Below are 281,294 nucleotides of genomic sequence, written 5' to 3'. Positions count from 1 at the left end.
TAAAGAGAAGGAGAGAAGTTTTTTTTATGCCAGTTACAGTTAATTCACAGGATGGTGATCCGTGTTACCAATAGAAAAACTCCCATATAATCATATTACTGAAACAATAGTCAATTAAGTACGGGTAATGATAATGATATCTCAAGAGAGATTCCCTTTTACTGAGAGAATGAAACTATGTCGATAGTAATAAAATAAGTTTCCCTTAATAATTTCCCATAAATGAGTATATTAATAAAGACATTCTATTCGAAACTATATATATATATATATATATATATATATATATATATATATATATATATATATATATAAAACTTAAAACTAATGCATATTTTATTATGCTAAAGGAGCATCTGTCCATCAAAATATATACAAAGTATAAAATATTTTAACTTTAGTAAGGACACAGCAGACTTAAGAGATTACAGTTATCAATATGCGGAGGTAGTAGATTGCTTGAAGAGTGGGTGGGCTACAGGTAAATACTTCGGTGAACAAGGGGGTGTGGGTTGGCGCGGAAGGTTTGTCATCTGTGAAATTATTAAGATTTCGGAATTTTGTATAGGTGTTAAGGGAACAGTGGGTTCGCATATAACACGTCTATAAGTACGATAAATAATCCATCTTTTGCAGCAGAGTAGGTCTAGTGTTATTAATAATAGCAGGGTGAGAGGAGTAACGACAATTAGGGAAATATCAAAATAGGAAAAGGCATAGGTTGGCTGGGGCAAGGAGAGGAAAATAGCGAGCGTGAAGAGGCTGGAAAGAAAAAAAACAATAAGTGGAGTCGTGTAAAGGAATACTTTCCGGAACATTAGAAAAATGTCTCGGGGTTAGAGCTCTTATTCGTCGAAAGAGAATAATAATGCAAATAGTATTAGAAATGGCTAATAATGTCTGGAACGAAGTTAGGGTAGTTGGAACAGGTATTACAAAACCGTGAGGGATCCATGTTGATCAAGAAAGGGTTTCAAACGTAGTATTTATAGGTTGTATAGGGGAGATACGTTTACTGTAATTAAGAGGTAAGTTACTGAAGTTTAATTGAAAGTTAAAAGTACGATCCGGCGGGAATGAAAATAAGTTATCATTGATAAGCAATGCATGATGTAATACGAGGTGACTGGGGATTACGTTAGTCCTAACACATAATGTGGTTTGCTGTATAAGAATACCATTGTTAGATAGTAGTACATATTCACAAGGAAGTAATATCTTGATCGTAAAAGCTTTATGTGTTTGGATTTCAGGTCTAATACCGCTCGGCGATAGAAAGTATAGGGGCAAGGGAGAATTTGTAAGAACGTAGAATATATTAGAAATCTGTGTGATTGTAGATGGATGGTCTTCAGTACAAGAAAATTTACATATATGCTTATATAGTCCGGCAAATTAGGGTATCGAAGGTGATGTAGGCAAATAGAGGTCGATTTAGATTGTGAAGTTATGGTGGGGATTTTGCAGAAAAAAGGGTTTGGGGAGTATGAGCACTGGATTAAATCATAGTCTGAAAGTGGGATTGTATGGGTTGAATTAAACAAAGCAAAAGTTGATTTAATATTTAAGGTACAAGTTTCGTTACCTGTAGAAATATGAAAGAAATGAATACGTTGCAATGAATAATAGGCATTTAAGGGTAACACCGGTATTTTTATTGTTATGTAAGCCATAGTAGGAGTAAGTTTACAAGAAGCAATGTTCATGGAATAGGCTAACTGAAGAGTAAAAAGGGGATTAATATGAACGTTTTTGTTTAATAATCGCTTATTTAGTTTAATAAAATCATTATTCAAAGTGTTATAAGGAATTAAAGTACTTGAAATACGATTTTCATGACACGCTGAATAGATATCATTAAAAATGTTCGTTTCCAAAATTTGATGGAGTTTATTCAAGAGCATATGATCGAGGTTAAAAAATAGCTGTATGAAAGATACTAAGAGCTTATGATTTAGTCAAGAGAGAAGTTTGAATATTTTGTTCATCCTGTATGATACGAGAAAATGCTTGTTGAACGTCTTTGAAACTGTCCCTTGTTTCTGAAGCAAAACGAGAAACGGAGATAGAAATGTTGCGTAACTCTGAGTGAACAGATAACTGTTTATGTCCTAAAACAATGATATGATTTTTCAATTCTTTTTCGTTCGTTGTAAATTGCGCTAATTGAGAATCAGTTGTAATTCCACCTATAAAATGCAATATATCTCCGATAAATGGGAGAAACGCGCGTGTTGAGCGCGTATTCTGGGGAACAAAGCCGAATTTTGAATTATATGTGGCCCGAAGAAGATCCAAAGAAAAGTTATTCGAGGCAAGTAATATTTTCAAAAGTTGTAGGCAAAATCTCGTGTTATTGGTAGGAGAACAATCAAGATCAAGTTTATTAGTTTCGATGGTTGGTAATTGGAAAGAATAAATCAACGGCGAGAGGAAGGAGAATGGGATAGCGGAAGGAATTTTGGAGAATTCTGCTCCCACTGAAATAAGAATAGCGGATGGGCCAAGTTGTAGGGATGGGTAAGGAGATAGGAAGCCCAAAAAAGCGGATCTGAACATAAACACATTTGTTTAAAAAAAATGTGCATCAACACACGTTTTTATGCATCACATAAGTCTGTAGTACAATGAAATTTTCACTGAAAGGTATACGAAAAATAGTTACATTTTACAGTTGTTACTGATATTCGGACTGCATCAATATATTCAAGTGGCAAAGATTTGGTATTTAAATCTATCTTGAACGAAATAACTTTCACTTTTTCCTTTTTCAGTGAAATCAACAACTAAGGAACCCAGGTGTTTGGGCTTGGGGGAGGAAGGACTTCCCAGTCCAGATGTTTTGACAACTCGCTCGTTAAAAATGAAAAGAAAAATACTCGCTCGTGATTGGTTGGCAAAAATGAAAGTTTTCCGGGGTCTAAGCGCAGTGAGATACAAATGATCAGTAATGCAGAGGTATTTACTGTAAACTTTTAATAGCAAAGGGATGGATTGGTTAAAAATAAAAGATGTTTCCCCCCTAATTAATGTACATGTGAGATATGCATCATGTGCAATGAAAGTCGTGAACCTGTTAAATGCAGTGGATGATTGTGTAATGTCGGAAGTTCATAATATAATTTTGTTTTTTGCGTATACATATTTTAATCATGGAACGTGAGACAAGGTCGTGAGTTCTATGAGTTAAAGTATTTGGTGTATTAACGAGTGTTGTTCTTCCAGAAGTTCCTATATTTCGTTGCAAATGAGCTACGTCAGGAAAATAGTGCTTTAATCTAGTCTTAGAGATTGGTCGGATCTTTCCACCCATTTCTACATTGTAGGAGTTGTTGTCAATCTTCGGAATTAGACGGAATGGACCTTACCGAATTAAAATTACCCAAAGTACCCCATATGGCATTATTATTTGTTCCATTAGGAAAGATATGAACATGTCTGACGTCATATCTTTTACCGGGTGGGTTATGCAAAAGGATGATGCCAAATCAACAGCAACCTATATGTATTGATAGTCTCCGGAAATTGTTTTTGGAAATTTTTCACATGAATCAAGTACAAAGCTGTGAAAAAGACTTGTGGGTTGGTGAGTTTGGACGTGAAGATTATTTTGTTGGTTGTTTCTTTCGTATTTGGCGCAATCTGGACAGCTTCGTATTTTCTCATACAATCGATTTTTCATGTTACGTATGAAGTATTTAGATCTTAATATAAAGTAGGTCTTCAGGTACCCTGGATGTGTTAATTGATTAGCATGTACCTCTTAAAAACAGTGTTTCTTAACACTTGTAGTACGCATACTAACAATCTAGGGGAAGTGGTTGAATGCATTTTCCTATATAAAATGCCATCCATAAAAGTGAATTGCTTGCGCCAAAGATTGAACTATGAGTGGCTTTGATCTTGTGCATGTAAAGTGTTTATGACCTTTGAAAAATAAGAATCTTGTCTTTGCAAACTAGCAATGTTTGTTTTGCTGTCCAATGCTAACAGACTTAAAGGGTGAACTTCAGGTTCAATGATTTCAAGATCTTCATCTTTAAAGGGTAGGGGGTTACGAGATAGCAGGTCACTGATACTATTTTGAGAACTTTTTACATGTGCTATAGAGAAGTTGAAAGAATTAATATACTCGAGCCAACGTATGTGTTTTGCTGAGAGGTTCTTTGTATTCTGGAGTGCCGATAACGATTTATTATCGGTTACTATAGTGAATTTAGCACCTAACAAGTATTTTCTTAATTTCACTAGCGAATAATATATGGCAAATAACTCTTGACTGTAAATAGGAAGAGGTTTGACGCGGGTAGGTGACGCGCGCTAATGTAATGAACGGCATGCCAATCACTTTCATTTTCTCGTTTTTGCAGCAAAACGCTTCCGATTCCAATACTTGAACTGTCACACATTAGTTAATGTTGTGTGTTTTCTGTAGAAAACATAGTTAAAACTCGTTCTATTGTTAATAGTTCACGTGCAGTTTCGAATGCATCTTGCATATGCTTGTCCCACTTAAGAGTGCGGGAGGAATCTTTAAGAGCATCATATAACTGTGCTAAGATATTTGAAATGTTTACCAAGTAAGGGCGATAAAATTAATTGTAGCAAGCCATGATTTTAATTGTTTAACAGTAGTAGGCCTAGGGTTTTCTAATATGGCCTCTAGTTTAGCAGGATCCGGTCTGTCCTGACCATTCGAGACCACATGTCCCAAAAATTTAGTAGAGGAAACACCGAATTCTGATTTTTCCAAATTAAAAAGAACAGAGTGAGCTTCAGCTTTTCCCAGTACTTGCTTTAAGGTATCAAGAAGCTCTTCAACCCTTTCCGGTACCCGGTTTTTTGGGCTATTTTTTAGACTTTCAGTCAAGCAGCTATTGCATCGTCACTATTTACCCTAGGATCATGGTTCATACCTCATTCTCTTCAGAATGGAGCTGGCTTTCAAATGATACCACTTGCATGCTCATACCATATACCAGGAGTGGGAAAAATGATGTCAAAGGGAAAATTTTGGAGGGAAATTTTTTCTCGCACTTTGGGCCCCTTTGGAGCGGCCCTGTGTGAACGTAGCTATCTAAAAAAATCTGATAAATAGTACTTGGTATACTGAATGTGTGTGCCAAATTTCAAGCTTCGATCTTGAATACCAAGGGCGGGAGAAATTTTATAAGGAATTCCCACCATGCCCCAAATTACCGTAAAACACCATGATCTCAGGTAAAAAAATTCCTGAGACATCCCTAATAGGGATGGTATCGAGACGAGACGAGACTTTGTAAAGTCTCGGTCTCTTCTCGGTTGATAAATAACGGTCTCGGTCTCGTCTCGAGTAAAAAATCACCGTCTCGGTCTCGTCTCGGTCAACAGATGCTTATCTCGGTCTCGAGTACCAAATCTCAGTCTCGTCTCGAAAGTCTCGAAATAAATAGTGTGAAATTAAAATAGTGAAACTATTATTCTCGTACAGTCAGTCGTTTCCGCTTAGTTTTTCCTTTCATTTTGACTTAGAATTATGGTATCGTATACCTCTTCGTAGCTAATTTGCTCGTGCTAATGCTTTCCATGCGCGTATTTCAGGTTCAATGATCAGTGGATATATCACGCTAAAACCCTAATAGAACCCATATTTCACTTTCAGCAATAGACTTTGTCTCATATAGCCTCAGAACTGCGTATACAATTAAACTCTATTAAATTAACTCCAGTACTCTACAGTAGTTTATTTCCTTCCTTTGAATCAGAATTGTTCAATACCTCGTAACGGATAACGTAACACATAGCAGCACGAATGTATTTAATCGTACCGAAATTGAAACTTTACAATTTCTCATTTATTATTCAATACATTTTGCTTTGACTGTCATTTTAAAAACAAAATATAAAGTTCATTATCTTAACAAATAGGGTAAATTATTACTACAATATACGTATTTTGTTTGAAATTGATCAAATGCTATATTACCGTTTCACATCTCCGTGTTTAATTGACACTAACACGAACGTCCTGAACCTTGTGGTGGGAGCTACTACACTCATCTTTGCTATCTGAGGTCTCGAGTTGGATCACAAAACAAGTTAGATTCAAAGTCCGATGTTTCGCATAGTTCGCGTCTCATTTTACGTGCATTCTTTTTCTTATACAAGTTCATAAGGTCGTAATGCATTACGTAAGCACATATCCAGTGCCGTAACATAGATTAATCTTATTCCTGAGCTCTCAACGGTGCATGCAATCTTTATTCAAGAAAACTAATCTTGGTTCATTACTTTGAAATTTTATATTGATTAAAAATTACTTGCGAAACATGGACATACATATTATATAACTATATAGGTAATTCGAGTTATCTGTATGTATTTTTTCTCACTCGCCAAAACAAGTCATTCTTAACTTTCTAGTTTTCTTTTGTATTAATTTTCGTAGTTTTGCTGCAACATGATGGGTTGAATAGTCAAAAACATTTTTTTCGTTATATGATTTTCATTAAATTTTGGATCCATTTTTACCCTACCTTACCTAGTAAAAGTAACATATTTAGTTTTAGTTGATGAACCGGTTTTTCGCATCTGTAAAATTACGAAATTATGACTTGGTTTAGTTTACCTCCGAGGTCCAGATATAATAAAATCATCACCGTCATCATAATCAATCATTATCAATCCATTGCTAGATGAAGGTCTTTCCAATTCTTCTCTACAACTATCTAACTTGAGCAATTCTTTTCCAGGTTAATCCTCAGTGGCTCTTGATTTCGTCGCATCTTCTTGTATGGGGAGATTTCCTAGGCTGGTTTTGTCTCGTGGTATCCAGTCTAGAATTGTTTTCGTCCGTCGATCATAATTTCTTCTTGCAATACGTCCAGCACACTTTCCAGCTCATATTAAATTATTTCGTTAGCACCATCAGTATTCATTTCTATATATTTTTTAATCTTTTTAATCTTTAGATCTTTTTAATCTTTAGATCTGGCAACACTGACTGAATGATTTAAATCAACACAATGTGAGGACCCCCATTTGGTCTAGCGGCTAGCACTCTTGATTTCGGTTCGCGTGGTCTGGAGTTCGATTTCCGGCAGGGGTAAAGTTGAACGACCGAACTGGTTCGGATTCCACTATAATCATTAGCTCCACGTCTCTTTTAGCCGCCCTAGCATAACTGTGGGATGTTAAACTAAAACAAAACAAAACAAAAGTGAACACTGTGTATTACTAACTGTAAGTCCTTGAATAATTGCATATAGCTATATGGTATAGATCGAGTTTGAGGTGGTCGGTGGTCAAACTAAAGCAAGTGAAATGTAATTAGAGTGTAATTAGAACTTTTAATTAAGCACGCTCTTAATCTAAAGTGTACGCCAGGCCTAAGGCTAAGGGGGAACAACTAGTGTTACTGAAAATATATCAGTTACATTTAATTTCAGTTACAATTTGCATTTAATTACATGTATTGCTGGAACGAAGACTTAAACATTAACATTATAAGTAGCCCAAAGACTATGAAAAACGTTGTCTCTTGAAAGCATTCTTGCACCATGAAACAAATTACGAGTAATTTTAAAATATTTTGCAGTTTATCTATTTGCACATATTTAGAATAATATTTAGCAATTTATTTAAGTGAGCAACACTGCTTAAAATAATGTAACTGCGACTTGTAATTAAAACCACCAGAAACTATTGTTGTAATGTTATAGAAGCAAAGGAAAACAATAATCATTATAAAAATTTAATACAAATACGTCATTTTAAGCAGTATAACAATCACTACCAATGTGTTTGGTATCTCTGAAACGATTTGAAATAACAATTGTTGTAAACGGCGTTATAAGCATTAAGTCTTTTGGAAGCATCTGCATGATGAGACGTGATACGTCAGCGCGTTTTCGAAGTAAAGTATTTAGAAACATTTAAATTTTCCGTTTCTTGTAACTTTGTTCCTTTATTCATTCGAAATATATTATACGATGATCACAGTATTTGACGCTAAGGTACAGTTGATGCGCATTGCACCGTCCATGCAATTTGAGTTATTAGAGATTTCCAAGCTACACTAAATAATGTATGGGCTATTGTGGTTTTGTTAAATAACTAAATTGGAAATATGTAATGCTTTACGTAGCGCAATTTGAGAAAATACAACTTTATTTTGCTTTAACAACATTGCTTGTTTATCTAGTGATATTGCAGAGTATCAAGAAAAATTTCCCAACTTGGTACAAAATTTCAGCATTTTTAATATATATAGCCTATATATATCGCAGATCCTAGGGGAGGGCTGTAGGGACTATAGCCCCCTTTGCCGCTCAGGTATGCACTGGATAAAATGGGCTTCAATCCTACTTTCTTTACACTGGATAAAGCGGCAAACCATGGTTTAGCCCCTCCCTTGATCATATACTGGGACCGTGGCTATATATATATCCAGGATAGCCCATTTTAATCTTTCCACGGAGATATCTCGAAAACGGTTGAATATAAATGAACCAAACAAAAACTCAAATAGGAAATGCCATGGGGCACACTAAATGGTGTTGTCGCGGCGCCTCCCGGGACCGCCTTTCATGGGGTACCAAAGCCAAACTTTAAAATTTTAAATGGAAACATGGAGCGAGTAATATCTCGTTCCATAGATCTTTAAAAAGTAAAAAGCGTTGTGGCAAAAGATTTTTCATATCGGTCATCGTATTCAAGATGGCCGCCAAGACATGGTGCCTGTATCTGATAAAACGTCCAGTACCACTAATATGAAAACAGTTGGAGATAAACGAACAGTCAGAAAGTAAAACAGGAAAGGCATTGGGCGCATCGAATAATGTTCTCGCAGTACTCCCAGGGCTGCCTTTCAAGGGGGCCAAACTTAGAAATTTTAAACCGAAATATGGGTCAAGTGATACGTCGTTGGATAAATTTTGAAACACTAAACAGTGTTGTGGCAAAAGATTTTTCATATGGATCACCGTTTTCAAAATGGCCGCCAAGACATGGTGCCTGCATCAGATAAAACGTCCAGTACCACTAGATCTCTAATATGAAAATAGTTGGAGATAAATGAACAGAATAAAATTCGTATAGGAAAGCACAGAAGGTATTTATCATTCCATGGCTCGAGTATAATGCAACGGAGAAAAAGATTATTAAAATATAATTGACATGATGCAAATGAGGAAATGATAGAAAATTATCTTTCCGATCTCTGTCCGTAAGTAGGTGAAGCGGGAATGAATGGTAAAATCTCAAATGAGAACTTCACTTTTATTTGCAATGGATATGGTTTGTCTGAAACACTTGTGTGTACAAATGACTGGTACTATAATGAATAAAAATAAAGTGAAATAAGGTGAATAAAAATAAGGTGAAATTCAAGTTTAACAACATTTTACCCGCCTCTTCGCCCCTGATAATTTAACGCATTGCGTGCAAGATTTTTGGGACATATCTGCATCAGAATGTACCGTTTCGTTACTAAGGATCACAACTGAAATTACCGTTGAAAGTTATTCGGAATGTAGCTGTGGATATCTCAGTGAAACTCATCACATGCAAGAAGACAGAAGGAAAAGAAGTGAACCAATATCATGCAGAGAACTGTTGAACAAAACCAACGTTCGTAAACATTGTTCTAAAATTGCATTGTTCGACAAATTTGTTTCGCATTTCAGTTGATTCATTTTTGCATCAAACCATTGCGCGCAATCAAAATGGGAGGTGCCATTTAACAAGAATTTTACATACTTTGTCCCATTACAGAGACATTTATCTCTTATAAAAACACATTTCAAATAACTTTGTTTCATAGATACAATTTGCAAAAACTAAGGCTCTCATTTGCAATTTCCCCGATCCTTCCCGCTTCACTCACGTACGGAGTGAGGTTGGAGCGATAATTATCTCGGAGTTATATTTCTTCCTTTCCATTATGGAACTTTCACTCTACTGTAATCATCTTTTCGATTGTTGCAACATTCCCGAGATATAGAATGATAAATACCCTGTGATTTCCCATTCGAATATTTGTTCTGGTGTTTTCATATTAGTGATACTGGACGTTTTACCTGATGCAGATACCATGTCTTGGTGCTTATTTTGAAAACGGTGACCCATATGAACAATCTTTTGCAACAGCACTCTTTAGTTTTTAAAGATATTTCGAACGAGATATCACTCACCACATGTTTCCATTTACAATTTTGAAGTTGCGCCCTGTGGCCCTGGGAGTCTCCGCGACAATATCAATCGATGTGTCACATGACATTTTCTATTTGAATTTTTGTTCGATTCATTTATGTTCAACCGTTTTCATATTAGTGGTACTGCACGTTTTACTGCATCTGATAGAGGCAACATGTCTTGGCGGCCATTTTGAATACAGTGCCCGATATGAAAGATCTTTTGCCACAACGCTTTTTAGTTTTTCAAGATCTATCGAACGAGGTACCACTCACCCCTTGCTTCCATTTAAAATTAAAGTTGGGCCCCCGGGAACCCGTGCAGAGCGGACCTGGGTGGCAACGCGACCATATATATATATATATATATATATATATATATATATATATATATATATATATATATATATATATATATATATATATATATATAGAGAGAGAGAGAGAGAGAGAGAGAGAGAGAGAGAGAATTCTAGTTGCGTCAGCAGTGGATTTTGTTTCGGGAGAGGCTTGAGGAACGGGTAAGAAACATTTGCGTTGTACGTGCAATGCAAAAAATTATCACAAATTTATTTCGGGAGGCGTTTGAGCCCGATAACCACCCCCTAAATACGCCACTGTACATGAGTCAACCGTTCTCATATTATCTAACACAGCAACGGAACAAATTTTGAGTGAAGGTAATTTTAGTATCTATCAATAACAATATTCGAGACGAGACCGAGACTTTCGAGACTGACCTAAGTCTCGTCTCGGCCTCGTCTCGATTTATAGAGGTCTGTCTCGGTCTCGGTTTCGTCTCGGTGTTTAAAAGTCCGTCTCGGTCTCGGTCTCGTCTCGGTATATAAAACTCCGTCTCGGTCTCGGTCTCGGTACCATCTATAATCCCTAATTACCCTAGGGTCATGTATCGCCCATCATTCTCTTCAGAATAGAACTGCTTTTCAGGCGGTATGACTCACGTGTCTCCATCATGTATCTAAGGCGGGAAAATGAGGAAAAACGGGATTTTTTGGGTCTAAATATCCTTTTTTCAACTTTTAGCCCCCCTGGACCCCCCTGTTTTAACGCAGAGATCTGAAAAAATCTGGTAAATACTACTCAGTGGGCTGAATGTTTATGCACAATTCCAATTTTCCAGGTGCAAAAGTAAGCCCGCCAAAAAAAATATACCGACAATGTCCCGTATACAGAGGGAAATTTTTAAACATTCTCTGAGACATCCCTGATTATCCTAGGGTCATGTTTCGCACATCACTCTCTTCAGAATAGAACTGCCTTTCAGACGGTGCCATTCATTTGTCTCCATCGTATATCTAAGGCGGGAAAATCCCGTCAAAGGGATTTTTTGGTAAAAATTTTCCTTTTTCAACGTTTAGTACCTCTGTACTCCCTGTTTTAACGCAGAAATCCGAAAGAAATCTGGTAGATTCTACTCGGTGGACTAACGTTTGTGCATAATTTCAATCTTCTAGGTCCAAAAATAAGCCCGCATAAAATAATACCGAAAATGTCCAAAATTCCCCTATACAGAAGTATATTTTGGTAAAAATTCCCTGAAACTTCCCTAATTACCCTAGGACCATGTGTCGCACATCATTCTCTTCGGAATAGAACTGCCTTTCAGGCGGTACCATTTACTTGTCTCCATCATGTATCTAAGGCGAGAAAATGAGGAAAAGCGGGATTTTTGGGTAAAAATATCCCTTTTTTTCAACTTTTTGACCCTTTGGATCCCCCCTGTTTTAACGCAGAAATCTGAAAAAAATCTGTTAAATACTACTCGGTGGACTGCATGTTTGTGCAAAATTTCAATCTTCTACGTGCAAAAATAAGCCCGCCAAAAATACTTCCCCCCCAAAAAAAAAGTATTACACGAAAATATAAATTTTAGACTTATGACGTCATCATCTCCTATGTCTCGACGTAGGAAGGTGTGAAACCATACGTAATGTCTTCTACAATGCCTCTGGACTTGAAAAAACAAAAAAAAAAAAAAAAAAAAAAAAAAACGGACGAAAAAGCTCAAATAGGAGAGTTATAACGCAATGTACCATGAAACACCCCGTATGGTACAAATTGTACCATGGGATCCCCAAAGGGTCAAAGGAATCAGAATGAAGAAGAAAATCGTCTACGTATATTAAAAGACGATTACGCGGGATGTCTTTGAAAATTTCTTTTAAAATTCGTTGCAAAGTTATGGACGCATTTACATGGCCCCGGGGATAGCGTTTTAAGCGAAACTGAGCATGTGGCAAATCAATATCACGAAGCGAAAATGCTGTTGCATCTCTGTCTTTTTCGTCTAACTCAATTTGGAAAAAAGATGAAGACATATCAATTGAACACATGAACCTCGAGTTCGAAAGATGGTCTAAAACATCATTCATAGGAGTGATCGGTTCCGCTATAGATACACAGTATTGTGACAATTTTCGCAAATCCAGGACTAGCCGTATATCATCCTTAGAATTCGGTTTTAACACAGCAATCGCGTTATTTCTGTAAGGGCTATTGGCAGGTTCTAATATTCCTTGGTCGAGAAGCTCCAAGACCTTCTGTTTGACTTTCGGTCTAAGGCGGTGAGGAACCGTAAAAGGTACAACCTGAAATGGGGTACGGTTTACTAAATCCAGTGAAGCAGAATAATTCGTGATTTTTGTAGTCTTCTTTACTCCATTTGAAAGCACATACATGAGTAAGTAAGATATCTAGTATTTGTTTTTGTTGATTGTCACTAAGTTTAGTATTTATTTTAAATTTGGTGGGATATATAAGGTGTTTGATTTTTCCGTACCTTTCCTTTTTCTTTGACTCTATTTGATCTGGAGTAAAATCATACAATTTAGTAACAATATTGACCTGTTGAGTTTGATATTCGCTATTGAAAGGAATGCCAGAGACAATAACAGTACCCTTCTTAAAATGCTGAGCGTGGTCAGTGGGGTTGACAAGGGGAATAGCGCGGAAAGCAGTGTTGACTACTGTGTGGACAGTGTAACAGGATTTCATATTTTTGTGAATTGGAGAATTGAGGTAAAACTCTCTGACGTCACCTTTCATAGGTAGACTTAGTTCAAGAATAGAAACGCTGTGAGGAGGAACCGGTACTGGCCTGGCAACTTCGAAAAGGTAGTTGCGGGTGGCTGGAATGTTAGCGTTTCAAGATTAGCTCGTTTTTAGTATAATCTAACTTTGCAGAATGTTGTTTTAAGAACGGGTTCCCTATTATTATAGGCATTTGTGCTGATGGAGAAACACGAAAAAGTAAGGTGAATTGTTTATTTCCTATAAAGTTAGGAAATGTAATAGCTTTGAGTAACCGGACTGCGTATTAGAAATTCCATGCAGAGTTGCGGACAAATTAAAACAATGGGAGTTTGGTGGCAAAGCTGATAAATGTATTATATTACTCTGCTGCCGTATCCAAGAGAAACTGACGATGTTTCTCACCTATTATGCCTTTAATAAACGTTAACTGACGCTTCTTAATCAAGGGGGTACGCACCTGACTGAAATTTGGCTGATGATCGTTGGATCGAGTCTCGGTGAATATCGTTTGTTCTTACGTCAGTGGTGCCCACCCCCCCTCATGTCCATGACGCACCCCCCCTCAATTGCCTATCCGAGGTGTTCTTCCATGAAAAAAAAATCTTTTCGATTAATTTTTACACCCTCTCAAACATATTTAAAAAAGATTTTTAACCCCCCCAAATATTTCAATGACACAGTTTGCGTCATAGCCCCCCCCCTTGTGGGCACCCCTGCTTACGTTATCTAAATCATTAATCCCGTTGCTACTCTTGGTTTGGGGAACCACAATTGACGAAGTCACTGCGTTAAAGGACGAATTTCTGTCAGTGGTTATATATTTATTGTATTGGGGTTTAAGGTTCGAACTAGGTGCGCTGCCAGCATTATCTATACACACGTTATGTGAGGCAGGCACTGCGTCACATTGTTGTAGTCGCTGCTTTGAATCAGGCACAGCGTTAACAGTGTTACTAGGCAGCCTACTACTGCTAGAGATCGGTCATTCTACCCCGTGCGGAGGTTATAGCTGGGGAACCTCCGTTTGATTTATTAGTTTTTTGATTGTATGGGGGGAAGGTAGCAAAGGGTGATTGGGAGGATTGATTAGCTACAAACGGACTAGCATATGGATTGAGTGCTGAGGGAGAGAAATTTGGAAATTGGTAGGGAAAAATGCTGGATACATCATCGGAGGTACGTTAGAAAACGTAGAAGAATATTGAGTTCGGTTATTGTGCTTCCTAGAGACTTTTGAACGAAAATTTCTGAATTGTTTCTTGTTATGGGAATTTTGTTTCTGGGTACCATTCTTAGAATTGGAAGTGTTTGTGTTATTAGACTGATGACACGAACAATCCTTCGATTTACAGCGGGACCCTGAATGGTCATGACAACCATTTTGTGTACTGCTATGGGAATGAGTACATTCCCTACATTCGGAGTAAGAATTTTTTTCTTTCCCTGCGTTCTTTACTAAACTGTCTATCCCGACTAGGAGACCGTGAAAAATTTCCTTTAGAACATTTGTGATCATAAAAATATTCTGATTTGCTATTGTAAGGCTGATCTCTGCCTTTTTGTGGAGGAGCCGAAGGAAAGTGAGGGTGGGCGTCTGCAAACGCCACTGTGTGCGAGGTGCTTTGACTGTTACAATATGTGTTCATCTGAACCTGTAGATCTTCTAATTTAGAGATTATGTTATTCAACGCATCGTCTTGTAACGTATTAGGCGTGACGATGGAAGACTGTGGAGGGTTAGTTAATGAAGAGAGACGTCTTTGAGCTAAGCAATATGCCCTTTGGCGAATTTCAGCTGCGGTAACCAATTGATCGAAATTATTAATGGTTTGTTGAGAAAAGTCAAGGATATAAGTAGGTAACATATTGGTAATTGTGTCCTGTAAAAAATCTGAAAATGCAGGTTGGGGATCAAGCTGCTGACTGAGATTTTTTTCTGTATATGTAAGGTAAAAGAGATTCGTCGTTCTGTTGATAACAGCTTCTGTAATTCTCAATGTCAGATAATGGTGCGGTATTTGGTCCGAATTGTTTCAAGAAAGCGGATTTTAAATCATCTCAAGTTAATGTTGCATGAGAGGGCTTTGAATGATACCAGAACTTTGGTACGTCACTTAAATATAACGGAAAAATAGTGCGACGTTTAGTATCGTCCCAATTAGAGATTGCTGCAATTCTTTCAAAATTCGCCAGAAAGCGATCGGCGCGTTCAGTTTGTTGATCCGAGAATATAGCAAGAAAAGAGGGACGGTAGTGACCCACTTGATGAAGCGGAATTTTCTTTAGACATGTTCCTCGTATTCGCTCTAGTGCGGCGAAGTCTAGGCATAACAAAACTAGCACAATAATGTGAAAACTAAGTCTATTGGTACAGAAACCATAAATAGCATAACACAAATAAACTGGCATGAAAATAATGTAGAAATGCAAAAATGCATCTGCAATTGATCAAAGGAAATGTAAGAGATTCTTAGCATGTCATACATCGCCTAGGAGAGTCATGTGGTGTACTTTTCTATGGTCATTTCTATGTACTTTTCTCCTTGTTTTATTATGGTCATGCCCAAGAATGGACATACACTATTTCGAGAATCGATATAATACTGCTTGTAGAGGATCCAAGAAAGCTTGAACAAGAGTCTTGTTCAAGACTATTCAAGACTATTTGATGAAAAAGTCGTCAGCACTGACGTCATTTATGTCTTGAATTCAATAGTTTAGTTCACGAGATTTCGTTTCGGTCCTGTTCTAAACAATCCAATTCAAGAGCATTCAATAGCCAATCAGCACTCGAATTGAGTGCAAGAAAATACAAAATAACTATGATGGCATCGTGAGACAGAGCGGCAGTTGTTGGATAACTATCTTTTTATTACTCTTTTCCATAATTATCTGATTATCGTATTTCTCATAACAAATTGTTGCAATACGTAGTAGTGGGGCTTCGGTATCACCTAAAAATTGATGTTGCACAATATCACTATACACAAAAATTTGATGTGGATAACCAATATCAACGTAAGGTTGTTTAAATCCACGCTTATGTGAAACAAGATCTTTATTTTCGGGAAATACTAATTGTAAAGAGAATGTTGATGACAATGTAAGTGATTTAGCGCGACAATCACAATCTACGAATACTGTATTTCACACATTAAATCTTAGGAATTTGGAAACTTTATTTAATTCTTCGATTAAATGCTACATGGTCGGATAATATCCCGGTGTAATTCTACTTTTCTGAGGTTGTTATCCTTTCCCCATCGGTAACACAAATTGTATTTCACTCAACAAACAGGATCTTCCATATTCAAACGTTAAAATTTTCTCTCTTTGCATTTTTTTAGTAAACAAAAGTAACTCTTTCGTAAAAGGAACGAAGTGCGTCACAAATGGACAACGACAGATTTCATAAATTACTTCACCCCTTTCAAAGTTGACATCTAACAAAAAAATCAGCATGGTGACTCATGATTTTTTACCCTTTCTTTCTATAGGGAACCTCTCAAACAAAACAAATTCTCCGCAATTTTTACTAAAAGGCTTTCTGTAGGATAACTTTCACGTTAACATTCCTAGAATGTTTGTACACTTACAAAATATCATAAATACTTGTCTCTGATATAATGGCAACAATAAATAAAATCTCATACAACTCTTTCCAAACTTCAAGAATGTCATCTGTTATACTAAAGTATTAGGGAATATTTTTTTTCGTAAAGGATCCACACACAAAAAATCGGGGTGAAATCTAAAGACAACAACAATAAACTGAGTTCCATCAAGTGTATTCCAAAATATTTCAAATATTTGGATTCTCACTGTTCGATGACTTTCCCCCCTTCCTAAGAATTTCAATTTTCACAAATATAAATTGTCATTACGAAAACAGTTTATTCTTCAGATGACATGTACTCTGCAATAAATGCTTGCACATTCTTCCAATCCTCTTTCTCACGAATTTCACAGCAGATGTAAACTTAAATCCTGTAACAATCAGCTACTTCTCTATTTTGACTCCCCCTTTCTTAAGAATTTTAACTTTCACACATAAATTATCAATTGACATATACTGTGTAAAAATGGGTGAAGGCCCTTCCAATCCTTCTTTCTCATGAATTTCAACACAGGTGTACAGTTCAACCCTATAACAACAAAAAGCTACTTCTCTATCTCGACTCCTCTTTTTTCTAGGAGTTCAGACTTTCACACGTATAAATTTTCATTTAGGAGACAATTTCCATTCATCAATTGACATGTACTCGGTAATAAATGGTCGGACAACCTTCCAATCATGAGATTAACCCTTTATCTTCAATTTACCCCTCGTCTTAAAAAATCTCGTCTCGAACCCTAATTTGCATAACAATCAGCTACTAGGGATGGTACCGAGACCGAGACGGGCTTTTATATATCGAGACGAGACCGAGACCGAGACGGATTTTATATAACCGAGACGAGACCGAGACCGAGACAGGCCTCTATAAATCGAGACGAGACCGAGACGAGACTTAGGTCAGTCTCGAAAGTCTCGGTCTCGTCTCGAATATTGATAAAAATTAAAATTGTCTTCACTCAAAATTTCTTTCGTCGCAGTGTTAGATAATATGGGATGTACAGTCCTGTATTTAGTGGGTGCCTATCAGGCTCAAGCCCCTCCCGAAATAAATTTGTGACTATTTTTCGCACTGCACGTACAGCACAAATGTTTCTAACCCGTTTCTCAAACCTCTCCCGAAACAAAATCCACTGCTGATGTAGCCTTCTCTGTCCGTCTGTCTGTCTGTCTGTCTGTCTCACTCTATCTATCTATCTATCTATATATATATATCTATCTATCTATCTATATCTATATCTATATATATATCTATATCTATATCTATCTATCTATCTATCTATCTATCTATCTATCTATCTATCTATATATCCCATAGTATATATATCAACAACGTTTGGGAGGTGATTCCTGACACCAAGATAAGACAAAAAGTATAGACCAACCTGGGTGCACAAATGCTTACTTTTGGAATTATAGGCTGCCGGAAACATGAAAAAATGAACTTTAATGGTCCCTAGCTCCAATACTATAGGATCTACGGTAGTCGGATCAAGACTTTACTTAGGAACTATTATGTGACCTATCCAAAAATACATGTTTCAGAATCCTGCGGTACTCACGCAACAATTTTCATATAAGTAGTTTGGTTAAGGGCATATAATTTTAAGTACTCACTACCTCTGTAAAAGCAGTTGCAGAAGTACCGCAAGATACTGATACATGGATATTTGGATAGGGCACATACTAGTTCTTAGTTGAAGTCTTGACCCGACTACGGTAGATCCCATAGTATTGGAGCTATGCAGTAGCATAGCTAGAATGTTTTTCAAGGGGGCCAGTGAAGGGACCACGAAAATTTTGAGGGGGGCATCTTCAATGAATGGAAAAACTTGATTCATATACTCACAAATTTGTAAGGTTCAATCACAAGCTAAAATGTACTGAATAATTTAAAAATCATTGAATATGCATATCTTATTCTATCCATTAGGCCTATCCTATCCAAAAGCACTATTAAAAAAAAAAAAAGCAGAAATACGATAACTACTTATTTTTTAGTAGTCGTTAAGAAAATCAAAGCAAACTAGGAAAGAAGTCTGTTTATCATATTTATACAGTGGAACATTACTTCTGAAAGTTGAATGGAAACTGTAAACAACAAGCTGTTCGCAGAACATGCCGCGACATCCTTTGTGAGTAAACCTAGTGCTCGTGATTGCTGCCGAACATGAGCAAGGGTTAGGTGACTACTCCACTTAGACGTGACGGCGGAGGTTGACTGCTATAATAGAATTGGACAGGCGAAGCTCAAGGTTATAGGCAGTAGTCATCTCAAATTTTACCAGTTCGAAACATTCCTTCTTGCACACATGAGACCAGTTTGCCTGATGGAATGATGGAAGTGAATAAATATCACAAGTTCCAGATTTGTTTTAATACCGCATAATAATATAAATAGTTATTTATATTATTATGTAGATAAACTGTAATAATAATAATAATAATAATAATAATAATAATAATAATAATAATAATAATAATAATTATTATTATTATTATTATTATTATTATTATTATTAGTAGTAGTAGTAGTAGTAGTAGTAGTAGTAGTAGTAGTAGTAGTACCAAATTATTTAATTATTACTATGCATTTGTTCTATGTCACCATAGTCAATGAGAATTAACAACTTACTGTACGAATTGTAATAGGTAATGTACGAACACTTCTTTCGTCCAACGCAAGTGTAATGGTTTACTAAAGTGTACGCTATTTGTAAGTAAGTGTCTCATATTTTAGTATAAATTTCAGCATTGAAGCAAATGAGAATGCCGACTGATTTTGCTTTTCTTTCTGGCTCTTTGTCGAAAACAAAAGAGATAACTACGTCAATAAGATACAGGGGTTAAAAGGTAGTTCAGGTGGTGAGATCAATGCATGCATCCGACAGATTTCGGTGAATTAGATCTTGCTGTACTACGAACATAAACTAGTAGAGCTATTTTACTCGAAACGCAGAGCAGTGGTTCAGTGGTAGAGCGTCCACCTTTGGTCCGATCACAGCTCGCGTCAAGTGAACTTTGTGGTGGACAAACACCGCGTGCGTGGGTTTTCTTGGGGTTCTCCCGTTTCCTCTCACTTTCTTCATTCCACCATTTCATTCATCTTTCGTCGTCACCGTCACCATTAGCCTAGTTAGCATATCCGTGGGACGTAAATCTTAATTTCATTTCATTTCGGAACGCAGACTATTGCAACATACGGTATTCTGCAGTTGATAACTCTGTTGTGGAGAGATGTTTTGGTAGTAGTTTCACTTGTGGCTACGACTCACTCAGCGTTTGTAAACCTATAGCTATATCACTGTGTGGGGGGCACTAGGGGGCCAAGATTTTGAGCAAGGGGGCCTGGCCTCCCTGACCTTCCCTTGGCTCCGCCACTGGAGCTGTGGAACATTAAAATTCATTTTTTTCATGTTTTTGGCAGCGTGTAACTCCGAAAGGAAGCATTTTGTCTTACCTTGGTGTCAGGAATCACCTCCCAATCGTCGGTGTTGTTTTATATATATATATACACAGGCGTCAATTGTAATACTGGGTGCAACACCCTTATTTCATGTGGCTACGTACGTCAGTAAGTGAGAGCATCAATTACTCCTGTGAGAACAGTAAGCATCACTCTCACTTACTGACTATGTCGCCATAGAAATGAGGGTGTTTCACCCAGTATTAAGACTGACACCACTGTCTTGTCATAGTGTTCCCAACAAAAAGCATATTATCCTCGTTTTATCCCAAAATCTGGACTTGTTTTTTTTTCTTCAGTGTATATGCAATTATTCAAAGACTTACAGTTAGTAATACGCATTGTGTTGATTTTTGGGTTAACTTGTTTTAGTTTAACGTCCCACGGTTATGCTAGGGTGGCTAAAGGAGACGTGGAGCTACTGATTATAGTGAAACCACTTTGGTCGTTCAACTGTACCCACACCGGGAATCGAACTTGGAACCACGCGAATTGTAGTTAAGCGTGCTGCTTACGGCTCTGCTGTAGTCTGCTTACGTCTCTGCGTGACATCATTGAAATGAGAGCAAAACATAAATTAAATAAAATAAAAATAAATAAATATACTTCACATAAACTACTGCGAAGAGTAGTACGAAGAGTAAAACAAGATATTTGAAAAAGGAAACAAATTATTGCTTTGTCCTACTTAGATGAGTAACAATAACTCTATGGACCCCCAAAGCTGATTTCGTCGCCACCGAGGGTCGACATTTTCCCTAGCGTACAAAGAGATAGATCTGCAGTATTCATGACAATTTATTTAAATTATAGCACTAAATTCTTCAATTTCTTACGTATTATCCTTTCCATATTTCTCAGAGTAGAAATTTTGTAAGCCTGACTGGGTTTTTCGACGCTCTTATAGGTGAGGACCCCGGGACACTGTCTCAGTTGCTCCTGCTTAGTTACGGCTATGCATAGTAATGCATTACGACCTTACGATCTCGTATAAGAAACAGAATGTACTTAAATTGAGACGCGAACTATGCGAAATATCGGACTTTGAATCTAACTTGTTTGTTGATTTCAACCCAAGACCACACATAACAAAGGTGGGTGTCTTAGCTCCCACCACAAGGTTCAGGAAGTCCGTGTTATAAAGTGTAAATTAAATACGTATATATGAAACGCTAATAAAGCATTTGATCAATTAGAAACAAAATATATTGTAGTAATAATTTACCCTATTTGTTAAGATCATGAAAGTTATATTCTGTTTTTGAAATGAGAGTCAAAGCAGAATGTATTGGACAATAAATGAGGTATTGTAAAATTTCAATTTCGGTCCGATTTAATACTTTCGAGCTGCTATGTGTTGTGTTATCCGTTAGGAGGTATTGATCAATTCTGATTCAAAGGAAGAAAATAAACTACTGTATAGTACTGGAGTTAATTTAATAGAGTTTAATTGTATAGGCAGTAGTGAGGCTATTTGAGACAAAGTCTATTGCTAGAAAGTGAAATATGGGTTACTATTAGGGTTTTATCCCAGATATGATATACCAACAGACATGGGCGGCGGTTAGGGGGGCAAAGGGGGGCAGTTGCCCCCCACTTTTTTGAAATTACCCATTAATGTATATAGTTTCATTTGGAAATATAAAGTTTTGTATGTATTATTGGTTCATAGAATAAAAATGGTGCCATAAAATATTTGTCGTTCCATGAGTACGTATTGGTTGTCTTCCCGTGGAATTAAGAAAGCTACAGGAATTGCGTTTGAACTACTACTAAAAATGGACCAAAAATTAACCTATTGGAGCGCCACAATTAGACCGTACAGTAGAGCGTCGATTATCCGAAGTAATTAGTAGCCTTGTCTAGATTTGTCAACGACAATAGATTTTATTGCCCCCTTAATTGCTTTTATGACTGTATACATTTGATGTCAATATGGCCGTGTCGGCCTTGGGGAGACCGGCCCCGGGCTTGGGGGAAGTTTCTGGGGGAAGTGGTTTTATTACTTGTGCAATAGAGGTTGTTTGGAAAAGTGGAATGACCTCCTTTCTTGTTGAAACACGCTCCTATACGATTCTTGAATCGAAATTATAATCAAATTAGAATTAAAACTATGATTTAGATAATTAGAGCATTGGTATACGTCATTGAACGCAATCCCTAGCTTTAAACATGATCCAACACGATTTTTGATTAAGGATACGGCTTTGAATGCTGTTCTTAGCTTTAAACATGATTTAATACGTTTATTGAATCGAAATTATAATCAAATTAGAATTAAAACTACGATTTAGATAATTAGAGCAATGGTATACGTCATTGAACGCGATCCCTAGCTTCAAACATGAAACAACACGGTTTTTGATTGAGGATACGACTTTGAACGGTGTTCCTAGCTTTAAACATGATTTAATACGTTTCTTGAATTGAAATTATAATTAAATTAGAATTAAAACTATGATTTAGATAATTAGAACTTCAGTATATGGCTTAAAACGCGGTCCCTAGTTCCCACAAGGTTTTTCCCCATTAATTTAATTATGATCTGACTTGTAAAGCTCGTAACTAATTGAACACTCTTATTTGAACTAGAAAATTATGAATAATGAATATGATTACACCCTTTAAGCTCCAATGTTTAGCAACGATTTTTAATGGTGCTTTGTTTTACGGAGTAAAGTATTAAGATGGGAGGGAAAAAGGAAGGAAAGGAAGAAATATTTATTTATTTTCATTTATTTTTCTTGTTGCGAACTGCACTTCTTTCGTTTAGCTTGCGTGGTTCTTAAATGACAGACTTAACTCTGCTATTTTTCAGCGTTGTTCAGTACGAAATTTGCAGACTGATGTGTTCTTTCTTCAACTGCCATTGCAATACTGAGGGTGAAGAATGAAGTTCAGTTTCTCACACCCTATGCAAACAACCTTGCGATATGATTGGCCAGGAAAAACCAGTTTGCTCCGCCTGCAATGTTTAACCATGGGGGCCAATCATTCCCTCTAGTTTGAGTGAACGGGAGAACCCACCTGTCCCCGCCTCTCTTTCCATCATCAATGTCTTGTGTGAACAAGTTTCTACCCTCTCTTCCCACCCGCAACAAGTGACATACATTTTTCTCCCCACCCTTCACTGCCTCTCTTTGGCCGCATCTTGTGTGAACAGGATTTTACCCCGCGACAACTGACATAGATTTTTTGTATAAACCACTTCTGGTGGATGGTTCTGGAAACAACAACCTTTTCCCCGCCCACTACCCTGTTCGGACAAACAAACAAGGTATTGCCAGGCTGTCCTTGTACTCAATGCCAATAACCTGATGAATAAATGGTTGTCCTTCATTTTGAGTTTGCAAAACAACACACACACAAAAAAGAACCCGTAGAATGGTTTCTGTGTTTTGCCACATACAATAATTATGCTGTTCTTTTCGGCAAAATACAAGTTATTGAAACAGATAGCTATATAGCTTACTGAATAAAGCCGGAATTTTAAAATCTAGGAACCCAGCTAACGAATTTTATTGCTTGGTAAACAACTATTACCCTGAAAAATACGACAATTTGGCGTCTTTGATGTACGAATTCAGACATGCTGGCGATGTTTTTCAAACTTTAGGCATTGTGTGAAAATTCCATGGTATTACCTCTATAGAAAAGAAATATTTGCTTCGATTCGGCAAGAGACCGACAAAGGAATTCTTTTCTGCTTCTTTGCAGACTGAGGCAATGCTGTATTACAAGGCAAATTCATTTACTTTATTTTTTTTCTCCCCCTATTCCATTCCCCTTATGTTAATGAATAAATAAAAAATATATTATATAAATGGAGTACACATTTCCTGTATTAACAATTTTGCTCGTGAAGTCTTCTGCCTTGCTTCTGCATTGCTTCTTTAAAGTGTTTTTTCTGGATTTTTTCTGTGTTTTGTTCAAAGAAGATATTATATTCAAGTAAGTTTTATATCATTATAATTGATTAGATATATTTGCATAAGTATCGAATGGTGGGACTCCCCTAGAAAATTAACACATATTGTTTTTTCTTATGAAAATAATTAACACAGTGTAGAAACGAACTAAGAGTTTGCCAATATGTTTTAACTTGTGGGGAGCATATCGAGCCAAAACCGGGGGAACCATACATGGGGGCATACCCCCCCAAACAGGGGAATCGCGGCTGCCTTATAACGCCTTCCGTGTTTACCGAAAATCGGGAGGGGGAGCCGTGCATGGGGGAATAGTGCCCCGAACCTGAGGGAACCGCGTGTGACTTATAACGCCTTCTGTGTTTGCCAAAACAGGGGGATTCATACATGCGGGGCATAACACCCAACAGGGAAAAGCTAGCTTCCTGAACGGTCACCACGAAGGAACGAAATATTTGTTTTTTTTTTAAATTGTTTGAATACTATGTTTGAGTTTTGATTCCGTTTTGGTTGCGTTTTTGGACAAGTTAACCACAGGAAAGAGTGAAGAATGGAATTAGCATTATTATCATAGTTAAGAATATGTGGGGACACGAAAAATATCTTGGCAGTGTTAATCTTTTTAGAGAAAAAATGCGTAGTGACATCCCTTAAGAACCGTCAATGAGATACTTTATAGTTTTAGAAACGTGTGGTGACATCCGTTAAGAACCGTCAATGAGATACTTTATAGTTTTAGAAATGTATGGGGACATCCCTTAAGAACCGTCAATGAGATACTTTATAGTTTTAGAAATGCGTAGTGACATCCCTTAAGAATCGCCATTGACGGACGGACTTATAGTTTTAGAAATGTATGGGGACATCCCTTAAGAATTGCCAATGACGGACGGACTTATAGTTTTAGAAATGCGTAGTGACATCCCTTAAGAACCGTCAATGAGATACTTTATAGTTTTAGAAATGTATGGGGACATCCCTTAAGAATCGCCATTGACGGACGGACTTATAGTTTTAGAAATGCGTAGTGACATCCCTTAAGAATCGCCATTGACGGACGGACTTATAGTTTTAGAAATGCGTAGTGACATCCCTTAAGAACCGTCAATGAGATACTTTATAGTTTAATACATAATAGTTGGTATTTTAGAAATGTTTGACAATGTGCCTTAAGACACGCCACTGACGGACTTTACGGCAAAAATCAAGTGTGCAATTTCTTTGAATCTTTATAACTGAAATTGTGATTAAACAGAATTGCGTACTGTCCAGTATGTTGATGGTAGATTTTATATAAATACATTGTGTCTGAATGATTTGTCATGAATCTGTATTCATATTGGGAAGTCTTTTCGGAAAATAAGCAATTTACACATAAAGAACACTTTTAGAACACATACATATTCAATATTTACTACAGATAATGTTCAAAATATATTGTTTAGTGTAAAATAATTAAGTTCAACAGAAAAGATAGACATTTGTTTGCTTGTATCCCTAATATTTAGAAAATCAGTCAGTATTAAGTGCACAGATGTATTCACAAAGTGTTCAGAACTGAACAAAAAAGTGTTCAGAACCGGGAAAAAGTGTTTTAATGTGTTTTCATACTGAAAAATGTACTTATATAAAGAGTTCTCAATTGTAGTGGATGCAATTTTCCAAGATACATGCGAATATTGCAATTTTACGTAAATGTGTAGACTTTTCTTTCCCACAGTTAGACTCCAAAGAAAAGAACTACGTTCATTGATTCATTTTGGATCATAGCAACGGCCTTTTCCCTTTGAATTCGTGTTAGAATAGCTTGGCTATCACGAAACGTAGTGAATACTCAAATGGATCTTTTTCCAAGACATGACGAATAAACGAATATAATTGAGTGAGAAGTGTTGGGAATATATTTGAAAAATGAACTTGCGTATTTTTAACATGTGTTGCAGTATTCAGAATCTTAATCATATGGTAGTCACATGGTTTTTGTACATACTAACTCTATATTAAGCAAGGTAATGAGTGAGAAAAAATAAATATTGGCTTTGTAAAAATGAAATGAAATACGAAATATCTTGTTAGGGGATGCAGAAAGAGAATCCAATGCAGTGTGAACGCGCTCTGTTGCGTGGTGAAGAGGGGCGACTATACCCGGACTGAATTCCCCCTCATAACTTTTCCAATTACTGAATGCGCTCTGTTGCGTGGAGAAGAGGGGACACTATGCCCGGACTGAATTCCCCTCATAACTTTTAATTACTGAATGCACTCTTTTTTGCGTAGAGAAAAGGGGCTATACCCGTCCTTAAGAGTAATGCCACCCATTATTGAACGTTACTTGTTTTATATATGGATTTGGAGTGAGAGATCTCGGTTTTATCCCGTCTTTTTTTTTTTTGGGCACTAGGATTTCAATGTAAATGTATGCAGCAGTACTAGTAGAGGGGGTTATCCCCCTGAAAGACTGGGGTTCATATCCCAGAAATGATGTGGTACCGCACCACTTAAGTAAATATTTGCTCTGTCACTGAAAGACATGGGTTTATATTCCTTATTTAACCCAATAGTTTTACTTATACTTGCTTGATCTTCAATACTTTGATAGAATATTAAGACCAACAGAATATACAAGCATGTGCTATGGTTTATTACACATTGAAAACATATATACTATACTCACCTGAGAAATATACGGAACTTTGTTGCACACGCGTCAGCACTGCGGGACTTTCAACGCACAACTAATTTTTAATTATGACTTTTCCCGATAGGTGTCACTACTAGTTCTATTAAAATAGTATTAAATCACTATTGCTAATGTACTGGTTCTGATTTTTTTTCTTGGAAACATATTGGTAGTATTAGTATATAAAAAAAGTATAAGGAATCCGCAGAAATAGTGTTTGTTCAGTTGGTATGACCTAGGATTGAACTACAGACCCCCTAAACATATAAAGTGAACACCTTACCACTTTTTAAATAAATAAATAATTTTGTATGAATTCCGTTTTATAACATGTTGTTGGAGTGGAGTCATATAAGTTTTTTTTATCGGGATTGAGATATAGGATTTTACAAGTGCAAGAGTTTTTGCGGGTGAATTAGATTTATCTTTTATACGATGATGAAAGATTGATTTGATTTTATATTTCCGATCTCTAAACATTTTAACCTGTGAGATCAGACAACTCCCAGCAAGCATACTATTTGGGAAAAGAGGGAAATTAGGTATCACGCAAGACATTTTGTTTGGTGTAAATGAGAAAATCATTATTATTATTTTTGACTGAATGCCCCGCCGGTAAAATGGACCAGAACCGTTTGCTTTGAATGCGTTTTCGGGTACGTACGCCTTGCGATACCTTTATACCGGAAATCGGGCCCGGGGCCGCTCACATTGAACGCAAAAAGCGACAGCGAGTACGCTACACGGAACCACCCGCATTAAAGCCAAAACGCGTTAGCAATTATATTGTGAGGGGGAACACTAGTTCCCCATACCGGGAATTGAACCCGGTGGTGCCTGCACTGAATGCAAGAGCGTTATCGATTATATTGTGAGGGAACACTAGATTTGATCTTAAGTTAACGGTACGTTTAGCTTTGGGTATTACACAACACAGATAGTTTGCTTGTACAGATTTATTGAGAATTCGAAAATGTATAAAGTACTCTGCCAGAATTCTACATAGCTTTTTGCAAACTAAAGATAGGCTAAAAGAAACTGATTTTCGTACGTGGATAGAATAACAGAATTTTTATTTCTATTAAGTATAATTTGCACTATTTTGATGAAATTATGTTGTACTAATAATTTTTATTTTTATTATTTTCCAGAAAAGATGGAGTCCCAACACCAACCATCAACATTATCATCCGCTTCTTCCTCCTCCCTTAACCATATCGAGTGGTTTGAAAAAATACATAATTTATTAGATGTAGCAGAGGGAAAGAAAAGGAGAAGAGATGAGGGGACATCACAAAGGACGAAAAAGACGCGCTACTCACCAGTGGTAGAAGTGGTTCAAAAAAGAAAAGAAGCTACACCAGTGGAAGAAGTAACAGTGCCACTAACTCAACAAAGAGAAGAACTTCAGCCTGTGGAAGAAGTAGCAGTGGAAATAGTGGGGGAGCGGGGTAATAGCGGGGGAGCAGATGAACTTCAAATATTCTTGAACGATGGGAAAGATTGGGTTATAGTGAAGGCAGGGGAAAAGTGGGATCGATTAGAGAAGGCAAGAAAATTGAAAGAAAAATTTTTGAAATAAATAAGTTGTATATATATTTGTAAATAAATTGTGTGTTTTTGTTGAATGGGTGCTGGGAAATTTGTGTTTTCTTTCCTATGAATTTTTAAATCCTTTCTAACTTTTTAACAGTACTGAGGTATTTTGATAATAGTCTCAATAACTAATGTGTAATGAAAATTCATTTTGTGCAAACATATAAGGTTTCTTCTTCCTTTATATATACTTGAAATTAATGCAGGTTCTATTTTGATGAATGGTTTGAGTTTATTTTTCAGCAAGAAGTCTCTATTTTTTTTTCTAAATTCTTAGAACATTCCTTGTAAGAATTAATCTGTTGTCACATGACCTATCTTCGGGAATCGAATCCTTGATGAGTGATATTAGAAAATGTTTTCGTACAAATAAAAATATTAAATGTCCAACACTGATGTACTATTCAGTTAGCCAAGACGATCATACTAACCACTTGGCCATGAAACAATTTTTAGTTGGTACAGTAGAAAACAAACTGTACAAACCTTGAAGATTTCAAAACAATTGAAAAGAGAGAGAGAGAGAATTGAAGTAGTATTTTCTTATTGGTAATTGCTTATTTGATTTTTCACCAGTAATATTTCTCTTTGTCTTGTGGTAAACTAATCAAAGTTTAAACTTGGATAGGCTAAAGGAGACAGTAATTATGAGAAATGAATGAATGATTTAATGTTGTTTCCTCTTGAAAAACTCCAAGAGAGTTCACTACATGTCTAACTGCTGGTACTACCACTGACCCACTGCTGTCTTATATTGAAATTTGAAATCAGATTCTTTACTAATTAAATAAATAATTAGTGGTCTCTCTTCGCTATGTATTGAAATGATTTCCCCTTGACTGTGTATTAAAATGAAATGTGATACCTCACAATTATTTTGTTTAGGATAAAGCAATTGGTAAAATGAAGAAACTCTGAGGGGAACGCTTGGAAAATGCTCAAGAAAAAAAGTTACAGACACAATATGTTTAGCCATAATTTTAGTTGGTCAACCCGGGATCTCAACCATCTAAGCTGAAGTTTGGTTCAACAATTAGTTTGAAAATATGTATTCGTGAGGATAGAACAGTAAGCAAGTGTATGTCAAGTCTCATTTTAACATTTAATTGGTGTAAACCTCCCTTGGTTTTGAATTTGTGAGCGTAATGTGAAAACAATCTTATTTTATTTGACATCACATTTGCGTGGTAGGATTAAGGAAAACTTTACGTAAGATAGTTATGATACGTATGAATTTGTTTGGAGTTTGCCATCATCAAAGCTATTTTCTTTGTAATCCTTAGACAGTAAACTGATAGACTTTGAAGTTCTTTTAAACATTCTACTTGGGAATCGAATCCTCTTATTACTTATTTCTTATTCTTTTGAGTATTTCTTGTATTGGATTATCTGCTTTTGCATCATGTATTTGACTTACCAATTTCATTTTTAACGAATCGCTTGTTCAAGCTCTGCTTTTGTGTTATTTCGTTTTTATTAAAACTCAGCTTTTGAATTCTTTCGTGTTATTTATAATAACACTAAAGTCTATGACCATATTAAGACCTACTTGTGAAATAAATGGAAAATGATATTAGAAAAATATAAGTACGAATAAAGTTTAGATGTCAAAGACATGTACGCTATCCGCTTAACCACACAAACTTTTGTTTCATCTCGTCTCATTTCATAGGCAAGCTAGAACAAAGAGAAAAAAAACTATTCTTATTACTTTTAGTACAGAGGTTATATGAGACGTGATTTCCTTCTTTATGCTCTGTAAGCTAAGAGAAATGAATAATGCTGACAATCAAAACAAAACAAATGTACATTTAGAGGAAGAGAGAAAGGTACAGATAGGAAGATAGGGAGAGAGAGGAAGAGAAGGATAGAGAGAGAGAAGTTCAGAGAGAGGTCCACAGAGGAAGAGAGAGACGTCCAGAGATGTAGGAAGAGAGATGGAGGGAGAGAGAGGAAGAGAAGGATAGAAAGAGGTACAGAGAGGGACAGATAAGGAGAGAGAAGTTCAGAGAGAGGTCCAGAGAGGGAGGGAGAGAGATGTACAGAGAGGGAGGGAGGGAGAGAGAGGAACAGATAAGGATAGAAAGAGGTACAGAGAGGGAGATAAGGAAAGAGAGAAGTTCAGAGAGAGGTCCAGAGAGGGAGGGAGAGAGATGTACAGAGAGGGAGGGAGGGAGAGAGAGGAACAGATAAGGATAGAAAGAGGTACAGAGAGGGAGATAAGGAAAGAGAGAAGTTCAGAGAGAGGTCCAGAGAGGGAGAGAGATGGAGGGAGAGAGAGGAAGAGATAGAGGATGTACACTACAAGAAGTTTGTATTCAATAATCTTCATGGTTTTGCGGAATATGTTCCTATCTTTCTTTACAACGATTTGATAGTTCACATCATTTTATTTCTTCAGACTCAACTGAATTCCTTATAAGCAATACGAAGCTAGAACTAACCTAATGATGGATTTGTTAACAATTTCATAGTTCTCACTGTAATTTTTCGTATTATTTTAGAGTGCATATGCGTAGCAGACTCCTTGTTAAAATTGTTTGAACACTAAATAATGATAAGTAAGCACTTCAAAATTAGACCTGATATATAGCTGAAGCTATTAAATACCAACAACGTGAATGGGGTCAAGTCAGAAAGTATACTTGAACTGAAATCTTTATTTCTAGTGGGTATGAAGAACACCTCTTAAGACATGTGGGTGAATAAATGAAGGAAAACATGGGTGTTGGGAATCGAATCACAAACTACCACATCAGAGATGTGTACCCTATTACATATAAAGCTATTTGATTGTACAACAGATAAATAGGCGATATACCACACTTTATCCGTAAAATAAATTCCAAATTCATGAAACGTAAGAAGGAAAGGGGGCAGAGGCTGATGTTGGAAACTTTTATAATTTGCTCAGTTTACTATAAATATTATTAGGAATTAGATTTTTTTCTTTCTTTCTTTGTTTGAGCTTATCAGTATTTAAGGACATGTTAGCTATGAAGGTCTCAGTATCTATTTATCTATAAAAAGTGTACTGCACTGTAATCAATATCAGCATTCGGAGATTTATCAACTGAATATGAGAATTTGTATAAGTTTGTAGTAAAATAGCTGATTTGGACAGCGAGTACATCTGCAACATATATTCGCAACCTACACTAACCACTGCTGACAAACATTCTCGTTCTCCTTAAACAATGAAATCTTTGAGTATTACGTACCACATTTATGTCGGTTAGGCTAAAGGAAATGACGAAATGAATAAAACTATGAGGGAAAACGGGGAAAATTCCCAAGAAAAGATACGAACACAATATTGTCCGGCACAAAGTTCACTTCTCAGATCCTTAAACAATTTATTAGTCCCATTTGATTTTGCCTATGACCAGTATTATTTTAGATAATGTTTGTTGTACTTATCTGTCCACATACTTTTCTGCATTAGTAGAGCAACTACCCCATCCCGGTGTCAACTCTGTTGAATTTTACGCGGGAACCAAATCAAAAAGCAATACCAAAAGCAAATAGAAAAGGGAGTAAACCGCTAAGGCTTCAATGGGTAATAGGACGACTGTGGACAAAGTAGGAAACTCAGCATGAGAGAGAGACTGGTCAAAAGTAAGAAAATGATAATTAGATACAGCTTAAGATAATCATTATTGGAAAATAACAAGAGCAAAGGACTACTTAAGAATCGGAAAATCTAGTAAACATTGTTAAAATCTTCCCTTTAACTTTTAAAGGGATTATTTATGGATCAAATCAAACTGTCACATTGCGTTGGAATCCAATAGTCTAATTAAAACAAATACATGCAAAGGATCTATTGGTGTTCAGGTATCGTGATTTCTAATTATTAATCTAAATGTCAGTATATAGAAATTCAAGCAAGCGCGGGTAAACGGGATGGGTGACTTTGTCAGTTATAAGAAAACTGTTGCAAAGATGTGATATTCAAGCAAGCGCGGGTAAATGGCATGGGTGACTTTATCTGTTTTAAAAAAACTGTTGCAAAGATGAAATATTCAAGTTAATTTGAATATAAGAATCACTTCATAATCATAAAAGAATAGCAGTTAAAACTAATGGGGGTGGAAACTATGAGTTTCAGGTCTACCTTAAACTTGTTCAAACCTGTTTTCATTGGTTAATCCAGATAATACAATACATCCTACGGCGAAACGTATAAATACCAGAGTTAACAAAGGTACATATAATAATCTTGTGCCGTTGTAGTCGATGAAAAGATTTCTTCTTCGTATGGTGGGCAGTGAAAATATTTGTGCCTAGTGTTTTAGAAATACATAAAAACAATATTTTCAAACTGTTGAAAATTTGAACTGAAAAATGTCTAATGCTGAAAACGTATGGTTTTGTTTCTGCGATAACATTCGCATAACCACGCAGTGCTTAATAAATGCGTTTCAAGTGTGGGAATCTAAAAGAAGAGGTATGCTTCTTTGCAGTGGATGTGCACGCGGATTAAAAGACGCAATAAACCATGACTGTATTCTGTTAGATAAAAATATATTGAAAACAAAAGTACTAAGTATTGTTATGGATATTGATACACAGGATGAAATTTGGCATGAGTTTCAAAAGATGCACGGCAATACTTTTAATAAATTAGAACAGTTTTTTCATATATATGATGATGCCATTCATAATGATACATTTCTTAATCAACTGATAGAAATATTCTTGCAGAAAGATTTTAAGAAATTCTTAATTTGGAATAAAAACCATAGTGATAGTGATAGTGTTTGTGATTGAAAAAATATGAAGAAATATGAAGAAATAATAGACGTATGGATGAAAATGTTACTCCTCTGTAGACGTATTACACATACAAAGTGTAAAAAAGGATTTGGTATGACTTGATTTCTTCTGTGAACGTAAAAACTGATAACAAATGAATCTAACTGCTGTAATTCTCTAAGAAAGTTGACAATAGTTACTGCATAGTTCGGTATAGTGCGATAATTTTAAACATATGTTTGATAATGATGAAAAGAATGTGGTAAATGCTGCAAAGAACTGATTAACACCAATACAAATGAAAACTATGTACAAGTCAATTTAAAATAATGAAAGATACGCTTCTGCTAGAATTATTTGGGAAATAAGTAATAGTAAGATATTCACTATAATACATGTAAGATCCTACAAACAATAACCACAAAAACATTGGCTTACAAACGTTTATGTATGTTAGTTATCAATTGGTTCTCATACAAGGTGTAAATTTTGTTTGCCATCTTTAATTCACGGATATATTATACTCTTAACTCATTTGTTCTTCTCATAAATAATTATCTGGTGTTCAGAGGTTAGTTTGTTTTCGAACTTCTTCGCATCTGCAATAGTACAACCATGTTAATGGTCAACACTAACAATGGGATCAATGCACAAATCCTTAGTCTGTTTTAATACTAGCTCAGGATAATTCTTTAGTTTGTACATGTAGTTACGACGTTGATCAGTCTTACCCATTCCGAGGATGACAATATACAATGTTTCTCCATTGGGATGGAACACTTTCCAAAGCGTTGCATAATCTTCTTATTTGGCTGAACCATGGGTTCGACCCTTTCCCTTGCATGGATCTCCCTTCTTTCCAAATGTGCATTAGTATTTAAACATTTTCAACTATATGGAACGATATATCGGGATTCAATTCCTTTTTAGGATGTCATGTCATGTACATCGTTTGTTTAATTTTGACGCGAACTTTCAATAGTAATACAGATAAAAATATCATCATCATTGACGTCATTTAGTGTATGTTCTTGTACAAATTCGAATAATGAGCGAACATATGTTTGCGGGTCTTCGATACCACTAGTGTGCATACATTCAATGGTAACTTCCTTTCCACGCATACCAAAATAAGGATATTGCATAGTTTTACTATTAACAATGCGAAAGTAATCCTGAGTGTCTGTACCATACAATGTGAACATATACTATGTTCTGGTGCAAAACTCGTGCTAACCTCCCGAAAAACACCCATTAACTCGTCGGAATCATCAGCAGTTAAGACCGTAGTCTTCCCTACAGACACAAATTCACTAATTTTTTCACACGTAGGTTTCAGCATATTGTCTTGACGAAAGAAGCCCACACAGTACAAATCAATAATATCTTTGCGGACTTGCAACTTTTCAACACAATAGTCGGTACACAGCCAAAATGCAGGAATGCTGCCTGCAGTAAGTTTACATATGTTTACCCTCACACCCGTAGCATAGCGTTGCATTAACACCAAGTAAACAAAATCTTTTGTTTTGCAGTAAGTGTGATCGTTATGTCCATTTTCCGTGCATTGAAGTATAGATTGTTTCATGCAGGGGTTCGTCCTAATGTTATCTTCCATTAATTCTATTCCTTCATATACATGATACTCTTTCATGTATTTTTCTTTGTCTCCTTTGATTTGACATAAGGTAAAATCTTAAAGCTTCCTGATATATTTAAATGACTAAGCTCAGAACCAACAGTTCATAATTCCATACTTCAATAATTTGCAGAATTTTATATCCAGTCTTTAACGCTTTATGAAGTTCTGGGGTACAATATGTGTTTGTTAAGACATGCTGAGTGTCACAATGTGTGCATTCCATGATACCTTCTTCCTTACATGTGCAACATAAGCCAGACATAAGTCAACCGTTACACGTATATGTCTACTGTTACATGCATATTTCTTTACTTTGTGTATATGTTCTGTATCATGAAACATTACAAGTGGATATAGTACTGTAACATCCAAATACTGAATTGTCATCCAATTAAATCTGTATGAATAAAATCATGCTTTCTCACACTATATTTTCATAAGATCATGTATATAATTAATGTTATTCTTAAGTTAATATTATATTCAATCAAAATAAAAAAGTGCAGTTAGTCTGACGTATCAAATTAAATATTTTTTTATATTTAAAATACACAGAATCTAATTCAATACGTAAACAAATATTGTAATGGAAAAAAACTTTTAAAATATTCATATTTATTTTCTGCGCATTTGTTTCGCGCATCCCCTACCTTTGCACTATAAATCCTGCGCATGCGTGTACTTGTACTAACACAAATAAAGTGGATGATACGTTGTTAAGATGTACAGTCAAAAGGTAGATGTTTCAGCAGTTGCAAAGCGAGAAATAAATAAAGACCTGCATAATGTTAAACAATTAAGAACATATTCTTCTTTTCATAATAAGAAAAGGAAAGGTGAAATTGAAACCAATCTTTCCTTATCGCAAAGTAAACATGTAAAGTACATTTCACCACGTGAAAAACGTTTTGAACTTGAAAAACAAAAGAAAATTATTGTTGTACATCCAAATGATCCTGACATTCCTGAAGAAGACGCTGAAAAATATAGGATTATTTATCCAACACAAGAAATTAGCATAGACGATAGTGTGTATAGACGAAATTTCAGATACCCAAATGAAATACCGTTTGAAGAGGAAGTAGTAGTGGTAGATCAAAATACAATTTCTAATGACATTCTGATATTCAATGATGTGAAGTGTGGTTGTACTCCTAATGAAGTAAATGAAGTTTGTGTAAAACAGTTACTAGAAAAATATAAACTTTCTGAACCATTACTTTGTGAAAGTTGTGCAATTCGTAGTGAGAAAGAAACCGAGCATAAATGTGTAAGTGAAAGTGATGAAGAATTAAATACTACTGTGTGGAATTTCCTAATTAAGAAATCAACACGCTTAGAAATATTAAAACAATATCTAAAAATTCATGTGAAATACATAGACGTAAACATTATTCCGCATCTTATAAACAAATTTAACTATACATATCAGGAGATTACATTTAATGATTATCACATTTCTGATTTAAGAGAAACATATCTTGAACACGATAAAAATGTGTATCAACAATCCATACTGTGAATACCAATGTCGTTTCCTAAATACATACAATTATTGTGAATATCGGTGTTCTTCTTTTTCTATAGATGAACAGTGTTTGTTATTATGTATTGACCGTTGGAAACCACAGCGAGAACTTTTGTGTTACGGGTGTTTTCAAAATCGCGCAAATTTAAATGAACATGAGTGTATTACTTTAGACTATGATATGTTATGCTATAATGCATGGCGTAGAATGGTAAGCACACAAAGTTTTGATGACTTATATAAAGATTTTGCAACAGTACATTGTGATACTGAAATTGATGATTGGACATTTACATATACATTATATAACATTTTGTTAAACAAAGATAACATTCAGTTAATTACAGAGTTATTCTTACAAAAAGATTTACATTATAATATGCACAAAAAGTAATAATGGAAAATAAAAACTTTTCTGCTAATCAATTACAAAATAATAATAATAACAATGTGTATAAATTAACAAAAAGAAGTGATAAAAGACTTTCAGCAAAAAATTGGCCAATATGTAATTGTACATATACTAATATAAATATAGATTGTATTAAACAATATATCAAGGAATGTTAAAATCACAAATGTATCTGTATGTAAACTATGTATATCTATATCTTATTGTAATTTGTAAATAAAATTTTATCACTGTATATTACTTGTTTTCATTTATATTATTTCCTTAGATGTATGATTTTAAAACTTTCTTTTGTGTAAATGCGTTTTACATTATCGTACTTAAAATTATTTCATGCAACTAAAAACTTTAACATGTGCATATGAAACTTTAACATATGCATATAACAAAAATCCGTATGTTATGATCCACGTGCCTAAAATTTGTTTGTACACTTTTATATTGCATGCATGTGAAAAACTTCACATTTTCATTTTGACAAGTTGTATTTTTATTTTGACAAGTTGCATTTTAGTTTTGACAACTTGCATTTTTATTTTGACAAGTTGCATTTTAGTTTTGACAACTTGCATTTTAGTTTTGACAACTTGCATTTTCATTTTGACAAGTTGCATTTTTAATTTTGAAATTACATTTTCATTTTTCACAAGTTGCATTTTATTTTGACAACTTGCATTTTAGTTTTGACAACTTCCATTTTCATTTTGACAAGTTGCGTTTTAGTTTTGACAACTTGCATTTTAGTTTTGACAACTTGCATTTTTATTTTGACAAGTTGCATTTTAGTTTTGACAACTTGCATCTTCATTTTGACAAGTTGCATTTTTATTTTGACAAGTTGCATTTTCGTTTTGACAACTTGCATTTTCATTTTGACAAGTTGCATTTTTAATTTTGAAATTACATTTTCATTTTTCACAAGTTGCATTTTATTTTGACAACTTGCATTTTCATTTTGACAACTTGCATTTTCATTTTGACAAGTTGCATTTTTATTTTGACAAGTTGCATTTTAGTTTTGACAACTTGCATTTTCATTTTCGTAAGTTACATTTTTAATTTTAATTTTGTTCAATCACTTCATATTTTTACGGATCGTATGTTATACATACTCTGAACAAATTTATTTGTGAACGTTTTAAAATTGGTGTTAATTATTTGTTTTTGAAAAACACTTTTCGACATTTATACCACATGTATGTGAAAAACTTTTTGCATGTTATGATTTGCGTTTGTAAAACAATTTCTGCATGTTATGATGCTTGTATGAAAAACACTTTCTGCATGTTATGATTCGCGTTTGTAAAAACACTTTCTGCATGTTGTGATTCACTTTGTAAAAAACATTTTCTGCATGTTATGATTCGCGTTTGTAAAACATTTTCTGCATGTTATGATGTTTGTATGTAAAACATTTTCTGCATGTTATGATTCGCATTTGTAAAACAATTTCTGCATGTCATGATTCGCATTTGTAAAAAACATTTTCTGCATGTTATGATTCGCATTTGTAAAACACTTTCTGCATGTTATGAATCGCGTTTGTAAAATTAGTTTCTGCATTTTTATATTACATGTATGTATGTAAAAAGTTGTTGCATTTTGTAAGGTAAGTATATAAATCATACTATAATATTACTTCATAGTATGCATATTTAAATTCATTATTAGATCAGTTTCTGTTTTTATATGTATTCTTTTTTCCCATTGCAAAGTCGGTGTTAATTTTTTTTGTTGTTGTTGTATTATTTAATATCTCGTAATTATTTAATCGAACACTTTGTGTGAACGTATTAAGAATGCGATGAACAATCTTCTTATTTCGTTTTACTTACCGTAATACTCTTACATCAACATAGTTATGTAGTGTTAAATAATTACTATGTAAAATACTAAGGGCAGTTAAGTGTGAACTTAGAAAATCCTTTCTCATTGCAAAGTCAGTGTTAATTTTTTTATTGTAAATATATTAAAAAGTTTCTGTGGAACTCTGAACAATCTATGATTGTGAATATAATAAAAATTCTTGCAGAAACTCTGCTTACTTTTCTTAACACAATACTCATAAAGTGTAATTCATCAAATATTTGTTGCACAAATTCGTTCTTATTTATTTATGTGGATCTTTCGTTACATAAACTCTTCTTATTCAGGGTATGTTTTGTTTGTTACACAAACTTTGAGGATCTATGTTTCAAAATCGCAAACTTGTAAAATACTCATCAAACTTTTAAATACTTCAAAGTATTAGTAAAATGAAGAAAAATATAAAACACTCATCAAATATCAATTTTAAACGATAGAAACCGTAAATGAGTTTCACTTTGTAAAATGCCAATGATACCTTTTATTTAGGAAAGTTTCTATTATTAAATAAAAAATCAAGAAATGAAATTCGTATATATTTATTTGGAGATAAAGATATATACAAGCAAACAAGTATAGAAAATAATATACATGTACAAACACACACACACACACACACACACACACAGAAAATAATATATACAGATTATATTACATACAAAAAAAGAAATCACTTTGTCGCGTTTCTATCTTTTTCTAATAAAATGTTCACTAGTCCTTCAATATAATTTGGGTTCTTTAATAAGTTGTCATAGTTTTCATGAAATAAATGTTCACTTCTTTTGTTAGCAGAATGCGATTTCACATAATTTGAATACACATTGTCTCTCACATTTTTGCTTGCCATAATTTTCCATGCTTCTGATTCGAGAGTTAATATATTCACAAGAAGGCACCTGTGCCCGAACTGATTGAAATAATGTAGGTTACAACCGGGGCAGAGTAAAACTGTATCTGGTTCCCACTTTAAAATACTATCTTTAACACAGGTTTCACTTACAAAGTCACTATTACACTCGCACTGGTACTGCACACGCAAATCCAATGGAACCTTTTGGGGTGAAGATGGATAGTCCAACGGTGAAACACTTGGTGATGGCGTGCTGGGTTTGCACTCTTCTATCTCGTTGAATAACTTACAAATTTCTTCCTCCTCTTCCTCATTAAATAAATCAGGAGATGTTGATCTTCTTCCTTCTTCTGCAAGTGTCCACTTTATCGTTGGAACTTGAAACTTTTGCTCCGGTGTTCCTGGTACTGGTACTGGTGAAGTTGTTCTTGATCCAACTGGCGAAGTTGGAATTAATATTGGCTCTTCTCTTAAATCAATGATTTCTTCCTCTATAATGACATCTGGAGAAGCCGGTGAGCAAGTTTCTTCCTCTATAATGACATCTGGAGAAGCCGGTGAGCAAGTTTCTTCCTCTATAATGACATCTGGAGAAGCCGGTGAAAAATAGCAAGTTTCTTCATCAATAAACAAGTCCGGAGATTCTCTATGCAATTTAAACTTTTTGTTGGGAGATTCAACATAGTCAAATGTAGAATCCCAATCTACTTCGTTGCAAAGTTGAATTTCTCGCTGTACTATAATGGCAGACGAATCCATGATGATACTATGTCAGTCTTCTCATCATACCCAGTATATAAGGAAAACTTATGTCGACGTCATATCACGTGGTACTTTAAAACACGCCCATTACATCATTTAAAATATTTTCAAATGTACTTCCCCAATTCTCTATACAACTTTCAATAGGTATAAGGGACGGAGAAAACATATACTTACATTGCATTTATGTTCTCATGTATCATTTATTGATCAAACATTCTTTTGAAACAACATTGTCAATATTATTTACATTGTGTTACGATCATTCACATCTTACAACGGTATTCCCTCAATAATGTTATTCATATCCTGTACTAATCACTTAAAATGTTATCTACGTACAAAGAAAAGTGTCAACACAATTCATACTGCAAAACTTCTTTTGTGTTTTCATTCGGTATCATATCAATGTAACAATCTTCTATTGCATTCAGTACCCCTTCATGTTTCAACAGGATCAACAGTTCTTTTGTATTTCCGTTCGGTGTCGCGTCATGTACCACAATTCGTGGTGCCAAACTTCTTTTGTATTCTTCGTCAACAATGTTTTATTACTGTGTTATTATCTACCGTAACCTTAATCTTCTTTGTATTCACCATCAACATTGTTTTGTGTTCACCTATCGCATTACCAAACTTCTTTTTATTACTCTGTTGGCACTCTGTGATGTTTACCTGTCACGACCTCAATCCTCTTTGTATTCTTCGCCGACAATGTTTTTTATTGTCATTTCACATACCAATAAACTTGTTTTTATTACTCTGTCGGTATTCTGTGATGTTTATCTACCGCAACCTTATTCTCCTTTGTATTCACCATCGACATTGTTTTGTGTTCACCTAACGCACTACCAAACTTCTTTTCTATTACCAATTAGCATACAGGTATAATTCAACATGTTTACGTGCCACAACCTCAATCTTCTTTGTATTCGCCGTCAACAATGTCTTGTGTTCAACTACCCTGACGCCAAACTTGTTTTTATTACCAATTAGCATAGGGGCATGATTCAACATGTTTACCTGCCACAACCTCAATCCTCTTTGTATTCTTCGCCGACAATGTCTTGTGTTCACCTACCCTGGCGCCAAACTTGTTTTTATTACTCTGTCGGCACTCTGTGATGTGTACTAAACGTGTCGTCGGTTTTCCTTTGTATTTGTCTTCATGTTTTAACATGCACCTGTTACCCAACAACGCCATCTTTCCCTCTTGCCCAACCAGTTTCCAAAAAGCGCGCGAAAAGTTCAGTTCATGTCTTGAGTTCACCAGCGAAAGACGTACAAGAACCACGCTCTGTATATGTACCAGCAATGCATATCGTACCGCAGTATACATATTCTATACACGATGTCTTTCAGACGGAAAATCCACAATGTGTTCCGCATGAATAAAGTTTATTCCCTCCACCATTTTAATATGATCACAATCAAAGATTGTTCTGAATTTGCTATGCAAATGATCGAATTAATTAATATAATCACAATCAAATTTAACAACGTGTATGCTTTAGCATACGATTTGGGAAAAAATAATAAGGAGCTTGCTTAGCAAGCAATCCGTAAAATAAAATGTTCCAATTAATTTATTAAGAGAATGCAAATAAGAATGAGCTTCTAATGAAGCGATCCAATAAATAAGGAGCTTGCTTAGCAAGCAATCCAATACAAATTGTTCCGACTAATTTATTAAGAGAATGCAAATAAGAATGAGCTTCTAATGAAGCGAATTAATTAATATAATCACAATCAAATTTAACAACGAGTTTGCACAGCAAACGACCCAATAAATAAGCAGAGTATGCTTTAGCAAACGATCCAATAAATAAGGAGCTTGCTTAGCAAGCGAACCAATACAATTGTTCCGACTAATTTATTAGGAGAATACAAATAAAAGAATAAAAGAATAATTAATTTGATCATAGCATAGCTGTTAGAAACAACCCTATCAAAATCATGTGATACATGTCCTTCATCCTCTTTTCTAGAAACTACTCCATCCCTCCTAACACTCAACCTTTTCCAGGAACCCGTCTAACCACCTAACAAACAGGGTAATAAAACCACCTCCCCCTAAAACCTCCCCAAGGTCGACACGGCCATATTGACATCAAATGTATACAGTCATAAAAGCAATTAAGAGGGCAATAAAAGCTATTGTTGTTGACAAATCTAGACAAGGCTACTGTAATTGGGGGACATGGGTGTTCGGAAAACTGGTTTGTTCGGATAATCGAACTGTACTGTACTGTACTGCACTGTACTGGACTGTACTTCTACAGCCAGTGCCAAACCGACAGAAGTGTGCTGATTGTTGAAACACAGCGACTGGCGGCTTGGCCGGTCAGCAGCGCCTTATGAAGGCCCCATTTGAAGCAATGTTCCGCCAGCGGTGGCTCAGTGCGGCGACTACTGTGGGAAACTTGGTTTGGAAGTGAGGGGGATGATGGACGGTAGGGTGGGAGAGCAACAGGTGCGAGCGAGTACACAGTTCGGTTAAGCGGTCGTACGGTTGACCGACGTTCGGATAATCGACGCTCTACTGTACTTTAATTTCTTCTTGCAAGTTCTCGATATGTTAGTCAGCTGCTCTGGAACTAATTGAGATAACATTTCGCAAGAAAAGAAGTCCTTCACAAGTTATTCTTTAATTGCACAAAAATCGACAGTTCCTAAAATGTATTTTGTTCTTTCTAATAATAAGGAATATTTTGATTTGATTTTTTTTAGTTTAACATCCTGTTCAGCAGCGAACTTATGGGAGATGTGGACTTAATTATCAACGTGGAGTCCGAACCACGTGAGCTCCCCCGGGGAATCGAACCCGGGTCTCCCACGTCAAAGGCGTTTACGCTAACCGCTTAGCCACGAAGGAGCTCAGTAAGGAATATTAATTTTGCAGTATAATATAGGAGTTTAGGGGTGTACATATACAGTTTTGTATATACAATTCAATTTATTAAATTTAGCATAATTCTAGATTTTAGGATTATTTTGAATAACTGAAATGTGGAGTCACTAAGTATTGCTGAGTTTTGATATATTCCAAGAAAGTGAAAACTGTACTTAATGGCAGCGAACATGTTTCGGGAAGGTGCAAAAGTATTTCTTTAAATGTCGTAGCATATGCTTGTAGTATTCACTGTCATTCTAAGATCAGTGGTTGAGCGTTCACCTCTGGCGCTTGGGGTCCCGGGTTCAAACCCTGCTCCCGCCAAGTGAACTTTGTGGTGGACAAACACCGTGTGCGTGGGTTTTCTCGGGGTTCTCCCGTTTCCTCCCACTTTCTTCATTCCACCATTTCATTCATCCCTCATCATCACCGTCTCCTTTAGCCTAACCGGAATAAGCGTGGGACGTAAAACTCAAAGATTTCATTTCATTTCATTTTTTTCATTCTAAGAGTAATAACATATATAATAGCATGCGTGGAATTAAAAATAAGTTGTTCATTAATTTCCAGTTTCAATATAACTTTTGCAAAACAAGCCACATTATTCATTACTATGATTATTTGATTAATATTATCCTTTCTGTTTATTTGTTTTGCAAATTTATTAAATATGCCTCTAATCTGATCACACAATTTTCCACACAGATATTCATGAGCAAGGAATCAAATCTCTTCTTACACCTTCGTTGTTTAAGAGTACAAAGGGCTAGTGTCTACTTGCGTTTCTCTTGTCAATTTACTTAATAAAATATGAAATACGATATACGGTATTTTAACTGAAAAAGATAGTATCCTATTAGTTATACAACCTTTCGTCAAACAAAGTGTTACAAGTAACCAGGAAAACTAACATTGATATCAAATATTCAGATCATGTCTTTCCCCCCCCACACACACACTTTTAACGTCCAACCTCCGCCACTACCCACAGCTGACTGAACCTGGAAAGCATTAGCGCTAGCAAATTAGCTATGAAGAGGTACAGCATACCATAATAGTCAAGAATGAAAGCAAAAAATAAGAAGCGGAAACGACAGACTGTACGATAATAATACTTTCACAATTTTAATTTCACACTATTTATTTCGAGACTTTCGAGACGAGACCGAGATTTGGTCCTCGAGACCGAGACCGAGATCGAGACAAGCATCTATTGACCGAGACGAGACCGAGACCGAGACGGCGATTTTTGACTCGAGACGAGACCGAGACCGAGACCGCTATTTATCAACCGAGACGAGACCGAGACTGTACAAAGTCTCGTCTCGTCTCGTCTCGATACCATCCCTATCAGCTACTTCCTTGTCATACCACTACTAGAATGAAGTACAAAATCTCATTAGATGAAATTCGGATTTAATCCATTTCCATTGAGTATTCTTACGTATTCTTTTTCTTTTTCTTTGTTTTGTATTGTGTGAATGTTCTCGTATTATATAACACTTTTATTTTATAATTCCATTATTATTCTCTGTAATTTTATATGCAGGTATTAATACTTCTGTACTTTTGGAATTTCCAATGTACTATTGTAATTGGTACTATGCATTTTATATTTTTTTCTCTCTTTCTTTCAATTCATTTCGGATTGTAAATGAAAATTTAATTATAAAAACCCTTAAAATACTCTATTTTATAAATAAATTTTGAATCTCTTTATTCCATTACAATGAGCTCTTGATTCAAAGCAATATAATAATAATAATAATAATAATAATAATAATAATAATAATAATAATAATAATAATAATAATAATAATAATAAGCTTGAGGTACCATGTTTCAAATTTATTCCAAATGGTTCAGCCATTTTTCTTGGATAGTCACAATAGACATCGAAATCAATATGGTGAAAAAATATAGGAATTTCACCCTCCACCTTATTGTTAAGCGGTGTATATAGACCCTGTTTCACCTTTATAACTTAACGAATGCGTGAGATACTGCATTTCTGGTATAAATTTTGAACCCTTTCTAACACCTTTAATCATAGACTATGATAAAAATGCAGGTCGAGACGGTCCTATGTGCCAAAACTCACTTCAAACTTAAACCTTTTCCCCAAGCAGAAAATGCTCCTTAAAATGATTTTCTTTTTTTTTTAAAAAAAAAAGAAAAAAAAACAAACAAACTTTACTCTTAATGAGGAGTTTATATACCGAGTTCCATGTTGCTAACTTGACAGGATCGTGAAATAATACATTTAATCCAAGGATGTTATAAAATAGAGGATCTGCCCTTACAACAAAATCGTGAAGCCATACGTCACAGCTTCGCTACACCTACTGTGCCCACTCCGCGCCACTAAGATCGCAATGTTTCGAGGCAATAATCATGGCGGAAGCGAGAGTAACCAATCAGACATGACGGCTCGGACGATGCTCGGTTGTTTTTCGGCTTCACTGAGTTCATATGATGAAGATAGGTAAGGGCAGATCCTCTATTTTTTAACATCCTTGCTTTAATCAACCCACTGCTAGGTAGGTAGTAAGTATGTTCCAAAATTCATATTAAACTGTTCAACAGTTTCCCCATAATGCAATCACTAACTACAGGCAACATCGTCTTAAATGTAAAGAGAAAAATATAGAAATTGCAGTCTTTATTCGAGGATTTCAAAAACGTTCACGGGTCCACTTAGTAGACTTCCAAACTATGTATGTTATGCATAAATGTTGGAAGTCGTACAGAACGGCTTTGTCCGTTTGTCGACAGCTATCAGAGCAAAAACGGTAAGAGATATCGAGATGCGTTTTTTTCTTGTTTTTGCAATCGATTCAGCGCCCCAAGAATAGGTTCCAACTACTCCGTTAATTCTCTATTCAAATGTTATTTCAAATTAACAGATAGCGTGAAACGGTTTCTTGCAAACGATTAAGCGTCTCAAGACAATGTTTCATGACTATCCCGAACACTCTACCGAAAGCGGAAGTGGTTCAAATTTAATATTACTTCCAGTTTCAATACTGATTTCCACAGAGCAAAAACAGTAAGAGATATCGAGATATGTTTTTCTGCAATCGATTCTTTGTCCCAAAAATAGGTTCCATCTTCTTCATTAATTCTCTATTCCAACCATAAGTGGTTCGAATTAACAATTTCCGGTTTCAACACTTATCGCCATAGACCAAAAACGGTAACAGATAGCAGCATGAAGTTTTCTACAATCGTCTCAGTGTCTCAAGAGAGCATATGGTCACAACCCGCAACACTCTACGAAAACCTGAAGTGTTTGAAATTTTTTACTACTTCCGGTTATAATACTGATTTTCATAGAACAGAAACGGTGAAATATCGAGATAGTTTCTCGTTACTCATTCAGCAACCCAAGCAAAGGTTCCACCTCTTCCGTTAACACTCCGTTAGAGTGTTAAAGTGTTTCAAATTAACCATTTCCGGTTTCAACATTTATCGCAACAAAAAATTTTATTAATTAACGACAATCTGATTTCTGCAAACGATTCGAGGTAGGGATGGTATCGAGACGAGACGAGACGAGACTTTGTACAGTCTCGGTCTCGTCTCGGTTGATAAATAGCGGTCTCGGTCTCGGTCTCGTCTCGAGTCAAAAATCGCCGTCTCGGTCTCGGTCTCGTCTCGGTCAATAGATGCTTGTCTCGATCTCGGTCTCGGTCTCGAGGACCAAATCTCGGTCTCGTCTCGAAAGTCTCGAAATAAATAGTGTGAAATTAAAATTGTGAAAGTATTATTATCGTACAGTCTGTCGTTTCCGCTTCTTATTTTTTGCTTTCATTCTTGACTATTATGGTATGCTGTACCTCTTCATAGCTAATTTGCTAGCGCTAATGCTTTCCAGGTTCAGTCAGCTGTGGGCAGTGGCGGAGGTTGGACGTTAAAAGTGTGTGTGTGGGGGGAAAGACATGATCTGAATATTTGATATCAATGTTAGTTTTCCTGGTTACTTGTAACACTTTGTTTGACGAAAGGTTGTATAACTAATAGGATACTATCTTTTTCAGTTAAAATACCGTATATCGTATTTCATATTTTATTAAGTAAATTGACAAGAGAAACGCAAGTAGACACTAGCCCTTTGTACTCTTAAACAACGAAGGTGTAAGAAGAGATTTGATTCCTTGCTCATGAATATCTGTGTGGAAAATTGTGTGATCAGATTAGAGGCATATTTAATAAATTTGCAAAACAAATAAACAGAAAGGATAATATTAATCAAATAATCATAGTAATGAATAATGTGGCTTGTTTTGCAAAAGTTATATTGAAACTGGAAATTAATGAACAACTTATTTTTAATTCCACGCATGCTATTATATATGTTATTACTCTTAGAATGAAAAAATGAAATGAAATGAAATCTTTGAGTTTTACGTCCCACGCTTATTCCGGTTAGGCTAAAGGAGACGGTGATGATGAGGGATGAATGAAATGGTGGAATGAAGAAAGTGGGAGGAAACGGGAGAACCCCGAGAAAACCCACGCACACGGTGTTTGTCCACCACAAAGTTCACTTGGCGGGAGCAGGGTTTGAACCCGGGACCCCAAGCGCCAGAGGTGAACGCTCAACCACTGATCTTAGAATGACAGTGAATACTACAAGCATATGCTACGACATTTAAAGAAATACTTTTGCACCTTCCCGAAACATGTTCGCTGCCATTAAGTACAGTTTTCACTTTCTTGGAATATATCAAAACTCAGCAATACTTAGTGACTCCACATTTCAGTTATACAAAATAATCCTAAAATCTAGAATTATGCTAAATTTAATAAATTGAATTGTATATACAAAACTGTATATGTACACCCCTAAACTCCTATATTATACTGCAAAATTAATATTCCTTACTGAGCTCCTTCGTGGCTAAGCGGTTAGCGTAAACGCCTTTGACGTGGGAGACCCGGGTTCGATTCCCCGGGGGAGCTCACGTGGTTCGGACTCCACGTTGATAATTAAGTCCACATCTCCCATAACTTCGCTGCTGAACAGGATGTTAAACTAAAAAAAATCAAATCAAAATATTCCTTATTATTAGAAAGAACAAAATACATTTTAGGAACTGTCGATTTTTGTGCAATTAAAGAATAACTTGTGAAGGACTTCTTTTCTTGCGAAATGTTATCTCAATTAGTTCCAGAGCAGCTGACTAACATATCGAGAACTTGCAAGAAGAAATTAAAGTACAGTAGAGCGTCGATTATCCGAACGTCGGTCAACCGTACGACCGCTTAACCGAACTGTGTACTCGCTCGCACCTGTTGCTCTCCCACCCTACCGTCCATCATCCCCCTCACTTCCAAACCAAGTTTCCCACAGTAGTCGCCGCACTGAGCCACCGCTGGCGGAACATTGCTTCTAATGGGGCCTTCATAAGGCGCTGCTGACCCGCCAAGCCGCCAGTCGCTGTGTTTCAACAATCAGCACACTTCTGTCGGTTTGGCACTGGCTGTAGAAGTACAGTCCAGTACAGTGCAGTACAGTACAGTACAGTTCGATTATCCGAACAAACCAGTTTTCCGAACACCCATGTCCCCCAATTACTTCGGATAATCGACGCTCTACTGTACGGTCTAATTGTGGCGCTCCAATAGGTTAATTTTTGGTCCATTTTTAGTAGTAGTTCAAACGCAATTCCTGTAGCTTTCTTAATTCCACGGGAAGACAACCAATACGTACTCATGGAACGACAAATATTTTATGGCACCATTTTTATTCTATGAACCAATAATACATACAAAACTTTATATTTCCAAATGAAACTATATACATTAATGGGTAATTTATTGGTTCATAGACTGGGGCAACTGCCCCCCTAACCGCCGCCCATGTCTGTTGGTATATCATATCTGGGATAAAACCCTAATAGTAACCCATATTTCACTTTCTAGCAATAGACTTTGTCTCAAATAGCCTCACTACTGCCTATACAATTAAACTCTATTAAATTAACTCCAGTACTATACAGTAGTTTATTTTCTTCCTTTGAATCAGAATTGATCAATACCTCCTAACGGATAACACAACACATAGCAGCTCGAAAGTATTAAATCGGACCGAAATTGAAATTTTACAATACCTCATTTATTGTCCAATACATTCTGCTTTGACTCTCATTTCAAAAACAGAATATAACTTTCATGATCTTAACAAATAGGGTAAATTATTACTACAATATATTTTGTTTCTAATTGATCAAATGCTTTATTAGCGTTTCATATATACGTATTTAATTTACACTTTATAACACGGACTTCCTGAACCTTGTGGTGGGAGCTAAGACACCCACCTTTGTTATGTGTGGTCTTGGGTTGAAATCAACAAACAAGTTAGATTCAAAGTCCGATATTTCGCATAGTTCGCGTCTCAATTTAAGTACATTCTGTTTCTTATACGAGATCGTAAGGTCGTAATGCATTACTATGCATAGCCGTAACTAAGCAGGAGCAACTGAGACAGTGTCCCGGGGTCCTCACCTATAAGAGCGTCGAAAAACCCAGTCAGGCTTACAAAATTTCTACTCTGAGAAATATGGAAAGGATAATACGTAAAAAATTGAAGAATTTAGTGCTATAATTTAAATAAATTGTCATGAATACTGCAGATCTATCTCTTTGTACGCTAGGGAAAATGTCGACCCTCGGTGGCGACGAAATCAGCTTTGGGGGTCCATAGAGTTATTGTTACTCATCTAAGTAGGACAAAGCAATAATTTGTTTCCTTTTTCAAATATCTTGTTTTACTCTTCGTACTACTCTTCGCAGTAGTTTATGTGAAGTATATTTATTTATTTTTATTTTATTTAATTTATGTTTTGCTCTCATTTCAATGATGTCACGCAGAGACGTAAGCAGACTACAGCAGAGCCGTAAGCAGCACGCTTAACTACAATTCGCGTGGTTCCAAGTTCGATTCCCGGTGTGGGTACAGTTGAACGACCAAAGTGGTTTCACTATAATCAGTAGCTCCACGTCTCCTTTAGCCACCCTAGCATAACCGTGGGACGTTAAACTAAAACAAGTTAACCCAAAAATCAACACAATGCGTATTACTAACTGTAAGTCTTTGAATAATTGCATATACACTGAAGAAAAAAAAACAAGTCCAGATTTTGGGATAAAACGAGGATAATATGCTTTTTGTTGGGAACACTATGACAAGACAGTGGTGTCAGTCTTAATACTGGGTGAAACACCCTCATTTCTATGGCGACATAGTCAGTAAGTGAGAGTGATGCTTACTGTTCTCACAGGAGTAATTGATGCTCTCACTTACTGACGTACGTAGCCACATGAAATAAGGGTGTTGCACCCAGTATTACAATTGACGCCTGTGTATATATATATAAAACAACACCGACGATTGGGAGGTGATTCCTGACACCAAGGTAAGACAAAATGCTTCCTTTCGGAGTTACACGCTGCCAAAAACATGAAAAAAATGAATTTTAATGTTCCACAGCTCCAGTGGCGGAGCCAAGGGAAGGTCAGGGAGGCCAGGCCCCCTTGCTCAAAATCTTGGCCCCCTAGTGCCCCCCACACAGTGATATAGCTATAGGTTTACAAACGCTGAGTGAGTCGTAGCCACAAGTGAAACTACTACCAAAACATCTCTCCACAACAGAGTTATCAACTGCAGAATACCGTATGTTGCAATAGTCTGCGTTCCGAAATGAAATGAAATCAAGATTTACGTCCCACGGATATGCTAACTAGGCTAATGGTGACGGTGACGACGAAAGATGAATGAAATGGTGGAATGAAGAAAGTGAGAGGAAACGGGAGAACCCCAAGAAAACCCACGCACGCGGTGTTTGTCCACCACAAAGTTCACTTGACGCGAGCTGTGATCGGACCAAAGGTGGACGCTCTACCACTGAACCACTGCTCTGCGTTTCGAGTAAAATAGCTCTACTAGTTTATGTTCGTAGTACAGCAAGATCTAATTCACCGAAATCTGTCGGATGCATGCATTGATCTCACCACCTGAACTACCTTTTAACCCCTGTATCTTATTGACGTAGTTATCTCTTTTGTTTTCGACAAAGAGCCAGAAAGAAAAGCAAAATCAGTCGGCATTCTCATTTGCTTCAATGCTGAAATTTATACTAAAATATGAGACACTTACTTACAAATAGCATACACTTTAGTAAACCATTACACTTGCGTTGGACGAAAGAAGTGTTCGTACATTACCTATTACAATTCGTACAGTAAGTTGTTAATTCTCATTGACTATGGTGACATAGAACAAATGCATAGTAATAATTAAATAATTTGGTACTACTACTACTACTACTACTACTACTACTAATAATAATAATAATAATAATAATAATAATAATAATAATAATAATAATAATAATAATAATATTATTATTATTATTATTATTATTATTATTATTATTATTATTATTATTATTATTATTATTATTACAGTTTATCTACATAATAATATAAATAACTATTTATATTATTATGCGGTATTAAAACAAATCTGGAACTTGTGATATTTATTCACTTCCATCATTCCATCAGGCAAACTGGTCTCATGTGTGCAAGAAGGAATGTTTCGAACTGGTAAAATTTGAGATGACTACTGCCTATAACCTTGAGCTTCGCCTGTCCAATTCTATTATAGCAGTCAACCTCCGCCGTCACGTCTAAGTGGAGTAGTCACCTAACCCTTGCTCATGTTCGGCAGCAATCACGAGCACTAGGTTTACTCACAAAGGATGTCGCGGCATGTTCTGCGAACAGCTTGTTGTTTACAGTTTCCATTCAACTTTCAGAAGTAATGTTCCACTGTATAAATATGATAAACAGACTTGTTTCCTAGTTCGCTTTGATTTTCTTAACGACTACTAAAAAATAAGTAGTTATCGTATTTCTGCTTTTTTTTTTTTTTTAATAGTGCTTTTGGATAGGATAGGCCTAATGGATAGAATAAGATATGCATATTCAATGATTTTTAAATTATTCAGTACATTTTAGCTTGTGATTGAACCTTACAAATTTGTGAGTATATGAATCAAGTTTTTCCATTCATTGAAGATGCCCCCCTCAAAATTTTCGTGGTCCCTTCACTGGCCCCCTTGAAAAACATTCTAGCTATGCTACTGCATAGCTCCAATACTATGGGATCTACCGTAGTCGGGTCAAGACTTCAACTAAGAACTAGTATGTGCCCTATCCAAATATCCATGTATCAGTATCTTGCGGTACTTCTGCAACTGCTTTTACAGAGGTAGTGAGTACTTAAAATTATATGCCCTTAGCCAAACTCCTTATATGAAAATTGTTGCGTGAGTACCGCAGGATTCTGAAACATGTATTTTTGGATAGGTCACATAATAGTTCCTAAGTAAAGTCTTGATCCGACTACCGTAGATCCTATAGTATTGGAGCTAGGGACCATTAAAGTTCATTTTTTCATGTTTCCGGCAGCCTATAATTCCAAAAGTAAGCATTTGTGCACCCAGGTTGGTCTATACTTTTTGTCTTATCTTGGTGTCAGGAATCACCTCCCAAACGTTGTTGATATATATATATATATATATATATATATATATATATATATATATATATATATATATATAGATATATATATAGATATAGATATAGATATAGATAGATAGATAGATATAGATATAGATAGATAGATAGATAGATATATAGATAGATAGATAGATAGAGAGAGACAGACAGACAGACGGACAGAGAAGGCTACATCAGCAGTGGATTTTGTTTCGGGAGAGGTTTGAGAAACGGGTTAGAAACATTTGTGCTGTACGTGCAGTGCGAAAAATAGTCACAAATTTATTTCGGGAGGGGCTTGAGCCTGATAGGCACCCACTAAATACAGGACTGAAATACAGGACTGTACATCCCATATTATCTAACACTGCGACGAAAGAAATTTTGAGTGAAGACAATTTTAATTTTTATCAATATTCGAGACGAGACCGAGACTTTCGAGACTGACCTAAGTCTCGTCTCGGTCTCGTCTCGATTTATAGAGGCCTGTCTCGGTCTCGGTCTCGTCTCGGTTATATAAAATCCGTCTCGGTCTCGGTCTCGTCTCGATATATAAAAGCCCGTCTCGGTCTCGGTACCATCCCTAATTCGAGGTCTCAAGAGAACATAGCGTCACAATCAGCTCTCGAATAAAACCAGAAGTATGGTTGAATTTTATTACTTGCAGTTTCAATACTAATTTCCGTAGAGCAAAAATGGTAAGAGATATCAAGATTCGGTTTTTTGCAATTGATTTATCTTTCCAAAAAGAGATTCCGCTTTCTCCATTAATCACTACATAATAAAACTGGTCATATATAGCAATAAGCGGTTTTCTACAATCGATTCAGTCTCAAGTGTACAAATCATCACAACCTACAATATTCTACAAAAATATTTGGTCTAGGAATTAATTCGTGCGGTTGGTACGCACACATTGAAGCTGTAGTACAAACACAAAATACATAAATACCTTAAGAAAAAAATTGTCCATCGCTAGCCACCACTTTCGCCCATCTGTCAGGCAATGTACGGATTCCGTGGCGAAAGAAGTCCTCATCCTTGGAAGCGATCCAGTCAGAGACCCATGTTTCGATATCTTCTGAAGAAGTAAACCGCTGTCCAATCAAATCGTTGTTCATGCAATCGAACAAGTAGTAGTCCGAAGGAGCAACGTCTGGTGAATACGGCGGGTGGGGTAAAACTTCCCATCCGACATTTTCTAAATAGGTTTTGACCGGTTTTGCGACATGTGGGCGAGCGTTATCATGTTGAACAATAAGTTTATCATGTCTGTTCTCCCATTCTGGTCGTGTTCTGGCCAGAGCTTGCTTCAAACGCATTAATTGTCGTCGATAACGTTCTCCATTCATAGTTTCACCCGGTTGCAGCAGCTCATAGTACACCACACCTTTCATATCCCACCATATGCACAGCATAACCTTTGCACAGTGAATATCTCGTTTTGGTTGTGATGGACCTGGTTCACCTGGTTTCACCCAGGCCTTTTTTCGTTTAGGGTTCTCGTAATGGATCCACTTCTCATCACTCGTAATAATTCGATGCAGAAACCCCTTTCTGCTCTGTCGTTGAAGCAGCAATTCGCAAATGGTTTTTCGTCTTTCAACGTCTCTGTCTTTCAATTCATGTGGAACCCAATGTGACATCTTTTGAATCATTCCCATGGCTTTCAAGCGTTTGGAGACTGTTGTTTGATCAACGCCTAATGCTGCTGCAAGTTGTTCCTGCGTTTGACACGAATCATGCTCGAGCAATGCTGTCAATTCTTCGTCTTGAAATTTTTTTGGCTGTCCAGCTCGCTCTTGGTCTGCCAAGCCGAAATCACCACTTCTAAACCGTGCAAACCACTTCTGACACGTTCGCTCAGCTAGAGCATGGTCACCATACACTTCCACCAAAATACGATGACTTTCAGTCGCACTTTTCTGCATGTTAAAGTAATGCAGCAGGACACCCCGCAAAAACACTTTATCAGGCACAAATTGCGCCATGTTCACTTAACTACAAACTGGTGTTGTTGACGTTTTAATCCACTGCCCTATACTACGAACGATACGCGATGACAGGGGTTTGCAACACATGTGTGGATACACGGAACTGTGGGACGCTCCGTTCGTTGCGCCAACTCTTGTCCACCCGCACGAATTAATTCCTAGACCAAATAGGAATTGGTTGAAATTTACTACTTCCGGTTTCAATACTTATTACCGTAGAACAAAACGGTAAGAGAGATCGAGATGCAGTGTTTAGCAATCGATTCCGCTTGCAAAGAGTAGGCCCTATCTTCCCCCTTAACGATCTATTCAATCCGGAAGTGGTTAAATTAACAATTTCCAGTTTCAACATTTATCGCTATAGAATAAAAACAGTGAGGCATAGCGAGTAATGGCTTGTTTAAAGCTAACTAACCAAGCTCTTAAAATGCTGGGTTTTATTAAGAGGCCCAGTCGTTCTTTTAAAAATCAAGGGACTATTTTATCGTTGTATAATGCATTTGTTCCATCGAAACTAGAATATGCATCTATTGTTTTGGATCCACTTTATCAGTGTCGGAAACAGCAAATAGAGAAAGTTCAAAATAAGTTATTGAGATATACTTCGTATAAAATACATGGTATTCAAACTCGTTATGTTCCTTATGATGAACTTTTTAAAAAATTCAAATTATTGTCACTTGAAAATAGCAGATTTATAAAGCGAGTACTATATCTTTAAAAAAATAATTGATAATAAGGAAGATAACATATTCTTATTAAGTAGATCGTCATTTTATTATCCTCGGCAAAATCTGAGAGGTAGACATGTTTTTTATATGCCTGAAAATAGAATAAATGTGAACAGGATTTCACCACTGTGTGAAGTATGTGATGCAGGTATCAAAATTGAGTCCATAGGATTGGATTTAATTCAGTATGAATTTAAGACTTTTAAGCGAAAGTATTTTCAATTACTAAATGATAAATTGTAGAATATTTTTGTACAACATATGTAAAGAGAAAAATATTTATAGTACTATTTCGTGTTACCAATGCTAGTTCCATATTTGGAGTTGGGTTGCATAACCTTTGATAATGATGTATAAACTTTGTACTTTTTAATTGTCTTTGGGTGTAAAGTACAAATAAACAAATTATTATTATTATTATTATTATTATTATTATTATTATTATTATTATTATTATTATTATTATTATTATTATTATTATTGATATGGATTCAGCATCCGAGGAACAGGTTCCATTTTTGATCTTATTAATCTATTGCAACCAGTAGTTGTAGATGTACTACTTGGAGTTTGAGTATCGAATTCCCCTAATTTGGAAGTCTGTCGTAGGTTCACACTGTGAAACGAAACTAATTTCTTTTTATTATGACTTTGATCAGATCATAAGATTCGCAAAAATTTTGACCCCCTTACAGTACGATTTTAAGCAAGACATGATAAAAATTCAGCTCGATACAGGTGATTAGGTCTATAATCCAAAATTCATGTCAATCAATTGAGTCGTTTTCCCATGATTTGATCATACTCAAGGAATTTCATTTATATGTATATTAGATTTTGCAATCAATTTCTGTCAGTGGCTTCGGCCCTCCAGGTTGGAAACTTGCTGTAGCTTGGCAGTATCTTTCCTGCCTGGGAGTTGCGTGCTTCATACTTTGGATATTCGATCAAAAACTGTGTACCAAACATCACATTTATAAACGTAAATGTATACCAAAACTTGTGTCAACTTTATTCATTTAGAGATATTCCAATCACCAATTGCGTGTACGCATTGCAGACACTCGACTTGCGGAGTTTCTGACATGGTTAATCAGATGGATTTATATTGTCAGTTGAAATTACATTTTTTGTTACATTGTGTACACTGACACAAATCCACAATGCACTTGTATATATTGTAAGGATCCCCACCTTCAGCACAAGCACATGCCACCACAACATGTGCTACTATTTACAAACAGTACAAGCAGACGAGAAACTACAACTAGGAAGACACAAAACCAAGACGATGGAGCCCGAGGAGAAACGAGCCACCAAGAGACCAGATATAAAAGCGAAGCCCGAGGAGGAACCAGCTATTAGTTTGACCGCTGATCAAATAACCTACACCCACTCCCGAGGTCGCTTTGGACTAAGGAGTTCACCTATACATAAACCCGAGGTGGATTTGGACTAAGGATCCTAACCCCAACTAACCTCGCGAAGCTGCTTTGCGCTGAGAAGATTTCCTGCAAATACTCACCTAAAACCCTGCAGATGTTCTGGAGGTTGCTTTGAGGAAAAGGGTCACCGTGTAAAACACCTTCCTCCTTCATCTTGGTCATTCATAAGGAAATACACTAATAGATTGCTCTTTGTAAATTCAAAGATATTTGTATTTACATTTTATTAAAAAAAAAAAAAAAAAATGAAGGGAAAATACTCGGACCGTAATTGACTTTACCTTAAAGACATTACATGGTGATAGGCACGAAAGTTTTATACGGGACACTCTTTTTATTAACGGAATTCCAACTTTAAATTTAGCACAGAACAAATAGGTAAAATCATTTTTCTACTTTTCCATTTTTCTTCTTCTTCTAGTGCGATTTATACCAGAGACAAGGTCTGGTGGACAGACATGTAGAGCTGGACAATAACAAGGAAACTTTTGGGAATATGACGGAGGACGCATCAAACATGTCATTCAGCATGCCCCACCTTACTAAATATTCTGGCCACGTACACGAAGATCCGGATCAGAGGCGTACCGGGAGTGCAAGGGCCTACCCGGAGAATGGTGCTTAAAGGCCTTGATGTAGGGGCTTCATAAGGAGGAATCCCTTTGCCGCCCCCTATGTGGATACGTCTATGTAAATACTAGGAAGAGTTCCGCTGGGAAGAGCGAACTACCTTTTGCGACTGGACCCGAAGAGCTTTCTTAAATTGTTTCTGAAAGTTAAAAACTGAATCATAAAACAGAAGATAGGTCATAGAACCAATACGATGTCGTGAGGATACTCCTACTGTACTTAAAAAAAAAAAAAAAAATCAAAGAAAGAAATTATACAAAGCCTCGGTTACGTCTAGTAGCTAAAACGTTGGACTTCTGTTTACGGTGTCCCGAGTTCGATTTCCGGTGGGGTGCAAATTTTCGGCGTTTATCTAGCGTCGTATGCTTTCGGAGCAGGCAATTGGGGAGGTGAGTGAATTCGAACCCTGCCGCTGGCCATCCTGACTGAGGTTTTCCAGGATTCCCAGTCAGTCACACCAGACGAATGCCGGGATGTTACCTTGAAGGCCCTGGGTGCTCTTTTCCCAATCCCTTTGCTCGGAGGCGTGCCTTGGGGGACGTCATCCTCTGGTCATCAGAGGGGCTTAGGTCAAAAATGACATAAATACCTATTAAAATGAAGTTTCCCTTTTCCCTATACAGATAGCAACTTAAAATGACAATTTCCCCTCGTAAAACCTAATTTCCTTCCAGTTGTCAATCTATAAAATGTCCTGTGTAAGTGTGAATTTCGATACATGTAATGCAAAGCATTGGTTATTTCCAATCTAGCGGCCAATGTACTGTACATACTTTTCTTCTTACAGTTAGCTCAATGTTATTGCTTTCTCAATAGAGCATGCACACAAAAGTTTCATGTTTTTACTTTTCCTTAGATACTTCTTTCTATTTTTTCGGGGAGGGCAGCGATTTTTTGAGTAGCTTGGAGGCCTCCATGCGGATTAATCCGGCACTAGCCGTAAATAAGGTCTTTCCCTTGTTATTTCTATTGAGGTAAATTGCTTTATCGCTGACAATCCACAAATTCAAATATTTAATAAATGAATGAAAGCTATAATATATATATATATATATATATATATATATATATATATATATATATATATATAAAGCTTACCTCTACCGCTTGAGAGTTTGGTAAAAAAAAAAAAAAAAAAAAAAAAGCAGTTTTCCCTGCTTTATGTAATTGCCAGCTGTGACAAGTGCATTATTCTCTGCACGCTTCTGATATCCGAATTTTTCTTTCTTTCCATTTTGTGTTAATCGTGTACCTTTTCTCGATTCTATCACTTTCAGATCTTAAAGAGAACCAAATTCGCCAAATGAAACAGTTCTACGCTTAAGAGTATCGCATATAGAACATAATCCTTGGCTGCTACAGTTTTGGCGTCTCAAATATACAGCTATTTGCGTATGTTGTAACCGTTAGCAATGGTTTGCAACTCCGAATAGTGTTTACTTAGCTATAATGGAGTTTATTTTTTAACGCTTTTGAGTTTTTTTAACGTCCCCGTCAGCAGGGAGGCTATATGATTCAACGCTTTTGAATTTTACCTTAGAAAAAGAAAAAAAGAGAACAAGTTCGGGTTACAACAATGAGCGCGCGGTTCTTTTTATCTTTTCGAGGTTTTGATGGTAGTGAAAACAATCGGTGTTGTGACTTAATAAAAAAAAAAGTGATTTTATGATTGGAAAATTTATTTTCTAGGGATTGGGAACGGTGAGATTATGCTTTATTGCTAATCGCTGTCAAATGAAATGTTAACAAAATACCAGAAAGCTCATCGTTAATCGGGTTACAAGTTACGACAATGATTAATTGTAATATCTTTCCGTGATCTGTTTGCTTCGAGGGCCTCTTCGTATTAAAGATCCATAAGACCTGTGTAATCCATAGAGGAGACCGGGGCTTGTTGTGCCAGGGGCAGGTTGTGACAGCTATCTTTCTAGGAAAAGTGCAAACAATATACACCACCTGGCGACGCTGATTGACGTCTAAAGTCACGAGTTCACAGGCTATTGTTTCCCATCAGTGTGAGTCGCGCCAAGCCAGAGCAAAGAAGAAAGTTGGTTTTGTGGAGGTCTTGATCTATTTTTCAAGGTAAGTTTGATTTCTGTTTTCTTCAATATAAAATAGTTGGAAATATTAATGATTTTTTTCCTAAAAACTAAAGCAACTATAATACGCATGTAAACGGTTTTGTTTGTTGGTAAAGTAAAATTGAAATACTGAATTGCCAATAAATGCAAGAAAATACCCATTGGGGCTAGTTGTGACAAACTGCTAGGGGTAAATTGTGACAAATGTCACAACTGAACCCGCAGGAAACCAGACAATAGAAGTTTATTGTCTAATTAATTTTATTGATTTTACATAAGGGGTATTTTTAATGTTTTGTTAGGACGTAGACACGTTATTAGTATTGGGAAGAAATTTCCGATTTCTAACGCATAAAATCATTAGCACGGTGTTGATTGTATATGCATCAATGTTTGCATATTTAGACTGGTTTCTTTTGCATATGTCTCTTGTGGATGAGTATACTCAAGGAATCCCGGGTTCGATTCCTGGTGGAGAGACAAATGGTTCAGATCCCAACTTACTTGTAGGTCCCTCCTTCCTTAGGACATCATTACCATTCCATGGAAAGCAAAGACAAACCACCATGGGTTCACCGTGTCCAGAGACCTTTGAATCAAAGACTTGCCTTTGGACAGAACACCACATCTACATCTGTACCACATCTGGCAACCGGCCTGTCTTGCAAAGATATTTAAAGTCTCCCCTGAGAGACTTCTCGCGACTCGCGTCCAGCTCTAGCGTGAAAGTAACTAGACTTGACTCGAGGGGATATGGTAAGCAGCACGCCGCTCCGGTGCCTTTACTTCCCTGAAATAGACTACTTATCTAATACCAGGCTCTATGGGCCTGGGAGCCTCTATAGAACCGACTGAGCCACACAGTCACAGAAACTATTCCTTGATTCTTCTTTCAATTGACAGATAATAATTAAATGATTATGTAACTATAAGATCTTTATATGCACATTAGAAAACTACATGTATGTTGTATTTTTTCATTTCAGGAAAGGAAAATCCTCTTCCAGCTTCTACCATTGGATACAAACGCAGCCGACAGGTGTTTACAGACGCCCAGGAGGAGGAGTTGGTCCAATATATCATGACCTGTAGTAAATTATACTATGGATTGTCACCCAGAGAAGTTCGTCGACTGGCTTATGAATACTCAGTTGCTAATCACATTCCCACCCCAGAAAAATGGATTGACATGAACATGGCTGGAGTTGATTGGTTCACTTTATTTATGAAACGTCACCCTAGTTTATTAATCCGATCGACATAACCTACAAGCTTAAGTAGGGCAACAAACTTTAATAGGCATAATGTGAATATGTTTTTCGATAACCATTCTGCTGTTCTTGATAAATACCAGTTCCATCCTCAAGATATATATAATGTGGATGAAACTGGTATTACAACTGTACAGAAGACAGGTAAGGTAGTAGCAGAGAAAGGAGTCAAGATAGTAGGTGCTGCTACATCAGGTGAACGGGGTAGCTTAGTAACAGTTACAGTAGCAGTCAATGCTATCGGAAATGCTTTGACACCAATGTTTGTCTTCCCTCGAAAGAGATTCGACCGACTTCGATTTCATGGTAAAGGTCATATAGGAAGTATTGCAGGAAGTAATCCATCAGGTTGGATGACAGGAGACCTGTTTATGCAATTCATGGAGCATTTTGTCAAACATACAGGCAGTTCTCTTCAACATCGTGTCCTTTTGTTCCTTGATAACCATGAATCTCATATCTCAGTGCAGGTAATCAATTATGCCAAGAAAAATGGTGTTGTTCTCCTATCATTCCCACCTCACACGTCCCATAAGCTGCAACCCATGGACAGAGGAGTATATTCTTTATTTAAAAAGTTAGTTGCAAATGGAATGGATGCATGGATGAAAAACAATCCCGGGTGTTCTCTTAGTATCTATGACATCCCGACTATTGTGAAAACGGCATTTTCTCTTAGTGTAAATCCATCTAATATTCTTAATGCATTCAGAATAACTGGTATATATCCCTTTAATAGAGACATTTTTACAGATGATGAATTTTTGCCATCGCAGGTAACTGATCGTTACATTGAAGATGATGATCACATTATAAAGTTAGCACTAGGACGTACTTCACTAACACATCACTCAACTTCAACAGCATCCTCATCCTCAACGAACTTTACAGGTCATAATGAAGAACAAGGACCAACTAACATTACACAAGAAGTGAATTCAGAACTCCCAGCTCTACCTGTGAAAGAAACAAACCAGCCTTATCCAGCAACAAACCGTAAAGAATCTGAAACCTTATCGATTGTTGACAATAGACCTTCTGCAAGTAAACAAAAACCACAACTGTCTATGCAAAAAAAAAAAAAAAATGCCTCACGACGAAACGTCTAGAAATAACAGTAATCCTCATCATGTTACCCCTAGCGCCCTTCGTCCTTTACCAAAAGCTAGACCCAGAGAAACTAAAGGAGGAAGGAAGAAGCGAGAGTCCGCTGTACTCACTGATACTCCAGTTAAAGAAGCATTAGAAGCAGAAGCAGGAGCAAGACATGAAAAGTCTCTTAAGAAGGGTGTAAGCCGTAATATTTTGAACAGCTCTATGAAAAAGGGGTGAAAATTTCAAAACATAAAAATGATAGTGACGGTGATAGTGAAGATTTTTTTGTCTTGTGTGTCTGGAACCATTTTCTAATTCCAAACCCAGAGAAGCGTGGGTTAAATGTGTTGACTGTAACCAGTGGTCACACGAAGCGTGTACAGAAGGTAATCCTATTTATGTATGCCACAACTGCAACTCCGATGATGATAGGGGGTCTATGTAGTTTAGGTTTGCATCATAAGTCATTTCGGAAAGGAATTGTGATTCTATTATAAAACTGAGTATTAGGAAGGAAGTATTGTGGACTCATATAACTGTGTACGATAACGATAATTTAGAACGAATATTCAAATGAAAAATTGAAACTGGTTTCTTTATGTATAGAAAATATTTTTGTTAGGGAACATTACTTTTTCGTTATGTTTAGCACAATTTATATTAAAATTACATAAGCGAAATCGTGCACATTTCTTTCTGTCACAACTTACCGGATCAAAGTCACAACCTACCCCAGCAAGGGGCATGTTGTGACAAAACATTTGTGTTTGTTTTTTCTATTGTATTATTCTTACTGACACACAATCATAGTAAACGTCTTGCGAATAAAATCAGAAAAATAAACACACTGCTGAACAAGACTGCACTTATTTAATATAAAAATACATTTACACGTGACGTTTCGATCTTCTAGCCAAGATCCTCATCAGACGTACACTCATGTGAGTGTACGTCTGATGAGGATCTTGGCTAGAAGATCGAAACGTCACGTGTAAATGTATTTTTATATTAAATAAGTGTAGTCTTGTTCAGCAGTGTGTTTATTTTTCTGTATTATTCTTCTAATGAAAAATAAAGATGCAGAAAAAATTATGGAAGTAGTCTAATGTCTAAACTTTATTTTAAGACAAATTTTTTTGACATTTAATAAAAATGGGATCTTCGAAAAAATAAAAACTGAATTTTGTCACAACAAGCCCCGGTCTCATCTACATTTCTCTAGGATGAATTGTCCTACATTACACATGCATAAATAGACTACAACTAGGCGCTCGTGGAACGAGGAAGGCGAGGTCTCTATGATAGATTCAAACCCTATTGAAACCATAGCAGGAGGTATGAATGTAGTTTCAGTTTCATCTCCTCTCTATCACTTAGATATCCTTTTTCTCTCCAAAGTCAAACAGTTCCTTCTTGATACGAATATTTCTCTGGACATCGAATTAACTTTGCCGTGACGGAATATAATCATCCCCAAGACATCAAGTTCTTTTGTGTCAGAGATCAAAACAGAATCTTTCTCGATCTTTTCCTACTGATTGTCTGCTTCTCCTCACAGCAATTACATCTGCTAGAGAATTCAAATTTTATGATGACGGATGAATATAGCTCCTTCAATTTAAGAGGTTTTATCTTTCCTGGATCCAACCCGGGACGTGTCAACTTCTGTGATCAATATTTATTTTTATGCGTTGAGCCGATGCATAAACGATGACCGACATTTGAATAATTGGCAGACCGTTTTCACTCTGCCCTATAATATTTATTGTCTTCGATGAAGTTTTGTTGATGAAGCTGTACAATGTTTCGACATTCAAGTTGAGTTGATTTTGAGTTTAACGCCACGTTCAGCAGCGAGGCTATATGAGGCGTGGAACTACTGATTAACGTGGAATCCGAACCACATGAGCTACCGCCGGGAATCGAACCCGGGTCTCCCACGCCAAAGGCACGTACGGTTTTGACATTCGAATACAGTGACACACATCAATATTGTAATGAAAGGATTCTCCAGTCACAGTTGATCTTTTCCCCTTATGCAGATGGTGGACATTTTTATTTAGGATTTTGGGATAAACGACATGATAGAGTTGGAATAGTCGACTCGTATGGTATGGGAAATAACACACGCATAGAAAGATTGAAGCAACTAATTCACAAATTGTATCATAGAGTAAGACCTGGAGTACCTGTCCCTCAACTTAGTAAGCTCTTATACAAACATAGATGGTAATATAACGCAAAAGATTGTGGGGTATATTGTGTCCTTTTCGCAACTTTTTTAGCTACTGGTCGCAAAATACCTTTCTCACTAAATGATAACCAGATGTATCAGTATCGTTTCCAAATAATGACACAAATTTGTAGTGGTACGATGCAATTGTTGGAATGATGATTTGTATTCCTTAGTAAATATATCTAATATTTGTTAACTTGAAAATCATCCATTGTCTTTATGCTATTGTAAATCGTTATTAATATTTGGCACTAAATAAAAAACTTTTCAAGTACAAGTAGTAATGTCTTAGAGAAAATAATTTTCTTACTCTTCAATGTGACCCATGGGTAGAGATGCTTTTTTGAATCGATGTTTTTTTTTCACATAAAAAGCCGGCTTTTTTGGTAAAAAAAACGAGAATTTTGGAAATTTTGGCTTTTTTCATTTTCATAATTTTTCTATCTAAATAGCTTTCTTATAGTATATTCTATACTTAGATAAGAATTCCATGACCTAAATGCCATATTTCGCTCTAAAATTCACCATCAAGATGGATGGAGCACATGTTTTACGAATTAAAGCTAACATGAAGAATGTAGTATTTGAGGGCAATTTTAGAGGCTATTTAACTTTATTTTAACTTTTGAGTTTCGATATTTTTTCTTCTCGATATCTTTTCAGTTTGTCGTCTGTTTCATTTCTAAGAGCTTAGTACTCTAGCTTCTAACGCAGAAGTTAAACTTACGTTTTTCTATATATCCGTCAAAGCGTACGTTTTTCAATATATCCGTCTAACCGTACTTCCACATTTCTGTTATACTGTAGCTGTGCAACGATTTAGCAATAATTTTCCGGATACAACCTTGAATACTAATTTATACAAATAATCAGTAGCGGATTTAGAAACGTACTTTGGGACGGGTTTCTCTGATTGTTTCATTTTCTAAAATCTCCTAATTTTATTTGGGAGGAGCTTGAAGTTTATGAGTACAGGCATAACTAATACTGTATTTCGTTTCGTTTATATATTTAGCGATAATATTCCGGATACAACCTTGAAGATCATTTTATACTGAGAATCAGTGGCGGATTTAGAAAAGTATTTTGGGAGGGTTTTTTTCTTACTAATGTTTAGTTTTTCTAAACATTCGTAATTTTTATTTGATGGCAGCTTAAAGTTTATGAGTAAAGGCATAACTAATAGATATTTCGTTTGTTTTAGACATTCCGTAATTTTGGGGAACAGGCTTCAGTCCGAAAGACCGCCCCCCCTAACCCTCGCAAAACCGTCACTGCTGGTAATTAGTAATAACAACGATTTAAAAACAATAAGAAATGAAGTCAGCCAACTCACAGCACACGCACTATTTCTACTTCATAGATGGAATGAAGAAAAGTTTTGTCAGAATGGTCGAATGCTGAGTTGAATTCCGGACTTCTCGATAGAAGCGCAAAAGCTCCAGTCAATCATGTTTGTTGTGCAGTTGTATTTTTCTTAACTTAAATATATTCCGTAGTCCTTTTGTGTGTGTGTGTGTGTTGGTGGAGTGGGGAGAGTTCCATAATGATATGAAGGGTGTAAGCCAAGAACATGGTAACTAACAAATTTTCAATTGCTGAGTTACGCAGCATGAGATAGGCAGCAACGCATACCGCTTCGTTTAATCCCTCATGTATAGACTTATGTGAAAAATCAGTTTTCCGACTTTCAAAATGGATTGTGCAGCAGAAAATTTCTAATTTCTTAAAATAGTAAAATTATGGGTTACCATGTTCTTATATCACACCTTTCATGTTCAATCCCTCTTGTTAAAAATACAGAAAACTTGAGGACTGAATAAACCGTGATGGTTCTTATATAAAACTGTAGAATTTCAAGAATATACAAAACCAAAAGCTCTAGGTGTGCAGCCTTTAAGTGTATCATATAAATCTAAGTATTTTTCTTGTTTTATTTTAATTTTATTTTGTTCCAAAAAGAGGGTATGGAATATTTTGAAGTAAAAATACTACATAGAATTTTGCTACTTATTTGAGTATTTTTTTTAAAAAGAAGTATTTACTTTTAGGGTTGGCTGGTTCACATCAGCTGTTTTTCTTCTTTTTTTAAAAAATAAACAACTGGTTTAAATCGAAAAAAAAAAAAATAAAAGGTACGAAAAATGCGAATCGTGTGAACTTCATGGTGATGTTTCCATACATCAAACCATCTGCATTAGTTTTATTTCCTTTTCACCTTTTAATCAAGGTGTCCCATGTTCAATTCTCGGTCGAACCACAACCCTTCCTTCATGCGTAAACAAAGTAGCGGTTCGGATGTCACTTTAAGCGAAAGTCTTCTCCTTGATAACCTCGGTATTACGTAAGGATGTTAAGCCTGAACATACGAAACGAAACTAAATTGTATATTTCTGCATGCCTGAATGCCTGTTGTTTTATAAAGAAGCCAAGGTTGCTTAAATATACTGATATAAATTGACAAAATTTATCGATTGCCTACGTAGCTTCCAACATTAGCTTGGATTGTACTTTCAATGATATGTACGCACTAAATTTGTAATTTAATACCTCAGTTTTAGCGTACTGATTATGATACGTTGACCTTTAAATTTTACATGCAAAGCAATAACAGGATTTTTTCCGTTATTGTTTTCCATTTAGAGTAATGACGGGATTTTCCCGATGGCTAGGGCGGGAGTTTCTCAATTTAAGAAATTTACTGACCGGACTTCTTTAAGCTTATGTGACCTCTTACAGCATAACCCCGTTGTTGCATAATAACACCAAGGCGAAACAAACTTATTTCTGTCAATATGTAATATAAATACATAAAGCAAAATATCTAAACACCAAAAAACCTAGTTTAAACCAAAAAAGCCTAGTTTAAACTCCCCCCAAAAAACGTGTTTTTGGCATTTTCAAAAACAACCATGGCTCTTGCCAACCCTGCTTACTTTTGTATGTAGGAGGTTAAAAAAAATCTTATTATATACATTGGTTAATCCTTTGGAATTCATAATGTAAATATGTTGAGAAGTAAAACTGTTTGAAATATCTTTTCGAAATTCATGGTTTATTTTCGAGGTTTTATATTATTATCGGCATCAACCACTAATTAAATGACTTTTTGTGTTGTAGAGAAGCGAAACAAAATCTGGTTTATCAATTTAAAGCAGAATTTTCAAAAAAGCCCAAAATTTCCCAAGCAAAAAAGTGAAGCAGAAAAAACCGAGTTTTTTTTTCAAAAAAGCCGGTTTTTTTCCGAGCCCTTGCATCTCTACCCATGGGTGTTTGTATTTTGTGCAGGTAAGTGTGCATCATCTGGTTACACATATCCTTTTTAAAGTGACTGTAACGTATAGGTCTCTTTCTATAAATTTTAGAAAAAAATCAATAATTTAACCTTTTGACCTTGAGAATGACCCTAGATGGCTGATTCGGTTATTGGATCTCGGTATCGACCCAAGGTACATATATACCAAATTTGAGCACCCTAGCTGTTATAGGTAAAAAGTTAACTTGTTTACAGAGAAACGTATTTCACCCCATTTGCGAATTTGTATAGCTCGTACCTCGCCATATTAAAATTATATTACTGTTACTATTAATAGGGTAACTAAGATCGCGTACCCTCTACCCCCCGCAATATTCGCAAATGGGCCCCTGTTAATATTCGTGCACTATTGTTAAGTATACCCCTAATAGCATGTTGGTCTGCAGCAAGTCTTTCACTATATTGGATTTTAACTTGCTAGACTTTCGATGCACTGTACACTTACTGCAGGCTTTTTAAAAGAGTTACCTGCAAATGTCGTAATTTGATTTTCACTTGCTAGATTTTACTTGCCTCGGAGGCTTGGTGTAACTTTGTAGCAGGTGTGTCAGTTCTAGTTTCTACCAACAAGTAGCACAAAAGTCTAATCTTAGAAATCTTCCCGCCAGGCCGCCATTTGTAGTAGGTGCGAAGTGTGTGAAGCATTAAAACAAGTAGGTAATTAAGATAATTACGTAAGTATCCAGTATGTAGAGATAATTTATATTTTAAACGTGTATTGTTTGACAAAGTTGTTGAGAAACATATACTGTGTGTGTGTTCGTATACAGTAAAGTGTTGCTGCAGGCTTGCTATTCTAACTTCCACACACTTGCAGTAGACTTGCAATGCAAGTATTTACTTGCAGAAGACTTACTACACTCACTTGCTGAAGACCTGCTGTAGACTTGCAATGCAAGTATTTACTTGCAGAAGACTTACTACAAACTTGCTGTGTAAGTGGTATCTTTGCAGAGACTTGCTTTCAACCTACACAAACTTGCTGCCAACTTATTGTGCACTTGCAGTGCTAGTGATATGCTTGAAGAGACTTGCGTCAAACCTGCACTAACTTGCTATGAACTTGCAGTGCAAGTTGAAACTTCCAGTAGGCTTGCTGTGCAAGTAAGCCCTTCGCAGACACTTGCTTTGCAAACATACCATACACTTGCACTGCAGGCGTGCTGCAAGTTCGAAGAGCGTCAACTAGGAAGTTTGCATTAAACTTGCATCAAACTTGCAGACTTGCATCACAAGTCTGCTACAAGTTTGTCAGACTTGAAATGCAAATTTGCTGCAAGTTTGTTACAAGTCATTTTTGCTATCTGGGACCAAATCAGTCCCTTTATCGTCTTTATCGATTCGAACTTGAAGAAAACTATGATTGCATCAGCAATGGAGACCTCCTTCTACCCGAGTTTTGAAAACAAAAATAAATAAAATAAAATAAAATAAAAATCATAAGTTAAAAAATAATGATTTATAAGAAAGGAGTGGTGCGTTTCCAATGAGCTTCACTACTTCCCGTGTACTTTATATATACGATAAAAAGAAATTGTCCCTATCTAATGCCCTGTTAATTCCCAAATCTTTGTAATGTCTTTGTTACTCTTGTATAAGAACATGGAGAATATTCCATGAAAAACCTCCTGCAGTGAGGAAACCGTGTTAGACATGGAGCTGTGAACGCACGTTGTGGCGTTGGAAAGAACCTGGTCCCCTGAGCACAGCGGCAATGTCAGAAATCGATCCCGTAGCCCGAAACCCAAGAATTCGGAACCCACATGTTTGGGCACAGGTCCCTTCTATTCGATATCAATATATTGCACTGTTCCTTACTGACATGCAGCATGACAGTATTCTCTTGTAATGTTCGGTTGAATAACATTCAAGCAGGATAATAAGGAAGCTTACTTTTGTGAGCAAAAAGCATGGAGAATATGGCATGAACATCCTTTGGAGCCCGATTTCTTGGGCTTCGGGGTCGGGCCCCGGCCAGATTTACGACATCACCAATGTGCCCAGGGGAAACCGACCGTTTCCAATGCAACCACTCACACAAAATCTCCATGCTTCATTGGTGAATAGAAGGGACCCGACCCGATATCTGGAGACATCACGTTCTTGGATCGATTTGTGACTTCACCGCTGTGCTCAGGGGACAACGACGTTTCCATTCGCATCTCCCACGTCCAAAACTACATATTTCATTGGTGAATAGAAGGGACCCAAGCTCGAAAATTCGGGCCCGATTTATGGGGCTTCGGGCCCGTTTCCTGACATCGCCGCTGTGCTCAGGGGATCATTATTTATCGACACCACTCGCGTCCAACAATTCCATGTCTAACACGGTTTCCTTACCGTAGGAGAATCAGCTCCATGCTCTTTATATACAGTATTGGCACAATTATTATGGATTTTTGATAAAAACAAAACTTTTTGTGCAAAAATGTCTTGCAAACAATTTTATTTATTTACTTTATCACACAAGTACCAAACAAATATTTATTAGTTATTTTAGTGGGTTTTAGAGTCTTATATGGGAGTGTCTGGCAATACAGAGAGAAAACGTCTGACAACCCTGACACAATCACGGCATTGCCTGGACAGAGTTCAGTAATAGTCTGGCATTTGCGTGGAGAAATGTCTGTTTATTGCATTGTCTGCCTGTCATTTGCATGTGATCACTTTAGTTCTGTGTATTTGTGCATTTAAGTTTAATGCCAACTTTTTTTTTTTTTTTTCAGATTGTCTAATGTGTTTATCCAATTGAGCAGACATGGGCAAAGTTCGTGATTTGAGTCCTCGCAAGGTTGGGCGGATTATTGTTTTATTGAAAGAAACCACCTTACAACAGAAAGAAATAGCGAAGAAACTTAAAGTTTCAACTCAAAGCGTCAGTAATATCAAGAAGAAATTGGAATATGGCCACAGTTTGGCATCAAATAGGGTTGGAAAATGTGGTAGACCTAAGAAAACAAAACCGAGAATGGACAGAAAAATAATTAAAATGGCAATTAACAACAGAAGAGCATCTTGCAGAATGATTTCCAACCAACTTGCAGCAGAGGGCATTACCATTGCTCGCAGAACAGTAAATAAGAGACTACTGGAAGGTGGACTAAAGGCATATCGTCCCAGAAAAAAGCCTCGCCTTACTGACAAGATGAAACAGGCTCGTAAGGCCTGGGCAGAGGCTCACGTTGACTGGATCTCTGAGCAATGGGAAGAGTTTAAAATATTCATGTAAAAACGTTAATAACACAAATAATTAAAATTATGCAAAATATTAAACTTTACTTCCAATTTTAAGCCTTGCAGACTTTCACGTCATTAAGTCTACTCGTTATTCAATTGCTTCCATCACTTTCTTCAGCTGTTCAACGCCTTATTTTGTGTTCTGTATTGTTGCTGGTTGTGTTCTCTGACGAGTCTACCATTGCAGTGCTTGACGACCGTGTGCAGACTGTAAGAAAGCGATCAGATGAGCAATTTACACCGGAATGTTTAAAGAAGACTGTAACATTCCCTCAGAAGGTCATGGTCTGGGGAGCCATTTCTGTGCATGGAAAACAAGTCGTTTGGAGATTGTTGATGGCACCATGGGCCAGTATAAGTACAAAGAGGTACTACAAAGACGTTTGCTACCTCAAACAAGGGACTGGTTTGCGGATAGAACTTGGATATTTCATCAGCACTCTGCTCCGTGTCACACGGCAAGGTCAGTGAAGACCTGGTTTGAAGAAAATGGTGTAGAAATGCTCTCATGGCCTGGAAATTACCCGGATATGAATCCGATTGAGAGTTTATGGTCTGTATTGAAAGATGAAATACATGAAGTTCCCATAACGACTAAAACAGAAATCATACAACGCCTTATCAAAGTATGGGTTCATTCAGGTAAAATCAGGGAATTGTGTAGAAAGTTGATCACTGGAATGCCCAGACATGTTAAAGCACTTGTTAATGCAAAGGGTGGACAAACTAAATATTAAAATAGTTGTTTACTATTGACGTACTCACTATTTGTGAATAAAATTGATTTGCATTATTATTTGTTTGCTTAAATGTCGTTTTTGTAGAAAAATTATGTTTTTTTTTTTCAAAAATCCATAATAATTGTCCAGTACTGTATTATCGATTACACATCACATTATTGAATACATAAATTACGGACGAGATTACATTTTCGAGTTAATAATACATGTATTTTGAGACATTTTTTTGTTGTCTTGTAAATTTTGTCAACAAACAAGGCTACGGGTTGGGCAGGGACCCCCTTTCCCTAGTGCCCCCTTCGCTAGCAGCGCGGGCCCGTTATTTACGCCACTGGTTATTATTTACGAGAACAGAGATTTTAATTAGTTATAACTAATCGAGCAATATCTTAAGTGATTTTGCAGAGGGCAGGGCCCACCCGGAAATTTCCGGGAATCCGGGCGGCGCAGTCCGCCTCTGATTCGGATAGATTTTTTGTTATACGATCACATGGCCACTATGCAGTCATGGTCGCCAGCGAAAAAAAAATATTACCTATATTACCTTCAGGATACCCCTTTGGATTTAGTTTTATAACTAAAAAAATCAAAATCAATACGGAACACTAACCTATGAAAATCTTAAAGCTAAGCTAGTAGCATTGAGTAGAGCGAAAATGCCATCTTATAAAGCTGAACAAGGAACTATTTCAAATCCAGCAGGGACCTGACGAATAGATTCTTATCTTTTACGTAAATTAAGAGCATTAAACGTAAATTATTTGCAATAAGGCAATTGTTACCGGATGCATCGGAGAAGCAAAAATTTCATCATTTATCATTAGGTCTTCAGGGAGATTTCCTCAATAAAATAGCACTTGAAAGATTCGAAACAGTAGAGGCACTGCAAATTAGGTTAAATCAATTGAAATTTGCCAATGATTTATTAAGGAAGAGGGGTCATGTAGAATGAACACAGAAAGTATATAGGTTCTACACTATATGCCCAAAATTCAGTACCCATCGTTCATAGTCCATCATATTTGTTACCAAACAATCCTAAAACGGTATATACAATTCAACAACCTTATCAACAGACATATTCTGTACAGATGCAACCCGCTGTACAGCCATCGGCTTATCTTCCTTAACCTTCACAGCAAGTTAGCAATTGTCAGCCTAATCCAACAATGACATCCTGTGAACCACCTATATCCAGTCACCAAAACTAACATAATGCAATCGAACCTAGGGACGTTTCCCACCCAGAAAAACCTCCTCAATCTGACTTCTACTTTGGTTAACAAAATGGCGGAACTTTCCCTCGTTATTGCTCAGTCCAGTTACAGGAAACACCTAAGAACGGACGACAGGGAAACAAGCAAAGAAACAATTATTTTCAAGTTAGCGGCAAAGGGAAGAAACAAAAGGGACCACTGCAGAATCAACAAGGCACCCCAGTAGATGACGAACTACTAGTTTGTGCGGTTTGTCGAAAGCCCGGTCACGGTGCTTCTATGTGTTTTAAACGAAAAAAACGCATAAGGTTGCCCCCTGAAAAGGGGTCCGTTACTCAAAAACAAATTTTAACACAGGCAATGTAGCAGTTGATAAGAACAATTCACAGGATATCAAATATGAGATTCCTTTCGTGAACAACTATCGGAAAATTCAACGGGCAGGCGAGAAAACATTACGTTGGAGAATGAAATTAACAAGTCAATTTTGACTATTAATACTAAACAGTACCACAGATAGCTATAGCTGGCATTGGTAGTACCATCTCACTTTGGTCTTCGGACAGTCTACCTCCTGGTACATAATTAATTCAACTTCTAACTGTTTTAAAAGAAATATTGGGAAAACAAATCTTTCTAAAACACATAGCTTTAATTACTTTTAAGATTGGCCAGACAACATTCAAGCACTATTTCGAGTCACACATAAAACAACGATGTCCATAATTTTAGGTGTAGATTTTCTCCAGCGCACATATGCCACTATTGATTTAAATAAAAACGTCATTTCTTTTCAAAAAAAAAAAAAAAGAAAAGAAAGAAAGCAGATAATCCCGACAGAGAAACAGGAAAATTCGCTGTCAATATTTCTAACTCGTATTATAGAACAACCTCAGTAGAATTGTTTTTCTTGGCTAAAAAAACACAATTCCTGCAATTTCGCACTATTATCTTCCTGTAGTGACAAAGAAACAATTGGCGACACGTGATCCTTTGTTATATCAATACTTCCTGGATTGCTCGAGAAGTGCAGGTTACAAGCCATTCACCAGAAAATTGATGCCAATAACTTAGTTATATTGATCACTAATCCTAACAGCCACAATGTAATTTTAAAAAAGAATACACCAGTGGCGGCTCTTGAGGAAGGTCAAGAATCTTTCTTACTCACAGTAGAAACACCACTTCCGAAGGAAAATTCGCAACAGTTTCGTACAGATGAAGAAATTCAAGAACGTTTAGAATACACAAAGAAGTTTTTTACTCTGATGTAAACCCCGACTTAAATGAAGAACAAAAGCAAGCAATTTATAACTTGCTATATAAATACAGAGACGTTTTTACATATGGTCCTGTTTACATACGATATTTCAAGGGATACGTTTAGAAGATCAGAATTTCGGAGTCAGCTGCATATCAAGATCGATCACCACCCATCCCTATCCATACAGGAGATCAAGTGGATAAGCAAATTCAGGAACTAATTAATGCTAAAATTATAAGATCTACTGACAACAGTAATTTCAGTTCTCCACTTTTGGTTCTACGTAAGCCAAATACACAGGAATTTCGGATTGTTCTTAATTTACAAAAATGTAATTTATATACCGAGTACCTATCGGTACCTTTCCAGTCTACAAAAGATGTTTTGAACTCTCTAAAGGGGAAAAACTTTGTAACAAGTCTTGATCTCTCAGCCTCATATTATCAAATTTTGCTTCATCCTAAGAGCCGTAAATACACGACCTTTGAAGTCAATCACACCAGAAAGTCGTACGAATGTTTAACGTGCGTTATGGGCCACGCCATCTCGAGTCAAAGCCTGAGCATTTGTACGAGAATGATTCTAGAGAGATTACGAAATAGAATTACATTATTCGCCGATGATATTATAGTGGGCAATTTCGACTTTCACCAGTAGCTAGAAGACTTAGAAATGCTGTTTCAGAAACTCAGAAAACACGACTTTAGAGCCTCACCTCGCAAGGCGCACTTGGGTTATCAAGAATTAACCGTATTAGGATTCCTCGTTAGTGGCAATTCCATTAAAATATCTCCTAAAATAACAAAGAAAATAAGAGATTTCAAAAAGCTCACCACAAAAACAACCCTAAAAAGTTTCATAGGCCTTTGTTCGTACTTAAGAGGGCATATTAAGGACTTTACAATTAAGATAGAATCTTTTCAAAATTTGGTGGCTCCCAATTCAAAATTCAAATGGACCGAGAACATGGCATCCTTTTCGAACAACTAAAGCAAGATATACTACAGACCCCCTTCCTCTCTCATTTTGACGATTCACAGGAGATACCGGTGTTTTCAGACAGTAGTCAGATACAACCCGGAGGAATTTTAGCCTGTTTGGACCCAAAAGAGACATTGAGAAAGTAGTAGCAATTTGCAGTAGGATATTTACAAAAGCCGAGCAGAAGGCGAGCATATGGCAAAAAGAACTGTACGCCGTTATATACACATTAAGAAAATTCAGGTATTATCTTCTAATAGAAAATTTAACCTTTATGTTGACGCCCAATGCCTAGTCAATTTAAATCACCATAAATACTACTTGGCCTACAAGATACGCACGTGTACCGATTGTCAAAGACTGAAAAAACAACAAGAAAAGAAACAAACTGAGCTGTTGAACCATCCTGTTGAAGAAATAGGATCAGCGTGGGCATATGACGGGCTTGGTCCATTTCCAAGCAAAAATGGTCAAAACAAATACATATTAATAACAATAGAGCTAGCCACACACTATTTGTTGTAAAAATAATTGACTCAATAACTGCTGAAAATATAGAAATCTTCTTAGAACAAGAAATTATTCTTAAATTTGGAGCATTTAATATATTATACTTGGACCAACATCCCATCCATTCAGCTACAAGGCTCCAGCATTTCGCACAAAAATACAACTTCATTTATAAATTTTCTCCAGGATACAACCACGCTTCAATTGGATTGGTGGAACAAATTAACAAAACTATACAGGGTTGTCTTAAATTTTTCGTTCAAGAACATCACACTGATTGGTAAAAATGGTTGCCACACGTCATTTTGTTGAGGCTGGAACAAAGTATTCATCTAGTTTCCTTTTGTACGGTTACGAACCTCGCACACCAGCAGAATGCACATTTGAGAAACTAACAAAAATTAGAAATAAGGTCAAACATCATCTGGAGCAAGTATATATGAAACAAAAGAAGTATGATAAACGGCATAGACAAACGACCTATCAGCCGGGAGATTTTAACATTAGCCTACCTTCCTACAATATTTTACACGCCTTCTTAATAACCCGCCTATTTACTTCGACCATTTTCAACTAAATTACTAAAAGTAGTAGTAATAGTATAATTGGTATTATTAATATGAGCAGTATGATGAGTAAAAATAATAATAATGAGAGGAAGAAGACAACAAATGTATTGTTGACCCCGTTCAGTAACGAAGGACTTCGGTCCGTCTTGAGTGTCCCCTAGCACTACTATAAAGGTTTCAGAATCCACAGACAATCATACTTCAGCCGGGATTTGAAGTCGGGACTCTTGAGTCGCTAGCTTGACGCCTCAACCCACACGAACACGAGGTGTGCAAGAAGAAATAGTATAGGACATGGTTTCTCAACCTGGGGGTCGCGAAGATAAGCGAAAGAGACAAATATAATTAGAATCTATTACCGGAAATTTTTTTTAAATAATTATCATTTTTAATTTTGTTCTGATAGACAATTTTTATTTGTATACATACTGTCAAGAACAACAAAAAAAATTGGTCTACTAAACATTTTCAACAGATGCAGAGTTGGTTAAAAATCAATTTAAATGAAAGAGGTACGATATGAAACTAATGAGAACTGGATATTGAAATACCAGAAGAATGCAAATGCACTTTTTTATTTTTTTATCACATGACAAAAAATTGAGGGAGTTATGAAGTTTTAAAATTTTCAAACGGCCTAAAATTTGAAACAACATGACGAATCGGATTCGATATTTGTAATACGAATGAACGGACTAAATTTGGTTTTAATCCATTCGCTTTTAGGGAAGTTACTGTATCCACTATATACAAGAAATGGATTCTACTATTATAAAATAAATGTATATAGTGAGATCTCAGCGGATGTGATAATATGGGGGTCGTGATCGGAATTAGGTTAAGAACCACTGATATAGAACTATTTTTATTATTATTATTTCTTTGTCGTCTTATTGCTGACCTTATGTTCGTGTTGGTTGAGGCGTCAAGACAGCGACTCAAGGGTCCCGGCTGGGGTATGGTTGTTTGTGGATTTTAAAACCTTTATAGCAGTGCTAGAGTACACTCAAGAAGGACCGAAGTCCTTCGTTACTTAACGGGCCCAACAATACATTTGTTGTCTTCTCATTATTATTATTTTTACTCATCAAACTGCTCATATTAATGATGCTAATCATACTACTAGTACTACTACTAATAATAATGTCATACTAATCGTAATAATAGAAAGCCATTCTTGCGTTGTGGTTTCAGCGTTCTCTCTTCTCCACCTGGTAAAAGTGTTCATTTGGAACTTACGATCATGTATCGTGTTCCATTTGACATAGATTCAAACGAACTAGAGATCCCAATCACCACCGACTGTTATCTTCTTGAGTTCGCAATATTTGTCTTCGTGAGAAAACAGGTTCCAGTATATCACATTCTGGCATGTATGACCAGAGTACATAACTTTCAGGGGCTGTGGAAGAACGCTCATTCTATTTCAGGTTCGACAACCTTGCGAATCGTAAGAGTAAGCACATTTCCATCTTTCAATATGTCCTTCCTCTTGTACAAGTTTCATTGTGATACTCGTCGAGGAGTTGGATAGCTTACCTTGTTAGCGAAATTTGCATCCAGTCTCGATATTCCACAAAATTTACGCGAAAGTGACAATTTTTCGACGCTTTTACGATTTATTCATTAGCATTATTTCTCCCTTCTGCATACTTGACCGTGGGTAAACGCTACAAGTTCGTCATTTGTCTACCACAAAGAACTATGGGACTGCCAGATGTCTGGCACCCGCCCTCCCTCAGTTTATGTTTTCTTGGCTGCAACGAGTGTGGTTCCAGATTTGCCTCGTGTACTTCTGAACGGCAAAGCAACCGGTACAATGCCGAAAATCACATGTTTCGATAGAGCACAAGAATTTAAAGATCATGGTTACTACGATTTTGATGCACGTCAAAAAATAGTTGTGTAAATTTTGTAATATTAGACTAGCCTGGAAGCGACGCGATTCGTATGTGAAGCAGAATGAAAGCGAAAATCACAAAAAAGAAGTTACAGAGAAAAGAAACGCTGGTTGTTGAGCAACAAATTTAACACCAGAAACAAACAATGCTTACGTGTGATTTGCATAAGTACACTGGACACTAGTTATTTTTTTCTATTAATGTTCTGTCTGTTTTTTTCTTATTCAATGATATTTATGAGATAAACTTAGTGTTTTTTTTTATAGCTCAAATATTGTTTAATATAATCATGATTGATGAGTGAAAATTAAGATAAAATAAAAGATAACTAATTGTATTTGCCAAGGAAATTAGTGTTCTTACATTTAATTTTTATTCACCGATTTTACCCCGCTTTACGCATATTTTTCTAACGAAATTACGAATTCTTATTTACCAGAAAATCGTGTCTCTATCTATATTTTATTTCACGTAACTTCTATTTTATTTACTAGCTTGAATCACTGAATGACTATATTACTGTCTCAGTATCTGCCTTCTCTTAATTCACTTACTGCAAGAATATCTTTGTCCCTTTCTTTAACTACTGGCATGCCTGACTAAGCATATACTCCGTATTGCTCAGTGATTCAACTTCAATCATGATCATTAGATACCAGATATTCACGCATTAAAATCACGAAAAACAGCTACTTATAATTTTTGGAAAATATGCATAAAATCTAACTTCAAATAATGATGGTTAATTTTCAATGACATAACAAAAACTCAAATTAACCTACACGTAATATTGAAATAAAAGAGAAATGATACTTGATCATAGATTGTAAAGAATATTATCTACGGAAAGTTGCACGAAACTTTTTCAGTGTGCACCCAATAAAGAAATTTACAACATGGTCTCTCAACCTGTTGTACGCGAGTCACTACTCGCTAGCATGCACATGTTATGGTGGTACGGCAGTAGAAAAGGTTGAAAGGTTACAGTATTTTATCAGTATCCATATCAGTTGAAATTTTTACAGTATATTATAAGGAAGAGGCTAAAGAAATAAGTTAGTTACAAAATAAATTATATATTTTAATTTAATACCTTTTTGGAAGCCTGTGATAAGGAATCATTAACTACGAATTCCACCTAGTAACGAAGTTATTTAAGTTATCAATTGATGTTTTTGATCGTATAACACATTTTTAAAATATAATCACATTTAGTAACATAAAATAATCTTTCTATTTCTACAATGCAATTGGGGCATACTTAAACCAAACAAGAACATGTGAATTGATACATTTTCCACTTTTGAACACTTGTCCAAGTTCATATTAAATGCAATAATTCGCTCAAATTTCTTTGAGCAACATTACTTCTGCTTATCGCGTTGAAGTTTGACATTGACATAGTTAGTTATTTCTTTTCTTTTTTAAATTTCTAGGAAGCGACGTGAATCCTCCTTAAATCAAGAGATCTGTGCCGTAATCTCTATAAAGCCCTGATTTTGATGAGATTTCAAATAGACAATATTTGACATTTAACCAAAGATATAGGCAGTATAGACCGAAGTAGGCAAAATAAATTTTATTAAAATTGAAGCATAGAACACTGAAGCATGTAGTCAGTAGAAGAAAGAATTCATGATCAAAAATTCCCGCAAGAGCTGAAATATTGAAAACGACAAAGTGAAAAAGTACTACGGACGTAACTCCATACCAAATGAACTTAGTCATATTTATTGAAGAGTTTAATTTATCTGTCCTGAAGACAAAAAGTAAAGTACTTGATGAATCACCATCACATTTGATTAGGATGTAGTGAGTCAAGTTACGAATCGAGTTCGTCAGTGAAAGCGATAGTCAAACCGGAAGTTGTAGAAATCAACTATATCCGGTTTTTACGTTGATCACTACAGAGCACAAACTGTAATAGATAGCACGAAGCAGTTTTCTGGAATCGATTAAGTGTCCTAAGAACACAATTGCATATCCATCCTTAACACTCTACTAGAACATGAAATAGTAAAAATCCACCACAAGTTCCGATTTCAATGTCGATTTACATAGAGCAAAAACGATAAGAGATTGGGTGAATTCGCTCTAAGAATAGGAACCGTCGTCTCTTAACCCTCATTCAAACCGCAAGTGGCAGAAATTAGCCATTTTCAGTTTTACTGTTGAGCGCCATAGATTAAAATCCGTAACAGACAGTGAAAAGCGGATTTTTGTAATCAATATCTCTAGCGAAATAGAAGTTGCATAAATCAACCACTTGCAGTTTAATGTTGATTGTTATAAAATAAAAATGGTAACAAATAGCGAGGAGCGGTGTTCTGCAATTAATTAAGCATCTCATACACCATCTCTACATTCATCTTTCTATCAAAACCGGAAGTGCCATAAAATCAACCTTTCCGGTTTTAAGGTGAGCACCACTACAGAGCAAAAGTGGTAATACATAGAAAGAATCTGTTTTCTGCAATTAATGAAGAGTTCAAATAATATATTCCATCTTCGTTCTAATCCCTCTACTAAAATCGAAAGTCTTAGAAACTTGCTACCACTTGCGATTTCAATATTAGCTGAGAAAATATTACATGATAGAAACTGAACTCCTTAATGTGGTGTACATTTCACACTGCTACTTCTTATCATCATATCTCTAATATTAAGAAACAGGGATGTTACATAACGTCCGGTCTATAAAATCATCTAAATATGAAATTACCAGGTCCGTATTTATATATAGTGCGCCCCCTGTGCTCAAATTTGTCGCCCCCGTACAAAAATTTATCCCCCCTCCCCCGATAACGACCAATATTAAAGTTGAATTCATAGTTTTTGAGGTCGCTGAGATGAACAGAGAGAGTTGTAATCCGATTCAAGGTCATACTCCATGCCCAAGGGAGGGAGGAGGGAGTGAATTTTAAAAGTAATCGAAAAAGACAGATATTAATGTTCAATTCATACTTTTCGAGGTCGATAAGTTTAATAGTATCAGTTTTCATGATGGTTAAATTCATCCTTACCCCTCTGCGGGTTGCTAGTTTTAAATATTACTTTATTGTGAATCTTAAAAGAATTCCAAAATTTTGCCGCCCTATGCTCGACCACAAAATAGCACTTATCTAAATACGGGCCTAGAAATTACAGACGTTCGGACAACTAAACAAGGAAGGGAGAAGCATGTTAAACTTCGAGCTCACTTCGAACTTTGTTTTAATAGAAATTATTAATGAAGTAAAAACGTCTTGTTCAAAATGAGAAAAGGAAACACACAATTAATCTTGTAACTGATTTTATTTGACTTACGTATAGAGAATTTTTATCCACCTCGAAAGGAATTTATTCCCTATCGAGGACTACGGGAAATATTCTCAATATTTTACAATACATCAGTCGAATGCACATCTGCGAAACCAAGACATACTCACCTCCACTTGTCAACTACATTAGACCACATATATTTATATATATATATAATTATATATCTATATAATATACATACTTTAGACTAAAGATAATTCTCGATAACAAAGTCTAATCTCTTAAAGCAATGTAAGTAGAAGTAAAAATTAGTTTCGTACAACTCATAGATCCTTACAACAGATGTGAGGGTGTCTTGGTTGCAATTTTTATTTTTTTCTAAATATTTTTCTTCACTTTTACAACTGTTCACACGTACATTACTGGTACACAAAATTTGGAAGATACTGCTTTGGTTTGGTTTAAGTATATAATATTTTTTTTCTCAATCTAAAAATCTTCTACCCCACACCAAAGCAGTTTCTTACAAGCATGCAATTTCTGTCAGGAGTTTTTTTTTTTAAATATATATATTTTTTAAATTTTATTTTTAAATAACCACCTAGACTGTATTATTTTTACTGTATAAAAATAAGCTTCTTCTGAATAATACTTTACTTGTAGGTGTACCTACTGAACTTCAGTACATAACACCTACAGATCAAGATACTTAAATTGCTTCAAAATGACAGATAAGCTGTCTAATAAACTGAGGTAAACTTAGATAAAGAACTGATGTGTACACCATTAATAAAATGAAAAAAAAAAAAAAAAAAACTAAAATCTTTAGAAAAAAATATAGTAACAATTTTCCTGAGTAACACAGATTCATTAATTCATGTCTCAATAATATATGAACGGCACCTGACATACTTAACACTCAAAAAAAAAAAAAAAAAAAAAAAAGCAACTGCAAGAAAAAATATATAAGAAGTATAAAGATATAGCATTTAATAAAAAATGAATAAAAAGGAAAAAATGGCAAGACACTACTTTGAAGAGTAAACGTGTATTGCCTATCCTGAGGTAGCGTTACGGCACTGAGACTATGACTCAAAACACAGGATGTGACCCAAATGGAATGGGGGTGGGTTCTGTTGTGGTTAGAAAATGATTTCTTAAAAGGGAAGAGAAACTGCTTGGTAGCATTCTGAGCACCTGAAATCGTCGGACCGAGCAACTAACACTACATAACGGAACTTAGTAGGGTTATAATAAGATTCGTTGTCGTGGAAAACTTAGGCACGCTGACTTTCTATCACGGTTGCATAGGAGTAATAAATAACTAAAGAAGGAATAAAATATATAAAAATATATTATATTATATATATATATGTATATATGCTCTATGAATATAGTCTTAAAGATGAATCTTAATTGATACTGTTTGGAACAGTAATGTAAAGAATTTAAAAATCTGTGTATATATATTTTACATTTATATACCTATATATTTGCAATTATTTATTCATCTCCTTATATTTAATGTAAGTATACATGCACACCGAGGTCACATCCTAATGTTCTGAGCAAAAGGAAACAGAGTGTCCAAAAAATGCTTATTGGCCACGATGCTGTTCTGTAGTGAGGTACTTTTTTTTCTTTCTAATTCTTGTTTTGCTGTTTCCTAAAGTTTTACTTTTTTCTCTCTATAATTTCTTTTAAAGGAACAATTTTGCAAAATTTAATCACCACAAACCGTAAGCCAGCAAATACACTCATCATGTATAAGCACCAAGCATAATGTTATTAAGATTACCAATATATCGTGTAACAGTAGTTCACGCCAGAAGACAGATATTTGTCTTTTTTTTTTTCTTTCTTTTTTAATGAATTCTACTATAAACAATTCTTTCTACATATACATTTTACACTTTCCCATAAAATGAATCACCTATTATACATTTTTAAATTTTTCCCCATTGGTTTTCATCCTCTTTTTGTATACAAATTGTTTTAATTTTCTTTTTTAAAAAAAATAAAAATACACAGCATTCTGTCGCAATGACAACTACCACGATTATGCTCCATCATTATTTTCTTTTTCTTTACCTTTTTTTTTTTTTGCTTTTCTATTTTTTTTACAACTGGCAACAAATAGATATTATTTATGAGTGCATATTTTTTTTTCCAAAAACAGATAAAAAAACGTGAGCCCGTTAACATTGTATTTATTATTACTTTTGTTTTTTCTCATAATCATAATTTTCATCAAATGTAATATTGATAATTAAAAGTACATCTATACTATACAACTGCTATTTAATACAGTTTGAAGAGTTATTTATAGTCTTTTAAAATATTTTCCAATGCATTTAAGTGGACTTGCTGGTTTATTTCAAAAGCAGACATAGTATACTAGTTTTTTTCATTTATTCTACAGCTGAAGAATCTATACCTATATCTATATATATATATAATATTTATATTTTAAACCCTGTAACGTGGGTTAGAAAACAATATAATGTGAACGAAAAAAAAATCTATTGTAAATAGGCTTGGAAACTGTGTACCACCCATAATATATTCATTTATATACATACCTAGATCGATACATCAAACAGCTATTTCTCTAATAAACATAGGAACACGTACGACTTTTTATTTATACACCGAATATATTTTGCTTGACCCTAAGCTCATATTACCTCGATTATGTGGAAAACAAAATTTACTCGGCAAAGCTAGTAAAACATTACAAAAGGGGAAAAAAAAAACATACCTGTCCCTCACTTTACATGGACAAAGATTTTTCTCATTTATTTTTAAATACACATTTTAGTTTAACAACACTACAAACATTTAAACAATGCTCAGGTACTCGATTAATTTATATAATATATATTTATATATGAGGTGCGAATTTTGTACATTTGCCATACACAATGCAGAAGATTAAGGCATCAAAAGGCTCCTTTCTTTACAAATCTGTCTAAAAGTACATAAGTATCTATTTAAATGACTATCATTCTCCAATTATTTAAGTTATACGTGAAATTAACTTGCAAGTAGATTTTCATTTTAATGTTAAAAGTTTAAAAATACAAATTTGGTTATTTACGCGAATAAATTCGATTAGAAGAAAAACTACAGCAGAATATACGTATTAGACCAAGACTATTAGCGACAGACAGAAAAGTAGAAATCAGGAATTCGTGTTTTGTCATGTACATTATACATGTACATTACAATGTAAAGTTAAAAGAACTGGGATTTCAAGAATGAATTGTCTGAACTGTGAAGAAAGAAGAAAATTATTACTTAATAGTACAAGTAGGTATGAAAAAAAGTTTCGATTTCGAAGCAGTCAGTATACGTACTCACAAATACAAAAATCAGTGTTATCAAGTGGATGTTAATCGTTACGATCAATTTCTACATTATGATGAACCAAACGTTTATACTTGACAATTACGGACATTCCAGACAAGTATTTATTTTATTCTGTCAGGGTTCAAGAAATCGGCTTCCTGAAAGAAGCCATTCATCAGATTTAATCTATAAAACGTTTTACTACTAAGAGCAAACTATGAAATAAATTGTAAACATGTACGTATAAGCCGAACTCTTGCCGCAGGAATTAAAAGCAAGACCGAAAATTACAATACTTGAATTCTACTATTATTACCGGTTATGTGAATGCATGATTTCTACCAAACGATTTCTTTCTAATACAGTTTTATAGCCGAATACAATCTTACTGCAGGTTGGAAAAAAAGGATTATTATAATAATAATAATATTAATAGTACAAGACAACAAAGCGGACACTTTTACGCTACCCAACCCAGAAGTCTTTCCATGGATATACTTATGAAGAGAATGTAACAAATGATATTCTGAGAACACGGCAGTCTCGGAGGATAAAAAGGGTGTAAATATTGAAAGTAAACCATCAAAATTATAAAGTTAACACTAAACAAAAATGCATCTTACGTTTCTTTAACGAGATTTAATTATCTTATACAACTTTATATAAAACAAAAATCGCTAAATAGAACAATCACTATGTACGTTTGGGAGAAGCATAGATTTTCAATTGAACCCAGTAACAAAAACAATATATTGTTGAAAAAGTCCTATTATTGGTGACCATGCGATATGAAAAACAAACCTGAAGTATTCTACGTAACTTATTCACAATTTTTTTTAATTATATGTGAGATGACAGTAAGTTATAATTTTGTTATTTTATGTAATGAAATCAAACATGACGAAAGATCGGAATTGGTTTAGTAAAATATCAACATTACAGGATTATAATTTCAAAATATTTCCTGAAGTATATTCAATACAGACATAAATCTGTGGTATACATCGCCAAATAACATCGAAATAGCAAACAAATAAAATTAATATGCTACGGGTACTATAGAAAACTGTATATCGTTAGATAATTGGAGATGATACTTTGCACATTTGCTCAGAAATCCATTAACTGAGACATTGATTGGTTATAAATTTAGAGCATTCAATTGTACTAGGTGGTCCACTGCAGTTAAGTTTATTGGCTCAAGTTCAACATAACGAAATTACTCAATAATCTTTTAGATCAATGGATGGATGTTAAGACTTGATCTACACTGTCTACATCAATCAGTACAGAAATGCTCCATAGAAACAACTACTAGTACCTTCTCTATTAAATTCTTAAAACAGAATTTCAAAGTTTATAAACCTGTCAGTTATTGGAATCTAGCTGCATTTATACGAATGAACCTTTTTACGTTTACAATCTATATTTCTGCCTACAGATCAATGGAGCATAAAGAATCGGTGAAATTACGCGCTAAAACAGTTAGAGGAATTACGTAAACATACATTGTATTAGGCCATCACAAAATGGCACTCGAATGCGGCAACTTTATGCTCCACTACTCAGCTACCACTAGTAGTTCCTAGTTCCAGTGCAACACAATTTCTTGTAGCAACTTAAAAGAGACCAATCCTCCTAATAAGACAACACGAAAACACAAGAGAAAACTTAAGTCCCTGCTCTAAGATGTTTTTGATTATTTTGTGTATCATATGTACCTCTCGTAGACTAAAGGAATCAAGTTCTCCGGGGAATCAAGACGAGACCACATGCATCAAACTAAAGCAACTTTAACCGTTAGGTTATTCGAGATTCTTGTTATTTGTTAATCAAATTAACAATCCAAGGTAAATACAATCGCAATGTATCAGAAATTTTTAAATTGTATTTCTGCCACGTGTTACAATTCAACACGAATAAAATTACAAATCAACAGATCAAAAACTTAAATTTCGTTCCAGCTGTAGTTAAAATTATTCTTTCAGTAACTTCCACACGTAATTAATAACAAGATGCACATTGTTTGTAGCGCATATTATGGATACGTAAGAGGTTACTTACGGCTTATGCTGCAGATATACGTGAAACGTTTCCACCAAGTAATTATAGTATCTTTATTTTTCTAATTACTACTGAAACGGATATATATCTGTATTTTATTTAATTCGAAAAAAATAATTTTCCGTATTGATCTCATTTACACTCAGTTTCTGACTTTTTTTAAAAAACATTTATTGCGAATCTTTAATTCTCCTAAATATACCTAGCACACAACTCAGCAAAATTTCCTATTCACATCTGCTTATTATTACTTTCAGCAAAATCGTGATTATTATGCTTCATTATGATGTCAATTTTACATCACTTCTTGCAATGAAACAAACTTCAAGCCCTTCTCGTTGGTCTAATGGCTATTACATCCACATTATCCCGGGATTGCACCTTAAACTGCAGGCTCACTATTGAAAGCGGACGCTAAACTTCAACAATCAAAGACACAAACAAACTGCGTTTAAGAGTATACACGCGGTTTGTATACATCACACCAAACGTACAGCACAAAAAATACTACCCACATAACACATGACAAAATCTGATTTAGTTATTTACTTTTTTCCTTTTTTTTCCTACCACTAGTTAGAAAAGTAAATGAACTGCTTACTTTTACAAGTAAAAAAAAAAAAAAAAAAAAAAAATCATACCTGTCTTAATGCTTCTGCAAAATACAGCAAATAAAATACAACTAACGGTATTGGCACAGTGTTATTTATGTAGTCATGTATCTACTGTCTAGTTTTGAAAAAAATATATAGGAACTGTAACGTATCAACTGAAGCTGTCACTTTCATTTGAATGACATCATACAGAAATCAACTATAGTGGATAAAATAAAAACATGTGGGAAAACATTGAATTTAGTTTAATTCAATAAAAACATTGAATTCGAGTCATGTTTAATTAGGAAAATCTATTTAATCTGGACTGACTTTAAATAAGCTCTAACATTTTCTGGCACTGTACATAGAGTAAGGAATTACTTTTCTTCCACGTTCGCCGTTGACCAATTTATCGAACTTAGATGTGTCTTTTAATACAAAAACATGTTTACCAAAAAAAGTTAAGTGATAGCTGATGACGTACACTATAGTACGTTTGTAATAAACTGCTATGAGATTAATAAGACTTCGAAAATAATCGAATTATTCTTTACTTGAATCCATATCAAATATAAAACGTAACTTAGTTTTTCCTACATAGTTATAATAAAAAAAAAAAAAAAAAAAAAATCTAGTTAGTCATTAAATAGCGATGCTACGCACAGCAAGAACAACCAACTTCGCCTAGAACTATACGGGCTGGGAAGGACTAAAATTTAGCGGAGTATCTGATTAGGCAGGCTCAGCTCTGTCACAATGAAAGCAGAAAACATACTGTAATGGAAAGAAAGGAAGTTTTTACAAATTGATACATTTCGAGAAGCTGAAGACATGAGAGCACAATATAGGAATGGGAACCTTATTGTTGTTAGACTGCAAAAAGAAAAGTACTGACAAGAAGCTCATAGGTATAGACAAACAGATGAAATAACGTTATCAAATTACAATAATAAATATTGTTAATAACAACGAGTAATTAGTCATGACAAACAAAACATTCAAATTTGCATTACACTCTTTAAAACAGCTCATTCTGTATTTTTCCTTGTTCCTCAATTCCATAACTCAACCTCTGGCGATATATAATCAGAAAATCTCTGTCCCTACAGGTAGATATTTTGTCGATGTTTCAAACCAATATTCAGTTTTGTCACTAAATCACTCAAGCACGCAGTTTATACTAACCTTTTTCCTGTTCAACATTATTTTTGAATGAAAGAGAATACGGCACAACTAGAATAATTATCTCAATACTAAACCTATATCTAGAACAAATTCACGTTAGCAATTTTAATATGCGATTACATAAACTATATTGTGTTTTAGAAACAATAACTTAAAGAGAAAACAATGTATACACTGGAATATTATGTAATTAGAAAGTTCCGTCACTGCAGAACAGCTATTTGAAAAATCTCAACAGCGACAATAAATCTTAAATAAAGCTGCAATTATTATGCTCCATATCTTTCCCTCTCTACATTATTAATACATCATCTGCAGAATACTTCACGCAAGCAAATGATTAAATATAATGCTCCTATTAATATGCTTTAACAATACAAACAACACAGGTGATAACCCGAGAAATAGGGAATAAATAGTTTTCCTCCCGGAGTTTTACCAAATTGTGTTTCAAGTGCAATGATGATTATGATTATGATTATTATTATTATTTTACATCAGATATTTCTTATATTGTCATGAACATTTAGGTGGAGTACTTGTGACCTTATACCCTTACCACTTGTAACAAACAACACATTTATTTCACTTACAAGACTGCCATTTACTACTCACATAAACAGTCGTACTAACAGTTGCCACAGCTATCAAAGTGTGTACATAGTTTAATGGATTTTTCTTTAAATATGAAAATGTCGTACAGAAATTCAAAATATTGGTCTCAAGATACTGCGCCTTCCGGATCGAATTTGAAGTTCTTTTTCCTTTTACTGAGAAAAGAAAATTGTTGTCGCTACTATTTCTGGCAGAAACTAAAATTTAAACTGATATGATAAAATGTTGCCTCTTTTAAAACATAATTAATAAGAAATATATGATATCCTTACAAATACAATGTTAAATTAATAATGCTGCCATCATGTTATAAAACGAAATGAAAAGCGGCAAAAGGGAAATAACTAATATTCTGTACTTTGCAAACCGGGGAAAAAGTTTATAAACTTTGAAATACTTATCTTCAATTACAGACCAGAAACAACCAGTATATTCACCTTCATTATTATCTTTTCTTTAAAAATTTTGTATGTGTATGGTTAAAAGCACTTTTCAGCGAAACTAATGGACGCCTCACCATGTAACAGTATGTATGAATCGTATAAACATATATAAACATTACTTGATATTGGTATACAGTTACCAAGCCCGTGATGAAAAGGGAAGAGGGAGAAAGAAAAACAAACAGAAAAAAAATGAGTAAATGTAAATATCCCCCGGTATGCTACTTAAAAAAGTTTAACTCCCTGAGATACCACCAGAGGTCATAAAAGTAGCTGTGAGGTAGTTTATTAATGGAGGCCCATGCCATTAATTCGATTTAAAAAAAAAAAAATACGTAACAGCGCATATTATGCAGCTACAAGGAATAATCAACTTGAAATTACAGAAAAAATAAGCTGCTGGTTTCTGTAATTTCATACTGACTCCATCATGCGGCAAGTGCAAGATGATTATTGTACTTAACCATTCCCCCACCTTCCCTGTTTTCTTGTTCAGCCATGTTGGTAATACGAAGAGAGACAGATAGAGAAAAAAAATCCTATTTAGTACACGTAAACAATACAAATAATAACAACAACAACATTATGAACTATATACACAGTAATTTGACCTCATAAGCATCGATAGTAAAAAAGTATCGAAGAAAAAAGCAATAATTGCTACTATGATCCTTATACATATTGCAATTTTAATTTTTGCATCTAGTAACCTTTTGATGTATACACACTGTTAACGGCGAACTACCTACATCTTTATACAATTTTAGTATTGAAAAAAGATGAAAATATTTAACCACATTCTTTTGAAAACGAAACAACCAATTTATTTGTACTTTTTCACCTTCCCTCACAACAATAACACATTCTCTACACTAGACCAATTGTATTGTATTATCTTCATCTTATCATTACATTATTTTCCCTTAGAAAAGCTAGCTCACACCGATAAATAATAGTATTCTGAAACATTTTATACAATACAAATATATTTGCATAATGTATACGCTCACATCTACAAGACCACCTGCTCAATATGAGAGAAACGAGATTTCTTTAAAATACTGAAAAGATTGAAACTCTCCAAAATAAAAAGAAAGTAATTACTGAGTACATAGATAGCTCAATTACTTATGGTTAATTTAAAAAAAAAAAAAAAAAAAACTTCGGTCGTATTACGCACGAAGAGAGGGATAATTTTAAAATAATAATAATAATAATTAATACAAAAAAGAAAAAGAAAATGGATACACTGGGAAGTCGGGGGAACAGTAACAGAATATTTGCAATAAATTAAATGTTGTGCAAAATTGCTGAAAATTCTGTATATAAACATTTGTACATTCTTGTTTTACTGCATTACAGAAACTTGTAAAATTAACACTTCTTAATCTTGCATCATGTCACGTCACTGGTAACTTGGACATATATATATATATATTTCTCCTTGATACCAAAAAAAGAACTTTGTACATTTGAAGGCACCAAGGACTTGTTAAAGAGCATTGAATGTATCCACAGTCTGAATGGAGCTTGGCTATGGAACTATTCTTTTTTTTTTTTTTTTTTTAATTTTCGTACTTTTCTTTTAATGTGTAAATACTACATTATCCCATTAACACTGCAGTACAACAGCATCTACGCCTACTACAACACATCAACAATGTACATTTGAAAGCCTTGGAATAATCTGTTCACGAGGAAAATTATATATTATAATCAGGTACCATATTTACTTTGAATATTCCTACCAATGCTCCTTATTACGAACGAAGTGCGGAACAGGCTAGCTTTCACTTTGCAGTTACGAATTTCTGTATTATTATTATTATTTTTTTAAATCGCTACTGTACTGTTACGTTCCTTTATGCCTTCTAATTCATTTTTTCTTTCTTCTTTTTTCAACAATGTATACATTTGGCTTGCTTTGTTCATCTAAAAGAACCTGTACATACGATCTTTGCATATGTAATAATTCACAATAAAAAAATCTGAAAACAAGAAAAAGCCTCCACGCCCTCAAATTTCATAATTTGAGGAACACAAAAACATTTAGATTTCTCTAACGCCTTTCTTTCATTTTTAAATATTATGTTCAATATTTTACAGCTAGTATAGCATCATACATTGCAAGATATTTATAAATATTAAACTGTATGATTAAAAAAAAATATATATGTATGTATATACCCGCATCCATCCGAAACATAGAACAGCCTGGGTGAGCTCACCCCGTGGGAACCGAGTTCAAGTCCTGAGTAGTACTGTCTGGTTGTTGTTGATGAGAATTATGAGGTTGATGCTGTGATGTAGAGACTTGGAATTCTGTGGGGGTTGTGAAGGAAATGGGAGTTGAGAACTGGTTTGTTGTACCCGTATTATGAGTATGTGTCTGTTCAGGAATTATGGAACTCGAGGTCAGACAGCTGACTTGTGTACTGTTGAGGTCACTACTATCTTGACTATTGAGGTCATGGTTGTGATCGATTTCTTGCGTATCCTCAAAATCTATTTCCAGGTCTCGTGGTTCTGTTCTGCTATCGTGGGAATCGTTTATAAGGGATTGTGGACGACTGGAATCATCATCTGTGGAATTATATCGGCCTGAGAGTCTATTGGCATGTTTCGGAAGTGGTATGCAGTGCTCCACTCCAGTGTTGCACTGAAAAATAATAATAATAAAAAAAACATATTTAAATAATTTGAATATAATGCGCCAGCATTAAATTACATTAAAAATTACAAGAAGATATTAGCTTCAGGATAAGCTTTATTTTGAATGAATTCATAACACTTCATTTATCATAACTGTCCCGGAACAAATTATCCTCCTAAATATATAATGCATCCTTAAGAAATCTCTTAAATCATATCTATTACATACAGTAAAACTGCTGTGTCCACAACAAACAGGTGAATACATTAATACGTGCCGGTAAGCAAGTGCTCTGCATACGTGTTTTTACCATTATCCATCCAATGTTACTTAATATAAAACTTTAAATTTTATTTTATTAAAATACATTCAAATCCAAATATAATCGCTTCAGTCATTTTTTTTGTCTACTTATTTTATATGTTAACAGAAGAACTCAAGGATGGATATATATATATATATATATTCGCTACCTAGCAGCTTTAGAGCTACTTTCTGTTCTTTAATTTTTCTTTTCTTTTTACTTGTTCCCTCCCTATTTGATGAAGCGTCTAGCAAAATATCCTATAGTACAATCTTCGTGTTGTTTAATAATACTTTACTATCTTATCCGTTCTTCTTCCACAATTTGTGATCGGTTGCTTCAAATCCTCTCTTCTTTCTCTTGTCCCATGCAAAACTGAAGAATCACTTGCCATTGTTTACCGGTATATAAATCGAAGAGTGCCTTGTGGTGTATGTGGGATGGAGTGATAATTAATTAAAAGATAATTACATTAGTATCACAAAGCAAATCATTTGGGCTCCTTCGTGGCTATGTGCATAGTGTGGGCGCCTTTGGCGCGGGCGACCCAGGTTCGATTTCCTTCGGGAGCTCATGTGATCCGGATCCCACATTCAGCTATACGTCCAAGTCTTATATAGCTTCGTTCCTTAAGCATTACTTTCTTCCAATCACATGATCTATGTTCTCTACACATTTTTCCCCAACCACTGTGACGCAAGGATTCAAAATGACAATCCGTCTCGGATAGTGAGGTTATGCAGCTCTCGTCAGGCTCTGATTATTGAAACAAGCCATTCCAGACACTAATTGAGCTCGGCAGTTAGTTGTGTCCCATTACGTCAACAGTTCTTTGTGACAATTCTCTTCAACATTCACTGAACCCTCTCATATAGATTTGATTTCCGTTTACGATTCTTAACTGATGCTCTTTAGCATGAATCTGCATGACATCACCACCCTGGACAGTATTCGTTACACGTACTTCAACTACCCGTATACCCATAATCTGTCCCATCGAAACAGTGTTCCATTTTGCACCAGCAACGTCCGGTCTACTGCACACAATCCATTACTACACCGCCTCTCGTACTATTCACTATTACCAATTACAAATTTAACACCAGACAGTAGCAGTACACGAATTTTACTCAATTACTAACTCACAAAGATCACGTGTTCTATGGGTGTTTATCTTTATTCTGGTAACTATTTGCATGTATTTTCGCATCATAAAAATATGGAATTTCTAGCATTTGTGAGAAAAGGATCTTTACATTTACGATTAACGGAAAAACAAGATCAAACTTGGCTAGTGTACCAACATCAAGAGTCATAACAGCGACATGTACTCACAGCAAGTAATTTAACAATTTTGTTCTAAGCTTTAGTTTCACCAATTTTCCATTCTCATTATGATAAGCTTCAGTAACAGCTGAAAATGTATCTATATTCACAATATATATAAATGATGAGATCTACCTTCATCTTCTGAAAACACATTTATTTTGTTCTTGCAATTAATTCTTTTTTCCCCACACTTTCTTCTTGCTGTTTTCAAACGACGATGTCAAGAGCTGTATTGAAGAAATGCATTAAATGTATTTAACATCTTTCCTCAATGTAAAGAAAGATTACCTAAAAGTTCACGTAACGTTTTTCCAAAGAAAATTAGTTTCACCGTAAACACGTATTATTGTGTTGAACAATCCATGAGTCCTCAATTACAGTTACAATATAATGTTGGATACAGTGTTCATTACGATGTTGGTTGAACGCTACGATATATTTTCACTCGTTTCAAAATAGTGGAAAAGGTATTGAAATTTCATAACCTGGCTTTCTACTGTTACAGAATGCTTTAACTGAAGCAATCAGAGAACTTAAGCATCGCGTTACGTTAATTTTTACGCTGTAAAGTTCGGTAACATATCATTTAACAAGTAACGACTACTTTGAAGTATGTACCAGAATACTTAAGTGCAAAAGTTTTAGTATTACCTTCTAGCGTTAGAAAGCTTCAAAACGTCATGTGCAAAAAACATCGTTATTAATATAACATTTATTTTGCGCTGCTACTATCTTGTGATGAATTATACAATATTACGTAACAGCGCGGCCATAATCTCATACACTGTTTTTACTTAACAAAAACAAAAAAAAAAAAAAAAGCGAATTTTGCAAATAAATAAATAGACAAAACCCTGCAACAATTTACCTCAAGCTAATTGTGCTTAATAGAAGAAAGTAAGTTGAGAATATATATATAAAACAGTTCTATCATTTGTACATTACTGATCGTTCTGCATTCAAGAAAAGTATACGTAAAAATCTTAATACAAGATATATGCTACTATTTTCTTAACTTAAAACAATCAATAGCTTAGAAAATCATAAGACATATCTTCTTTCAAGCATGTGTAAGAGCAATTTAATTCTTCTTTGCATAAACAGGCATCACTCAAGTGCAAGAAACACGTAATTTGGTGCAACATCTTTGGTAGTTACTAGTAAGTATACCAACCGATACTAAATAAAGATTGACACTCAGCTAGAGCGGCTCATCATGAAAAGCACACAGTCACGTGCCTTTGCAACAGCGGTATAGACACAGATTGCATGTGACCTGTAAATATAGATATATATCGCTATGTACTTCTGAAAATATGATGAACGGTGGAAGCTATAATGATCTTTACGACGCCATGAGAGTATGAATAATTCGTGATGCCATTATCATCTTCGTTTCCACAAATTCACGCAAAATGTTTCATACCATTCAATATTCAATATTCAATAGATGCTAACAAGAGCAAAATTGTATGATTATTGTTTATGAAAATAACAGCCTCACTATCGATACAGTCTCCCTTTTCATTTTACATATTTAAACTTATGAGCATTTTGTGTATATTTGCATCAAATGTTGACTAGGGGCAGAGCCGGAACTTCTTAAAGCGGGGCACAAATCTGGGAGTAAATTAGGAAAATATTTGCTTCCTATTTTATATATACAGGGTCTATATAAAATTTTGTGTGGTCCTTATTTATATGGAGAAAAAATGATTTTTTTTTACAGACGTACCCTCTAAAATGGTTCCGTATCAGACTAAAATAAACCACTAGAAAAAATTGCTCTATTAAATATTAATTGGTGATTCAGATGACCTCAAGTTTTGAATGCATTTACAGTATGGCACCGTATCTTGCATAGAAGCAGTGGATTAGAACGGCACCTCATTTTGTGTAACACAATCACAGCGGCCATCTTCAAGTCCGCCATCTTGGATTCACGTCCAAAATTTAAAATCGGAAGAGGGTCATGTGACATTGTTTTGGGGTAGCTTTTTACCATAGACATAAAGTTCACAATATTTTCAAGGTAACTTAAATCATGTAAGAGCTTACTATGTGTGAAAAACGAAAGGTTCCGACGTAATCCTATGTTATTTTATATCTCGTTACCAATTGCTGATTGGTAAGAATTTTGGAAGGTTTCACCTAAATCTCTTTTCTGAAACAAACTGATAGAGACTTTTTTTCGCTATACACTACAAATAAGATTGCACAAAGTTGATTCATATAACACTCTGAAAGAGAAGAAAACATAGAATAAATAAAAATATTCCTTATACAGTAACTCTGAGCAAAGTTTTCAATCTTGTTTGCTACATAATTTACTTTTGTTGCATCCGAAAAGAGTCTGTCTGTTGTCCTTCTTTAGTAGCAAAAGAAACTGCTTCTGTTCACCATTTTTTTTTTTTTTTTTTTTTTACAAAAACCTTATATCTTCCCTTCTATTGTATCGTTTGTTACACGTCAAAATTTAACTATATTTTTTCGTTGAATATAATCCCGTTATTTGATCACGAAATCCAGGAACACTTAAGAAAACTCCTTCGGAATTTTAAATCTGTTACAAAGTGTGTGTTTGCAACAAAATCACTGATTTCTCTTTTCACAAGAATTTCTATCGTGTCACCATACAACTCAACCCTCTTTGCTGTCTCAATGTTTCCCTTAACAGTTTCAATTTTTTCAATCAGTTCTTCCACTATGCTAATACCATTGTCAAAAAATGTTGGTAAAGCACGGAAATTCTAATCGTAAGGTCGTGAGTTCGATTCCCTGGGTCCAGTTTTTGGTATGTAATGCTATATTCCTCAATGCATGAATAATTATTTTTATACTTCTTTTTTCACAGATAATAATTCTTATATTATTAAAGGTATCTTGAAAATAATGTCAGATTTGAATTTGTGGTGAAAGACGTTCCAAAACAGTATGTCACATGACCTTCCAATTTGAAATTTTGGACCTGAATTCATGATGGCAGATTCAGAATGGTGTCACACGAAATGAGATGCGATTCTATATCCATTCTCTCTATTCAAGATACACTGTCTTTCTCTCAACGTTTCTAAATTACAAGGTTGTATTTTAGTTTCGCTATATACTATATAGTAAAAATGCATTCTAAGCTTTAGGTCGCTCGAGGCACCATTTAACGTTATTCAATGGAATCTAATTTTTATGATGCTTTGCTTGGTTCGATATGGAATCATTTTAGGAGGTACGTTCAAAGAAAATAGGAAATCGAGAATTAAAGACCACACAACTATACAAGGTGTCCAATAAAAATGTGTTCAGTCTTTATTGATCTTCACACAAACACTTTTTGATTTGTTACAAAATATGTAAATGATTTGCGGAAAAGACTAATTTACTCCGTAACGTCATTACCTGTTGTCAATTTATTCTATTAGACCTGTAAATATGTCAATGAATACCTTAATCAAAGTTAAATATGTGTATAATAGCCACTCAAAGTGTGAGCACAATTTCTTTGGATTCCCGGACTAAAAGACGGACACATACAGGGTGAGCACAAGTAGTTTTCCCCAATATTTTTTGTGGAAAATGACTTCGTGAGCACCCTGTATATACGAATACTTATCAATTTAATTAAAAAAAACCTTTAAAAAAGTACAAGTGACGAGACTAATATAGTATTGGACTATCTTTCACCCTAAGAAGAGCTCTGATGCGCCGCAACGTGGAATGAAGTTATGGGTTGTGAATGATAGCAAGTGGAATATGACACCATTTCACGTGCAGTGTATCACTCAATGCTGTGATACAGAATGGAGGCGGAAATCTTCGCCGGATTTGTCTGTCGAAACGGATCACAGAAGTTCAGTCACGTTCAGATCCGGGGATTAGGCGAATCAGAGAGGGTGCTCGACTTCATTCCGATGTTCCTCAAACAACGCCGCAACAGTTCAGTTGTGTGAATGGAATATTGACGTCATTCCCGAAAGCATAATCTGGACCATAGGATGCACATGACCCGTGAAATGGATACATAATCACGGGCACTGACGCGACTGGTAACTGTCCGTATAGGACTCACTGAATACCAGAATATTGTGAACCACTGTATCATAGAGTCACCTCCATGTTTCACAATTGAGCGGAGACACTTTGGGTATCCGCCACACACAAACAGGGTCCATGATTTGGAAAAAGATGAATGATGACTCATCAGATCACATCTCACGTTTCAAGCCAAGATGCATGATTGCGACAGCATGTGACGTGCTAAAGTGTTATAGTCCTTTATCAGCCATTCCGCCCTGCAATCCGATTACGTATGTTCATGTCACGTAAGTCGTGGCGGACTGTGATTGTCGACACAGGGAGAGAGGAGCTGCTTGATTTCCTCTGTCATTTATACCGGAGTTACACGACGGTTCTGAGTGACAATTTGCTTTAATACTCGGCGGAAGATCTAGCATTAAAGGTTTTCTTCCGACCACTGTTCTTCATCGTCAGTTTTTCTTTTTTTTTTCTGAATTTTGTAGTACATCATCATCATTGACACTGTTCTCTGCGACACACTTGCAACTTTCATCATCCTCCTCGAACCGCATAACCGAGCGCTACCAGTTTAATGTCTTAGGAAATGAGGGAGGTTGCCCGTTTTATATTATCACTGTCTTCTCTCTTCACTGCACACTGCCGTTGTTCTACTGCTCGTCCTGTGGTACAGGATTTGCATTAAGACTACCAAGAACAGCCTGGTACTCCACTCACTGCCTAACCGTTGTCAACCCAGATATTTGACGTGCTTCCATTAAACTGATAAGTGTATACACAATATTATATATATATAGTCACATTCAGTTGCCTTTATTCAATAGTAGTTTATTAGGATACTTCCATGATTTAACTGGGTTACAACATTTATATAATACGTAAAATTGTCGTTAGTTCGTGCGATGCACTTAAACACAATCGATTTCAAAACCTTGCATTAGCAAACTAAAATCCGTGACATTATAACCCAAAAGAAATTGTAATTGACCAGATGATAGATGTTCAATTGGTAGTAAATCGCCAGTGATTCGGTTGCGAATACATTATTTCTGGCTTTCGAAACTGGAATTCAGTTATCTCTTAATTCAGTTAAGTTCTGAATCCAGTCTGACGATGCAAAAATTCTGTACCTTTACCAGAAGCCTGTTTCTCGAAAGATATTTACTTTCTTACACTACTGTAGAGTTTATTTAAAGAAGAATAAAAACATCTCTTTACAATTGTATATACGATGGGAAACTCAAGAAGTCTTTGCGCCTATTGATTTATTGCCAGATTACAAACCATAAACGGTAAACACGATATAGAGAATATTTTACGCATCTTTGTCTATTATTTCACATAATCTACACATCTGTTGAGGTACTCGTCCCACCGTACCATAAGTTTTTCGATGTCTGCTGCGTAGAAGGCAGCCGACTGATCATGGAACCGAAGACGAACAACGTTCTGCAGTTCGGTGTCGTTCGTGAACCTCTACCTTGCCATGAACTTCTTCAATTGACGGAAAAGATGATAATCACTGAGGGGGCAAGGTCTGGACTTTAAGTGTTATGCTCCTTAACTTCCATCCCCAAAAGTGAAGTTTGGCAATTGCTTTTTCCGCCACGAGCGGTTTCGCGTTGTCGTGGAGAAAACCCACATCATCAACATCCCGAATACCCTGACGCTTTTTGCTAATGACTGCTCGCAGATGAGAGAGTATGCGAGAGTAGCGTTCTGAGTTGATGGTTTCATCTCTTGATAGAAGTGGCTCCGACTGTCCTAAAACACTGTGACCATTCGCATGCTCTTAGGATTAGGAATTATTTTCTGGGTTTTCGACATCTATTGAAATGTTCGCCCGTCATGTAAGAGGATGACATCACTAGACGATCACTATCCGGCGAACTGGGGAGGAAAAAAAGGGAATGGGAAAAGAAGAAAGCAGCTAGGGTTATTATGTTAGGTACCATCCCGGTATTTACGTGGTGTGAATGAGGAAAACCATCGAAAACCTCACTCAGAATGGCTGTCCTAAAAATGGTTTCACACTTTTTTTTTTTTTTTTTTTTTTGACCGAGTGTCCTTACAGGAAATTAAATCCGGGACTGCTCGCACCAAGGCGAGCGTGTTAGCAACTACGGTACGCAGCAACTCGCTTGCTCTTCTTGGATCATTAGGAACCCACCGGTATGACACCTTGAGGTATCCCAACGACTCGTGGACAATCCCATAAACACTACCATAGGAAATGCCAAGCTCGTAATATACTTCAGATGAACACGTCGATCCTCTTTTATCATTTTGTCACGAGAAACGAGGTCGGTCTGATCACTTATTGCCCTAGACATTTTCTCGTCCATTTGCAAACTCCGTCACCACCACTATTGCACACTTCGCATTGCAAATACTTGACCCTATACACGGGCTCCATTTCCCTGTGAATATCTGTGGCTGTGTCCATTGCACCATATTCACAATGGACACTTCTCTGTTCATATGGCTTGGATGTTGTGAGCATTCTGGCCATCTTTGGCGACTGGTATTAGCGGGGTGCGATGGAAGAAATCGGTAGTTACAATGAAGCCGTTCCAAGGAAAGCCTACCGCATCGGTCGTAGATCTCGATTTTGTATTAAAATCTTGTCAAATACAAAATTACACGCTTGAAAAAAAAATACGTGTAAATATTTCTCGATTTTTCCTTATACGATAAAATTACAATCAAATACGTCAAATTAGATATAAGAGCACCAGTATTTAGAAAATAATTTTCATTATTATTCTAGCATATGTTCAAATTTACGTTTGTAAAGAACATTCATGAACGGGTAAGTTTTGAGAGATAGGCTCCAAAAAATCTTACGTGTTGCAAGTTATGTACAAGTATTTATGCATTGACAGTGTAACATGTAACATTTGAAGCAGAGACCTTAGTGTGATTTACTTAGTATATAGTTTAATTCTATGAACTCCAACAAAGGAATATTTCCGATTTTATCGCCCAATTCCCCCAGTTTCCAACTGCTGAATACACTGGAAATAATTCAATGTGTGCACTATGTTTTACATTGCAGAAATAAAGCTCTTCTAGTCAGGTTGTCACTACAAAAATTCTCACAGCAATGTTAATTTCATAAATGCCTTGAACTAATACAGGAAGAAAAGTCAATTACGTTAATTAATAGTGCATATATTAAAAACTTCTAATCTGACAGGAAATACCAGACATTCAAATATTAGCGTTAACTCTACGACCCATGCGGAATGTTTTAAAAGGCATTAAATTCAATATGGAAATTTTAACCAAGCGTCCCATGACCTCTAAGCCAACATTCAAATGAAATGTAACATTAAAACAAATGGATTATACCTACCTGAGGGTTCTCTGTTATGTGGACATTAGGCTTGTCCCTTGTAACATGACCGTTTGGAATTTGCCCATTAGTCAGAAGAGGATACTTAAGACCATTAACTTGCCCATTTGGATACCCACCCTGAGAAGGAAAGTGAAATAAGTTATTTTGCATGCAATTCACTAACAAATATATGCTCTGGTACCACAATCTACATAAAAGTAAGCAATGTGCAGTATGTTTGTGTATGTAGAAAGATCATGTATATATGTTGAGAGAAATTACCGGTATGTAGTAGTTGCAAAGCACGTTTAAATATCGTATAACCATACTACTCGACACAATACATATATATATATAAATATATATCAGGTATTCTAGAACTAGCATCCACAAACTACAGAAAATTATTCTACAGGTCAAAAAAGAAAGAGAAAAAATATATTGGTATTCCCTCCGGGACTTCCTTCAGGCGCTGGAGCCGACCAAAAATTTTACAATATGGCCAACATCATAGACAACTTTCAACTATTAGCAATATTGCTGTAAGAATACAACAAGCAATCACATCGATTCTCCTTACATGGCAATTAAAGCCGGCAAATGTTGATACTAACTATTAATGTCGATACAAATCATATCACGCTCCAAGAAAAGTCACATTTTTAGCAATTTGTTTTTATATATTTGTTTGCTCCTCTGTTAGCAATTTAATGTGTTCATTTCTATCCACATATATAACCAGCTTTAACTCTGATTTGAAAAAAAAAAAAAAAAAAAAAAAAAGTCGATTTTAACTATTTAATGGATCCGTAGATTAATGTGGTGGTTCAACATTTATCTACGACGTTGTCACACAGTTATATGTTTGGTTGGCCGCAGTGTCTGAAGGAAACTATGGAGATTATACAATTATGTAGCATCTTCGCTTTATTTTGACATGCAGAATAATTTTCTGAAGTTCGTAGATACCATTTTAAGAATATCCGATATATTCATACAGTACGATTTTTATATCCGTCAATTATAAACACAGCAGGATGGAAAGTTGGCATAGATCTTCAAATCCCTAATACTGTACTTTAACAATACTCATATACGGAACAGAAGTGTTCGGGTTCAATAATCATATGGTAAAATGTGACACGGTCCTAGTTCACTACTAGAACTACATCAACTTATTAAAAATAAATAAATAAATCACTTCACTCAATATGCACAGGTGACAACTCACAATCTTCACGTGCTCATGCTGCGAGATAATTGACCATATTACAAGTGTTTAACCGATTCATTTGTACATTGTACAATCGCAGTGACATTCAAGAATCCATTGGGAACGTAACTTAATCTGCAAGTAGACATGTTTCACTAAGAACGTAGTATTTGACATTTTCCCTTGAGAAGACATAAAGCTTCTTGTAATGTGTGTACACTCGCTTTCTTTATACTCAATTTTATCCTTGTTTATATTTTAGTGTTTCAAGAAACGAACTATTTTATGAGCAATGCAAAAACACACTTATCCAGATGGACCATCATCGTTCATTTCCACCATTCACTCCAAACAATTTAAACAGAACACGATTTCTTACGATACAGCACTTCAGACATTATTTATTCAATCGCCGTAATAGTGTGATAAAAGGGAAGAGGCCTGTGGAGTCGCAGGAATGTGTGACTCAAAACAACATCGATATCAACACACCCGCTAATATCATTCTAGGTATTTTCAACGTTTTAAAGTCGTTTTTAACTGTTAAATAACTTTAAAAAAATAAAATAAAATAATGTGCAAGTAAATAATAAAAAAGAGACGAATTTTAACAAAATTTTAAGAAAATATCAATTTTATAAACGATCTGTTCTATCTTCGATTTAAACCGACTCAAGGGTTCATCTAGCCTCCGTAAAATGGGTATCTGGGGCAAGGACGGGCGGATGTAGTGCTGATTACATTCTCTCTAGTACGTCCTCATATCAAGAGAATGTGGAGCCATAGGTCCACATCGCGCGTTGGCCACTTTGTCCTCTTCCATGTTGGGAAATCCTTTATCTTTTAAACATTCTATCAAATAAATAGAAATTGTTCAGTAAAACACAAAATATTGCTTTAATTTGTGTCATCTTCAAAATAGGCCCTATTTGATGCAATACAATTTTGCCAACGAATAATCTAGTCGAAGAAAACACTCCTTATTGGTACTTTCCAGTATGGCCTAACTCTTTCCGCGAATTTTGTATATGGTAATGGACTCAAAAAACGGTGTTTTATCTGGTAAGTAAAATACTTGGTCAATGACATTTAGTGAGTTTCTAAGTCAGAAATTCGCGTAGATGCAAAATCTAAGTATTGTTCTTCCACAAATCTGATCTTTTTCGGTGAATATTCTCCCTCAAACGAATTATAACGCCCAGATAAATATTGTTTGCAGTTCCGAAAGTGATTTCTAGTAGTTAATACCACGACAGTAGTAAACAAATAAAAATTAAAATTAAACATGACTGATTTTCGAGCACCTTTGTTGTTACGTTTCCGGTTTCTTCTAGTTATTCTGAAAGCCCTCATTAGGAAACTTTTGGGTGGTTTGCATGTCGAACTTATAAGCCAAGTCTCGTCTCCCATTATAATGCGTTTTGTAAGTGCAGTGAACTCGTTCAAATATGTTTTTAATAACCTGTTTGATGTGTTCTTTCTGAAAAAAAAAATCAGCTTCTTCAGAACAAGTCGTCCTGTTATTCTCAAAACATCCACTAAAATGGTGCGAACGGACAAGTGGGACATTTAGATCCTTAGCTATTTCTTTTAAGCTTCAATGATTTCAGTTATCATTTGCAGTTTTTTTTTTCTTCCAGTTGAATACATTGAAAGTGGAAGGAGGGAGGTCTTCAATCAGTTCTTGGCCTTTCTTGCAGCTTTGTCACTCGTATTCTTGGTGTTATCGATAAAAATGTTTTCACCGTAATCCTTCTTTAATATTTTCAACAATTCAGCAGGAGGAATTTCGTTGGAAACAGAATTTATGGCAGATTCTTTTCACATTTTTATCTATTTTAAAAATAGCAGAGCATACTTGTGGTTGACTAATTAAACGGGTGTAAACAAACTGGTCGACAAATTGTGCCAAAATTCTACATGACAATTAGATATCTTGTTACAAAGGGTCTTTCCCAGTAAGATAGTGAAATCGGCCCTTGATCCAAATTGAGTCGCTATTGACCCAAAAGTTACCCTTGACCTAAAACTAACTCAAAAATTTTTTTGACCCCTCCCCTTACCGAATTATCGTATCATACATGCTCAAAATTGAATATTTTTAAATTTTGGTGGGGTTCATCGAAAAATTTTTAAAGTTTCAGATTGTAGATACTATCTAGGTGTAACGGTGCAATTTTTTTCAAAACCATCGATGCGTATTTTCTTTATTTTTTTGCGTGTTGAAAATTTCGAAAAATTGTAGAAAAAAAATTGGGGGGGGGGACACGTCGCTGAATGTTGGGTTAAAAAATCTTATACCCTTAGGTACAAGATATATTTTTTCGAGGCCTCAAGTGGAAGCGGCCGTATTGTTTAGACCTATACTGCATATGAACAAATAAGGGAAGATGGACGCAAAGGTGTCTTGGATCCAAATGCGTAAAACACCTAAATACGGATCTCCTAGTAGCAATGAAAACTGGAATACAAAGAAGAAAAATAATAAAATAGTATGAAATAATGTTATGTTTGATTCTCACTATTACTGCATTGGAATGAATAATCGAAAAAATTACCATCTCATAATTCACGAAAATAGAATCGCATTCTCAGCGCAAATGGAACAGAAAAGTAATTGAGCTTCTTCAGTGCAGATTCTAAATGTATATTTTGACCTTGTTTCACAAATTTTCTAATTCAATCAGCTGGTTTTAGTGTTCAATAACACTTTTGTCAACGGCATATGTTCAGGTTGCTATGGAGCCTTTTTGAGAGGAAATACGATTACACTTACTTCTTAAAACTATTAACAAAATTTGCCTCTTGAAAAAATGTGTTGCATAGTTTATAGTTATCACAAATTCAAGTTCATCAATCTTCCTGTGAATAAAAGTGGAATGTAATTCCCGATATCTGTTGCTCACTTTATTTCATGGACAAAAATTCGTGATACAAAGTACGACTGTTCATATTTGAGTCCTGTACTAATATAGCATACATCAGCAATTAAAAAGCGTGTATAAATTCAAATATAGTGTATCATATTAATATAAAATACAACAAATGTTTTATGACTAATGGAAATAAGGGTCACAAAAAAGATGGAGTCAACAAATTGAATATTCCATATGCAATCACATGAAAACTGATCTGTAACTCGGAACAAGTGATGCAGATTATGATCTGTACCCAAAATGTTTCGCAGGGAGGCTACGTGTAACGAAAAATCTTTCTATCAAGAACCTGAAGCTTTCTTAATTATATCTTATTCTTATACACGTAAATGAGAATAGACTCCATGTCAGGACGACTGATATAGTTGTACGATAAATTCCAATTTCGTAGTGCATTGTCAATATTATTTTCTGAAAACTAAGAAATTTTGGGAATGAAATATTTAAGAGGCCTAATCACTGCGAAATTAAAATACCGCTAATTTTACAGTCATTATCCAATATCTTCGAATAGATAAAAAACAATCGAAATATTGAACAAAAGCTTGCTAGACAATATCATTTTTGTATGAGGTATTATCACGAGTCACCTAATAGCTTTCGGTTGCAGCCTCTTAAAAATGCTAAAATAAATGCCGATTTTCTAAATGGCTCGAAATTGAAAGCAGATAAGTGAGTCGTGATAACCGTATCACATGTAAAATAATACTGTCTAGCGAGCTCTTGTTTCACTTTTCGATTATCTTTTACCTATTTAAAGATATCACATAATTACTGTAAAATTAGCTGTTTTAATTTCGCCCTGATGGGGCCTCTTAACGTTTCGGAACTATGTCCTATAAGGTAATGAATAATAGAAACTACTACATGCAAGTGAATGAGTCATTTTTAAAAACCGTAAATGAAAGAAGTAAAGGGAAATGGGAGAACTTCTGGAAAATGTATACGCACGTCTTTGTTCACAACTTCCTCACATAGCCAGGGATGAAATAATGAATCATTAGCAACGAAGATAGCATTCTATCAATGAGCCAGTGTACGAAGTGATAAACGTACAAAAACCACTTATTGTTTTTTCTTCTCAAAACGAAGTTGAAGAAGAAAAAAATAAGTGTGGTTTTTGTACGTTTATCACTTCGGTAATTCATTCTCTGGCATCTGTTTTTAGGCCATACACTGTCTCATTGATAGAATGCTATCTTCGTTGCTATATCATGCTACTTCATCGGTAGTAAGAAATTCAACACGTCAAACATTATATGAACACTAAATAATTTAGAAGTCTGTAAAAGAGGAAAGGAACACTAGAAGAAAGTTAATATGGAATCCTTTTGTACCCTATACATACAGTATCTTTATTTGATTCTACTGATCATCTATATAGTTAATCTGTTAATTATTGGAAGTTATTTAAAGTGAGATCCGAATTCGCAGCAAGTACCCAGAACGGAAATCAAACACAACAGAGAAAATACGCTCATGTGCATCTTGACCACGAAAAGGCTGCCATGTACAATATAATAAGTTTATATTTACTTTTCCTTAGTGTTTATTCTCTCATTTATCAGTGCCTACGTTATTCAGCCATCTATTACTTCTAATTCAACTTAACTTTTACTACAGAGAAGCAGTAGTGTTCGCAAGACACTGATAATCGAGGGTTACCAGGTACGTTATTCATATGTTATTAGAGTACTATTGCTGATCTTCAGTAGTAAAACATTTCACCACGAAATACTACTCGACTGACATATCTTTTATACATTTACTTGACTGAGCTTTTTCTCATCCTATATGAGCTGTTACAATAGCAGATTCTAATTTTTATATATTGTTATTGAAGTACCGGATCAGAAGCAATAATTAGCATGCCAAAGCAATGTCCATAAAGTAATCCTACTATTGCACACTAGCCAAGCTCTAGAATGTATGCTTAAGAAAATAATGCAGAGAAAAGAAAGATATGGAATTAGTCTGCAACCACCTTAACTACTTTCAATATTTAAACATTAAAAAAATGCATCAATTTCTCATACCTTCAATACGCTTATGCTGTGCGAAACACCTGATACCTATGAACTCAAGTTTTATGAATCTATTTCTAGTAAATACTATAGAGGAAAATATATATATACTCTGAATATGACATATCATTTGATATATCAATACATCAGGGTGTCTACTAAAATTCAAAAATGAAATTTCGTGACTTTTTCGTGACCTTTTCTTTACCAAACCATAACATTTCGTAACATTCTCAACATTTCGTAACATTGGGTGCAAATTAGGCCGAAATTTCATGCAAGTAATAGAACCGTTCTTTGACTGCGATTTGGTGGTCTAAAGCCGACCATATACATTTTTGGTAGTGATTTTTGACGTTTTATGAAACAAAATTTTTCAGACTGTACTTATTTTTGTACAGATACAAAAAATCGTGACCCAAAAGCTAAATTTCATGACTTTTTCTTGACTTTCATGACCGTTTTCTGATTTCGTGACCGGTAGACACCCTGTACATACACAAGATATTCTGAGACATAGCCAAGCTTTCTAAAGCGTGACTGACAAGGGAAATTAAGGAGAAAGCACTCGCCTGCAGAGACCAATTCATGCTGATTACAAAAGCTAATAAAATTTTTGTAGGTTGAGAACTGTTTGAGAGATTCAACTTCGAAGTTTATATGAAAAAATAAGTATATGCGTATTTAAAGTCTGTAAGTACAATATTATTAGCAACGAATATTGACATACGAATTCAAATTATCGGAGGTAATAGAAAAGACTGTTTTGCAATAACTAACGGGTTTGTTAGTTAAAATTAGTCTTATACTGTTCACAATAATGATAGGTTAGAGATAAAAATTGATCACTGTTTCTCTTCTATTCTATGAAGAAATGACGCAGGTAAAAGACTTCCTTCCACCACCAGGAACATTTTATATGTACAATTTTGCGTTGCATCCAAGGCAATAGTATAACCAAAGCGAAAAGCAAATTTGACAGGTGACTCAAAAGGTATGTAATTTGTTCGGTAACTGCCTTATGGAATGCAAACTGAAACAATCCAATATATCACGGTGATCGGAACTGATTCATTAACATGGACACGAACTTCATGTGATTGTTTCGTTGGTATATTATAACGTCCGGATGAAGAAGTTTCATACTATGTACAAATCTCCTGCCATAATCTTTGATTGGTCGGAATCCCAACACATCAAATGGTTGTACAAATCGTGCATTTCACATTGAATCTCTCGAAAAGTTCTCAACCGTACAGGAATTTTATCTTGGTCTTTCAAATGGCATGCTTAGTTTCTCTGCGGGTGAGTGCTTTCTCCCAAACTTCCCTTGTGAGATTTGGGAGAAGGAGAATGTGCACATACACAAATAAAATATAAGTTTGGATGAACACATACACAAATAAAATATAAGATAAGTATGTCGTTTACTCTGATGACAGAAACAATGCTTATAACCTTTGAGACTAGAATTGTCTCGTCTGAGTTTTGGAGCCTACTCTCATTTACTTAATGTAGCTAGGTAAGATTCCTAACACACAAGGAACACAGTGCTTAGTTTTTCCCTTGTGATTACTGATTTAGAAGGGCGTACAGTAAACCAAAAAATAAACAGCATATACCAAAAAAAAAAAAAAAAAAAAAAAAAAAAATGCAAGGAGCAAACGAAGAAATTTCTTCCGAAGGGCCTTTACGTTGTCCTCATAAACGCACACAGAAGAGAAGATCATCTTGTCGAAATCGGAAAGAAAAATAATTATTTTGTAATGCTACTTAAGAAGCGGTTTGGAAAGACAAGGAAGAGTACTCCCTTCCCCACTTGGGATCAATACAAAAATGAAAAATGCTTAAGGTGTGATATTTCCATGATATTTTTTACTTTCGTGGAATTAATTACACATATAATATTTTTAAAAAGCTGGATTTTTCTTTAGGATGATTTTTTTTCCTCTTTGAAAAGCCACGAAAGGTAACGAAAATTCTCGTTTTTTTTTTCTTTCTCTTTTTAAATGTTTTTTCTTGCTCAGCTTTTACAATATACGAAATCTAGGAATCTAGTTGATTTTTAAACTAGCATTGCATGGTTTGGCTCTAAGAAAATTTACACAATCCAACGCAATGCACCACTGGTGTCATTTTGGTTACCTAATCAACTTATCAATGTGAAAGTTATCTACCTGCCCATTTGTTTCTGAGATGCCTATATTCAACTTGGCACGTTAAGAAAATATCATGAAGGAATAACATCCAAAATCAAAATCACTAGACACATATATATATATATATATATATATATATATATATATATATATATACATACTCTCATATAAAACGTGTCTTTAGTTCCTAAAATACGTTACTAATTGAAAGTTTTCCATTAGATTTTCAGTACAGTTACTGCTAACATTACTAATATTTTTTACTAAAACGATTTTGTCATTAAATCTTACTCTAACAGATCTACAAACAATCAGTTGCAACTAGAGAACTCATTTGGTCTTTTCTATCGAATGACCGATCTCTTTAATTTTCTCTCGCTTTCTTCAAAATACAATTAAATGTTTTTTTGGTGTTATAATGGGAAAAGAAAGATGGAATATATTGATATTTTTTCATTAAAAATGATTTGTTACAAAAAAAAAAAAAAAAAGTTGCAGAATAAAGCTATGAAAAAATCTTAACTTTTTTCTCCGAAAAAATGTAAATGAAAATGTGAATATTCATAAATCTCGCCAATTTCGCCAATTATCCACTTTGGCCACATCAGATACTATCATAGGATACTGTCTGATGAAACCAAAGTGGATAGTTAGTGAAACTGTCCACGTTAATAATTTTTACAATAAACATATTGTTCTGCTCAGCGAGTAGTTTAAATCAAGTTTACGTATACTAAAAGCAAAGTTTGAACAATGGAAAACATTAATGAATATTCAGTTAAAAACGTGATGAAACCAGCCTCAAAAAGAACGCTACATAGTGACGAGTTGGTAAGAACCACAGTCCAAGTGATGAAAGTCGTGGAAATTTTAGTATTGTTATTATTATTTTACTTGCTTCCAATTTTGTTTATTTTTCGTAGCCCTTGCACTTGTACGCCACGTTTTCGTTTAATGTTTAGTTTCTTTTTCTTTTTTTTTTTCCCTTACAAAATAGAAGGAAAACTCTATGTATGTCTGAAACGTTGTTACACGCAGAAGGACACGAATTTTAAGTTCAAAGATTGCGTACACTGATTGGTAATAGAACAACATATTTATGTCAGTATCTCGGAAATAAGTGTGCTATGTTAGATAAGACCTTAATAATAATAATAATAATAATAAAGTTACAGAAGCTTTAACAAATTAATCCACTTTCAAACTTTTCCGGGAATTCTAGCGAAGATCCTTAGTGTCAGATTGCAGATAGCTGTCAATATAGTAGAATATATGGGTATTTACAGTTATGGTATCTACAAACCTCAACATAGCACCACTTCATATGTGTTATCAATGTTTTCAGTTTTATAATTCCTGAAGCAGGGAGACGCCTTGTTACTAAGACTCTTGAACTTTGTTTTAGAATACACAATTAGGAAGGAGATAGCAACAAGGGACTAACGTACAATTGTCTTAACCAGTTGTATGTGTACATAGACAACGTAGAGATGTAGAGGATGTTGTACGGTGCATGAAAATACGAATACTCTGTTCAAGACATATAAAGAAATCATCCCGAAGAAGAACACAGAAAAGATACTACATAGTGAGAAGCAGGACCCACATTACTCGAATGACGGAAACAATGGAATCAATGCAGGAGAAAATAGACTGATTGAGGTAAATGGATGTTACTATTGCGTCCGGTTTCAGCATCGATCCTATATGAGACGTGGACCTACAGTTAAGGTAGAATAGGAACCACCGTAAGACGGTCAAATTTCAAGGTTCTCTCACCAGGAATCGAACCCGGGACCACGTGCTCCAAAATCACGCGCGATAGTTATTAAATGAGCGGAGAGAGAGAGTACCATGCTACTAGTATGCGCAAAACTCTTATCGTGAAGGAACCTAAAAACTAGAAATCTGTAGGAGCACTGTCCTACATAATTTTATGAATTCGAAAGTTGGTCGTTAACACGGGTAATAAACACAAACTACGAGTGTTCGAAACAATGTATTGAGAAAAATTTGTGGAGCCAAAGGGAATGTACAAATGGGTGGTGAAGAAAATTAGATAACGCGTTACTTTACAACATATATGTATCCCCTGATAATATAATAATTATTAGAACAAGACACTCGCTTGTGGTGTCAAGTTGTTCTGGTTAGAACGAGACCTCTCGGTATATTTAAAAGATAAAAGGCTCATATAAAACAGAAGAACTTTGGAAGTAGAGGTCTACCAATTCTGACTGGACTGGTATCATGTAAGGTAGATACTATACCGCTCTTATGCTTTAATTTCACTTAAAAGAAAACGAAACACAAAAAGAGATGCTACATTCAATGAATATCAGTCATACGCTTCTTTTGACCAACGAATTTTCTTTATACTACTTACCATATGAATTGTTATAATCTGCACTATATGTTTTTATCCTTCCAGTATTTTATTACCAAGAAAATTAAAAAAGAAAGAAAAAACCAGGTGAGAAAACTGAATTCCATGCAACCAAGTCGAAAGAAAATAATGGATACTTACTTGGTAAAACAAGAAGAAACAAATATATCCGAGCTTAGATATTCTTTGAATAAGTGATTTGCTTTGGTTACATAGCAGATATTTACTACATTTGAATATATATATATATATATTTAAACGTATATATTAAATGTTTGTATAAACGTAATCTCTTTTCGTAAGGAACAATTCAAATTCACATGATATAGCTAGTTTTTCTACTTAAAATAGAGCTCCTTTGTGTCTAAGCGGTTGACGTACGTGTATTTGGCGCCGGAGACCCGGGTTCGGTTTCCTGTGGGAGCTCATGTGGTTTGGATTCCATGTTAAACCATAGGTCCATATAGTCGCGCTGCTGAACGGGAGCTAAAATCCTAATCAACCATCCATTTAAAAATGAAACATGCATGTTACCTTTCACGGAGTGCTGGTAAGTACTACGATCAAATGCATCTTTCTAGTTAATAATGAGAGACTTTAAAGGCACTTTAATTGATATTCTTTGTGATTATTCGTTAGATGTTGATGTTACATGAGGTATATCTTCTCTTAATCACTTTTTCTGTCTTCATTCTCCTTTAATTATCCAGTATTCTCAAAACTATACCGCGAGCAGTCCAATATGACACCCACCATGACATTCGACGACTACTTTTCTGTTTCTTAATTCTTCTTTGTTTTCTTCTCTTTATTGTCTCATGAAGTACTTATGGAAGTGCTTATGGTGTACCTTCTTTAGTGTGATTATATTATCACTATTTTCTGGCAACAATATACACATTCATTTCATTGAAGTACTCAAAATAACTACACAGTAATCTAATTTTGCAATTATATTATTCGTGATAACATTTCCCAATTTTATCAATAGAATACTATAAAGTATCCAAAATAAATTCATAGTTATTCTTTAATTTATTTTACGAATGTACAATCAATCAAGGTTTAAACAACTTGCACTAATTAAGAAAAATGAAGTAAAAATGTAGAGATCGCGCCATATATATTTCGGAAGATGAACTTAAGCGAGCACTATTTAGTAGCAAGGAAATTGACAATCTTTTATGATTATATATATATATAAAACTTGATATACTACAAGTTAGTTCTGGAAGTCGGCATTTGGTATATGTGGTGGCAATAGTTGGAGATCAATCTGAGAACCATTGCCGCTGAAAGCACAAGTACCTACCTCACATTGTCTCTGCTGTTCTCTGATGGCTATAACGGTTGGAACTTCCGCCATTATGTTTTAGGAATGACCACTCCAGTTCTAGTTGAGTCCTACATTGCCATGGAATGATATTTAAACGTTTCTCAAGTATGCTAGATTAATTCTTTTATTGTTCATTTCCATTAACAATCTAATGATAACTTAGAAGTTATCGTATTTGATTGTGTTCCGGATTTCAATGAAGCTACGCTCACCACTCGAAGTCTAGGTGTAGTTTGGCTTTAAACCAATTTAACGAAAATTTATAGCACATGATAATACTGTATAAAGAACTCAAATCCATCAGACTCCATTGCAGATCCGTAAACAAGTTAATATAAGTATCCATCTTCATGAACAATAGCTTAATAATTCTTTTGGGACTTCACTGAAGTATAGAAGCCCAACTGCCATCAATCGGGGTAATGACTGCTTCAATACAAACAGATACATAATGAGTAACTTACAGTGATCTTTATTATGAACTAATTTTGAGGATATTCATTTTATTTTATGCATTGGACTTAAAGAAGTGCATTTCGTTTCATCTTTGCATTTTCTTTCTTTTTACATTACAATGGATCCTTTGCTCACGTTTGAACCTCACCCTTGAGAACTATTTTGATAACGTATTCTCACATACCTTTATTATACGTTATGATAATGCTCCAGCCAATGAGAGTACATATGCAGACGAAATGAATAAAAATTCGTATGTTGTGAGGGGTCTAAGACTTCATTTTACGCCTGGGTTCTAGACCCACAGGCGAGGCTTCGTGAGAGAAGTGGAAAGAGCGATAGTTTATTCGAAAGATGGTGGTCTAACTATATATCTGCGTTGGGTGTTTGGTTCAATTCTTCTATTCATTTTTTTAAACCTTTGTGTAAGTATGTAGAAAGCTAAGAATATGAGTAATACAAATATAGTAAATTAGACCTGTGCATTTAATTCAGGATTTTTCCTCTGTATTTGTTAGGTGAACAGTTCGTCGTAGTACGTTTTATCTATAATTGTTTAATTCATAACTTCCAAAAGACCTTTAAACTCTGGAATTAAGTTAATTTTAAATGGAAGAAATATTCGAGGAAAATCTATATTTCTTCACAGCTACAAATTTAAGAAAAAGATTAGAATTGAGTTGCACAGTTTATTTTTAACATGGTTTACATGAGCAACAGTAAAATCTTATAATTAGTTTATATAAAAATATAGTTACCTTCGTATCCAAATGAACATTTGCTTCTGGAGGTATATGTGTTAACATTGGAATGAAAACATCCATTTCACAAGAGTCACCAGCTCTTGTGCTTCTATCCTTGTAAAAACCGTTGCCATTTACATGTCCTGAGCAGGACTGGTGATTTGCACTACGATGAGGTATATTAGGGGAAGGTGGCATACACTGCTTCCGGAAGAGTATTATTATAGCACAAATAGTGATGAATGCAACACCCAAAGCAATTCCGGCAGTTAAACCTGAAAAAGTTAAGAGGCAGCACTGATTACACACAAAACTGAATTGGCGAAGTATTGAATAGTAATGCAATTCATTTTTTTTTTCACTTTAGTTTAACGTCACTCGAATATGCTTCGAGGCTACGGAAAACGATTATGATGTGATGGATGATAATGGTGGAATTAAGAAAGGGGAGGAAATGGCAGAACCCCGAGAATACTTATGCACAGTGTTTGTTCGCAATAAAGTTCGCTTGGCGCGACCTGGGATCGAACCAGGAACATTAAGCACCAATGGTGAACCTCTACCACTAAGCCACTGCAGTCTCCACTCAAATACAAATTATTTTACCATTTTGGAACATTGATTATTATTTCTTCAGTGAAGTTTCTCTGAATTTCACGTTAAATCCTTTTTGAGAACATATTACTAACTAACTCGATACGGTTATTGTTCACGTAAGAAGGTGACAGTTTATGATACAATTTGTCAACTCAATTAAAACATTTAAAAAAATAACCACATGTTTCTTCTTTAATGAAAGCTTCTGTTTCTTGTTTCTTTTGTTTTAAGAAACAATTTTAATGTTTTTTGCCTTAACTGATGTATTTTCGACATTCTTGCCACCACCAAAAAGGTTCCACCTTAATTTTAACTATTATTATTATTATTATTATTATTATTATTATTATTATTATTATTATTATTATTATTATTATTATTATTATTATTTCAGAATTACTTTGGAATTGGATTGGTTACTGTCATTTTTATTATATTATCAAGTTCCTTGCTTCTATTTGATTATCGTCTGTATTGATGTATGTCTGTTTCCGATTGTTGGGCTGTGAGGCAATAATTCTACTATAATTTTCCAATTTTAAATCTAATGTTTTGCAATAAAGATCTACACATGATACGTCATTTCCAGCTTTATTTTTATGTAGTTTGAGAATCGATACCTCAGGCAACGTACGAAAATAGTCACCCTCTATTGAATCATAAAATACATTCCATGAATTAATAAATGTGTTTTGTAGTGTTGTAAAAAAACGGTTTTTTTTCTGTGAAGTTTTTTTTCAATAAAAAACATCGTTCTTTTTCATGTTTTTTTTCAAAAGTCTGTTTTTTTTCTGGCAACTACTATTTATTGATTTATGTTGCAGATTATTGAAATAATCAACAGAACTTGAGTCGAAGCCCTCGTAACTTACAAATCGTTTGCTTCTTTGAACCTATACGAGCAAAATTGTGTGATTATTCCTTTCGGTCCCAGGTCATTTTTGGCGTTTTCCTACATTTCCAGTTAGTGACTTATTGCTCAAAAACTATTCATTCGATTGATATGGTTAAGGCCTTGTTTTTAAGAAAATGGATGTGGCTATTTTTTGGTGTAAGTTGCATTGCAGTGTTACCTACGGGTGGGAAATTATTGAGGGAAATGTAGGAGTGAAAATTTACAAAAAATTTCCCAACCGAAATTCAAAAATTTTTTGTATCTAGCACCACTGCTGCTATATGAGTTCAAGTCACCTAAACAAATCTTTGGTGTGTTGACAAGGTGCAGTGAAATTCTGAAGTCGCTGGCTTCTATCCAAAGGGGGAAAGAAAAAATTCTGTCATACACATGAAATTTTGACACTTTTTACGCCTCAGAGGCAAAAATCAAATATGCCGGGGTACAGCTTCTCTAATTATCCTATTGAAACTTTTTATGGTGCGTTCTGTAGGGCAAAGAGGAAGCTTTCAGGTAGTGGTACGTTTGTTTCAATGTAGCCAGTAAGAGGCTAATAATAGAGGGAAAAAGGAAAATTTTCCGAATTTTTCACCTAATAGCGGGAATTAATTGTTTTGGCTGGAAACGCTGCCATCAGACAGACGAAAGCTATTTGAAAATAAACCGTAGTACTTGAAGAATATATCCTACAAGTATCATGGCGATATATAACAAAGTAAGCATGAAATTAAAAAAAAAAATCTCATTCTACCTCAGAAATTCACCATTTTCTTACCATTTTCAGAACATGGTTTATTATAAACCTCAACTGTACTTCCTCTAATTATCCTAGTGAAACTTTTTATGGTTCGCTGTGTAGGCTAAGGATGAGGCTGTTAGACACTGGTACGTTTGTTCGAATGTAGCCAACAAGAAGGAAATAATAGAAATAAAAAATGGAATTTCTTCCAAAATTTGCCCCTAAAATCTGGAATTAAATTTTTTTGTAGCTAGCAACACTACTATCAGACACACACAAACTATCTTAAAATAAGCTTTGGTATCCCTCTAATATATCCTACAAGTTTTGTGACGATATCTAATAAAGTAAGCATGTCAATAAAAAATATCTCATTCTACCTTAAAAAAAAATCAGTTATCTTTCCAATTAGAGAACAAGGTCCACTGTAAACCTCAACTGTACTTCCCCTATTCACATTATTGAAACTTTCTATAGTGCGTTGTGTAGAGCAAAGACGAGACTTTCAGATACTGGTACGTTTGTTCCGATATAGCCAACAAGAGGGAAATAATAGAGACAAAACATATATTTTTTCCAAAATTTCCCCATAAAATCTGGAATTAAAATATTCTGTAGCTGGCAACACTGCAACCAGACAGACGCAAACTATCTTAAATTAAACATTGGTACACCACTAATATATCCTACAAGTATTATGGGAATATTTAAGGAACAAAGCTTCTAATTACCAAAAATATATTACGGTAAACAGAAAAGTAAGGAAAAACTAGAAAAATCAAGGGCTAGAACCTAAATACGAATTTTACGTGCGTCCCCTAATTACCCCATTGTAACGATCTGTACTTTCGTTTGTTAAGTAAGGACAAATGTTCGATTGGCGTAAGTTGACTTGCACTCGGACGTATAGCTACGGATTTATAAACAAAAATTTCTAATTTTTTGCCCAAATATAGGAGAATTTTAAATTCCCTAATTGGCAACACTACGCGCAGGCCCGTCCAATTGATGTCAACAGTTAGGTATCCATCCGAGGTATCTACCTGGCAAGTCTTAAGGATGTCTTTCTACAACGAAGGAAGCTACAAGGAAAAAAAAAAAGTAAAGGAAATTCGAAATTAGAAAATTCTCGAATTTTTTACTGGGGTGAAATTCGACACCAGAAGAAAAAGAAATTAATATGATAAACTATAGTCCAACCATATTTTGCAAGAATAATATCCCGATATCTTAATTAGTGTCCACACTGGAGCGGATTAAACAAGTGACACACCTGTGTGTGCCACTTTGGCCACCTGGCCCACCGAGTACACAATTGATTACTTTTTTTGACTACTAACTCGTGTTGTTGTAGTCATAGTCTCGACTAATAATAATATCGTTGTAAACAATAACTTTATAAGGAAAATTCTCTCTCCTTTTTACATCTTAGTTCCAACACTGTTGGTGAGAAATGTAGGGTGTTTCAAAATAAATTTTGGGGTTCGTAGTACTTATTACATTTTAGGTACAATTATAAGCAATGCATGAAGTAAAAGAGCACCTCAAACAGTCTTTGCTACAAGTGTTCAATGTGAGATTCATTCATCACACGGCACACATCTAGTCGATAGGCGAGAAAGGCCCATAAACTTTCCGCCATATGGCACAAAACACATTCAATTTAGTGGAGTTTCGTTTCAATTGTACCATCTTCTGAGGATTTGCTGACGGCCAGATGCAAACATTATGATTGTTCACATTAGGTCTTAGGTGAAAAGTCGATTTATCACTGTAGACGACACGATCCAGAAAATCTTCATTGTTATGCAGGAATATTTCACTTGCGAAATTGGCACGTAAACCGTAGTCTGTAGGTTTTAGACCTGTAGCAACTGCAAACAATAAAGACGTAGTTGCAAGCGTCTCCTTAATATTCTTCACACAGACGGTTGCACTGTACAGGTTCAGTCTTTATTAAAACAAAAAGCTTTCTGCTCTCTAGTATCCATATTTGCTACTTGCTCTTTCTAACGACAGACAGAAGAAACAAATCATGTGCATGCGTGCGTACAAAACTGTTTGAGTTGCTCTTTCATTTATATAAAATTTATAATTGTAAGTTAATTGTAATAGATACTACAAAGTTTCAAAAACCTAATATTAAATTTGAAACACCCTGCATTACTTCAAATTGAGTCATCCTATATTCAGGTCCTAGTCAATTTGTCGCCTCGTGCAATGGCATAATTTGCCGCCTCCCCGTTTCTCCAGAAAGAACAAATCTTAGAAGTCATAATTTTAAGTATGCTACTCCAGCATGAACAACAAAGGTGAGGGTAAATGCAGTCGCACTCAGAAAGGCTTAAATACTTACTAAAAAAAAAAAAAATGCAATTCCGTTGTGTCTTTTTTTTTTTTTTTTTTCTTTAAATGTTAATCTATTATGATAGTGAAAGATAAAACAAACACACCTGCAGAGGAAAGATGGTAATCCTTTTTATAGACTTCACTATCGAGCTTCAATCTCAATGTATCAGTTTGCAATTCCAGTGCAACTAGCTCTTTTATCTTTATTTCTTGATTTTTCTTCTACATCTTCTAACATTTTTTAAAAAACTTATTTCTATCTTCAATGATAAGGAACTTGCTTCTGACAAAAACAAGACTACTTTCATATCAAAACTTTGATAACTTACAAAATGGAACAGATATTCACTACTATTCGAGAATTGAATTCTTGCATTTGAGAACAATCAAGGAATTTGTGCTCGGATTTATTCGATCATTTGCTTTAGCATTGTCCATGTGGCCTTAAACTAATGCAACCTAAGCATAATTTATGAATGTAGTATTCAAATAGAAGGTCAGCTTAGTAAGTGTAATTACCATCATCATGAAGTCTGTTTCCAACAAGAAATATTTAATTTAAATAATATACTTATGACAGATTTTGCCGGACCATCCAAGCTTGCCGTTCCACGCAAATGCACGTGTTGCATATATACAGTGGCGTATTTAGGAGGGCTTCCGGGCTTAAGCCCCCCCCCCCCGAAATCGTACTTACTATAGTAAAGTATATGAACTATCTTGCAGAATTTTCACATTTTCAGGCAAAGCCCCCCCCCCCGAAAGTTAGCAAAGCCCCTCCCGAAACAAAATCGTAAATACGCCACTGCATATATGGTAGAGCCGGCTCTGTATATCATATATATCTAGTCGACAAATTATTTATATATGACATTTAGAAAAATACTATTAGGCAAATTAGTATTAGTTTTTACCTTTAGACAAGTTATTGGAATTTTATACTGTTCGTGACATTATTTTCATACTTAGTAAAGGTCTGCTTTCACGAAAAAACAAAATTTCATTTCTACTTTTATTTCTTAGTTGATATTGATGAAAACTGCTGAAACCCGAATTGTTAATAGGTATGGTATTCATGTAAATTGTAAAATATTTGTAGCGTATCAGTATCTAGCGTTTAATTTATGTTGCATTTTACGGTGATTACACCTACATAGAAATATTTCATACTTAAATAGACGTAAGATGCATTACAAATGACTATTTGAAAAAAAAAACGAAATTTAGAAAAAAAACGAGAGGCAATGTTATTTTTCTAAAAAAAACGTACATTTCTGAAAAAATACGAACCGTTTTTTTTTCTATTTACAACACTAGTGTTTTGTCTTTCTACTGTGATATCTGGTGCATTCTTAGTGTTACGAGTATGTCATGTTCGAGAACAATCACTCAGAAAATACTATTCACTATTTGACAAGGTATTAGTTAATAATATTTTTCCTGCTGTGTTTCTCTAACACGTTTCTACAGACAGACACATTGGGTGTTTGCATCTCAAGTAATAATGTTCAAGGTTAGGGTTATTATGCAACAACTCGTACCAAAATTTCCCTTCAACAATCATCGACGAAGAAAATGTATGTATGTCAGCACTGTTAAGATTATTTACCTGAATTCCTAATATCTGGACGTTTGACGCTATGTTATTTAATTTTGTCTGAATTTCTTTATATGAAATGTCTTGTTTTATACAAATTACAATTCCCCCATAACCATCTATTCTCGCTTGTTGTATTACCTCGTAATTTTTTATTCTAATCATAAACTTAGGTTTGGAATAAGTCTCCTGTAACAGACTCAAATGTGGATTAAATAATTTAATATGATGATGTAGTGCTTAGCCCTTCCCATCGGCACTTTGCATATTCCATCGTATAATTCTTTTTACACAGATCCACTTTCATTAACTTATTTGACAGGACACTACGTTCTTGTTGGATTAAGTTATCTAGTATGTTGGAATTTGATTCAGTATTAAGAGCTAAAACTGTCGCATTTAATATTTGATTCTGGAGGCACTCGGTCGAAAAAAGTGTAAAAATTCTGAAAGAGGCCAGCAATTCTGAGTGAGGTTTCCCTCTTCACATTGGCAAATGGCGGTGTGGTATCTAACTTTTAGGTCCCAGGCCGCTTCCTTCCTTCCCAATCCTTATTTCCTTCCCTTCCCACGGATAGTGTGCTCGCCGAGGGACGTCATCCCTCATACGTGACAGGCTAAAAGACCATAAATGCCGGAAGCCCAGAAATCTAAATTATAAATCTGCCTAATATTTGATTCATTGCTCTTACTTTTTATTAGTAACTCCTTTTTCTTGACAATTCCTGTGTATTAATAATCATATTCTGGTTTCCCGCTGTCTGAGATAAAAGTATAATAATATCTATTACTATTCCCTGATGTATTCTCCAAATTTACCACCTCATCAATTTTGGTTTTCAAGCTTTTCATGTAAATCTATACTTATGTTTACCCCTAGAGACGCTTTTATTGCCATTTTTGTTTTTAAAATTATCTACTTTGGTCTAGTTAAGGAGTAATTACTCTCTTCTTAACTGAAAGTAATGACTGCAGAAATTAAAATATAATCTACTTTTTCTCCTTGTTATATCCTTGTTCTTCTGAGAAATCTAAAAATTAATAACATCTCATAAAATTGAGTTGTTATTGAAGACTGACTATTTAATATTTTTTTCTATTTTGCAAGACAATATTTTGGCGAATGAAATAAAAAGGAATGTACCTTAATACAGTAACAATAAGAGCCTTGTACTTCTAGATTTCCGCTAGACCTTTTCTTTCTTTCTTTCTTCAGATCTTCTCGGTCGGATGCAGTATAAAATTTAATGGTCCACGTAAATATTACATTCTTGAATCTAAGCTCGGAAAAATAGATTCCCAGATATGATTATCGTGTGACACACAATTTACAGGTAATAGCGTTTCGATGGTTTCATATCCATATTACTATATGATCTATCCATACGTTGTTATTATCGATATTATTCAGTTATCTTAATTGCTATACAGTAATGGAAAGTATTACTTGTTTCTTTGGAAACCTGACTGTCAACTGTTATCATTCCTATTAAGGATTTTGACTGAATGATAAAAGCTACACAAATTGAGTTAACTTCTTGTGATGCGAGATATTACTATTAATACACATTATAAATTATAGTGTTACTTCATCATTTATGGAAATGTTAATTACCACTGACCACCCTCGTTGCTATTTTGTTAGTGTACACGCATTCGGTAGGAGGCCTGGTTTCAATTCCCGGTGGGAACTCATATGATTCGGATTCCTCGTCTCATAAACCTTGGTGCTATTATAAAAGGGATGGTTAACTCCAATTCAGCCAATATGAGTACAACTTTTAAATGAAATGTTTGTATCTATTCTTTTTTAAATACAACTCAAACCCCATGATTCACAACTAGTTAATTGCATGATTTTGATTACTCACAAATTTCTTATACGCACTACTGAAAGAATTATACCTAGAATTCTTAGCTTGTAATATGTGTTGTATAAACATTCTCAAGTTACAACTGGGAACCAATACAATGAAACGCAGCCAATAAAATTTACTGGCTAATTTTCCTGACAAATCTAAGTAATTTATATAGAGAAGCAATAGCAATTTACATGCAGATCCAATTTCATTTCAGTTACATATAATGCAGGATGACCAGATTTAGAAAATGAAAAAACGGGATACTTCGCAAACTGGCATAATTTGAGAGTTACAGTCATTGTTATGTTTTATTCATACCAAGTCTCTAGCTTTTCATAATAATCACATTTACTTAGTTAAGCTTATTCCAATTTAATTTTTATATTACCTCTCAACATATAACAAGTACTACAATTAGGAGAATCAATTGTCTCTTGAATTCATTCATACGTCTCTTGTAGAAGGGTTGACCTTCCCTTCAAAATACTGTTGAAATCTATACAAGCAAATTATTATATACTATGTAACTACAAGCCACAACGTGACATTTTGCGTAAAACATCGGACAACCTTCTACAAAGGGAATCCCGTTAAAAATGAGACGTCTGTTCACCTTAATATAATATGTTATATATAATTATTATTACATTTAAACTTACCAACATTCCAGTCTTTTGGACTCTGAGGGATTTCTACAGAGTTCTCCGTTGGACCTTGCACAACAGGTATAGTTATGTCGACTACATCTGTAGGCAGACCAACTCCAGCTTCTGTTTCTGCACTTACCGACACATAGTATCTTGCATTTGGAGACAGCCCGGTTATCTGAAAAACATATAAAAGGTAGCTTCAATAAAGAACCGAACAATACAGTATTTTAACTTCTATATTCAATGTATATTTTTATAATGAGAAGTGTATTTCTAGGTCCTAATTATATATATATATATGAAAAAACGTTCTTCAACGTCCCACGAAAATAAGTCTAGCGCACTTCAAAATAGGAATATCGTAAACAGATATGCTGTCTGTATCAACTTGGTAACGTTCTAGAACTGCAAGTGATTTTGCTCTTAATTTAAAATCCACTGCTTTTTTAATATTGCATTATTTCCTGAAATATACGATACTTCTGAAGAATATCTATATCTATTGATATCCTTTGACCGGTTCATCTAAATTGACATGGTATTTTTAAAATTATCTGCATAAATACCACTGAAGGGCGCTATGTGTACTCCACGAATGACAATGAGTGGTGGTCGTGGTAACGGAAGATTTTGGAATTTTTACCTCTGAAGAGATCAATTCTAGTTAGGAATTTTACGAGCAGTTTCTTTCCGTTTTACACTTAGTTATCATCATTACGATCGAATAATTTCACACAACTTAATGTAAAACACGCACAACGCAAGTCACATGTGTCGCTTTCGGGTGGTTAATAAAAAGTAACTTTTTGCACCGTTTTTCATACATGACGCTCACTTTGTAACAACGAAGAATACATTATCCTCGTATTAACATTTTTCGGCCATAATAAATGTATACGAACTTTTCTTATGATTGTTGTTTAATTTGCTGCTGATATTTCTTTGTATCCCAGCAGAAAAGAACATTGAGAAACTACTTCGTTTTTAAATACACTGACATCCATATTTTCCACTTTCTGTCTGCAGAGTTTGCGTTTTCGTCAATAAGTGCACATATTTGATAATTTTCTCACTCACATAGTTTATAATTGTTGAATGTCTTGCTAGCACTGCGCAAAGTAATGCTTTTTTAAAGTACGTAGATTAATTCGGAGAAAAGATTAAAGTTCGTGTACTTCAGAAAATTCCTAAGCAGTGGATTTTTACTTTGTGTAAAGAACTAGCACCGAAATAAAATAATTGCACAAATCTAACAAATTCACAATGTTTTGAAGAACCTGAATAGAAGAACAGAATGGTTATTCCTTCAAATTAGCCATAACGTAGCAACAATATTGCCGAAAAATGCCGAATCGCTTAGGAGCGTTAATTCTTCTGTTACGAATTTTCCACACCACTTACCGTCCCTCCGATTCTATTACCAAATGAGACACGAAATAGGCATTTATATTATTCCATTCATTGCCATTGGATGAAGACCCCTCATACCATCCAACAATGGATTTATGAGCCCACTGAACTTTCATAACATCACCCTGTACGAACTATTCGTGGTTTCTGGAAAGCTTGAAAAGAATGGAAGAATACACATGGCCGCTCTCCAGTGCAGTTTCCTATAATGCAAATTACAATGTCAAACGATTGTTCATAATGATGGTGGTCCAATTGAATACCACTGCTGGTTCCCACATGGTATTTCTTGTTTACATATATTCGGAACAATTTCCTGTATACGTATCAGTTTTGAGATCTAATTAACTAACTTGTTTACTTACCTCACCAACATATCTATTTCCATTTACAGCCACTTTTCGCCACTGATTCCGAGGGCTATTTTTATCTTGCGTATATTGTAATAAATATTTCTTTATTACTCCATTGGTTTGCCGTGGCTCCTTCCATGAAACTTGCACGCTTGTTGTATTGATCGCTATCCAACTCACATCTTGTGGTTTACCTGGCACTAGGTGAGATAAAGCATAATGAGAGAAATAGAACTTTGAAAAATTACGAAATTCTGAGATTAGAATCAATAACTACACGTCTACATATATATATATGAACTTCACGGGTAAGATTAATTTTATAATTATTAGGGTTGGCTGGTTTAAACCAGCTGGTATATATATACCAGCTGGTTTAAACCAAAAAACGAAAAATGTTCGTAAATGTGTAACTATTCGTAAAATCTTGATGAACACACATTTGTGGGTTATCACGTGTCACTCTCGTATATTATTCGTATTATATTCAGACCTAAATTCCCCATTCATTACTCAAAGAGATTATACTACAAAAACAACTTATATATATATATATATATATATATATATATATATATATATATATATATATATATATATATATATATATATATATATATATGAATGTTTCTTTTGTGATTTTTTTTGTAGTTTGTTAATATTGTTATGCAATTGCAATAAAAAAATTCTAAATATTGTTTCGTTTTAATAATGTTTGCTATTGATAAAATACATCGAAATAGCGTACGTTTTTTGCGGGGGGGGGGGGGGGCGTCATATAAACCCCACTGAAATCAGAAGTATCTTTGGTATCTATTTATGTATAAATGAGTCAGAGCCAAAGTGGACTCAAATAATTCTTACCTTTATTCACTTTTCTTAATGATATGCAAATTAAGTTGCTGTATTTCTTTAACTTGGACTAATAAAAGTCGTAGTAAACTAACTTGGACTTAATTAGTTCTGTACTCTGCAGTATTTTGAAATTGTCCATATGTAATTCTGTATAATGTTTTCACTTGTGCAACTGTTTATCTTTTTGTCCTCAAATACTCTTAACAATTAGGCAATTAAGTTAAAAGTATGTAAAGATCAGTACAACATATCAGGAGTCCTTCGTGAGTGAGTCGGCAGACGTATCGCATTTGTGGCCAATTAGTTCCGGTTTCGAGTTCAAATGGAGGACAATTTCTCTCCGATGTAAGTCGAGAAACTGTTTGAACTCAACTATGTGACCCCTTCCAGCATAACCCGGTTGCATAATAACACCAAGGTGAAACAAACTTATTTCTGTCCATATGTGACATAAATACATAGAGAAAATTATTTAAACCAAAAAAACCTGGTTTAAACTTTAAAAAAAGCAGGTTTAAACAACAACAACAAAAAAAAAAACTTTCTTTTGTTTGTTTGTTTTTTCAATAAAAACCATGGTTTTTGCCAACCCTGAAACGTATGGAATGGACAGAGTTTTGATTAACGTATGCTGCATTATTCCGAGCTATCTCTAAACATTATAAATTTTAAATACTCTTTAAATATTCCATCGATACGGAGAAAAGTATTTCCTCATTTACATTCTCACGTAAAAGGCTAATAGTCACCGCAAGAAACAAACCACATCACTAGGAAGTATTTTCGAAGAACATCATCTTCAGCCTAGGCACTCTTCGAAAAGGATTTAAACCATAGAAAAGAAATTACGGATAAGTAGAAATGCTTAAAAAGAATTTTAACAATATGCGAAGCAAAGATCTTGTCACTAGAAACATACACATGTTAATAGTAATTCACTTGTCACTGTTCACTGTTGTTTACTGTTCTTTTTTTTTTTTTTTTTTCATTACCTTCGAGACGGCGGAAATATGTAGTAAAAACACTGCTCCAAATGGCATTTATGTGACTATTAGCCTTTTACTTACGTTATTTCTAATTATTATCACCGCTCGCAATACAATGATAGTAAGTTCTTTCTAGTAGTTTTTTTTATTTATTTATTTATACTCATAAACATTTCTGATAAAATATTTAATAGTAAAGTAACTGGAATGATGGTATCTTGGAAAAGTAGGGAAAAGCAAAAACTAAAGAAAGAAAAAAAAAAAAAACTGAAAAGCATCCAGACGGGTGCCATGTTGGAATGTGCGGACACGTGATACGTGTCACCAGGTAGTATGTTGTTTAACATTCTATGCTCTTTCTCTGTTCTTTAATTTTTCTTCTTTTCTTCCTACTTTGTCCTCATCTATCAAATGATGCGAAAGTGGTCACAATGTATTTCTTAGTGTACATAGTGTTGTGATTATGTTCTCACTATTTTCTGGTAATATAAACAGGTACTTATCAAAATAATGGACACGCCTTAACGAAATGCAATATACCTTATTAATACGGTTACACCATTTTTAGGCTGTATACAGTCTCCATTTCTCGCAGAATTGACGCATATTACCTCGCGAATATTCATATAGCGCAAAACTCTGTTGCAACACCGATCAAGAAGGAAATTGCACAGGACCAGTTGCTTCTGACCATACATAATTCAATTATTTTTTAATCGAGGATTGAACAGAATAGGGGAGGCGTTTCAACCTGATGCTTTTTAACCATGCCCGAACAGGTTTGGCTATGTGTATTGGCGCAGTGACATCATTACACTTCTCTAATTATCGGCGATTAATGATTTATGTTCTCGACACCACCTTCTTCGCGCTACTGGATGATTGTGATAAATCAAGACTTCGAAATAAATTCCTAACGGTCTCATTCATTAGAATTTGTTGCAGAAGGACAATCAATCAATGCAAGCTTCTATCTAGTGATGCAGCAATTCCTTCTGTAAATGACATGTGTCAGATCACACTTTATCATCTCTGGCAATTAGAATTCTTCTCCACGATAAAGCCCCTTTACACAACTGAACCATTGCTAAAGTAGATTTTGACCAAAGGACAGGTAACTTGTTTGCCAGATCTGGCTACAGCAGACTACTTCCTATTCCTTAAGTTGAAACTGCAACCCAAGTGGAATATGTTTGAGAACCCGGAGGCCATCATGAGGACTGTGACGGTTGAACTACTGACATCCAAGAAGATAATTTCTTCAACAACTTCAAGTAGCTGTATCAACGAATGAGGCTATGTATCGAGAAAGATAACTACTTGAAATGTTGAAGAAATATTACCTTCCTGCAGGAACAGTGCGGAAACTTTATTTCCCCACTGCATACATAATTTACTGACTTTAAAGCTGTATTTCTGTGACACGGTAAGTACAACCAAAGTAACAGGAACTATCAGAAAATACACAGAACTACTAAGCAAATTGTGTATCATCTCAAAGAACTTAAAACTGACACTTCCTGTTCTTCTAACACCTTACAAATAAAGAACCAATTTATTATTATTATTATTATTATTATTATTATTATTATTATTATTATTATTATTATTATTTTCAAATGATTAACACCAATGTAAAATACTTACGATCTTCCATTGTTCTGCACTCTACTTTTTGACTGTACGGTCCGAAGTGACTATTCTGCGTATGAGACCTAACACTAAATTCATATAAGGTGTAAGGCTTTAAATCGTTCACTTCCACCTCTTGGCTTGTACTGAAAATATAAATAAAATAACTTTTAGAAACTGAGTATTAATTTACACATAATAAGTTAAATCTGCCATATTTAACGCATCATCACAATTCGATTCTCAAATTAGCTTCTAGTATTCTCTCATGAACTACTCATCTTGTTATCCTTTCCATAAAAATTCTCAAATGCACTTTATTGCTCACTTACATGCAGTAGTATATTATGTCTTCACAGAGTACTGAAGTTCTTTTTCTTCTTTTAATACTGTAAAGCGACAACAGGAGCTCAAAAAAAGGCTTCTGATCGTGAAGTCTTCGACTTCGAAATTTCAACGTATTTATTTACACTTTTCAAGAGGCCTACATAGCTAAAACAGAATAAAATTAAATATGTACATATCTGTTTCGATGTGTGTACACACGTCTTAGAGGCAACATCGTTCAATGTAGCAAGATCAAATTTTAAACTTACGGTCTCTTCGAGGGTCCCCACGGAAAAGTGGTTCGAACTTACCCCACCGCCAAAAATAAGTTGTTTACTGAAGTTATCGCTATTTGGAATATTCCCGATTCTGTTTATATTTCATCTATCAACCTCTCATTAATTATATATACAAGTTGTGCTACTTATCTTGATACACCCTTGTGTCTTTACTCCATTCCCAATCCTCCGAAACAATAAGTTATGACAATTTAAATTTGATTTGAGTTTAGCGTTTCTTTTAGCAGTAAGGCTGTATAAGACACGGGCCTACAGCTTAACATGGGGTCCGAACTACATGAGCTCCCTTCGGGAATCGAATCCGCGTCGCCCACGCCAAATGCGCGTACGCTAACCACATAGCGACAAGAGATCTCAAGTTATGACAAATCGCTACCCGAACAGTTTCCTGCTTCATCTCACTTATGGATTGATCAACAAGACACAGATGGTCATGGAAATGTAAAAAGTGAGCATGAGAATATTATAGAGGATTACAATGTAAATGGTAGATCTAATTGCATTTTCTTAGCTCTTTTAAACTGTTGATGTATCCCGCAACCAACTAACAATATAACTGTGATTAACTTTTTTTTCTTACCTTCTGATGTAACTCATGGCTGACGCATTTATTGGTAATGTATTCCGTACTTGATGGTAACACACAGTGTAGTAGCTTACGTTGCCGGATATTTGAGGTGGTACCCAAGACAAATAAATAGTCGATGAGCTTAAGGGTCTAGCCTCTAAATTGGTAGGCGGTTCCACCAATCCTGATACATCGCCATCATCTGACTCCCCGCTGTCTTCTGGAAGGGTATGGATTGACTTCTGACTTACACCACCATCTCCGTCTTGATTGTAAGCTTGTACTAGAACTTCATACCATGTCTGAGGTACTATATTAAAAAAAAAAAGAAGTATATATATAAAAGCTACATTATGTGTAAGTCTGAAATGATTTCTATACTGCAATAAACAGGGAAAATACAGTAATTAGCAGCGTATATTAAATAGGAATTAAATAAATAAATAAATAAATAAACAAAAATATTACTGCAACAAAGAGTTTGGTTTGTTACAAATACGAATTCTACCAACAACACATAGAAAAACCGTTACAAGGAAAGTCTCAACAGCACCTAATTTCATTGTTGAATGTGGGAATAAACTTGAAAACAGTCAACAACAGTGAGCAGCAATTTTTATTATTATTTTAGCTTTCGTTCGAAGCATTTTAATGGCAAAAGATTGACGGTAAAAAATTTTAAAAAATAATGATTTTTTCCATTATTCTTTAACTTATTCCTTGTCATCTTTTCCACAAGTAGTTTGAAGGATCGAAAAAAACTGGGATAAGATCTTCCTATTAATATAAACCCGTTGTGTGTTTTAACAGTACTCGTGGTTCGCTTTTATGACGATAATACTTCAGGTATCTAGAACTTGATGCAAAGAATCATGCACTGATGTTTCTCAGAGATACTAAAGTCAATATCAGAATATTTCATCTTGTAACTGTTGAACTGAAATATCTTAGGAACATATACTTAATTGTAGATCTTATCTCTTATCGTCTACTGTCCAAAGTAGTATGCTACACGTTATCAATCTTATCGGAATCACTATTTATAATGTAGTCAAAAACTTAACATCTTATGTGATCTCCCTTTATTAATATTTTTCTTATCTATAACTATCTTATACTATTACACTATATTTTCATCTAGAATTCTTAAATTCTCAAACTTCTGATCTTTGATCCCTCATGACAACAGAACTTAAACGAATTTAAGATATTATCTTGAGTTCCACAAACTACCTCTTATCAGCCACTCCTGAATCGGTATGTACACAAATCCGTAACATTTCCTACCAACACTCTCTCATTTTTACTTCTCCCTAAAAGCCTGACCACTGTTCACATTTGTTTTCATTTTTCTTATTTATGCCATCTGTTACTACACTCATTATGTTCTTCCTAGGACTCTCCTGAATGATCTTCGCATACTGGAACTCTTCAAACCAATCTTCCGGATTATCACATACATTTGTGTTCTCCATAACAGCAATAAGGGAATGAGAACTTTCTTTTGCTTACGTAGCACACTTTCCACAACCTTGAATTTCTTCTTAGCTCTCAGTTTATTTTCTCCTAATTTCTTTCCCTCTTCTATCATCTTGCTTATTGTTCAATATAATTGAAAATAATGGGTTTTGTACATTCATTTGCCTGTGAGAAGCGTGTGAGTTAACTGATTGACCTTAGTTACCTTGGAGACCTTAAACCAGATTCCTGTTTCACTTGCTTATCCTCAAAGAGAAGAGAAACTTCAAGGTTTTTGATTGAAATTTTCCATCTTGGATTCAGTCTTTTAACAAAACAGCTCTAGCGAACTGTTCTTTGAAAATGCATCGAAAACATAGTTTAGACTTCGATAGAAAAACCCGTCTTTGTGAACATGCCGACATCGTTTACATAACTTGGACACCAGAAATATTTTATATCGTTGTTGGCGAGTAAATGTTTGTACGTCTAACCTTGGTATCTGTATGCTTGTATACCTGCTGTCTTTTTAACAAGGTAATTTCTTGCTTTAACAAAATAATTTGATCTCTTTGCTCGAGTTCCGCTGATATCCACATTCTCAAATTGACGTTTGCCAATTTCTGTATTTTTTCCACTTAACCGACAGTATAGATTTGATTGACGGCTGCGCCATTGTTGGATTGAAATGTCTTAAGAACATATACACAATTGTGGACTTTATTTATTTATCATATACTATCCAAAAGAGTATGTTTCACGTCATCAATCTTATCGCAGGGCTCATAGTGGTCTGGTCTCTTGTAAATAGTTGAAAAGAGACCAAAAGCACACGAAAAAGTGACCATAAAGTGACCAAAATCTCATCATACCCCTTTTTTCATTTGTCAATTTCTCCATCACCTCTCTCTTCGTTGTTTTGTTTCATCTTTTCTTCTTTACTTCTCTTTGAGCTTCCTCCTTTCTTAGGTTTTCCAAGTATGCTTTGTAGTTACGGTAAGCAGACTTAGCAGATGTAAGAAGCTCTCAGTAAGTGGAACCAGTTCTTGCCTATTTCCGACAAGACGAACACAATGAACCACACAAACACACACACACAACGTTGAGCGGAGCGTTAACTAGTACGAGAGAAAACTAAAAGACTATTATGTTAGAAGAAAGAATAGACATATTTAAATAGAAGGGTTCTCAACCCCATCTTGAGAGCTAAAGCATCCACCAACCATCCACTGTGCTTTAGAAAGAATAAAAGCTGAAGTGAGAATAAAACTGACTGTTTTACATGTGGCAGCAAGTACTGAAGTTTTCAGAAGAGTAATAAGTAAAAAGTTTCTGTCTTTTTCCATTTATTTTTATATTTTTCTTAGAAAACTGCCAATTCAAAACATAAATCACACGAAAAAGTTACTTTACCTCCCAAAAAAGTAATTTTTAGTGACCAACTTGAAAAAAAAAGTAACTTTTATTAAAAAAAAAAAAAAAAAAAAAAGTGACTCGCTATGAGCCGTTATCGGGATCACTATCTATAATGTAGTAAAAAAAAACTTACAATCTTACGTGATCTCCTTTTATTAATTAACTTTTTTTTTTTTTACCTATAATTATCTTACAGAATTACAATCATAGTTTCATTTACAATTCTTACAATTCTCAATCTTCTGATCTTTGATTCATCATGATATCAAAACTTAATATCTTAAATTTCATACAAGATTTGTTTATCTTAAGTTCCACAGACACTCCTGAACCAGCATGTGTACAATTCTGTAACATTTCTTACAAATTGTAATAAAAGTAGGAAAAACTGTAACGTTAGTGCTACTACTGACTTCACGATTTTCAGTCAATTTGAATCTCTTTTCCAACCTGCGAAGGTTTCATCACTTAAAAGTACGTCTATGATATTTCTGTCAAAAATTCATTCAATCTAGTCGTTTTAACATATTGGTGCGAATCATTCTTTACAACTCACCTTACTGGTAACTTTATCTCTCTTATCGTCGCTTGAAAATGAAAAAAATGACCCGACATAGGGTTCGCCCTTACTATTTGGAATGCCTATATGAACGAAGATGAAACTCCGCCTGCTTAGCAATGAAATTACTAAAGAATATCACACATTTATATCAAGATTTTAAAACGCGCTACCACTACCATTGGCATTTTACATGTTCTCTATAGATATACACAAAAATCTCAGGGTAGGCTTATGAACACCGAAGTAATAATTACAATAATATCTTAAGTTTTTTAGTCTTCCCATAACATTGTTACAAGCTGCTCATCAATGGAGAGAAACCCCAGGAAACTTGAGATGCCATCGCCCATATGCTGTCTCTCATCACGGTTTGGAAGACAGTGCTCTGTGAGGTTCAACTTCATTTCAAGATATGCCAAAGTTTAAAAGGAAACGGTTTTGGAAACTGCGATCAGGCAACTATCTTATATCCTGTTCAGAAAGCACAAGTAAAGCATCCAACAAGATTTTGCACAAATCCACAACGGCCGGTTCCAACTGATCGTGCCAGACTTCACAGCAATTCAACAAGTTGTGGTCTATACTTGGCAACAGGTTTGTAGGAAGAAAGAGGGCAGTAACGTGAGCCTTCCATTCCTTGGTTAGGCAGCAGCAGGCCTCTGAGACTTAATTTTAGGTGAAGGTAAAAGGTAAAAATTAAAGTGGTTGTACTTGATTCATAATTATTGTGTGTCAATCACACAACGAAGGTAAAAAGCCTGATTAAATCAGTGTTACTAATTTTATTAAAAATTAGTACAACTATATAACGAAATTTATGGTAAGCATAAGTGAAAACCACGACAGATTTTAGCTTTTGTTGTACTCTGTTTCGAAATACTTTACAAAGCTTGTTCACGTGTCACTGTGTTCACTTACCTAATTCAACAAGTAGATGTTCACACTGAGTTGCAGGCAACATAATAGGGCCTTCTTGTTTACTGTTCTGCTTTCTATAATAAATCTTGAAGCCCGTGGGTTTGTACTTATTTTCAGGTGGCAATGTCCACGTAACCTTTAATTAGAAATAAACATAATTTTAAACTAACGTGAAGTAAAAATAATATTAATTAGAACAGCCAATATTATAAATTTACTAGTATTACTTCACTAATTCTGTCGAAGAACACTTTAATGTCGGAGAAAAGAAAATTACATAGAAGACATATGATTTCATTTTTAAATATTTCCCGAGTTCACAATGACAGTTAGGTACACTCATGTCCAAAATGATATCTATAACTGTCTTCTTGTAACAATATAATATGTTAATGATTTTGCAGGGTACTTTTAATACTGATACTATGTGTATACTCGGGAAATGTATATTTGTGGTAAATTTTATAGCAACAGAATTATAACTACGAAAATTAGAATGAGTAAAACAAAATGTTGATAAATGGACAAGAAAGTATTATTTTCGTTCTGTTGTTCTTCTTTACTGCTCTTTTGACATGAAATTTGCCACACACATGTCTTTGGTGATTATACACATACTAACATTATAAGAAATATCGGGCGAATTCGTTAGCAAATTATATTCCTACAACATATTTATAGACATGCGACAATAATTTTGGACATGAGTGTACATATGTTTATTGTTACAGACTTAAATTTTCTACCTGTTATTTATACTCTTAGTATTCTAGGGCTACAGAACGAGAAACATAAAGAAGCATGACAGGTCTTGTATATTTTCTCGAATTACAATAGCGTGTAGCGGGATTGAAGGAAAAATTTCTAATGGTAATATGCAAGAAGATCCAACTACACTACTATTACTACAAAATTCTTTTGCTATTTGATAATTATATCGCTGATACTTTTGTTTCTTTTGTTTTTCGTGAATGGATGACAAACATAATTAATCAGATTAAGTAATTCTGAGACTTTATTGTAACAAAGAGAAGAAATTGCTGCTTTCATACCTCGTTCGATATGCGTAAATCTAAAATGATAGGTTTTGCAATTGTCCCTCATATCATACATTATTTTTATTTTCTTTAACCCTAAACTACGCAAGGTGTGCCTGTGAGACTCAATGGGGTATATTTTCCCTTACATACTGAAAATATTTAAGTCAAGGAAAATGATACTTCATGTATTCTTCGAGGCACTGGTTTTACACATCATATAAGCCTTTCAAGTTTGTCGCGCGGTTTATGTGACGTAAAATTTGAATAGAATATTTAGGTCCTCAATTGACGCAAGGTGAGCCTCAGAGGCACAAAAAATGATTCTATTATTATGTGTTATTTCATTCCTGTATGGAGTACATTTGCAATGTGTTTGATATCAGTTTATGAAGATGAAATAAGTCCTGAGATAAGTACTACATACATTAACTTACAATATTGTAAATAGACGTCACATGTATCCAGTGTATACGAAGCTTGCTTATAGAAGTTTTATTTTGTATGTTATTATTATTATTTTACTATTGAGTTTTTTATATGTAGACTGTATCTAATTTACTATTTGTATATGGTTATTATTGTATACGATTTGCTTGTTGTTTTCCTAGTAATAACATATTCCCGCAAATGAATTGTTCCAGTTTACTGACATAATGTGAATGGGGAACAAACTGATGTACTGACGAGAAGTTTGCTGAAGTGTTCAGTGCATAAATCTCTGTCGTGTATTGTAGTGACATAGTATTAGTGTGTAAGATGGCTCGACAGAAACTGTCTGATGAAGATATATGTGCTACCCTGCTACAAAATGTGAATTCTGACGGTGATAGTGACTGTATTGAAACAGATAGTGAAGTAGATCACATTAGTGAATGAAGTGAAGAGCCCGACGTAATAGTAAATGTTTTCTTTAGCAAAGACGGTACTGTATGGAGTAAAGAACCTTTACAAAATCACTAATGAGTAAAGTAAATTGCCTCCTTTGAAAGATGTTGAAACTCCGGCTGATTCTTTTGAACTGTACATTTCGGACCATGTCATACACATAATAGTGAAATATACAAATGATATGGCTGAGAAACATTGTGCTTCGAAAAGTCCTCAAGTTCTTTGGAAACCATGTGACTGTTCTGAAATAAAAGCTCTTCTTGGGCTGCTTATCGGGGCTACACATGTAAACAGTAATTATTAGAGTACAAGCATATTATGGAGTCGCTTATATGGACCACCTATATCTTGAGCAATATCTCTTCAATCTTTGGTTTCACAAGACAATTCATGCTTGTTTCCTATGTGCCTCAAAAGAAAACGTGCGTAGTGTTACTATCAAGTGTGCATCACTTCAAATTTGATATGTGTAACCTTGATATAATGATCAAGACTAACATTATTCTAGTATTCTGCCACATATGTAAAGGTTTCTCAAAAAGAGTAATACATTAAAAAATGTGCTATAATGTACAGAGTGAAAATATAATTACAACATGCAAAGAAATGAATGAAAATAAATATTTATAAAAAGATTATGAAGAAAACATAATATTATTCTTTTAAAAGGGAAAATATATACTGAAATAATTTTTTAAAAATACCATGAGCCTTAGAGGCTCACCTTTCGTACATTAACTGGGAAAATTCCTTGACCAGTCTAGGGTTAAAAACCCACCTCTAAAGTTAAGATACTACGTCTATCGGTAGACATACTGTCAGAAGAAATCAAGAGGGCTTGTTTTAAGAAATCATCTAGAATGATTTATATGATATTACTAGAAGAAGAAGAAGAAGTAGTAGTACTAGTAGTGCTACTAGTAGTAGTAGTAGGAGGAGGACGAGGAGAAGGTCGAAGAAGAAAAAGCAGTAGTAGTAGTGAGGAGGAGGAGAAGGTCGAAGAAGAAATAGTAGTAGTAGTAGTAGTGAGGAGGAGGAGGAGGAGAAGGTCGAAGAAGAAATAGTAGTAGTAGCAGTTTCGTTTTACATTGGAAACTACCGTAGACTTCCAAACTATGCAAATTCAACATTGAAACTAGAAGCAGTAAACCTCTAACTTCTGGCTGCAATGGCACGGTAATGTAACAGATGAAACGTTTTCATTGACGATGAATCCATACCACAAGTAGTTTCTCGCTATCTTTATTATTATATAGGAATCAATATTAAAAACTGGAAAAGTTCAATTTCTTACTACTTCCGGTTTCAGTACCAAAATAAAACAGAATTCATAAAAAAAAAAAGTTTACCGCATCCTATTACCATTTTCACTCTATGGAATTCAACATCAGCACTGGAAATAACGGTATTTTCTACTTTTAGATGAAAGTCGGAGCCAATTCTTGCGGTACTGACTCCATATCAGAATCCTGTTTTTCGCTATTTTTATTACTTCCCCCCCCCCCCCTCACTATGGTGATCAACGTTGGAACCCATCATTTCTGTTTGGTTTGAATAGAAAGATAAAGATCAAGGAGGTAAACAACCTCTTCCGGTTTGAAAGAACGTAAACCTATGAGATGGATCCTATTCCTTGGATGCTGTACTGACTTTAAAGAAACGCTTGTTAAAATTTGTGAGTGTTTAGCACATTGTTTCACCTTTAAACGCTTAATGACGCAACCCTGCGTCATTGCTTTAAACCTTCATAGCTCAGCCCCTAATTAAGACACAAAGATAATTTTGGAATCAATGTGTTTGCGAAGGATAAAGCTTTCCAAGGATATGAAGTTTATGTATGTGGAGGGTACCACGACGGAGGGAGGGGACGTTAAAATTCGTGTTTTTTGTAAGTATTTTTTTAGGGAGCATCCCTTCCCCCTTGGGTACAGTCGTAAAAATTGGTATGCGAAACAATGAAGCAGTCTACTAGAAGCCAATACAGTGCAAAAGTACTTGTTGGTTATGTGTGTGGAATAGGGGAGGGGCAAAATTGACCATTTTTTAGTTATTTTTTTTCAGATACTATTTTTTTTCGTTTTCTCGTATTTTTTTCTTTCTTTCTTCTTCTGAATTTTTATATCGCTTTACATTACAGCAATGACTAACATTTTTGCATATTACTGTCACAAGTGTATTGCCTACACATGACCATTTTATCAGCGTAGCGTGACAGTACGGGTTGCTAGGCTCCCAGACTATTTTTTCATATTTTTTCCGGATTTAACTTTCTTCTTCTTTTTCTACGAATAAAGCGGAAATCGCAAAGCGTTACCTCGTTTAAAGCTGTGATCCATACGCTTTCAAACGATGTATGAATCATGACTCTATGATAATTAGGGGGTCACTAGAGCCCTTAACATGAGAGTCTACAATTTCGTTAAAATCCCTGGCCGGCGGTTAAAAGTTAAATGTAATTATTTAAAAATAATTTTATGTAGTTATTACAACTGACTTAATCTTTTCGATGTTTTAGGTTTTATAAATCGGAGCTTGATTAACATCTTACCTCAATTGATGTAGAGTTCACAACAGTTAAATGTACTATTGGTGCTAAAGGAACATTCCCTAAACCGCGATTTGGCATTTCGTAAGGTGTCCATGGCGGGTAGGAGTCATGAAAAATCTGCCATCCTTTACTTGTAGCTGCCAATACCCGTACTTCATATTTCTTTCCTGGATGCAAAGCTATGAAAGAAACAAACGCAATGCATTGTAAGTCATCATATACATATACAACGAAGTTACAATAAAGATCTTACACAGTGAGCACAAATATTTTACTTTTGTGTAGTAAAATTTATACTGGAGACATTATACAGCCATATCAAAAGTGGATTTCCACTGATGAGATTTCTCTTGTTTTTACCTCCGAATGGATTATTTCCCAGGTTTCATGTTCCTTTTCAACATCGAAGCTATATGATAAGTAAAACGTGACATGTGGACCTCATGTATATTCTCACCAGGAATTGAAGTGGGTCTTCGCACCACAACGAAAGAAAAGATGATCTATTTAGACATCTGAATGAACTGGCTACATAGAATTATGTTCTGTCTTAGAGAAAAAAGAACGTGTATTGAAAACACAGGAAGTTCCATTCAAATCAGTCCATTAACGTCCGGATTATAGACTAAATATCTGACGCTAACATGCAGAAACCCCACTACAGTGCATTAATACTCTAGAACTCTTCTGGTATTTGCCAATCACATTTTTGTTACTATTACTTTTTGCATTTGCCTTGAATGGCTGACAAATATAATTTATTAGATTTATAATTCGGATAGGAAAGGAAAAAATTGACATTATTTTGCCTTGCTCGATACTTGTAACTCTCACATACACATTACTTTGTTATATAACTCTAAGGTTAAAATAATGAAATGAAATCTTTGTTTTACGTCCCACGATTATGCCGGTTAGGCTAAAGGAGACTGTGATGATGACAAATGAATGAAATGGTGGAATGAAGAAAGTGGGAGGGAACGGGGAAAACACCGAGGAAACCCACGCACACGGTGTCTGTCCACCACAAAGGTCACTTGGCGGGGGCTAGGACCGGACCCGGGACCCGAAGCGCCAGAGGTGAACGCTCTACCACTGAGCCACCGCGAGCCTCTAAGGTAAGATAAAGTCTACTCAACACCGTTAACTACAACGAGAAAATTACTTTTAAAAATGCCCCCACGTATTAAATAAATACATCAGTAGAATATCTACACTGTAATTCAGCTGCATTCAGTAACCAGTACATTTTTCTCAGATAATAAAAAAAAATGACAAATTGAACAACTGTAGAAGTTACTCAACAATGAGTACAGCTATGAGGCACCAATGTATGTGATTAGAAGGGACCATGTGATGTATTCAACATGTATCATATATATAAAAAAAATCCAGGCCAGCATTTCTTAAACTGTGGTCCGCAGAACTCTTAGATCGAACATTAGTCCAAAAAAGATAGTCAATTGAATGAATATTGAATTGCGTATTACATAAAATAGATAAAATTCTCAAACAAAGTTTGGAATTTAAATATCTAAGAATCTTTCACTTTCCCTCCTAACCTTCAAATATGAAATAAACAAATAAAATAAAGTATACTTGAATTAACATGTGTCCGAAACTTTATTATATAAATTTGCTTTGGAAGGAAACAAGAGCGTTCTGAATAATAAAAGCGGTCTTAACCAATTTCAACATTTCTCTTCTTGATATCTACAAAAATGTTACCTATTATAACTTCGTTGTTAAAGACCAATCAGAAATAGGCTGATATACGTATTTGGCTAACGGAAGTGGCATCCATATTTTTATTATACATGTGTACGAATATCTTAATTTTTAATAATCTACCATTACACATAGATTTGTAGTTTTGCCTCACTTACACACAATAATATTCACTAACTCAAAATTTGAGTCATGCACTAAGGAAATAACTTCATTTTGAAGTCCTGAATAAATAATAATAATAATAATAATAATAATAAAAACTGAGAAACAAAAATCTACGCATATGCCAAAGGTACACTGTATCAAGCTGTAACTGACTAAATACACGTTATTATTTATGATGATAACTAATATGCAAGAACGTCACGTGTAAGAATAAACATTATTCATCTGATCTACTTCCATTGTTAACAAACTGTAGCAATCCCGGGGGGTGAGGATGATACCTTAATAACATTACAAATGGAACCTTTGCACTACAATCAAGGCAAGGACAGAAATCTAATGAAACAATTAAAATGTACTTATAACAAAAGATTACACACTTCCAGATAAACAGTTTTTGAACTGCGAACAACATTTAAAGTAGTTTCTGTTACGAATACTCTGTAGTTTAGAGAAAGTTTGAAGAAAGCGAAACATATTACACATGACCTCTTTTGTTATAAAAACAAATGGACGACGTAAGTACGTGGGTCAGTCAGGAAGAGTTGTTGCACTCCTTCGTAAATATTTTCAGTCAAAAGCTATTCTGATGAAACTATGTGGCAACGCTGCAGACATTTAACTGTATCGTGTGACGTAGCGGCTTTCACGAGGCAACTAGAGGTGTTCTGATAATAATCTGTCGTAAACATGTCTCGAAAGCTGCAAGTGGCATCCAAATTGGAAATGCGTGCAGTGATTCGTTTTCTTTCTTTCTTTTTGGCGGGGGGAGGAGAGCGAAAAGCACTGAAATTTATCAGCAGTTGCATCAAGTATATGGTGAAAATGCAATGTCACATCAAGCTATCGCGACGTGTTGCAACATGTTTGAGAACGGACTACAGATATTGACGATGCTGAGCGTGAGGGAAGACCTTATAGCCCAGATCTTTCACCTTGTGGCTTCCATCTGTTTGATCCTATGAAAGACTAACTTTCAAAGTGGGGATACCACTCGGATGACGAGCTGAAAGCTGCAGCCCAAGAATGGTTATCGGGCATTGGACGAGATTTCTTTTCAGAAGGTATAGAAAAACTTGCACCACGCCTCGAGAAATGCTTAAATAACGCAGCTAATTACGTTGAAAAGTAGACTGTAAATGAAACTTTACGATACAAATCAAGTTATTATAAAATTTCTATCCTGTCTTATTTTCTAAAGCAGTGCAACTAACTTTTTGACTGACTCTTGTAAATGTATTTGTGGATGAGGAGAGAACACTGTAAATCATCCTATATCCTTTATTCTTTGGATTGGATACTAACCTGTCAATGTATATTCGGTCACATCACCTTTAACTTCTTCAACATTTGTCGATGGCCTATTTCGTAGACGCCACAGAATTTTATAATCCGTAACCACTCCCTGAGCCTCTTCGTTTGTTAAAGGTGTCCAAGTAACCTTCAACGTCGTAGAACTAGTTGCTTCTAATGTCACCTTTGGTGCTGACAAGGGGACTGAAAAAATAAACGTCCATTATTAAGACAATTTTGTAAAGGACTATCACAGTATGTAACTTGTTAACTATTACTACCTCACTTCGAAAATTATTTTCAATCTTTAATCAGCAAGTAACAATTCTGCTCCCAATAGGTGCGTGTTAGAATTGAGGATTACAACTTGCGGTAACTTAATTCTAATTGATCGTTTTTTACATCATAATGCACTGTTGCAATTCTCGACTTCTTTACATTTACTTTTGGTAGGGCTATTAGACCTTCCCTTTTATTCGGACGTTACTTTCTGGGGCCATAAAAATTCTCGTCATGCCACTAAGATATTTATTGGGTAATGTCAATCTCACTGTAAAATCTACAAAATGGCCTATAACGCTAATTTCAAGCGTAAAGCAGTATGTAATTGTTCATGTTCAATGTATTTCATGTTAGTAGTATAGTAATTTCTTTAACAATGAGTACAGACTACGGAAGAAATTGGTCAAGTGCTATATATGACGTATTGGACTTCATGGTTCAGACTTGGACAGTTAGAGAAGATAGAGAAGAAATATTTAGAGAGCTTCGAAATGTGGTGTTGGAGAAAGATTGACCGATTGTTTGGATGCTTTTAGCCACAATCCTTAGTAGAAAGGCCAATTGGGCTGCACACATCTTGCGAAGAATTTGTTTTCTTTATATCGCCATAGAAAGAAGATGTAAGGAAAGTGAGGAATAGGAAGAACATAAGTGATTAATGATTTAAAAAATAGAACAAAAAATTGGGAGTTAAAAGAGGATGCTGAAAATCGAAAACATGTAAGAAACATTTCCAGGCCCAAACTGAAAATTAAGGAAGGAAAAAAAAAATACCCATTAGTCCCAGGACCTGCCAAAAGGAGGAGGAATAATAATAATAATAATAATAATAATAATAATAATAATAATAATAATAATAATAATAATGTCACTTAAAATAAGCCATCATTCAAATCTGTTGTGATGTACACATCCATTGTTACATAATATAAACAAAATAAATTTATCCTACCATTCGTGAACGTTTCATTCGCCAACAAACTTTTTCTTTTTACAATTTTAACTTTTACATTTGAGATACCCATTCGATTCACGTAAATACAGTTATTTTAGCCAAAGACAGTTCACTATGGGATATAAATAGTTACGTGAGTCGCGTGATTGTGAAAGATGCAAACTTTCTCATTTCATCATTCGTTAGCCCATGGCTTATTTCAACTTGTAGCAACCAGTTTAAAGCAAACTCTTTTTTTTATCTCCGCCTCTTAGTTTCCGAAGAGAGCAAGACCACTTCTGTTCTTCCAACTATGATCGCTAGCGGATATTTCCTGACTTTATAGGATATTTCCTGACCTTATAAGGAAGTTAGCATCACTCGCTTACATTGTTACAAGGCCAGATGAGCAAGAGTAGGTAGACAAAAAAAGAGATTTGATGGCAGAAGCTCTATAATGGGGGATAAGTATAGTAGTGCTTGTAAATTTTTGTTATAAAATATTGTTCTAAACCACAGAGATGCGTAAGTAGAACCAACAGAATGTAGTAAAACTCGCTCATTAACGTCACATTTTGTAATGTCCTTTATATTTACCTGCATTATGATATATTCTACATTAGTATGAATTTTACTAGTGTCAGTGTCATTTGTACATATATAAAAACTGATTCGTAATTAGAAAAGTTGATAAAGGATTCATAACATAATGTGATCAGTATTGTGTTTGTATAGAAAACTATATAAAATGCTCTTTGTCGACAAAGTGATCTTTAATAAATACAGCGAAACCTAGAAGTAAATTGAGTGTGATTCTTATCAAAACGAATGTTTATCACATTTATAATAAGTGAAAACTTAATTACTTCTTCCGAAATTCAGAATGTTTTAAGTACTTTATCTATCTGTTTTAAGAAAGGATTATCGCGATACATCTTAAACAGTTTGTATTCCCTAAAGCAGAACAACAGGCGACAATGTGGTAGAAAGAAAATGCGGGCTGCAGGAAGATTGGCTAAGTCTAGAAGAAAATTAATGCCATAGGAAGATTGTCTACTATGTAAATAAAAATTACGGTTGCAGAAAGATTCTCTTTCCCATAAATAAAACACGATTTAGAACAATTCAACATTTGATAGTCATAATATACCGATACATTTGAGAGGAGCAAAAGAGAAGAGTAAGCGATACGTACAATAGCCAATATGAGCGCTACAGTCGCCAGTGCTACAGTGCATGTGGACAGCTGCTCGGCGGCGGGATGCTTTTTGAGCCATTGGCCACTGCTTGGTAGAGCTGCCGTCGAGGTTATAACGTGATTCTGATACTTAGAAAATGGCTACTTCTGGACGATTTATGAAAGCTGGGGATCTATAATTTGCAGTATTATGACTAACCGACCTGCAGTCAGTGATTTTTCGTTTGAGGAGATTGAAACAACTAATATGTTGGTTTACACCCAGACAAATAGACAATCTGTTGGTTATAAGGAAAACAGGAATTGAAAATGGCTTTATGTCAAAAATATGGTAGTTAATACTACAACGATTTCAATCCTATTTCTGGAGACAAAATTAATAGTCTAAACAGGTCACATTCAAAGGAGGATTCAAAGAAAGTTAAATGATTCATCTTCATGCTTTAACATTATAAAGAAAAATGCATGTAATTCTTTTTGAGTAAATATGGGAATTTCTTGATTGGTTACTTATTCAGTTATTATATAGCCCTATAAGCTCTCTGTATATTTCTCCATAAATAGAAACCCTTTAAGTAAACAAGAAAAAAGTCTAGAAAAACAAATTGTAAATACTTTTTTGCTTTTATGCGCTTGATAATTTTTTCTATGTTATTACTAAAATGCTTCAAGAAAATTTTTGATTTTTTGCAAGTCGTCGCAGAAAGTTGAAAAATGTTCTGCTTTGAGGTTGGTACATATAATGTCAACATTCTTGCACTTGTAAGATACAGAATGTTACTTCACTACGTAGACAAAATACGCACCTCCTTCTTTTGTGCTGCATACAACTGGATCTGACTGATCGCTTGCCGACCTCTCATTGTATGATCTTACGTAGAATGTATAGTTGGTATATGGCTTCAATTTTGTGATCAGAAGTGATTTATTCACAGTTACGTCTTGCAGTTCTTCGCCACCGTCTGAAATTAGAAAATTACGAATAGTAGTTCCTGAAGTACATAATCATTATTAACACTTTTAAGATCAAGACGATGCTGAACGCATCTTCAGATACATCATAAAGTTCTCTCCACACAAAAGCACCCACTGGGAACCCAACAATGGAAACTGGATACATGCATATTAGCCATTTAGGTATTTTGGTACTTTCATCACTTGCTGAATAATTGCTTTAATGCTATTCCATGTAATAAGAACCTGAGAATTTATTGTAACTTTTGAGATGTGCTAATGATTGCATTAAAGGATGTATATATGTTAAAATGGTAAAATATAAAATATTTCCGTATCAATCGGATTATCTTAAGTATTTACATATCAATCGCTACTTTTCACCAGTATACTACGGCCATAACACAAAATAAACTGAACCACTGACAGTACATAAAGAACTAAAATAGAAGTAATCTTTAGTATTGAGTGTTATCTTCAATACTGCAGAACAAGGGGATAAATAATATTCAAATACTAAATTTTAACTAGTTATTCTTCTTTCTTTCGTAAGAAGAATACAATAGTTAGGCAGGTATTTATTATAGTGATTCCATTTATCAAATATCACGACCTTTCACACTAAAACAAAACGGCGCAAAGTGAAGTAGGTCAATAAGTGCTTACCCTCTCTCTCTCTCCCTATTTGCAATCAAAATTCTTATTCATAGTTTATTATATAATTGTAACCCTTAATATCGTTTTCAGTAAAAAGAGCAGCGTAGTTTAGTAATAGCATTTAAGAAGTTCCACAATTATCAATTAATATTTAATATATATACAGATAAAATTAACTAACTGCGCTAGACTTTTTTCCAATTATTCACTATTCTATGAGAAGTTTCGACAGATTGTTTTCCCGTTGCTGTATTTGGATGGTACCTGTGGTACATTACACCAATGTGCACCACTGATTTAAATCTGAAAGTAATAACGTACAATGCAACAGTTATAACTGCTTAGCTTTACATTTTCCCTTCTCAAGTTTGAAGAGTACATTAGCTTTTCTTAAACAATCCATCATTCTTCAATTGTTTTAATAGTATCTCTCTCTCTCTTTTCTCCAAACAAGTAATCACAGTTCTTATGTTTTCTTGGTTATTTCAATCACAGTTTGCACATATCAACCACCACACCACAACAATATCGACGCTCTTTTAAACAACAAAAAATATACACCATCACTGTTGTGTAAATCTTACCAGTTGGAACATAATGCACTGTGAAAGCCTTTATCGGCCTGCTGTCCGGTTTACTTAAATTATGATTACTTTCCCAGTCCAATCGAATTTCACTCGATGATTCAGCGAAACAGTGCAAAATTTCTGGTGGATTTGGCTGATTCTGAGACACATTCACAAGCAATCTTGCAGCAGTCCAATTCATGCCAACGGAATTCTCTCCCACGCACTGATAAATGCCTGAGTCTGATGTCACCGTGTTCGAAAGAATCAATTCATTTTTCTTCACTTTGATTCTACCATTAATGTGCAACACTTCGCCATTCTTCAGCCACGTTACAGTAGGCGTTGGCTTCCCTCCAACTTCACACTCAAACCGTACCGTTTTGGCCGTTGGGTAAACATGAGACACTGGTTGTTTAATGAAGTAAGGACTAACTTGCACTTCTACAGATGAAGCCTGGAAGAAACACAACAAAATTAATACATGTTACTTAAATAACTAACGAGATTATATTAACAAACTGCAACATTTATATGGGTCATTCGGAAAGTAAAGAACGTTTGACCACACAAAAAGAGATTATACGTATTATGCTATATATATCTGTATCTACTTCAAATACTCGCCTTGGAGATTCACACACTTGTTACATTTCAACACAGTTTAAGTAGCCTTTCTCATAGAGATTGCCCACTGATGATTCAACCAGTCCATGACAGTTTCCCTCAGGTCTTCATCATTTGCAAAACGTTTATCAACAAGAGTTTCCACCTTTGAGAACAGGTGACAATCCGAAAGAGCCCGATTGGGACTGTACGGTGGGTGTTCAAACGTGCCCCGGTGGAAAGTTTGTGTCATACATTGTCATGGAACAGAACAACGCCTAGTCAGAGCTTCCTTCTGGGGGAGTTCTGAATAGCCAGTCAGAGTAGCACAGTAGCCATATTAATGGCTCTTTTAAGACGCCTGAAATCAATGAGAAGGACACCTTAAAAATTCCCAGAAAGCACTTATCATCAGTTTCTGGGATAACGCAGTTTGAAACTTGCGTGGTTTTTGAGGTGAGTAAGCACGATGTCATTCCATGCTTGTCATATCGATTTCTTGTGAGTGTGTTGTGCAAAATATTCATGTTTCGTTACCTTGTGACAATCTGATGGATGCACTCGTTACCATCCCGCTCGTAATGCTCTCGGAACGTGAAAGCAGAACCCATTCTTGTAGTTATGTTGACATGCATGAGCATCAGTGGTACCCAGGGTTGGCTGGTTTAAACCAGCTGGTTTAAAAAAAAATGGTTTAAACAAAAAAAAAAGAAGAAGAAAAAAAAGAAAAGAAAAATGCTTTAAATCGTGTGAACTTCATGGTGACGTTTCCACATAACAAACCATCTGCATTAGTTTTATCTCCTTTTCACCTTTAAATCAAGGTGTCCCATGTTCAATTCTCTGTCGAACCATAACCCTTCTTTCATGTGTAAACCAAATAGCGGTTTGGATGTCACTTTAAAGCGAAAGTCTTCTTTATAACCTCGGTATTACATAAAGATGTTAAGCCTAAACATACGAAACGAAGCCAAATTGTATGTTTTTGCTTGCCCGAATGCTTGTTGCTTTATAAAGAAGCAAAGGTTGCCTAAATGTATTGGTAGACATTGGCAAAATTTATCGACTGCCTACGTATCTTCCAACATTAGCTTGGATTGGACTTCGTTTTAATTTTATTGAATGATATCTACATACTAAATTTGGAATTTAATACCTCAGTTTTAGCGTACTGATTATGATACGTTGACCTTAGATTTTACATGCAAAGCAATAACAGGATTTACTTTGCATTTAAAGTAATAAGAGGATTTTCCCAATGGCTAACGCGGGAGTTTCCCGATTTATATGTAATTTTGTATAATGGTTTCACTTGTGCAACTATTTATCTTTTTGTCCAGAAATGACTCTTGACAATTATATTAACAAGTATGTAAAGATCAGTACAACGTATTTTTATCAGGAGTCCTTTGTGAGTGAGTCGGCAGAATCATTGCATTTGTGGCCAATTAGTCCCGGTTTCGAGTCCAAATGAAGGACAATTTCTCTCGGATGTAAACCGGGAAGCTGTTTGGATCCCGCTTTAAGCTTATAAGACCTCTTCCAGCATAGCCCTGTCGTTGCATAATAACAGCAAGGCGAAACAAACTTATTTCTGTCCATATGTAATATAAATACATAGAACAAATTATTTAAACCAAAAAAAAACCTGTTTTAAACAACAACAAAAAAAAAGGTTTAAACAAAAAAAATGTTTTTTTTTTTTTTTTGTTTTTTTCAATAAAAACCATGGTTTTTGCCAACCCTGGTGGCACCCATCTTGCCTAAGTTGTTTGTAGAACTTCAAATGTTTAGTGACAATTTCGCACACATCTCTCCGCATCTCACTAATAATGAATGTTAATTTTCTCGAATGTGCTGCTCCGTCTTTTGTTTCACGCATATCTGTTCTGCCTTTCTTGAACATTAAGCATCATTTCTTGACATTCTTTATTACACTTTTGCGTAAGCTGTAACAAGTCTTGATGAATATCACAAAGTCTCACGTTTTCTGATTGTAAGAACCAAATCACACCTCTTACCACACAGTCAGCAGGATCTGTTCCATTATCGAAGCTAGTTATACTCGCATCAACTGATTATCTGCACCAACTACACCACATTCAACTGGAAGTACCGAATGTATAACTGGCTCCCATGAAGAATGAGCAGGCTGTATGCGCAAACGTCCTTTTCTTTCCGAATGACTCATGTATATCAGGGTTTATCGTTAGCACCTCAATTTTATATTGTTTTCTTGATTTCCTTGCGTAACAGATGTGTTGTCTGTATATGGTACTATTTTTGTGCTAAAATAACTTATATTGCAATTCACTGGCTTGCTGTCAAATCGTTTTACAACAAAATCGTGAATTTCATTAGTATTAAGATAACCTTAAATGTCGTACAGAAAAAAGTAAGTTTTCCATAGCGAAACAATCTCGTTCCGTCAAACTATTCTTTAACAGCAACGTGCCAAATATAGCATCTATATTCTAATTAATCCATTAGATGTATACAAACTCTACTACACCGTTCGACAATTAAGCCATGAGATTGATTTTATTGTGATGAAACAGTGAATGCAATGCGTAAACCAATATGTGCGTGTGAAAGAGTAATCCCTCCTCTACAATCTGGCAATACCGCATTGTCGCACGCGAAGCATAACGGGAAATACGACGCCATTACCAGCAGTCACTGAGAGGCGCTACTCACACTAGCAGCATGGAGCAGACACCGAATATCAAATTCTGTGTTAAATTGGGTGTAAGTCCACAGAGACTGTTGATTTGGTGCGGAGAGTGTATGGGGATACGTGTATGTATCGTGCACACATCTTTAGATGGTGTGAACGTTTCAAACGTCATGTGTGAGGTCGTTGTGTGACTGAGAATGATAGCACATGAGTTTGCTGTAAAGGAAATAATTCGTAAGACCTTCGTGGAAGATTTGGGAAAAAAGATTGGATCGCGGTTTGTGTCACACTCCTTGTCTGAGGAACAAAAACAAGAGTGTTGCTCACGCCTGTGACATTCTGGCAACGGCTCTTAGAAATAAAAAATTCCTACTTTCCATTGTTGCGGAGCACGAATACTTGGTGTTACCGTTATGATCCAGCTACTAAACGTCAGAGTGCCGAATGGAAGTCCCCAGGATTTCCAAAAGGCAAGGAACTGCGAGTTCAGAAGTCAAAAGTGAAGACAGTGGTATTATTCATCATGAATTTGTTCAAGAAGGCCACATACCGAATACCCTGTTCTATTTAAGTGTTTTGGAGCGTCTCATGAGGAGAATTCGTCGTGTTTGGCCTGAACACTCAGTCCCAAGTAGCTGGTTCCTTATCCATGACAAGGTGCCCTCTAAGCGGACAGTGTTTGTTCAGGAATAACTGGCCAAAAAATAAGTGTGTGTGCTGCAGCACTCCCCCCCCCCCTTACCCTACTCTCCAGATATGTCTCCCTGCGACTATTTTCTGTTCACGAAATTGAAGTTACCATTAAAAGGACGACGTTTGCAGAAGTAGCTGTGACAACGGGATTACGGAACATACCACAAACTGAGTTGCAGAGGTCGTTCTACTTCTAGTGTGATCGTACTACTCGCTATATTAACACAGGAGGGTTTCATTTTGAATAATAAATAGGAATTATTACATTGTCGTTGTTTGTTTGAAGTCACAACAAAATCAGTCTCATTACTTAATTGTCGGACGATGTATGTAGTTCTGAGGTTTAAATTTGTCTTCCTATTCTTTTCACTACTAACAATATTTTTTCTTTTACTTTCACGTTTTATGATACGTTTACATAACTTTAATTTTAAAATTATACATAGTCTTATCCTCCCTATCATGTAATCAAACAGCGAGTAAGAACAATATGGCAGTACTTGTCACACATTGAATCAGACCAAGTACACCTCACTTTCATAGTCCTGGAAAAGGCGTATAATCGAAATTCCAGGTCAGTAAGTATGGACAGGGTGTCTACTAGAATTTCAAAATGAAATTTCGTTACTTTCCGTGACCTTTTCTTTACCAAATCACAAAATTTTGTAGCATTCTCAAGAGCGAATTTGGGTGCGAATTAGGCCGAATTTTCATTCATGCGACAGAAACGTGCTTTGCTTGTGATTTGGTAGCGTCTAAAGTCGACCATAGGTAATTTTGGCGGTGAATTTCGACGTCTTATAGAAAAAGATTTTCCAATCTCTACTTACATTTGTACAGTTATAAAAAATCGTGACCAAAAAGCTAAATTTCGTGACTTTTTCTTGACTTTCATGACCATTTTCTTATTTCGTGACACTCGTGACCTTCGTGACCGATAGACACCCTGATGGAGAATCTTTCAAGAAAAGAATGCTCCCGAGAAATATGGAAAATACTCAAGAATGTGAGAGTAAACGTTAGGAGCACGGTGAGGAAAGTAAAAGAATTCTGAAGAATAGTGAGCTTTGAACCCAATATCAACGTAATGATGGATGGATCTCATAGCAGAAGGATTAAGAGAACTAGCATTTTCTATGTAGATATTGTACTGCGTGCCGAGTTAAGAATCAAAAGTGAAAAAATGAGATGAAATATTTTAGTTTTACTCCCATAGTTATGCTGGCTAGGCTAAAGGCGACGATGATGAGAAATGAATGAAATAATGGAATGAAGAAAGTGAGAGGAAACGGGAAAACCCGCGCACACGGTGTTTGTCCACCACAGTCCACATGGCGCGAGCTGGGACCGAATCAGAAACCCCATGCACCAGAGTTGAATGCTCTACCACTGAACTACCGCGGCACCGAGAATGAAAAGTGAGGAACAATTGGGAACAATGCAACAGTATCTAAAAGAAAAATGAATTAAAACAGAAGACAGAATACCTATGAATATGGGCTACAATCGGAAGAAAACTATGTACTTGGTCTGACTCTAGGAGACAAATGAAGAAAAGCAGATTATTTCCGATATTTAGGCTCTAATACGGATTAAGGAAGATATGAACGGCTCAGAAGAAGACAATGATATGTCACATTTTCCAACTTTCGAGTAAACTTGAAAAGAAAGTTCAACATTCCCATGCAATTCAATGCAATGAACAAGCTTCCCCTTTCCCTGTAAATACATTTGAAAATAAAATTATCTACACTGTTCTGTGGTCCGATCCAACCCATTCCACGTAATAACTTAGTTACACCGGAAGTAGCGCTTACTATTGTCTTTTCCCAAGCTGCTCATGTATGGATGGGTGCATCAGTAATCGAATACAGTCAGGTTGGAAAAATTGGAAGCAAATAATTGGTGGGATAAGATAATCAAAATTAAGGAAGGTGTGCCTAAGACTGTAGGTCAGACCAGGAAAGACGTTTGACATAGACACAGTTCCCATGAGTACAACATACTTGAACAGATCGAAAGCGGTAGAAATTATGATGCTAAACAAAATGTGCATAACAACTTGTAGCATACGAATAAGTAGCACATAGTACACACTCGTTGAAATATATGTATCACTAACAATCAGTTCTTACTTTCTATCTTGGGTACTGCTAACAGTTCGGTAATTTTCGTTACTTCAACTATCTGATTACACCAAATAAAAAGCTGATTTGTTTGTAGTTTTATTTATTCATTATACATCTTTTTTAATAGTATTACTGTAAATATCAATTTACAGTGTTTCGGAAGGAACAAATTAACTTCTCGAAGACACTTGTACATACCTAACATTTTAGCACCTTGAAAAAAAAGTATCCATGCAAACCTGTCTATAATAAAACGCACACATATATTGATATATACATTTGGGCATAGCAATCTACGAACATTCTTATAGGGTGTTTGAGTTTTTTGTTATATGTTTTCTGTAAGTTACAGTAGACATTCCCATTAAACCTCAATCAATCTATAAGTTACAGAAACGTGTACTCCAATTTGATAGTGATTGCAAATCACGACCATCGTAAAAAAAAAAAAAAAGGAGTCGAACGTGTAGTCGTTATCATCTTATGTTTTTGCAGGAGACAAAATAATTTAGGGTCATTTTTAAAACTTAACATAGCAAGCAGTTGTTTACGAAATGACATATCAGATCCTGTGTAACATTTCAGAGAGCTCCTCCTTGCCTCTATACAAACACTAAGAAATATACACATATATATGAATGATTCATGCAATGAATTCATTCTTCAACAAACACTGGAGCATTCATACGTTCTAGTTTACCATACATATAATTGCGTAAGTAAAAATAAACAATATTATCAACAAATCAGTATGCATTTAATGTAACAGGTACTTCAATGCAAAAACTCAAATACGTATTTATTTTTTAATTAGATTAGATTATAAAATGTAACATGAAATTCAAAAAATTAAATTAATTCAATGTATATGGAATTAGGTACTAACACAAACTGTTGTATCATTTCCATACATGTAAAGTATAGTTTGTGTTTAGTTCTTTCTTTATCACTATTGAATCCTTATTACGGTAATTTTCCTTATATGCTAAGGTATACAAATGTGCGTGAACTACCAACAGAGGTGCTGCCGGATCCTACCTAAAACTCTATAATAGTCATCTTTTATACAATTTACTGAATATACAGACGGAATTTTTTCGCTAATGTGATATGTGTGATTTTTATTTTTAATGCGTATATGTTTCAGGAAACCTCGAACTTTTCGTTTCATAGCCAGATATCACGTTTATATCGTCGGGAATTTTTGAGAAATTCGGCATTACTTATGATAAATGCGAATGAATGAAAACGAAAAAGTGGAATTGTTGCTAATTATTGCTAAAAACAACTAAAAAGCGCATTTCCATTATTATGTAACTTAGTGTTTAGAAAATTTTAGCAGTAACAAAAAGGGGAACTTTGAGGTTCAAGTGCAAGCATCATTTGTCAGTGGACATGGAAGTGTTGAAAGTAGAAGGGTTCAATTACCTTTATGCTCACCTTATTGTGGGAAAACGGAAAACTTGTGAGATAAATTAGTAAATAAATGTTCCTTATCAAGCATGAAAATTTGGTCTGCTACTGTATAGTTAATTAAAAAGGGCAGTGCTTCTCACCAGGCTGAAGTAAAGTTGAACACCTGCGTGTCAAAAGTATTGATGAAGCTGCAAAATTACACGCAAGCAAGTGACGACAACTATGTGTGGAGAGTTTACGAAAAGCTCTGCGAGTTATTTGGTCCAGAAACTGCTTCACTTCATAGAGATAAGTAGACATCAATGGAAATGAACTGTTGTTTAAATGGTTGACTGTGTTTTGTGGTAAAAATGTTCATGATCTGTTGGTTGCTTAACGTGAATTTAAAAGTAAGGTTATGCGAAGTTCTCAACGGTAAGGATAGGACGTTCACACTGTATCATTTTTAAACAGTTTAAAAGTTAACCACAGGTCTTTTGCTGTCAGCTCGTTACGTTCAATATGGTTGTCAGTCTCGAGTGTTGATGCCGAGAGACTATTTTCCAAGTACTGTATATGATTGTTACTGACAGGAGAACAAACTTAAAAGAAGAATTGATAATGTCTTGCTGCAAGTTATCCTTTAACTAAGGGTGAAGTCAGAGGAAGTATTTAAATTTTTGCATTAATTTCTATATTTCAGTGAATACATTCGCTAGAACGTGCACCTAATTAAGGTATATCCTCATTTTTGTATTAGATACACCTTACTACCAAAAATATAGTGTTTACAAGTGCTATAATTAAAAAAGTGCTACATCAAAAAAATTAATAATAATAATAAATGCGGCATAAACGCGAAAATTGTGATAATGCTACAAAATTTTAAAACTGTTGCGAAAAGATGTTTCGTCTCTATGTATTATAATCATTTATACAAAATGAGCTTCTTCTATGACGAAGATAAACATTTTATACGATCTTAATATATTTCTCTCTATTTACCGCAAACTTTGAGAAACATTTACGTTGCATCAAATGCTCTGAGAGGTTTAAGTGAACCCGAAAGGATGAATTTTTTTTTAATGCTAATATTGATTGCATTATGCAATTTTGTTTAATCATAAAGTGGAACACATTTATGCACATTAACAAATTGGCAACTTTCAAATAAACTGTTTTCTTTCTCATACATTTTTATTAAAAATAGAGAGCTGGAATCCAGTGGGATCCTGCTTAACCTTAGAAAAGTTAATAGATTTTAAACAAGACAATAGCAATTAGAGCATAGATATTAATGCAAGTGGAAAACTGCAATAACAAAGTGTTCCGAAAATAATTTTACCCACTGTGATTTTCGTAACACGTATATCTATATGGAATTACCGATAGTTATAATACAGGAATAACACACACACACCAAACAACTGGAATAAGCTTGAACCCCAATGTTATCGTTTGCAGTGTGAAATAATAATAATAATAATAATAATAATAATAATAATAATAATAATAATAATAATAATAATAATAATAATAATAATAATAATAATAATAACAATAATAATAATAATAAAACTTTGGCGGCACGGGGGCTAGTGTCAGAACGCTCACTTCTGGTGCTACGGTTCCTTATTTTGATCCCAGACCATTTGAGTTCATAGTGGCCAACATTATGTCTGGGTTTTCTCGGGGTTCTCCTGGTTCATCTTACCTTCTCCTTCTCCTTCTACTTTTTTTTTTTTTTTTTTTTCAAAATCATTAATTTCAGTTCATTTCAAAATCTGCTTTCTGTAAGTCTCTGAACTACGGCAATCAAATCTCTCTTGTGTTATTCCAACGTTGTTCTTACCAACTGATATTAAATGCAAGACGAGTAATTTAAGTAGCTGTAATATTGTAAATAGTTTACACAGAAACATTAAAGAGAAAAAGAAAGAAAATAGTTTCACTTTACCTGAGTTATGAAATTGAAACTTTCGTCATCTGGATTTCGATTGGCACCTTTACATATGTAAATTCCTGCATCATCTTCCTGAATATTTTCCAAGAGCAAATTATTTGTACCTATTTTAGTGTAGCTAATTGGCTGTTGTTTCTGATCTGAAATAATAACATTGTATTTATTAGTTTTCGCATGGATGAAATGGGCATTAATATTTAGCATGTTATATAATTAGGATTCCGTCCATAGTGCATTGAAAACGAACGGTAATTTGTTTCTCACGTGCCACAAGTCAAATGAGAAACAAATTTTACAGTTTACTGTTTATGCATGGTCATGCTTAAATATATCCTTACTGGCGAACAATTGTGGTGAAAAAAAGTGAACACCGGAAAAGAACTGAAATACATATACCACGATGCGGAAAAAAAATTATTATACATGTGCTTTCAGTGTACCAGATTATAACTAAGCTGTCAGGCTCAAATCACTGAGTTTAGCTTAATTTTACGTTATTTGTCATACTTGGTCATTTTGTAACACCATATTTACTTGCTCCAATCACTTCGATTGGAATTAGAATCCACTGATTACTACATAGGTTGACATTCTACGAGAAGTGTGATTTCGAGTGTTACACAAGTCGTACTTCTTCTCTCTATCTACTAGTACGACTTTGCCAATATAAAAGAAACAAGGAGAGAATATTGTGCTTTCGTCCTTTACTAATAAATAATAAACTGAGGTACCTAATGTTAAAACACTGTTCCCGCAAGAAATTTAGTATTCTGAGAGAACGGTGTTTCCCCAGGAGAAAGAAAGTAACAGCTGGTTTTCAACAAACAGCGAGAAGACTCTACCACCATGTAAGCAACACACAAATATCTCTATTTCCTTTCATCAGAATTGGTTGTAGTGCATAAATTGAGTGCTACTGCCTTGCATGATCGCGGAAGATTTTCCATTCGTTTACTGTGGAAAACAGAATTTCCCGTGAATGGAATAGAGGACAACTCACGAATTTTGAAATGGATATTTTCTACACACTGAATATGTTACTGTTTGATATGTAGTATGTCTCTAAAACCGACAGTACCAATCACATTTTGTCACATTGAAATATTATGGTGCTTAACTCTTAGGTATTATTACGAAAAGAAAAAAAAAAAGTGATTCCAGCAAAATACGAGCTTTTACGGCCATCCTCGGTAAGATTTCTGGACGAATAATTTCAAGGGAGCGATGAAGTCCATTTTAACCAGGAAGTTGATTTAAAGAGCATACTGTTTAGAGATGTAAGAGGACACAAGAAATATATATTTGGCAATTATTTCGATTGATAATTATATCAGAGTGATACCAAACTGTTATCCAGTTAAAAGTAAATTAAGTTTAGTGACAAGTACTAATTCCATATAATTAAATCTAATTGATAACGTGTAATGTAATATTGTTTATTTTGCGAGCTATTCATGAGTGGCATACGCGTGTATTTGCAGTGTACAGCGTTACTTACTTACTCAATCACTCATTCATTTATTCACTCACTCACACTATACCACACTACGTTTACTTATTTTCTTAATCTCAGTTGAAATTTCTTCAGGTGCACACTTACGTCCCTATTACATGTTGCACTCAATTCTTTTGTCATTCAGTTATTTTGATGTAAAAATTGATGAAAATGATTGATGTTGATGATAGATGGCGGATAAACCTTACTTGTCCTGCCACACTTTCACGTATTTATAGCCAATTACAACAAATGCCTCGTCTTCTAAGTTAGTTACTTTTTCAGTCAATTAATGTAATACTATATCGTAAAACAGATCTAATTTGTAATTTCTAAAAGGAATACAAAATAAATCAGAAAAGAGTAAAAAGGAAATAAAGATACGCGATTATTCTAAATTTAATTTTACATTGCATAGAAACGATTTCTTTTCGCGTCTCATGCAATTAGCTTGCAATAATTCAACATTAGCCGGAAGCAAACATGCAGATAGAGCAGAATAGAAAAAAAAACACACAACGAAACTGCAGACATAAGATGGAAACACACTGAAGAGAACGTTCTCATCACAGGCAATTGATTTGCTGAGATAGGGACGCCAGAACCTTCGAACAACGCCGAGCGAACTTACAAATAGAAGCAAGGACTTGTAACACTAAGCTTTTTACCTCGGTATTTCAAACTCGCAACACCTCTGTGCGCGAGCTACTCCGATTTGTGTTATTTTGTTATCCAAACATATACGAATCTGAAGAAGAAAATACCTAAAATGATAAAAGGACTATCATAGACTTTTAGGGTACTTCAGATCCTTAGAATACACCCTCGTGGTCCTCCCAAAAGAGGGAAAATCATCGAAAACTTCGTCCATACCCAATAGAAGGAAGAGATAATTGCCTAGCAGTCTACGATGCTGGAGTCCAGACTCATAATTGGTCGTCGCCCAGAGTTAATCTACAATCAATCTAGATGCTTGATGGACTAAAAACCTTCCCACTTCATTTTTCGGACTAGTGTCACTTAACAACCTTCAGGAACTGTGTATTAGTGAAGTGCTAGTGTGAGTGTTCATACAGACTACTACGAACTGGAATGGTTGGAACCAAAGCCGTAAGTAGTATTCATTTATTGGCAAATCCGAGTCAGTTGCAGTTTCTATACATACATTCTCCATCCTGCTCTCATATCTGAATGTTTCCTTTTAGGCTGTGTTGTTTCCAATCCAATACCAACCCAAAAATCTATCGGGAATTATATTTCAAATTAGATTCGTTTTAAGAAACAAAGGCACTCGCATTAAAGCCTCACACATTGCCTTTGCTGTGAATGAATATTTCCTTTCTGCTCGCACATTTCCTCCTCGAAACTGTGTACCTTTTCATTCACCCAGAATGCTCTCCCAATAACTTAAAAATGAAGATACGTTCTAGGTTGAAGGTACGGAAACCTCATCTAGACAAGAACGTTTAATGTGCGCTGTGCCCTGAGACCAGGTAAGACTCAGGAGCATATGCACACAACGTGGTGCCGAAACCCGACTTACACAACGTGGTGCCGAAACCCGCTCGCACACTTGTGGCCACTGGCTCACAACGTGGTGCCGAAACCCGCTCGTACACTTGTGGCCGCTGGCTCACAACGTGGTGCCGAAACCCGCTCGTACACTTGTGGCCGCTGGCTCACAACGTGGTGCCGAAACCCGTTCGCATCCTCGAGGCCACCGGCACACAACGTGGAGCCGAAACCCGGTCTATATACAACGTGGTACCGATACCCGATTTACACGAACCGTGGTGCCGACAACCTCACTTCTACCGCTAGGAATTGAACCCGTGGTCCTTCACTCACAACGTGGTGCCGCACCCCGCTCGTACCCTTGTGGCCCCAGGCTCACAACGTATTGCCCGAAACCCGCTTTTCCCGTAGTGGTCCTGCGGACAAACAACGTGATGCTGAACCCGATTTATCCACAACGTGGTACCCGTACTTTGTATGCACCTTACTTTTGTAATGCCATTCGTACCTAGGGTCTTTAGTATACTTTTACGGCTCTTCGCCTTTACGGATATTCGACTTGTTTATGGCTGAACATCAGAGTGTTTCTTTTACTAGAACGACGCACTCCCAATGCTCTTGGATTTTGTGGCCGGGGTTCCCCGTTCATTCCCCGCCAGGGCACGAGTCCGAACCCGCTCAACTTTTTGGTCGTTGTCGCCCTTACGCCCTAAACGTGGTTTTGTGCGAGGTTCTGATACTTCGTTATCATGCCCCCCCTGGATCCCCTTTTCTTGGCCGCACTAGCTTTTCTATGGATAACTCGTCTCGAGTTCGACGTCCGCGTACGTACTATTTTTGTGGTGTCTGTACTTCTCCAGGTTTTCACTGAACTCAGGACCATGTTTAATACGTTATCCGTAGACAGACAATTATAGTTAGCGTACGTTTTATCGCGATTGTTTACTATGCCATATTCATGCTGTCTAACCCATATCCTGCAATTCTCTCGTTTTGTCGTGTCAGCTTCAGCTGAGTTACGTGCAGACGCGTAGGCTTTTACTTGCTTTAGGTGAATAACCTTCTTATCATCATGAAGCATGTCATCTTGCTTGTTTGTGTAATTGTCTTCATAGTTAGTCATGGTAGTTCTTTCTCAGTCCCGCTGTCCGCGCAGTATCGCTATACCTTGGCTGGTTTGTTGTTTACATCTCTGTTGGATGTACACCTTATTAAACGCTCTCACAATAGACCGTTTTATACGAACATGTCAGCAATACACGGTTTGACCCAATTTCTCCCTTATGACAATTTTACTACCCTTATGGCTGGTTCCTTTCTTTTAGAATCGAGAACCCCCTTGGACGTTAATCATACCGTCATTCCTGTTGTAATGCCGAATTTCAACTTTTCCGCTAATTTTGACGAGTTTACAGTGAAATTGGATCTTTTAAGTTACGAACTTGGTAACTTGTCAGTTAATAGTCAATTACCAACTTGGTCTAACTCTACGATCGTTACTTGTCCCGCTTTATCATTGGCATTCATTTTTATTGCCATTTTAGCAGGTTTGTTGGTCTATGCATTTATTCGCATTCGTTCCATCACTGTCGACCTTCTTCAAGTTATGAAGACTTATAATGAATCACATCCTATGGCGGAATCGCGCGATGTTGAAGCGCAATAATATCTTTCAGAATGTTCATAACCGTTCCTCCTAAATTCCCCCTTTTTTTTCTTATTGGCTTCGAAAGACTTGATTCTGTGGTGAATAGATAACCCTTCTTTGGTACCACAATGCTAGCCCAAACTGTTCCTTCAGTTTTGGAGGTGAACCTTGGATTTCCCACCCATTGTGGCGTTCCCAAACCGTTCCCGCTTGCCAAGCAAGGTTCCATTTCGAGTGTTCTCTCTTACCCACATTCGTAGTCTTTCTTCGGTTTGGTCTGGTTTTCTTCGTAACGACATGGCGGTTATTCGAATAGGTTCTTAATTCCGTTATCTACAGGTTCAGCTGAAAACATTTCCATGAGAGGTTAACATACTTTGTTCAACGACATGGCCGGTTACTTTTGTCTTTAGATCATCTCTAGTTGTACACTTTCGAATGCTTGGTCATTCTCGTGTAGGGTGATTTTATTTAGACAATTCTTATACCAGGTTCAGCTCGTGGATTTTTCGGAGGTTTTCCTACTCGTAGGTTATACGACATGACCGTAGGGAATTTACCGTTTCTAACACGTTCAGCCACGTTAGTATGGAGGTACATCGTTCACATTTCGTGGTGAGGGTATTCAGGCTTACTCTTGGTTGTTCCTCTTTTCAAATACTTTCTGGATGTTACGAAACTATTCAGATCATGCCCCAATTTTTTTTGAAACTCATTTTGATTGATTTTTTTTTCGCGTTCATTTTCAATTCTTCCGATTTTTTAATTGTTCAGACTGACGTTCTTTTGAACATTTCGAAATTTACTAGTTCCTTCAGTACACCGTACTTTTGCCACTGTTTCGAATTTGTTCTTTTCTTTGAGTTTTGTTACTTTGTTTACTTCGAATCACATCATACGCCGTACTCTGTGATCCATTTTTTAACCCATTTTTTTGGTCGGTTCTGTGCCCCCTTTCTTTATGCGATTCCCCACCTCCTAGGTCGTTTATGTCATCTTTGCGAATCCATTTTTTCGTTATTTTGTTCAGTCACCTGCTTTTATACTTCGTGTTTGGAAGACTTTGGACTATTCAAAATTTGCATTTGGGATATAAATTTCAGAGTGCACTTAGGTTGCCTTGATGGTACCGTGTACGATTTATTCCCCCTTTTGATGTATACCATGCGTGCCCTTTGTCCGCTTTGTATACACTTATACAATTTGTTTTGTTCTCCGTTGTCTTCCTTTCCCGACTTGTTTAGTAATTATCCCATGTGGGAATGGCATAGGCACTTGCATTGTATTCTCTGGTAGGAGCAAACTGATCATGTATAGAGGTTCCATTCTCATACTTCAGTTTACTTCGTAAATATATATGTTGTCAGGTTCTTTTCCGTACCTTTCAGCATCCAGATGAATCTTACATGTCATCCTCGTGAGCACTTTAAATAGGAATGACATGGTGATCAGTGTTACTCAAATGCGCGCATCCTTTTGTTAGTCCGTATGTGAGTCCTACTATGGCATTACCGAACACACCTCTAGACTGTATCACGCAAGCCGGAAACTCAACTGTGCGAATGTTTGTTTGTGTATTTCTCGTTTCCTCTCCTTTTGCGCAAATCCTCGTTTGCCTATCGGGCTGGTCCTGTAGTCAGACTTTTCTTTCTTCTCCTTTGAGAGACCGGAATACGCAACCCTACATATCCACCAGTTTTGCAAAAAAAAAAAAAAAAAAAAAAAAAAAAAAAAAAAAAAAAAAAAAAAAAAAAAACAGGCACATGCATAACGTAAAAAGGGTGTTAGACACACTCAGTAGTCAATGCACGCCATACAGTAACCTTCCCAATCCCAATCGACGTCACCGACTTTTGACAAGTCAAACAAGTATGTTGGGAACGCAGTAGTTTCACGACACGTTAACTGGAATATTTACCCCTGGTATTTTGAACATATCTACGCAGTCTTCTAGTTTTCGTTGCCAGTAGCTTTAGTTTAATTTAGGTTAGTTTACAGGGATCGCACCTTCCCGCTAGTCATTTGCTCATGTCATTCTGCTCTGCTTCCACATGTGGATACTCGGACGTACTCGGTGAACTTCGTAGATCCTCGTTCTGTTGTGTTTACGTTGTTCCAGTTCTGGAATTCCGCGGATACATTTGAGTCTGTTTCTGTTGGATACGGATACTCTTTCCTTAAGGATTTTTGTTTGTATCCTTACCTTTTGTTTCCGTTCCGTGTGAATAAGCTTACTCGTCTGTGGTCGCTTCCATTCAGACTCGCTGTCCAATTTGCTATTCTTAGGATTTTGGTTCTTTTGTAAGCATATTCACCAGAAACTCCTATTATAAATATATTTTAGCCGGCTTTTAGATAAATACTTAAGTCTCACAAGGTGCCGACTCAAATAGGTAATCTGCCGTTTTCTACGAACCCTACTTGGATTTTCCATAACCCTTGTAATGTTTTACGTTTATTGAACCTATTTAGCATATTAATTTTACTTGTAGATTAGGTTATGATAGGAAAATCGATTCCAAGTTTAAGCATTGTTTATTTACATATACGTTTTAATACTCTTCGTATACGGGAGACTAAAACGTTTGTTGCTTTATGCGTTTCATTTGTTTTAGATTTACCTGGAATCCTTCCCTTACCCCTATCCTTGTAATGGGGCTTTAAGGAAACATTTATTTACGCTATATATATATATGCTTAATTTGTAGCAGCGCATGCTTTATCACAGGAAGTTGATTAGATACCCATGTGTGATGATCTGCTTGCTCTTATACACACACACATGTATCGCATCATTTTCTCTCCATGCAGCACTACCGTGCTCCTCCTCTCTTGTATGCAGCGCATGCGCATTTGGTTATCTTGTCATATGTTGCCCTTGACACAGTGACGGAGTGGAAACATCTTAGCATTTAAATCCCTCCTCTCCTTATGAGAAACTGTAATTTGATTTTGAGGATTCTTGTCTTTAAATGATTACTATTAAGAAATATGTTAATTCCTCAGACAGACATTGAATCTACTTAATAGAGACTTGATTTTCAGTGCTACAGTAATATACAAAATGACATTGACATTTTGCAATTAGCAATGAATTAATTTTACTCCATTTGTGTAGGATTCGTGTTTTAAGTGTGTTCATGAAACACAGGACTATAGAAGCGAATATGGTTTCAAATTATTTACATGTTATTTTAGTTTGATTGATTTTAAACTCATTTTGGATTTTATTTTAGTTGGTAATATTCATTATCCATAACTACTTAGTGCTTGCTGTAAATTTAAGTATGTGCTCATATAATTTTCATTTCAGGTACATTGATTTAATATTGTTGTCGTACCTTACGCATATATATTTTATGTTCATTTAATGTTTAATTTTCAATTTCCTTTTGATTATTGAATGATACCTACATTATGCAATTTTAGGAATTCATTCCAGATTCATGCATTATTATTTTATGCGATTTTAATAATTTTCATTACTTTGAGCTTTGATTTTATATTCAATATTTGCATTTATGTTTTGATTTTGATTATTGTATATTTATGTCACAGTTAGTCTTGCACTCAATTTACGTGTTTACAACCTGAATGATATACAGGGCTTTCCATTTTACTTCGCCCTTATTTTGAGTTTACTTTTCACATATATATATGTGTCACTTTTGTTTCCAATTCACGTTTCATTCACTTTGTTATGTTTCAGAACCTCATTTTTTTTCGTTTTAATCCGTATTGCATATTTTCAAGTTTTCAATTTTGTATTTGAGAAAATTGCAACTTCGCGGAGGGAGCGTAAAACAGATCTAATTTGTAATTTCTAAAAGGAATACAAAATAAATCAGAAAAGAGTAAAAAGGAAATAAAGATACGCGATTATTCTAAATTTAATTTTACATTGCATAGAAACGATTTCTTTTCGCGTCTCATGCAATTAGCTTGCAATAATTCAACATTAGCCGGAAGCAAACATGCAGATAGAGCAGAATAGAAAAAAAAACACACAACGAAACTGCAGACATAAGATGGAAACACACTGAAGAGAACGTTCTCATCACAGGCAATTGATTTGCTGAGATAGGGACGCCAGAACCTTCGAACAACGCCGAGCGAACTTACAAATAGAAGCAAGGACTTGTAACACTAAGCTTTTTACCTCGGTATTTCAAACTCGCAACACCTCTGTGCGCGAGCTACTCCGATTTGTGTTATTTTGTTATCCAAACATATACGAATCTGAAGAAGAAAATACCTAAAATGATAAAAGGACTATCATAGACTTTTAGGGTACTTCAGATCCTTAGAATACACCCTCGTGGTCCTCCCAAAAGAGGGAAAATCATCGAAAACTTCGTCCATACCCAATAGAAGGAAGAGATAATTGCCTAGCAGTCTACGATGCTGGAGTCCAGACTCATAATTGGTCGTCGCCCAGAGTTAATCTACAATCAATCTAGATGCTTGATGGACTAAAAACCTTCCCACTTCATTTTTCGGACTAGTGTCACTTAACAACCTTCAGGAACTGTGTATTAGTGAAGTGCTAGTGTGAGTGTTCATACAGACTACTACGAACTGGAATGGTTGGAACCAAAGCCGTAAGTAGTATTCATTTATTGGCAAATCCGAGTCAGTTGCAGTTTCTATACATACATTCTCCATCCTGCTCTCATATCTGAATGTTTCCTTTTAGGCTGTGTTGTTTCCAATCCAATACCAACCCAAAAATCTATCGGGAATTATATTTCAAATTAGATTCGTTTTAAGAAACAAAGGCACTCGCATTAAAGCCTCACACATTGCCTTTGCTGTGAATGAATATTTCCTTTCTGCTCGCACATTTCCTCCTCGAAACTGTGTACCTTTTCATTCACCCAGAATGCTCTCCCAATAACTTAAAAATGAAGATACGTTCTAGGTTGAAGGTACGGAAACCTCATCTAGACAAGAACGTTTAATGTGCGCTGTGCCCTGAGACCAGGTAAGACTCAGGAGCATATGCACACAACGATATTACGTATAACACATGGTATTTTTCTCTTTATTTTTATCTGGTGTCAGTGTAATTTAGAAAGCGTTCATTGTTCTAATTGTTTTTACATGTATTCTACATGGAGAATAGGAAATGATACTAACGTAAAGGATCTGGTTGTAAACACAAAATTAAAAATCCATGAGATGTAGTGGCTCCCACCAGGAGTGTTCAGATGTCAAGACAAGATTTTAATTTATGTATTGAATATAGTATTTCCCTGAAGAAATCCGAATAATGGTTAACATACATAGGAAAGAAATCAGCCAAAATCATAAGTGCGAATACAGCTACATTGTATATTTTGTCAATCAGGCCAAATATTCCACGTACGCTGGCCGCACTCGCTAGCGTAACAGCTCGAGCATTTTGTTATGCATCTGTTTATTTTCTCAAGTGCAATGATACTTTCTAAAATCTAGACAAGACAAAAAGTTACACTTACCTCCTTGCATGCGTAACCACGTGAGCTCCGGAACGGGCCACCCACTCGCACTACATTCTAAAATAACATTTTCACCTTTTTGTGCCTGCACTTTAGCTTCAGACGAGAGGAACTGAGGATGGCGGTAAGTCCCTGATTGAGGGATAACCCTGAGTGTTGCTTCTGAACTATGTCTTGGTTTCTTGGTGGCTAATGTATTGACAGCCAGGCACCTAGAAAATAAACGATGAATAATTTGTCTTATATACTGTCATGCTCATCAATGATCGTTAAAATACTATGTTAGAAGACTGACTTTCAACTAAGTTAATAAGAACTTCTATTAGTAATTATGCTCTATCTGTCCCTAAAAGGCTACCTGTTAACAAAACAGATACAGCTCAAGTACGGCTTAATGAGAAGTATAGCACCGATTCTTCATTATTCATTTCTAATCTGCTTGAAACTCAATACAAATCTTTACAAAATTTTTCACAATTTAGTATCAACTTATAAATCTGCTTGGAGCCAAGACTTCACTTTCATGGTTATTTCTTATAGTTATGAACTGCAGATCTTTCTTAAATATATAAATGAACAAACCATCAATATCTATAATATAATATCCAAATTCTTCTTCTTATGCTGTTATTATTTCCCACTAACTTCTATTATCTCTGCATTCACTAGCTATTAAATAGTGAGAAAATGTTTGTATTTGCAAATTGTGTAGCTAAATGGGTAATTTCAACGTTTGTAATTGCAGATCGTAATGGAATCACCCATTTAACAGAACGATTCGATCAATTTAAATGATCGTTAAGTTTCTAACCTGCCTCAGATTTATTTCACTCTTCTAAATTAATACGTAAAAAAATAGCACAAAGCTGTATTACTACTCTATACATATATTAGTACGGATATATTTCTACAACTTATGTATTTAAAATTATATAAATGGATCATTATCACCTTAACTATTGTGTCAATCAATAGACATAGGGTAACTCTGTTATTATCCGAGTTACAACAAAATGTATAAGGGGAAACCGTCTCCAAATATGGTGTTTTCAATCTAAATGAAGGATTTTTTTTTTTTTTTTTTAATCAGACGAGCCGTTTGGGCTGTACACTCTTTACGCGCCCAATGTAAAATGAAAATACAATGTTGCCATTTACCTGGACCTACAACATAAGTGAATGAGGTTACTTCTTTTACGTTAACGTGTCAATGGCCAGCCCCATTTCAAACATGCCTCCAGTCACTTTATGTTGTGGGTCCAGGTAAATGGCAACATTGCACTTTACTTAACATTGGGCGCATAAAGAGTGTATAGCCCAAACGACTCGTTAGATTTAAAAAATTCTTTCATTTAGATTAAAAACATCATATTTGAAAACGGTTTCCCCTCTTACATTTTGTTGTAACTATGAAAATAACAGAATTACCCTATGTCAGGGGACTTTTGAGACACCCCTACCGGTAATAGATGGCTAGATATCTACAGTTCATGAAAGTATTGTATTCTGACTACAGGTGAGCTCTAGCGCCAACAATCAATTAATGAAGATAACTAATTCTTCGTAAGCGTGAGAGAACAACTGTAAACAAAGCATTTTCTTTATACTATATGTATAGCTCTTCTCCGTTACTGTAATGTAATATAAAGAAAAAGCTCAGTTTAAAAGAATGGGATATATAAGCTCTACGTGAAAGAAATTACATTTTTTTTTTTAATTCGCACTGAGGACAGTGAAAATCACCGCGAAACATGCGTGTCTACATACGTAATACATTTTTGGATGTTTCGGTGAATGCTGAACTGTGTTCTATATTAGGTAAAATTTTGTAGTCACTAACGATAATTTACACGTTTTTACCAGTGAGATTGATGCAAATGTCATTTCTTATCATGTTAGTTATATTTTTAAGTGAAGTATTGATCAGAAAAGAAATAATAATCTTTTTTTTTTTTCCCTCCAATTATAAAGTACAAAATATTACCTGTAACTACCCGCATCAGATGGCTGCGCATCTATTATCTGTAGGACTCCTGAGGATAAGACGAAATACCTGAAAATAAATATACCATTTAGTATGAACGGTTTGCGTAATTACTAACACAATTCAACATAGTGTCCGTAACATAGTAAGAAAACACAGCAAAAAGTAGCCTGGTACGAACATCGCTTCCGATCTAATGCATGAAAATGAACAGATGCCAGCAAAATAATATACTCTTTTTCCTGCATGTATTCTTTCGTCAGAACAAAAACTTATTACATTACAGGATTTTTTGACACTGAGAATTCTCTGAAAATTTCCAAAAACCTTCTGAGAGATACCACAGTCTTGTATCATATTGTCATCTATGAATTAATTTTTCAAAAAATGCTTAACCTATGTACTTTAACCCAAGATGGTATAAAAGTAACTGATGGTCTACTTTAAGTAGTCTATTGGATATGATCAAAATTGATTCAGGAACAGAAACTAAAAAATGACCCGCAAATAACCAACCAAGGTAAATTTGAGGAATTACTACCAGGGTGCGAATTACTGGGGCAGATGAGGGGGTTTTCCCCCATCAATCACATTTTGTTCCCCCCAAAGAAATCAACTGAAGTATCCCCACTGGGGATGCTCGCTCCCCCCTCCCAAACCATGTTTAGTATAACGCCAAATTTCACTGCGTTTTGTTATTTCTCGTAAGTTTAATCTACTAGTCGTGTTTCGAAATGAGCGATGTAAACTATTCAGTTTTGGTCTTTTCTAATTTCCCCACTATTTTCACAATTGCTTAGTCGAACTATATTATTATGACTACAGTTGTTACTTGCAACCGTATCCTCATAACCTTCAGTTCGTCGGCGTTCGTGAATTTGAATGTATTAATTGCGCATAAGAAAGTCACATATGGATTTATAAATGCTCTTAGAAGTTGACCACGAAGAAGTAAACAACTAGCTTCTTCCACCATACCTGGTGAAGGCGGGACGTGTCATATTCATTCTCTACATTTGTATCGATTATCATCTTGTTTTAATTTTTGTAATATTTCATTTTAGTTTGCAAGTTTGCATAATATTCATAATATCCAATAAATAGAATAAGTGGACTTAATAGAACTTAAGCGGATTATTATTGCCTGGACATCACTACCTTCTACAGTTTACGAAAATGAACTTTTGAAACTGTACTCAAAATCTGAGTTATATATTTTCTAGTGGCTATATGTTAACGTACATGCTGAGGATGCGTCCATAGTGAGCAGTGGAGCGGGCTGTTTAAAGGTAACCCTTCACTTCCTATCTTCCTTTTTGCTGGACAGTTTTCTGCCCACGCAAATAAGTTCGATGTAGTGTTTATATTTCATTTGATAACGTAGCAAATAGTGAATCAACTCAGCTGTAACCTAACAGTACAGTAATTGTGTGTTGATTTCCTGAGCTCTGTCACGGAATCGATATTTGAAGAAAAAAAAAAAAAAAAAGCGCAGCAGGAAATAGAAGCACAAGCTCGCTCGAAATTTAAATTGAGAGCTTTTAAATATTTGGCCTTCGATTTGACTTGATGCCAGAAATCGGGACGAGCAACAATCCATTTCTCGTATGATAGACTAATACGTACTTGAAAAAAAAAAAATAAATAAATAAATAAATAAAAAGTAAGTCCGGTTAAATTAATAATTTTAGTGGTTATCTTAATACTAAAGTAGATTTTCTTTCGCAAGGCTGTATGTAGATTTCAATGTGAGCGGAAAAAATAGCATATGCTTGTGATCATGGCTACCACTCCGGCCGAATTATTAAGTAAATAAACCTTAGAAAGCTACAAGCACGAGAGTGGGTGCAACATTTAAACATATTCAGAAACGCTAGGTGTAGTGTGTGCATGTCAAACAATATATACATAGTTACTGAGTTGAGTTGATTTTGAGTTTAACGTTCCTTTCAGCAGCGAGGCTATATGAGACGAGACTTACTGATTAAGGTGGAATCCGAACCACATGAACTCCCGTCGGGAATCGAACCCGGATCTCCCACGCTAACCGCTTAGCCACGAAGGAGCTATATACATAGTTATTGTCAGTAGATTTATTGAATTAATAAATCCCTTATTTATTACAGATGTCATACCATATTTGTGGGTGGGGGGTAAGGCATTATTGTCTCATTTTGAACTATTGCACCTTCAGACTCTACGTCCTGTTGGCCTAATTTTGCTCCCCCCAATATAAATTATCTAATTCACACACTGATTACTACTATTAATATACTATGCAGTGATGCTATGCAAGGAGAAACGAGGTCACGTATTCGAATATTGCAATACTCAACTGTTTCACATAACCCTTTTACACCATTCTGTTTATAAAAGCACTGCATTTATATACTTAGAATAAAATTTCAGAGACTAAACAAATAAATTATGTACAAGATTATAAATACAGAGTTATCGTAAGACAAATGATTATACAATTTACACAAAAGTGGTCCCTTCTTTACAACTACTAAAACTTTGAAATGAATATAACTATTGGAGTACATATTTCTGCCGCTGAGCCAACTACTTCTTTACTGTGAAGTGTTTCAGAATAAAGAAATTACATAGGAAGGTATGTCCATTTTTGCTGGTGACGGTACAAAAGACCAGTAGCGCATACTGCTGAAGCACATAGGACTGAAACCATGTGGAAAATATTTGAAAATAAATCAAAAGGATGATTTAAAAATAATACAAAACGGATCTTTCCTGAAAAATGACGATTTGTTTGATAATTTACTTGCTAAATTGAATTCCTAACTGGAAATATTAATGAAAACCATTTTACTTTACAGAATACAATGAAGGAAGAGTAGAAAACAACGCAGTGTGTAAAAATTATACACTACACCCCATCCATTTTTAACAACATTTGGTAGTGTTTGAAATGAACAATATTAGATTATATTGGCGTCCATTTCAGCACCGATGCTATATAAGACGTGGACCTATTGTTTAAAGTGGACTACAAACCATCGTAATACATTCAAACTTCAAGGCTCTCTCACCGGAAATCGAACCCGGGACCCTGTGCACCGAAGGCTGAATAAAATTGGAAACTCTAAAACTGAAAAAACTTATTATTGTACAATGTAAAATATCCTCACCCAACGTAAAACGAGAACAAATAGGAATAATTATCAAAATGAAATATACCATGCAGCAGCTGATGGCATGGTCCTATAACCTAGCTCTCTTGAGGGCAAGTGAAAAAAGACCTATACTGAGGGGGGTCGATCCTACATGATGGTCTGTACACCCGTCAACTCCACCCTACTCACGCCCTTGTCATGGATCGGAGTCCACATATTTCAGTCAGTGAGCCTGAAGAAACGCCATTAAATTTTAATTATTTTCATGAAGCCATGGTGAATAACGCTCATCACTGAACGAATCAAACACCGAATATTGACATGTCTGTTGACGATTTGATACTGGAGCTTAGCCTAGCCTGTGAATCACGCAGATCTTACTCGAGAACAAAAAAAGTTCAAAGCAAAGAACGGATCAATTAGAATTACGAAGTTTGCGATATTATGTGAAATGCAAGTAATAAAGATGTGACTAGCACGAACCAATGAACTCTGAAAATGGCAGTGCAACAGACTATGTTGCTGCAACATCTGATGAAAGTGAATCAATATATACGGCGTATTCGGATGCGATGTAGACTGTCAAGAAAGTGAGAAACTTCAGTCGCACAAGAACCAAATACTCTGGCAACCATAACTAAAAGGAAATTCTTTGTGAACCAGACAGGAAAGAGTAAGTAATATCAATTAACTTTCAGCGGTAACTCTACAACGAAGTTTCAAAGTAGTCTCCAAATGTTATACTCTAAAACTAATGACAGATTTAGAAGTAATACAACTTCCTTTGTTATACAAACAATACAGTAAGTAGTAATTTAACGGAAAGAAACATAATCCAAGACAACCACGTACTGACTTGAGATCGACTTATATGTAACTCCTGATGGAATTCTGCAAGTATATGGATATGAGGCAAATATAAACACATAATAAAGTAACAGAAAAACAAATTTCATAGTTACTGATTATTTTAATCAATAGAATCCACACAATTAATAAATCAGAGCAACTATGGTTCTAGAACTCAAAACTTTATTCACTAACTTACCTACTAGATGCACCATATTTATGATCCACTAACATATTTTTTTTCTATTATATCTCGCATGAATGATAATGCGTTTATCAGTATACTGAGAAATAATTTCTGATGAATTTGCAGTTAAATAAATTTAATTTGCTTCACTGTCCGAACAGAAGCTGATTTTTTTTTTTTTTTTTTTTTTGGAATGAATGAATGAATGAATGTATGCGAAAAAAATATCAAATTCTGAATAACGAAGAGAAAGCAAACACTTAAAACATAATCATTTGAAACAAAGTTTCGAAGCTTCAAGCGAATACAATAAGAAACAGGGTATCTATCCTGCAATTATACAGCAGTGAAGAACGCAACAATTAGAAATGAAAAAAAAATTTAAAAGATGTAAACCAAATAAAATGTTACTGATAAAAAAAATAGGGAAAAAGAAACTACTACGAAAACCATTAAAAAAAAAAAAAAAAAAAAAAACTAGGTAGACACATTCTATCCTGCCTTCTTTACGGCACATCCACTACAACGCCCATTACTTTAAAATATTATTCCATAAAAGCATCACTCACAAGTTAGTTTGTTTGGAACGCATTGAGGATGTTAAAAAACGTTAACCTCTCAAAACAAAATACAAGAAAGCAGCTATGAGTAACTTTTACGAGCAGCTATGAGAAAAAAATATTCTTGATTCATCTCCACGCCAACCAATTCAGGTTGAATTGCGAAAAATATATTCTTTAATTTTGCGAAGTCTTCACCACACAACTAGACTTAAAAATACAGGTTGGCCCAAAAGTAGGTATACAGTACCGTACTGCTCAGCTCATTGCATTTCTTATTGTTATCCATGAGGTAGACTTAGTTTCTTTATTATTTGTTCGTAATGTGTTTTTACTTATATTTAAAGCTCGGAAGAGCCGAAGCAAATAAACTCATAAACTAGAATGTTCTAGTTGATCAATGCAGGGGTGTATACTTACTTTTGGGGCCACCATATATATGGTCAGATTTCTTTTACTTTTTACTTTAGTAACGCCGCGAATTTGCCAACAGTTTGCTACTCAAAAGACTTCATCCTCACGGCTATTTATTGGACACAAGGCTCTTCCATCGAAAAGTTAAACTCAAAAAAATGAATTGTTGTTAACCTACAGATAATTGTAAGTACGCTACGAGAACAGAAAAACGTAAATTGCTGTGTACCTGCTCTCATGAGGTAGAGTTTTATTATTTCTTTCCCATGAAATCAGGGCTTCTGGAACAGATTCAATTTGGCACCTAAAGCGAGCAACATCTCCTTCTTCCACAGTTACATCTGATGGAGTTTCGGAGAAGTTATGTGACAGTACTGAAAATAATAGCAATAAAAATCATCAATGACAGTAATTGAACAATTTATAAATAACTAATCTACGCCTTAATATGCACTTCCTATTATCTTATTTGATTTTGTTTTGAACATACAAAAGTGATACAATTAACTACATTTGTAACATATTTTGAAAATTTATCGTAACACATTAAATAGAATAAATTGAAAATTACTATGTTTCATGCAAAAGTTTAAGTACTGTCTGTTTCCTCAGTTTTTTTTTTTTTTTTTTTTTTTTTTATACTACAAAATATCTAAAAACGATATTGAAATATTTCTGTGTATTTATCCAATACTTTCAAACTACTATTAATACTCCGCGTCACCCGAATTGTCGTATGGTGTCAGCCAATGAGCTCGCAGTGGGATCTTACCAAACCTTCGGTGATGAATTTAATCATTCATAATTGTCCACAAATATGAACTAAATCAATTATGAATGATTAAGATCCCTCCTTGAAGGTTTAGTAACAGCGCACTGCAAACAAGCGACTGATGCCATACGCCAATTCGGGTGATGCGGAGTATAGTAAAAAAATACCCACAATTGTTAAGATATTCCGCATTATCATTGATTACAATTTAAAATAAATTGTATTATACTTTGGTAACAAACCTATCAATAATAAACAGCGTCTTGCATTTGCTGTTTTACTGAATAATATACCCACCAGACAAAAATTTAAACTTCTCCAAAAGAATACGGAACAGATACATTTTCAATGCCTCAAGTGTGAGAACATACTACTATTCGAACAAGTGAGTAGTTCATGGGGCACATGATCGTCCATAGTATCTGTGGCAATCGTGTTTCGTAACGGATGTGCATGAAGTGACTAAATTTGCTAGTGTCAACTAGTATACAGAATGTGTTATACGTTGCAATGAGTTGCTACTACCCTTAGCTCCAAGAGAGAATTAATGGAATATTAGGTACGATTTACTACAAGAATATTTTGCTGATTGCTTTGTAAGTATAAAAAATCGCATAAATTACAAACATAAATCGCAAGATTAGCCTTTCATTTTCAGCAATATTTTTGAAATATGTGAAAAAAAATTACGAAGAACTAATCAATGCACTTAACTGAGGACAACAGATTACAACTGAGAAACGAATTACCTACAATTTCGATATATCAATTGTTCTATATTCAAAAAATCTACAGAGAATGATTCCGCAAGACCTACGTCTTCCTACTCTATAATTTTCCTGATCAAGGGTCCATTTTTCACAGATATTAGTCTTTTAATGTGTTTCATACGTCTTAAAATATCATAAAATAGGAAAATACTAGAATAATAGTAAAAATCATTTCTACATACGAACTCTAATACCTCTAATTTGACATGATTTTATGGTATATTCAATTGTAAAATATCTGATTTTGAAATTTCACATTAAGTACGAGAGTAGTCCCAAAAGTAAGGTTTGAAAATATGAAAAATGAAATTTTTGAGTTTTACGTCCCACGGTTATTCCGGTTAGGCTAAAGGAGACGGTGATGATGAGAGATGAATGAAATGGTGGAATGAAGAAAGTGGGAGGAAACGGGAGAACCCTGATAAAACCTATGCACACGGTGTTTGTCCACCACAAAGTTCACTTGGCGGGAGCAGGGTTTGAACCAAGCACCAGAGGTGAGCGCTCCACCATTGAAATGAGGTTCAATGCCTTCTCAAACACATGGCGGCGAGTTGGTATGACATGGATATACAAGAACTACCACAGCACCTACAAAAATGCATCGGTCGAAATGGTGGTATGTAGAAAAACAGATAAGTGAACAAACTTTTAAATTACGAAAACAATATTTAAAATAACCGTTTCTTTGTTTTTCTTTTAAAAAAAATTACCCAAAGGAAGCACATACATAAATATAGCATATACAAAAAGTAACAATTTTGCTTGCAATTAAATCTATTACAATTTGTACCAAACTTTATGAACAAAGTTTAACAGTTTCTAAAAAGCTAAACTAGTTTTCCGTCTTTTTGTATAACAATAAATATTACAATATGTTCGAAATCATCCATTAAATATTGTTCATGAACCAAAAGTAGTACATTCTTCAACTATAAACAACAGCATTTATTCCACATGTGTTGGGTCCAAAATATTCGAAAATCTTCCAAGTATCAAACCAACCTTGACGACTTTGAATTTATTATTGCCGTTCACTGTCTATAATATATACAGCATATATAATCCAATTCAAGAGATGCTGAATATCTTTAACAATCATTTTCCTTAGTGCAAATACTTAGCTTTCGCCTTAAGTCTTGGTTGAGTTGAATTTGAGTTTAACGTCCCGTTCCACAGCGAGAGGCTATGAGACGTGGACCTATTGATTAACGTGGAATCCGAACCACATGAGCTCCCACTGTGAATCGAACCCGGCTCTCCCACGCCACAGGCGTACGCTAGCCGCTTAGCCACAAAGGAGATTTGTAAGTCCTGGTGCCCGACGGTAAGTAAAACAATTATGAACAATAAAGTATTAAGAAAGAAGGGAAAGCTAGAAGAAACAGCTATGATGATATATTGTAGGAATAGTTCTGATATATATATATATATATATATATATATATATATATATATATATATATTTGTGCTCTCATTATTAGATGGAAAGATGAAACTATGACTTTTACTCCTTCACTGCCAACTACTGAAGCACCTAAGGACACACCCATGTCGGCTAAGGTCTACAACAAATTCTCTCATGATTAAGTTTTCAATTTATCTCATTTAAGTCGAAAGAGAAAAAAAGGCTACGACACAAAAACGAAAATAAGGCCGATACTACCGATGTTCAGTGTGATAAACTGACTAAGATCGACTATGAAGGGAAATTTTAGTATCTTCTATGGTTATGCACTATAGAATAACAGATATGGATGATAAAACCGGCGAATGATGACAGAACAACTAAATGAATGACGAAACAGGAGGGAACGGCAGAACCTTGAAACAACTCAACGTTTTGTCTACCACGTACTTACATGGGTCCGAATCCGAGTCTCCGTCCAACACAGGTGAGCGCTCTACCACGAATCAGCATATCTCCTGTCTTCATCTAAGAGCATAAATTTGTCCTTTTTTTACCCTCCTGGTAGAGTTCTACTTTTCATGCTCGTTTAATTGATCCTAACCAAAGTTCCCGAGAACTGTTGTAAACTGGGAAATTGTATAACTCTACAGCATTAAATTTAGATAAAATGAGAAGTAACTTTTAATTCGGCAAAGTTCTTATGTCTTTTCTAGCATTCGTGTTTCAACATACGAAAATCAAACAAGACAGGAAATCTACTTTTCATTGACCCTTAAGAATACCATTTATATGTACAAAAGTTTTCACGTAAGTATATTATATAAAAAGTTTTAGTACCTATGTGCATATTTCATCAACATAAAAAGTTACGGTTTTATGTTTTTACATAAATTTTATGCTAAGTGCATAACAACTTTCTATCGTAACAAAAATCTTACATTCCATAAGTAGAAACTTTGCTTTGTATATAATTAGATACAAACTTATTATTTGCTGAGCAAAACAATATATTTACTTTAAAAAACTAAATACTTGTGACAGTTCCGCCAAATAACTTTTTGGCTTCATCAGAGACTATGATATGCAGGAGTAATGTACAATCTTGTATACAAACAAACAATGAGACATCTTGCTTCTCTTAGTTGTCTCAGCGGTTGTCTGTATACAAGACTGTACATTACTCCTGTATATCATAGTGTCTGATGAAGCCAAAAAGTTATCTGGCGAAACTGTCACAAGTATTTAGTTTTTTAAAGCAAATATATTGTGTTTTTTTTTTTTAAAGTTTGTATTTGAAAATCTTAAGTATTTCATTCAAGTTCAGATCTAACGGCCCTATCTAATTTTGTTACAAATGCAATACTAACAATTCTTTTGAAAAATAAGTGTATATACATAACTTACCTGCAACATTAAGCTGTGCAGGTCGGGAGACTAGTACACCCACAGAATTCTTTGCAATGCACTGGTAGACACCTTGGTCTATGACTGTGCGCCCTGAGCGCCTGTGAGAAATCTGGAACATGAAATTCGTAATTAGTATAATGTCTAAGGTTACATATATAACTTTATTTCGCCTATATATACTAAATAGAATAAAGAGGCAAACTCTAGTTGCAAACATTTCACAACAGTTATCTTAAAAATAACGTGTTTCTATGCATATACATATACAAAATAGTTTTTTTTTTTTTTTTTTCCACTTATGAGAAATGTTTAGTAGTAAATCAGATTTTACACTTGAAAGTATACAATATTATACATTCATTCCAAATAAATAAGGAACAAACCAGACAACAAACCATAACAACATTATATGAGACGAATGGACATATATATTTTTTTCATGTATTACATATGTAAAATTTTGTTCAACTTTCCGTTACAAGCGTAAAAATGTAAAAACACTACCAAGACATCACGTTTCTGCTTATATTAGTTCAGAAAATTTTCATATTGTTTACAAAACGCGAGTTCAACGACATATGGTTATTTATTTTTGGAAATTTTGTGTAACCAGAGCTAATCACGGTGCATGTCTTAGCTTTTTGTTTTGAACTTCGATATACACAGAACATTTGCCTGAACGGCCTGATAAAATACTTAGATTGTTCTGTCCGAAATTTACTCAGGGCAAACATCATACTTTTAATTTTCCTTAAAACGGTTTCTTACGTAGAAAATATAATACCATACTATTGTAAAACGTATTGAAAGACAAATTAATATAAGTCTTCTTTCATTTTAAGCTGTAGTACTAATTGTAGAAACATATATTTTGTACTATGTTTAAGACCATTGATATATTGCCTGCTACTGTATGCACTAACAGCGAATGTAGTACAACAGGAAAAATATTTCAGTTTGTGAAAATGGTTTGTATTACATATAATCTGAAATGTCCATTCTTTCATGGGGAGAATATGTTTGTATAAAAATGTGTTTGAACTCCAACCCCCTTTAGGATATGCATGTGGTATGAATCTGAACTTAAGCGGCATCAGTAGTGTCATTATTCATCTCATGATTGGACACTAATATCAAACGTTTTCTATTATTTTTACATGTCACTCTCTTCCTACCCGAGCCCATATAAATGGGATAAACATGGACTTCAACAAAGCTACGAGTGTTAATAATAATCTCAAAAATCCCAAAAATTATGGACTGGATTGGACCTTGCCGAAAATACACTAAAACCTACATTAGGCCAGGGTCCACTCATATATAAAAAATCGTCAAACTTGGTGCAGCAGTCTAGAAGAAGTTTGCCGTCAAATATATTTTTACGTGTCATACCCCTCACACTTCACTCTATTGCCGAAAATGTGCTAAAAACATAAAGGTGAAATTGCGGAAAAACACCGTTACATTAGTGTTATTTATAGATGTCCCCTTACCACCAACAGGAATTAAAAAACAACTCTAGGACATGGGTGACAGGTCCTATTATTTTAAATGAAGAATTTCAAGTTTTATCTTCCTAAGTTGAGAATATTATGATAGGCTATTTTCCCATAGATTTTGAACCTCCGCTCCGACCTTAAGATACGCATTTTAACTCAAGTAAAAACTCAAGTTATGCTGTGCTTCAGTCATATACCAAAAATAAACAAAATCGGTCCAGCAGTCTAGAAGGAGTTGAGGGACAAATATCGTTAAATTAACATTTATATACAGGGTGTTTCAAAACAACACCGACAACGTTTGGGAGGTGATTCCTGACACTAAGATAAGACAAAAAAAAAAAAAAAAAAAAAAACACCAACCTGGGTGCACAAATGCTTCGTTTCGGAGTTATAGGCTGCAGAAAACATGAAAAATTGACCTTCATAGCTTCAAAACTATGAGACCTACCGTAGTCGGGTCTAGACTTCAGTTAGAAACTAGTATGTGCTCTATTGAAATATCGAAGTTTCAGAATCCTGCGGTACCTCAGCAACAATTTTTATCAAAGTAGTTAATGAGTACTTCAAATGCCCATGGCCAAACTCCCTCTATAAAAACTGTTGCGGAAGCACTGCAAGATTCTGGAACATGGATAGTGGGGTAGGGCACATATTAGTTCCTAAGTGAAGCCTTGACCCGACTACGGTTGTTTTTCATGTTTTCGGCAGCCTATAGCTTTGAAAGGAAGTATTTATCACCCAGGTTGGTCTATACTTTTTGTCTTATCTTGGTGTCAAAAATCACCTTTTAAACGTTGTCGGTGTTGTTCTGAAACATCCTGTATATATATATATGCCACATGGGTGCAAGTCACCTCAAAAAATTATTTGGTGTGTCGACAACGCACAGTGAGAACGTAAAGACGTTAGCTGCCATAGAAAGACAAAGAAACATTCTCTCTCATTGTACACACAAAATTTTGACACTTTTTCTGCCTCAGAAGCAAAAATCAACAGTTATGCAGATGCTGAAGCTTTCCTAATTATCTATTAAAACTTTCTACCGTGCGTTGTGTTGGTCAAAGACGAGGCCTTCAGACTGGGACGTTCGTTCCAATGTAGCCAACAAGAAGGAAATTATAAAGAGAAAAGTGGGATATTTTCCACTTTTTCACCTGAAATTAAAAAATTAAAACTTTCTGTGGCTGGAAACGCTATTACCAGACAAACACAAACTATCTTAAAATAAACTTTGGTACTCCACTAATATATCCTACAAGTATCATGTCAATATCTAAGAAACGAAAGCTTGTAATTTTAAAAATATAGATTATGGTAAACAGAAAAGTAAAGAAAAAAAAATCAAGGTTTAGAAGCTAAATTCGAATTTTTCGTGCGCCTCCTGATTACCCAATTGTAACGATCTGTACTTGCTTTTGTTCAGTAAGGACTAATGTTCGAACGGCGTAAGTTGAATTGCGTTCGTACGTATAGGTACGGATTCCTAAACATAAATTTCGAATTTACTTGACCGAAAAATAGGACATTTTTAACTTTCCTACTTGGCAACACTGACTATGACTTGTTCAAATTAGTCTAAAAAACTAGGTATTAGTTTGAGATATATACTTGACAAGTCCTAAGTATCTCTCTAAAACGAAGTTATACTGAAAAAGGAAATTCGAAAATTCTAGAATATTTGACTTTGGGCTCAAATTTGAGAGGAAAATTCGACACTCAGGGGAAAAAAAATTACCATCAAGTTACACTATGGTCCAGTCTTATTTGGCATTAAAAAATCATTCCAATATCTTAATAGTGTTCACACAGCAGAGGATTAAGGAAGAGGCACACCTTGTGGTCACTTTCCCGACCCTATCTCGAAAAAATTTAGTTTTATCTTCGTAAATTGAGTGAATGTGAGATATTCAATTTTACGCACAAAAAAGAAAAACCGGTACCCCCTTAGGATATGCACCTTAATCAAAATAATGATAGAATCCTAGATTGTGCCGTGGTCCTGTCGTGCTTTAAAAATTTATCAAAATTGGTCGGACAGTATAGAAGAAGTCCGCGGACAAACATAGTTTCATTCATGTATATGTGGATACGGGGTATTAATGAACTATGCCATAAACTGCGATTTCTCACATTAATAAGAGAAATTGTTCATACGGACCTGCGGAGAAAAATGCATAGTTTCAGAGCTAGGCCTGTTCAAAATCGTGATAAAGCTAAATTTCAACACGCGCTATTTCGAATTCGAGAAACCATGGAGTGGCGGTCCATATCAGCATAAAGGAAGTCATACATATGCAATCCAAAAATGTATATTTCATCAACGTGTAACGAGTGTGCAAGGAATTCTCTATAGACATAATTCCCAGGCATGCTCTCAACAGAATTCTCAGATATTGTCTGATTTTAAGGGTGAGTAAAAAGTAGGCAAAAAGCAAGCCTTCACAACATGGAATGTTCCGGTGGAAAGTCGGAAGTGTTAGGGAATGCTAGCACCACGGTCCCTCGTGTTCGGAATAATGCGTGCTGCGACGTTCTGTTTCATGCTTATACGTGAAAAAAAGTTAAATATATCGTTATACTCAGGTGCGGATCCAAGGGAGGGCTATAGGGGCTATAGCTTCCCGCCACTTGACGCTCAGGTAAACACGGGATAAAATGGGCTTCAATCCTGCTTTATACTGGATAAAGCGGCGAACTACGGTTTAGCCCCTCCCTTCATCATATCCTGGATCCGCCACTGGTTATACTGATTCTTTACAGTTTTCGGTGATTATATGGTTTCCAATCAATATCCGATCTAATACAATGAAACTTTCTTTTGGTCCAGTTGGGGCTATTTATAGCCAGAAGTCTGTGAGGCTACTTAAAAAAACACTATCGAAATGCTAAATCGGACAGTTCAACTGTGTGGTGACATTCACTAAGATATATGCCGCAGAATGGTACGAAATATGCGCACCCGTCTTGAATAGATTGTTCGGCACAACGGGAGTCATATAGAACATGAAATAGTCAAAAACTTTTCATGGGTACCGTAAACTAGGTAATACTTTGGCCCATTTTCTTAATTTTCAAAATTCCCTCTCTAACATCTCCTAAGATTAGAGAGGCAATTTAATGACATTTCTCCTTGTTAAAAAGCAATCCTTTGGCCCCTTTCTTTTGAAAGCAGTAACCACTCAGTATGATCAAGAATGATGATTATAGTTCCAATTATTTGATGCCCTGCAAGATTTTTCATGATTAGGGTAACTTTAGGCCATTTGTCAAAATGACTAATTAATACACGAAAGTATTATTGTAGCACTGTATTTAAGAGGCAGAAGAGAAGAACAGGATATTATAAACACATTGGTGAAACTTTAATCCAACGAGAAATATCGTTCAATGAAAATATTTGTATTTTACTTGGGTGAATACAAAACATCTATAAAAGAACGCTACAAATTTCTGAATACTTAAAATACCAATATTACAAACATACGGATGAAATCACTTTGTCCAATTTAGAAGCAAACAAAATATCGTTCAATGAAAATCTGTCAAAGTGGATGAATACCGGACATCCGAAAATAAAAGCACCATATTCTTCATGGCAGTAGAGTACTTTACCGGTACCATACTGCTCAGTTTTAGGAAAAAAATTCTTGCAATTCAAGCACTGTACACCGTATAATATACACTTTTAGAAGCTAGTGGGGGATTAATCTTCCTTATTACATCGCACCATTTGTACACCATTTCAACTTTAATATTGGACCATTACCAACACAGAAAATATGGGCCAATGTTGCCCCCAAAATTGGGCCAATGTTACCCCACACAATTAAACGCTTAATAGTTGATGTGTAATTGAACAAACATTTAAGGCGTTAACTTATTAATATTTGCTAATGAACATGTTTTTATTTTCTACTTACTTGTGCATTCAGGATGTGTCACTTTAATGCAATGAACAAAAGTTGTGGAACTTGAAATATGGTAAATGTTTACTTGCTAACAGTTGCTAGCATTTGGCTTCTCACGTTCTGGAAACAAATCCCTACAACCAATATTCATGTGTTCTCAATGTTGTAATACTTCAATACACAACTTTTCTTACTCATAGAAACCATAATAACCATGTAGAAAGAAGTCAAATTTTTCTCTTCCTTTGGGTTAAAGTTGAATTTAAAGGGCCAAAGTATACTCAGTTTACGATACACTATAATGTAAGTACTGAAGTACACATTTAATATTTAAAAATACATTTTCAATGTAAATTTCAAATGTGTCAACTGTTCGTGCGCCTCCTTATGTTATATATATATCCCCCTTCCCCAAGTTGCGAGGCTGAATTTGGATTTAAACGGCATCGTAAGAGTCACTATTCATCTTAGCAACCCCGAAAACTATGGATTCGACACTAATCTCGGTCATTTTCGATCATTTTTATATATCTCCTCCTCCCCCAAGTTGCACCATCAAAGTGAAACAATATAAACCTTCCCAGGTCTGAACCTCATCCATGTTGAAAATTCGATCGAGATCGGTCGGGTGGTTCAAGAGTTATTAAGTCACAAACACAGTCACTTCCATTTATATATGTAAACAAATGAGAGTAACGATTTTTGCCCCTCAACTCCTCCTAGAACGCTTACCTGATTTTGATACTTTTGGCACCCGAGTACTATTTCATTCATGCTATCCAGAATTCATACCATTCAGAAAAGCTTGGCATTTCTGAAGTCGATGTATATATCTGTATCACTATTAGATCCTTCTTTTTTACTTTAAGTCTTTAACATCAGAACTCTTATCATCAACACATTCTCCTTTCACTACCTTCTCTTTAAGCGCTTACCAAGAATTATTCCTACACCATTATGACCGCCCTTTTCATTTCCTGAGTAAAACAATATATATCCCTCGCTGTTCAACGCCCCATTACCTTCCTATCTAACTTCACAAACTCCTACCAAATCTAGATGATTTTGTTTTATTTCTTCTTTTAAGATTTTCTAATTTTTCTACCTGTAAAATAGTACGAACGTTCCAAGTCTCTCTCCTAAACTTTTGCTCTTCTATGCTTTTCTTGCCCTATCTTTGCCACATTGTTCTTTTCTCGTCCAACAGTTTTTCCCAAGTAATCCCCCTCCCGGAGATCCGAATGGGGGGATATTTTACCTCCGGAACTACATTTTGACCTGCGGAAGACCATTGTATGTATGTTCTCTTTCTGCTGTCAGCAAACTAAGGAAAAATAGAGTGGTAGTTTCCCGTTGCCTTCCATCCCGCAGTATCCCAACTAGTAAAGTCATTCTCACCACGTCTGGAGCCGATGTCCAAGTTGCCGTACCAATCACTATGATTTCCGCAAACTTGACTACTGGAGAACTGCTGCCTTCTCACAGTGGACGTCTCAATCTTGACCCATTTGACAGAATAGTTTAGAATCAGTTTGCGCAAGAAAAGAAACTAATACGGGGGTAGAATGGTGAGCAAAATAATTTCTTCCTATCACGTTTTTCACCAAGGACACATTCCAAAGGTTTATTATACTCGTATATTCGTCTTTCTAACATCACTCTTTTTAGTATTACTATGGTACGTTTTCAATACATGATTAAACCAGGGGTGCCCACAAGGGGGGGGCTATGACGCAAACTGCGTCACTGAAATATTTGGGGGGGTTAAAAATCTCTATAAATATGTTTGAGGGTGTGTAAAAATTAATCGAAAAGATTTTTTTTCATGGAAGAACACTTACGGATAGACAATTGAGGGGGGTGCGTCATGGACATAAGGGGGGGTGGGCACCACTGATTAAACTACACATTGTTCAAAAGAGAATGGAATGAATTTAGGTGAAACTTACCCTCCTGAAGTAGAGTGAGCCGTTGGGTTGTACAAAGCGTCTCGGCTCATTGACTAGTTTGCCCTGGTGCATCCAGGTGACGTTGACAGGCCCATACGATGGGTCTGAATAGACTGAGCAATTAAAGTAAAACTGTTTGTTGCGAACTGCTACTACATCTTTTGGTTCCTCAAGAAATCTCAATGTGACGTCAATATTTGATGATCCTATATAAAAAAAGAGAGATAAAATTACATTTCACACACAATATACATGCATATAAATTTTACACAGCATCAATTGATTTAAGATTTATCTGCAATATTAAATCTTTGGAACAATGACTTTTCGGTATGCCACGAAGTTAGGAAGATGAAACTATACTATACAGGTAAGTCTTAGATAGGTAGATAAACCGGTTTGTCTAACGGAACAGAATCCATGCTGAATATCTGTTTTTGCAGTAGGATTACTTAAGTTGTTAGGGAGTTAAAACTGAAAGCATTCGTTAACTTTTCTTTCTACCAGTTTCAATACTCTTGCTTGTTAACTATATATGGTACTCAAATAAGGGTTCAACGGAATGTGAAAATCGTCGGCGACATTCTTAATAAGTTGTAATTAAAAGCGACAAGAAATAACAATGTTAGTCAAAAATTGGGAAATTATGTTCCCAGTAAAATTACGACTAAACTTTCTGTAGTTATCTCAAATATTTTGTGCATACGTCAAGTGTCTGACAGGGCCCTGACTGAGCTGATTTCAACTACAACAACAATGAGACCACAACAATAAATAAAATGTTCGGTAAGCATGCACTAAGCAAGCAATGTTCTTGGAGATCACACATTCTTTCCCTGAAATATTAGTTTGATTAAGGATATTTTCACTGTGCTTACACGCTTTTTAGACATGTATTCTAGGAATATTTTTTCTCTTTAGCTATTCAAACATATATTCATCTATTCGTTATGACTTTCCCAAGCACATTTCTTAAGTCTCCTACCTTCATGATTCAATAAGGCTTCCGCCTTTATTATTGTGTTAAGCCCTACATTACCGTTGCATGAAGTTCACTACCTTTTTCTAAAAACAAAAAATATACATTGTTCTGTACAAATACCGAACTCTTTCAAACCTTCCCTGATATATATAGGGAAACCGGGGTATTCGCGAACACTGGGGTAATGCCGAACACCCAAGTTTACGCCCTAGGAAGCTTATTAGGAAACAAGACGATTTTGCTGCACGGTAGCGGTGAGACCTGGAAGAGTGTAGCATAAATTTGGTGACAGTCAGTTAAATGGATTGACAGAAAGAAGACGTTTTGTTGTTTTTGTCGATTCACTTATAACGTCGACTCAACAATGTGGGCAAGGTATGTTGGCTATTATCTTATCTATATTGTTACAGATAAGGCTATATATTTCCCTAATCTTACTAGCCTGTATGCAGTCAACAATTAGTTTCAACTATAACAATGAAATGGCGTCTAATGGGGAAATGCCAGACAGAATGTTTACCATTACCGCAGAGGTACGGGATTGCCCCATGGTGTGAAATAAATTATCAAAAATTTTTATTTTTTTTTTTTAATTTTAAAAGTAAGTATTAAGTTAATGAAATTGGTTTGGGAAATAGACCATGTCTTGGTAATAAGCGTCATTAGCTTGATTAATTAGAATAGTTTGCTATATTTATTAGTTGTGTCTGTAATTATAATTCTTCTTAAAGATTTAAATATTAAATTACGGTATATTTTTAATGTGTTTTGATGCATTTCGCTTGTTTCGTAAAGGAAAATTTAAAGTAAACAGTACGTTCGGGATTACCCCGGCCACTGGGGCAATCCCGAACATAGGTGCATGTTTAAAACATGTGACTGATTTGTTGAAAAATGTTACTTTTGGTTTTCCTCTGCACTTTAGTAAACAGGAAAAATCCCAAGCTTTCCATACACAAGAAATCTTAATTTTATCTCCAAAAGCGAAAGAGTTCTTTATAATCAAAGCTTAAGTATTCACTAATACCCCGGTCTCCTCTCTCTCTGTGTATATATATATATATATATATATATATATATATATATATATATATATATATATATATATAATGTATGTATAAACTAGTGGCTATTCGCGCGTGCCCGGATTCGATTCCTAATGGTGAAGAGAATTGAAATTTCAACGCATTACAATAGTTCGGATTCCATCTTAAACTGTAGAGGTCCACGTCTCATATAGCATCGGTGCTTAACGGGACGTTAAACTAGAATCGAACCAAGCATCTAATGAACTCTTTCAGGAATAATTGTTTAAACTAATTCTAAAGTATTGACAAAATTGAAATATGCGATTTAAGACATAATTCGTTAGTATAATTTCCCTTTTCATTTAAACACATTTCATTAACATGATTTTAGCAAAAAATATAAATGTGAAGTACTTAAAAGTAATAATACGGTGTATAAAAGCATATTAAGAGTAGTTGCTTTCTTATTTTTATATTCTGTGCTATCAAAAAAAAAAAACCTTTTTTTTTATCTATATCAAACTGCGTAACATCGTACTAATTTTGTTTTATGTTGATTAAAAATACAATTACAATTGGCATTTTTGTGTTCCTACTTTTTAAGCATCCCCCAATGTGATTTTCCACTTTTAACAAAAATAAATGAGCCAGGTTGACTCTGAAAGAAGAATGTGATAGAAACTTTGGATGATTACTTCCACGCCTTGTTTTCTAAGTCGAGGATTCATCCAGTTTCCTTAACTCATATTACGTTAATTTTATATGTACGAGAGGGACCAAAAAAAACGGGAATTATGTTGCAGTGGGGAGGGAGAGTGAAGGAACCCATTGTTGTACCAGTTGTCCGTTACGATCACGTCACCTGCGTCAGTGTGCGAAGTTGTGTCGCTGTGAGTGCATCGGTTCGCTCTTGAGAGTTTGTTTAGTAAACCAACTTTTTCCAGTTCGGCGAAAACGTGATGGCAGATTACCGAGAGCAACGGGCGGCTGTGAAATTTGGTTTCCTGTTGGGGAAATCGGCCGCGGAAACTACTGTAATGCTGAAGACTGCTTATGGGGATGCTGCCCTAAGTAAAAGCAGAGTATACGAGTGGTTTGCACGTTTTAAAAATGGAGAACTGTCAATTGAAGACCAACCCCGTTCAGAATGCCCCTCAACAGCAAGAACTGACGAAAACGTCAATGCCCTCGTTCGTGAAGACCGTCGCCGAACCATTAATCAACTCTGTGAGATGTCTGAAATATCGTGGAGTTCAATTCAGAGGATTTTATCAGAAGATTTGCACATGAGAAGGGTTGCAGCCAAATTTGTCCCTCGCCTTCTCACAGACGAGCAAAAGGAGCTTCGACTTGAGGCATGTGTTGAACTTCAAAATCAGCTCAAAGAGGACCCTGATTTTTGCCAAGGTGATTACTGATGATGAATCGTGGTGCTATGGCAATGACCCCGAATCAAAGCAGCAATCAAGCCAGTGGAGGAGGTTTTGCCATTGTGGAGGAGGTAAAACAAAAATCGCTGGAGGTCATAAAGAAGATCCCGATAAGTGATTTTTAAAACTGTTTTGAACAATGGAAGGATCGTTTGCAGAAATGCGTTGCGGTCCATGGACAATACTTTGAAGGTGATGAAAATTTGGTGTAAAAATATTGAGAAATAAAGAAGTTACGACGAATTTCCCGTTGTTGTTTTTTTTTTTTTTTTTGGTCCCCCCTCGTATGTTTCATTAAGCATCTCTGTAAAATTATCCGTCGATACAGCTAAAGACATATAATAAAATGTATGTTGAAGTACTGTACCTCAGAAAGTTTATGTGCGATTGAGAATATTAGCAGTGTGCACGTCCTGAGTCTCGATACTCAGAGAGTCTCCATCAACCTGTAGAAGTGAAACTTTTTTACCTTGCAGCACTCTCATACCGAAGATAAACATTATTCACAAATTACAGGTTTGAATGGACTTAGGTTAACTCACAAATCATGGCCTGAGGATCATGCTCCCACTTAAATACTAACACAGTTAATTTGGACAGTGAATTGAAAAGATTTTTTTTTCCAAGACCTTTACAGACCATTAGTAAGTATTGTGGCGTGTACATTCAGAAGAAATGAGAATGAGTAATGGATCTGGAAAATATATTTAAGGCTAAACTTTTGACTTTGTATTGAAGACCAAGCCAAATGGAGTTTTCTGTTTAAATATTCCATGTAACTATTACGAACGTTATCAAAATATTTTGAGTATTAAATTTCTAATAAGAAATACAATTAGTAACTACTGTGTAAGGTGTTCATAATATTTGACCACTAACAAGTAAGGGACCATATGGTTGTCGCGCAAATAAGATGCAGACATACACCATCTGATTGAGATGAAAAGATACAGAGAACACAGAAATTTAAGGTGCTAAGGGCCATAGGGAGCAGAGCGAGGAAACAGAAAACATTGAATGTCGGCAAAATTGAAGAAAGTCAGGAATAACGGGAAAAGTTAATTTTTTGCAAACATGGAAAGAAAGTCAATCAAAAGAAAGAAAATAAACATAACAAGGGCATTAAGGACGAAGAAAGATCATAATCAGGGTTGCCATCCGGACCGCAGTGTTGCCAGCGCTGCATAACATTGATATGGAAGGTATAGCACAGTATAGCAATTCATGCACAAGGAAAAATATTAGTAACACAAAAGACAATTGAAAAGACTTTGTACACGTGCGTAAAAAGGTTTAACGATAGTCATTTCCTATATGATCATGCCAGTGATTGAGATGGACGGTACATTGCTTCCACACATATATGTTCTTGTTTCGGAACCCAGTGGTAACTTTCCAGCGCGCATGGTCGCTGAATTCCCCAATGTGAAAGCATATGCAAGCAGATCAGCGAATATGACCAAACGGGATTTGCAAATCTTCCTGGAAGAAGTTTTGTGGCCCGATCTTCAGGGTAAGGATCGTGTTTTGCTTTTGGTTGACTCCTGGACTCCAAACAAGGATGACACTCTTTACAACACGACAGTTCCTTACGGTGTTCAGTTCTACAAAAAGCTGATTCCTCCGAAATGTACAGGCCTTATACAAGTTACTGGTGTGTTCTTCTTTCGTCCATTCAAAAACATGGTGAAATTCATCACAGATACGTTAGTGTTCTCCAGTATTAATGTGTGGCAACGTGAGAAGTTTCTCCGCCTTCAGTCATTTGTTCATTACCAGTTTTCCTCTAGGCGATTCCAAAAGATGATACGCTTTGCGTTTTTCAAACGTGGCTACTGCAATGAACATCCTGGACAGTTTGAAACACCTTCCGCATATTGCTTTGAAAAAGGACTCACAGAGGAATGCTGCAGAGACGCGTGTGACCAGCTTGCTTTCATCCGCTGTGCTCACTGCGAGAAATGTTTGTGTGTTGACCACGCATTCATTCGTGATCTTCACGTCAACTGCAATTAAACTACAAATGGTGCGTACTGTTCTCTATTTTCCTCCATTTGTATTCACGCTGGTGTAATATTCACTCACGACTACCTGTACGTTAAACCTTTTACGCACGTGTACAGAGTCTTTTCAATTGTCTTTTGTGTTACTAATATTTTTCCTTGTGCATGAATTGCTATACTGTGCTATATCTTCCATATCAATGTTATGCAGCGCTGGCAACACTGTGGTCCGGATGGCAACCCTGATTATGACTTTCTTCGTCCTTGATGCCCTTGTTATGTTTATTTTCTTTCTTTTGGTTGACTTTCTTTCCCTGTTTGCAAAAAATTAACTTTTCCCGTTATTCCTGACTTTCTCCATTTTTGCCGACATTCAATGTTTCCTGTTTCCTCGCTCCGCTCCCTATTGCCCTTAGCACCTTAAATTTCTGTGTTCTCCATATCTTTTCATGCTCAATCAGATGGTGTATGTCTGCATCTGATTTGCGCAACAACCATATGGTCACTTACTTGTAAGGCAGACTGTGGAATATATACGAGGTGTGTTCAAAAAGAAACCGAATATCGTGCCAACCGCCAGAGGGAAAGTGCAGCGGCTACTAAGTGCACTTAGCGGCAAGTTTAAACAACAAACTACCATTTACCTTATGTCGTTATGGCCGTTAGTCGTCGAGCTACAGCCGCTGAAGTGAACACATGCACATGCTATTCGTCGAATTAATGATAGAGTGAAAATGAAAGAGCTTGAAAAACACCGTGTCTGTGTGAAGTTTTGCTACGAACTTGGCAAAACATTTACGCAGTCACTTTAATTGCTTTTCAATTCATTCAGGGTCTCCTCGTTAAAAAAAAAAAAAAAAAAAAAAAAAAAAAACTCATGAGTTGGTCAAAGATCAAGTTGATTTTTTTTCTATTGCAAAAGCATTGTTCGTTGTGAATTTGTATCACATGGTCAGATGGTAAACAGTTTTACCAGGACATTTTAGCGTGGTTGAGGGATATTGTGCGCAGGAAAAGACCTCAATTGTGGGGAAACCAGACTTGGATGGTGCACCGTGCCAATCTTCCTGGTCAAGTTAGCTACTCATTTACAGTCATTTGCTAAAACATCCGATTCCCGTGTGCCCATCCACCCTATTCTCCGGACCTAGCCTTCAAACCTTAAAATCACTTCGTAAGGACGTTGTTTTCAACCCATAAAGGAAGGTCAGGACAATGCGACAAGAGACCTCCGTACCATCCCAGGAAGTGTGTTCCAGGACGCTTTCCAAAAGTGGAAAATGTTTAGAAACGGTGTAGCCAGTAAGGGGGGGGGGGGCTACTTTGAGAAGGGCAGTGTTTAAAATGTTGAAGAATGAGCAATAAAGATGTTATAGGAAAGTTCGGTTTCTTTTTGTACACACATTTTTTCTTTTTTTAATCTTTAGTCATTTGGATTTCTCAGCACTGTGAATTTTCAAGGCACGTTGGTTGAAAATCACCGGCTTTTTTTTTTTTATATATGAAAGATTATATTAATCGTAGTATCATTTCCATTTTCAATATTAATTCATTCAATTCCTCATAGTTACCCATAACTCTTTTTTTTTTTTTTTTAACATAAAGAACACTTAAGTGTAAAATTGCTTAAGAATGTAAGGTCTTTCATTCATTAAGACAATATGGTGATTCATATCTAATTTTATTCGCAATCAGAAATACATATGTTAGCAACCGTTATTTTATTGGTAACATCATGGGTTCTTACATAGAAAGCGTTATACGGTTCTCTTGATCTTGCAAAAGTCGTCGTCGTCTCTCTCTCTCTCTCTTTTTAAAATGAATTATTTGTCTTTTCTTCAAAATAAAAATCTAACGTTCACTAAAATCTCAGGATTTTTCTTCAAATAATAATGTTGTTTTACTGTTTAAGGATAACAACTTCGTTATGGTCTTTAGAATTTAAAAACAAAACAAAAAAAAATCAAAAAAATAAACCAGTAAAACGTTCTCCAGAGTATCATTAACATGGCAATTAAACTTTCTTCTATTCGAAAACCTAAAAAGGAACAAAACCATGCGGCAAAGAAAAAAAATATATATGTATATGTGTAAAAGTATGCGTGTAGTTAAGCAAAGAGTTCCTGGGCTTCAAGAGCAATCCTCTCTGTCCCTCTTTGAGATCGATATCGCTCCAATCAATATCTGGAACATACACTGAGTCGGCGCAAAGAAATGGCGCATCGTTTGGGGTGTGGTGCTACTACGGGTAGTAACCCGAGTGGGCGCTCACTCACTCACTCTCTCTCTCTCTCTTTTTCTTTCTTTCTTTCTCTCAAGCTGAAGCTGTTTTGACTTCCGCTCTCTTCAGATCAGATCAACCACAAAAGGTAACTGAATCATTAAAATACCAAATGATCCTTTCCCTTCTCACTGCAATAATTTTCTACAAAACACACAAAATGGAATTTAAATAATGTTCAAGCAACAAAACAGCAGTTATCTCTTTCTTACTCACTTATAAAATACTGTAGGTTTTAATTTTAATAATAATAATAATAATAATAGTAATAATAATGCCAATTTTCTTAATTATTCCCAAATTTTAACTTATGATTATATTAACAAAATTTACCGAAAATATTTATTATTTTCATTATATTTTATATGGGAACTACTAACGCATTTCACATTCCTTATTACTCTTTCCTTTATGATGTTACTCTTGTTTTCTCTTCATTCATTTAATTAGTTTTATATTATTCACTTAGCCAAGAGTCACTGTTCCACCCAGAGGATTTACTTCTGAGAGGAAAATTCGCACTTCACGGTAATTTCCTTCTAATCACACTCAACGCAAATTAATGAAAACCTATTAGTAAATACGCTCCACTCCTACAACTTTAAGAAGATCCCCACACATTACTTGTGGGAAAGGCTACCACTGGGATAAACAGAAATATCAGTTCTTTAGAGAATTATCCTTTTCAGTACCGAAGTTACATCAGACTGATCCTACGATTTAATGAAGTATCACATGTACTCCCACCGGAAACAGAAAAACATCTTTAGAAATTAAGTTTAGCACTTCAAGTTTAATTTCGTTTTGTTAACTCACTTAAAAAAAAAAAAAAAAAAAAAAAACTAACAGCTATTAAACCATCTCACCCTAATTCTATTCTACAACTTGTGGAATCCAAAGATTCATCTCCACAGAAATAGTCTCACCGCTGGATCCTGTGCTGATCCAATCCATTCTGATCCAATCCATTTATCACCTTAATATTATTCTTACACTTTCTTCTTTTCTCCATACGTAGCGACTAGCATTCTAGATGGACTCTGCGCGTATTTCCCATGCAGGTAACGTTTTCCATCTTAGATTTTCTCCACCTGATTATCCTACCGTGTTCTAGGATCCGTAGCTATTGTAAATCAATTGACTGATTTGTCTTTCATAAGCAGTAGCGTTGCACACGAAACGAGAAAAAAAAAATGTCTCGTCAGGTTTCGTAAATTTTTGAAGAACTCTCGTCTCATCTTGATTTTCGAACAATGCTTTCCAGTCTAGTTTTGATTGTCGAAAAGCGTTTCTCGTGTCGTTTTGTAAATTTATGTACAAAATTTACACCCTATTTTTTTCTTAATTTCTCCTACAAGTTATCAGAATCCTTCCGCGTTACGAAAGGTGTACGAAGGGTGTGATAACATTTAACTTTGTTGTGCAATGATTTGCGTCTGTTTAAACGTTGATAAATGCTCTCCATTGTGTTCGTGCGAACAGTGTTTGAAGTCAAAGATTTGGATGTATTAGTGTTGTTCACAAGACCTCAAGAAATGCCTCGTCCCGTAGACTACACTAGTCAGCAATGCATAGTTTAAAGTGAAACAGCCCATTGGGAATCGAACCCGGGACCTGCCGCACTAAAGAGCACGCGTGGATTCTTATTAAACTAGGGAAGGGTTAGGTATTGTGAAGTTCGGTACTATATTTTTAAAATACGCCTAATGGTTCTCTTTTTGTGCTAAATATTTTCTCTGCAACTGTTTAGTAAACCCTGTCAGATCTCCGCGCGTCACTGACTGACTTTCGCAGTCATACAATACTTTTTTTTTTTTTTTTTAATACTATTAACTTACTCTTCAGTGTTCTGGACCTTAATTTCGTTCCTATCTGTTACCATAACCTGACACTTAAACCCGTTATAAAGGGAACTGGATACCAAATTTGATTAATGATAAGAAATTATTTGTTTAAAAATTCGTAGACTATTTGAGAGGATGAGGTAACTCAAAAACAAAAATGAGTAATCAAAATACAGCTTGTACAAATATAATTTAGGGAAAGATGTAAGGAAACTTATAACACAGTTGTTGCTTCGTTACTAAACCTCTTGTAGAGTCTCTGTTGTTTCATCAGTATACAACTAAGGTCTTTTGTGCCAATTCCACTGAACAGCATCACAAGATTACTCAATTTAATTGAATTCAACTCATTTTTAAGGTGTCTGATTTATCAAAATGTTTATATATTTACTATGTTTGTCCGTCTGCCCGTCTGTGAGATATAAAATCTTCAGAAGCACTTGATGGAACAACATAAACTTTGGTGAGGAAATAGAGGGTCAAAAGTAGGGATGGCCAGAACCGGTTCCTGGTGGAACCGGTTTACGGTCTGAACGGATCCGGTTCTAGAAGATACGGTTCCGGAACTGGTTTTTCGGATCCAGGTCTAGAACCGGTTCTTCGGATCCAGGTCTAGAACCGGTTCTTCGGATCCAGGTCTGGAACCGGTTCTTCGGATCCAGGTCTGGAACCGGTTCTTCGAATCCAGGTCTGGAACCGAAACTTTGTGACCATCCCTACGCTAAACCCGAGCTGCTGGCAAGCTGTGAATAGTATGCTAGATGAAATGGTGGAAGCGACAGGCAGGCGCCCAGGTGGCGGCAGCTTGTTTCATTTGGCTAAATAAACTGGGTAACTGGCAAACTCATTGGTTAAACAGGCAAACTGGCCAACTCATTTGGCTAAACACTCACTGGTGGACAATTTTTTTTTTTCTGGGGGCACAAGAGGGTCTGGGCGGGGAAGGCACAAGCGCATGGTCCTCTTTGCATTATTTTTGAAGGTGAACTTTATGCCTCCTTTACGGGTCTTTGGGGGCTTTCGGATCCAGGTTTGGAACCGGTTCCTAAGATCCGGTTCTGAAACCGGGTTTTCAGATCCAGATCTGGAACCGGTCCTTAAGATCCGGTTCTGGAACCGGGTTTTAGGATCCAGGTCTGGAACCGGGTTTTCGGATCCAGGTCCGGAACCGGTTCCACCGGAACCGGAACTTCGTGGCCATCCCTAGTTAAAAGTTAGGAATCAAGTTTGTTGACAGAGGTAATCCATCCAGTTAATTCCAAGACATGGAGCATCAAAAATCGGTTCCCTATAAATTTCTGTTGGAGACATTATGTAGGCCTATATCATCCTTGCTTCATAGGCAACCCACAGCGTTCTTACGATTAGCAAGTTAGTTTAACGCTCAGGATGTAAAATACTAATCTGTTCGTAGAAATACAACGCTAAACTAAATTACTTTCTACTCATCAAATCTAAAGACACAAATATTTTTAATTTTTAAATATTCATCCATCTTAAAATATGCCTCATTCAATTTGAGGTCAAATGCTTTACTTAAGCCTAGGCTTGCTAAAACTTAGCTTTGTTAAGGAGCCTCGTTTGCGAAACCAAACTCCTTTACGTGGTATATCCTACAATATGACAATGCTACTTGTAATGAGCTAAATCGACCGTTCGACTTACGTTCATTGTTTATGGAAAATTACTTTTTCAAACGTTTCTTAAATTTGGAATGTTGAAACTAAAAGTGACACACTAATGAAATAATCAACACAATATGGACATTCAGATTTGGTTGAAAGCTTCACTAAACGAACTTACCTTTCGTTAGCATCTCGCTTTTTTTCTTTCTTTTAATTTGTATCGATAGACTACACGTAAGGTTTCTGATTATTTCTATCGGAATAATTAGCTGCGAGAAAAGACGATCCTTCGGTAACTGAACAAGATTGCTTGGAATTCAACATCTCTCTTCAATACGAGGCAATCCAATGTTGATCGGTTTCTGTCGGGCCTATTTTGAAGTGTACTCACCTTACGGGAAAGCTTGCCACCATCATCAATGGTGTCCTATTGACCTACCTCACCACCATTATGGACTATCACCCGACATCTATGTTTCACTTCAACGAAGCACGGGCAAAGGAAGTCGTTCCACTCCTTCCTGCAAGTTTTGCAGAGAACAGTGAAGGCGTACGTGCGCCGATACTGAGGGTGTGTTCAACAGGCAAAAGCCACACAAATCAATCTACTACATCAGGCTCTTCATAGTCATGTCTTGAAACGGAATTGTACAAATTCCTCATTCTTGTCTCATTTCCTGACAATAACGCAGACATGTTCACGTGGTATGATTTGAAGCCTTGTCCAAATGGACTCCTTGTCTGGTCAGCGTCCACATCGTACAACTGTGAAATGTCGATTCGAAAGATACGTGTCATAATGGATTACTTAAAGTATCTTGTATTCACCTTCATGATTTTATTAAACTTATGTTTTCATGAAAGTCCCCTCCTAACTGAATCACGTAACAAATACAAACCCACGTGAGAAACTTTTCCACCAGTGGCAAACAAAATGGCAACGACACTTAGCATTACTGTTACGGTATGCCAGCGTCCAAATATGACTCCTAACAGTAATTTGAAAGTATGCTTATCCTTTGTGATGACTGTCTGCCTGAATCCCATCAGGTGCTTTCCACATTAATTGGTCAAAATAAATAGGGGAGCAAGCCAGAAAACGCAAAAACGATCGAAGGTCATCGAAATTTCCGATGTATTTGGTGTTTAAGGGTGGCTGCTTTGATCACAGCAATGGGCATATGCTGAATGACCTGCAAGAACGAATACAGATGTAACGTTATACAACACGAGGCAAAACTTGCGACAAGTGGAAATTATCAGGCAACTTGGAAACGCTTAAGTGTCACTTTGACGGGCAGTGAGTGGAGATAGGTTGTTGAGGTGTAGTGTTGAACAGGAATAATGGCACCATACGATATGGCTTTCAGAGCCATAGGCAGGATAGAAATTGGGCATAGCACAACGTGTGGTGGCTGAGATCCTGTCATTTCCAGACAGGATAATAAGGCTGGCCATGGACAACGTCAGCAATGTAAGATTGTTACTTTGTGTTATTGGATCAAGGAAACACGCCACAAACTGCACATGACTTGCAACATAGGCATATACTGGCAACAGAACGCAAGGTTCAATCTAAACCTTAGCAATCGGCTACGAGGAGACCTTTATGCGCGAAGGCCGATGACCATTTTGATTGCCCAACAATGTAGAATCCGCAGAAACTGCGCTGCTGAATATCGTGAGTGGGGCATGTTGAATGGAGCACTGTCATGTTCTCGATCGTGTTATGTCTCAGCTTACAACTAGACAATCGACGCACTCTCATCTGGAAAGAACATGGATCCTGAAAGTATCCACCTCATGGGTACGGAGTATTACAATACGGGAATGGTGAAACAACTGTGTACGCGGAAATCAATATCGGAGACGCACAAACCTGCAGATCATTCGGAACGATACTCTTTAACTGCTTAGCTGTATAGTGATGAGATCCTCAGGCTTCACATTGTTTCTATGGCCGCAGAATTGGCAATCGTTTCATTTTTATGACCGACAACGGCAGACCTTACCGAGCACGTGTGGTCGATATCTTGAAGGCACAGGGTATCGAACGGATGGTATATCCAGCGTCTTTCCAAGACATAAATCTAATTGAATACTTGTTAGGTACACTCGGCAGGCGTATTGCTGCTAGGTCAGCACCATCTGCAACTCTACAACAGTTGGAAATGGCAATATTGGAGAAGCGTAGAGACGTCTTGCACGTTAACATTGATAACCTGATCTAATCCATGGCAAACAGGATGAGCAGTAATTGTAATAGTTCGGAGAGATCACACACCCTATTAGACGTCTATTTTGCTGTGCAAATGTCCATTTCTGTCATCTTACTGTGATGTTCCTCTGATGTCTTATTGTGTGTGAATTTTTTATTCAAGTGCGTAAATCAATCCTAGAGCCCATTCGTGTTGACCGCTTAGCACTCTGGATGTGAATCGCCTCGTTTGTATTGGTCGCGTTATTACTGATATAGAACCTAGTTTATGATACTGTAGCGTCCTTAGTTTGTAACACTTAGCATGTTATGATGTCATTTAAAATATATACATACACAATTATGCTGGCTTGGCAACACTATATGGCTGTCTTCAATGGTTTGATTATATTTATTTTTTTTTTCAAGTTTGTTTAAATATTTCTGTCTTTGAAAACTAAATTTTGATTTGTACTTTTAATATTTAAATTTAGGTTTAATTTGAACAATATTAGATCCTATATTAAACTACAAACGTCTCAGTCTGAAAGTCACGTTAACAAATGTCGCTACCTGCGCTATAGCTTGCCTGTAAAACGAAATTTTGAATAAATTGCATAAATATGGTATAGAGTTCGGGTAGTTGGTGGGCAAACTTAAAAAAAAAAAAGTTAAATGTAAGCACGATTTTAAGAGTAACACTTGAAACATTGTATAGTACATAGATACAATGAACTCAAGGCTCCGGTGAGACATGATCTATGGCATGTGGGCTACGCGAATGAAATTAAACTATAATGCAAAATTGCCGTGTGGTGAAAGCCTGTCGCTAAACACACGCAATATAGCGTGAGCAGGTGACAGGTATATCTCGGTCTCCGCCGGTATAAACGTTGTCCCTTCGTATAGTCCTAATAATAAACGTAAACATTTCAGTCGGTGCATCACACTTATAGATATTGTTACATGTGCTATAGCTTGTTTATAAAACGAAGTCTGTGAATAATTGCATAAATATTGTGTGGAGTTTGGGTGTTGATGGTCAAACTAAAAAAGGAAAAAGGTTACAGTTTCTATGTACAGCGGGCCGAAGGCTTGGGCGTAACTACTACTACTTATATATACCATATACTCACTTTTAAAAAGCAAGATTATATATATATATATATATATTTATATATATATATATATATAAACTGGAATAAGAAATCACTAATAGTTGAAATCTTCGTGTATTTCAAAAGAAAACGAATTCTTTCCCATATAAATCAATCGGCTGAAAAGGGAAGACAGTAGACACTCAACAGCCCTTACCGTACTTTGTGATTCAAAGTTCCGCTTTCGTAATCTTAAGCACTTCCAATATTTATTTATTTCTTTTTTTCTGTACCCTTAATATGTAAAAATCGAAGTGAAGGTACTGTGCTGACAGTATTCGGTGGTGAATGTTAAAAACTCGTCAAAAAAGTGCGATCTTCTGATCAATTCATAGTCCTCAGACGGTCATTTTCCCTTTTACTCTTAATGGCGCTTGGTAAGACGAGTAGAAACACCCCTTTTCTTCACGAACGAAGACTTCTCTGAAATCTCGATTAACATTTTATAGTTTTACACAGCTGTTCCACACAAACTACACAAAAACTTCTTTTCTACAATAATGCTCAATGTAGAATGCAACTTCCAGTCTAGTGTGACTGAATCCTGAGAGTTCTCGGGTAAGCAAAGCTGTTACATTATTTTAAGATGATTTTATTGCAAAATTGTGTGCTAATATGAAACTCTGTTCCATGGAGAAATATTTTTTCTTCTTTGTAGCTTTTTTTAAATATATATATATATACTGTGTATTTGTCCAAGTACTACACCATAAGGCAGTGGATTCAATTAGAACTTTCGACCTTGGGTGTATGTAAAAGTTTAAAACCTCAGTAATTTATCTTCCTTTCCAATTTCTAAGAGCTCCGTGAGGAAAAATATGTTTTCATCCTTAGCTTCTCTGTCCGTCATGGTAGCTGTATTGTCCTGTTTTCTTGACAACAAAAAGAAATATCGACTGTTTTCAGATTCGAAATCAGAACCTTGATTTGCCCGGTCGTTTTCAACGACAAGACCTCTCATTGCCGTCGCCAGAAATCAATTTTCAAGGAAAAATAATTCCTCCCAATTTTCAAGGACTCCAAATTTGTAACCAATACTCTCGGTTTATTCCATCAGTGGTGTGTCCATAAGTCTATTTTCAAGGTGCTTCCAAGGTGCTTGACTGTATCTGGAGAACTCTAGAGACCTATCAGAAAACGGGCCTGAGCATTCTCGATGAGCTGTTACAATGTTGTGGTCTGTCAGTCAGTTATCTCAATAGGAATTATTTTGCGTACTTGCTTTATCTGTCCAAGGTATTTGTGATGTCTTGTATCTCAAGAACGAGCAAACCTACTAAAAGTAATCTTCAGATTTGAAACATCAGTTTTACGCGACCATTTTCAAAACAGAAGCATCAACTGTATCGCCAAAACGAAAGATATATGAACAAAGTCTTCAAAGTATTCGGAAGTAGCGCCGTTGATTTACTCCGGCCATTTACAATGGCATTTAGGTTTATATATATATATATATAAAGGACGTAAGCGGTATTTAACTGAACGTGGTTCTAGGTTAAGTGAGATACTCTTCTGGCGACTCAGGAACGAAGCTGCAAGTTTACCCAGGTTTGTATGTTTGTCCGTTATATGTTTGTCTCGGTTGTCCGAATTACACAAAATCTCATCGAAAGAAAACTAAGATAATCTTTCTAGTGGGTATATTGTTAAAAGGAGTTTTCATTCTTTAAACCTGTATATCCAAAGTTGCTGGTAGTTTTTGTGGATTCCACGTTAAGCTGTAAGTTTTTATAGAACATTTTTATGGTTTATGTTTATTGAGAAAATTCTATAATGTGTATTAATAAAAATAATTGTTCTCACACAGAATCTCACCTTGAGTGGGATTGGATCAGCTCCTGAATTGCAGTGAATGTCCTGCAATACAGTGAATGTCCTGAGTTGAACTGCTTGTTGTTAGAGGGCGAAATGCATTCCAACATCACTTCCTATTCACTGCACTTCTTGGAAGCAAAATAATAATAATTTCGAAAGTGAAGCTTTCGAATTTGTGATTCTGAATAAAAGATTAATGTCCTGAACTTGGCCTTTGCAGTTAAATATACCATAATCATGAATATTGCTTCATTCATTTAGTCTCACTGATTCTCAAACTCGATATTGTTTTTGACAAAAAGTAATATCAAAGAACATTCATAAAGGGGCAATGAAGTTGTTACAACAGATTTCTTAGAAGCTGAACTAATTTGTATTTTTGCCTTCTTTCTTTCAGGCCAGGCCTGACAGCCAATATTGATGCACGCCATCTCGATCTACAGTGATACATCGACATTTCGGAAAGCGAGACATATAAAGTAAGTGGCAAGCATCTAAGAATGCGGCGAAATTATGAAAAATTTCAGCTGCAATGGAATAGCACAGCAAGAAACTGGACTGGAAGATTGTATAACTTCTGGTTTTCTCAATTAAATTAAGTTGTAATAACTATTTTAATATTATACAAATTCGTAATTTCAATGACCTTCTGAATCATATAAGCTACTTTCGTTCCAGAGTGTGAAAGGTGCAGGAAAGTAGTAAATGCCTATGAGCCTAATGCTAGTATGGTCCAGCATTTTCCATATACTACCAGGTTATTGTTGAAAAACATTTTCAAAGACTAAATGTGGTTTTCAATATTATTTTGTACAAAAGCTGGAAAATGAAATGGCAAGAAAGAAAATTCCAGAACGTCCATTTGAAACATCTTTCTTCCCTCTCTCGCAGACGAACTGAACTATGTGGCGAGCTTCCTTTTCCCCTCCCCCCCTTTCCTCTTCCCCATTCTTCCATTTTCTCACTAAAAACGAAGAAAATAGCCAAACGTGAGGGGAAGAAACTTGAGAATGAATTCCGCAATATTTGAAGGGCGGATGCAACCACCTGGACTCCTGCTTTTGAGTGGTAACTGGGCAGAGGGACATTTCTAATACGGCCGAGACAGAAAATGCTTTAACAGAAAATTATTGCAGACGAGACCTTTGAAGGCAGAACAAACTTACCTTCAAAACTCAAAGAACATAATAGCAGAGGTTTGTCGGTGTTCCTTTCTTTTCCGTTTGCAGCTGATGAGAAAGATTGAAAACATCAATGATGCCATCTAACAAGCTAGAAACTTCTCTTTCTACGGCGTGGTTCGGTAGTCATATAGTGTAATTAAACAAGCTTTCATCATAATGTTGCAACCTCACATGCAGAGAAAATGAAATATTATATTTTCCTTGTATAGAGGGGTAGTCAAGTTTTCGTTAGAGACCAATATTTTAACAGGAAGGAACAACTTTGTCCAACATTTCGTTTAAGGAATGTTAGTTACTCCCAAGCTTTCGGTTTGTACACTGTAAGTTAAAATAGTCCTTAATTGAAAGCACTAATTCTTCACCTGCCTTAAACAGCAATGCACATTTATGTTCAATACATCATTATCCACTTTCAAACAAATGAATTTAAATAATAGAATTTAGGTTGCAATATACTAGTAAATCAAACGTCTAGGGTCATCGGCTAATTCCGTTATCAGTAAAGATACGAAAAAATGGAAAGAGAGGGAAGTTTTTGTAAATGTGTAGTTTTCAACCTAAAATTATAGATTTTTTTTTTTTCAATCTCACCAGCCGTTTGGACTCCACATTTATAAGGCGGTCTATGTTAAATTAAAAAGGAACGTTTCCAGTTCAGCAGGCTGTTCAAATGGAACGTTAAGAGTCTTCATCCCGGCGAAATTAAAATACCGCTAATTTTACAGTAATTATGTAATATCTTCAAATAGATAAAAGATAATCGAAATGTGGAACAAGAGCGCCCTAGACAATATTATTTTGCATGAGATACCGTTATCACGACTCACTTATCTGCTTTCGATTTCGAGCCATTTTGAAAATCGGCATTTATTTTCGTGTTTCTAAACAGCTGAAAACGGAAAGCCACTAGGTGACTTGTGATAACGGTACCTCACGCAAAATAATATTGTCTAGGGCGCTTTTGCTCCATATTTCAATTATCTTTTATCTATTTGAAGATATCACATAATTACTGTAAAATTAGCGGTATTTTAATTTCGCCGGAATGAAGACTCTTAAGGACACGCAAAAATGACAAAGTGAATGTGCACATTGTTGTGTGAGAGAGCCCAGACCACCTCAAATCCGTTTCTCAATAATGTTGTATTGTTGGTATTGTGAGGGTCCAGGGGAAGAACCGACTTAACTTGCGAGAATTTTATTGAATCCTATTTATAAATTGCGCATAACTTCCTAGTCAGTACATCACGCTGAACTCACTATTATATATATATATATATATATATATATATATATATATATATATATATAATGAGTGACTATGTTTGTGACTTCATAACTCTTGCACCAGGAGACCGATCTCCATCCAATTTGCCAAATAGATGAGGTTCGGACCTGGAATGTTTTTTATCATTTCACTTTGAAGATGCAACTTAGGGGAGGGGGACGAAGGGAGAATTTTAAAATGATCGAAAATGGCCGATATCAATATCGAATCCATAGTTTTCCAGGTTGCTCAAATGAACAGTGACACTTTCGATGCCATTTAACTCCAAATTCAGCCCCGCAACTCGGGGACCAATATTAGTGCCGAATCCATAGTTTTCGGGGTCGCTGAGATGAACAGTGACACTTCCGATACCGTTTAAATTAAGATTCAGCCCTTTATGTCCAAAATGAAACGTATTCTTCCCACGCGAAGAACGGGTATTTTGCTAGTATAATAAACAGTGACATTAATAAAATTTAGATGTACCTGTATTATTATTGCATATGTTAGTTTGCAGGTAACTTGCCTGTGGCGATTTAATTCAACCTAAAAACTATATTGTTTCAATTTATTTATTTCAAAATTGGACAAGGGCTGCAAGCATATTTAGATTTGAACATTAATATTTATGTATGTTATGCAACTTAAGACTGTAATAGTTACAATTTAATTATTTGAAAATAGTAATGATACTGAATATGAACATGCTTTGTGTTGTTTATTATCAAGGAAAGGGGTGAAGACATTTAAATTTGAATATGAATATTTGTGTAACTGCATATTGGTTGGTAGTTAAACTCAAAAAACATAAATTTGTTTAAGCAAGAACCTATAGTGAGCAACGAACTGAAGACTCGGCAGCAATGACTAGAACAGTAAAATAAATAAATAAAATCGAAAAAAACAATACCTTTTAAAACCACGACTTTATAAAAAAAATGCACTTAATACTTTTGGTGGAGTAAAACGAAGAATTGAACTAAGTCTTAAAACTAAGATACTATTAGAGTGTCTGTTCCCGTATTTTGGTGAGCACTGACCGATTTGGTTAATCAGATGATCATCGCTACACTTTTATCCTTTTACCTACCACGGATAGTAACGAATGGTAATATATTTAAGACAGCCGTAACACGTTTAGATAACGTAAGTAAATCACAATTATGATTGGTTCTACTAACTAGTAATTTATTCTCAAATACTGGCATAACCTAAGTATTAGAACCTTCCTTGTTTAAAATCATTTTTGCTATAATGTGCTCCGTGAATAATCACTATATAATATTCTGCCATAACTGGCATCAGTTTCCGCAAATTAGAAGCTTTCATGAGCAACAACCCTTCACTAATCTTTTCATTTTGACGTAAGAATTGCCCTCTTTACCGTTCGTCGTCTTTTATAACTCACCCTTTTCCTTTTGCTTTCTACTATATAAGGCGCCTAAAAAATATACAACATTGACTTGATCCTTAGTCTTCCGTTGCAAGCGCTGCTATCGGCTGAAGGAATTCCACTCGCTTTCCCTCGCTTAGCAACAGCTGAACCTTTATTGGCTCAACGCGTGGGTGTGTGAGGGTGTGAGCTTTAGTTCGCATTTTTGCCACGGCTCAAGACATTTTGGCAGCACAATAGTATGAAAATCCGGCACATCCATTTCGCTTAGTTTCGAGTAATCTCGCTAAACGTGCAGTGAAGTTCCATATACACGCGTACAAAGTCGCATATTTGAACAAGTTTTTTAGTATGAAATATTAAGCTTTTAAACAAAGTTCTGTTTCCATGGAATTCCTTTAGATCAAACATATAACAAACGATATATAACTCAATTTCGGTTAAAAAAAAAAAAAAAAAAAAGGATTTGGCGGCTTTTTGATACTAGGTGCCTCATATCTACTATTACATTTCTAATATAATAGTTTCTCCTCAAGTCATGCCGTAACATGTTCCCTTTTCCTCTTTTTAACTAGTTCCAGGCTTTCGCTAGCTTTTCACTGAATTTCTGCTCCATTCAGCTATTCTTTCATTCTTCTTCACACCCTCATTTCGAACGCTTCATATCGTTTTTTTTTTATTATTTTTTCCTTCACAGCATTTCCGTAATGTCTTCATTTTACGCATAACAATTTTAATGATGTTACGCCATTCGATATGTTTAAAAAAATAGTGTCTATACTCGTCCGCCCATCGACTTTTTTTTTTTTTAATATGGTGCCTGGATATAATAAAATCCCTGGACCAATGTGATAGTGGGCACTATAGCGACTTCTCAATTTGCGTTTTCTTTTTTTTAATTTGATAGCTTTATTGTGTAAATTATTTTTGTATTCACATAGTAAGTTTTTCTTGTTTACATATGTATGAAAAACCAGTCTGCAATCTTAATGTTATTATTTTATTTTACAGCATAGTAATGTTTGAATAGTTAAGATTCTCAGAGCAAATTATTAAGATACACTTTAAAAAAAAAAAAAAAAAAAGGAAGGAAGGAAGGAAAGAAAAAAGCCGAACTCTTGAAATGCTAAACTCAAGCAATTACTTTCTATATACAAGCATATAATACCCATTTAAAAGTCACTATTCAATATCGTTTGTCGTTTTTCCTTCTTCTTCTTCTCCTCATTATTATTATTATTATTATTATTATTATTATTATTATTATTATTATTAAACCGAAGTTTGTAGTTACATTCTTAAGGTACAAACTGCAATTAGGCGCGGACCCAGAAATCTTTGTGCAGTGTCGAAAGTTGGGAGGGGTACAATATTGCAAGACACAGACACGACGTTATTCTGCATCCGAGCCGCGTAAACGATAAATAATTTCGAAGTAGCGGAAGTTGTGCACCCCAGGAACACTTTTTATATTTTGTTTTTGAAAAGGGAGTATATTTTTGCTATGCTAAAGAAAAAAAAATATGTTCCTGATAACCTGATATTTTAGTTTAATGCTGTAAAAGTTACATGGGTATTGCAGCAATAACAAGCAGTGTTCGTAGTTGGAGGGAAATTTCCCTAATCTAGAGGAATTTCGTAGGTAAATTTATCTAAAAGGTAAAAAGGGCATTTTTCGATATAACGTGAAAATATAGGGAAATTATCGCGCTTATTGACTGGCCAATATAAATACTTAAATTTTTCACTGTTCTTCACAAATAAACAAATAATAATTTCACTGTGAAGTCAAGTATAGTTTTATTAAGAAAGTGCACACATGTCTCTGTCAAGTTACTAAGATTTCATGCGGTCCACATCGGATGGATTTTAAATGAGTGCTCCCTGCAACAGACAAAACACAATCATTTTTTAAAAAAGTAAGATTTTTTGAGGGTCCGGTGGACCCCTTCGTGGATATCTCCTGGCTGTAATCATATTTCCCGACGGTTGACGCTAACGATGTAACTACAACAATACGCTAAGAACAGTGGTGCTGTTCTAATCGTTTAACAACCGTCTCTCTCTCTCTCTCTCTTTCTTTATACTGGGGAGTCCCACCAGGAAAGTGCCAATTTTGAAGAATTATAGTATTGGTCATGACAAGCAATCGATCGAGATATCGACGAAAAGATAACTTTATTTCGTACATATTGCTTCGAAAGTACATATCTCGATAACTAATCAAGACATTGGAGTAATTCAGAAACGTTACAGATAGGTAGCATACGTAATAGTCATTAGGGGCCGTTCACATATTACGTAACGCTGTTTTTGATCAATTTTACCCCTCCCTTTTCCATGTCACACTTAGTAATGCAAGAATGAACTCCCCCCCCCCTTTGTTACGTAACGCTTTTCGATTTTGTTTAATTAACAAGTCTTAACTCTTCGAAATTCCATACTGTCGTTTTCCCAAGGAGATCGCACCCAACCTCTTACCAAGATGCAGGTGAAACAGGATCTAGAGAATTGTCATTGACCTCTTTTTTCTGGAATCCGGGATGCTTCCTGTATTTCTATATTTGAAGTTTTCCAGTGTCGACGATACAAAAAAGTTCTCTACCCGTAGATCGCAGATTCGACGTGGCTGCACTCTTGAAGGAGCAGGGTCATCTGGTTTGTGAACAAGCTTTTCGGCCATCTTCTTTGGACTTCAGTTTACCCCTTTCCAAATTCTTCTTGACCTAAATCAGTGCCAGAATGTGAATAAGCTCGGTTTCTCTTGGAAAATTCAAATCTAAAGATAAAAAATTCAGTATGGCATGAATATCCGACGAATTTAGTTTTTAATATCTTATCTTGCTTGGATCGTTCTGTCGCGGAAAATATTATTTCACGAAAAAGAGTTTCTTCTGTTTCACATGCGAAACCCCTTGGAAGAATAGAGTGGGTAAAGATTCAAATCAAAAGTTTTAAATCTATTCTCAGAAATAGCGATACGAGTGGGAGCCCGAGGGTGTTTTCAAGCGGTAGTTACGATCGTTAACAACTAACTTCAGAAAAGCGTGTACCATAAATGCATTGCGGCGATAGCCGCAAAACAGAGCTTTATTGCATTATAATACACGCAGGGTTCATCATCAGTCATGCTGGTGTCTAGCAGCGTCTTCAAATCCCTTCTGGATAATTCAATTTATACAGGCTGTGTTTTCAATTTTCCGAAACTATATAAATATTTATTTATAAAAATGAAAAGAACTTAATAAAATTATTCTGTTTAAAAGATTGCATATAAACCTTAGAATAAAAATAAAGATTACAGAAAAAAAACACGTTACTAACGAAGATGTTAACCCCTCCTCCCTCGAGTCATACTTCGTAACGCAAGGCTGAACCCATCATCCCCCTTTGCCGCGTTACGTAATATGTGGACGACCCATTAGATATGTCTGACATTCACTACACTCACAGATCCCAGGATCCCGCACAAAATCCCGGAATAGATATTCAAATTTCTGTCTGCCCATTGAATTGAAACAGTTGGAAGTCGTTTGTTTCCACAAAAATACAAGCGAGCGGGAAAAGTACACAGGTGTTTTCACTAAATTGTTTAGCTTCTTTCTTTCACTCTTGCTTAGGCCATGCGTGTGTATATTTAAGTATGGGTATAACAAACGGTTCTGCTAACTAGAAAACTTTTAACAACCGGTTCTGGTGAACCGGTGCGAACCGCCTGAATAGCACCACTGCCTTAAAAGTTCATATGTAATTTAGAAATATTACAAGAAATGAAATGAAATCTTTGAGTTTTACGTCCCACGGTTATGCCGGTTAGGCTAAAGGAGACGGTGATGATGAGTAATGAATGAAATGGTGGAATGAAGAAAGTGGGAGGAAACGGGAGAATCCCGAGAAAACCCACACACGCGGTGTTTGTCCACCACAAAGTTCACTTGGCGGGGGCTGGGATCGAACCCGGGACCCCATGCACCAGAGGTGAACGCTCTACCACTGAGCCACCGCGGCGTGAAATCAAACTTGGGTCACATGCACTAAGTTTTTGTCAATGTCATGAAAATGTTATTTCGATATTGGTTTTATGAGCACACACTGAAAATTTCCAACGGATGCTTGAGTTCCGGAGCCAAGGCCATATCCATGTAGTCGATACCTATGGTGTACGGTATTACCGATGTTCAATACTACATTTCTCTTTAGTTTTGGAAGAAGAACACCACTAACATGCTTTCAAATGAAATGAAGTATCTAGTTTCACGTCCCACGATTATGCACCAAGGCTAAGGGAGGGGGTAATGATGAGAAAAAATGAAATGAAATCTTTGAGTTTTACGTCCCACGGTTATGCCGGTTAGGCTAAAGGAGACAGTGATGATGAGTAATGAATGAAATGGTGGAATGAAGAAAGTGGGAGGAAACGGGAGAACCCCGAGAAAACCCACGCACACGGTGTTTGTGTAATGATGAGAAATGACTGAAATGGTGGAAAGAAGAAAGTAGGAGAAAACGCGAGAAACGCCGCGAAAATCCACGCACATAGTGTTTGTCCACCAAAAAAGCTCACATAGCGCAAGATGACATCAATGTGGCTTGAAAATGAGCAATATCTACAGAAAACGCGAACAATCAATTCAGAAAACGATATACTGAAGCTATATGCTACAGGGGCAGACTGACTCACACGGATTGCATAAACTACTGGGAACACACACTCCAGCGGCATTTTTACCGAAGCCAAGAAATCCATCTCCTTCTTTTATTTAATTATATAAAAAATATTCAATTAGTGCCGTACTTGTATAAGACTCTTGCGCAAGAGTCTTGGTCTATCAGGTATTGTCTTGGTCCTGCATCGGGATTCCTTGTCTTGGTCTTGCATGCAAGACTCTTGCAAAAATTGGAAGACCAGACTCTCGCGCTCATCACTAAGGTAAAGAAAATGATTTAAAAACAAGTAGCAATGCCACGTTTACACCATGCAAAGGAGTTCGGTTTCTGTGGTACGATATTTTCACAATATTGAAACTGGAAATTGTACTAGATTCCTACCACTTCCGGTTTTAGTAGAGAGACTAGACTAGAGACGAAATAGATTCTTGTGACGCCTAATGATTGCAGAAAACCGCTTTTGTTGTCTATTACAGTTTTTATTCTATAGCTATCACCGTTAAAACCGGAAGTGGTAGATTTCCATCTCTTTTGGTTTGAATAGAGGCTTAAGACTGAAGATAGCAGTTACTTTTAGAACGCTGAATAGAAAGTAAAAAAACGCTTCTCGCTTTTACCATTCCTGTTGTATGAAGATTATTATTAAAACCGGAAGTCGTTAATTTCTACGACTTCAGGTTTCAATTGAAGATCAAAAGAGGAGATGAAAGGTAGATTTGAGACGCTTGAGAGCTACTAGATTAGAGGAAACCGCTTTCATTATTTTTTACCGTTTTTCCTCTACGTAGATCAATATTTATTGAAACCAGAAATTATAGTTAATTCGAATCATTTTCGGTTTTACTAGAGAGTTAATAATAGAGATTAAATGTGTTCTTACGAAGCACACAACCGGATCTCACTACATATCACGGTTTTCGGTTTAGGGTGATCAATGAGTACATGGTTTTAATAACAAACTCAATTCCTGACTCTTGACTCTATATTTTGACCAAATTTGGTGTAGATCCAGGAAGTGGTTCTTTAGTTTTTTTTTCTTCGTCACACACACGGACAGACATGCATACACGTATGGTAATTATATAAAGGAGTTTTGATAAACCAAACTAGTTATTAAAAAAAGGAAAACTTGGTTTTTGGAACCCCTCCATACAATTAATTCGTTCTAACCGCAGAAACATCATACTGTGGTTTTCTGTAATGAATAATATAAAACGAAAAGAAACCTATCCATCCAGACAACAAAACAAATAGGCAAATAAGAAACATTTAGACTTTCTTTGGTTGTACAGTACTATAGTTGTCAGTGGCAGAATAAAGCCGTTCGGAGAATCCGTCCGCTTGAAGCAACAAAAGATGTAGAAAAACAATCGGAAACATATGTTCGATACTGCGGTTTCAAAGATTATCTTTGCTCTATAGTTGCCGTCGTAAAGTTGTAGGAACTCAGTAGGGAAGTGGGGGTAGGCGTGGAAAGAAAGGCTGCTCAAGGCGTAAATGATTATGAAAATTGAGGTGGTAGAAACGAGTTTCGCTCCTCAAATTGCCAATTGCATTCCTCCCCAGCATGTGTTCTTCAAAGAATGTCACCCGTAGTAACTTATGAAGTACGAAAGTGGTCTTTTGATCCTTTACCTGAAGTAGCGATTCCATCATTACGGAAGTAATTATTACAATTAATCAAAGTCATTAAGTTTAAAATTGAGATAACCATGTCCTTTGTATTGGTCTTTGGCATTCGTATAGAAAGTTGCAAGTTTCTAGATGCAGTATAGTGTAAGATATTTATGAATTAAATTTTACCTTATGGAGATTCTGAAACCTGTGATGATGATGTGTAGACATCCCCATAAGGGCTCAAAACGAACCATAAAATGTTGACTAGTACAATAACAGCACTTAAAAAAAAAAAAATGATTGAAAACTGGCAGATAGATACTATGGATGGCCAAAATTTTCCGGAATCGGAAATTTCACTTTCCGGATTTCGGAAAAATTCAGGATTTTTTTTCGATTTTACTTTCCGGATTCCGGAATTGGACATCCCTAGTCTATACAAAGACTGAAATAGACCAGTGAAAACAGAATGTTTCTAAAGCTTGTGGTTTCCGAGATTTCAGTGTAACAAGGAATTGACTACCAACATATAAATGGAATGGGCCACAAATATATATTTTTTTCTTGACCACAAACATATAAACTTAGCATTTTAATATATAGGTAAATACATTAATCGCAGAAAGCGAATAAAATCTAGCGAATCAAATTAGATTTTGAAAAGAAAATTTTCACTCGTAGTTTTGAAGAAAAACGAATTTTTATGGCGCTAAAATGCATGTCGTTAGTCGCCAAAATAATAATAATAATAATAATAATAATAATAATAATAAATAAATAAATAAAAATAAAAAATAAGCTGACACGTAGCAGATTGATATGTTGCTTTGTCTTTCTCTAATGGTGACATACACTTACACACTCCTAATAGTGACGCAACGCTCGCATTTTCCCACCGTGTGCTTCCAATATTATATCGGGGATAGGAAGGGATAAATCTAAGCAGATTGATTTCCATGCAATGAATTTACGGCCGTCACAACTTCCTCGTTTCCTTAATCATGAAAATAAAACACACACATTCAGAGTGCAAAAATAATAAAACTGATTATGTATGCAATATTACGTTCCCATCTGCCCGGCTTTATACTAAAACCTTTAGTAAACACTTAAAAAAAAAAAAAGTGAATTTTATTTTGTAATTCCAAGAAGTAAAGCAGCGACTGAAAGATAGTTATTTCTCGTAATAAATGCTCAGTGGACAAATGAAGGAAATCACCTATTAATAGTCAATTAATGGGATCACGATAGTAAAATATAATTTCAAACGCATAACTCCTGAAAATTTTTAAAAATATTTGTAGCAATAATGCTTCTTTTGGCAAAAATACCATTCGGTTCCTGTAATATATACAGCTTTACCATTGTCAACACAATAATAAGGTAAGCAGTGTTCAAAATTATATTTAATAATAATAATAATAATAATAATAATAATAATAATAATAATAATAATAATAATAATAATAATAATAATAATAATAATAATAAGTGTGGCTTAAAAAACACAAAAGAAGGGAAACTTATGCTTTTTCTGAAAGAACGTCCGGTATTCGATAATTTTTATACTGTAACCCTAGTACTGCAGTACAACATACAACAGCTTCTTACAAATGAAATGAAATATTTCAGGTTAACATCCAACGATTGTCCCCTTTTAAACTAAGGAAGATGGTTGATTAAGGTAAGTGAATAATGGAAGAATTAGTGAAATGAGAAAGTGGGAGGAAACCACAACATGGACACGATGTTGTCCACTACAAACTTACTTGGCCGGGGATAGAACCACAGACCCCACAAACCAGAGGTAAGCGCACTACCACTGAACCACTGTGCCCCCAACGCTTCCTGCACAAGCCACACAATATGCAAATAATAAGATCGGGGCACGTAAGATGGCAAGGATGCATTGCTCGCGTGAAGAGTTAGTAAAATGTGAGAAAAATTCTTTGCTACACCAAGAATTCTGACGATAATATTTTGTACAAGATAATATCTGAGGGGTATGGGCAACAACAATTCTAACTGGATTCGTTTGGAACAGGGTAACACAATCTCAACTGGATTCACTTGGATTTTGTTTCTGTGGTGATTAACCTTTGATTTTCTTACATCATAAACTGAATTAGTTATAGACATATATGATACAAATATTCAAAGGAATACGCTAGAATGAACTAGAAACGAATTCACTAACAGAACAGAAATGTTACTGCTGATTATAAAAATGAAAGTAACCGGCCTGATGAATTCGTCATCTTTCTTTGTTCACTGCTTTATCTTGTATTTTAGAGTGTCTGACAAAATAAATCATATCTGCTGGATGAACAATACAAATAAAAGATAATCGGAGAAAAAAATGGAGACAACATGAATAATCCAATTCATTTTATACATTATACTTTTAAAAAAAAAAATCTTCTTTAGCATATTTTACATTCTAGTCTTCTTTTATAATTTGGCAACACTACAAAAACTACCTGCCAACAGGCACACACTTCAAAAGTAGGTTTCCCTATTCTGACACCATCATCCCTCCCTTCCGACCAAAAGAGCACCTGGCCCTCATGGCCTTACCTTCACCTACAGAGAAAGAAAAAAAGAAAATCTCTTTGTGCGAAACAGGTACTGGAAATCAGAGCCCATCCATCGTGTTCCTGCAGACTACAAACACCCAACTGATGCAACCATGCACGCTGGTGAGCTCCGCACATATTTAAATACTTGTAATTTCTTTCCACGTTGATTATCCATTTATTCGTTAAGAACACAATACTGTTTATGTTCACTAGTATAATCTAATCTCAATACTCAACAGATATATTTTTCCTAAATGAACCAATGTTTTCACTCTCTTTACTCACACGTAAATAAATCAAATATATAATCTTCCTTGAAAACCAAAGTTCTTTTTTTATATATAAAATGTTAATAACATTACAAAATAAAACTTCTGAAGATACTGAAAGGAGATGTCGCTCACATAATAAATTCACAACGGAATGATGGATGGAGTATCTAATTTTTATCAAACTTCCAAACTATATTGTGCATAGGTGTTGGAAGTTTTATAGAACGGCTATATCCGTCCGTCTGTCTTGTCGACAGAGATCAGAGTAAATACGGTAACTGATATCGAGAAATGTATTTTTTGCACTCGAGCCAAGAGTCCCAAGAACAGGTTCCATATCTCACTTTTCAACAATATATTCGAACTGAAAGTGGTCGAAATTAATCATTTCCGGTATTAACGTTTGTCGTCACAGAAAAACGGCAATGCACAGCTGTTAGCTGTTTTTTGCAATAGATTCAGCGTCTCAAGGAAATGTACGATCACTAGCTACAGCACTCTACCGATACCAGAAGTGATTAAAGTTTACTTTTACACCTAGTTTCAATACTGATTTCTATAGAACAAAAAAAAAAAAAAAAACGGTAAAAGATATTCAGAAGCTGCTTTTTGGAATCCATTCAGCGTCCAATCTGCTCCATTTTACACCGACAGTAGTAGAAAACCATTTTCACTTTGAACATTGATCGCAATAGAACAAAAAGGGGAATATAGATAGAGACACGCTGTTTTCAACAACTAATTCAGCGTCTCAAGGATCATACTGTCATCACCCACAACACACTAACAATTCTAGAAGTGATTGGAATCTGATTTCAATATTTTTATACCATAGAGCAAAAACGGTAAGGGGTGTACATTTTTTTTTCAATTTTGGCTCAAATTCAGCATCCTGACAATGCTATTTCGACTTTTATCTATCTGTTGAAACCGGAAGTGATGAAATCTGCGATTTTTCGTTTACCTCACTGATTGCATAATGCATAAAAACGAAATAGCAACAAACATTATTTTTATACATTCAAAATACCAAGAATGTGTTTCACTTCTAATTTTATTCTTTTCATTACTACCGGAAGTGACAGACGTCAATTACCACTTCCAGTTTTAATGTTACCCTCCATAGAGCGAAAACAGTAATATATATGAATTCAGTGTCCGAGGAACAAGTATATTTTTGATCTTATTTTTCTATTGCAACCAGCAGTGGAACAAAGGTACTACTCAAGTTTGAATATTGAATTCGTATAGTTTGGACGTTTATCGTGGTTTCACACTGTAAAACGAAACTCACTTGTTAATTTTCGCACTCAAGTCATTCTCTTCATGCAAGACACAATAGGTCTTGGATATACAGCTTCAATAAAAACACAAATACGGTAAATCTCATCAAAATCTGTAATTGAGGTAAATTTAAAAAAAAAAAAAAAAAGTTTTACATAGAATCGAAAAACGCATAGCTCTACTTGGAAAGCTATGAGCTTTTGTGAGTGAAATAATAATAATTTATAAAACGTCTTAACTCGAAGACTCAGGAAAATCAAGCTTTTCGAAATTGTAGACATGAAAGAAGAAGCGTGTTGTTAGCTTGGAAAGTACGTTCCAAAATACACCACCATTTATACACCTTTCACGATAGACAAGCAAACCACTGGATTAGTTTTTTTTTTTTTTTTTTTTTTTTTTTTTGAATTCTCATGATGCAACTTTTCTACGAGGTACAGTATATACTTGTTTAGACATATACTTTATATATATAACACCATGGTCAGTATTTTTCAAATGAGTAATTTGGCAGCAATTCCAATTTGTTATTCTAGTAACAGACAAAGTGCGCTACATATCAAGCATCTTTAAACTTTATATTAATTTACTTTTACATACACCTTGTATCACAGTATACTTTCTAAGTTAATAGACTAGCACTTTCCAGTTTTTTATTTCTTCTTTGCTTAGATTTTTAAACGAATTTTGTACCGCTTTCATTTTCTTTCTGAGTTGTTATTATTTTGGAAGTTTAGGCATATTTTGGAAAGTTAGGCTATCATACATTTTGTACCCGATATGTTCCGAAAATTTTGACTAAGGATCACGAAACTCAACGAATAGCAGCCGTCCTGAAACTCCTTGACGCCTGTAACAAAGATGGTGACTCCTTTATTGATCATACCATTATTTGGGACGAGGCTTGGGTTACGCACGCTAATTGTTTAAAAAAAAAATCAATGGAATGGGGACACATCAGTTTAACAAAAATCAAGAAAATTGTTGCAAACCATGTCTGCAAGAAAACTATGTGTACTGTGTTTTGAGATAGTGAATATGTGTACTGCTAGTCGATTTTTTTTTTTTTTTTTTTTTTTTTTTTTGAACGTAGTGCAACAATTACCGATTTAAAATATTGTGTAACATTATAGAAACTGAGAAAAGCACTTCCAAATAAACGCCGAGGAAAACTGACTGCAAAAAAATCATGCTGTTTCATGATAACGCCCGCCCACAGCCGGCTAAGCAGACTCAGGAACTCTCAGATATTTCACTGGGAAATTGTCTACAATCCGCCGTATAACCCGGATCTAGCACGAAGTGTTGATGACGCAATCTTCAGGCTGATGTGCAGGAATGGTTGAAATCACAGGAGGCAACTTTTTAGGATAATGGACTATGTAAGCTTGTTCATCGATATGATAAATGCCTAAATTTGTATTACGACTATGTCAAAAAGTAGTATTCGAGTGCTGCTTCAAAATGTCTACTTTCTATTATCTTCTTTTTACCGTATTTTACGGACTATAAGACACCAGTTTTTTCTTCGAAAAATTGTCTACGCTCTCGATGGCAGTGAAGACCATCTTATATATGAAGAGGACAATGATAACGATGAAGAGGAAGAAGAAGAAGAAGAAAGTTTAGATGACAATTTTCAGGGATTTTAAAGGTCAGTTTGTTTTATAAACTATGAATTTTTTTTAGTCTGGCTTTGCAATCTAATAACAAAAATGGTAAAAATGTTACTTTTAAGGTGCGTCTTGTACTCCGTAAAATAATTACATTATTACAAAACGTACTTACTTCCTGGATAGCCCTCGTTTTATCGACGTAACGCTGAAAAGGCACCTTGTTTTTTATAAATGACCTCTAACCTAATCTCGAATTTGAACAAAATATCTTCCGCATTGATTCCGATGACTAATCAACTAGCATTCTAACTAATTTCGATTTACTTGTGTCAGATATTAATCACAACTGACAAATATAAAGTAAGAAGTGACTTCGTTGCCTTGCATATTAAACAGCTTAATGAGAGATGTGTAAATAAGCAGGATTCAAACTATTTCATCAGTAATCACTGTCTTTGGCATCCTTCAATTACTTCGTTCGCAATCTTAATGAAAACAAATGACAGTGCGTGGGAATATAATGGTAGCTTTTACGAGATTTCTTATACTTTTTAAAAAGCTTCACTGGTATCGTGACACAAACATCACTGCTGGTTGGCCGGTTGTGTCTTTCAACAATTTACTACATAACCACAGGCGATTTGCTGAAGTCACACGTGGGCGCAATCACGATAGACGGATGTACCAATTGTTTTGAGGACAGATTTACGGGAGACTTACAACCCAGCTGTCACGACAGAGGATAACTAGGGATTATTTTAATGACACAACAACTACTACTGGAGTCATGGGTTTGGGTTTGACTTTTATTAATTCATGCGAAAAGGCAGTAAACTCATATCCAATAAATTTCGTACTTTATATGAATAGCAGAATATCTAGCGTCTTAAATTCTAACAGGAATTCTTAAAAGCTTAAAATAATCTTCTCATAATGTCTAAATTCTTCTGAGAAATAGAACATAATAAACGAAATATCAATATTGTGTTAAAACACACAATTTATTTTAGTTCGATCTAAAAAAAAAAAAAAAAAAAAAAAAAAAAAAGTCATATTACAGAAAGGTACCCACAAACAAAATAAGTCAACTTCGAATCATTTGCCTGGTACTAAAACCCACTTCTACACTACCAATTGTGTTCGATGTGACGGCTATGGGTTCGAACGATAGATAGCCCGGAAGTGTAGTTTCCACTATAGCACACTGCGCAGAATGGGAAGGAAAACGTCTCGGCATATCGTTCTAGCAACTTTCCGAAAAGCAAAGACCCTACAAGGTACTGGGGGACATATCGAACAAGTGTCTGTATAAAGAAACCAAATACATAGGTGCGGCGTCCGGGATCACAAGGATGGACGAAAATGAGACCACTTGATTTCACTCTCTTCTGCCTTCCTTGCATGGAATGTCTTTGATAATTGAGTGACGTGGTAGGAGGCCTTGTCCAGGGCTGGATTAACCGATCTAAAGACCCGGGGCTAGAAAAACAAATATATAGTCCCTGCTGACTTCACCTAATACATTTCTGTGAAAATACAGTAGGAAAGTTAAAGGAATATGTTTCATATTTTTGGTCATATTTTATTTTATGATGATGATTGTAAGATACTCAGTTGAGATTTTGATCAGAGTGGCGACCCGGGGCTATAGCCTTTCCCTTAATCCGACCCTTGTCTATGTAGACCCATACATTTGGGGTCTCGGTCATCGTACAAGTGGGGAATGTGTGTGTCATACAGAAAGTCTATAACGTTCATTTGGAAGATATATTGACTTTGGTGTTCAAAGTCACTTCGACAAGCAGTGTTCTCCGATTTAGGGTATTTAGGGTTTAAGTGTATTCTTTCCTGATCCTTAATTCGTAAGTTGATACCAGATTTAGTCATTACTAGAAAGTTACACTATTTGAAAGCCAGTACTTCTTATGAATCTCCTTGATACCAAAAGCCATAATAGTTTCATAGCTTAAGACGAGCTCTTATCTCTAACAACTACAGGTTTGGATTCTCTGTACTTTCCCTCTACCGAAAAATAACGTAATTCATCATTTTGCAAATATTTAAAAAGATCAATATAATTTAGATTCTCAATATTGAAATCAACTTGCTCAACACCGCATACAATGGTTGGATTAATAATAATAATAATAATAATAATAATAATAATAATAGTATTATAGTTCGTAGCTCGCTCCATGCACAGAACACCTGTTCTATTCCATCAATATAATCGCCTGCCATCTCTATCATCTTCTACAAGTGTGGTAGGCGTCAAGGATGTTATAAGATAGGCGTAGTACAAAGTCAGCACGTGAATTTTTGTCTATGTCCAACAGAGACCGCCACATGGCACGGATAATGGCTTTTGTTTTATCGTAGTGCTACCCGTGAAGTGGCTTCATATTTTCGCAAAGTCGTCACAAAGTTTCTAACAGCGTTTGCACACGTCCCCGGCAATGCCGGCAATGTAATCAAATGGTAGCTTGCACACGCTTTCCGACCCGGCAAAAAAGCCGGTGGAACTCCCAGGACCGGCAAATGCAGTCGGCCTAGCCGCCGACAATGTCGATGTCGGCTCCGGTTTTATCGGTGGCAATGCTTTCTTACGCGTGGATGCACACACAGCCGGTAATGATGGAGCCGGCTTGCTGATAGGTTTCTTCAATCTAGCTACAGTGAGTGAGTGGCAAAGCGTTGTGTATTTTTTTCCCCTGTATTTGGATTTTTTGTTTACTTCAGTTTATACCACAAATACTTGCTATTTACATAAATTCTCAGCAAGGGAAATTCAGATCTTGTTTGAATTACCCAACTACGGCAACGCGAAAAGTGAGTTGCACATATGTTATCTTCTATAGCTGAAACTTACTAAAACGATTTTAACAAAGGGGTCACTGGATTCGTTTTGATAGAGAATATGTCTTAGCATACATGAAATCTTAATAAAAAAAATCAACACGGCGGAAATGAACAAATGGAGATATGAAGAAATTATAAACATAGGATAGTTGTCCAGTGTTTATCCTGTTAATTATGCAATCCAGTATGTAGGGTATGAATAACCATGATAAGAAAACAAGGGTTTAAATCTCCATCTTAATCGAAGAAGTAGGCATTCACAAGCATAACAAAGGTTGTAAATAAAATGAAAGTAAATAAAAACTAAAACCCAACTACAGAAAGAACTGAAAAAGCACAAGGGGCACAGTCGTAGAGCGCTCACCTCCGGTGCTTGGAGTCCGTGGTTCGATCCCAGCTCGCGCCGTGTGGACCTTGTGGTGGACAAACACCGTGCTCGTGGATTTTCTCGGTGTTTGCCCGTTTCCTCCCACTTCCTTCATTTTACCGATTCATCCATTTCTCATCATCACCGTGTCCCTTAGCCTAACCACTATAATACACATTACGTAAACAACCAGTATTGTGTTGTAATGCGACTAGTATCATCAGAGGTTCAGCATAAAAATTAATGAATGCAATATCAAACTTCGAATCATTACGTCATTTGAAAGTGTACTTTGTAGTATATCAAAAGAAACGGGTGGTTGTAAAGTAGAGAGAATTGATATCAAAAGAAACAGATGGTTGTAAAGTAGAGAGAATTGAATATCAAGTGTATTAACGTAATATTATTCAATGTGCAATGTTATGAAACTATTATGCATCAATAACAAGTAATATGTTCTTATACGTACGTAGTTTCTCTTGGTTCCCAAGAGATGGGGGCGCAGTGGCTCAGTGGTAGAGCGTTCACCTCCGGTGCTTGGGGTCCCTGGTTCGATCCCAGCTCAAGCAGTGTGGACTTTGTAATGGACAAACACCGTGCTCGTGGGTTTTCTCGGGGTTATCCCGTCTGCATCATTTCTTTATTCCACCATTTCACTCATCTCTCATCATCACCGTCTCCTTTAGCCTAACCGGCATATCCGTGGGACTTAAAACTTAAGGATTCCATTTCATTTTTGAAAAAACACAAACATAACAAGAAAATTTCCAGTCTTGTGGTTGCATGCTGCTTTACCCTATGGATCATAATAAAAAAAAATATTCATGTACTCTGTGTCTAGTCTGGCATTTGTTCCACAGAACGATTGTAGACTGAGATATCGTTTGTTTATTGCTGGACTCGTATTCTCTCCTTCACGTTCAAACTCCAACTACGGTACTTCTCGGCACCGACATTACCGGATCCGACTCCAGTTTTGCCGGCCGCGTGTGCAAAGCAGCCCTGGTTCCGGCATTGAGGTGCCGGGGCCGACATTGTCGGGGACGTGTGCAAACGCTGTCAATCCATGCAAATTTATAGAGAAAAAAGAAAAAAACTGCCGCTCGTCCTTTAAAAAAAAAAATCCAATTTTTTTCAAGAATGTTTAACCTATATCAGGGTACTTCAAACCGCAATTAATTATTTTTTTTACATAGCATGGCGTCGCAGAGGCTGCCGCCATTTTTCCTTTTTTTTTTTTTTTCGATTTTAGGCGTTTATGTTGTTCTGAATATCTCAGCATGTATTTGTACTACCAAATTGAAAATTGCTGGACGTCTCCAACTGGTGCAGGGCTAAAACTCTAACATTTTTGTCTAAAACTACTTGAAAAGGGTGAAATCAGGGCCTATAGTAGCAATATTTTTGGACATTGAAGACATGTTTGGTTGGGGAAGAGGAAACAGCTGACGTAGAGGTCTGAATTTGCGTGTGCATGTAGTACGGGTCATAAGTTTATACACAAAAATTTACACACCTGTAGTTGCTCCCAAAGGCCTGAAAAAAAAAAAAAAACGTAAAGTTGGGGAATTATGCCAATTTGGCATGTTTTACTGTCCAATATCTCCAATGGGCCTGGATGAAAAAATCTGAAATTTTGGGAATAGTTAGCGCGTTTTGTATTTTCGAGCAGAAAGGGGTCAAAGTATTATGTAATGACGTCATACTCTGGGAGGTGTTTTGTTCATAAATTCAACTGGAAATTCGTTGTGAAGTAAAAATAAAGTAGGATGAATGATTAGTGCAGTCAAGGCTCTCAAGCTCGTTTCTTTCCTTTAGTTGTAACACTCCTATGAACTTTAGGCTTCATTTTCCTATTCACTGTAGGAGGTCTCACTGGAGTTGTATTAGCAAATTCATCCCTAGATATTGTATTTTGACTTTCCTCGCCTTCTGCTGATAGCGGCATTCTTTACCTGCACCAGTGCTGCTGTGGGTGTGATAAGACAGTGTTATAACTAGAGGAAAGAAACGCGCTTGAGAGCCTTGACTGGACTAACCATTTATCCTACTTTATTTTTACTCATGCACACACAAATTCAAACCTCCACATCAGTTATTTCCTCTTCCCAAACATGTCTTCAATGTCCAAAGATGCTGCTACTGCAGACCCTGATTTCATCCCCTTCAAGTGGTTTTAGGCAAAAATGTTAAGAGATCAAAGTTTTAGCTCTGCACGAGTTGGAGACGTCCAGCAATTTTCAATCTGGTAGTATAAATACATGCTGAGATATTCAAAACAAAGGAAACGCCTAAAATCGAAAAAACGCAAAATGGCGGCAGTCATTGTGTCGCCATGGGATACTGTAAAAAATAATTGTGGTTTTGAAGTACCCTGATATAGGTTAAATATTCATGAAAAAAAAATTTTTTTTTGGAGATGGTCGAGCGGTACATGCTTGATCACTTAGAATGGATTGACTCTGTACACTGTGCCACTTCAATTTTGACCCATGCACAGTACGTCTTTCCAAAACATTTTGTTACCACTTGCTACATTTCATCACTTTACATTTCCTTATCAGCTACGTAACTTCTACAGTGCTGAGAGAAAGCCTTCTGACACGAGAACAGTATTTGGCTCTACCTACCTTCTATCCAACCTATATATTTTCTTATAATACATTTTAACTATTCTATTTTATATTGTTTCAAGAATTAACCACATTTTATGGTAGTGTATTTCGTTGAATAAAGCATTTTATATCGCATTTACTTGAAAGTTCCTTAAAAATTCGAAGCATTATTTCTATGTTTACTAAGGTTTCTGTTTTTTTAAAAAAAAGTCAAAATAATAATATATAAAGGAACTTCAATGAATACAGTAACTTTTATTTAAAAAACTTACAACTGCTAAAAGTGGTTAATTAGTACTTCTTCCATCGTACGAACAATGTTCACATTATGCTTTTCCAACAGATTACTGCAGACCAAGGTTGGCAAAAACTATGGTTTTTATTGAAAAAAACCAAAAAACCAGTTTTTTTTTTTTTGTTTAAACCCACTTTATTTTTGTTTAAACCAGTTTTTTTTTTTTTTTTTTTTGTTTAAATAATTTACTCTATGTATTTATATTATATATGAACAGAAATGAGTTTGTTTCTCCTTGGTGTTATTATGCAACAACAAGGTTATGCTGGAAGGGGTGACATAAGCTTAAAGCGGAATCCAAACCGCTTCTCGACTTACATCCAAGAGAAATTGTCCATTTGGACATGGAACCGGGACTAATTGGTCACAAATGCGATTGCCGACTCACTCACGAAGGACTCCTGATAAAAATATGTTGTACTGATCTTTATATAGGCCTACTTGTTAATATAATTGTCGAGTCATTTCAGAAGGACAAAAAAATAAACAGTTACACAAGTAAAAACATTATACCAGAATTATATATAAATCGAGAAACTCCCGTCTTAGCCATTGGGAAAATCCTGTTATTACTTTAAATGTATTTATATGTAAAATTTTAAGGTCAACGTATCATAATCACTACGCCAGAACTGAGGTATTAAATTACAAATTTGGCATGTAGATATCATTCAATAAAATTAAAGTCAAATCCAAGTTGATGTTGGAAGTCACATAGGCAATTCATAAATTTTGCCAATTTCTATCAATATATTTAAACAACCTTACTTTTTTTATAAAACAACAAGCATTGCTTCAACAGAAATATATAATTTGGTTTCATTTCGTATGTTTAGGCTTAACATCCTTATGAAATACCAAGGTTACCACGGAGAAGACTTTCGCTTAAAGGGACACCTCGAATTGCTCCTTGGTTTACACTTGAAAGGTGGGTTGTGGTTCGATGAAGAATTGAACACGGGACCCCTTGATTAAAAGGTAAAAAGTAGATAAACGTAATGCGGATGGTTTGATATGTGGAAACGTCACCATGAAGTTCACACGATTTAAAGCATTTTTCGGTTGTTGTTTTTTTAAAAAGGTTTAAACCAGTTTTTTTTTTTTTTTTTTTTTTTAATCTGGTTTAAACCAGCCAACCCTGCTGCAGACCTCATAGAAAAGTGTGTTTGAACTGATTGTGAGAACCCAAAGATTTTCTTTCCTATAAGTTTGTGCTATTCGCAGCTGAATAAAGGAGTCAGAGTATGGCAAAATATAAATTTCAAAAAAAAAAAAAAAAAAAAAAAAAAAAATTGCTTGTAAATAGAAAAAAGCGGCATCTAAACACGTATATATTAACTTAATACACTGTATCACGTTTAAGATACTGCGAAGGTGCTTGTCTGATTTCCCGACTGACCCACATTTTCTTTCGTTTTTTTGTTTTCTATTTTCTAGTTATTCTTTGGTAGGAAAATGTTCAAATACTTTCGCTGCTAAAGTTGAAATTATTCAGTAAAGCCTTAGCTACTTACTGCAATAAACTATCACAAACCACAACTCAAAATGGACCAAAAGCACTATAGTTTGTTCATAATGTTTGACAGTGAAATCAGTGGAGTTTATAAGCTAACGTAACAATGCACTGCTATCTATTTAACAATAAATCGTTTCTACTTAATATCTTCTGTATTTAGCTATGCAATGGTTTGTTATTCTAACTTTTAATCTCAAATTCTTCCAGCGATCGAATCATCGTAGCTAAGCAATAATACTACTCTCACCAGGAATCGAACCGGGAGAATAGCGACTCGGAAGTACGCGCGTTAGCTATTTAGCTAAGAACAACCACTGTTTATTATTTTGTGTGTCAACCAGACAAATAAATTACTTGATGTATTTCCTAATATTATTTTAATACTTAGCTGTATTAGAACTTGCTTCCAAAGAATATTTTCTCGTACCAGAACAAATGGTAATGGACCTGTCTCGAATTGGAGAAATTCGTCCGTTCGAGTTGGTTTCATCTAACATATTATTCTTTATTTCCTTCCTTACAACTCACAACAATTAAATAAAATCCTAGGATATATTTTAGACTTCCGTGGCTTCTGGCTAGTTAAGTGAATAAAGCACTCATTTTGCAATGTAAGATCCTGCCCACTGGTCTAGTAGGTAGCGCGAGCGCGCCTTTGGTGAATATGATTCTGGGCTTGATTACCGATGATGGCACTGATCGCATTGCAGTGGTTCGAATTTCACTTTAAACTGTAGATCCATTAACCCTAAGAATCCCAAGAGGTGGGTGGGTCCTCGAACACGCAAGGTAATTTTTGAAGTTTAAAAAACCTAACAAAATGCTATCAAACAATTGACCTATTTTTATTATTTGTTAGTTACAAAACAATTTGTCATACTGATGAGAAAATTTGTTCATACGTAGCTTACAAAATAAATGGAGTAGTGGGTCCAACCCCTCCCCCATGGGACTCCCAGGAACTATTTCTTTTGAACATCGTAACGAATTTCATCTAAAAATATCAGATTATTAACTGGCCAACACCTTTCATGCCTCTTAATTAAAGTATGTATCTGACGACATTGTCCAACCAGGCATCAGTTTTGTACTATTGATGGCACATGTGTCTTTTTTTATATACACTTTCTTGTCAGCTCGGCATTTACAAAGGATACTATAGCTTCCTCTAGAGAAAACAAAATATATTTTATGTACGAGAGTATATGGATGCATACGAGTTAACCAAATTTAAAATTAGCTCATTTGCCTTTAATTATATAAAATTACTGAGTGGATTCAAGGGGTTCCTCCCCCCTTTATGATGACCTGTAATCTAAAATTACTTGGGATTCCTAGAGTAAATATCAATTAATAGCTTTTTATATACTCTAATTTACATAACATGTCGAAAGCCTAGAAATCCTTATAAGATCAGTTTCTTCTCACGCCTACAGTGACTCCATTGATCATGTTTCCAATATACGTAATCCCAAGTTGAAATATGCTTGGAGACGGTGGCGTATTTACGATTTTGTTTCGGGGAGGGGCTTTGTTAACTTTCGGGGGGGAATTGCCAGGAAATGTGAAAATTCTGCAAGATATTTCAAATATTTTACTAAGGTAGAATTTCGGGGGGGGGGGCTTAAGCTCGGAAGCCTCTTTAAACACGCCACTGTTTGGAGAGCAGGAACTAGCATATAAATCTGACCAGCCGTTCGAATCACTTGAATAAGTGCTCACGTCCTTTGTAACTTCGGAGCAGTATTATGGTATTAAATTGGGATCAAAAGAAAAAAGAAAAGAAAAGAAAAACTATTCCAATCTTTTTATTTTTACCAGGCTGTAACACATATGACTTTTGAAGATCCAATTACTTGCAAAGTAAGATGCATAATCAAACACATCAGCATTTTTCCCCATGGAATCCGCAACCACAGTAATTTTCACTGCTTCCTGTGCTTATGCATAATAAAGCATTCTTAACACAATACTTTGATGTTTATTTGGTTCGCATGCCTTTTGTAAGTGAATAAACCTAGGTCACGTAACTTTCTTAAACATTACATTTAAAGACACGCAGAATTAGTAGTAAATTTCTCTTTAAGTTGTGCATGTATCAGAAATGTCATCTGTAGTATTTCTTAAACAAATGAAGGAAGAAGAAAAAAAGTGAAGTTAATAACTTGACTGGTGGAAAATCGAGCGCCAGCCTACTACGGGTAATGCTCTAATTTTGGTGAACAGACGCTCCACCATTTTCAAGAATGCATCACATATCCAACAAAAGATAATAATAATAATAATAATAATAATAATAATAATAATAATAATAAAACGTAAGCTTGATACAATCTGCATCTTTGTCACTATATTTCTTGCATCATTGTTTGAGTTTTATTTTTATAGGCCGTAAAGTTAATTACGTAATTTAAGATGTGAACCTTGAATAATCTAATGCTTCTGCACAATTGAAGCTTTAAAACCTTGTAAGCAAACACATTCTACAACTAAAACCACACAAGAGCTTCCTCGTGGTTATATGGTTCGCATATCCGTCTTTGGCGGATGAGGCATGACTTCGATTCCCGGCGTGAGTTTATGTGAGTCGAATCTTACATTAAACTGTAGGTCCGCGTCTTATATAGCCAAGATGGTAGACTCAAATATAAGGACAACACGCAAAAACAATGCTGCAGTTATTACTGAGCGAAAGTTACAATCCTCAGAATTCTTGCTTCTGAAGTGATATCTCCAATGTTTTAACTTAGACGCGAGAGCATCAGTAATGTTGTCCGAGAGACGAAAAATTTCCCGTCTCATCTCTGAAAAAACAATTTTAAATTCGACACAAGAAACATGATAATTCTAGTAGTTTTCGAGACGAAACGAAAAGTTCCTCGGATTTCGTGGCCTACATGATTCATAGTACAAAACCTATAAATCGATAGAATGATTGTACGAATATAATGAAGAACATTTATCAACGTTTAAGAATACCCAAGTCAATACTCCAATAATGAACATGGTTTAAATTTATATCACTCTCTCCCCGTGGACATCTCAAAGACATAAAATGATTCTGATAACTTCTAGATGAAATTTCGAAAAATATCAGGGCAAAGATTTTGTGCATAAATATACAAAACGAGACAAGACATTACCACAAAACTTTACGCGTGCAACAGTAAACGCCAGTGACCCCTTCGTAGCTAATATTATATGAAACAAACCCAATGTTTTGGATCCCATTTTAAGCAGAAGGTCCTCTCAGTGCTAAAAAGAGACGTCAAACTCCACATATACAGGGTATGTTACAAAAATTTGTCACAATCTTTTGGAAATAGTTTTCTCACATCAAAATAAGAAAAAGAAATTCATATGGACCTGTGATCGGAAGTGCATAGTTTTGTAGTTATAAGGTGTCGAAAGCGTGAAAAAAATGTCCATAGTTTCACTACTATAGGACAGATCGTATTGGGGTCAAGGCATCACTGAAGAACTAGTATGTGAACTATCCAAATATCCATCTTTCAGAACATCCGGTACTTGCTCATCATTTTGAGAGAGGCTGTTTGTAAGCACTTTATCACTCTCTACCTACCTCTCTAAAAATTGGTACTGGAGCATTCTTTAAACATGGATATTTGGATATTTCACATACCAATGATGTCTTCACCTGACTACGATAGGTCCCATCGTAGTGGAGCTATGAACTTTCAAAGTTCACTTGTTTCACGTTTTCGGCACCCTAAAACTCCGAAACTATCCACTTTATTAGAGCATAGGTCCATATGAACTCCCCCCCCCTTATTTTGATGTGAGGAACGTTCCCACAATATTGTAACACCCTGTATAACACTTGAGAATCTCAGAACAAAAATAGGACACCTTTAGAGCCCTGTCCAACAGCTAGTTCAGTGGTTCCCAACCTTTTTGACTGACGACATACTTTACCGCAAACGTACGATATCGTAACATATTTGTTTGATTTTTTTATTACAATAATATCAATTATAATAGAGAAATACACGCTGCTTCACCACGCTACACACACTTGTTCAGTGATAACATCTAAGTACAATAAAAGGTAGGGGCTATCGCACTAAAAAATTTAATTCGAATTCCTTAGACTAAATCATGTTATGCTGTAGTTTTTAATGAAACATTTCCTTGTAAAATACGATCCAAATTATAGATTATTTCGGAAAATTTGGCCCAATGAAAATCACCCCCCAAATTAAATTATCCCTCGTAGATTGCTACCATAAGAAATGTTACGGTTATTAATGAAATACTTGTTTATAGAACCGACAAAATCGCAGTCGCATTTTACAAACCTCAAAAACACCCCTAAGAATAAACTAACCTTTACGAACATACTGATATAAGTGATTTATGCGGAACTATAAGAATAGTAATGAAATATTTATTTACGAAATATGTACAAAATCAAATTGTTCTTGGATATAAGGTTGGACTGCCGATTAGATAGGAGACTAACACGAAATCTATTGCATTTTCTTCCTCAATACTAAATTACATCTTTGGGTTGTACTGTTAATAGTGTGAAAAATCACACTCTTAACAACACAACACAACGAGTTCACAACGACGTAATTTAGTATTGAGAAAGAAAATGCAATAGATTTTGTTTTAATCTCCTATCTAATCGGCAGTCCAACCTTATATTCAAGAATAATTTGATTTTAGCACTTCCAACACCGTCTCGATTATATCGCAGTTTCGATTCGTGGTTGAGAATTTCGATGTTTCCTGTAAGGATCTTCTGAACATACAAAAAGAATGTGAAACTATTAAAAAAAAGACGCAAAATCTTCATTAAAATACAATTAAAATCCAACAGATTTGTGCAACATACTTTCTTGACTGAATATGAGTCTTGTGTCCCTTTTAGCACTGCGGCGATATGAGATGAGGACCTTCAACTTAATATGAGATCCGGACCACATTAGCAACCACGTACGTGGGTTGTTCAATATATAAGCTTCCCTAAGCTGTAAATTATTTTTTAAGATACATCTATAAACTATACATACATAAACCTTCCTCACCTCTCTACATAATCCCCACTGAGATTCACGCATTTGTCTCACCGTTAAACCAATTTGTATAAACTCTTTGGAGGAAAAAAAAAAAAACGATCTGGCTATTTAGCACTGTCCTCACGTTCCCTTCCCTTCGTGTGTTTCAAATCATTTATCTTCAAATGCAGACTTTAACACCGCAAAAAAAAAAAAAAAAAAAAAAAAAAATTGGAAGTCACTCGGCGTTAAATCGAGGTTGTATGTAGAATGAGGCAGCCGTTTCCCATTCTAGTTTTTTTCATGCTGAGTGGGATCGGGAGCTATCGTCAAGAAGAGTAACACCAGTTGACAGGAGTCAAACCTAAACTCTTCTTCAGGGAAAACAATTCCGACATAAATGACCTGGCTTCTTCCTCTTGACGATAACACCCACCTCCATTCAGTATGCAAAGACACAAAATTCAAGAATTAGGGTGGGAATACATACTTGCCCCACTCTCCACATAACCTCAATTTAGCGCCAAGTTACTTCCATCTTCTTCCTTTGTTAAAGTCGGCATTGCAAGGTGAACGATTCGAAATTGATTAAGTGAAGCGGAATGTGAGAGCCCGAGCCTTGATTTTTTGTAAAGGGTTTGGACAAATTGGTGCAACGATGAGAAATGCCTGAATCTCAATGGGGATTATGTGGAGATGTGAGGAAGGATCCCACTTACATATGTGTGTATGTAGTTTACAAATGTATCTTAAAAAAATATTTACTGCTTAAGGAAACTTACATATTGAATGACCCACGTAATATATCCGTAATTTATGTATTAAGTATTACAACTATTTCAAATTAACCACCAATATCCAGTTAAAATTTGTGAATATTATACAGGGTGATTCTTTATAGGGTTTACAACTTCAATCACTTATAATTCTTTATCGGAACCACATACAAACTTGGTTTATATGTCATTATTAGAGACCGGATGTTAGGCAAAATGCCTATTCTTTAATATTAAAGATATGACTAAAAATAACGTTTTAAAGTTTATATGGGGGGTTATAGTTTCGATTTAAGCCAATTTTATTTTGCCTATTTTGCCTATTTCGACCTTTACTGCCTAAATAATTGCTTGAGTGCCTAATATTGCCTATTCTATACATTTTCTTAAAATAAGCCTTCATTGGGAAAATATATAATTTACGTAACATAATACACACATATTTACTTATATTATGTGTTTGTGAACACATGCTCGTAGTACGTTACAATATATAGAGAGGATGAACTTCAAAGATGTTCACATACTTCAGGGGTGCCCACAAGGGGGGGCTATGACGCAAACTGCGTCATTGAAATATTTGGGGGGGGGTAAAAATCTATATAAATATGTTTGATGGGGGGGGGGGGGGTAAAATTAATCGAAAAGATTTTTTTCATGGAAGAACACCTACGGATAGACAATTGGGGGGGTGCGTCATGGACATAAGGGGGGGTGGGCACCACTGCATACTTCGGGAGGTGATTCGTGACGTGAAAAGAAGATAAAAGTAATCTTGAATGTCACGAATCATCTCCTGAAGTATGTACGCACCTTTATGTCGGATTTTCGATTCCAATTTGGCATCCCTGTCACTCGAACACGACGCAGAATTCAACAACATGCAACAGCACTTTTTGTCTTTTTTTCATGTCACGAATCACCTCCCGAAGTATGTGCACACCTTTCAGATTCACCCAGTATGTGCAATGCATAACACGCCTCGTTTTTGTATATACAGTAAAAGACGATATTATTTAACAAACAAGTATGTTTCTATATTCTTTGAACATTATCTATGACTTGAATCTATTTTTTAATGGTATTGAGTATTTATCTTCATTATTTCGAGTTTCATTTAGTGCCTATTTTACTGCCTATTTTTTAAATTTTAAGTGCCTATTTGCCTGCCTATTTTCCAGGTTTTTAGTGCCTAAACATCCGGTCTCTAGTCATTATACTGCAAAACACTTCATTTTTTTTTTTTTTTTTTGACAAATCCATGGCTTAATGTGTGCACCTGCGGTGTCACTGCTTACCACATTGTCAAGAATGACTCATCATCACTCATGTGATTAAACATATAAAACAGAATTCATGTCGGGTATGTTAATGCGCTCACTCATGAAATCAGAAACGGTTAATCTGAACTACTTGCCGTTTGAACTGAAGGTTAATGGAGAAGGTGGAATTTATTCTTGGGAAGTTGAATCAATTGCAAACAAATCGCATCTCGATATCTTGTACCGTTTTTGCTCTACGAAAAACAGTGTCTTGAAACCGGAAATGGCTAATATGAACCCAATTTTGGGGACAATGAATCAATTTCAGAAAACTGCATCTCGATATCTCTTACCACTCTTCCTCTGTAGAAATCAGTATTAAAACCGGATTTAATATTAAATATGAAACACTTCCGGTTTTTGTTCGTGGTACGATACATTGATACGCTAAAGTTTGCAAAAAAAAAAAAATCTTTCTATCTTTTACCGTTTTCGTTCTATGACGATAAACGCTGAAACTGGAAATGACTTCTTTGAACCACTTCCGGTTTAATGAAATGAAATATTTCAGTTTTACGTCCCACGATTATCCCCTTTCGGTTAAGAGAGACTATGATTCAAGTAAGTGAATGATGACGGAAGAATTGGTGGAATGAGAAGTGGAGGAAAAGGACCAAAAAAAAAAACAGACACGATGTTGTCTACCACAAACACTTGGCCAGAGATGGAACCAGCGATCCCACGCACCAGAGTTAAGCGTTCTCCCACTGAGCCACCATGCTCCCCACACTTGCCGTTTAAGTAGAGAGTTAACGGAAGAGATGGAACCCATTCTTCGGACGCTGGATCGATTGAAAAAAAAAAAAAAAGTGTGAAAATCAATTCCTCTGATTTACATACATGCATATATTACTTTTTCAGAATAACTTTTAAATATTTTCTAAGATGACCGGAACTATTATTTCTTTTACTTATACGAAAATAATTAGACCTAATTACAATGCTTCCAAAATACGAGCACTGAATACAGGGCAATACAAAATATGAGAATTGTAAATGTGAAGTTACTTGACCTTTAATATTATTATTATTACTATTTGAAAGAAATAAAATAGGAGAAAGATAAGATTGATGAAATGTTAAGGAAACAAAACTAGCAAAAACAAAAATGAGGTATTTTTGCTACATCATAAAGAGACATAGAAGTATTAACCTAGACTGTATGTAGTTCAGGATGGAAAGATCCTGCCTGATCCAGGATATGTTTTAGATCGATAGAACTGTGTTATTATGACGTGTTAAGTAAGTATCTATGTGGAAAGAGTGCAAAAAGTAGAGAAGCATACACTGCAGAATCCTCTTGACTGATGGGAGGTTCCTCCTACACATCGAATGAGCTGTTAAATCTTTAAGGAACGGCAGTGGCTCAGTTGCACGGCGCTCCCATCTAGTGCGTGCACTCCTTGGTTCGATTCCAGCTCCCACCACGGGGCTTTAGTGAACAAACACCATGTGCATCAGTTTTCTCGAGATTTTCTCGTTTCCTCCAACTTTCTTTATTAAATTATTTCGTTTCCTTTATCATCATCGTCGTCTTCCTTAGCCTCGGAGAATAGTCTCTTGACGTTGAACGAACAAAAAAAAATCTTATGAAGCTGATGCTATTCTAACCAAGCTAGTCTAGAAATATTTAGAAAGCTTCAAGATGTAATGTTTAGGACTCGTGCTTAAACGGACTCGCGAGTATGGATGACTAGAGTTCAATACATAAATGGGCCGGCAGTACGTTGGGTAATACAGAGATGCTTAAAAATAAATGCCTATTATACGTCACACTAATTTATAATTTTACACATTACAAACTTAATAATCATGTTTTACAACAAAACAGGAAAAAATAACTGAAAAATCGAGCGTACAGAATTGTCTGAACTTTAAAACACTACTTGAAATGTTCGCTCACAAATTGCAGTTCTTGTTTCCGACATATATATTAGGAATGGCCAAAATTTTCCGGAATCGGAAATTTCACTTTCCGGATTTCCGAAAAATTTCGGAATTCAGAAAAATTCCGGAGTTCGGGGGAAAAATCTGGAATTCAAGATTTTCTAAATTCCGGAATTGGCCATCCCTAATATATATATGGGAGATACTTTTTCACCACAGCTACATGGAAGAATTACACCGGATTCCGTCCTTACTTTTCTATAGGAACATATTTTCTCTTCGGAATTTTGAAGAAATATGAAGTAATAGCAGTAGTAATAAAATAAATCGTGTCATATGAAGTAACTTCAGTCATGCTTAGTTATTACCACATCCGTTAGTGGCACTGTTGTTTCAACAACTATTGCAAAGGCAATTTGTTTGACATTTTTATGACGAGAGCTATCGATTTCTTGCCAATTATACGCTTACACTTAAGAATGAGAGTGCTAAATGCGAATCCACAATTTACGGGGCAATTCTGCGCTCCAAAGAAATTTCTCGCGACACAAGGACAATCTCCTAAAATATTGGACATATACAAACCCTACTCAAGACAGGCACTAAATGAATCAAACCTTTTATTGTGGATGTTGTAGACTTGAGGACACTATGTAGTCAGTGCAAGGAAATCTTTCATGGCATTAAGAAAATTGTTCTAGACGTGAATACAGATAAGACTAAGACAAGATGGAACACAGATGAAAACATCATGGTCAATATCGGGCAGGGATAGGCAACCTTTTTAGGACTGAGGGCTACTTTTCATTTCAGAAATCACTGCCGGTATGTTTATCTCTTCACTAGGTCGCTAGAGGGAATCATAAAACAATAACTGACCGATGCTGACAGTACGACACAAACTAGGAGGGACATCACTCATGATTTGCCGGGCGACGTGTTGGCCACTCCTGATATAGAGGACTGACAACTTATTTAGACCTTGAGGTAACAAATAAGAACTAGGTTAATGACAATTTTAAGTTGGTGATTGATCGTGGAAAACGCACGTTCCTGCTTCGTACTAAACCATTTTATCGTCGCGCAACTTATGTCGAGAAATTAAAAATCTATCTAGCCACTCAACACTATTCGAACTATTCGAACACTATCCAAAACGTTGCTCGAATCGTAATTACGTGCGAAACGCATAAGCCTAGCCAGGGAATGATGGTGAAAGAATTTTTTTGGTAGACCAGGATGGAGGAGAGAGAATAATGTAAAGTGAGATCTTACAACGTCGGTATTAGATTCTGAATTGCATTAAGTCTGTTCAGGCTACTTTGCTTCTCCATCAATTACATCCTTCAGTTTCCTACGCTGTAAGTTAATTATTTACGAAGTTCTAGGTCGCTTTCAACAAAACACTGAAATTAAAGATGGAGTTTTTCTAAAGTAAATAGGATTCATAAAGTAACTACCATCCATTTACATAGTTCAACTGTAAAATTTTGGAAAATTCCATCCAGGATGACTGTCGCGCGATTTGAATCAATATCTTCTAACTACGACGTGAGAACACTTATCACGCACCTATGCTTATAATAAAATTATCGGAATGAAGTTGGAATGAAAGTAGATTGTCTAAATTAATAAATTAGATTTAAGTTAAAATTGCAGTGACAAGTCGAAACTGTATTAAAAGGGTCAATAAAAATATGAACATAATTATTGGTTTATCATTCCAAGTTATTTCCTGTAAACTTAGAGACAAATCAAGTTAAAATGGATGGTGGAGAACCCTAAGAAGATCCACGCACATATGATTCTGCCCATCAAAGGCCCGGGATTGAGTGAACACACTTCGCACTAGTCAACCGGCTTGGCTCAGGTGAGCCATCGGCTCAAGCCGGCTCGGTTGAGGCAGTGTTGGGTAAGTTACTTGTAAAAATGTAACAAGTTACAAGTTACTTTACTTTCTCTTAAACGCGTTACTTGCCTCAAAAAAGTAACTGTTACTTTACTTCGAAAGTAACGCGTTACTAACGCGTTACTTTTAGGTCCGAAACTTTGAATATGTGGAAAAAATCTTATTACTTCAGTTTTCCATACTTTATTACTACCGCTATTATTATTATTATTATTATTGCACGTTCTGAATCAATTTATGTAAATGCAAGGACAAATTTTTACTTGACAACTATATGAACATTTTAATGTAATGTAACATTGACTAAAATGCAATACTGCGTTACTCGTAGGGGTGGGCACGAGTGAATTCGAGCAAGTTTTCTTTGAAACTCGATTCGACTAGAAACAGACATCTTTGAGCTCGACCCGAGAACTCAGCTTGAAAAATTTCCTCCAACTCGACTCAAATTCGGGTCGAGTTTCGAGTCGAGTCGAGTCAAATCTGGTGTATAGTTTCGAGTACTCTCTTCAAGTATCTTACATAGACAATATAATTATTATCAATGGTACTACTACTACTACTACTACTACTACTTCTTCTTCTTTTATTATTATTATTATTATTATTATTATTATTATTATTATTATTATAACACTGTGTATAAACATGAAAGATAGGCGGTTTATATATGAATACTAAAAAAGTAGTTGATTGCCAACCTCAGTAGTCGTGAAGTCTAGAAGTAAAGAACATTGTTCACGAGCTTCTGAATTTGGGTTGACAGTCTAGGTTGAGTATTCGGGCTCGAGCCAAACGTTGTTAAAAGTCATAGGGCACTGGCCAAATATCTTCAAAACTGCTCGGCCCGGGTTTAGAATTGTCAACGATTCGAGCAGATCGGCTCACAGCTCATTCACTATCGACTCAAACCGGGAAGTGAGCTGAGCTAACAACTCACCCAACCGAGTCGGCTAGAGCCCTTCGCTCAGTTGAGTCGAACCGAGCAGATGGCTTATCCCAACCAAGCCAGCTCGAGCCGATGGTTCACCCCAAGCGAGCCGGCTCGAGCCATCGGCTTAGTTAAGCCGAGCCGAGCTAAGCTTGTTATAAAAAATCTCTTGTAGTCTCGCTATCGAGACGAGGCGAGATACGAACAGTGTCCCCTCTCGTGAGCAACACTAAAAGTATTCCATTTTACTGCTTAGGTTACATTTCTCATGGCTTTCGCTTTCCAGTATAATCAGATCATGATTTCAAAACTAGTTAAAACGAGCGAGCCATTTATCAAACTCGACTCGACTCGAAACTAAACGCCAAAAACGGGGCCGCGGTGGCTCAGTGGTAGAGCGTTCACTTCTGGTGCTTGGGGTCCCGGGTTCGATCCCAGCCCCCGCCAAGTGAACTTGTGGTGGACAAACACCGTGTGCGTGGGTTTTCTCGGGGTTCTCCCAGTTCCTCCCCCTTTCTTCATTCCACCATTTCATTCATTACTCATCATCACCGTCTCCTTTAGCCTAACCGGCATAACCGTGGGACGTAAAACTCAAAGATTTCATTTCATTTCATTTCGACGCCAAAAACAGTGAATCGGTTCGGCACTTAACTCGAGAACATTACTTTTGACTCGACTCGAAACTCGATTTGGATTCGAGTCGAGTTTTAGCGTTGGAAAAAATGGTTGCTTATTATTATTCTGCTAAACTAATTATATAATAATAACAATGTTGCTATGTAAAATTAAAAATATAGAATATAGAGAAACATTACACTACAACTGACGAAATGAGAACACATGAACTGGGGGTGAATCAAAACTGCCAATAACTCTAAAATCGATACATGCTTTTTAAAGCTAGTTGTTCCAAACTCTATAATCAACGGGACTTTAAGATATGCAAACTGATCTAAAAGAACCCTAATATTACATACCATCAACATTACATCAATAAAGTAGGCCTGCTCATCAGAACAGCGTTTATTCATATTAAACCCTTACTGAATGTCGTTCATTATGGCACCCTAATTGTTGATATATATTTCCCGCCGGGGCACCACTTTACTTTTAAATTCTGTTCAGCAGTGGCGTACTTACGATTTTGTTTCGCTGGGGCTTTGCCTGAAAATGTGAAAATTCTGCAAGATATTTTATATACTTTACTATAGTAAGTAAGATTTCGGGGGGGGGGAAGCTTAAGCCCGGAAGTCCCACCCCTAAATACTCCACTGCTGTTCACCATCATCTTCACTTTTAAGAAAAAGTATTCTTTCTAATGCTCGAACGATATAATATTTTCGTTCTCCATCTTTATAAAAACAACACCATTCAAAGTAAAATAGACTACCAGTACCATTGCACTCGTAGTTCACTCACTGAATGCATTGATTTGGAGTTGTCAAAATCTAATACAAAATCTTCCAGGTGCTTGCAATCAGTACACATGATTTCCCTGAGGCTGTCCTCATCTTCCAAAAGCAGCAAGTGGCACTATATTTTGTTATGTAAATAAACAAATCAAATTATATCTATGTATGTATTTGCAAGCCTATCAACGTAAAGTTCGTAAGGCGAAACGGGAAAATGCACATCGAGATTTCCCGTTCCGCCTTCCATTAAGATGAAAAGTGTTAACAGGTTTTACATGCTAATTTCATTGCTAGAGATCATAAGGCGAAAAGGGAAAAGGCGAACAGTGCAGGAATTGTCGGTCACTGACATCGTTCATGCTCCATTGTTCCATTCTGAGAAATTCAGTTAAGGAAAGAAACATTTGTTTCCGAAAAAAAATATACATATATTGTAGTTACTCATTCGAAATGTAACGCAAAAAAGTAACGCAAACTAGGTACGTTACTTAAAAATTTGTAACGCGTTACCGTTACAGTTACTTTGGAAAAAATGTAACGCGTTACTAGGAAACGTTACTTAAAAAGTAACGCGTTACAAGTAACGCGTTACTTGCGTTACGTTACTTCCCAACACTGGGTTGAGGTGCATCATCGGCTCGGTAGACGTGATATATGAGAGGTCTTGAGCTCGGTTCTGTGGTGAACGAACAGTAAGCCGACCTATTTAAACCAATTGCACCATTAGAGCCGGCACGTTTCATTCAACACATTCAAATGGCTCGAATTTGGTCGCTAGAGGTTAGATTGGATGTCGCTTTTATGAAAGTGACTGTATGTTCGGCTTAATGGGTCTTCTTGTATCTGGCCTCTCCTTGGTTCGGCCGAAAATCGCTGGTTCGGATGTGAAGAAGACTGTTACGAAACAAAGTTCTTGTAAAGTCAGGTGTAAATTTCCAACTCGATAAATTTCTTGTATACCTATCTTGAAGAATTAACGGATTTAAGCAGTGTTTAGCAATTTTCATCGATTAAGATGAGTTGGACCACGGTTTCTCACCCCTCATTTGGTTATGACCCAAGTACTCTAAATCAGTGATTCACAAAGTGGGGTCCGCGAGGCCTAAAAATTGATTTAGGGATTTAGGATTTAAATTTCTGGGCTTTCGGCATCTAAGTCCATTTAGCCCTTCACGTTTTGAGGGATGACGTCCCTCGGCGAGCACACAATCCGGGAAAGGGAAGGAAGGAAGCGGCCCGGGACCTATAAGTTAGGTACTACCCCGACATTTGCCTGGTGTGAATGAAAAAAACCCTGGAAAACCTCATTCAAGGTGGCTGGCCTGAAAAAGTGCCCCCACCGGGAATCGAACCCGGGACACACAAAAATTGAATTTATTTTGTAATAAAATGGAACTCTCAGCTGTTATGCAAGAAATATTTTTAAGATTAAGAAACTGCAGCTGTGGGCAGTATGCAGTGTTCGAATTAACGGGGGGGGGGGGATGGCGGAGAAATCCCCCTCTCGCAAAAGATCATCCTCGGCTTGTATCACAGAAATAACATAACATCCTTGCCTGAGATAAATATATTTGTATTGTATATATACCGACATCATACAATCATCCCCCTCTTACACGGAAGTTCAATTCGAACACTGGCCGTATGAGCATAAAACAATAATTATTCATTATTTCCAGTGCTCTAGGATTTCATTGATTCTTCAGGTGAAAAACTCTCTGCTGAAATGCACAAAACACTTGTAGGACACTTGAAAGCATTAGCTGCAAGTTTTCTAGAATATTTCCCTGTTCCACAAGCTGGTAATGGGTGGATTGAAAATCCTTTCACTAATGTAGAAATCCATGACATACAAGGTATGAATCTAACATAGAACAAGAACAGTTATTGGAATTGTCCTGCAATACTTCATGGAAAAAAGTTTTCAAAGAAAATGAACTTTGTAGCTTTTGGTTGTGTGTGCGCTGTGAGTATGAAGAGTTGTCTAACCTGGTAAGAAGACACTGCCTTTCCCTACCACTTACTTATGCCAGCAGACCTTTTCTGCTCTTTGCAGTGATAAAACCTTAAAGCGAAACTGCCTTAATGTGGAATCGGACCTAAGATTGATGGTGACAAAACTTATTCCACACTTCAATGCAATTACGGAAAAACAAGAAGAATTTCATTCCTCACTTTAGTGACCCTACATATAATTTATGAAGTGGATTAAAAAAAAAAGACATTGATTTTCAGTCTTGAAAATTACTGTATTTTCAACTGAAATTTCGTTCACTAGGAAACAATCATGTGTCTTTAAAATAAATTACTTATTGCATTATTTTTCTTCTTTTTTTTTTTTTTTTTTTTACCTTGTCAGTGGTAATTCTAATAGTAAATTTTTAACACCATGTGAAATTTCAGATAGCATTGCAAGGGGGTCCACAGATCACTTTCCGAATGAAGAATGGGTCCGCGTTATCGGAAAGTTTGAGAACCACTGCTATAAATCATATCCTGAACTTTTTAAGAGCTTTCTGAGGATACAGAAAATCAACTGAAAAAAGTAATAAATTTCCTGCTACCGTTTGTTGAAATCGAGGCAAGCAAGCTCGCCGAGAATAGACCCGAGACGCACACGCAGAAGGCAAGCATATTATACAGTATATTCGCCATTTGCCAACACTACTTTAATATGAGCTAGTGATGTCAACCAGCTCGGATCGTACCCTGAGTCAGCAGCTCAGCTCGAGCTTCGGCTTGACTCGGCTCGGTTCGGATCAAGTGAGCCATCGGCTCAGCTCGCTTCGACCCAACTGAGCCGAGGGCTCGAGCCGGCCCGGCTCGGTGATGACTGAACCATGAGCCGTACCGCTCGAGTCGTTGACAACACTACTTTGCATCAAACGTAAGTGTTCCATCAGTCAGCCAGCGAACTCCCGGAGTAATCAATAATAATAATAATAATAATAGTAATAATAATAATAATAATAATAATAATAATAATACCACCTAGGTAATAACGTAAAGGAAGTAATACATTCAATATTTAGGCGTAATAATATGGAAATGCTGGAAGGTCCGAAGGGTCACAGTTATCACCCCTTTCGTCCTTAACTACCGATTTGCTCTCTCCACTGCTCTTCTGTGTAATGTGTACGCCTTCGGTGCACATAGTCTCGGTTTTGATTTCCAAAGGGAAAGCAATAAAATGCACATATTACGTTGGTCGGATTCCATCTTTACTTGCAGGTTCACGTCTCATATAGCCTCAATGCTGATAAAGAGACCCTAAATTTCAACAAATTTAACTACCGATTCTCTAAAGAATGTAACCCATTCATAAATGCAGAAGTTCAAATCCCGCACTTCAAATATGCACTCCATTCTAATTTTAAACTAGGGATGGCCAAAATTTTCCGGAATCCGGAGAACCTATTTTCTGGAATCGGAAATTTCACTTTCCGGATTTTTGAAAGTAAAACTTCCGGAACTGGCCATTCTTATTTTAAAGTAATAGGAAACTTTTGAGTTTAAGGTGTGTTTAAATTATTATTCTGCGTGATAAGTATCCATTGTTTTAGGATAACAAACTGTAACAATAATCCTAACCGTGGTCGCCAACATCTCTACTGGAACGATAAAACGGAAACTGTCTGGACCATTTGCATTTACTACCAACGGTACACCATGCCGCGCAGCTGTAAAACTTTTGCTTCTGCCGGGGGTTAACACAATACTGTCAGTGCTTAGCAGATGTTTGGACACATTTTTATAAAAAATACGTTTCACATTAACATTGTACTGAATTGAGCAGTTACATACCCAATTCAGACACACTAAAATCAAACTGAGGAAAGAACGTTAATTACATTGACGTACTACAATGTACACAATTGACAAACCATATCTTCTTATTTAAAGTGTAAGTCAAGCCTCCATTCTATTACATGCTTCCTAAGGGGCTACGAGAATGTCTACATGTTCATATATATTATTAGGGATGAACATACGCCTACAGAAGCATATGGAGGGAAAAGAGAGGGGGGAAATCGTGAGCAAAAGAATAGACAAAAATACATAAATGAAAAGTATGTAGCACCGTACATCACCAATGTACGCAGAACTATGCAGAATATTAGGAGATAACCACCATCCTTCGGGAATAGGGAGGTAATACTGTAAAATGAAGAAGAAAGGCATTATGGGTCAGTGGAAGAAAGCTGACCTCGGGCAGTAGAGTAATTTATTCAATTCTTCCAGCATTTTCCGCGAAATACCTTGTATTTGAAATCACGTAAACCATTAGCAACTGCCAACTGTTGTAATTTCAGCGAAATAACATCTTTACAGAATATAACCATGGAACATTTAACTACAGCCATGATTTAAAAAAAGAAAATGATTCTGTCACTCACTTGTCATACATAACACTATTTAAACAGTGTTGCTACTTTGGCTCACGACTAAACGTAAATACAGGGCATCCATAAAATCGTGTCCAATTTCTCTTGGCAACTAGCAGTTGCGTAAAAATAAGAATTTGAAAAGAAGCTGTGTGCAAACAAAGTGCTACTCTGATTTATCAAGGGGAGATACGAATAAACCATATGTCTAACATCGAATTTCACTTTGAAAGGCAAAATATCTAAAAGATGGAAATGAAATGGAAAACAAGAAATGAAAAACAAAAGCCTCACACGGTGTCAGAGACAGCTTCAGTGCTTTTTTTTTTTTTTTTAATTTAATTCAAGTAGGTTATAAAACACTTTATATAACTCAATTTATTGTACTTAGCATGTTTGGGCTGATAATAAGTTAACTTTTAGTAATATAACCGTAAAATCCTTGTCTCTGCAACTGGTAGCATCGTGATCATCGAAGAATGCCATGTAACACGAATGTCTGAGGAACCCCTTCTTATGACTGATAGCAGCGTACAGAATGATGGTGAAAGGCCATTATTGGACATTTTCTTCTATCAAATTATGACTAGCAGCCCTTGCTACTTTAGTGGCTAGTGCGTACGCAATTGATACACGTGATCCTGGGTTCGGTTCCTGATGGGAGGAAATACAAAAATTTGAACGCATTACGATGGTTCGAATTTCACCTTATAAGCTATAGGTCCAAGATTCAAATAGCCTTGGTGCTGAAAACAGATGCTAAACTTACAAAAATGTGTTCTTAAACGTAGTGAACAAGTGTCCATGTTTCAGGATGGCGATGATAATTTTTGGAAGCAACGTGTCGTATATCACGTGGTGCTCTGACAAGCATTGTCACCCCTCGTTCTCCTAATCTACTGTGCAGTTAAGAGTCTTCATCCCGGCGAAATTAAAATACCGCTATTTTTACAGAAATTATGTAATATCTTCAAACAGATAAAAGATAATCAAAATGTGGAACAAGAGCGCCCTAGACAATATTATTCTACATGAGAAACCGTTATCGCGACTCACTTATCTGCTTTCGATTTCGAGCCATTTTGAAAATCAGCATTTATTTAAGCGTTTCTAAACAGCTGAAAACGGAAAGCCACTAGGTGACTTGTAATAACGGTACTTCACGCAAAATAATATTGTCTAAGGCGCTTTTATTCCATATTTCAATTATCTTTTATCTATTTGAAGATACACATAATTACTGTAAAATTATCGGTATTTTAATTTCGCCGGGATGAGGCCTCTTAATGTAATCCCGACCTGGAAGCTTGTCACAAAATAAAAGGATATACCATTTCGTTGATTTTGAATTATTCATTATTAATTTCCAGTAATGTTTTACTGTTGATTATGAGTATTATTGTTTACTAGCAATAAATACCAGCTCCTAAGCAGGTCGTATAAAGCTGAGAACGAAATAGTAAAGAATAGACATACAGAACTTTCTTATTTTTGAAAATTGAAATAAAGTAGGTTATAATTATTCTATCAGGCATTGTTTCCATATTGCCAAAGTAAACACAACACAATAAGCAAGGCTGAGTGATAAAAATATATATAAAAACACAAATACGTAACAGTTTCAAAACACTAACTGTGTCTTCATCAGACTTCCACGCCTTCTCTGGAATTCTGATGAGCTTACGACAGAGATTTTACGCATAATCTCTGTCGTATTGTCGTTATCTATTTGAAGATATCACATAATTACTGTAAAATTAGCGGTATTTTACCTTCGCCGAGATGAAGACTCTTAAGGAATGCTGCCAGAACACATGGTGCGCTGTTTTCAATAAAAGACAGCAGGCCTGACAACAAACACAGAAACGTTTGGGACGCCGTAATCGTAATATGACAGGATGGTTTGTAACGTATGATTTCCATATAACAAGTAATCATGTACGTGAGGTCCATGGTTCGATCCCAGCTCCCGCGAAATGGGCTTTATGATAGATAAACATCATGCTTCTGGGTTTTCTCTAGATTCTTGCGTTTTCTCCTACTTTCCTGATTTCACTATTAACATCTATCTCATCATCAGTCTCCCTCAATAATAAAGAAAAGAAGATTAAAATTTCAATTAGTGGCAATCTGGTTAGTGGATTTGGTTGCCTGGAAACAGTGTGAAATAGTGCAGTGATTGGCGACCCCCCGTCGCTTTCATTACACTACGTGCAGCTATCAGTCAGAAGCCAGTTTTCCTTAACCGCACAGTATCTTCCAAATATTTCTACAGTTATTGGAAAGATTTTTCAATAGCCCATATATTTTATAGGTTCTGCTGCAAAAGGTTTCAGCATGTTACTAGCATCAATTACACGCTTAACTGGCTTAAATTAAGAAAAAAATAGTAATGTTCCGTTAGTCAGTCAATTTTTACTATTACTAAGGCGCTCTCTGATATCGACCACTTTTGATGATTTATATATTTCTCTCCCCTTCTCCTCCATGTTGCGTGGCTAAATTGAAATTCAAACAGCATCGGAAGTCGTCATTGTTCATCTCAGCGACCCCCTTCCCTGTTGCACCTTCAAAGTAAAATGGCAGAAATTGTCCCAGTTCCGAACCTCATCTATGTTGAAAATTTGATCTAGATCGGTAGGGTGGTTCAAGAGTTATTCTTCCGCATCCCGCTTCCTGTATTGCTGAAAGATGTGACCTTACCAGAGCGCCACCGTATGTGGTTCATGCATGATGCCTTACTTTCGTGTGGATGTACGCCAATATGAGTATCTAGATTGCACATTCCCAGGACGGATGGACGGAGAGAGGTTGTTGTATGTCATCCCAGGTCTCCCGATCTCAATCCTCTCACCTTTTATCGTTGGGGCCATCTGAAGAGTGTGGGATATGATAGCCCAGCTCCTGATACCATGACATGAAGGAGCAACGTCTTCGGGACGCTTGTCGTGCTGTTTGCCAGGAACCTGGGATCTTCGTGCGGGTGCGACGTGGGAATACATGCTTCACAACTTATGGTGGGAACTTCGAGCATCTGTTGTATGGCAATTCCACTATATTGTACACTTTGGTTGTTTCACCATAGTTCTGGTCTATTTGCATGTGCCTTCTCTAGTCCTATGTTGTCGTTGACCAGACACAAGGGCCTGGGCATGGTAATTTTTGCCTCTTCAACTTGCACAGCATATATTAAGTAAGTCATCAGCCATTTTCAATGGGTTTAATGGTTTATTGCTGAACCGAGTATGAATCATGTGTTTCTGATGCTACTTCTTACATTTCCGTCGCGGTGGCTCAGTGGTAGAGCGTTCACCTCTGGTGCATGGGGTCCCGGTTCAAATCCTGCTCCCGCCACGTGAACTTTGTGGTGGACAAACACTGTGTGCGTGGGTTTCTTCGGGGTTCTCCCGTTTCCTTCCGCTTTCTTCATTTCACCATTTCAATCATTTCTCATTATTTCCGTCTCCATTAGCCTAGCCGGCATAATCGTGTGACATAAAACTCAAAAAATCGATTTCATTTCATTTTTACATTTCCGTCGCTTTGCACCTACGTTTGTCCAAGACATATTTTGAGCTTTTTTCATTACCTGTTTCCACATTTATGAACCATCCTGTTCGTATTTGTTTGAGATACTACGTATTACATACAAATTATGACGAATTATGATTATTAAGTAGGAAACCTCTCCATCCACAACGATTTCGATCCATCTTTACATGCCAGGTTATGGGGAATCCGGAGCCCCTTCGAAACCAGAAATGAAAAAAATTAAGGATGAAACACACAAACAAAAAAAAAAAAAAAAAGAGAGAGAGAGAGAGAGAGAGAGAGAAAGAAGAACCAGCGTTAAAAAATAGAGCTGCAGCAAGCTTTTGGTTACTGTTTCTTTTGAAGATATTTGTATTACTAGCAATACATGATCATTAGAACACAGTAGTTGACGGAATAATGAAAACAAAAACAAAAATGTGTGGAAAGAAAGTTCTGTTAACATTTGATTTAACAGAGAAATGAACCCAGATATTTTAAAATATTTTACAAGACATTATTGGATTTTTACTTTTTATAACAGCTGAGGCCATAATGAAAGGAAAATTGATATATTTGAATGAACAGAGGAAGGAGCATAGATATTGTAAAATCTTTTTCAGTGCTTTTTTATATTGTTTTACTCAAGATTTCTTCATAGTTTGTTATGTTGCCACGTAGTTTAGATTAATCAAGGTCTTGGGCCTCAGTATTTTATGCTCCCCTTTACGAAATCCTGGCTAAACGAACCAATTATACCTTGTATGTAGTAAAGTACTTTAGAATAATCGAGCCCCTAATGTGATGACCACAGTATTTCATGTCACGGATCCTTCCTCCCCCCTTTCTGAAATTCTGGCTACGTGCCTGTCGCACACATCTTGCGAAGGTTTGAAACATACATTTTCCAATGGAGTAGATATGACTTCGAGTGTCATGTTTTAAACCGCACTCTCTACGTAGCGTTGTTTTTGAATTACAGCCCTCTGAAATTCATTTTCCACGCTTTCGACACATTATATCGTCGAAACTGGTGTCGGGAATCAGTCCCGGAAGTTTGTTCAAATAGTTTCAGGATGCATCACTTATAATGTCCAATCATGATAACGGAAAAACCAAACGAGGGAGAAACGCGAAACTTGGCATGAAACAACTATACGGAGGAGGACATTTTTCCACACATTAAACAGAATCACCCAATATATAGTGTTGCCAACCCAATATAACGTTGGGGGCGCGGTGGCTTAGTGGTAAGGCGCTCACCTCCGGTGCTTGAGGTCCCTGGTTCGATCCCAGCTCGCGCCGTGTGGACTTTGTGGTGGACAACCACCGTGGTCGTGGGTTTTCTCGGGGTTTTCCGTTTCCTCCCACTTTATTCATTCCACCATTTCACTCATCTCTCATGTTCACCGTCTCCTTTAGCCTAACCGGCATAACTGTGGGACGTAAAACTTAAAGATTTCATTTTCCAATATAACTTTTTTTTTTTTCAAATGACACTAATGCTGCTTGTAGACGATCCAAGAAAGTTTGAACAAGGCCATTCAATACCTCAAATTTACACGTTCAAAAGAGTATTGTTCAAGACACTTGAACAAGAGTCTCGAATGGTCTTGAAACAACTTTTACACGATCACAGAGGTATTAAATCATGTTTTATATACTTGTTAATAGGTGGCAGTCCAAAACAAGTGACTGAAACTATGAAAACAAATGAAAGCGAAACTACGTAATGATTTATTTCCAACCTGCGCATGAATAGCAACAATATTAGCATCTTTCCTAACTTTCTGCAGGCATTCGGAATCTAATAGATTACCGGTATATTAAATAATTTAGAAAGCAGTCAATTCATTTTGTAGCAACCCCCTTCGAATTTTCACTAAGTATTTTGCCCCTTTTACATTAAAAGCGGGTTAGGTTAGTTTAAGTTAAAAAAAGTAAAGTGCTGCTTAGATATAAAATCCCTGTACTAAGCTTTTTTTAAAAATCTGTTTCTTCAAATGGCGTACTGATGGCAGAATCACACTCAAAAAGAAAAAATCGAACTGTTTCCCAAAATTGTATCACGAAGCAACGATTGCCTTTTGATGTTATTTATGCTATGGCATCGAAAACTGTTTAAAGAAAGCGCTGAAAACGCAGGAAACCAAACGAAGCAATAATATATATATTTTTTTCAGCCACTGGACTTACTGCCCATATCTGCATCAGACTTTCTTCACAAACCAATCCCATATTTGGTACTGGCTAAGAATAACCTGTCCAACAAATAGTAATTTTACTATTAAAATGTGTGAGTGGACATGAAAGAGGATTGTTTGGCGGAGGAGAGAGATGGGATAATAATTTCCACTGTCGGAACATGCCTTATAATGTAGGAAATTATGGTTAGAAGTTTTAATGTTACCAGTATCAAATCATTACAAGGGCTATAGTTGAATTCAAATGAATGAACACGATGTCAAGGGTTTGTTGCACTATTATTATGTTTCTTGCACTATAACCTCCGTCGATGACGCGCCTGCTCCCGACGGACGTACTCTCGCGTGGGCCCCTTTCTACGTTCCTGCGCTGACACTGTTAAATAGCATTCTCGATTTTAGTGGGGCTTTTCACTTTCGAATATGTGGCATATGTCTGGATGCGCATTTGTACCTTCCGGGAAGGTCCTCGTAAAATTAACCTGCAAGCATGAAAGCAACTCCTACCTTAAGAAATAACTCCAGAAATACATGTGAATCATGTAATAAAATAATTGCATATTTTATAATAACATGTAATAATTTCCAGAGTACTAAAGTTTGCGAGCATATTATCAATCTGTACGCATTTTTATTATTATTATTATCGCAGATTAATAAGAATACAAAACGTCTTATTAAAGGAAGAAAGTCAGATATATATATATATATTTTTTGTTTGATGAACTCTACTTTCTTAATCTACACCCGATATTCTTGTATATTAAATTCTCAAATTAATACTTGTACCTATCATTGCCTCAAGATTTAACAATAGTTATGGGCTTGTAAGCACTCTAACTACATCAATTGTGTATACTGTCAACAAAAAATACTAACAATATCCAGGGCAGATAAGCGTACTTTCAACATCAGATAATTAAGGAAAAGAGTAATAAAAAGATATTTATTCAACTGCTGCTGCTCTGTCTCACGCCGCCATCATAGTTATTTTGTATTTTCCTGCACTCAATTCGACCGCTGATTGGCTATTGAGAATAATCTTGAATTGGATTGTTTAGAACAGGACCGAAACGAAATCTCTTGAACGAAACTATTGAATTCAAGACAAAAATGACGTCGTCAGTGCTGACGCCTTTTTCATCAAATAGTCTTGAATGGTCTTGAACAAGACTCTTGTTCAAGCTTTCTTGGATCGTCTACAAGAAGTATAAGTCAGATTATTATAGGCCCTACATTTCAAATTAACATGTCAAACAAAAAACTTAAAATATCGCATTTATTATGCAGTGTTGCAAACTAAAGATGTTATAGTATCATAACCATGATCATGTTATGACTTGCTGCGAATGAATAAAAACGAAATTACAAAGGCTTGAAAATTTAAATTATGTCAAAAGGTCTTTTTTTTTTTTCGAAGTTATGCTTAGATTAAGTATCATATCTAGTTACCTATATGGTTTGCAATTGGCAAATAAATCATTTTTCCGTTTACCTTTGATATCTGAAACCGTTCCGGAGATATGAAAAGAATTGCTAAAGTCTGCAACACTGCTTAAATCATGTAATTGGGAGAATGAAATTACAGCCACTAAAAGCTGTTGTTGTAATGCTATAAAGAGAAGGAAACAACAAATTATTTTAAATATTTGCTACAAATACATCATTTTCAGTAGTGTTCTGAACTTTATTAATGTTTATACTATTTCTGGGATGGTTTGAGATATCAAAGTGCTGTAAACGCCAACATTTGTTTGCCAACTGCAAACCATTTAATTAACTAGATATAATAATTATCTAAGCATGTTTTCGAAATAAAACTTTTCGAAAAAAATTGGTATTTTCAAGTCCTTGTAACTTCGTCCCTACTTATTCCAAACAAGTCATACCATGACAATGTATCCAACCCTAAGGTACTTTCAATGTGCATTATCCTGTCCATCTCTGTTGTGCTGTATGTGTGATAGAGGCTTCCAAACTTCGGATGTTTGTGATACTATAACATCCTTAGTTTGCAACACTGCATAATAAATGTGATACTTTAAATTTTCGTTTGACATGTTGATTTGAAATATGTAACAACCTGACGTAAATACGTAACTTCATATTCGATTGGCAACACTGTTTGTTAGGTGATTCTGTTTAATAAATGCAAAGATGTTCGTTCCTCTCCTTATAGCTGCTTCGTAAAAAGTTTCACTTTCCACCTCTTTTGGTTTCTCCGTTACCGGGGTGGGACATTATAAATGATGCACCCTGTATAACTATATCTATCTATCTATATCTATATCTATATCTATCTATCTATCTATATCTATATCTATATATATATATAGATAGATAGATAGATAGAGATAGATACCGATACACGCCATAGTGCTTTTCGTTTTTCGAAATTATCTTTGTTTCCTTTATTGTTATTCTAAAATGTGCATTTGAACACGGATTAATTTACCTATATAGTGTTTTGTAACAATGCTCTGGTTATATAATTTGGAGTTTAGCATTCCGTTCAGCATCCAGGCCACATGAGACGTGACCCTACAGCGTAACGTGGTATTCTAACCGCATGAGCTCCCACCGAGTTTCGAACCCGGGCTTCCTTCACTGAAGGCGTGTATGCTAACCATACAGCCACGAAGGAGTTCATGTGCATGTTCTGTTGCTTATGTTCTGATGGGTGTTAATTCAGAGAAAAAACGAAATACAAGGAAACGACATTACTTAAAAAAGCGAGTTTACACCCCTTTCTTTTGATTTAATATTACACTGCCAACATGTAACTAATTAATAGTGATGAAACTTTTCTTAAATTTTGCTGAATAACATGTAACACTCATGTCAAAGACAGGCCGGTAGCCAGCCCAAAAATGTAGGGGGGGGATGGCTGAAGTTAGGGAGGGGCCATCCAAAAATATTATAGTTTATCACTATACTATAATTCATTTGCAAGCCTACCGTGAAAATTTTAGGGGGGCTCAAAAATTTAAGGAGGGACCGGCCCCCTTAGATACGGGCCTGTCGAAAGATGGGATAAGATATGCAATTCTTACTGAAAAAGTGAATATATCGAAAATGAAATGAAATGAAATCTCTGTTTTACATCCCACGTTTATGCCGGCTAGCCTGGAAGAGGCGGTGGTGATGAAAAATGAGTGAAATGATGGAATGAAGAAAGTTGGACATAACGAGAGAATCCCGAGAAAACTCACGCGCGAGCTAGGATCGAACCAAGGACCTCCACGCACCCGAGGTAAACACACTACCACTGAGCTACCGTGGCCCCCTAAATCTATCGATTCTGGGTACGGCAACGTGACTTTGATAGGGGGAGAGAAGCACAATTTTGAAAATGTCATTCTAAACTAAAATAAACTTTACTATTAGCACATTTTTTTTCTGAAAGTCGAATATAATGGAATACTAACTTGGAATATTAAAAAAAGGACAAAAGAAAACAAAGAAAAAGAACACTTGCACTAACTCAACACTAAAGACACAAACAGTCCTGGAAACAGTCGGAAGCAAATAGATCCAGAAAAAATGTTTTTCCCCCCCAAAAAAAGAAAAAAAGTTTTTTGGGAAAATAACAGAAATTTCGAATATTTCTTTGCTCTCTTTTTAATTTTACTTATCATCATCGTTCTTTACTTGTAATAGATTTACACAGTCAGCGACAAAATTTCTTTCAGTTTGATGAGATTAGTTTCGTAAATAACTTCAGAATGAAAGGATAATTTGAGTACAGTTTTCAATAAATTAAAAAGAATGTAATTTTTGTACATTGCAGCCATTTCTTCGTTATTCCCAAAATAAATTTTACCAAACGGAAAGGACTTCTGTCGCTGTACTAGTGCTGTTTATTCGAATATTTGAATAACAAATACTCGAAGAATCTAATTTTAACAACACTAATTTATACCCGTAAGTTCTCTGTTCAGTGTGGGACCGGCTATCTTAATTGGTTGTCAAAGTGGTATTGCAATTTTTCTCGTCAGCGGGTTAGTTATGCAACCAAACGTATGACTGGTGTCTTTTTGGTTGCCTAACACCCTATCAATGTCTGGAAGTCGATAAATTAATTTCTGCATTCGTATTTTGTTTATTGCGTAAATCCAAACATACTTTGAACATTTATTTTTTAAAAAATGTTTTGGTATAAAATTACTCTTGAATTGAAATTAAATCTTTGTTTTACATCCTACGGTTATGCCGGCTAGGCTAAAGGATAAGGTGATGATGAGAAATGAATGAAATGATGGAATGAAAAAGTGTGAGGAAACGAGAGAACCCCGAGAAAACCCATGAACATGGTGTTTGTCCACCAGAAAGCTCACTTAGCGCGAGCTGGGATCGAACCAACCATGCACCAGAAGTGAACGCTCTACCACTGAGCCACCGCTGCCCTTCTCATAGATTGATAAAACACATCAGAGGTGAGGACTCTTACCGAACTACTACGGTCAGTGTTTTTATCCAGATATATTCCAACTTTAAAATTTTAATTTGCTCTAGCATGTAGGTGATTAATTCGGTCTCCCTCTACAGTTTTAGATTGTCCCGAAATCGACTAGATTAAATAAAGCACTGATAGTGTATAAACGCTTGTAGCCATATGCGATCCACACTAGGTACTCACTGGGAATCAAAGCAGTGTCTGCGCCACCAAGACACAAGAGAGTTTGTCATTCAATAACGCGGAAAGCCCATGCCAACGTACTGTCAGTATAAGATCTCTCATCTCATTTACGCAAATTCACCAATCAAATGAGAAGCGTGATTCGGAATCTTTACCATGCCTTCCCCAAGAACTACGGAACATGGGAAGCAACACACTTTAAAATACAATAAAAATAAATTAAAGAAATCAATAAATTAATAAATGTAACCTAAAACTCATAGGACTCCTAAATAATGAAATATAGAAATTGGCCCTTTACTTCTATCCATGCCTATAACATTCGTATTTCAGAAATGACAATCACTCTATTGCACGCTTCTGTGTTTTATATCCACATAGAGTAGAGCATAAGTTTTCCCACATCCGTTGCGAAATCAACAAATGGAGCCACCACAAAACTTTGTACTAATCTGTTATTAGTAGATGAAAGGTCACAAATACAAACAACCCGGTTCTTTAATACTAGAAAAAAATCAATTACATCTGATTTCCATTTTGTTCTAAGTTTTTTTGCAATCGCAATATTTTACTACTATTTACCGGTATTACGAGCTAATGTGCATAATACACTGAACATTGTCTTACACATCAGTCACACGCGTACTGATAATTTCACAACTCAGCCATACAGTACACATTACGGCTGTTGATCATCTTATCTCATCTTACGACTGATACTGAGTTCGACAGTACAATACATATACCGGACAGCATAATCTGAAGTAATCACCAACATTACAAGTTGAGAACTGAGTTTCTTAACATTATCACGTTCAAGGTCAAGGTAAGAATGTCACATTCTCAACGAAAACATAACAGGTTTGTATGTTTAAGCAGAAGCGGGTGTAATCAAAGTTTTTCTTTCGTGTTTACTTCTTCGAATCATTTTTTATATGTTCAACAACACAACATTGTCATCCTAAGAGTTGACATATGTAACATATCATGCACTCTACAATCTTTATCATAACTGATTTCGTTGTCATGAGAGCCGTGGACACAACAACGCAAGATGCCCTCGGCAGCCATATTAAGCCTCGTTTAGATAAGCACCGCACTCTTACACAATATACGCCACATTACGCACTTGTTTATTGGCTTATAAGAGATACAATGAGCATAAAATGTGTACTTACCCGTGGTTCGTTTCGTTATTACACCTACTATAAACAGAATACAGAGCAAAAATTCTCGCGGCGCCATAAATTCACGGTCATCGGGACAATTTCACTGAAAAACTTGCTCCAAATACGCCATAGAACCCTCCTGTGCGCAGTGATACACTCTTCACATCACGTTAGAGCGTAGAGGGAATGAGTATCGCCCTCCGCAGCTGTTCCAGTTGTTGGGCCTTCCCCCCAAAGACCACGCGTTTTCAATGGGATTTTGTATTACAATGTAGCGGCAGGAACGTATTTGTAGCAAATTGCGGTTCGGTATATCTACATTTCTACGAGGTGTTCCCACATGGAGAGAAACTTCGCAGAAGATTTTTTAAATCAGTTTAATCGATAGGGAAGTTCATTTAACCTGTCACTTACAACTTGGTTGAGCTTACTCTAGTATATTGCGTGAGCAAACAAGTATATTGCGATGTAACTTTGTTACCACTTAACACAAAAGGTTATTGTGATCACAGAAAGTTAATTAATTGATGTTCATTTATCTCGTTATATTCATCAATATCTTGTAACCAACGTAAAATGCTCATTAATGCATTTACAAGAAGTATGAATATAAGTCAGAATATTCATTCAGTTTTTACCCCTTCCCTCATTTACCTTGAATTCCACGTTACGATTATCGTGATGTGCCTCACGCACACGCACATTTTCTTACTACACAAGCTGATTGACCTTGGTTGGTAAGAACTGATGGACCATCTTGTCAAAACAAAAAAAATCGCATCGCGTTGTCATCTTGTATTTTTGGATAGATCGTAATTAAAATAAAAACCGTAAAACAGAAAGTTATTCTATATTGCCATTATGACAACGTGAACATGATGCGACTGTTTACTGTAGGTGTGATTATCACAAGTGAATAAATAAGAAAGATTTTTTTTAAAGGACCTATACTCGGATCCAGGGCCGCCCACAGGGGGGATGTATGGCGCAAGCTGCGCCATTGAGAAAAATTTTGGGGGGGATTTTACTCTACTTTCGAACTAGCAATTTTACTGTCGGAATAGCATTAAAACACGATTTTGAGAAGCTAATTTTCAAAAATTTTCCGGGGTGAACCCCCGTACCCCCTGCTTCGACACTCGATGAATGAAGTACCGCGCAAGTAGCCGTATGAAAGGAAAGGTTGGTTCGTTTTAAGAGAGAAGGGCCGCCCACAGGAGGGATGAATGGCACAAGTTGTGCCATCGAGAAAAAAATTGGGGGGGAATAAAAAAATTGGGGAAGAATTTTACTCTAATGTCGAATAAGTAATTTTGCTGTCGTCAGAATAACATTGGAACACGATGCGATTTTTTTTTTTAATCTCGAGAATGAATCCCCCTACCCCCTGCTTAGAAACTCTATGAATGAAGTACCGCGCAAGTTGCTATATGAAAGGATGGGCTGGTCGGTTTATCGCTTTGTGTAGGTAATTTACCCATTTTCTGCTGGGAGCATTTATTTATTTCTTATTTATACCATGTACGACACTTAATAAGTAATGCTGTTCAATTGCTACATGATGTACGAGGGCTATCCAGAAAGTAGATTACGTTTTGGAATAAAAAATCAACAAAATATAGGAAACAAATTTTATTATATACAGATGAAAGCCACACACAAATACTACTTTTCGACATAGTCACCATTCAAATTAAGGCATTTATCGTAGCGATGTACGAGCTTGGAAATTCCTTCGTCGAAAAATTCGGCCGCCTGCGACTTCAACCACTTCGTTACCTCTTCTTGCAGCTGTTCGTCGTCATCAAAACGCTGCATAGCCAGACACTTCTTCATTGCTGGGAATAGGTGGAAGTCGCTCGGTGCCAGGTCGGGACTGTACGGCGGATGAGGAAACAACTCCCACTGAAAAGATTCAAGAACTTCACGCGTGACATTTGCCGTGTGGGGCCGGGCGTTGTCGTGAATCAACAAGATCTTAGAGCTCAACATTCTTCTGCGCTTGTTTTGAATTGCTCTTCTGAGGTTTTGCAGAGTTTGGCAATACCTTTGAGCGTTTATTGTAGTGCCTCTTTCCAGGAAGTCCACCAAAATCACACCTTTTCTGTCCCAAAAAACAGTCGCCATCATCTTCCTTGCCGACATTGTTTGCATGCATTTCTTGGGTTTTTGGGGAGAACCTGTGTGCCCCCACTGCATTGATTGCAATTTCGTTTCACAGTTCACGTGTTTCACCCATGTTTCGTCACCAGTAACGATGCGATCGAGTAAAGAGTCACCATCCTTATTGTAGGCGTCCAAAAAGTGCAACGCTGCAGCCATTCGCTGATTTTTGTGGTCCTCTGTCAAGATTTTTGGAATCCATCTTGCACAAAACTTGTGGTAACCAAGCTTTTCGCTGATGATTTCGTGCAACAAACTTCGCGAAATTTGTGGAAAACTCAAAGAAAGTTCCGTTATTGTGAACTTTCGATTTTCACGGACTTTAACATCGACTTTTTCGACATGTTCGGCAGTCACTTTGCTGGGTCTCCCACTTCGATCTTCGTCGTGAACATTGGTTCGGCCATTTTTAAATCTTATGACCCACTGTCGCACTCCACCTTCAGTGATAATGTTGTCCCCATACACTTCACACAGCTGCCGATAGATTTCTATCGGTTTACAGTTTTTTGCTGTCAGAAACCTTATTACTGCACGCACCTCGCAGCTCGCGGGATTTTCAATTAACGCAGACATTTCAAACCGTCACAGTATCTTAACGGAGCACAGCACGAACCTCTCACTAGCACGGCTAGATGCCGACTGAGCTGCGCAACGCTCTGACCCCAAGATGGCCGCGCTAGCCCCGCCCCTAGCGGACACAGACGAAAACGTAATCTACTTTCTGGATAGCCCTCGTATAATAAATGAATTAATGATAATATTTTGTATAGTTTTCTGTTTGTGCGATTACATTTTCCAGGGCCTGCGGTAAACTGAAAACCAGCTCAAAAATGTCATCACTGTGTACAATAGAGACTTTCCGTCAGAGGTCGCTCCAGTAGTATTCTATATATTCAGCTCCATGTATTGTACAGAGTGAAGCCAGCTAGGCAGTTGTTTGTTTTTCGCAGATCCTGGAAAATGTAATCACACATTCACACACATAGTACACTACCAAGACTACTAATAAAAGTAATGCCATTTTTATAATTACTACTGCCCCTACTACTACTACAAGCATTCTATAATACTACTACAGGAAATAAAAACAAAGACAAAAATAACACTTACTAGTACTATAAAAACTACTACTACACTGGGCAATTGTTTTTAGAGGACTTGAGTTTTGAGGAGGGAAGAGATTATTAGTTTTGGGGGGAATGCGCCATCAGCTTTGGGGGGGATGGGCACCCCTGCTCGGATCTTCTGTGACAAAAAGTGGGAAGTAAAATAGAAGTGGATATGCTTCATAATAGCTTAGGTCAGAAGTTAAATTCGGGTTGAATTACTAAACTAAATACCCATATTTATAACTAGTGTTTTTGGAAGAGGGCGATGCATTTCTCTTCGCTTGAAAAGGTTTTTTTTTTTTTTTTTTTTTTAGCAATTCTAAATGTTCGAAATAATATTCCTAATTGGTCATTAATGCTATGATACTGCTCAAACCACTTAGAATGAAACGAATTATGCGTGTGTAATATACTGTATACTGGTTGTAATAGCACAAGACTCTTTGATGTTAACATAGAAAAGTAGCCCATCGACTAAAATGATATCAAACATCGATTTACATAAGATTTACTTGTGTCTGTCAACCAGTATATTTTTCCCTTTTAAGTGGCCCTGCGTCGCGTAGTCGCTAATGCTCTCGCCTTCGACGCGAGCGGTCCCGGGTTCGATTCCCAGTGGGGGCATAACGTTTTTTCAGGCCAGTCATCCTGAATGAGGTTTTCCTCATTCACACCAGGCAAATGCGGGGTAGTACCTAACTAATCAGTCCCAGGCCGCTTCCCTTTCCTTGGATTGTGTGCTCGCCGAGGGACGTCATGACTTAATATGTGACGGGCAAAATGGCCATAGATGCCGAAATCCCAGAAAACAAAATCCTAATCCTTTTTTTTTTTCCTTTTAATAGCAGTACTGATTTCTGTGATATTTTATAGTATGAAATCATTATGAACCACTAAAATGTATTTGGAATAAATGAGTACATACGTTTTAGCAACGAATGAAGCTATATACTGCATAAAGTAACAAAAAAATACATATCACAAAAATATTATATAAATACAAAAATGCATTACATATCTTTTTTTCCATTTTGTTTGAATCGTAAACAAACTTGTCATTAGAGAATTTGGGCAGGGGCGGGTCTAGGATATTTTATATCCTAGGGGAAAAACATGCCTACGCTCAGATAATCTCATTTCCCCCAAAACCCAAACCAATGTATAGCCTTGTCACCCCTGACATTTTCATCATATCATCACACTGTTACTATTTGTTTAAGCATCTATATATTAACACGTTAGGTTTATATGTTTGTCTCCAAAGAAAAGTTTATATATTTGTCTTCAATCCTTTCGACAATGAGATCTCAAAAGCCAGAAGTGTTAGAAACGTGCCGCTTTCACTGTCGATTACAAATTTTGTGTAGATTGTCCACTTTTAATTGAATATTTAAGAAACAAGGTCGTAATTTCTTTATTACATTTTTACGGGTACACTGGAAGTGTTGAAATTGTAAAAAAGTAAAGCATCATATCCTACGAGTTATACAATCCAATACCACACATTTATATACAGAGGTTGTATATGAAGATTGCATATCTCACAGGCGTTTGTTTCATGTCCAAATGAAAACAAAAAACAAAGGATAACCATTTCTTCAGGCTAAGAAGAATCTTTCTCGTTTAGAGTGTTTTGCCCAATGAACACAATATATCACTGACATTATAATTAATTGTGTATGTAATGTATTTACTTTTTACATACTGCATGCAAGAAGAAAGAAAACACTGATCATACGAATTAGAAACTCCAACCGGAAGTACACTCAATCTTGCAAAACGGTGCGAGGTATTGAAAAAATAATCGAAAAAAATCTTCCCTTTATGGTACTCCTTGCCGATTTCTATCAAGACATCTTTAACCCTGTGTCTGTAAAGGGACATGTAGAGATATTGTGAGGAATGACAAGGAGATTCATGACCATACGTGAATGATGTGCTGTGTAGAGAGCACAGGTTCAGCTATTCTATATATTAAAATGCTAGGTTTATATGTTTGTCTCCAAAGAAAAGTTTATATGTTTGTCTCCAATCCTTTCGACAATGAGATCTCGAAAACCAAAAGTGCTAGAAACGTGCCATTTTCACTGGTTGATTTCAAATTTTGTGTAGATTGTCCAGTTCTAATTGAATATTAAAAAAAAAAAAAAAACATGGTTGTTATTTCTATATTACATTTTTTAGGAGTGCACTGAAAGTGTTGAATTTTTTTTAAAAAAAAGTAAAGCATCATATCCTACGCTTTATACATTTCAACACAACATAATCGTATGCAAGGGTTGCTTGTCTCTCAGGCGTTTGTTTCATGGCCAATGGCCATATGATGAAAAACGAAGTATAACCATTACTCCAGTCTAAGATGAATCTTTATTGTTTGGAGTGTTTTGCCCAATGAGCACCATATATCACTGACATTATAATTAATTGTGTATGTAATGTATTACATACTGCATGCAAGAAGAAAGAAAACACCGATCCTACATGAATTAGAAACTCCAACAGGAAGTAGGTTCAAATCTTGCAAACAGTGCGCGACATTGAAAAAATAATCGAAAAAATCTCCCCTTAATGGTATACCTTGCTGATTTTTATCAAGATGTCTTTCACTTGTGTCTGTAAGGGGAAATGTACAAATGTGAGCAATGACAAGGAGATTCATGCTCATATGTGAATAATGCGCTGTGTAGAGAGCGCAGGTTCAATTAGTCTATATATTAAAATGCTAGGTTTATATGTTTGTCGCCAAAGAGAAGTTTATATGTTTGTCTCCAATCCTTTCGACAATGAAATCTCGAAAACCGCAAGTGTTAGAAACGTGCCGTCTTCGCTGGTCGATTCCAAATTTTGTGTAGATTGTCCAATTCTAATTGAATATTTAAAAAAAAAACATTGCCGTTATTTCTTTATTACAATTTTTTTAGGGGTACACTGGAAGTGTTGAAATTTGAAAAAATTAAACCATCATATTCTATGAGTTATACATTCCAACACAATACTGTTGTATATAGGAGTTGTATATCTCTCAGGCGTTTATTTGATGGGCAAATGTTCATGAAATAAGAAGGATAACCATTTCTCCAGTCTAAGATGAATCTTTATTGTTTGGAGCGTTAGCCCAATGAACACCATATATTGCTGACGTTATAATTAATTGTGAATGTAATGTATTTGCTTATTACATACAGCAATGAAGAAGAAAGAAAACACTGATCATACATGAATCAACAAATGGTACCAAATCTAAAACAATTGAAGGAAATAAACTTGTAAATATTTTTCTCTATTCATTGACATACTGCGGTCCCCTTCTTCTTCGTCATTCGAATATATATATTTTTTTCTTCTTCACAGGAGATCTTTCTTACCCCACTGACCTACGGATTGAAATTGAAATTCAAGCATATTAAAACTTTTCGTGGCGGTGGATTTGAATACGAGTCTTTCCAACAGAATTACATTGCAGTAACCACCCATTTATCAAAATCAAACAACTGATACTTTACAAAATCTTTAGTCGCTAAAGAAGCTTCACATACTATTCGGCGAGAATGCAAAAAGAAATTATGATTACTATGCTAATTGGCGCAAACTAAAACGCAAATTTTGCATTGCGTGAAAGAAATTCGCTAGGATATGACGTCCAACATTTCAATTCCTAAACGCAAGCTCTGAATTCTCGAATCCGGAAGCTGGCTAATTTCCCGGAAACGGACCAAGATATTGAAAAACTAATCGAAAAAATCTCCCGTTTACAATATCCCGTGCCAATTCTCATTAGGATACATAAATATACTAAATTTAATATACCTACAACAATTCTAAGTCCAACCGAAAGTACGCTCATATTTCGCAAACGGTGGGAGATATTGAAAAAATTCCCCTTTTTGACACTCCTTGCCGATTTTCATTTCAATAAATAGGGTCTACATATACCAAATTGCATCTCCCTTGACAATTCAAACTTCAACCGGAAGTAGGATCATATCTCGCAAATGGTGTGAGATATTGAAAAAAATCGAGAAAATCCCCCTCGACAATTCTAACTTCAAAACTGGAAATAGGCTCATATCTTGCAAACGTGCTAAATATTGAAAAATAATCGAAAATTCTCCCCTTTATGATACCCCTTGCCGATTCTCATTACAGTACATACATATACCGTATTGCATCTCACTCGACAATTGGGGCTGCGGTGGCTCAGTGTTAGAGCGTTCACCTCTGGTGTGTGGGGTCCCTGGTTCGATCTCAGCTCGCGACATTGGATTTTGTAGTTAACAAATACCGTGTGTGTGAGTTTTCCCGGGTTGTCCCGTTTCCTCCATCATTCTTCATTCCACCATTTCATTCGTTTTTCATAACCACCGTCTTCTTTAGCCTACCCGGCATAATCGTGGGACGTAAAACTCAAATATTTCATTTTCCTTCGACAATTCCAACTACAACCGGAAGTAGGATCATATCTCGTAAACGGTGCTAGATATTGAAAAAATAATAGAAAAGAATGTCCCCTCTATAATAACCCTTGCCGTTTCTTTTTTTTTTTTTAATCAAACAACATACATATACCACATTTCATCTCCCTACGACAATAACTGTAAAACCGGAAGTAGGATCATGTCTCGCAAACATTGCGACATATCGAAAAATAATCGAAAAATCTTCCCTTAATGATGTCCATTTCCCTTTTTCCGTTATATCAAATTACATACATGTATCATATTTCATCCACCTACAACAATTCTAAAACTGTAAAGCCTTCCCCACTGTTCTACGGGCTAGCGTGCACGACCTTGGTGTGAAGGGTGCTGTTTTCGATTCCCAGAGGGATCATACACAGAGAATAGTTCAGATCACACTTTAAAGTGTAGGTCGACATTTCGTATAGCATCTCTGCTGAAAACGGGTGGTAAACAATAATCAATTAATCAATAAAAACCGGGAGTAGGATCGAATCTAGCAAACGGTGCGAGAAATTGAAAAAATAATTGAAAATATCTCTTCTTTATTATACACCCCTTGCCGATTCTTATCAAGATACATACATAGTCCTATACCAAATTTCACGTCCCTACGACAATAATTGTAACTCCAAAACCGGAACTTGAATCATATCTCGCAAACGGTGCGAGATATTGAAAAAATTATCGAAAAATATATCCTCTTTATGATACCCATTACCAACTTTATAAAGACGTCTTTCACTTGTGTCTGTAAAGGGACATGTACAGATGTTGTGAGGAATGATAAGGAGATTCATGCTCATATATGAATGATGCGCTGTGTAGAGAGCGCAGTTTCAGCTAGTCTATCTATTAAAATGCTACAAAAGCTATAAAAACGTCTAAACTCCAACCTCTAATTTTGGATTTCGAAGCTTTGACTTACGGTTATTTGAGATTTCATGTTTAACAAATACAATATTTTAAAGTATGTGTACCTTAAATAAATTATTATTTAAATACATCTTTTTTTATATATATAAAGTTTATGTTTTTAAGTTACTGTTCAAAGCCTTTGTATTTGAATAAGCCTTGTCCAAAATAAATGCAAATGAATTGTGCTGCCATCTTTGGAGTTCTTTTAAACTATATGTTTGTGGACGTTCACATGTTTGTGGCCAATCCTTTCGACAATGAGATCTCGGAAACTACAGGTTCTAGAAAGATGACGTTTTCACTGATCGATTGCAAATTTTACATAGATTGTCCAGTTCTAATTGAATATTAAAAAAATGGCCATTATTTATTTGTTACATCTTTACGGGTACATTAAAAGTGTTGAAATAAAAAAAAACTAAAGCATCATATCCTACGCATTATACATTCCAACACCACATTTTTGTGTATACGGGTTGAATATGCCTCAGTCGTTTGTTTCCTGGCCAAATAATACTGAAAAAGGAAGGATAACCATTTCTCCAGTCTAAGTTGAATCTTTATTGTTTGGAGTGTTTTGCCCACTGAACACCATACGGTATATCACTGACATTATAATTAATTGTGTGTGTAATGTATTTGCTTATTACATACTGCATGCAAGAAGAAAGAAAACACTGATCATACATGAATTAAAAACTCCAACCGGAATTAGGCTCAAATCTTGCAAACGGTGCGAGATATTGAAAAAGCAATCGACAAAATCTCCCCTTTATGGTATCTCTTGCCAATTTTTTTTTTATCAAGACGTCTTTCACTTGTGTTTGTAAAGGGACATATACAGATGTGAGGAATAACAAGTAGATTCATGCTGATATGTGAATAATGCGCTGTGTAGAGAGTGCAGGTTCAATTACGAGTAGTCTATATATTAAAATGTTAAGTTTATATCAGCGTTTCCCAACCTTTTTCAACTTGCGGCACACTACGGGTGTAACTTGAATTCTCGCGGCACACTCATAGATATTATTATTATTATTATTATTATTATTATTATTATTATTATTATTATTATTATTATTATTATTATTATTATTATTATTATTATTATTATTTGCAAATATAAAATACCATGGTAATTTTTTCTGTCATTACTGATCTCCTTCTCTCAGAGATGGAAGCTCGACCCCGATCACTGGGTTTCCCCTATGCTAATCATTATGCTTATTATTTATTTTAATTTTAAAATAGAAAACAATTGCAATGAAATATAGGACTCAGATTTTTAAAAATACGCTTTCTTTTTCGAAAACGTATAAAACCTTTCACTAAGAACGAAGATAACCAAATAACGAACGAACAAACAAATGTCTTGTACTTTTAACTTTGCTGTTTTAACCAAAACCGGTGCATATTATTGCAATCACACAGCTTGCGATGCGTCGAAGTCAAAACACAGCTGTTGAACAAAGTGTTGATCTGTCATTCACGTGCGAATGAGTGTTCTACGAACGTTCACTTGACGCGTACCGTACAAGTGCTTCCATTTCTCGGTGTTACTATGACTCTCAATTGAAGCGTAACGTAGCAGCTAACCGTGAAAATGTGTACGAGCCGAAATACTGTCTGCTACACAGCAATACATGTAGAATAATATATTACAATTACAGTAATTTTTTCCATGGTAGAAATTCATAGTAATGTGAAATACAGAAATATACATTTTTCCCTATGTCTTGCAATTTGGTTGCTATAGAATTAATAATTTTGTTTCGATTTCCTCGCGGCACACCAGCGGTCCATTCGCGGCACACCGGTTGGGAAACGCTGGTTTATATGTTTGTCTCCAATCCTTTCGACAATGAGATCTCGAAAACCACAAGTGCTAGAAACGTGCCGTTTTCACTGGTCAATTCCAAATTTTATGTAGATTGTCCAGTTTTCATTCAAATTTTCGAACCCCGTGTCGTTATTGTTTTATTCAACATTTTAGGGGCCGTTTTGAGCCCATAAGATTAACATGGTTGCAGGCCGAAATTACAGTGTTAGACAACCAGTAGAGTAGTTACGTACGGCGGGTTCACGGATATTGCTGGCGCTGTGCTTAAATCAATGGCAAAACCTATTGCATGCTTTCAACTTCAAAGACCTTAAGAGACGCAATGAAGCGTACCCGGATGAATATGAATTTATTAGAAAAAATATTTCCACTTGATATCGTTTTACTTCTACAAATTTTCTACAAACTCACTCCACCATCTATACATAGCAATTCATTTCCTTTGTGAGTTTCCTATCCTTTACTTGTGTAACTAAGGAGACATGCAGAGTGGGAAGGAGATTCATGGTCTTAACAGAACGATGCACTGAGTAGACAGCGCAGATTCGGTTCGGCTAATTAAATAATAAAACTTACTTCCAATACCTCTGTCTATGGTATTAATAAGTAATCTATAACCCAATTAGTTTTTTAAAATCATTTTTATTGCTGTGGTATTTGGAATAAAATTATTAATTTATTAATATAACCACAGGGCAACAGGAAATAAAGGTGGTTTATTGTAATGTAAACCATGTCGATGTCAGTTAATATAAAACAAAAAATGGTTGTAATTCTTTCTAAAAAAAAAAAAAAAAAAAAAAAAAAAAAAAAATTCCATCAAAAACGTGATTAGTGACTGCAATATGTCTAAAAATTAAATTTTTGCCTGTTTGCACGTAATGTGGATCAACCGCACGTAAAAAATCCTGCCATTCCGCCCCTAAATATTTCCGCCCTCGGCAGACGCCTGGTTTGTCTATATGGACGAGCCGGCACTGTATTTGAGGAATAAAGCAGGCCAGATTGCAGCATCACATACTCTCAATTGACTGATCAGTTCATGAAGTCCTTAGCGCTCGGTCATTATAAGACTTCCAAACTATGCTATGGGTAAGGATTGGAAATTTTATAGAACGGGTTTTTGCCTGACAGTCCGTCTGTTAACAGGTATCAGAGTTAAAATGATAAGAGATATCGAAATTATTATTATTACTATTATTATTTTGCAGTCGATTCATCGCCCCAAGGATAGGTTCCACTTCCTCTATTAACTAATTATTCAAACCGGAAGTGGTTCAATTTAGTGAGTTCCAGTTTCCACCTTTATCGTCATAAAACGAAACGGTAACAGATAGCGATAACTTTTTTTTTTTTTCAAACGACTCTCCATCTCAAGACAACGTAACACGACTATCCTGAACACTCTACCAGAGCCAAAAGTGGTTCAAACTTAATATTACTTCCTGTTTCAATGCTAATTTCCATATAGAAAAAACGGTAAGAGACATCGTCTTATCGTGATGCGGTTTTCTGGAATAAATTCATCGTCCCAAGAATAGGTTTCATCTTCTGCATTAACGCTCTATTCAAACCGTAAGTGTGGGCGCGGTGGCTCAGTGGTAGAGCGTTCACCTCTGGAGTTTGGGGTCCCGGGTTCGATCTCAGCCCCCGCCAAGTGAACTTCGTGGTGGACAAACACCGTGCTCGTGGGTTTTCTCGGGGTTCTCCCGTTTCCTCCCACTTTCTTCATTCCACCATTTCACTCATCTCTCATCATCGCCGTCTCCTTTAGCCTAACCGGCATAACCGTGGGACGTAAAACTTAAAGATTTCATTTCATTTCATTTTTTCAAACCGTAAGTGGTAAAAAGTTAGCCACATCCAGCTTCAACGATTATCGTCATAGAACAAAACGGAAACAGAGTGAAAAGCGGATTTTTGCAAACAATTCAGTGTCTCAAGACAACGTACCATGACTTTCCCGGACACTCTAGCAAAGCCAGAAGTGAATGGGGGGCACAGTTGCTCAGTGGCAGAGTGCTTACCTCTGGTGTGTGTGGTATCTGGTTCGATCCCTGGCCAAGTAAGTTTGTAGTAGACAACATTGTGTCCGTTGGTTTCCTCGGGGCACACCCATTTCGTCCCACTTTCTCATTCCACCAATTCTTCCATTATCATCATTCATTTGCTTTAATCATAGTCTCCCTTCGCCTAACAGGTATAATCGTAGGACGTTAAACTGAAAAACTTTTATTTTTATTTCAAAACCGGAAGTGATTGAAATTCACTACTACTTCCGGTTTCAATATTGATTTCCACATAGCAAAAACGATAACAGATAGCGAGAAGAGTTTTTTTTTTTTTGTTTTTTTTTTTTTTTTTTTTTTTTTTTTTTTTTTTTTTGCAATCGACTCAGCTTCCCAAAAGTAGGTTCTATCTCGTCCCTTAATTCTCTATTGAATTCGTAAGTGGTTGAAATTAACCATTTCCGGTTTAAACATTTATTGCTATAGAATAAAAACTACAATAAATAGCGACAGTTTTCTGGAATCGATTCAGTCTCTCAAGAGCACACAATGCTTTACCAAAATCGATTTGAAATTTGAACAGTGCACAGAGCAAAAACGACCAGAGATATCGAGATGCAGTCTTTTGCATTTGGTTTAGCGTTCCAAAAATAGCTTCCATCTTCTCCGATAACCCTCCATTCAAACTGAAAGTGGTTTAAAATAATTATTCTCGGTTTAAGCATATATCGCCAGAGAACAAAAATGGTATTAAATAGCGACAAGTGGGTTTCTGCGATCGATTCACATTATCAAAAGAACATACCATCAAATCCTGCAACATTCTGTCAAACCGGAAGTAGTTAAAATTTACTAATATTTCGAATGTCAATAGAGCATGAATGATTGATTGGTCGAATGAGTGATTTCCATAGAGCAAAGACGGTCAGAGATATCGAGATGCAGTTTTCTGCAATCAAGTCAGCTCCCCAAGAATAGGTTCTACCTCCCCCCTTAATCATATATTTTATCCGAAAGTGGTTCAAATTAATGATTTCCGGTTTCAACCTTTATTCCCATGAAAAAAAAAAACAGTAAGGTATAGCAAGTAATGATTTTTCTGACATGGATTCACTGTCCGAGGAACAGGCTCTATCTTTAATCTTATCAAGTTATTGGATCCAGTAGTTATAGATTCACAAGTTCAAGTTTAAGTATTGAATCCCCATAGTTTGGAAGTCTACTGGGAAACAAAACTCATTTGTTAGTGTTATGTTGCGAATTATCAAAGGAATGAGGGAGATTTTTCCCTCTCAATCATACTTTGATCCCCCTTACAGAAACTAACTAAAGTATCCCTGCCGAGGATACTCGTTCCCTTACTCCATACCATGTTGAGTGATAAAAAGTTTGAGTGTATTGTCCATTTCCACTGGTTTTTCTCCTTTCAAGAAATTTTGATCTTGTAGCTGTGTTCTGAAATGAATTATGTAAATATTTACGTGTGGGCTCTTCTAAGTTTAAATTCACAGTTGCTGCAAATATATAAATTCTTTTCCTCTTTTTTTCACCGTTGCCTAGTTTAACTATTTTACGATATTATGCCTATAGTTGTCATTTGCAATCAGTGACGTAACTCAATGATCCTCAATGCTGGGGACCCATAACGAAAGGAGGCCATTTAATTCTTGGAGATTAATTTTAGAATTACGATATTAAAAACCACTTTTCGAGTTTCATATTATTTCACACTATTTATTCAATATCTTGTTGTAGTCCTCTAATATTTTCAGTGCCTAAAAAGCCATTTAATCTGCCGCGAATACTCTGAACGAATAATAAACAGAAATTATTTGACAATGTATAAAGGAAGGAATTAGGGATGGGCACGAGACAAGATTTGTGGCTATCTCGTCTCGAAAATGTGCTGTAAAAGTGATGTCTCGACTCGAAAAATGTATATTTTTCTGTTGGAAGAGCCGTGTCTCGACTCGAATTTTGTCAGGAAAATCCTGTCTCGACTCGTCTCGTGCGCATACCTAGAAGGAATCCTGAGTGACTAACTGACTGACTGATCAATACCCAAGCCAAGCTGCTTAAGTTAAAATTTGAAATTTGAACAGTGCATAGATTTTTTGATGTAAGGTGAAAGAAAGGAAGGGTTTTTGGAAATTCGACGAGAAAAAAGGGAAAAATAGAAGTCGCAATTATTAGACTTCCCAACTATGCATAAGTGTCGAAAGTATAGAACGGCTTTGTCCATCTGTCGAGAGGTATCAGAACAAAAACAAGAGATATCGAGATGCGTTTTTTTTTTTTTTTTTTTTGTTTTGGCAATTGATTCATCGTCCTTAAGATAGGTTCTATCTCCTTCGTTAACCCTCTATTCAAACCGGAAGTGGCTCAAATTAACCATTTCCAGTTTCAACGTTTATTGCCATAAAACGAAAATGGTAACGCATATCGAGAAGGGTTTTCTTTAAAAAAAAAAAAAGTCAGCGTCTCAAGCCAACGTACGAAAACTATCTTGAACACCCTACCAAAACCAGAAGTGATTAAAATTTGCTAATACCGGTTTCAATACTGATTTTTGTAGAGCAAGAATGGTAAATTATATATATATATATATATATATATATATATATATATATATATATATATATATTTTTTTTTTTTTTTTTTTGCGATTTATTCAGTTTTCCAATAGTAGGTTCCATTTTATCCATTAACCTTTTACTCAAACTAGAAGTGGTTTAAATTAACAATTTCCAGTTTAAATAATGATCGCAATAGAACACAAATGGTAATAAATAGCGTCAAGTGCTTTTTCTGCAAATCAATTCACTGTATCAAGAGAATATATCGTCACAACCCACAATATTTTACCAATAACCGGAAGTAATTGTAATTTATTATTACTTCCAATTTCAATACTGATTTCCGTAGAGTGAAAATGGTAAGAGATGTCGAGACGCGGTTTTGTGCAATCGATTCAGCTTCCAAAGAGTACGTCTTATCTCCTTCCTTAACCCCTTATTGAATCCGGAAGTGGTTAAAATTAATCATTTCCGGTTTCAACATGTATTGCTATAGAACAAAAACAATAAGATATAGCGAGCAGTGGCTTTCTGATATGGATTTAGCGTCCGAGGAATGGGTTCTATTTTTGATCTTATTAATCTATTGCAACCTGTAGTTATAGGTGAACTACTTGAAATTTGAGTATTAAATTCGTACAGTTTGTAAATTTACCGTAATTTCACACTGCGAAATGAAACTCATTTGATTTATTAAAATATCAATATCCCGAATCTCTGAAGGCTAGGGACATGGAACTTGGTATTTAGGCTTCTCATTTAAAGTAATTAGGAACGTGTTCCGGCTTTTTTTTTATTTTTTTAAAATATTTGACCTAAAAAGGGAAGAAGGGAGTGAGAAGAAAAGGGGAGGAGATTGCAATAATTAGATTTCCCAACTATGCTGTTTATAAGAGTCGGAAATTTTATAGAACAGCTTCGTTCATCTGTCCGTCTGTTGACAGGTATCACACCAAAAACGATAAGAGATATCAAGACGTGGTTTTCTGCAATCGATTGCATGTCCAAAGAATAGGTTTCATCTTATCTGTTAACCCTCTATTCAAACTAGTGCTGTCGAAATCGGTTTTTGAAAAAACCGAAAACCGGTTTTTGAAAAAAGTGAAATTTCATAAAACCGAAATGTCGGTTTTGAAAACCGCTTTTGCGGTTTCGGTTTTGAAAACCGCTTTTGCGGTTTCGGTTTCGAAAACCGCTTTTGCGGTTTCGGTTTTGAAAACCGCATTTGCGGTTTTCGGTTTTCAGAAAATCGGTTTTCTGAAAAACCGAAAACCGCAAATGTCACAAAAATTCTACAGCACTAATATCAAGTAACGACGAGAAAACAGCAAAGAATCTTTCCCCACACCGACTTACAGTTGCCAGATGGAGGGGAATTTCCCTCGGCGGCGTAGGGAAAAATGATCAAAATTTGCAGAAGGAAAAGAAGGTATTTTTTCTTAAAATGTCCTAAAGTGTAGGGAAATTCTATACTTTTACAATTGGCAGAATAAAAAAATATATAAGTTGCAATTTCTCAAAGAGGCACGGCTATCGTTATTGGGAAGTAAAAAGATACAGAATAAAATATGATCGGTGTTTCCGTCTAGTATAAACTATTGCAGGTGTCTGGGACTTGTGATAAGAAGCCAGTCGACACATGCAAAACCACAACACTCACATTTATCGGAGTAGCAACAAATCAACAATAAAATTGTGTATTGCGATAGAGATTTTCTTTCTTTTTTTCTCTCTTTCTTTATATTAAGAAAGGAAGGTGGTGCCTTTTTGTTAACAAAAGAAAGAGTGGCAGTACTATTTTTAAAAATATGGGGAAAGAGTAATAATAATATAAAAGATGTTAGTCTAAGTGGATGATATTTCAAATTGAATTTCATGAGTTGCATGTGTAGTGATCTTAAATAGGGATATACCTTATTTCTATTGAGTGTTGGCTTATTACCCTATTTTAGCGGGTACCACCCGATTTTCAGGTTATATATTCGTCCCCCGCTTAAACATATCTTAATCACGAAAAACCACCCGCTTTTTGGGATTGGAGAAAAATCTAAGAGGACTTAGTTGATAAAGTGTTGGTATGGTATATTCAACGTAAACCGCTACACCTTTGACAATCTCAATCGCGATTGAGTTAAATTTGGACTCGCGCTCAGGCTCAGGCTTTGGACTGTCTGAGCAGTGCGCGTGTGCAGAATTATTTGCTAATAAGAGATCTGCTCTAATGCACAATGGTTTTCTTTGTATAGTTCATGTGTTTTCTATGTAATGTATTGGAGGTTCTATACGAATGAATATTCGTTTGTAGATGTTGTAACAAACATACTTGAATTATTCATGCCTTCACAAGCTACAAGAATGCCGAACGACAATTTCAAGTGTAACTTTAAAGACTCTTATAGAAGCGAATTTACGTTTCTTAGCCAGGGCAGAACTGAGTTTGAAGCAAAATGTACACTCTGGAAAACTGTTTCGTTTGAAAAGTAGGATGCAGGGAAGCAAATTGGACCTCCCCTGATTTTTATATATTTTGTAAACTTGATCACGAGGAACACGAATCTGAAGGCGTTTTGACATTCCGACCTCCGGAACTCGAGATATTAAAACTTAAAGTTTAATATAGACGCTATATGAAAAAAACACAATATTCTCTATACGAAACATATTATGTCCTGTGAGATATATAAAGGTAACCAAGAAAGTTCTGTCGGTTTTTGTGGAGTTCTGTGTAAAATTGACCCTCATACCGTGAGTTGAATGCGAATGGAGATAAGGCGAAGGTCAGTTGTTGGTGTGGGTATATCCGACATTCTACCTGGTTGTGGAAGTTCAGTTACAACGTAAATGTATGTAAGGACGGAGTGAATATGGAACCTCCACAGAGCGTCATAGGGGCGTGTATGCTGTACGAGTTCCAACTTGGATCAAACGCCACTGTAGCGGGGCGGAAGATACCTCAGGCCTTTGGTGAGGGTGTCGTGATTACGCAGACAGTGTAAGGGTGGTTTGGCAAGTTTAAGAACGGTGACGAAACACTTACGAAAGACGCACCACACGTGCCGGAAGACCAACACATGTACAAAATGAGGATCTTCAGGTAGCAATTGAGCCGAACAGACATGTGAGGAACTGGTGCTAACATTCAATGTTAGTCGAGAAACCATTCGCCAGCACCTCCATCAATTTGGGAAGCACTACAAGTTGGGTCTATGTGTCCCAGATGATTTGTTTCCGGGCCAGAAGGCTACGCGTGCAGACACTTGTGATTCTTTGCTGTCTCGTCTGAGGAAGGAGCCATTTCTGGACAGGATGTTGACATGTGATGAGAACTGGGTCCTGTACGAAGCTCCACGGCGCCGTCATCATTGGTTAAAATCCCATGAACCGGTTCCAAAACAGCTGAAATCAGCAATGCAACAGAAAGTCCTCCTGTGTGTTTGGTGGACTGCTCATGACATCGTGCATCGGGAACTGTTACCGGGCGGTCAGAGAAGAACATCAATGCAACTGTCTACTGTCAGCAGATGAGCCGTGTTCAAGAAAACTCAAAACCCTGGAGCCAACACTTCTCAATCGCTAAGGGGTTCCCCCATTACGGGACAACGCTATGCCCCACATAGCTAGAATGAGCCGGAACACCATCCTACACCTTGGATGGGAAACACTATTGCATCCGCCATACTGTCCGGACATTATACCGTCCGGTTATCACCTGTTCCTTTCCTTGGACACTCACTTTAGAGGACTCCAGTTCAACTCTGTAGTAGAGGTGCTAAATGCACTTGATACCTTCTTCGCTTCACGGCAAACCAAGTTCTACCGCGAAGGAATCCATGCCCATCCCGAACGTTGGCAGAAGGTCATTGATACTGATGGGTACTATTTTTGATCTTCCAGGTACGTCTTAGGTGACATATCGATGCTCTAAGTGATAGGTCAAAAAGCGACAGAACTTTCTTCGTTACTTTTATACATATTACATAAAACTACTGTATAAGTTCTAGTATCTCGAGATCGGGAAATCGGAATGTCAAAATTCGTTCAGAGAATTGTTAATTTTGGTCCAGTTTACAAAATATATAAAAATCAAATAGTGTCCTTTTTGCTTCCTGGTTACTTTATGTTCGAATATCTCGAGTTCCGAAATTCGGAATGTCAAAAATCCTTCAGATACGTGTTCCTTGTGGTCTACTTTACAAAATATATAAAAATCAGGTGGGGTCCAGTTTGCTTCCATGGTCAATTTATGTTCGAATATCTCGAGTTCCGACATTCGAAATGTCAAAATTCCTTCAGATTCGTGTTCCTGGTGGTTTAATTTACAACATATATGTAAATCAAGTGGGGTCCAGTTTGCTTCCCTGCAGCCGAAGAGTACATTGAAAGTGTCGTCAAAGAAATAACTAAAAAAAAAAAAAAAAAAAAAAGCTAAGGATCGAACGTCAGTATTTGTCACCCTAATTTAGCTGTGACTTGTACAACCATCGAACTATCCCTTTCGCACTGTGCTGCACATATTACCATAATAGTCTTGCAGCAAATAAAAAAAGTTAAAACACACATATAAATCAATACATTTGTCTCGATCGATAGATGCTTTCACAATTCTTAAAAGGTGTAATTAAAAACAGCAAACATTGTTTCTGCTTTGAAAAGGACAATCCCTTATAAAACCGCAAACACGGTTTCGGGCGGCTTTCGCTTTCGAAAAGAGCTTTTTCGGTTTCAGTTTGGAAAACCGCTTTTGCGGTTTCGGTTTTGAAAACCACTTTTGCAGTTTCGGTTTTGAAAACCGCATTTGCGGTTTCGGTTTTGAAAACCGCTTTTGCGGTTTGGGTTTCGAAAATCGCATCTGCGGTTTCGGTTTTGAAAACCGCATTTGCGGTTTCGGTTTTGAAAACCGCTTTTGCGGTTTCGGTTTTGAAAACCGCATCTGCGGTTTCGGTTTTGAAAACCGCATTTGCGGTTTCGGTTTTGAAAACCGCATTTGCGGTTTTCGGTTTTCAGATAATCGGTTTTCTCAAAAACCGAAAACCGCAAATGTCACAAAAATTCAACAGCACTAATTCAAACCAGAAGTGGTTCAGATTAGCCATTTCCGGTTTCAACATTTATTGCCATAGAACGAAAACGGTAACAGATAGCAAAAAAGATTTTTTTTTTTTTTTGAAATGATACAGCGTTTCAGGATAACATCTCATTATCCACAACCCTCTACCGAAACCGGAAGTAGTTTCCTATTATTTCTGGTATTTTAATACTGATTTCTATAGAGCTGTAAATGCAAGAAGCAGTTTTTCGGAATCGATTCAGCTTCTCAAAAATAGATTCTTTCTCCACGTTAACCATTTATTCAATTCACAAGTGGTTAAATTTAATGATTTCCGTTTTCAACCTTTATCGCCATAGAAAAAAAACTGTAAAGCATACTCAGTAATGGTTTTTTGACATGGATTTAGCGTCCGAGGAAGAAGATTGTATCTTTGTCCTTATTAATCTATTACAGCCAATAGTTGAGCTCGTCGTGGCTAAGTGGTTAGCGTACGGGCCTTTGGTGTGGGAGACCGTGTTCCGATTCCCGGCGGGAGTTCATGTGGTTCGTAATATATGTTAATCAGTAGGTCCCGTCTCATATAGCCTCGCTGCTGAAAGGGACGTTAAAATCAACTCAACTACAGCCAGTAGTTATATAGATATACTACTTCAAGTTTGAGTGTTGAATCCTCATAGCTTGATAGTCTACTGTTAGTTTGACAGTGTGATGCGAAACTTACTTGTCACAATATGATGTCCATATCTCGAAATTAGGGATGGTACCGAGACCGAGACTAGTCTCGGTATCGTCTCGGTATCGTCTCGAATTATCGAGACGAGACCGAGACCGAGACGGACTTTTATATACCGAGACGAGACCGAGACCGAAACGGACTTTTACATACCGAGACGAGACCGAGACAGACCTCTATAAATCGAGACGAGACCATGGTCAGTCTCGAAAGTCTCGGTCTCGTCTCGAATATTGATAGTTCTTTTACCTTTACTAAAAATTTGTTTCGTTGCTGTATGAGATAATATGGGAACGGTTGACTGATGTACCTGTACAGTGGCGTATTTAGGGCGTAGGTATCGGGCTCAAGCCCCTCTCGAAATAAATTTGTAATCATTTTTTCGCATTGCACGTATAACACAAATGTTTGTTACCCGTTCCTCAAGCCTCTCCCGAAACAAAATCCACTGCTGTTGTATATAATCTTCTCTCTCTCTCTCTCTCTCTCTATCTATCTATCTATCTATCTATCTATATATATATATATATATATATATATATATATATATATATATATATATATATCGGGTGTTGCAAAATAAGTGTTACAACTCTTGAGAGGTGAGTCCTGCCACTGAGACAAGAAAAAAAGTTCTCTTGAACTTTCGGCTATCGGACATAGTTTCAGATCTACACGGTGCCGAAAGCGTGGGAAATTGACTTTCGGACGCCATTAGTTCGGAAACTATCCAACGTAAAAAGGGCGGGTAAAAAATTCACTGAAGAAGTCATACCTGCTATATTGAATTTTGCATGTTTCACAATCCTACCATGCACGCGCAAGGGATTCCCCAAAGGAACATAGGGAGTCCCGAATAATCTGCTAAATGAAAGTTGGTCTAAATGGATATGAATTGATGAGGTTTTTACCAGGTAACAATAATTCGTTTGTATTAAGTCGATATCTGGAACAAATACAAAATGGCGGACACTTTCATGCCCGTTGTGTGTGGTTGCATAACCGTCAGATACGGATACTGGCCAACAGTGACGTTCTGAGTATTAAGTGTAGCGAATTTGTACTTAAATGCTCTAGAAAGACATCTGGAGTGTCGGCCGAGCACAAGAGATGAAGCAGGGGGATTCACATGTGGGGAAAGACGTAACGAAAAATGCCCAGAAATGCACTCATACTCAGTAAACGTGAGTTCAAAGCGTCGGAAATGTAAGGATTAGCGTCAAGGACATGAAAGTCAATTCACCATTAATATTCCCTCAAACCGACGCAATATGATGTGCACGGTTGCATAAAAATAAGGATGCAACAAGTGAGGACAAGTTGAAATTGTGCAAGGGGACTCACTAAGAAACTGAGTAAACTAAATGAATGTCTCTAGTGGGATCACATGATCGATATTGAAATTCGGACAGTTTGTGTGTTGATATAGATATGTAGTTAGTGGAGAAATGTCAACATGTGCCACTACTGCTGGGACAGCGTCCCACGTGGGAAAAATAGGAAAATAATTACTCGGGTCTTGAATCTGAGGCCGTGGGCTCCCAGTAGAGTTGGAAACTGCGACCACGCGAGCGAAAGCGAGCGCTCTAGCCCTGAGGCTCGAGGGAGCCTGACTTCCTCTCTATACATTTCTTTCAGGAGTACCCACTTTGTTTGGCAAGCGCTCTTGTACTAGGGATGGCCACAAAGTTCCGGTTCCGGCGGAACCGGTTCCGCATGAGACCGGTTCTCGGAGATCCGGTTTTCAGAACCGGTTCTGGAACCGGTTCCGGGCCTGGATCCGAAAACCCGGTTCTAGAACCGGATCTTAGGAACCGGTTCCAGACCTGGATCCGAAAACCCGGTTCCAGAACCGTATCTTAAGAACCGATTCTAGATCTGGATCTGAAAACCCGGTTCCAGAACCGGATCTTAGGAACCGGTTCCAGACCTGGATCCGAAAGTCCCCAAAGACCCGTAAAGGAGGCAGAAAGTTCACCTTCAAAAAATGCAAAGAGGACCATGCGCTTGTGCCTTCCCCGCCCAGACCCGCTTGTGCCCCCAGAAAAAATTTTGATCCACCAGGGGGGTTTAGCCAAATGAGTTGGCCACTTTGCCTTTTTAGCCAGAGTTTGCCAGTTACCCAGTTTATTCAGCCAAATGAGACAAGCTGCCGCTGTCTGGGCGCCTGCCTGACGCTTCCACCATTTCATCTAGCATACTGCTCACAGCCTGCCAGCAGCTCGGGTTTCGCGTAGGGATGGTCACAAAGTTTCGGTTCCAGCGAAACAGGTTCCACAAGGAACCGGTTCTTGTAGATCCGGTTTTCAGAACCAGTTCCAGACCTGGATCCGAAGAACCGGTTCTAGACCTGGATCCGAAGAACCGGTTCCGGAACCGGATCTTCTAGAACCGGATCCGTTCAGACCCGGAAACCGGTTCCACCAGGAACCGGTTCTGGCCATCCCTATCTTGTACAGGCTCCCGACATGCTTGTGTGTTACATTTTGTTACTCCTACTGCACAGTTGTAAATAATCAGAGCTTTAAGACGTTTCTTCCTATTTCTCATGTCGTTTTACTTTCCATATGTATGGTGTTACAGCTGTAGTGTTACATGTGTCAAATTGGTTCATTTTCGTCTTTGTCTTGGCATGTGTACTGTGTGTAAGATACATATTTTTGGAGGTATTTTGATATCGAGTACGCCATATGTCCCAGAAGACGTGAGACATGATATAAGTTTGTTATTTTCAAGCTCTATCACAATTTGAACCATGGATTAAGAGATTTCTTTTCATATGTGTCGACTGTGAGACAATGTCCCAAACAAAGTGGGACATTGATACAATCGTGTTCTAGTTACGTTCTACCGAAAAGTGCACCAGATGTAATAGCAGAATGTAAAACTTATTTTCCTAGTTTTCGCATGTGAGACGGTGTCCCAGCAGTAGTGGGACATGTTGACATTTGTCCATTAGCTACATGTCGATATCAACACACACATTGGCCACATTTCAATATCGATCATGCGATCCCACTAGAGACATTCATTTAGTTTACCCAGTTTCTTAGTGAGTCCCCTTGCACAATTTCAACTTGTCCTCACTTGTTGCATCCTTATTGGTATGCAACCGTGCACATCATATTGCGTCGGTTTGTGGGAATATTAATGGTGAATTGACTTTCATGTCCTTGACGCTGATCCTTACATTTCCGACGCTTTGAACTCACGTTTACTGAGTATGAATGCATTTCTGGGCATTTTTCATTACGTCTTTCCACACATGTGAATCCCCCTGCTTCATCTATTGTGCTCTGCCGACACTCCACATGTCTTTCTAGAGCATTTGAGTACAAATTCGCTACACTTAATACTCAGAACGTCACTGTTGGCCAGTATCCGTATCTGACGGTTATGCAACCACACACAACGGGCATGAAAGTGTCCGCCATTTTGTATTTGTTCCAGATATCGACTTAATACAAACGAATTATTGTTACCTGGTAAAAACCTCATCAATTCATATCCATTTAGACCAACTTTCATTTAGCAGATTATTCGGGACTCCCTATGTTCCTTTGGAGAATCCCTTGCGCGTGCATGGTAGGATTGTGAAACATGCAAAATTCAATACAGCAGGTATGACTTCTTCAGTGAATTTTTTACCCGCCCTTTTTACGTTGGATAGTTTCCGAACTAATGGCGTCCGAAAGTCAATTTCCCACGCTTTCGGCACCTTGTAGATCTGAAACTATGTCCGATAGCCGAAAGTTCAAGAGAACTTTTTTCTTGTCTCAGTGGCAGGATTCACCTCCCAAGAGTTGTAACACTTATTTTGCAACACCCGATATATACATGGTGACCCACTTTAATCTTTCCATGGAAATATCTCGAAAACGGTTCAACATAAATGAACTGAACAAAAACTAAAATAAGAAATACCATGGGACAGATCGAATGGCGATGTCATGGTGCTCCCAGGGCCGCTCTTCAAGGGGGCCTTGGGCCCAACTTTAAAATCTTAAATAGAAACATGGGTCGAGTGACACCTCGTTCGATAGGTCTTTAAAAACTAAAAAGCGATGTGGCAAAAAAATTTTCACACCGGTCACCGTATTCAAAATAGCCCCCAAGATATGATACCTGCGTCAGATGAACGTCCAGTAGCATTAATATGAAAACGGTTGAACATAAATGAACCAATCAAAAATTCAAATATTAAATCCACGGGGCAAATCGAATGATGTTGTCGCGGTGCCCCCAGAACTGGCTTTCATGGGGGGCCAGGCCCAACTTAAAAATTTTAAATGAAAATATGGGTCAAGTGATACCTCGTTCGATACATCTTCATACACTAAACAGCGTTTTGGCAAAAGATTGTTCATATGGGTCACCGTTTTCAAAATGGCCGCCAAGACAGGGTGCCTGTATCAGATAAAACATCCAGTACCACTAATATGAAAACGGTTGAATATAATAACGGATGAACAGAATAAAACTCCTATAGGAAATCACAGAGGGTATTTATCGTTCCAGGACTCGAAAATGTTGCAACAGAGAAGAAGATGCCTAGAGTAAAAGTGCCATAATGCAAAGGAGGAAATCTAGTCCCTAGAAAATCATAGTCCCAACGTCCTCCGTAAGTGGGTGAAGCGGGACGGGAAGAAACGGTGAAATTGCAAATGAGAACCTTAGTTTTTGAAAATTGTATCTACACAACAAAATTATCTGAAATGTGATTTTATAACAGATAAGTGTCTTTAAATAAAGGTAGGTAAAATTCTAGTTAAATATTACTTTTCATTTTGATTGCAGGCAATGACTTGTGCAAAAATGAATCAACTGAAATGCGAAACCAATTTGTCGAACAACGCAATTTTAGAACAACGTGTACAAATGTTGGTTTTGCTCCAAAGTCGTCTGCACAGTATTGGTTCATTACTTCATTCCAGTACCAGTCACCTGTACACCCAAGTGTTTCAGACAAGCCATACCTATTGCAAATAAAAGTGGGGTTCTCATTTGAGATTTTACCTTTCATTTCCGTTTCACCCACTTACGGAGGGAGATGGAAAAGTTGATTTTCTGAGAATTAGATTTCCTCTTTAGCATTATCTCACTTATACTTTAATAATCTTTTTCTCCGTTGGAATGATAATTACCTTCTGCGATTTCCTATACGAATTTTATCCTATTCATTTATCTCCAACCGTTTTCATATTAGTGGTTTTATCTAATACAGGCACCATGTCTTGGCGCCCATTTTGAATACGGTAACCGATATGAAAAATCTTTTACCACAACACTTTTTAGTTTTTAAAGATCTATGACAAGATGTTTTTCCATGAGAAGATGTTTTTTTTTCCATTGACAATTTTGAAGTTGGGCCCCATGAAAGGCGGCCATGGGGGTCACCACATCATTCGACGTGCTTTATGTCATTTTCCTGTTTCACTTTTTGTTCTGTTCATTGTAACAACCCTGTTTAGTGTTTGAAGGTCTATCGAACGAGGTATCACTTGCAACGTGTTTCCATTTAAAATTTTAAAGTTGGGCCCTGGGCCACCATTCGATGTGCCCCCATGACTTTCCTATTTGAACTTTTGTTTGGTTCATTTATGTTCAACCGTTTTCATATTAGTGCTACTGGACAATTAACTGATACAGGTAATCAGTTTGGCTGCCATTTTGAAAACGGTGACCGATATAAAAAAAGATCTTTTGCCACATTCCTTTTCAGTTTTTAAAGATCTATCGAACGAGGTGTCACTCGCCTCATGTTTACATTTAAAATTTTAGAGTTGGGCCCCGCCGCCCTTGAAGAGCGGCCCTGGGGGACACCATGACATCACCATTCGATTTGCCCCATAGTATTTCCTATTTGAGTTTTTGTTCAGTTTATTTATGTTCAACCGTTTCGAGATATTTCCGTGGAAAGATTAAAATGGGCCACCCTATATAGGCGCGGATCGAGGATATGATCAAGGGAGGGGTAAACCATAGTTTCCCTCTTTATCCAGTGTAAAGCAGAATTGAAGCTCATTTTATTCAGTGTAGCTATACCTGAGCGTTAAGGGGGTATATAGCCCCTATAGCCCTTCCCTTGGATCCGCGCCTATATATAAACAAGCAGTGTTACGAAAGCAAAATAAAGTTATATTTTCTCAAATTGCACTATGTAAGGTATTACCTATTTCTAATTTCTATTTCTATGCACAATACCACATACATTATTCAGTGTAACAAAGGACAATACAGTATCACTAACATAAACATTTTGGAGATCTCTAATAACTCAAATAGCATAGACGGTGAAATGCTCATTAATTATATCTTAGCGTCAAATACTATGATCATGGTATAATGTATTTCGAATGAAGGAAGGAACAAAGTTACAGGAATTAAAAATTTTAACTTTTTCTAAAGACTTTACTTCGAAAACGTGCTGACATATCACGTCTCATCATGTAGATGCTTCCAAAAGACTTAAGTGATCATAATGTCATTTACAAGAATTGTTATTTCAAACCGTTTCAGAGATACCAAACACATGGATAGTGATTGTTTTATTGCTTAAAATAACGCATTTGTGTTAAGTTTTTATAATGATTGTTGTTTTAGTTTGCTTCTATAACATTACAACAATAGTTTTTGATTGTTTTAATTACAACAAGTTGCAGTTCCATTATTTTAAGCAGTGTTGCCAACTTAAATAAATTGCTAAATATTATTCAAATAAGTGCAAACAACGTA

At 35.9% G+C, this 281,294-nt stretch overlaps 2 protein-coding genes across 5 annotated transcripts; one reads left to right on the top strand and one right to left on the bottom strand.

The window, feature by feature from the left end:
* The first annotated feature begins 60,987 nt into the window (after positions 1-60,987).
* On the top strand, positions 60,988-70,345 carry LOC145679506 (uncharacterized). The gene is made up of 2 exons (XM_081750085.1): positions 60,988-61,990; positions 70,320-70,345. Exons 1-2 carry the CDS (start codon positions 60,988-60,990, stop codon positions 70,343-70,345), a joined length of 1,029 nt encoding a protein of 342 aa, XP_081606211.1.
* Positions 70,346-91,072: 20,727 nt separating this feature from the next.
* On the bottom strand, positions 91,073-253,962 carry LOC145678667 (protogenin-like). 4 transcript variants are annotated; one of them, XM_081749055.1, is made up of 19 exons: positions 253,711-253,961; positions 184,613-184,818; positions 177,251-177,362; positions 173,123-173,267; positions 167,750-167,818; positions 165,766-165,977; positions 155,622-155,767; positions 146,183-146,621; positions 144,794-144,949; positions 141,586-141,777; positions 138,385-138,563; positions 133,909-134,044; positions 129,567-129,864; positions 128,376-128,506; positions 124,900-125,087; positions 123,134-123,299; positions 114,451-114,710; positions 101,201-101,320; positions 91,073-92,186 (listed from the first exon to the last, which is right to left on the bottom strand). In XM_081749055.1, exons 1-19 carry the CDS (start codon positions 253,775-253,777, stop codon positions 91,752-91,754), a joined length of 3,657 nt encoding a protein of 1,218 aa, XP_081605181.1. In that variant the 5' UTR covers positions 253,778-253,961; the 3' UTR covers positions 91,073-91,751. The 4 variants fall into 4 exon arrangements, with proteins under 4 accessions (XP_081605181.1, XP_081605182.1, XP_081605185.1 ...); XM_081749056.1 differs by lacking the exon at positions 253,711-253,961 and adding an exon at positions 253,115-253,665; XM_081749059.1 differs by lacking the exon at positions 253,711-253,961 and adding an exon at positions 253,160-253,665.
* Positions 253,963-281,294: the final 27,332 nt, after the last annotated feature.

The sequence above is a fragment of the Thermobia domestica genome, chromosome 2 (genome assembly GCF_964235325.1).
Source record: "Thermobia domestica chromosome 2, izTheDome1.hap1.1, whole genome shotgun sequence".
NCBI classification, from domain to species: Eukaryota; Metazoa; Arthropoda; class Insecta; order Zygentoma; family Lepismatidae; genus Thermobia; species Thermobia domestica.
Note: the sequence above shows the minus strand (reverse complement) of the source record. Positions and strands in the feature narration are given on the sequence as shown.

Excerpts from the sequence above, each read along its gene's own strand:
- LOC145679506 (XM_081750085.1), top strand. The coding sequence starts at position 60,988 with ATGTTTTTCGATAACCATTCTGCTGTTCTTGATAAATACCAGTTCCAT. Across the intron at positions 61,991-70,319 it reads TGACAATAGACCTTCTGCAA|ATTGTCTAATGTGTTTATCC; the intron begins GTAAACAAAAAC and ends TTTTTTTTTCAG.
- LOC145678667 (XM_081749055.1), bottom strand. The coding sequence starts at position 253,777 with ATGGCGCCGCGAGAATTTTTGCTCTGTATTCTGTTTATAGTAGGTGTA. Across the intron at positions 167,819-173,122 it reads ACTCTACCTCATGAGAGCAG|GTATTTCGTCTTATCCTCAG; the intron begins GTACACAGCAAT and ends ATTTATTTTCAG. Across the intron at positions 141,778-144,793 it reads ATGCAGCACAAAAGAAGGAG|TCCCCTTGTCAGCACCAAAG; the intron begins GTGCGTATTTTG and ends TTATTTTTTCAG.